Here is a 288358-nt window from a genome sequence, read left to right as displayed (position 1 = left end):
TCAGGATGTTCGCGAACTCTATGACCGCTTCCATATTTCCCATCGTTTCTCCACACCATATTACCCCCAAGGTAATGGCCAAGCTGAGGCGTCTAATAAAACAATCCTTAAAATCCTCAAGAAGACAGTCGACGACGCTGGCCGTAATTGGCATATCCAACTCAATCCTGCACTCTGGGTCTACCGCACAAGCGTCCGTACACCTACAGGAGCTACACCCTATTCACTAGTCTATGGTTTTGAAGCCATCTTGCCTATTGAGGTCGAGTTATCCTCTTTACGGGTCTCTTTGCAAAACATCATCACTAATGAAGACTACAGGGTTTCTCGCTTACAGGAACTAGAACTGCTGGATGAACAGAGACAAACTGCTTTTAATCATCTCAAGGCTTACCAACAACGAATGAGTCGCAGCTACAATCACAAGGTCAAGCCTCGCACATTTGAGGTAGGTGACTTGGTTCTCAGAGAAAACCCCAAGAATCAGCAAGACAGAGAGAAGAAGGGCAAGTTTGAACCAAACTGACTTGGTCCTTACATCATCACAGCAGTATATGGATCTGGGGCATATCAGCTCTCAACTACAGAAGGTGAACCTTTGGAGGATCCTATCAACAGCATGCACCTTCGCAGGTTCTACACATAGCTCGTTGGAATATCCTAATTCAAAAATACAAAAAAAATTATAAAACAAAAAAAATCATTGGTGAAAACCTAGCAAACAGGCGCCTTGTGACATAAAAAACATTGAAAAATCGAAAAGAGTAAAGAGAAATAATTTCGTCCAATGGTGAAAACCACTTCGGTGGTGCCCTAGGCAAGTACCATGGTGAAAACTGGGTCACCAGCGCCATGCGTAGAGACATTGCTCCTCCCTCCTTCAGGATTCTCTTTCATTATTTCACTTTGCACACACTCACAACCTATTCGTTCATAACAAACTTACCCATTCCCATCATGGCTTGTTATTGATCTACCTAAGATTGGTTAGCCATTCATAATAAACCTCCTTTTCCATCCATAATAAATCAGATCCTATCTGTGGCTAAGGCAAATCCTACGTCTAGTGATGGGTGTGGAATTGAGAACATCACATGTTTCGAGGAGTACAGTTTCTTCCAGCTTCCTTCAGTCTATCCGCGCACAATCCGCAATAAAGCAGCATTTGCATCACAGATCCGCAATAAGGTTTCATCTTCTTTGCAATAAAGTATCAGTTTCAGATAAGACACAGCAGCAACAATGGGCTTCAACAAATCAAATCTTTCAACAGACTCAGACAACATTGTGGTTCAGTGTTATCTATCCTTTCTGTGAAAGTGAACATTGTGACCACAATCAAATCAGACTTATACAAGTGACAAGAGACACTAAATTTGAGGACTACAGTGGATGTTGGTGTCGAGTCTTGGTTTTCTTTTGATTTTATCTTTTAGATGACATGTCTTTTAGCTTTTCCAGGATGTCTCTGACTAGAGATTCTATCTCCAGGATGTCTTTGACTAGAAAGGCAAGGATGGGGTATCGTCACCTATTTGTATTTTCTGTCTATGGATTGTCTCTTAGTAATGCTATGACTTGTCCAAGGATATGAGGACACTGTGAGTCTAGTGTGAACTAGGGCATTCCTTGTTTGTGACTGTCTTATCTCCATGCAAACAGGTACAATGACTTTCTAGGTCGAACATATGCCTCGATTGTCATAACCTATTTTGTCATAATAAAGCTTAATGATGATAATGCACAAGAAGCTCTTTCACTTTCATATCTTCTATCTTTCATCCCCCTTTCTTGATTGACTTCCATCGTCCTTCTCAAGTCCGCGTAGCCTGCTATCACATGACTGAGTATAATGACACACCAAAAACATTTGCATTTCATGTAGTTGTACCTACATTACCACATATAAGTATTTCATACATACATATAGATATCACAACTGCATCACATCCTGCACACAATACCTGTTAGCACAATTTACATTTGCATTATCATATTCATATACATTACATACATTTACATTTGCATTGGCATAACATTTTAAAACATAAAAGAACAAAAATATTGCATTACATACATATTTGCATCCATATCATAAGCATCACATAAGAACATCTCATCACATAGGTACACATGCATATAGCTGCCGCAAAGATGAATCATCTCATATATAATCATAAAGTGTCATAATACAATGATGTCCAAATCATATGGCTACAATCACCCGCAGGTGTCTACAAATACAAAAGAATGGTACAACACTGATACAATGGGAGCCCTCTAAAGCTATGATGAACTCCCTCCCTCGGAGCCGCCAGGCCTCGATGGAATCTGAGCCCCTGAAGGACCCGCCCCAGGATCATCCCACCTGCCTCCTCTATCTGGTGGTGGTGGAGGACCCATAACCCCACCGCTAGATGCCTGCCTCCTTCGACTCCCTCCCGTAGCTGTCGATGTATGCGACGGTCTATGGAAGCTCCTCGCCCGATGATCTGCTGGCACTGCACCGTAGTAGAGGTCCCTCCAGTACCCTATCTCCTCTCCTGCCCACAGGACATATGCATAGCCTGCCCCTGTGTCCTCCGCCGCCTGCCTCCCTGCCCTCAGCGCTGTCTCAACCTCTGTGTAGCGCTGAATCGCCTGATCTCTCTCCCGCTCAGTATCCCTGAGCCTCGTCCTGAGTCGGTCTCTCTCCCTCTCCAACTCTTGTATCTCGTCTGCCTGACCCTGGCAGATCTCCCTGAGCTCAATCAGCTCATCCTCCTCTTGATCCCCACCCTCTGCCTTGGCCTGTGGCTCTCCCTCTGTAGGTGCCTGCCCTTGTATCGGTACCTGTACTGGTGCCTGTACGGGTACCTGTCTCTGTCCCTGCACCTGTCCCTGCACCTGTCCCTGTCCCTATCTCTGCCTGGGATCTTGTGCTGCTGGTACCTGTAGGGGTAATCCACCGCGACCCCTCACCACCCGAGCCTACCGCTCCTCTCCACCCTCTCTCCGAGGTGCAACTCGCCTCTCTCCCACTACTCCCCTCTGCCTCCATCGGCCTCTACCCCCATCACCCCCGCCATCATCATCATCATCATCTCCTCCTCCATCTCCATCCAATAGCTCCCCTGGATCTGTCAGTCATGGGAATGGATGCTCCGCCCAATATGCTGAATACTCAGCATCCATCCCAGCATCATCAACCTCTGGCCACATGTCCCAGGGTAGAGGTATCATCTCTGCCAGCTGTGTCAGCGCCTAATCATATGACAATAAAGGCCCAAACTGTGCCTGATCCCTAACTGTACGGACATACATACTCGAGCCTCGTGGCATCCTCTGAATCCGGCCAAACTGTCGGCCAACCCTGTCCACAAGCTGCCTCTCTAACACATAGGGCGTCCGCCCAATTTGATACCTACTCCGGAAGGTGTATGGAAACTCCAATGCGTCATCCTCCCACTCCTCGCATCCTAGATACGGTCTCCAGATGACTACATCAATATCATCCAGCACTTGCCGCTAATGCTTTAACCTGCCAATCCGCGGTTGTGAGGTGATCATGTCGTACAAGTGAACAAAGCTGCGTCCATGTCCCCTGCCTCGGAAGTGTATCGGCCTCGTCACTGGCAGATGCTCATAGGCCCAAACCTGCAGTAGTGTCACCACGCAGCCCAATCCCACTGACCCATGGTACACAAACTGGTGAAGCTCATAATATAAGTGGGCCAACACACATGGTCCCCAAGCATATCTGGTGTGCTGCGTCACCAGTGTCTCCAATGTTCTACCCCAGCCCACTGCCAATCCCCGTGTCGCCCTATCCGGACACAAGAACCCACTAATCACTCCTCCAATCACAGCTGGCAATGCTAACCCTGTGGCTGTCATGGTGTCCCATGCCACATGACCAACCCTCATCTCTAGACCGGGATCCTGAAACACCTGTCTCAATGCCTCTCTGTCACCATCTCGATCATATGGAATCAAGTCTCCATCAATCGGTATGTGCAGAATCCTATAGACATCCTCAAGGGTGACTGTCATCTCACCCATCGACAAATGGAAGGTACACGTCTCTGAGTGCCATCTCTCAGCAAGCGCAGTCAGCAAACCCATGTTCACCCGAAACTCAGGCACATACAGAATATGTCTCAGACCCATAGCCTCAATAGAAGCTCTGTCCTCGAAGGTCAGCTCAGGTCGCAATCTCTGCGTCAACAGGAATCTCTCCCGTGACTCTAGCATCGGCAAGTACTCCTGCAGTCAAGCAAATTAATCATGTCAGTCATGGTGGCATTCACTGTTAATCACAAAATGCTACTTTTTATCTAAATGCATATGGTTATCTATCCTAGTGACACTCACTGTTCATCACAAAGTGTTACTTCTATTCTAGAAGTACTCCCTGTTCATCACAAAGTACTATGTGTGTGACACTCCCTGTTCATCACAAAGTGTTACTCACATTTGCACTCCCTGTTTATCACAAAGTGTTGCTCATACTTTGGGTACTCCCTGTTCATCGCAAAGTACTCTATCTTGGTACTCACTGTTCATCACAAAGTGCCTTGATCTATCCCAGTCTTCCTAGAGGACCTGCTTGAGTGTATCCTCTCAGCAGCTTATCCAATCGACAGCGTATGTTTATCACAGAACTGCCGATTTGACCTAGAAGACCAAAACTTGCATTTTTCAATGCAAACGCGCTTGACTGACACAAACGCGCCTATAGACTGCACAGACGCGCCTGTACAACACAGACGTGCCTGTATAACGCAAACGCGCTCATACCGTGCATAAACGCGACTTGGCGACGCAGACGCCCCTGCACGATGCAGACGTGCCCGCAATCGACACAAATGCGGTTCCAGACACAGAAGTGCTTGGCACCGACATAGACGCGCCTGTCGGACACAGACGCGCCTGGCATCGACGCAGACGCGATTGCACGTTTTCATACTTTTTTGGTACCCTATTCCTAAGCGCATTTATTGCTCTAACTAGCATGCATTAATGACAAAAATACATGCGTCAAAATATGAGGAGGTTTGATGGTACTTACCGGCTCTCCTGCCTCTGCTGGCCTCTGGAATCGGCGAACGCGGTCGAATCTATGAACCAAGGCCATCGTTGCTGACTGCTCTTGCTCTTTTCTCGCTCTGCACTTTGATCTCATGATGGTGTAGATGACAATGAGGATGTCTTTTGCCTGTGGTCTATCTTATAGCCTACCTTAGCCCTCGCCTTCATTTCCCGAGTCAGTCTTCAGTATCCCGTGACTTTGTCACTTTATTCGGTCAATCCATTCTAGCCTTTCTTTCTTATCGAGAGATTGTCTGCAATCTTTTCAGACATTTTCATCCAATCTCTCGAGGGGGCATATCATTCCCATTCTGGGGCAACTCTGTATCAGTTCATCTTATCTTCTTTGAAACAACGCGACAAGCCGCATTGTCTCAAAGAGGGGCAAAATGTAGACACCTAAAATTGTCCAGTCTAATTAAATAAATATTTTATTTATTTAATTATCTAAGCTTAATTCTTCTATTAATTAAATAAATCCTTATTTATTTAATTAATTCATTTATCCTCTTCTAGCCTTATTTCTCATTTAAATAAATACATTTATTTATTTAAATTATCATTTTCCTAAATTAAATAAATATCTTATTTATTTAATTGATCCCACTTCTTCTATTAATTAAATAAATCTTTATTTATTTAATTAATTCATTATCTTTTTCTACCCATGACACATGTCATTCATCTCTTAATTCATACATTACCTACCCCTTTCATTATTTTATTATTTCTTCTACCTACCCTCTAATCTTAGCCGACCTCCTTTTACACCTCTCAATCTTATCCCTCCATTTCATATTGTGTCTTCTATTTAAGGAGATGCCTTCTTCATTATCAAACCCTAATGAATCATCTTAAGGACTTGACTACACTACGATCCTACTTGCAACCACATTCCGTTCTTTGTTGAGCTCTTGTACATATAAAATATGAGAGCAAATATATCAAGCAAGACCAATGGAGATAGGAAGAATGGAGATCAAAACCCTATTGGACATGTGATGGTATAATCTTTGTGATTTCATTTGATTTGCATTGTCTTAGGTAATCTTCATATGTTATGGTGGATCTTTGTTGATTGTTAGGCTAGGGTTTTGTGGTTGAATTCATTTAGCCTTTCAATATTGTCATTATTGTTATCCATTTTCACCATATACACTACTAATTGAAAATGGCTTCAAGTCGTCGAAAAACGAGATAGGCAATTGTAGACGAGCCTCACGCGACCCCACGGGATCAAACAAATCGACCGTATGTGTCGTGGATTGGAAGAAACAGTCCGTCAAATTTTGACAATTTTGGACTTAGGGCACTTGAGAGATTTCACCGGTAGGGTATGACTCTTGACGTTTTGGTGCTTTGGGGTGCATGACAGGGGCATGCCTAGTGTAAACATGCCCACCCAGATGCGTTCGCGACATCGGTTTGTGCACATGAGGAACATAATCAATTCTAGCCAATCTTGCAACTTTTCCTTGCAAGCAACTAACGGTTTTTTGAGCAGGCAGAAAAATGCTACTAATTGAAAATGGCTTTGAGTCGTCGAAAACCGAGATAGGCCATTATAGAGGAGCCTCACGCGACCCCACGGGATCAAATAGATCGACCGTATGAGTCATGGATTGGAAGAAACAGTCCGTCAAATTTTGATAATTTTTTGGACTCAAAGCACTTGAGAGATCTCACCGGTAGGGTATGACTCTCGACGTTCTGGTGCTTTGGGATGCACAACAGGGGCATGCCTAGTGTAAAAATGCCCACCTAGATGCACTCGCGATGTTGGTTTGTGCACACGAGGAACAAAATCAATTCTAGCCAATCTTGCAACTTTTCCTTGCAAGCAATTGACGATTTTTTGAGCAGGCGAAAAAATGCTACTAATTGAAAATGGCTTTGAGTCGTTGAAAACTGAGATAGGACATTGTAGATGAGCCTCACGCGACCCCATGGGATCAAACAGATTGACCGTATGTGTCATGGATTGGAAGAAACAGTCTATCAAATTTTGATAATTTTTTGGACTCAAGGCACTTGAGAGATCTCACCGGTAGGGTATGACTCTCGACGTTCTGGTGCTTTGGGATGCACGAAAAGTGAATGCTTAGCGTAAACATGCCCACCCGTACGTGCTCGCGACATCGATTTGTGTACACGAGGAATAAAATTTGACCGTTGCGAGCGTGAGGGTGCTCTCGTACCAAACACATTGTTGTTTAAATTCATATTGTCGATTTTTGTTGTTTATATTCATATTGTTAATTACATATGCAAATATTCATTTAAATTTATAAAAGGGAAGCCACCAAATACAGCGAATACACAATAATGAACTGAATACAAGGAGTTTTGTAGGGTTAATTCAACATTTTAGAAATTTTATCAAATCATATTCCATGATTGCAATGTTTTATATCATATATTTTTGTTGTTTATATTCATATTGTTGATTACATATGCAAATATTCATTTAAATTTATAAAAGGACAACCACAAAATACAACGAATACAAAATAATGAACTCATTACACATTTATTGGATCGAATATCGATATTTATATATATAAAAAAAGGCATGTCTGCCAAGTCAATACAAGTATTACAAAAATGTGGCATATGCCATGTCCAATTCGATATACAATAAAAATGTAGAATATATCTACATGTATTGGTCATTCTATGACCAAAACTAACACTATATGATCCTAAACTTGTGGTGGATCATCAAAATCAAGCCTCTTCGACGCAGTACGCGGCTCTGTAGATGGCTGCAAAACCACAATTCAAAAGCCAAGCTAGAATTCTTTTGTAGAAAATAGTTCACAATTGACATCATAACTATGCATTTAACTTTAATTCCTTTGCAATTGAAATGTAGATTACCTCATCGACTGATCCAGGAGCTAATGTCTTCACTTTCCTCTCCTTGTCACTCTTAGGAGTTTTCTTGAAGACATACTTAAATTGATCCACATTATGGTCGTACCGCGAAGGAGTCTATTGTAGATTAAATGTACAATTAATACAATGTACTAACATAAATATATCAAAAACACTTAAAAGCTATAATATAGAGAACAATGACGTACCTGTGCCTGAGATGCTTCTCCAATGGACTGAGGATGGCTCACCATTGATGTAGAAACTGACGCTATTACCTATACAAAAAATGTACAAAGATTAAATACAATTAATATAATGATAAGTATTGAAGGTTGAAAACAATGAATTTTACATATCAAACAAAAGTGTACCGGATCATGAGATGCTTCTCCAGTGCAAGGAGGAGGGTTCGCCATTGACGAAATAGGTATGGATATTTCCTGTATGAAAAAATTATTAGATTATAATATATCACAAGTTCACATGTACGCGTGCATATAATCATGAAATCAAGAAAATAAAGTAGAGATACATACCTCCACCCTCTCTTGATCTGCGGGCGAATCAGGTGCATTCAACATATCCACAAAGCTCAATGGCCGTTGTACATGTAAAATAGACAATAAACACTAATCAATCTACAAACCCCAACTAATACTTGATTTCAACATTTTCAAACAATTGTACAACTAAAAATGTGTTCAATTACCTTCTTCACACGTTTTGGCGTCTTCGAGATATTCTTTTTCTTTGGACAAGCCCTAGACGCGGAGGGGGTGCCCTAAAAACAGAAAATTAACATGAGATATTAGTACAAATAATAAATTAAACATAATTTTAAAAATCTAAAATGAAATGACTTGCATATTCCATCAAAACAATACATAAGAAGAGTTGTACAAAATATGATACCGTATAGCCTTGTAGGCCAAAATCGATCGTCGACAACGTGATGTCATCAATCTGGGACATTTCGTCCCCTGTCAACACCTACAAACCAGAAATTGGACCAAGTATTAAAGATAGTTAGTATATCTTGTATTTTTTTGAATTCAAAGTGTACTATTCTATTTTAACATGTTACAAAATTTATACCTCAGGCGTCGAAGTTGCAGCTATGGTAACTGGGGGAGGTGTATGGGATACCGTTGCTGCATCCTGAAATGCATATTATTTGTCTCAATTTAAATTGATGTATAAATGAAAATTCATTTATGTAATTACAAAATTAAAGTGACTGATAAATAAAATGTTATGAATTCAAATCAACACACATGTGTTTGTGGCTCCTGGGCAACCACAAATCATGCATAAATGATATGAGTATCTATCTGCACCGGCTGCATCATCTATCCCCGAGCATATCCCCGAGCAACTGACACACATATGGTCGATGGGCTCTCTGTCGCCCTCTAACAGCTCATCATCCAATACAATAGGGTGTGCTAATGATGTCCCATGCTGGATGATGGCACCAGTCAATGTTGTGGCAGCCTGAAGAGTCTGTAGCTCCATCGACTCTTTCAGCTCTAATGGGATAGCCTGATGCACCTTGGGTTTGGGTGCTAGGGGGCGGCGACTCTCCGCGGCTAATCGCCTACAGGCTCCAGGTCTATCTTGGGCAGAGCCACCACGTCTACCATGAAACTCTCTCATGTCAAAATAATTTGGGCACACATTGAGCACAAACTCACAATATATTTTTCTCAAAAAATATAATGGCACCTCATAATTATTACAAGGTGGATCGTCAAAGACCATCCACCACCTTTGGCAAAAAACAAAAAGGGCACATATTTGTTGTTTAGAAATATTTTTGTTTTTAACTCCATCGTATGATAGCCCATTGGCATAGAATTGACGACACCTATCCCTAAAGCTTCCCCATTTGGTAATTTCAGTGGAAACAGCTATGGCACCACTAGCTAATGTTTCTAGGCTAGTGGCAAGGGATTGATGATGGTCAAGTTCAGAAGTTTTCAATTTTACAATCAGTCTATTGATTTTGGATGTATTTTGCCCTAGCTGATTAATTAATTCTTCCTGTGTTTCGGTTGTGCGGTCAAAAGGAGGAATTGGGGGTTGTTCTTATGTGTTTTTAGGAGGTGCATTTGGTTGTTCTTGTGGGTTTTCAGGAGGTGCATTTGGTTGTTCTTGTTCTGGATTACAAGAATCTATTTTTTGAAACAAAAAATGAAAAAACCTAATCAAAATTAATGAAATTAAATTCAAAATGTAAAACAAATTGCATAAACCAGAAAGAAAGACAAAAAAAAAAAAAAAAACTAACCTTGATCCATAGCCTGAGGACAAATTTCGCACCCTGTTCACGGATTAGCTTAAAAAATGGGAAAAAAAGTGTAAAGCGGAAAAATCGAACCCTAGTCGTTCTCCCCTCCCCAACTCCAAGGAGAGAGAAGGGGGAGTCACTAGGGTTGATGGTTTTCACTTAGGAGGGACTTTACATTCAAAAGAGGGGTTGAAACCCACAAGATCTAATCCCACACAATGCAAGATTGGATTCTAAATGAGTTTCAAGGGTTAGGACATCAAAGATACCCTCTTTTGTAAAGAATGTAGATAGAAAGATTGAACTAGGAATGCATGTAAAGTAGGAAAGATTCGCTTATAAACAGAGATAGGGATATGGGATGAAGCTGCGGACCTGGAATTAGCAGTAAAATGTCGAGACGGTGTTGTTCTGCAAATTTGAGCGAAAGTTGACGGGACGATGGCGCCCGGTGTGCACACGGTCCTCCGAAAAATCCGCGAAACGAAGGGGGATATGTTCGTCTCTGCACAAGGATTCCAGATCTTCAATTACAGCTGCGTACCTGCAACCTTGTTGTAAGAATGCTTGTATTCTTACATGCGAAGGTGTAATGTATGTAGTATGTAATGTGTTGTAAGTGATCTCCTCTTCAATGGTTGAATCCTTGTCTTGAAGGCAACACCTAGCCTTGAATGGAGACTTAGAATGCTCAATTGCTTGAAGGAATGCTTGAATGCTTGAATGTTTGAATGTTTGAATATCGCTTCTGCCTTTTTCATACATATGTCCTCCTCTTTTTTTCTCCCCCTTTCTAGGAGAGGAAAAGTAGTTTATATACTTGTCAATTAGGGCTGATAGACTAATTTTCCCGACCTTAGGCCGACCAAGAGACATTATTTTCCAATTTGCAAACTTAAAGACCCGAAGCCCCATAAGAGACCGGGCCCAAAATAGGGCCAGGGACCAGGGCGTTGGGCGCCATGGTCCTAGGGGACCAGGGCGCTGGGCGCCATGGTCCCACCTCCCGGGACAGTAGGGTGCAAGGAGGATCAGGCCAGGGTGCTGAGAAATGCAGTTTTTGATGTCATGAACAAGTTTCAGGGTCTCCATTCAGGTTCCGTGTTGCATCGCCACCGTGAAGACCCAAATGCAGTCGAAATTGCAAGTGTCACAATTTTAGGACGCTACATTAAGCCCCCACTTTAGCGAGAGTATAAGCGTACGCTCATACTTCCGGTAAAGTACAAGGAAACAACATTGAAAGACTTTCACCACGTCAAGGAGGCAAGATACACCAAGCCCCCAGTGGACTAAGGATCTTACGACTTCGATTGACAAAGTAAAAGGGAAGATCACGAGGGAGAACCATGACTGTCAGTAGTAAGGTTCCCTCACTATGAGTCATGCAAGAAAGATATCAAAAATTTTCAAGGCAAAGCTAAATTTGTCAAGAAATTTTCAAGTATCTTGAAAAGATATGAACGGGATGTATGCCCCCCTACGTTAAAGCGATCGCACACGCCTCACCGGGGGTGATTGCTTTAAGGTAGTGATACATATAAGAATGAGAAGGGAAAGGAGCACGTTATCACAAGGATTTAGCCCCCAAGTGTGAGATAAGCCCAAGGATAATAGACACAAAACACAAAGCACAAGGTGACTTCGCTTTCCTCGGGGTCAGTATGCTGTATGATAATTCATGTATATCATATGTATGTATGCATAATTGTTCTTCATTCCCCAATCAAGGAAGGTCACCTAGAAGAAGGGAACACATGTGTCTTTTGAGTCAACATGAGAGAGACCAAAAGAGATCTCAATGCTTTTGCATCGTCCTCAAGTAGACAACACTAAGGACAACAAATAGAAGAATGATAATAACACATAGAAGAAGTAACAAAAGAGATTAAGAGAGGAGGAGAGAGTCTGCTATGCTAATGAAACTAGTCCAGCATGTCATCTACCCCCCGATCTTGCTGATCAATATTTCGGAAAGGTAGGAAACGCGCTAGAGGAGGAACATCCAACACAGCAGATGGAGCTATCACAAGATCCAAACAAGGGCTATGTTCATATTTCGAGCCACGTTGTTCTTGTCTAGGAGCTAGGATAAGTGCTTTAGAAAATTCATTAGATAAATGGTTATCAACATCAACATATTCATATTCACTATCAGGATGAACAGGAGTAACATTTTCATCATGAATAACATTTTCATCTATATCATCATCAAGATTTATAAAAATAGGATCTGTAACTCGCACAGGATCAAGACCATCATGCATCTTATGTTTAGGAGATTTTGGCTCAATCGTCGGCTGAGGAGGAAATGGAATAATACTAGCTGAAAGTGTTTTTGGGGATTGCAAAGTTTGACAAGCAGCTGCCTGAGCTCTAAGATGACGCTTTCATCGGTGTTCACGTGCAGAACGATTTTGTCTAGTCTTAGTAGGAAGTTGAGAAGATTGAGGAGGAGGAATATTCTCATCCTTATCACTTGGGTGTTTAGGTTGTGGTCTCTTAGGTTGAACAATAGGAGAAGAGGAAGGTCTCTTCTCTCCATAAGAGGAAGGAGGAGGAACTACTCCATATAAAGGAGGAAAATTTGGTTTAGGAAGGAGACCAAGTCCATAATGACGAGGAGGTATAGGTCTACTTTTAGAAAGTTTATTAGATAGAGACATAGTCACATTCATAGGAATAGGTTGGGAATCTTCTTGAGGAAAGACATTGGTTTTATCTTTCAAAGGAAGAACTTACTTCTCAAGAATGATAGGAATATCAAGTTTGGGTGTTCTAGGTTCACTTAGAGATAGGATCATATCCTTTTTCCACTTTTGATAAGATTTGGAAAGATGATCACTTCGCGGAGGAAGAGATTGGAATTGTTTAGGCCAAAAGTAATCAATAGGAACACTAGAAGTTCTTTTAGTAGGTTTAAAGAGGCTATGATTGACAGTAACAACTTCACCATTATGGGGAAATTTCAAACACTTGTGAATAGGAGAAGCAATAGCTTTCATGGAAGATAGCCAAGGATAGCCTAGCTTCACACGAAATTGTTCAGACGATGGAATAATAGCAAAGTCCACATCAAGGGATTTGTTATGGACCTCAATAGGTAATGTAATAGAACCAATTGCAGGAGAAGAAAATGCATCAAATAGTTTCACAACCACATTTGTTTCGTCATAGATCACTTGATTCAATTGCAAAGTAAAAAGAAATTCTTCAGTAATGACATTAACCATACAAAAAGGATCAATAAGCACTCCACGGCAAGGTGTATTCTTTACTTTTGCAACTATATATAAAGGACCATCAGGTGCCCTGATAGTTTCACTGGAATCAAATGTGATGGAAGGTTCTTTAGGGATTTTCTGCTGCTCCACAAAGTTAATCACATTAGGAGTCATAGACACAAGATCATCAGGTGAGACAGAGGAATCATTAGTATCAATCACATTAGAGGTATGAGAAGGCAATGGATCAGTAAAAATCTGAAGATTTTGGTTTGGGGGAGCTACAGATTTGTTGCCTTTATCATTCACACCAGAAACAGAGATAGTATTATTATCAATCAAATCTTGAATTTTACCCTTCAAAGCAAAACATTTTTCAGTATCATGCCCAGGTTGACGATGAAATTGACAAAAAGATTTGTTATCAAAATAGGGTGAATTAATCTTTGCAAGATCTATTTCCCTTATAGGAGGAAGGGTAAGCACATTTTGTTCCAATAACTTATTCATAATACTATGCAATGATTCAATCAAAGGAGTAAACTTTCTTTCTTTCTTGAAAAACTTAGAAATAGGAGGCACACCTGATGCTGCATTCACATTGTTGTTGATGATGTTTTCATTGAATTTAATGGACTCTCTGTTCGGTTTGAACTTCCCAAATGGTTGTTGACTACTATCACCCTTATCACTCGGAGCCATAGGATTTGCTTGTTCCATTTGACTCACAGTCAGTCGATAATTGTGAAGAGTTGCGCACAATTGTTGGAAAGAAGTAAACTCAGAAAACAGAAGTTTTTCTCTAATATCTTTTTGTAAATTAGAAATAAAGATTCTTTGAATATCATTGTCAGGAACTGGAAAAGAAATTTGAGCATACAAATGCTTATATCTACCAATGAAATCAGTCACTTTCTCTTTAACACCTTGTTTACAATGCATTAAATCAATCAAAGTAACTTTAGGACTTATATTGTTTTGAAATTGTTGAATAAAAGCATTTGCAAGTTGTTCGAAAGAAGTAATAGAATAAGAAGGCAACGAGCAATACCATTGTAGGGCTTTATCTCTTAATGTTCTAGTAAACAGTTTTGCAAGCAACCTTTGGTCATAAGCAAAATCGGTACATATTGTTTGAAAGGTCTTAACATGTGCTAGAGGATCACCCTTACCATTATAAAGCTCCAAATGCGGAATTTCAACATGTTTAGGGGGGATAGCTCGAACAATGTCAAGAGAAAGTGGGCTCGCAACATCAAATGTGGGCACACTAAACTTAGATTGATTCATAGAGGCAATTTGTTGCTGTAAAGAAGAGACAGTTTGTGCAAGATTGTTAATGGTCGCTTCAGTCGAAGAGTTCATATTAGACATGTTAGATTGTGATGGATGTGTTATGTTATTGAAAGAAGGTAGAGAGTAAGGTGGTGGGACACTATGATAGTTAGTCATAGGAGATGATTGGAAAGGAGGAACACTACAAGGAGGAATGGAAGGGTTAAATGAATTGCCCCCTTGCGTCATGTTCATTTGTGGAGATATAATAGGGACACTCATTGAAGGAATGAATGAAGAAGTCGGATTGAATGAAGGAAGAGGGTTGATTGAAGAAGAGGGATTGCCCCCATGACTGGTGATCATAGGTGGAATGTCTTGTATTGAAGTAGTCATTATGTTTGATGTAAAAGTAGGTATACTAGCAATAGGAGTCGTCAAAGGAATAGAATGATTGACTTGAGTAGGAGGTTGTGTATAACCTAAGGTTTCGGCACAACTTTTCATCGGCATCACATTCGAATCCACAATGTGTGCAATACCACGCAAAATATCAATTCCATTCTTATCACTTTGAACCATACGTTTTAGACCCTCAATTAATGAAAGAGCTTCACTATCGGGGTATTCTTGAGACATCCATTGTCGAAAATCATCAAATTGGTTATCCAATTTCGAAAGTTGTTCTATAGAAATCTCATGGAGAGCTTCTTCATCATTAAGAGGATTAGAGGAATTACCCATGTCCTCGTTAAAAAGGCCGTTCAAATTAGGTTCCATCTCCTCAGTAATTAAACCTTGGAAGGACTTAATTCTAAGGCTTTGTCTAACGGGAATAGTGTAAGTAGGGCTTATTGTTGTAAAACTCATGCACTAAAGAGAGAGAGAAGATTTTGAATTCTAGAGGTAGCAAATTTCAATAAAACCAGCCAATCTCCTAGATTTAAGCTGTTAAATGCAATCAGGACAATCTCCCAAAATTTCGGAAAAAATGTCCGGGACCGTGGCGAACGGAGTGCACACGGTCCTCGCAACTTTTTTCAAAATTTTCAAGGATGAAAGTAATGATGATTTTAAGGCTAATCTGAAAAAATTGAGTGATTTTATGATCTGTAGATAGGCCAAATTAAAGTTGCAATCTCAAAATTGAACCCTACCAAGATTGTTGAAAAATGCAAAATTTGAATTTTGAAAAAGAGGGGGAAACTGAAATTTTGAATTTTATGATTTTAGAGGGAATGCTGAAAGCAATGCAAGTTTCGAAATTTAAAAGTTGACTCGATTTCATGCAAAATTCGAATTTGAAAGTGGAAATCAAGGTTGCCGCAATTAGACACTTAATTTCAAAAGTCACAAATTGTAAAAATTTGAATAAAGCACTGAAACTTCGAATGAATGCCAACACACTTTTTAGATTTAGGACAGTAAGAAACACAATTTTAACACAAATTTCAATTTCAACAATTTTTGAATGATTATAAGCCTTTATCCGAGCAATCACTAGACCAACTTTGACTTTAATTTTGAAAGTGTTAGAATTGATAAAATCAGCCAAATTCTGAATTTTAGCAGAAAAATACAATAAGATCTAGCTCCCGAAATTTCGGAAAAAATGTCGGGGACGATGGCGCTCGGGGTGCACACGGTCCTCGCAACTTTTTTCCAAATTTTCAGGGATGAAAGATATTGTGATTTTGTTGCAGAATCCAAAGTTACAGCCGATTTGGAGGTGTTTTGATCAATGTAATTATCAGTCAAAGGTTGAATCAAGAGGGCTTTAAAAATTAGGGTTTTGACACTTAACCACTTAATTTCTAGAATTAAAGCACAAATATGAATTGACAATTTGCAATAGAAGGGTAGATCTGAAACAAGCATTAACAATTAAACATTTCACAGGCTCAATTACTAAAAAGAAAATTTTAGGGTTTTTATGCAATTAACCTCTAAAATTTGCAAAAGATCAAACATGGAAATGTAATTAAGGAAGCCAATTTTTCAGATCTAATCATGAATAATCAGAATTAGGATGTTCACGTCGGGTTCACCAAAATGTAAAGCGGAAAAATTGAACCCTAATCGTTCTCCCCTCCCCAACTCCGAGGAGAGAGAAGGGAGAGTCACTAGGGTTGATGGTTTTCACTTAGGAGAGACTTTACATTCAAAAGAGGGGTTGAAACCCACAAGATCCAATCCCACACAATGCAAGATTGGATTCTAAATGAGTTTCAAGGGTTAAGACATCAAGGATACCCTCTTTTGTAAAGAAATGTGGAAAGAATGATTGAACTAGGAATGCATGTAAAGTAGGAAAGATTCGCTTATAAACAGAGATAGGGATATGGGATGAAGCTGCGGACCTGGAATTAGCAGTAAAATGTCGAGACGGTGCTGTTCTGCAAATTTGAGCGAAAGTTGACGGGACAATGGCGCCCAGCGTGCACACGGTCCTCCGAAAAATCCGCGAAACGAAGGGGGATCTGTTCGTCTCTGCACAAGGATTCCAGATCTTCAATTACAGCCGCGTACCTGCAACCTTGTTGTAAGAATGTTTGTATTCTTACATGCGAAGGTGTAATGTATGTAGTATGTAATGTGTTGTAAGTGATCTCCTCTTCAATGGTTGAATCCTTGTCTTGAATGCAACACCTAGCCTTGAATGGAGACTTAGAATGCTCAATTGCTTGAAGGAATGCTTGATTGCTTGAATGTTTGAATGTTTGAATATCGCTTCCGCCTTTTTCATACATATGTCCTCCTCTTTTTTTCTCCCCCTTTCTAGGAGAGGAAAAGTAGTTTATATACTTGTCAATTAGGGCTGATAGACTGATTTTCCCAACCTTAGGCCGACCAGGAGACATTATTTTCCAATTTGCAAACTTAAAGACCCGAAGCCCCATAAGAGACCGGGCCCAAAATAGGGCCAGGGACCAGGGCGCTGGGCGCCATGGTCCCACCTCCCGGGACAGCAGGGTGCAAGGAGGATTAGGCTAGGGTGCTGAGAAATGCAGTTTTTGATGTCATGAACAAGTTTCGGGGTCTCCATTCAGGTTTCGTGTTGCATCGCCACCGTGAAGACCCAAATGCAGTCAAAATTGCAAGTGTCGCAATTTTAGGACGCTACAAAAAGAAAGTAAAAAACGTGCTTTTCGGGTAAATGAGGACCCAGTTTTTTTTTAAAACTTTTTTCATCAGGCACCGCGTACGCGGTTTTACTAGGATTATTAGCGCCTGCGCGCTCATTTTCCTATAAGCAGCGCGTATGCGCTAATTTTCCTAGGCGTAGAGTGTACGTGCTCAGTTTCCTAAGCTTAGCGCGTACGCGCTACCTTTTCTAGGCTCGGGAAGAACAAACCTAAGCGTGTACGCAAGATTTTGAAATTTTAAAACCGCGTACACGCTGCCTGTTTTTCCAAGTTTTTTGGGGGTGGTGTCCACTTTTCTGACCACCATCTTTGTGTACACACCCTCATACAAAATAAATTCACCCCCTTCATCTCATAGACATAATTTCATTATCACTGCCATTGAGTACTTTTTAAAGTGGATCAAAGCCATCCCATTCAATTACATCATTGGTAAACAAAGTGCAAAATTCATCTTGAACTACAATGTTTGTTAGTATGATGTATCCCTATCCATTATCACTAATAATGGTTGTCCCTTCAGGAATGAGAACATCTATAAACTTTGTGACAAATTCCATATCCATCATCATTTTTATAATCCACATTACCTTCATGTTAATAGTAAAGTTGAGGCCTCTAGAAAATCTGTACTAAAAATCCTCAAAAAGATTGTCAATGAAGTTGGCCATGATTGGCACATCCAACTTAACCCTACCTTATGGGCTTACCACACCAAAATCCACACTCCTATAAGTGCTAATTCATATTCCTTAGTCTTTATTTCCAAATATATCCCACATATAGAGATTGAGTTACCATTTGTAAGGGTCTTTGCATTTCATTGATGACAAAGAGTACATAGTTTCTAAACTACATGAGTTAGAGTTGCTAAATGAGAGATGAAAAAGCACATTAAATCACCTTCAATCACATCAAAACTTTTCTTCATTTTAGCTACAACAAAAGAGACAGATTTTGTAGATTTGATATTGATGATCTAGTTCTAAAAGAAAATATGAAGAATTGACTTGATAGAGAAAAACCAAGAAAGTTTGAGCCTAATTGATTGGATCCTTACATAGTCACAATAGCATATGGATTTGGTCTGTACCAACTAGCTAAACACTAGAAGAATAAATCAACAACATTCACCTTCATAAGTTCTATACCTAATCCTTGGAATATCCCTTTAAAAAATACTTTATATATATACCAAAAAAAGAAATTAAAAAATTGCCCTTTGGTGGAAACCATTTCGATGGTGCCTTAGAGTAGTCACCTTGATGAAAACCTAGAAATAGACATCTTATGTGACACCAAAAAAATTGAAATAATGTCAAAAGTAAAGAGACATAATTCATCATATAGTAAAAACCACTTCAATGGAGCCTTGTGGGGCAAGTACCATGGCGAAAACCTATTTATAGGTACCATGTGAAGAGATTCATGCTCTTCCATCTATCATAATTCTATCTATTTATCCACATCCATCCATTATAAAACATCCATCTATCCACAATAAAACTTATCCACATCTATCACAACATGATGTTTGTTGATATTTAGCATCACCTATCCCATTTCATACCATAATAAAGTATGTCCATTTCACCCATCCCATAATAAAATTAGGTCTTGTACCTAACTAGGGGCATTTCCTCAATCTAGTATTTTGGATTGGATCTCTAAAATCATATGAGAGGAACACAATATATCTTTATATTATCACAATCATCCCACTATATACTGCCTACCATAATAAAATATACACATAACATAACAAATGTACACCGTTACGATCCCATCATCCATAATAAAATGTCTCTAGGTAAGACACTGATATTTCAAATGAAACTACACAAAACATTGGACTTCACAAATCATAAGTAATGGACAACTACAAGCTAATATACTTCCTAAATCGACTGATTGTCTAAACATCACATTACCATATTTATCACTATATTAACCTATCGAAAACACTCATATATTTGCAAGAATATCTAAATGGCTATTGATTTATTTGGTTAGTGAGTCTTTTATTTTTCTTGGTTTATCTTATATCATGTTCCTATTCTATTTGATGATATCCACAAATGATAATAGGAGTGAGGATGGATCGTGATCATAGTTTTCATATGTTGTGTTGCTATTTGTTTCGATGGTATTATTGGCACAACTATCTATCATCCATCGTCATCATATACAAATCAAAGCTCATCTAATTATTTTTTATATTAGTATCATCATAATTTATACTTACTTCCTCACATATAATGACAATGTGCTATTGTGAATAATATAAATAAGGACACTTCTTGTTTGTGATGTGTTTGTCTACACAAAGAGATATTGTAATTTCCTTGGTCTTACCATACCTTGGTGTAAATATATTTATTTAAAAAATGAAAATACTTAATGATGATAAATAGGCACTTGTGAAAGCACAAATGAAAGCCCAATATCCCATCAATCTACCAAATTCCTATCATTCAATCTCCATCAATCTAATCTATCACCAAATTATATCATTTCCATCTCATACATTGACCATATCCATATTTGATATAAATCAACACTCATCTACCATTAAGCTAGCATTCTTCCCTTCTTACTGACTATTATTATGTCCTTCATTATAGTCATTTTGGTTATGTGTCATGATACACAAAAACAATCGCATTCATCTTGTATCTACAATTATGTTATAACATCACATCATACACATATCTATCACATAACATATCTTGCATATACATAGTTAGGTCATAGTCATAAGATGAAATCATAATCATATCATCACATCAAACCAAAATCATAACATCACATATAAATCATAACATTGGTATATATGCATTAGATTGCATAGATTAACATAAATCATCACATACTACATGCATAATCATGTTAGTATCATAAATCATATAAATTTCATCTATTCATACAAGCATAATGCATTCATGCATATATCCATCACATCATATAATCATCATACACATATTGTTGATGCCTAAATTTTTTTTAAGACAACAACCTTATGGGAAGTTCAACGAGTAAGGGACCTATTGCATCTCACTGAACGACCTCCGAGATTTTAGAAGATGACTCTTCATTTAAAAAGGGAAAAGGCAAAGAAAATATTAAAAATAAACTTGCTAAGGCGATGTGTTAGAGATTATAACTTGAAATGTTCAAAATCACAAACAACCATACATCATGCATATGATTTTAAGGCTTGATGATTCAAAAACTAGAACAACAAAAACTCAAAGATTCACCACAAGCATAATATAATTCAAACTCAACTATATCAAATTGAAAGAGCATAAGATATGATTCAACCAGCAAAAGTTATGCTTAAATTCATAAAAGCTTATACAAATCACAAAGATTTAATTCTTGCTCCAAGATGGCATAGAACATCATTCAATTATAAGCATGAACAAATAAAAGTAAAGGTTGGCACAATCTGATTATCTATTATGCATAAACTGGAAAATGTTAAAAGTCCAAACAAAAAACAAAACATGTCTTCTAGATGTGCCCCCCTCCAAAGATCCAAAACTCCCTCTTTATAGCCCCTTATAACTACCAAAAACTTTAGCTAGGAAAAACAAAAAAGATTCCCTCTCCTTTGTGTGACTGTGCATTCATTCTTTTTTTGCCACTTGTATTCCTACTCCTTGTATCATCATTACCAGCCTAACCATATTTACAAATTAGCTTCCCGAAACAATCTGATTCCCAAAGATGGACACCTGTCATCGAATCAAAATGACCTTCAAGATTCCCCTCTGCTTACGCACGGTTGAAAGCTTGCTTGGGTGGATGTGTGGCAACATGGTGGGAATTCTCCCAATTTTCTTCTTCTCTTTTCAAGAAAGCTCCGCAAACATTACATGTGGTGTGCTGGCTAATGGGCGAGATGCTTCAACCTTCAGGTTTCAATAAAAGCATGGGTTGAGACATGTGGCGGTCTAGTGGGCTTTTAAAGAAACAAAACAAAATGTTATGCTCAAAGGCCCACCCAGCTAACGCGTGGCAAAATGGGAGAGATGACTTTTAAGAGTCGAGAGTCGAGGAATCAATAAGTAAAATAAAAGGGCCTGAAAAGGGGGAGCTAAAGGTTTTAATCTACATCTTTTGGCGAAAAGATCTCAGAGCTGAGAAAGAGAAGATTGCAAAGGTACCCATTCTTCGTTTGAAGATTGCATCTATGGTTGTAGGTACTTATAAGCCTGATCGAGCTCGATCATTTCTTAGAATGACAACTCACTCAATATTCTTAAAGTTATTTCAAGGTAAAAATTCAGCTAAGCCAAAGGATGAATGATATTCTCAATGTTAGGGGCATTAAGGGTAGGTTCGAGCGTCTGAAAAAGTGACTGATCTTGTTGGCAATGCTCCAGGAATTGCATGATTTGTTCTTCAGTTGCTATCGAGCCATTGAGGAAAAAAGGAGAGGGCAAGCCCAATTGCATGAACTGTTCGAACTGCTCCCTAATGTGGATTGAGGTAGCCATCAATGTGCCTAAACATTCCTTCGTATCCAAAGCCACCCTATGACAATTTATAAATTCACTGGATTTTTGAGTGGTTGACCTGCGATCTTCTACACCTACTACAATCAAAACATGGTCTCAAGCCCTATATAGTTTATCTATCAGCAATTCAGCCTCAAACACCTTCAGTGCAATAACTTGTAGAGTTGATTCGACATCATTCTCAACCTGTGCTTCCAGCTTTCGGGTGTCCACAACAAACTTAAGAGTTGGCCGATGAGACAGAGCAACTATTTTAATCTTTTCCCAATATGAAACATAAAGCTTCTAGAACACTAGAATGAAATTGGCTTGACCAACAGCGATAGCCCTCGAGTCCTCGAGTGAGCTAATCTGCACCTCCTTTTCCAACACATCCATTAATACTTCCTCAATTTTCTTTTTTGCATTGGTGAGTTGTTGGCCACGTGAGGAACTTATCTTTGAGACTTTCTCATAGAAATCCCTTTCCATATCTACTCTAGTCCCTTGCTCCTTTTTCGAAGAGGTTCAAACCTTATGGAGCTCCTCCTCAAATTGAGATTTCATATCTTGGAGCTCCTATTGCATCTGTGCTTGCAAACTCATAGACGTGGCATGCTCCATGTTCACTTCGGAGAGCTCTTTGATCTTATCATGTAGTTGGCAATCTGCCAACTTCTTAGCTTATATTTTATCTTCAACCAATTGTATCTTGAGCTTTTTAATCTCCTATAAAACTAGGTTCCTTTATGTGATCACACTTTGCAATTCTGTCTGGATGCGAGTCACATCTGAAAGGCTTGTCTTTACATGTGTGAGTTCTTGATTACTTGCTTGCAGTTTGCAGACAGGTCCTCCTTCTCCTTTTGAAAGCTTTGCACCTGATTTGTTAGCCTGTTGATTTCCTCTTGGAGTTTGGCCTCTTCTGCCTAATCCTGTTGAGAAAGGGTTGTTGTCTGTTCCTTAAGTTCTTTGAACAATTTGGTAATCTCCAAGTCTTTCACCTTTTCTCTTAACCTTAGGAGATCAACTATGTCTTTTACATTTTTCAATTCAGTCTCCTTTTCCAAGTGGCAATTAATCTTTAGAAAAAAAATTGTTACCACCCTCTGTGTGTTAGGGTTTCAAATAGATCCGGAGCAAAGATGAACTAACAATTATATGCAGATTTAAATACAAAAGATAAAGAAATAAAACAGGACACAGATAACACAGAGACTTAACGTGGTTCACCCAGAATGGGTTACGTCCACCATACACAGCCGTCCAATCTTTCTTATTATCCAGCAAAAAAAATACATCAACCTTACAATGCCTTAAGCATCCCAGCTGCTTATGACATGAATTTTTAGGGCAACACACAAAGTCGGCCTTTTTAGGGTTTTATTACAATGTCGGTTTTCATCAACAACAAAAAATGGCAAAAAAAAAAATTCTCGGGGGCTGCTGCCCCTGAACCCCCATAGCGGGCTACGCCCGCTTTCCCGGGGCCTAGCCTGGCCCTGGACCCCGGCAAGGATACGTGTTGAGTGTACAGTACTTTGTTGATCAACTACCACATATCAACACTGTGTCTCCTCCATGATTTCCACCTTATCTTGAGGCCAAGGTTGGCTCAAGTTGATCCCTACAACATGTAGAGTGTAATCTTCCAATTGCATATGCCCTTCAAGCTTTATTACATTCAAAATCTTGGAGGCAAACATTATGGATTGGTGCGCCTCATTGAAAATTGTCTCCATTTTGGGCATGATAGGCTTGATTGCATCTTTCTCTCTTCTTCTCTATGCTTGCCTAGCTCGTGCCATTTTGGTTGCATCCGCTTGATTTATGAACTCAGTAGGGGACGAAATGCATTGGGTGGAAAAAGGATGTTCGACAACAATAGAAAAATGGATGGGTATTGCAGAAGACTCTAACTGGGTCTACCTTGGAAGGCAGAGAATTGAAGGGGAGGAAGGGGGAATACTCTGCAGGGTGCCTATAAGTGCAGGAGGTCGTGTGATACTTACATCAAATGCAAGGGACAAATCAGTTGTTGTTCCTATTGAAATATGAGGTGCAAGGGCTGATGTTGTCAGAGTATTAATTATTGCGATAGTGGGAGGAGTTGAAGCAATGAAAAAGGATAAAAACTTATGTGGAGGGATAAAAATAAAGCTAGTTGAGGGAATATGTGTTGAAACCTAGGTGGAACTTACCACAATACCAGAGGATGAGGCTGGGACAATGGTACCAACTAATGACACAGGAGGAGGGGCAACCGATGGATTCAAAAGAGACTAAGAAGAGAGAAGGGGAGAAGAAAAGCGTACTTGAGCTGCAACAGCAGATGAGGTAGGTGCCAAAATTATCACTTGCTCTGTAGCTTCCTCTTGCATATCATTTGTTTTTTGTTTCTTCTCAAGTGGTGGGTTATTAACCTTGGTAATCCTTTGATGCTATGTCGTGGATTGAGGCTGCTTCCTTGGGTTTTAAGAATGGGGTTATCAGACTACCATATATCCCTCGAGTACTAATGGTCAAGCAACAATTTTAGTGGTAGGATTCTTTCCCTTTCTTTCCCGTGCTTGAGATTCCTCCTCATCTTTATTAGTGTCAATATATTCCCCATTCTAGATATCATCAAAGGTATCATCTAAAGGGCTGCTCTGATAGTCAGTGTCCAAATCCCGAATCTCTTGATGAAAGGTCCAAAAGGCTGCAACCTTTTCCTTTGGAAAACCTTGGCCTATAAGCTTGTGCTTGAGCGATAACCCTATCTTCTTGGTAGGATCCATTCAAGTCGTGACTAGGTAAAATGATAGCCAAGGAGGTCATTCTATTGGGGATTTTGTAATGAGATTAGGATCCAAATATGCATTAGGTTCAACAGCTGCTAGGTTGCATCAAACTTCCCAATAGGATCGAGCAATATGGGCCACTTTGACCTTCCTATTCATGAGGCAGCCATTTGGGTTATAATTCCATCTATCACATATAAAAATTAAATCCAAATGAGCCAATTTGGCTACCAACAAGGCCTTCACACCTCTCCTTTCTAGAGTAATTGGCCCTAGAACCAATGCGTAATCATAAATACCAGTCTTATGTGTCCCCTAACCATGCATTTTGTCTAGGACAAAGAGCTACCTGAACATTTCTATCACAAGAATTCTATTTGTCAAGTAGGTCGGCAGTTAGAAAGGTTCTTCACAAAATCCATGTATTCTGATGACTGTAAACTTTTCCCCTAGAAACCAATCACATGGGGGTTCGAAATTTATCATCCACCCAACTTGTTCTTCAGAAATTCTAGTTGGGTTATCCCTATTCCCTCTCCTCAAACCTTCCAAGATGGTGCTCAAAATTTGTTCAGAAAGAATATAGTAGTCATGGATAGTAGAGAGGACATGAGTCTAGGCTAAAACAAGCCTTCTACATCTATTTTCATCTACCACTGCCAACTGCATAAACCGGCTAAAAAAGTTTGCATTTTGGTGCAAAAACATGTGGGCCAGAAAAGAAGAGTACTTGAGTTTACTTTCTTTATTAAAATTCCACAAGTCATTGATCATTTATTTTGCAATTATATTAGTGAAGTCGAACTGGAAGACTCCCTTTTGCATTCTAAGTTTGAAAGTCAAACCAAGCTGGAATTCGCGCACACTCCGGTTATTGTTGAAACCAAAAATAAATGCCAGCATGGAGAGGACATCTTGGAAATATTGATTGAAATTACTTAAAGCTACAGGGAACTTTGGTTGCTAGGAGCTATTCTTATTTTCTTTTGATTCAGAGTTGTAAAAATTGACACGGTCTGTCTAAGTAGACCAATACATTTCCATCTTTTTCCTGGTAAAAACTTTGACTTCTGTTGATAAAGGAGGGATGCATAATATATCTTGTATAGAATCAAGGTTGATAACTACCTTAATAAATTATCCTTTAATTACTCCAATATCACCCTATCACGAACCATTTTTATCTATATTTAATTACAATTATTAAATTAGGAAAATTGTTTATATTTTATGTTATATGGATGAAATGGAAAAAGAAAATGAAATTGAAACTTATATTCAAATTAGATTGGAATTGGAAATGGAAATTTAAATGCAAATGAATGATTTAAATTATTTTATCATGAAAATTGGGGATTGCCATTTCTAATGAACAATCAAGTGCAAGTGAATGCATGAACAGGTGAACGTGGATGAAGGCAGGAACTTGGTTCAGGTAGAGTTGTTTTAGCTTTTCGAATTATGTAATGGAGATGGAGTCTCACACACCACATTAGATTTTATTAAATGCATCTCACATAGATGAGTGTTTAAAATGGCTTTAAATCGAATGCTTGATTAAAATTTGACTGATGAATTTTCACTGAGTGTTCATAATTGATGTTATTTGATTTAGAGAAAGATTGATTTTTAAACATTTATTTATGACTATGCATGCATTTTGATGATTGCTAATATATTGTTTATGCAGATGAAGTTTTACATATTCCACATAAATAGAGGAATACCATGTTTATTTTAGTCATCGATATATATATATATATATATATATATATATATATATATATAATGTTAAAATTAAAAGAATGGCATGGATAACAAAATAATTGAGTTTAAGTTATAATATGTGTGTGTGTGTGTCGATATATATGTCGACTTGCTTGAAGCATATTGTATGCTTTGAAAATATCAAATTAAATATCTTAAAGCTTAATTTGTCGATATGAGGGAAATTGATTTGCATGTTTTAAATGTTGCAAATACTCATGGTTTTCGATTTGATATGGGAGACTTGGTGAACCAAACTCCCAATTACCTGTCATTTTAAAATGCCACCACTACATTATGGGGAGTAATAGAGCCTGAGAAAGAGGGCGATGTGCCTCTCCCAGGCAGTAGAAACTAATTCAAACCACAACAAACAGTTAGTGAACAAGAGTTTTAACCAAGAAGTCAAGAGAAGATGCAATGCCTAGGAAGTATATTAGGAAAAACATATTCATTATTTCGGATACACATAATAGAAAAAGAACAAAGGATACTCTGGAATCAATTAGCCAATTTGGGGAAAGAAAAAAAGATCGGAAAAAAGAAGAAAGGGAAATCGATATCATTCTTCAGGTCTTTTGAATATTCTAATTCAGGGAATCAAAATTGTGAGGTAGGCCAAATTGTTTCAGTTTGTTTCTTATATGAATGGTAGAAAAATCACTTCTTTAGAATGAAATCTCTGTCTAAATCATATATCTGAAGTAGAAATGTCTTTCTTTGTCAATTTAGAACTCCAATATGGCGAAATGGTATCTCTGTTTGTTGTAGATTTCATCTTTGTTTGGTTGAAGATCAAATCAGCACTATAGAATATATATATACATATATATACATGTATATGTACATGTATATACATGTATATAAATATACATGTATATACATCTACATATATATGCATGTATATGTATATATATATATATATATATATATATATATATATATGTATATGTACATATATGTACATATGTATGTACATATACATATGTACATATATGTACATTTACATATGTACATATATATGTGTGTGTGTGTGTGTGTGTACATATGTATACATATGTGCATGTATATACATATATGTATGTATATACATACACATATGTATACATATGTATATATATGTGTGTATATGTATGTATATATACATATACATATACATATACATATACATATGTATATGTACATATGTATATATATGTATGTATATGTACATATGTATGTATGTATATGTATGTATGTATGTATGTATGTATGTATAAATATACACTGAATATAAAAGAGAATAGGTTTCATTATCTTCTAATATATGTGATTTCAGATTTCAACTTGAGAAAAGAAATCATGTTGATTTATACCAAACTAGTGAGAAACTATAGAATACCTGTCAACAAACAAAACTAGTCAGGTATCATGAAAATAAAAACATACCCATAAACTTGAATTTTAGAAAATTTATTACTATTATTGAAAAACATGTTAAAACTGAATTTTGTGAATATTGCAAGTGAAAACATAGAAACATAGATGAAATAAATGAAAATAAAGAATTAATGAAAGCTAAAATGATTATTAGAGAAAATAGGAAACATAGATTTAAAAGAATGTGTGCTCAAATCAAGTTCATTTGTGTATTCTTTTATATGCCAATATGTGCATACATGTGTTACACCTTCTTTTATTCATTTTAATATTTATTTAATACTGCAAATGAAAAGATTGTTTTCTTGCAAATGGATTTACGTTTTATTGTTTGCATGTGAATGATAGTGCATGTTATATAATTTAAAGATAGTGTATGAGAGGAATAGGCATGCTAGATGAATGAATATGCTAGTCATGTGTTTTATGGTAAAGTATACATTTTGGGATGGGTGCCAAATATGGAGTTTTAGAGAGTCTAGTTTGGTTTTCCAAACTATCTTATTGCTATGCATGGCATTATACTCGTCTAAGTAACTTATTGACCATTGAAATATATGGATGTATTTATGACTCTCTACCATATCCTTGTATTGATCTTGCTTGTTTCTTAAATGAGTTAGAATAAATGAAAATGCTTGTATCATACTAGGCACGCACCAAGATTCCATCTTGCATATCAAATTCTTCTTGCTAAGCAATTCATGCAGGGTCGAGTATTCTTGAATGATTAAGAATTCTAGGAAGTGTATGCTTCAAGGTTGGGTGGAAAAAGCACCTGAATCTTGTTCTCGTCTTCATTCAAAGGATTGAATTGAAGATAGCTAAAGGATTGAAGATCAAATGATGCATCTCATCTCTTTGTTGTGTATTTTATCTTGTATATGTACATTTCAGTTTAAGATAATTGAATGCGTAAGCTATGTAAATTAATTATGAATGATGTTTGGTATGATTGAAATACTATGAAAGAGTACTCTATGTTGTAAGAATACTATTTTTATATCTCTTTATTGAATATAGACTTGATGTGTCGATTATTGTACTCACATATGTAATAACATTATGGAATGATTAGAGAGAAACAAATGAATTTATTAAATGGATTATAGATTCATTTGAAGAATAAAGAGTATTAATTCTTTTATTGAAGTTAGAGTGTCTACGTCTTTATACACCCTCAAAATTCCCAATGCATGCTCCTACCAAATCTGGGCAATGATGAACCAATAGAACCATATATTGTGAGAGACCACAATGCCAGAGCCTATACCCCAAAGATTTGATTCCTTTCTCTTCATCCTTTCTGCCATTCGAGTGCAAGCTCCCTCACTAAGATTCTTGGGGTTTGAAATTAGCTCTGGATCATGAACCTTATTAGACTTGTCTTTAGATAAGTTGGCATTTTTGTATGTGCCCTTTGGAGTAGCTCTAGTGTTTGGATATGTCATTTTACATGACATTTTGGTAGAATGCAAGGGTTTGGATACTATTTTCAATTTAGCCCCATGTTTGGTTCTCAAAATAAGGTGTGAACAATCTAGAGAAAGATACCCACCTATTTTCGTAGTAAAATACCTTGACAAGCAGAGGCCAAAAATAGGGGGAATATCATTTATTACCACCTCTTGGGGTACAATAATATTAGGACAGGCATATAGGATCAGTGGAAGATTTTTAATTACTCCTACAGCTTGGACTTTATTCCCATCTAGTTGCATCACGCCCCTATCCAAGGGTTCATATTCGAGCTTCATGACTTTGGCTATTTGCTTGGGCATAACAATGATACTAGCTCTGGAATCAATAATCGAATTTTAAAGAAACTTATCTCCTACAATAAGAGTTAAAAAGAAGGGAGTAGGCTTTGGTTTGTCTACCTTTTCATTTGCGAGGGTATCTCCTTCATTTCTAAGTACTCTACCTTGATGTGATTGACTCCCAATTTTAGGTCCTTTATCTTTCACTTGAATAGGTCTTCCAATCGGTCGGATCATTGTGAGATTTTCAGGTTCTCCCAAAGCTTCTCGTAATAGAGATTTTTGTTGAGGGATAGCAAGAATATCCCATAAGGATACATTTGTAGGAGCCTTCTTAAGATGTTCTAACACATTAAGAGATGTTAGGAGAATGGGCTTTGGTTCTTTAGGCTTATAAGGCATAACCTTCTTAGGTTTTTGGAAAGGTGGTATTAAATTACAAGTTATTTTGAACCTTATTTGGGACAACCTTAGGTTTTTGGGTCACAGGTTCTCTTGTGATTTTGCGCTTTGAGAGAGTATTGTAGTCAAATTGTACTTGAGGAACTTTTGATATCAAAGCATCATTTACAAACACCACCTCTTCTCCCTCCATCCATGAGAAGAGCGCATGATCAAGGGCAATTTTTGCTTCCTACTCTGGAGACATGCCTTATATTTGAGCCCATGAGTACCACATTGTCCATCCTTGGAGAGGTATAAGCGTATACCCCCGCATTTGGGGTATTTCCCTAACTCCATTTCTCAGCTACTTTTTGCTGCAAACTGCCTTGCAAATAATTTTGGGGCATATGTGCTTCATTCAAAGGAAAACACCAAGAATTAGTGTTATCTGTAAGATTATTTTGTCACGCTACCAGCTCTCTATTTTGATTTGTAGGAATTATCTGCAAGGGTGTCGACACTGGTACTATTTGATTGTTTGGCTATGTTTGAGAGGTTGCTTTCACACCTCCTTGAAATTGATTCTGCTGGTAAGTAGGTCTCCCGCTTTGATAATTTTGAAAAGGGGGTCTGGAAGGTGTTGCTTGCTACCTCTTGATATTGATTATCTCATTTGAGAAGGTCTTCAACAAGTTCTTCATGTCATTTACCTCTACTGCCAAGGATGTAGAAACAACAACTCCACTTTTTTGTACATTAGGATATACATACATGGATTGCTCTTGAATTTGATTAGGTATTTCAAGGAAAATAGGCATGGGTGGTCTAGGTGGAAGCTTCCTAGCATCAATTAGATTATTCTTGTCTCGAACTACAAGACTACAGGCGTCTGGCAAGGTATTTTCACCAAGAGATTAAATCATGACAAACATGTTTGAGTTAAAGGCTTTGTGATAAAAATAAATAATGTCATGTTCGGAGGAGGGCGAGCACTCATCAGGATCCTTTGCCAAGCCTTGTGAAATCAGGTATTGAATTCAGTCACAACCTCTTGTGGTGCCTACTTGATGGTTATTAGTTGTTACAATAAAGAGGATCGATCTCCTTTCTCTGTAAAACACTTAAAGAATTGATCCTTGAGCTAATCCCAATCTACAATTGAGTTAGGCTACAAAGAGTGATACCAATCTTGTGCTTTACATTTGAATGAGGTTGTGAGAAACCTTAACACCACATTTGTTGTGTAACATTATGCATAGTACACACAACCGCTACATCTTGCAAGTGTTCTACGGGAGTTTTGGAATCTTCCCCTATGAATTTTGGCAAACCTTCCAGGGAAGATGTTGGAATGGGATCCCATTGCATCAGAGGTACTAGCTTGAAATAAGGGGACTCCCAATATTCCATGTCACAAAATTTTGGGGAGGAGGGACTATCATTTGCACTTGAGCTTGGATCTGAGCTTGTATACCCCCTCTCGATCCTCTTGTTTGAACTGTTACCAGTGGTGGTATCGACAACTTGGGATTCATAGCAGTTTGGTATCTGGTAATAGGTCTATGGCTCATGCACTAGCTTGGTTTTTGATGTTTTTGGTCTCACTACGCATGCTAGAAAAACAACTGTTGATGCCTATTTTTTTTTTAAGACAGTAGCCTTATGGGAAGTTTAGCAGGTGAGGGACCTATTGCATCTCACGGACGACCTCTGGGATTTTAGAAGCCAACTCTTCATTTGAAAAGAAAAAAAGGAGAGAAAATGCTAAAACTAAACTAGCTAAGGCGATGTGCTAGAGATTATAACTTGAAACATTCAAAAGCACAAACAACCATACATCATGCATATGATTTTAAGGCTCGATGATTCAAAAACTAGAATAGCAGAAACTCCAAGATTCACCACGAGCATAATATAACTCAAACACAACTATATCAAATTGAAAGAGTATAAGACATGATTCAACCAACAGAAGTTATGCTTAAATTCATAAAATCTTATACATATCACAAAGATTTAATTTTTTCTCCAAGATGATATAGAACATCATTCATTTATAAGAATGAACAAATAAAAGTAAAGGCCAAAATTTGACACAGTTTGATTATCCATTATGCATAAACTCGAAAATGTTAAAGTCTGGACAAGATAATAAAACTTGTCTACTGAATGTGCCCCCTTCCAAAGATCTAAAATCCCCCCTTTACAGCCTCTTCTAACTACCAAAAACTTTAGCCAGTAAAAACAAAAAATATTTCCCCTCCTTTGTGTGACTGTGCATTCATGCTTTTTTTGCTAGTCGTATTCCTACTCCTTTTATCATCATTACTGGCCTAACCATATTTACAAATTAGCTCCCTGAAACAATCTACATGGTTCCCAAAGATGGGCGCTTGTCATCAAATCAAAATGACCTTCAAAATTTCCCTTTACTTACGTGTGATTGAAAGCTTGTTTGGGTGGATGCATGGCAACTGGGCGGAGACTCCATTTGTTTTAATCCCTTTCCTTGCCAAAAGATTCCCAAATGAGATGCGTGACAACATGGCGAGAATTCTCACAAATTTCTTCTTCTCTTTTCAAGAAAGCTCCCCAAGCATTCAACATGTGATGGGCTAGCTAATGGGCGAGCCGCTTCAACCTTGAGGTTTGAATAAAAGCATGGGTTGAGATATGTGGTGGCCTGGAAGGGTTTTAAAAAAACAAAACAAAACGCTATGCTCAAAGGCCCACCTAGCTGACACATGGAAAAATGGCAGATAAGACATTTAAGAGCCATGAGTTGGGGTATCAATAAGTAAAATAAAAGGGCCTGAAAAGGGAGAGCTAAAGATTGTAATCTACACATACATAAAACTATCTCATAATAGAAACATGCATATAGACATCATATAAGAATCATATAGGAATCACATTATAATTGTGTATAGATCACCACCAAAAATGCATCTTATATATATCAAAAAAATAGTGTCTTGATAAAATGTCATAATGTTTGTCAAAAATGGAGCTCACGGGCTCTATCATACATGTGTCTATAATACAAAATACAATATAAGAGGTACTACCACCCTCCAATTGTGAATGTGTCTATTGCTTTGTCTCTAAGGCTCCTATGTCTCCATACCCCTACCTTGATGATGGTGGCTTCATAGGTCTTGAAATCCTCCTAATGGACTGGCTAATCTATGTGAGATGATTGATCAAACTGACTATGTGTGTAACTGGGTGCCTTATAATCTTATGGCACTACACTCTCATATAGATTGCTATAGTACAATGTCTCCTATTTAGAATAAACTAACTTATTGGCAAACCTATCATTGGGGACTTGCTATTGGGTGATCCCACAATATTGGGTTACACTTTTTGGTACATCTTGATTTTTGTTGAAATCATACATTTTTGAGAAATTATAAGTGATTTAAGCCTTGATAGGTTCCATTTGAAGTAATTAATTGAAGAGAGTTAGATCAAAGCCTCTTAGATCAAAATCCATTAGATGGAACCTCTCTACTCTTGAATCATACCTACATTGGAGTCTCCTTCGCACCTATCAAAATGAAGATAAAAACCACTTTTACATTAGCTTCTGGGGGATCAAATGAATTCATGTAAAAGTTTTGTTTTTTAAAGTATGTAGTCCTTATTATAAGCTCCAAATAGTATAATTTTTAATATATTTATGATTAATTTCTTATGAATGTAGGTTTTTCATTGAACATTAAGGATTGTGTTTCACACATGTGGGAAAATTAAAAAATAGAGAAAAAAATTGTAAAAAAAATCTTTTCCCTAGGTATTGATATCTTTATTTCAATACAAAAAGAAGTAAATTCAAATGCATACAAAAAAGGTATGCATTACAGAATACACCTCTGTCCAGATTAAAATTACTCTAACTTCAAAAATTAACTAAAAAAATATATGTTAAAAAAAAATATGAAAAAATATCCATGCACTAGATATTGGTGTGACAAATCTATATTTTAAAAATTAGAATTTCCTTCTTACTATAAACAATGTTATGCATTATAGAATAAATGTCACTTCTGAAAAATGATGTTTACTGTAAAAATTAAGTTATTAAAAGTTATATAACAATATGGACAATTCATTAATTATTACTTTTTAAAAAAATGTAGAATCTATATGAAAAATCTTACAAATCAGTAGTTTACTTCATCTTCAAACTCTTAATGGTTGAGCTACTATAAGTGTTAGAAAGTAAAGATCTGGCACAAAATGTTGATTCCAGTGTCAAGTTTGGCCAAAAAGTGTAACCCAGTATTATGGGATCACACTATTGTATCCCTCATCCTAATGATAGCTTGCTCGTCCCTCTTATTTTGATAAATTTATATTTTCAAATATGTTGGATCAATTTGTTGCATGGGTTTAACACAAAAAAGAAGACAAAGAAGAAACATGAACATCCTAGGTTATTCATGTAGGAGTGTTTGATCTTGCAAGCCTACAAATATATTTTTATCCATTTATAAATAATATGTCCTATGATCTTTTGACCACTTTTGATCCTCAAGGTTACAAAAGATACAAGAAGAGAACATACATGGCATGCTATTCTATTTTTGGAATTATGATGTGGGTAATTTCTAAGAGCTAACCAATTGCTAGTGCATTACAATACTGAATGATTGATATGTTCATTATGCTAGGCTTACACAAGTTTCACTAAGGTGAGTCTTCAATATACTTGAAGGTATGTGAGACTTGATTTCATAAAGCAAGGTGTATGTCTAATACCCCATTACAAGAGGGTAACCCAATCTTCTCCATCACTTTCAAGCTATAAGGTTTCTCGTAAGCTTAATTGTATCTCTAGGAAGATTTTTTGAATCTATCCCTAGTTTTATATATTATCAAAAAATGAGGGTTTGAGTCACCACTCGATAAAATCTAAGCAAGTCTTGCCAAAAAGAAACTAAAGAAAAGAAAGCCATTTTTAGTTTCCAAGACCACCTTTTACCGTGAGGAAAGAACACGCACGAGTTGATTTTTGTGAGAGAGCACAAAAGTGATAAATGAGTGTTTTTAATTCCCAATATCACCTTTCAGTGTGAGGGAAGACCCTACACAATCCCAAGTCATGCAAATAAAATAGACATGTCCATTAACATTACAAAGAAAGTGTAAAATATAAGTAAAACACACAAAAAAATATGGTTGATAAATTGTCTTGGTCAATTGAACCTATAAGATATGTGCTAGTATTTTAATAGATTGTCTTCAATCAACAAACCCATAATAAAAGAGTGAGAGAAGTGGCATTAAAAGACCAAAAAGATTTAATTAATTGGTAAACTTGATTAGTTTATTCAGCTAATATTGAGGTGGGTTTTAGAGAAATTAAATAAATATTGGTGTATTTATTATTTTTTGGGGGGAAATGTTGGAGAAGATGATTGATTTAATTGAATAAATGTGATATATACAATTAAAGTGAAACATTAGGAGAAAGGGATGAGTTTTTTAATTGTTTGAATAATCAAATATAATTTATTCAATTAATGTTGGATTAATAGTTGGATGGATAAGCATAATGGTATGATTAAATTAATTAGATAAATTATATTTCAATTAATGCTAGAAGAATGATTAAATAAGTATGTATGACAAATTTGATGTTAGATGTGTTGTTGAGACACACTCAATTTTGGGTGTAATAGTTTTTAGCATTTATTCATAGACAATATGTGTAAATGCACAAATAACCTATATGTAAATGTTTTTCTTAACCCCTTATAAAAACAAAATGTACTCTAAGATTCCACCTTGTACCCCCTTATGAATTAATTGTATATCAAATGTCATTAAATATTAGAACATCAAAATAAGTTGCAAAAACTTCTGCAAAATCAATTCATAATAATTAGTTAAAAAAGAAAGAAAAATTAAAATTAAAATTTCACATGTACCTCAAAGTTAAACTATTTAAACAAATGAAAATAATCAATTATATATTTTTTTTATTGTAGAAGATTGAATGAATCAATGAATATTTTTAATCACATTCACAAGGTCAAGTAGCCTATACGACCCATATATAGCCAGCAAATAAAAACTTGTACACCCAAAACACGACACCTATATTTCCTTTTCTTTCTACATCTTGGATCTTCTAATGTGTATCTTGACCAGAAAATCTGCAACCCTTATTATCTTCTCTTGTTTGAACAAATTACCCAAGTTGTTCACTTTTAATGTCTCCATTTAATTGATCTAGATATCCTTGTAGGCTGAACATTCCATGATGTAATGCCATTCTGTCTCAACTGCTTCTTGAGTGCAATATCTACACCTTCTATCTGCCCACCCCTCTTTAGGTATCATCCATCTTCCAGTCTCACATCTAAGTTGGTGTGAACTTGTTCTTATTTGAGTGATTAACATTTTTTCTTTCCATTCCTATGTAGGTCTTTTGCGTATGGTCACATGTAGAATTTAAATGTTTGATATAGTATTCTTTTTTCCTCCCAGGTGGCCCTTTCCACATGCTTTCTTTGAATTTTTCTTGCACATACTTTTTAAATTTACCATTGTTATTTGAACATTCACTTATGCTAATACCCCACTTGTTCATCCATTTGATGTTTTGTTTCATCCACGTGCTCTTCCTACTATCTAATTTTTCACTAGCTACCATTTTTGGCCAACGATGAGTCTCCATGGTATCTAATCTTCTTAGATAGCTTAACAACCGAAACATAGTTGATGCTTCAATTGGGAAAGCCCCGACCTCTACCAGGACAATCTCATATGGAACAGTAGATTTAATCTTGAGGCTACTTGTGATTAAATATTTTTGTAATCTCTCTATTTTTCTCCACTTTATTATTGAGGTGTTGCTACTCCAAACCTCACATATGTATAGAACCAATAAAACTACTAAAATCCCAAAAAGAGTTTTCTTTGTTTTTCAATCCCATAGCTCAACTCTTCTGCATCTATTTTGCAATGAGTATAAATCTTTCCATCCCCCTCATATCCTTTTTGCTCTACATGTTTCTTAGTTGACTTTGTTGTGGAAATCAAGTCCAAGGTACTTATATTCATTGACCACTTGTAAGGGGCAGCCTTCAATATTAAATTTCCTATGAACCTTCTTTCTCTTCAATGTAAAAATGATGACCTTAGTTTTGCTAGTGTTCACCTGCATCCCCACTTGATGACAAAAATCTCTAGAGCTTTTAAGTGTTCCTTCAAATCTTGTGTTGCTTTTGCCATTAGAATAAGATCGTCGACATACAAAAGCAACTTTATAACATAATTAGTCATGGAAACTCCTCCACCACCAAACTTATAGATCCACTCCTCTAATTTGTCAATATATATACCAAATAAAGTAGGGGATAATGGGCATCCCTGCTTGACCCCGATATCACTTCGAAAACATTTTGAAAATCCATGTTTGGTTCGAATTTTGGCCCAGACTTGTTCATACAACCTATGAATAACAACTCTATACTATTTTGGAATTTCCAATTCTTCCATCCTACTCCATAATTTTCTCCTAGGTACCATATCAAAAGCTTTCTTGAAGTCAACAAAGCAACAAAATGCCTCATCTCCCTATTTATCCCAAATCTTCTTGATCAAGTGTCTAAGTGTCATGCAATGATCAATAGTAGAATGCTTTGGTCTGAAGCCCACTTACCCTTTCACCCTCTTTCCCTCCTTTTCAGCCCAAACATTGATTCATTTTTCTATCATGCTCCCATAAAGAGGATTGATCATTATAGTGCAGTAGTTTGAAGGGTTGTTGATGTCACCACTTTTGAGCAAGGGGATGACAACACTAGTTGTCCAATTTGTCAGAAACCCATACTAAATGACCTCATTGAATATTCTTTTAATATGAGGCATGAGGGCCTCCAAGCCCCATTTTAAGTGTTCTACTTGTAAACCATCTATGTATTGAGATTTACCCATTGCCAACTTCTTTATTCCTTCTTTAATATTATCGAAGAGAAAAGTTTAGCTGTTGAATTAATTATCAAAGGGTTGTCTTTATCTTGCCTCTCTCATATAGTTTCTTTGCATACTCTAACCATTCAAGATTTGTGATATTATTCTCTTTATTCATGTCTTGCTAATGCAATTCTCTCCAAAAGCCTCTTGGATTGTTCCTCCCAAGTGATATTAACTCCTTTCTTCTGGTTTGCATATAGACTTTTTTTTTCAATCTGATCAACTTTAAATATTCCTTGTTATTACCTCATATTTTAGCCATTTTCTTTGTTGCCTTACAATCCTCATCATACCATGGATTTGCTGGAAAACTATTTTTATTGCCTCTTTTAGGCCCATACCTTTTGCAAGAATTGTGAGTCTTGAGAATAATAGAGGTCAACATGATGTTGTCTATAGCAATCTTATTTGAATTGATCATCACATTGGTTCCTGCTTCATGCAATTGTTTTTCGAGTGTTGTTCGAAAGGTTTTTCATGTGTCAGGTGGACAAGAGTAGCCTCTTTCTTTTCATTATGTTGCATCATCTCTTGATGTTGTGCATCATTTTGTATGTTGATCTTTACATGTATTGGATTGTAATCTGAATTCATTTCTATGGGACACTCCTTTACATCTATGCCTATTAAACTTGTCATGATTTTGGGCTATCCCACTTTCGCCAATGAAGGAAATTGGCGAAAGTGGGAAATTGGGGGGGGGGGGGGGGTTCGAACAAAGTAGGGTGGTTTGAGTGAGCCTCCCTTTCGGGTTCGAGCGAACCCGCCATCAGACGTGGGTTCGCTCGAACCCCGTGTGGATTTTGGGTTCGTTCGAACCCCTTAAAAATTAATATTTTAAGGGGTTCGATCCAACCCCCCCTTCACTCGAACCCAATTTATAATTGGTTTTTTCAAACTTTTATAAATTTCGACTACGATAGTTAAACTGTCATTTTCCAACTTGTCTTTTTCTATCAAGTGGGGGTTAGATCGAACCCGTTGTCAGCATCATGTCACCATGCCCTATCTACAGCAGCTAGTGTGTCTCACATTTCAGCTTTCGACCTACATTATTTCAGGTGCACAAAATAACCCTTTTTTTGTTTAATAATGTCTTTTTTATCAAATTTATTCAAAAATTAATAAATAATTTATTTGTTAATTTATTTTTTTAATTAAACAATTGTATTTTTTTTTTCAACATTTTAGAAAAATGTTTGATAATTTATTGTTTTTTAGCATTTTAGAAAAATGTTTGATAATTTATTGTTTTTCAGCATTTTAGAAAAATGTTTGATAATTTAATGTTTTGATTGAAATTTGTCAATTTGTTTTTAAAATTACATAACTGTATATGTATTTTTTTTTCAACATTTTAAAAAATTGTTATGAAAAACTTAGAAAACTAAGGTAGTAAATTAGAACTTAGAAAAACATTAGCAAAAAAAGAAAATTAGAAAAATGTTACAAATCTAAATATAATAAATTAAAACGTTAGAAAAATTAATAAATTTTAATTTTAAAAAATATTAGAAAATTTAGATAACAAATTTAAACAAATTAGACAAAATAAATCCTCTACAATGTGACCCCTTTTCACATCCTATTACACACACAACATGACCCCTTACGACCCCTTAAGACCACATATGCCCCTGATGACACTATGTGTTCCCTTAGGACCATAGAGGATTGCATAGTGGACCCTAACATGCGCAACCCTTAGGACCGCATGTGACCCCTTATAAAAGCCTAGTGTGTATGACATACCCCTTAGTCCATTACATAGTGTCCTAAGAGGTCATATGTGGTCCTAAGGGGTCTCGCACATGTGTGACCCCTTAGGACCACATATGACCCCTTATAACATCCTAGTGTACATACGACATTCCCCTTAGGATCACATAGTGTCCTAAGGGGTCATATGTAGTCCTAGGGGTCACACATGTGTTCTAAAACATGTGTGACCCCTTAGAACCGCATATGACCCCTTATAAAATCCTAGTGTGAACCACATACCCCTTAGTCCATCACATAGTGTCCTAAGGGGTCATATGTGGTCCTAAGGGATCATATGTGGTCCTAAGGGATCACGCATGCGTTAACACATGCATGACCCCTTAGGACCACATATGACCTTATAACTTCCTAGTGAACATAGGACATTCCCCTTAGGATCACATATATGTGGTCCTAAGGGGTCACACATGTGTGACCCCTTAGGACCACATATGACCCCTTATAACATTTTAGTGTACATATGACATTCCCCTTAGGATCACATAGTGTCCTAAGGGGTCATATGTGGTCTTAAGGGGTCACACATGTGTGACCCCTTAGAACTGCATATGACCCCTTATAAAATCCTGGTGACCCCTTAGGACCACATATTAGTGTCCTAAGGAACACATGTGTGACCCCTTAGGACCACATATGACCCCTTATAACATCTTATTGTACATACAACATTCCCCTTAGGATCACATATATGTGGTCCTAAGGGGTCACACATGTATTCTAACACATTCACGTGACCCCTTAGAACCGCATATGACCCCTTAGTCCATCACATAGTGTCCTAAGGGGTCATATGTGGTCCTAAGGGGTCACACATGCGTTAACACATGTGTGACCCCTTAGGACTACATGTGACCCCTTATAACATCCTAGTGTACATATGGCATTCCCCTTAGGATCACATAGTGTCCTAAGGAGTCATATGTAGTCCTAAGGGGTCACTCATGTGTTCTAACACATGCGTGACCCCTTAGGACCGCATATGACCTCTTAGTCCATCACATAGTGTCCTAAGGGGTCATATGTGGTCCTAAGGGGTCACGTGCATGCGTTAACATACATGTGCGTGACCCCTTTGGACCACATATGACCCCTTATAACATCCTAGTGTACACATGTCATTCCCCTTAGGATCACATAGTGTCCTAAGGGGTAACACATGCGTGACCCCTTAGGACCACATATGACGGGCCTTAGTCCATCACATAGTGTCCTTAGGGGTCATATGTGGTCCTAAGGGGTCACGCATGCGCTAACACATGCGTGGCCCCTTCGGACCACATATGACCCCTTATAACATCCTAGTGTGCATATGCCATTCCCCTTAGGATCACATATTACAAATTTAATAATTTTATAATCATATGCCCATTACAAAAAATACAACATGACCTCTATTTTTTTGAGATATGGAGTTCAATAACAAACAATGTCAAAAAAATTAGAGAAGTTACATTCCATTTTGTAGATCAATGCCCATGTTTTAGTTTCAAACAAAAACAATAATTTTGATATACACACAAATATTTATACGTTACAATAAAATATAGAACTAATTTTTTTGTTATTGACTTATAAAAATTATATATATCATGTTCTTGAATTTTTTATGTATTCAAGATCTTTAAATATATATATCTCTCTAAATCTCTGAAATATATGATATATATCTCTCTCTCTCTGAAATATTTGAATTTTTGATGTAAATTCAAAGATTTAAATTTTTGATTATATATATATGTGAAATATATGTTATCTCTCTCTCTCTCTATCATGAAAATGATCTCTCTCTCTCTCTACAATTATTTATACGCTACAATAAAATATAGGTCTAATTTTTTTTGTTATTGGTCCTTATAAATTTTTTATATATATCATTTTCTTGAATTTTTGAAGTATTCAAAGATTTGAATTTTATCTCTATCTCTCTGAAATATATGTTATCTCTCTTTGAAATATATGTTATCTCTCTCTCTCTCTCTGAAATATTTGAATTTTTTATGTATTCAAAGATTTCAATTTTTGATTATATATATATCTCTAAAATATATGTTATCTCTCTCTCTCTCTCTGCAATTTAACTGATTTTATTTTTTAATGTTTTAAATTGAATGCACTTCATGTGTGTGTGTGCTTACGTATTTATTTTAACTTTATGACATACCTAGATAGATGGGTCCTAGGATGTACCTTCACAGGATCCTGATTAGGATCCACCTGTGCAGGCTCTTGATCAGGATCCACACATTGATGATATAGATCCTCCACACCAGGATCCCCTGTTGCCCGACATTGCTACCATTTTCCAATACAGTGATCGTGAGCTGCATAGGTTGAGGGTCATATTAGATGACCCTCGTACTGATGGCATATACAAGAGTACATGCACATCCATTTTTAATAGTTTGCAGACATTAAGGGACCGCTTAGTTTCTCACACCTCATTCTCACCTGAGGTTATAGAGGATATTTATAGACGGTTGAGGAGTGAGGTGAGGGGTCCTGATTCTTTTTCTGATGTGGTGAGGGTGGTCTCGAAGGAGACCATCAAGGAGAGATGCTTTCCACAGTATCAGGACAAGAGTAAGGTGAGAGGATATCAGGTCATGAGATGTATCGACCCACGGGTTGCATCATTGATTTACCCACGCTTCTTAGCTGCCCATGGTCATTATCCTAATAACGACCAGATACCATTATACTTTGCACAACAGGTATTTGCTGAGGTTCATTGTCAGATGAAACCAAACTACCTTGATATTCCAGCATATTATGGACAGGGGAGGGGCAGGATTGCTAATAGAGATGCATATCGTAGGCGTGATAGAGCTCCACCTAGACACAGGGACCTTGTTGGCCAGAGATTTCCTGCAGTAGTCCTAGCCTTGGCCCCCATAGCAGATCACATTGTGATTGCTTCTCAGAGAGAAGCAATTGATAGGATTGGACATATTGCATCAGCAGCAGCCACCATATCATCTGACGGGTTAGGCAGATATATGATGAGCCGACCATGTTTGAGATCATCCATAGATCATGCATCTTCTAGTCACAGTGTGGATTCAAATTCAGATGATTAATATATTACTATTGGCATCCCCTCCCCAGATGAGGTAGCAGCTATAGTCGAAGGTAGTAGACATGTACAGATGTTGCAGTATTTAGCCGAGGACCTACTACATTCTTACCATTTTATTTCATCTCTACTTGGGATACCATTCGCTGATGTTAGAGAGGAGATTCTCAGAGATGAGTAGGCTACCGCTGCATCGACGCATACCCTGAGGCAGTCACAACATTCTCATCACTCTACGCATGCTCTGGGCACTGACCCACCTATAGATCACTATGTTGCTGTAGAGGAGGAGATACGAGCTGATCAGGTTCATATCACAGATGAGGGATTGGATTCATTTGAGGAGGAGATACGAGCTAATCAGGTCCATATCACATATGAGGGCTTGGATTCATTTGAGGAGCAACTGTGAGGTTTGAGCCATACTGGGTTTATGGATATGCTACTACAGTCAGACACTTCATCCATGATGCCTAGTCATTTAGTTAGCCCCTTACACTCCTCAGTCATACATACAACCAGAGAGAGATATGCAGGCACGAGTGATGTGGTCGATATGATCACAGGACATGATCAGACTATACAGCCTACTCTTGATACACATGTTTGTACATACATGTGCGTTTAAATTTTTACAAGATATGTATACATGTTGTAATGTAGGATAAATCTATATATAGATCATTTAATAAATAATCTAGTTCTAAGTTAATTTGTATCATTTAAATTGATCCTGGACTAATCCTTAAATACATACATGCATACACACACACACACACATACATATATATACATATACATATATATATGTATACATATATACACATATATGTATATATATGTATGTGTGTGTGTGTGTGTGTCTATATATATATATATATAACAGTTAGCTCATGTCACTCCTAGCTTGAGCTCTGAGCATGTGCGTAGGAGAGATTCTTTCGATGTTGTTAGTGGACAAGTTAGTTATGGTTTTTTGTATATATGTACGTGTATGTATACATGCGTTACAATTTATATTTTAATTTTAATTTAACTCTAGTCGGATTTGATGTACATGTGTCTAGAGAGATCTATATTTAATATTTAAATACATTCTACTTTTGTAGGGGTCTATTGGACATCCAGACTCTCACCAGGACTCTCCCTTAGATGATCGCTCTGTTCGTGGCCGACATGATCCCTGTTGATTTGCTGGACTTTATAGCTCATTTGTTTATCTGTTTATAGACTTTCATATTATATATATTCATGCATGTATGAAGTTTAGACTAGATTATACTTTATACCTGGTTTGTGTTTGATCGGATTATATATTTCATGCATGTATGAAGTTTAGACTAGATTATACTTTATACATGGTTTGTGTTTGATCAGATTATATATTTCATGCATGTATGAAGTTTAGACTAGATTATACTTTATACCTAGTTTGTGTTTGATTAGATTATATATTTCATGCATGTATGAAGTTTAGACTAGATTATACTTTATACTTGGTTTGTGTTTGATCAGATTATATATTTCATGCATGTATGAAGTTTAGACTAGATTATACTTTATACTTGGTTTGTGTTTGATCAGATTATATATTTCATGCACATGTACATGTTAGATTATATGTACTTTATACAGTTTATGTTCGATGGACTGGATTATATATAATTTGATCCTCGATTAAATATATCGCATGCATGAAATATATATGATCAATTTAAATTACTTATGTGCATGTTAGATTACTTATGTACAATTTAAATATATATGATCAAGAATGCACATGTTCTCTCAAACTTATATATATATATATATATATATATATATATATATATATATATATATATATATATATATATATATATATATATATAATTTAAATTTTAAATTTTAAATTTTACTACATGTAACATGTATACAATAGATATGCGTTAATTTAAAAGAATATGTTCAAACAAAAGAGTATATCCACTCCACTGTGCAAGCCATGAACAATATAAAAATCACACTTGTTAATTAATATCAAATGAACAAACTAAACTTAATACCATGTACTAAATAGTTCACATGGTATGTAGTTCTAGGTATGTATACAAGTTAATAGTTCACAACACATCACTTAGTGGTTTAGACCGCTCTTCAATTATTACACATGTATGTCCTAATTTAATATATCAATTTTACACATGTACACATGTACATTCTAATTTAAATATGCATTTTTAATTAAATTATTTTAACAACTTACAAATTACATTCATTTAGAATAAGATATGTACTATATACATGCATTTAGAATTAGATATCTACTATATACATCCTAATCAATTGCATACATCGCCCGCCTTTTAACACATTATCAACTCATCCACGTGTCCCAATTTACTTTACATAGGTGCACGTAAATATTATTTAACATACATATAAATTAACTTCATACATCCTAGAATTTGATATAATTGAAAATTTCATGTATTTAAACTTAAAAAATATATGGTCCACACAAGCCATATATATATATATATATAGATCTGAAAATATTTATCCAAGTTTCAAAACAAGTTAAGTTCTAATTTATCAAGTATTAATTCAATTCATGGGTTGAACCACATGTACTTTGGATTACTTGAAATATATAGTTCATACCACATCAAGTGGTTCAGAACGCTCTTCAATAACACTTAATATTTTGTCATGATCTTCACTATCTAGTCTCCACTTTTGAGACCGCCCGCGACGTGGAACTGTTTGAAGAATTAGGCCAACAACAATGACCAAGTGGCTATACGGATATACCTTGTTGTCAATTTGGTATTAAGTGAAATGAATCCCATGTTGAACAATTTTAACTTGTTTGAAATATGTCCCTTGCACTACAAATGAGCCTGAATGTACATGTATATAAGAAACGTGAGAAATTAAAAATTTGCACGTAAGCGATTTGTACATACATATTCAAATCAATTCAAACCTGTGGGTAATGACATTCCATCACTCATTTTAGATTTCATTAACTTCTTTCTCTCTTTTGTGCAACACAATAAATAATAACTAACACCTTCTATATTTCCATCTTCTGCTATGACTGCAAAAATATCTCCTGCAATTTGAAACAAGTTAAATAAATTATAAACATGTCATTTTTAAGGAAATATTTACATGTACGCAACATTTTTTAAGGAAGTATATATATATATATATGTGTGTGTGTGTGTGTGTGTGTGTGTACGTCATATGTACCTTTTTTAATCAATCCTGAAATATGATCATATTCACCAAAAATTAAAGGAATGTCTTCAAAGATTTCATCCTCATTTGAATCCTCATATGTGTCAGAAACATCTAGTGGCACCAATTTCCATTCACTAACATATCCAAGCTCTTGGTTCTTGCAATCAACATAGTTTTCCAAAATGCAATCAAAACAAAAACATGATATTCCCTAGTGTATAATGTCCATGGGCGATTATCTGTACTCATGACACAATGCAAAAATCTTGTCCTCTCCATGCTCTTGCATCCATGCATTGATCTTCTATCCACATCTGCAAAATGTACACGTGTACACGAACATACATGTAGATCAAGTTGTTAAATTGAAACATTTGAACTAGGAACATTTTTTTAAAAATTAAATTTTTTAAAATAAAACACTAAAAGAGAACACGTACCGGTTATCTCGCAAAACACTCTATATGGAATGGGTTTGTATGTTCTCGATGATGATTCATCGGGATAATTAGGTTTCTCAAAGTGTTTCTTACACCATTCAACAACATCATGTGCATCATCTATATGATCTCCTGTGTAATTTATTTGATGCTTTCTTAGAGCACGTTTGATACAAGCTCCTGCACCATCATGTTCACCCATTCCATGACCACTCTAAAAAAAACTCCAAACATGTGGTATTTTATCATTTCGATGATATCTGCATAGTGCATAAAATGGCCTCAAAGATTTGAATTGTGTCGGACATCCATCAGACCAAACAAAATGTTTAACTATTGTTATGCCTCTCTCTTTCAAATATTCAAAAAACTTCTTAAAGCAATGTTGTACAAAAAGTGTGTTATGCTCCTTATTATCACTGATATAAAAGTGGTACTCTTTCTTAATGACATGATTTTCAAATGTACTATCAACACCATCCAAATCCATTTGTGTGTGTCAATAACACACATGCACCAAAATAGTGATTTTCTTTGAAAAGTAATACTCTGGTTGAATCTCTTTTTGATGTGCAAAAGAGTAATTTTTTGCGAAGTCCACTACAGATAGAATAGTTCCAAGTGGGAAAGTGTCTCTTAATCTTTTAAATTGTTCTGCTTGCCACTTGGCAAAAAAACCATGGCATATGTATGGTTTTATCAACTTATGAAAATTTTCCATAAATGTTCCAATGGGTATTTCCTCTTCTACATAATCTAACCTTGTAGATTTTTTTCCAAATTTTGTTTCAAATTTTTTGTACTTGTAACTCTTGCAATTTACCATCTTCCTCATGTCAGTATCTTCATCTCTCAAAGGCAATTTAGCTGAGTCCCCGCATGTTCCACAAATTCCTCTTATGCAATTTATTTGACCAGTTGCATTATCATCTGATTTATCACATAAGATGGATGTTATGAATTGACTTGTTCGTTTAGGAGGAGCATTTTCATAACCATCAATATCTTCTCTAATCTTTTGAAACACCTGATAGTACAGATCAAATTTGATGTGATAACAACAACAACAAGTTTCGAAAACTTTGTTTACCTTCACATAATATGGCCTTAACCATTCAAACATGGTTTGTCCAATCTTTATATGAGGGTTTGTTTTTGTAAACAACACATACAATTCATGTTTTGTTGTGTCTATCCAATGTTTTACATGGAGATCATAATGATCAGGACCAATCCTTTGCTTGATAACATCTCTACTATTTGATGAAGGACGAGTATTATCATTTCAAAAACTTGTCACAAAGTTCCTAACAACATCTTCAATTCTATCAGAACGAGGAGCTCTACACATAATTGCCCAATTCCCTTCTAAGGTAGTATCATCCAAACTCTTTCTCCTTTTAACATATTTTGATATTGTCCTTCTACTAAAACCAAACTCAAATGACAGTGAAGAGATTTGTCTTTTTTGAGGCAATTTTTCATTTACTAAAGATGTCAACATCACTCTTCTTGAAATGGTCTTATCTACTATTCGATATTTTTTACCAATGTTCACCAAACCTTTCTTAACATTATCAACAATAGATTTTTGTAGCTGAGAAGTTTTCCTCTTTTGACTTCTTGTATCTATACCCAACAATTTCAATGGATCTATTAAGTCTTTATGAGTAAGTACAATTGATAACAACTGATCCTTGGAGTAAAGAATGGAGTCGTAGCATCCCATGAGGACTGGGATGAAAAATGGTTCATTTGCATCAGGGAATTCCTCTTCCATTTTGATGCAGGCAAGGGAGGCTGCCATGTTCTACATGCATGTCGATTGGGGCACTTGCAATTACAACATCTCACAAAACCACCACTCTGCTTTATGCTTTGGTACAAGTCCATACCCTATTTTAAAGCTCCAAATACGCTAACTAAAGCTGCAAAATTTAGTTTACAACTACCGAATAACATTTTCTTGAAAGCGAAGAAACCAACGAAAGGGGCGGTCAAAGGGAAGCCTAGGGCATGGATGCGTGGGCGTCTCTCAAGCATGAGTTTGGAAGCCGAGTAGTTGCTGCATGTCTTCTACGTCTCATAGGCTGAACACATGGAAAGGGAAGGAAGTAGCAACAAAGCTGTAGAGATCTAGATATTTTGGGAACTTCCTTCGCCAATATTTGACCTTTAGGCAATAGTTGAGGTCGGCCGCATCTTCGCTTTTAAAATAAAAGATCTGGATCACAAGGACACACAGAGGATGGCGGATGGTGATAGCATCCAGGGATATTCGAAGAAACCTCTAGGAATGGCGAACAGGCAGATGCGATGGGTAGATGTGCCATTTGACGATCATGATTTGGCTCAATTACAAACTTCTGATCATTCTCCTCAATGGGTTGTCAAGGATGGTCGCTGGCATGACTTGACTTATGACAAATTCCTGCTGGCTTCGTCATATTTTCAAAAATTTACAGGTAATTCTGTTCCAAAGCCTTCGCATTCTTATTATAAATCTTTTGTTCCCAAGGCATTAATATTTCAGGGCATTCTGGGTCCTCATCTTGTTGATCACCCAAAGACTCCTTTTAAGCATTTTCATTCCTTTTTTGGTTCTAAAAAACCTAGGAAGCATAGATATGTTTCGCCTCAACTGCCATTCGACATTTGTGATGGCTCCCCATGTCCTGATGGTTTTTCCCCATTAGCTTCTTCTAGATCTCCCTCCCAGGATTGTAATCCTTCCCTCCCATCTTATGTCACCTGGCCAAATAACACTTTGGTTTTGAACCCTCACTTCCTTTCTTCCCCGAATGACATTCATGTTGCTAAACGAGTTCTCTTCCATCCAAATCCACTTCCCCATAACTCTCCCTTTGCATTTTCCAATTCAATAAGGGGTAATCCGCATTCTTCTGTGCAGTATAAGGTTATATTCCCCGATTACATGATTCAGGACTCTATGAAGTTATTGCGTTCTACTACCCTCATCGGTAAGCTTTTTTCTTCAGTTTCTTTTGGTAAACTGTTAACATGGGCAAAGTCTAATTGGGATGGTATGAAGGATTTATTTCTGTTTGATAAAGATTCTCTATATTTCACAGTGATTTTCAGTTTTGAAAAGTATAGGGATTGTGTGCATAAATTTAAAGGGTGGTTTTGTTTTGGGATAGGAATTTTTACCTATGCTTGGTCTCCTCATTTTGATATTCAATCGGCGAAGCCACAGTTTATGCCCTTCTAGGTAACTTTCCCGAGTCTTCCTTTGGAGTATCGTGATATGTATATGGTTGAAATCTTGGCAAACAAATTGGGCATTTTTATTAAGCATGATTTAGTTCCTTTCGAATGACCTCATCTTCCGGTTAGGGTTTGCTTGTTAGTGAATCTGTCGAAACCCATTCCCTCTAAGATTACTATTTGCTCCAAATATGGTGCATGGATTTAGCCTGTGGTGATTCCAGATTCGATCGCTATTCATTCTTGTGCTCCGTTACTTGGCCATTTCACCTCTCAATGTTGTGGTGATTCCGATGCACCTTTACAAGTTTGTTCAGATTTTTCATCTGATTTTCACCAATGTTCCTTTTTTAAAAGTAAGGATCGTCAATCTTTAAAGGATCATAATGTTAAGGATTCTACTCCTTTACTTCTTTTTGTTACATGCCTCGTTCCTTTTTCTGGATATACAGTATATGATGTGCCTCTGATGGATTTTACTTTTCTCTTCTCTCTGGCCGTGTTCTTCTCTGTTTTGTCTGCCATTCATCGGTTTTGTTTTGTTAAGTTTCTTCCTAGTCCTTTCAAGGATTATAGGTCTTCTGAATTTCGTTTTGAACCTTTTCTATTCTCCTCTGCGAGTTTTTTTCAAATTTCTTGTCCTTCGGTTCCATTTCCAAAATTGTTGTTACCTTCGAATGGTTGCACAAACCATTCTTCTGTTAATTCTTCCCCTCGTTCTTCTTTTGTGGGTCTGGCGAATGATACCAAAATTGTTCATAGTTTGATTTTTGATAGTGATTCTTTTTTGCCCATTCCAGGTCTCCTTCTCCTCTTTCCATTTCTGAAGAGAAGATTCAACTTATTGCTTCAGATATTTTATTTTCAATTTCTTCTGATCTATTTGCAAAGGAATTTCCTGAATTTTCTTTTTCTTTTGCTTCTGCCTCTTCGGGGCCTGTCCATGATGGTTGTCATGTTTCCTCTTCTCAGCCAAATTCAGTTGAAGGTGTGGATGCGAATCTTATTGATAGTCCTTCTTCAACTATTTCTAATGTGTATGGATTTGATTTCTCTCAGAAGCTAGCCTTGGAGCAATCTCCTTCTGTTTCCCCCCCTATTGTTAAAACTCCTAAGAAGAGGGGTCGAAAACCAAAATTGGCTAAAATCAAGGAGGAGATTGCGGCTGGTATTCAATCCACTATTGTAGAGAAATTTTCTTCCCATGTCAAAACAAGGAGGGCATGTTGCTCTCCTTGTGATAAATGAGGATTTTATCTTGGAATGTCAGGGGCTTAAATGCCCGTAACAAAAGGGGAAGGATCAAGAAATTTCTTGATTCTTCAAAAGTGGACATCATCTTATTGCAAGAGTCTAAACTTTCTCAGGATTCTTTTGATAACATAATTTCCAAATGGTCCCTTTGGAAACTTGTTCATGTTCCTTCTTTGGGTGCTTCTGGTGGTCTTATAACTTTATAAAATTCTAAATCAGTCAAAGTTGAGATGTTGTCTTTTGCTTCTCATTAGCAGTTGTTAAAGGTTGACTGGTTCGAAGTCTCTTTTGTTCTATTTAATATTTATGGTCCGACTTCTCCTTCAGATAAAACCGACTTATGGGATTCCTTATTTGAATTGTTTTTACAATATGATGATTTTTTTATTGTGCTCAGGGGTGATTTTAATGCTCTCCTTTCCTCGAATGAAAAAAGAAGGGGTAATCCTACAGCTCAGAAGGTTATTAATGACTTTTCTTCCTTTGTACAAAATAGTGCATTATTTGATATTTTTCCTTCTAATGGTTCTTTCACTTGGAATAATAGGAGATCTAAATGTTAGATTGCCTCTCGCCTTGACATATTTCTTATTTCCCTAAACCTATGTTTGAGCAACTTTTCCTTTTCTTCTGAGATTCTTACCTCTTCAGGTTCTGACCATTTCCCAATTTTGCTCAATTTTGATAAATTGGATCATGTTCCCTCTATTAGACCTTCTTTTAAGTTTGAGAAAATGTGGTTCACTCATCCTCATTTTCTTTCTTTATTAAAGCAATGATGGATAAGTGCTCCGTTTTGCAAAGGGACTAAGATGTTCCAATTTTATTCCAAACTGAAATTCGTGAAATCTCAAATTATGGCTTGCAATAAATTGGTCTTTAAGAATATTTTTCATGAAAAAGAGACAGTTGCAAATGATTTGAAGGTTGTTAATGAGGCGATTATTAGACATGGCACTAATTCCTCCACTAATGATGCTCAAAAGAAATTGCAAGCTTACTGGGATATCCTTTGCTCCCAGATTGAAATCTATTGGCAGCAAAAGTCTCGTGAGGTTTGGCTTAAAGAAGGTGACAGGAATACTGCCTTCTTTCAAGCTGAAGCCAAGCTTAAAAGAGCTGCTTCTACAATTTTTAGTATTAAGGATTCTAAGTTTGGTTATGTCCTTAATTCAGATCAAGAGATTAGAGAGGAGGGGGTGCCTTTTTTTAAGGAATTGTTATCTCCTTCTTTTTCTTCTTCCTCCATGGATCATCATGTGGATTTGCTTTTAGATTGTATCCCCTCCCTTGTTTCCCATGAGGATAATGACTTTCTTATGAGGCCTTTTTCTTTAGATGAGCTTCATTCTGTTGTTTTTTCCATGGACCCTAACAAAGCTCCAGGTCCTGATGGGTTTACTATCTTGTTCTTTCAGAAATGTTGGGATTTTATTGGTTTTGACTTATTAATGGATTTGGAAGAGTCTAGGAGGGGTGGGTATTAAAAAATTTAACATCACTTATATTGCCCTTATCCCGAAATCTAAGAATCCCCAAACTTTTGCTGAATTTAGACCCATTTCTTTGTGCAACTCTATTTACAAAATCTTCACCAAGGCTATTTATTTAAGACTTAAAATTCTCCTTCCTCATATCATCTCTCCTCAACAAGAAGGTTTTGTTCTGGGTCGGGAAACTCATGAGGGAGTAGTTGTTGCTCATGAAACTTTGCGTTCCACAAATTCATCCAATATCCTAGCTTTTGTGGTCAAACTTGATATGATGAAGGCTTATGATAAAGTTTGATGGGCTTTTTTGCTCAAAGTTTTGAGAAAATTTGGTTTCTCTGAAAGCTGGTGTAAATGGATCAAGAGTTGTATTTCTACTGCTTCATTTTTTGTCATCATTAATGGAGCTCCCTCTGGGTACTTTTCTTCAACCTAGGGTGTTAGACAAGGAGATCCTTTATCTCCTTTCTTATTTATCATTATGGCAGAAGCTTTTAGTCGATTGGTTATTAAGCAAAGGGATTTGGGCTTTTGGAAAGGGGTATTAATTCCTAACTTTGATATGTCAATCACTCATAACCTTTTTGCCTATGATACACTTTTATTTGGGTCTTCTTCTATTCAAGAGGCTACTCATATTAAATTTATTCTAGATACTTATACTGCTAGATCTGGCCAACAGATTAGCCCCCATAAATCCAAGAACTTGATTTTTAATACTCCTCAGTTGGTGGCTGATAGACTTGTGAATATCGGTTTCCCAGTAGACTCTCTTCCTTCTACCTATTTGGGGATTCCTTTCTTTATGGGATTTGCTAAGTCTTCTATTTGGAATTCGGTTATTGAGAGACTTAAATCTCGTATTTCTGCTTGGAAGGCTAGGTGGTTGTCTCTTTCAGGTAGGATACTTCTCATTAAAACGGTCCTATCTGCCATTCCCAATTACTATATCTTAGTTCTTCACGCTCCCAGATCAGTCATCTCCCAAATTGAAAAGATTATTCGATCTTTTCTTTGGAAAAAACAATATGACAGAAGATAAAAAGATTCCACTGATTTCTTTGACCAAGATGTCTCTTTCCAAGCAAGTTGGTGGTGCTGGGATTCATGACTTATCTAAAAGAAATAGGGCTTTTGGGGGCAAACTAGTTTGGTCTATGTATACTAAGCCCCAATCTTTATGGTGCCAAATTATGCAGGCTAAGTATTTGGATTCCCAGAACCCTGCTAGGATCTTCACAATTTCTAATCCTCCACAGGGGTCTGCTATTTGGAACTTTATGATCTCATGTAGGGAAGTGGTCTCTAATTTTCTCTCTTGGCAGGTCCATTCGGGGGAGAATATTCTTTTTTGGAAAGACTCCTGGAATGAATTTCCCCCTCTTTCGCAGCATGATTCTCTTACTTCTGTTTCAGTTGTTCTTTCTCAATCATGGGGAGTTAGATTGGTTGATTATGTAGATAGTGTTGATTTGTTTTCTCACAAGGTCTCATGGAAGGATCCCTCTACTCTGCCATTGTCCTTGCAGGAAATTCAAAATTTTAAATCTGTTTTGCAAGACCAAGTGGCTTTCCTTTCTAACATCAAAGATCAACTTATTTGGTGCCCTTCTAAATCGGGAAACTACTCTGTTAAAGAAGGATATTTTGTTGTTCAACAAATGGCCAGTCAAAATGCTCCTCATTGTGCCTTTTTGTTCTGTTGGAATAACTCAGTATTACCTAAAGCTGGTGTTTTTTCCTGGCTCGCGCTGCAAAATAGAATTTTGTCTAGTGATCGTTTAGTCAAATTTAATATTGCAGCCTCCTTCACTTGTGTCTTATGTGGTAAAGCTCTTGAAGATGTCAATCATCTTTTTCTTCATTGTGAGTTTGCGAGTAGTTGTTGGAATTTTGTCCTACAAAAGTTATCTCTTTCATTCCCTTTACCTTTATCTTTATGGGACATGTTTCAGTCTTGGCCAGTTTTGTATTCATCTTCTCTATTTGCTTGTTTGTGGTTTATAATTCCCTCTTCAGTCATATGGGCCATTTGGTGGGAAAGAAACAAGCGCATTTTTAGATGTGACTCATCAGATTTAACAATTGTTCTTGGGATTTTGGAAAGAAGTATTATTGAGCAAGTTAATGTTCATGTCCAGAAATATTTTAACATGAATTCAAAGTTCTCTCCTTGGGACAATTTTATGATCTCTTCTTGGAAAAGTATCATTATTCCTGTATCACCTGCCTTTCCAAGGATTCGGAAAACACCTGTAGACAGAAATTCCATAAAATGGCATCCTCCTAATTTCCCTTTTTGTAAATTAAATTTTGATGGATCCTCCCGTGGAAATCCTGGTGATTCAGGAATAGGGATAGTTTTTCGTGATCATTTGGGTTCTCTATTAGCATTAAAAGCTATGCCAATTTCTCCTCACACAAATAATATGGCTGAGGCTTGTGCTCTTTTAGAAGGTCTTGTTATGGCTAAGGATTTGAATTTCAAATACTTTCATATTGAAGGTGATTCAGCTATTGTCATTAATGCTTGCAAGGCAAGAAAAGCTGATAATTGGCATTTCCGGTATATTCTTGAACAAACATGGACTCTTCTTGATATGTTTGAGCACCTCGTCATCTCACATGTTTATCGTGAAGGTAACGCATTGGTTGATTGCCTCACTAATATGGGTTGTGACAAAACTGTTATTGATTCCTCTCGATTGGGGGGTGATTTGATGAGCTTCCCAAACCTATTAATTATAGCCTGTAGAGAGTTGAGGATTTAATCTTTCTTATTAAATGATTGCTCGTTTATACGAGTTGATATTCTCTTCTCTTGGTGAGGTATTTCTTTTCATAATTCCATTTGGTTTTGATTTGAGGTACTTTGCTTTACTTGATCATCACTTGGCATTCATTAATGATGAGTTGGTTGTTATTGATGTTGTTCGTGTGTTTGGTACTCTCTTCTGGTGCGAAATCTGGAGATATTTATTTTCACATTAGGAATTCGTCCTTCATATGTCATTTAAAGTTTGACGTAGCGTTGTTTTCATGATTATCTCTGTACACCGCTTCTTTTGGTTTGTCAGTTTTTAATGATATATCTCCTCTTTCTTTTCATTTACGACATAAATATTTTGGGCTTCATTTCTCTCTAGCATTTCCGCATTCACCTCGTCTCCTTTGACATTTGTCTATAATGGTGGACCGCAAACCTCATGTCGTTGGTGTCAGTCATATTTTGGAACTTTGCATTTCTTGTAAATTCTCTGCGTTCTATAGTATATATATTTTTTGGTTGCAGTTGTTTTTTGGTGCAGGGGCATGTCAATTTTGATTGCAGGAGTTCTTTGTTGTAGGGCATTCAAGATATCCCAGGAACTTATTTTGTAAATAAGCTTGCATGCTCCTATTTTGTAAAACGAGCTTGCATGCTCCTATGTGTAAAAGAGCCTGCATGCTCCTTTGCTGATCTCTATTTTGTAACTAGCTCCAGCTAGAGGATTGTTCACTACTTCTCTTCTATAATCATGTTGATGAGCAATGAACAGAGTTTTTCTTGCTGGTTCTTTTCTCAGGGAGCTCAGTTTGAACCAATTTTTAAATATATTGTAAAAATTATTTATTATTAATAAAAATATCAAGTGGCATTGTCACCTTGCAAAAAAAAAACAAAAAACAATTGAGCTTTTTCTAGTGTAGTATCAAGATTGTTGAAATGAGACATTATTTCTTTTGCACTTTTATTCATTGACCTCCTTTTAGTATGTCTAGGTTCTTCACTGAGACGTTTCAACTCATCCACATCCATTTCAAGTAAATGATCTAAATTTTCATAAGAAATATTTCTCTTCACTTGTTTAGCTAGATCCATAATATGCTCGTCCATACCAGTGGTAGGTGGTAAGGAGCCTGACCCCTCTCCTTCAACCTCCATTGGTTCAACTTGGACAAGCTCCTCCCTATGTTCATCAGCTATATTGTGTTCTTCAACAGGTTCATTTGCCTCGACTCCCGCTTCAAAACTCCCTTCTTCTCGAGCCCGTTCTGCACATAATTTAAGATGATAGAGAATATTTTTAATGCAACGAAATTCCAAGTTTAAGACGTTTAAAAATTATGTCATAACAAGTGGACTATAATGTCATGTGTATTTAAAACCTATTATTGCATGATAGACCTCCTAATATCACATGTAATACCTATCCTAATATGATCTGCATAATATACCTGTCTTAAGGGGACTCTTGAGTATAATGTGAAATGTTTTTACATATGTGAAGTCATATAAATAGAACCTATTATGACATAATAGGTTCTAAATTTATGTCACATTTAAGACCTATAATCAATGTAATAAGTCCTAATATCACATAATAGGCCTTATTATCAATTAATATGACCATGCATGCAAAAACATTTCACATTAATATACTTCACTCCCCTTAAGACAGATATATTATGTGATATTAAAGGACCTATCACATGAAATTAAGTACATGTCTTAAATATGATATAAGTTAGAACCTAAATTATGACATAATAGGTCTTATTAATTTTATGACATAATAGGTCTTATTAATTTTATGACTTAATAGGTCTTATCTATTATAAATGGACTTAATTATATAGGAGAAAAAGTCAATTACACAACAAGCAAATTAATGGAATTTGAAATTTGTAGATATACATATTATTTCAAATTAATTATGCTTTCCAATTAAAACGAGGTTATTTTTAATCCTACTATTTCCAATTAATTTAATAAAAATAACATCATTTAGAATTAATTAAGATAGAATTATTATATAAATTAAATTAATTAAATTAATATTTTTTAAATTAATTTTCATTAAAAATATTAGATAAAAAATATTGAACTAATTAATACTAACAAATAAACACTATTTTTGGTACGTAATACATATAAAATTAAATAGAAATAAAAATAAAAATACATAATTGCATCATGATATCTTTGTCTTCTTTGTTCTCAATATCTTTGTTCCGTTTCGGGAGAATAATTCCTTGAAGTCTTATTTTGCTTTCTCTTCTTGTTCCCCATGCTTTTAAAAAAACCTTCAAATATCTTCAAATTATTGCCCTCAAAATTATTTTCAAATGTCTTCTTTCATCCAAAAATGTGAATTGTTTTAATCATTTGAGTGTTAAAAATTGAAAAAAATTATGTATATTTATACAACTCTACTTAAATGTACAATTTTTTTTTTTTGAGTCGGCTAGGGTTTGAACGAATGCTGACAGTTAGAAAAGGTCGAGTTCGTTTGAACCCGGTGGTTACGAAAAAGTGCGTGTCATAATTTAGCATGTGGGTTCGAGCGAAGGGGGTCCTCTCGAACCCCATATGGTTCGAGCGAACCCCCCCTCGCTCAAATCCATGTTCATTCGAACCCTCTTGTTAGAGGTTTCTCCCAAAAAAATTCAGAGTTCTGAGGAATTTCTGACTTCGGACCTCTGGTTCAAGGCACAATTAAAATAATCTTGATAACCCAAAAATATTAGATGGTAGTACTTGGAGCAAGCTTTCCAACAAGTATAATTTTATTACATTGTGAATTTATTATGTTCTTGTTTTTTTAATTTTATGGAATGTTGGTTTTTCACCGAACATGAACTTCTTTGTTCAACGCATTGGAAAAAATAGGAAACTAATTCAAAAAATTTCTGAAAAATATCTAAGCCCCAAGTATTGATGTCTTATTTCTAACAAAAATAAATAAATAGAATTTCTATATATATAGAACAAGTTATGTGTTCAAACTTAAACCTATGTCTGAATTATGACTAGTCGGACTTCAAAACTTAATAAAATGAAAAATATTGAACATATCACTATCAAACCAATTGCAAGCCCTCGATATTGATGTTACAAACCAAAATTCGAAAGAATGAGTTTTTATCATTTATAGAAAAAAAGTTATGCGTTTTGGGAGGCACATCACTCTTAAAAAATGTAGTTTGTTGTAAAAAACTACTTTTCGAGGGAGATGGAAAAATTAAAAAAAAATCTTTCAAAAAAATTTGAAAAAAAAATATATAGAATCTACAGACAAAATGCTACAAATCACTAATTTACATCATGTTCAAATTTTTAATAGTTTAAAAGGTATAGTTCTCAGAAGTTGAAGATTATTTTAAAAGTGTTCATCTCAGTGTCAAAAGTGGCAAAAAAGTGGGAAACCATTATTGTGAGCTCACCCTTTTCTTTGAGCTTAGGACATAATCCACCACACTTTGACCATTGTAGGTGTGACATGTAATGTTTCCAGAACTTGGCCACACTTTTTAGCCATTGCATATAATTAAATCATACAAGCTGCACACAATTTTGCCCCATATTGTGAGATAGCCCCTTTTTCATCTTGGGATACTCTTTCCTACCTTTGGTTCCCTTCCTCTTCTAGCCACATAGGTTTGTCCCCTATTCCCTCTTCATTAGTAAGGCAAAGAGACTGGTTATTTGTAGTTCTAGTATTAAAGTCTCCAATTAGGATGATTTCACCTTGGTGGTTGTATGCTGATATATCCTTTTTCAAGGTTGCATATGGGTTCTCTTTGTCTAATTTCTTTTTCCTGTAGACTTTTGAGCCATGGGGAGCAAATTAACATGCCACAAGATAAATTATGAACTCCTTTACCTCTATTTTTATCCATATGTACAGCTTATTTGGATCTTACTTTTCTACTTGTATGATTTTTCCCCAAGAGTCTCTTACTAAGATTGTTACCCCTCCATATCCCTTTCCACTTTCGGCTAACTCATTCTAAACTAACATCTTTGTGTATCCCTCAAAATTTCAAACCTTGCAACCCTCATGTTCGTGTGTTTCAAAGAGGACAATTATGTTAAGCCCCTCCACTCTGAACCTTAAATTAGGCCCCTCCTCTAAGAATAGCCCTTACAATTCCAGCTTAGCATTGAAAGGTGTGCTTGAGAGATAATTTTGTTACTATACATCCAACACTATTTTAGTACTTACAACATGAACTTTGCCAAAAATCAAAACTTTGTTAAAATTACAATTCCAGGGTCAAATGACCGTTATTGCCTAAAACTAGGCCGATATGTGAGAGAAATCCACGATCTCCCGTAAAGCCCTAATTTTGTTTTGCCTCTAAGTACGTTTTTTAATTTCTTACCCCCGTGCGCTGTAAGATACTTTAATTGTAACACATCCCATGATCAACGAGATCACGACGGCACTAGAATTACTTTTCCGTGCTGATGGTCTGTAATTGTTTTTTTTTCTAGAATTGTCCTTCTTGTCGACGTTTGAGTGAGGAGGTCGATAATGGCCGTGAAAGAAGAGAGGAATGAGAAAATTGTGTTCGAAGAGTGGAACACATCATCATCCTCTAATCTCGTTAGGACCGCTGTAGTAATTGCTGATAGCTCTGGAGGCTTTTCAATACGTCGGTATAATCTCCACACAAAAGTTTTATTCTTGTTACTAAAAAGAAAACTTTAAATCCAAGCACAAACTGAACCCAATCAATGAATTTATTTTCAGCGAAAGCAGTCGATCACTGCAAGTATGGAGGCAGTTGGCTGCTGCATTTTTGCCCGAGGCAAGTTTAAACTATCCTTAAATTTTGCCCACTGTGTTTATATGCACATTCGTCTTTACACTTGTGTGGGGAAAACTAATTCATCAGAATTCTAAGCAACATTGGTTTTTCACTGTCAGTATGTTTCAGCTGAATGCTAAGGATCATAATTCTTTATTTTTATTTTTATTTTTATTTTCTCGCTCAGATCTAAATAATTCGGCGAATTCATTTCTGTATTTATTTTGGGTGAGGGGTAAATTTGGCTGAAGATTTGTAAACATTACCTTATAATCATTATACTACTCCGAGGGAACGTTTCATCAATGCACTTTTCTTCAGTTGTATTGACCTTTTTTGGCCAGTTGTAGGCCTTCGTATCTTAATAACCTCTGCGTTATTTAGTAGAATTGAGGGCTGCTTTATCGGAACTGAAGAGTTTTTGAACCTAGGTTATGCACTTACAAGTGACATCCATTACCATTGCCCCACTGCATTGCTTACTATGGCATGTCACATTGAACAATATGGGAGAATGGTAATAAGCAAATATTTATGAATTTGGTAAGGAACCTTAACGAGTTGTGACGAATTTAAACTAAAATGAAGCAAAGTAGCCTCCAATGGATCTTAGCTTTCAATATTCTAGCTTAGGAACCAGGGTTGTGTTGCATCTGCTGGTTTTGTACTTCCATTTTTAACAATAGGATATTAGTAGCCTTCAAGTTTGTAGCTTAGGAATAAAGTCTGCGTTGCCTCTTCTTTTTTTACCATCTGCACTTTTTCACCAAATGACCGACCCCTTGCAGGCTTTTAAAATGCAACTCTGTTGGTTTTTTCCTTAGGCTCATCAGAACTTTACTAGACCTCTAGTTTTAATGCTATATTCAAAATTATTGAGGTAGGTGAGGTTAGTGGTGAAGGATCAACCTTTAACATATAATTTTGTATGGCTGTGATGGTTGGAGCCCTGGACTTTGTAGTATCAGTTGCGCTTGAGTTGATAGAATTCTTGTCTTTGTGCTATTTAAAACCTTGCAGAAAGACAGTTAGTTCCACAAGCAATAATTTTTACTGAATTTGGTACTCATCGTCTTTTTATGTTTAGCAATGTTTCATGCACAGTTGAAAAGCTTGGACTGCAATAATTGGCTGAGCCAAATTTTTTAATAGCTCGGGATTTGGCAAAATCTTGGGGAAAAACTTGGCAAATATATCAACATTTAAAATACATACATTTGTAAAAAAGTTCTTCAAAAACATGCACATTACTGAAATTATGGAACATATCACTGATTTCATTCATATATAGATCAAAATTAGAGTTGACTTCAAGTTTCAATATAAATAAAAATTACAAATTACAATTTATTCTATGAGTAAAGCTTAGAAAAGTTTGTTCCTGTTGTGTCGGTATTCTCAAACTGGATGGTAGCTGCATCATCTTCAACAGGATCTGCAGGCATAGGAACATGTTGTGAATGTGAGGAACTTGCCCCTGATGGCTTGCCAATCTTGCTTTTTGCTTCTTCATATGCTGTCATAGTTGCTTGCCATTTGGCTGCCTCCCTTTCCAAATCAGCTATCTCATCAATACTGAACATTGGATACACATCCTTAGCAACCTAATATGAATATACATCAATGTCTTCAAGGTCAAGTGCATGTTATATGTCTCTTGCTCCTCTATCTTCTTTGCACACAATTAAATGTTGTATTGGAGAAAGGCACTATCATTTAAGCACTTTTGAGTCATCTTGTTGCACTTCTTTGTGTGAATAGCCTCAAACACACTCATGTTGTGCTCACAACTAGAAGCATGACAAGAATAGGACAACTTGCAAATGGCAAGCTTTTGAAGATTAGGTGTTGTTGCACCAAAGTCTTTCCTCTACAAATTTAGAAGGATGACATTATAGATTTGTAAGGATTTTAGTAAACTAAAAAAATTGAAGTAAACAATAAGGGCTTTCCAAAGCAATGGCTGAAACCAAAAATCAGCGTGCTTTATTGAACGAATAACAAGCCTTTTATAGGCAATTACAAGGCAGTTGTCCAAATTGGGAATAACTGTTAAGCTGACTCTAAAAATAGAAACTCTTAGTTCTATCACAAAAATATAACAACCAAATAAAGAACTGTTTTAAAATATAACTAACTCGAAAAATATAACTAAATGACCATTAATAAACACACACGGCTAAAAATAACAATTTAATATTCTAATGCCCTCCCTTAATGGTCTTTCTATCAACTACCCAACCGATGACAATTTGCTTATCAAAATGCATAGAAGGCGGACTCCTTTTCAGAATGCTCTGCGTCATGAGTCTACTCCTGCTCCTAAGACCCTCCCTGGTTGGACTTTTGATCAACCAACCTCTTTTTGCAAAACCTCTGGATATGTCCAAGTCCACGACAATAGTGACAAGTGATCTTCTTCTTGAACCTCTTCTCAAGTGTGCGCTGTCTTTTCTGTTGAGTAGAGTCGCCTTTGCCTTTGTCCTTGGCAGTAAACGCCTATTCCATGTTGGCCATGTCAACGCTGCTACCGAACTATTGTCTCCACCTGGCTTGCTGGAATAGCTTATTGCACAACTCATCAAACTTCAAGTCAACATTTGTGGAGGTAATGTTGAGCGTTTCAATAAAGTGTTTGTAAGATCTGGGTAGGCTCTTCAGTGTGATTACGACCATAACCTCTTCCTCCATCTTGCGACCAATAGCCTCCAAGTGGTCACGAATATCCTTGATCTTCGAAAAGATGTTCCTGTAGTGACATCTTCTCATCCATCATAATTGAGAGAACATTTTCTTCAAAAAGAATGCTCGGCTCTTGTCGGATGTCTCATGAAGATTCTTCAAGTGATTTCAAATCTCGTTAGCTTTTTTGCCTAATGGCACTTCTGGAAGCATATGATCAGTGATTGATAACTTCAACAACATAATCGCTTCTCGGGTACACTTATCAAACTTGGTTGTAATGTCCCCATTTGGGAATTTCCTTTATTTTAACCTGAAACAACAATTCCAACTTAAGGTGAAAACTGTAATACAAAATTTACCCAAACTGAAGACATTTTATTATGATATTTAACTTAAATTTTTAGGAATAGTTCAAAGGATAGGACTTATCTTGATAACTTTTGCTGATCTGTATACTTGAGATATATATATCTCAATGTTATAAAGTGCTGCTGCTCAACTGGGCCTTCAGATTAGAGTCATAATAAAATATATTCTTCACAACTTATGTTATAGTTCTCCCTTTCAACTTGATCTTCAAAAACTATGTAATGACTAGTCTTCTTTCTCAATAGTCTGCTATAAGGTCTTCGTATGTCCTCCTTTCTAGATCTGTTAAAATCTCCTTATATATATATCTGTCTTGGTATATTTCTGATATATTTATCTCATACTCTTCTCATCAAATCTGTAATCCACCTTCTCATATTCTTCTTATCCAACCAGCAATCTACTTATTAATGGTCTTTGTGTATATATTTGATTGTCTTTAGAAATATGCAACGATGGTGGTGTTCTTCCTGGTTATCATCTATAAGTATAAGCAACCAATTTATGCCGAATGTGAATGAAACTACTACCTTAATTGCCTGCGATCACTGGTATTGTCTTTAGTCTGAAGTTTATCCTTGCAGCCTATAAATGCCAAGTGGCCAATACTTGACTTCCACCGATTCAGAAATGGCTATGATTAAAATAAGTTTTCTAATCCTCATATCCTTATTGACCTTGTGTCTAGCCTTTGTTAACTAATTTCTTCTCAGACAATCATAAATGATGATCACTGCTACAGGCTAATTAACCCCATCTTCTATTGCTGCCTTAATATATTCAAATTGCCAACCTTTGTTGAAGTTCGTCTATATTATAGGAATCGCTTTCTACTCTTGTCACATCGCTCCTTGTCAACTGTTATGTGCCAAGGCCGTTGATCCACATCAAGAACAAGGATGTTACCACCTGCAACTTAATAACAGTTCTGATCTGAGCTGTATGATTTGCAGAGTATTAACCTATCTTATCTCCCTTGATTTAATAAGGATGTAAAAGAATAAGAAGTAATTGATGATCTCCTCCCACAATGGAATCGATTCTCACTACATATATATCTTGCAAAATCGAATAGTTACATCCTTTAATTTAAGAGACATCCCTTAATCGCCTCTATTCGTTATTCATACAAATCGGCTTATTATTCAGATCGCACTTTTCCATAATTAATTTGTTATTTCTCTCAAATCGCATATGAATGGTAATCACTGCCTTATGATAATCGCTGATTATCATTTATTTACTTTATTTGTTAATTAATTAATTTTGACTTCCCTTGGGCAGCGATAATATATTTACCTATGTTTGATGCTATTCTCCTTTGACTGATATAATCATCTTTGGATAATCGATCTTTGTGATCTCTTCTCAATAATAAGTGATAATTATGCTGGTGCTCATGCGATAATGTCAAGGTGATTGCTGACTGTTTACTCCATGGGTTAACATAGCAATTTATTGCAGATCGATTTGCTTATCAAGATGATTCTTGTTCATACTCTTTCTCTGTAATAATTTGATAAATATGAAATTATTATTAATATTTAATAAATATAAATTATATATTAAATCTTGTTTATTATTATTGTTAAGATTTTATTTAGTTCATTCTATTCATTGCCTCCCTTGATACGTCCCTTCATTCAGTATGCTTTGCTGTCTTGATATACTTACATCTTTATTTTCAATTAATCTCTGTTACATAAGGTGTTGCTTCCAATTGTGATCACTACCAATGATCACTATCACCTCAATTGTTTCCTTTAAGCAATATCTCAGACTGTAATCACTGTCTTTAATCTTAGTTAGTTGTTGCAAAGGCAGACAAATCTGACATGGTCTGCCACTATGTGTTTGCCTCATTGTATAGCAAATATAGGTGGGGACCTTCCTCCTAAATAATTACTGAGTTTTCCTTTTTCTTCTATGTTTTACTTAGAGGCTTGTCTCTATGCTATGATATTTATAAATATACAGTTAGCTATTAGTATTATGTATACTTGTTAATCTGATTATCGGGTCAAGGCACTGGTACTCAAAAATAGAAAGCATCCGTTGCTTCCAGGTATTGTAGTTCTTATGCATGAAAAACGAGGCAAACTCGAGCTTCAAAAGAGGCTGAGTTTTCTGTCAAAAACCAGGCAAAAACCTTCAGCAACAGGTTGTACAAACTTTGAAAAATCTGTTTTTTCAGGTCAAAACGAGTCAATCTAGTCTGGCACAAATCCCAAGACAGAAGTGCTCAGATTACAAAACTTTGTTTTTGTGAGGAAAAACAGTGAAACCGTTCAACGTGAATTTGACACAAAACCTGAGACATAAGCTGAGGATTCACTGGCACAAAATCCAAGGCACGAAGTCTTGAAAACCCAATTTTACTTGGAACTCTAGAAATTCTCCCTGAAAACCCACAAATTTCTGCTGGTCATAAAAAACCCTAGGTCAAATAAAAACATGGACTATCAGAGGCTCTCAAAAAAAATCTTCACGCGGCAGAAAATAAGAGGCATCATGGTAGAATGAATTAGGCCAAAAAAAAGAAAATATGATTTTGAAGAAATATAGGTAGCCAAAAAAAACGGCCACTGCAAACTCTCCTGTCACAGAAATCAGGCGACCCATATGAGGAAATCGTGCACAGAGAAACGCAAAACAAAGAAATCTCACTGCTGCCGCGAAAATGCAGACAAACCCCAATTTTTTTTTGCAAAAATCGTGCGCAAAAATAAAAACACTCTGCTGCCGTGAAAGTCGTGGGCAAAAGGTAAGGTCACCATTTGGAAAATTGCCCAGAAAATCGCTGCAAAAAATAAAAGGTCTTCTGCTGTGCCATGAAAAAGAAAACGTGCTGCCAAAATCACAAATGCCGCCTGTAAAAATCGTGTGGAAAACACAGCAGACCTGTGACACAATTTGGACACAGACTTGGCCGAAAAAAAGCCAACCTTCCGCTGCACAAAAACAGAGAATAGAGGAAAGAGGCTCAAAAACACAGAAAGAAATCATGAAACCCAGTGAAAATCCTCAAATTGGAAATCTTTTCCACCAGATTTTTTCATAAAAAAATCTCTTAAAAAATTTCTGGAAATTATTTCTGGGTAGAAGGGCACAAAAAAGCTTTTAATGGCTTGTCACCCACTCTGATACCATGAAACCAAAAATCAGCGTGCTTTATTGAATGAATAACAAGCCTTTTATAGGCAATCACTAGGCGGTTGTCCAAATTGGGACTAATCATTAAGCTAACTCTAAAAATAGAAACTCTTAGTTCTATCACAAAAATATAACAACCAAATAAAGAACACTTTAAAAATATAATTGAATGACCATTAATAAACACACACAACTAAAAATAACAATTAAATATTCTAATATTGGCAACCTTTTCTGGTTTTATGGTGCTCCTCACATTAAAGTCAATGATATAATTGTGGATTAAATAATTTCTAACAAGTGAAACACAAAATGGCAGGGGTTTTGACTAACTTGGCAAACTTTGGATTGCTTGCTCCAAGATTTGTTTGAGAGGCCTTCCATTCTTTCTTTTCTTTACTCTTCTCCATAGTGCCTTTTTAAGACTTTGCAACAGGTTTTCTTGACCTAGAATGAGTAGGAAACGTCTATCCAGTCAACTAAAATGCAATCCATACGAAGGAGAACGTTTAACCATTTTTTGAAACTCTCCATATTTGTTGTTACGTTTTAGTTGGTTGGATAGCCATGGGTGAATGAGTAAAGTGTCCCACACTATTAGGTTAGCTAGAGTCTTTTTCATAAGTTCAATAATGTTGAATATGCTTGAGCTTATGCTTTTTTTTCTTTCATTAAAGCATGTCCCAACCATAAGAATAGGGATGATTGAAGTTCTAGTCCACTCAACACATTTTTGTTAGCCTAGCTATTATGATTGGGGTGGTCTTCTACTTTTCTCAAGGCTTCTCTACCATAGGAAAAATCATCTTTTGTTTTTGGAACTCACTAGTAGGTTTATTAACAATAGGGTGGGATTTATCAACTTTCTTCATAGTTCTTGTGAATTAGTTGGATGTAACTTGAGGCTACAATTTAACTAGAGAACCTTCATTAATAGTACAAAAACCAGAAAGCATCATTGCTTGGCTCTAACTGTGAGGTTTCTAGCTGTAGATACTTGTTCTTGATATATCTTGCAACTGTTAAGAGTCGCGAGCATCATTATAAGCCAAGCACCAAAAGTTCTAGTCCTCTCTCAAATTATTGCAGCACATTGGGCACTAAAGCTTTGGATGGTTTAGGTGTTGAGTGGTGGCATCATGGTTTGAAGACTCTTTGAATAATTTGCAAGACTTTGCAAACTCTCAAGTCCTTGAGCTGGTCAAGCCAAGTCGACTAGATTCCAGTGCCAACTCTAGCTGAGCCTTATGCTCCAAGACTCTCTGAGTCTTATGCTTGGATTCTTGAGTCTCAAGCTCAGAGTTTTCTATCTAGCACATGGACATAACAACCACGCTTTTTTATGTGAAATTTCAACTCTTTTTGGTCATTTTTTGCTCTTATTCACCCATTTCACCTTCTAGTTTAAGACTTGAAAAATTAAGTTACACTACGAGGGGAAAGATGAAGATGCAGATTGTATTTGGTTGATTTTTTTCAATTTGTCATATCATTATATGTAAACAGTTATAATGCTGTTGTACATTTATTATTTATAATTTTGTTGTAATACAGTGTATTGTTCGACTTTGAAACTATGAAATTTCAAATTTTAAGAGTTTGAGGATCATATGATGTTTAATGGCTGAATTATGACAAATTGATAGTCAAATTAGACTTTTATGTTCTCTAAATGCATTGATTTTTTTTTGTGTAATTATGAGGTTTATTTTGCTGAGCCTATGTCGATTTTTTTGCCAAGTCTGAGTCAAAATTTTGGGCTGCCAAGTTCAGTCCAATTTTGAGACTTCAAACTATGGGTGTCATTGACATGATGGATTACATTGAATCATTTGAAGAGGTGTAGCAGTGGTTTGCTCCATCATTGGAGGAGATTGTGAGCATTATAGGGAAGTGACATCGCTGGTCCAGGTCTGAAACATCATCTCCAGCTATCATTCTCAGACCAAAGACATTGTGACCAGCCATTATCTAAGAAAAAATGTGTTCATTTTCTGTCAATTGAGGATGAATTGCAGTGCATGTTGGTGTGGTGCCGTGATTGACATTGTTCCCAGCCATTGAAGGTAAGTTGCAGGGGTATCTTCAGACTTCCATCAGACCCGGAACATCATAAAGACACTGAAATTATTCATTTTCAGACCTTGGAGGGCGTATTCAGACTTGGTGCTTAAAAAAGTAGATCTGAGACAATTTTCCAGCACCTAAATCAACCATTTTCAGGGGAGTCCTCAGACTTATTTATTGCAATCAGACTTATCCTAAGTCTGAAAATCAGGTTTTTTGAGGACAAATTTTCCAAATTTTGATCAAATCCTTTGTATTTTCTAGAATTATGTTACATAGTTCCAATTTTCTGATTGAAATCGATTGAAATCAGAACTAAAGTTAATTCTAGAAAATTAACAATCAACTTACCCATCAGGAATAAGGACAAAATAAGGAACATTGAAGTGTCCTGACGAGGTTACAATTTCCACTCCATTAAATGATGATCAAATCAACAGAAAATTTTCAAGGACAACGAGTCCCAATTGGGGTCAGATTTCCACCGAATGAAGAAATGGACAAAGATAATGCAGATGTTTTAGGAACTGATCTGTCTTCATGATGATCGATTTTCCACCAAGGTTGAAATAAAGTTTATCCTATTGGTGTTTGATTCAATGCTTGTTTGCTTTGTAGGTCTGCTACAAGGAAGGGACACAAGATGATCAAGGCTTGATGTGAAAGAGGATTGCCCAAGGCAGGGAGGAGACTTGACAAAGATATATTTCGATGAGTAAGATCAGCACTTCAAAGATTGGAAGAGGATTTTAGGACAAGGGTTTCAAAGAAGCAAAGGTGAGGACTAGCTCAAACATGAAGAAAACTTCACCATGATGGTGAATAAATGAAGGAAAGCAAGTTCAAAACATAGGCACGGAGGATTTCAGGAACTACATCAAGGAATCTCAAAGCCAAAGAACGTTAAGGAGGAAATAGCTTAAGGAGAATTCCCTAACATAAGGATGGAATGTAAAGTATCACAAGGAATTCCAAGCATCATGAAGATTGTTCAAGGCAAATTGATTAAGTCTACAAGGCAGGCTGAGGTGGCATCCCAATCACCATTTGTCCAATCAAAAGGGTACCAAGCCAGCATTCATTCAAGGAGGGAATAGGTGACACGTGGGGCTACATCAAATATTATTTATCTTACCTACCCTCATCTCTCATTGGCCAATGTAATGGTGGTTGTAACAAACCCTAATTAGCGTTTTATCTTGTAATCTTGGTCATTGATATTGAATCAATTTGGGCCATCGAATTGTAATGAGAAGTCCATATAAGGCTCAGTGCTCTCATTTGAGAAGGCTAATAGAATAGTTAGCAGTAGAAGAGTAGAAGATAGTTAGTAGTTAGATCATTAGAAGTTAGAGTAGAGTAGAGTGGGAGAAAAATAAATTGTTGCTAAGGCTTGTAAATGAATATAATCTTTTCATTGAAGATATGGTGAAATGTGTTGTTTCAACAAGTTGCATGGTTTCCAATTCTCATTTTCTTTCATGTTGGTTAGATGAATGGAAGATTTTGTGGATGATTAGTGGTGAAATTTGTTTAATTCATACCACTAGCTTCTTGCTGATTGTAAGTTTGCCTTGTGTGGTCAACTAGAATATGAATTGAACTTAACTTCAATTGTTGCTCGTCCATTGGTATGAATTGCCTTGATGGTATTGATGTTGATGGTAGTAATTTGAACATCTATAACTTTACCTTAGAAGACTGCACTAGCTTTGTGGAGTTTGTTTATTAATTTTGAAGCAAAGTCTAGTAGAGTCTCACCAAGTCATTCAGTAGATCCTACATTCCTAGGATTAGATTAGACTCTCTAAACCCTTTCCTTTTGTTCTTTCTTTTATAGATTAGTTAGTCCCGAGTTCCAGCAACGTCCAAGTATTCAAGCATTCATGTACAATGTAAGTCCCCTTGTGATTCCAACATTATCACATCAAACCATTGAGCTTATCCACGAGCCAAGACCTGACATTTAATAACCTTGGAGTTGTCTCATTTGATCGCAAAGCATAGTATTTGAGAGACTTTGTTCAAGAGAGGATAAGATACTTTGGTATTTAATTTTGTGTTCAATTTTGCCTAAAACACATATCAACATGACCCTTTTCATACATCGCCCCATTGTAAATGGGGACCCCCCTTTTTTGCTTAGTCATTTAGTTGTTTTAGGGTTTTGTTAGTTTGGCAGCAATTTTCAATATTCAGAGCATTTCACTTTTGGAAGTTTGCACATTTCAAGCTAGCTTAGATGAAGGGTCGTCATGTCGCAAGATTGTCAGGAAGAAGTCATAGTGAGGGAATTTGGAAACTTCCTTCTAAGGTTCGATTTTTCACCCTTGGAGAATAATGATAAGTGAGGGGCAAATTTGAGATTTCCTTATGTAGATCGATTTTCCACTCTTGAGCAAAATTTAAAGGGTCAATCTTGAAGGAAATAAAATCTCCCTTGTGTAATTTAATTTTCATCTTTGAGAGAGAGCGGAATTTTAAGGCAATAGAATTGGAAGAATTACCTTGTAAAACAAGGAAAATTTAGCACGCCTTGAATGATTTTTGGGGTGAAATTTGAGCCTTCATCATTTTGTGCACTCCTAGCCTTGGCAATTTTGAGCAACAAATGTGATAATCTTCATTAAAAAACAAGGAAATTTCAACCTTCCCTATCTTGTGCATTTGGGTCTTATCAATTTGAGGAGCGATTTTGAGAAGTTAAGTTTGGGTGAAATTATTGAAAAAATCTTCCTCAAAAATCAAGGACGATTAAAATTCCTTCCCTTGAGTGAGTAAGTATTGGAAATAAGCCTTCCTCCAAAAACAAGGAGATTTGCAAATCAACCTCCAAAAACAAGGAAGAAAATCAACCTCCAAAAACAAGGAAGCAAATTAACCTCCAAAAACAAGGAAGAATATCAACCTCCAAAAAGAAGTAAGAAAATCAACCTCCAAAACAAGGAAGCAAATCAACCTCCAAAAACAAGGAAGAAAATCAACCTCCAAAAACATGGAAGAAAATTTAAGCCCCCAAAATGTGGAAGTATTCCTTAAAAAAAAAAAAACTTTAATTGCCTCAATCAAACCTTCCTCAAAAAACAAGGAAGTCGAGATCAAGTTAAAAAAAAGGCTATAAAACTTGGATTCCCATTTTAGCGCACCACATTTGCAAGTACAAATTGCATGGAAGGGTGTTGACTTAGGAAGCATGAAAAGGAGGCGAATTTTAATCTAATTGCAAGCGAAAAAAATGTTTTTTCTTGAGATGTAAAGTTGGCTTTGCAAGGCAAAGGGAGGTACAAACTTTAATTAATTGAAAGCAAAAACATCAAGGTAAAGTCGGCTGGATTGATAGATGAAAGGGTGCAATCCTTGAAGCAAGGCATATAAAGTGAAGGAAGAAAGTGCTAAGTTATCCAGTTCAAATTTAAATCTTCATAAATTCGCATGAAGGAGAGTTATAACAAATTCGCATCAAGGGAAGAGCACAACAAATTTGCATTGAGAAGAAATATTCCCTAAGTTCGCACTCAACCAGCAGACTTTAGGAACTCGAAATTTAATCAGATTTCCCAGCATTTGAAGAGCAAATTGATAGGGTAAAGTTGAAGGAAAATCTTTGAAAGAAGGAATTAAAAGAAGGTTGATCATTGATCAAAGCCTAATTGTTTTTTTCTGCAAAGGAAGAGTGCTACTATAGTGGCAAATAGGGAGAGAACAGCTATTAGGACACCCTATCACACTGTGAAAGGCAGAGAATGGCCTATGGGCACCCTATTGCAATTTCCCTTCCAACCCCTACGTTGAGGGACTGTTGGTAAACTCAAAGATCTCCAGCCATGGAAGAATGGAGGGGGATTGCATGGAGGGAGAAACAACTGTCTTAAGGCACTCTACCATGCCTCCTTCTTCCATATCTTATATGAATGAGATCCCACATGCAAATGAGATTCTAATTCAGAATTAGGATTCAATTTCAAGATCACATTATTTAAAGAGATATTTTACTTGGTAAGATGTAACCCTAACCCTAATTTGTTGCAATTGCTACTCTAAAGCAATTTCTAGAGCAAATTAGGAAGGGAACATTACATGTAACAAGTTTTTTGAAAATCTGAAAAAAAAATATTAATTGGGGATGTTTTATTTAGATCTTTAATACTTCATTGGTCTAATAATAAAACTCCTCTAACAGAAATATATAGGGTACAATGATATCCCTTTTTAAGATTGTTTTATGGGAAAAAAGCAAGAAAAAACAGTTACTATTTAGAGAACACACTGGCAAAATCTCAATGTGTGGATCTAGAGATTCAAGAGGCTGATTTGAACAAATTAGAGGCTACTTGGATTTTGTGATGGCTATAGATCCATTGGTGCAGTCAAAGTTCATCCATGAAAGGTTTGGAGCCAGGCTCTGACACCACTTTGTTATTTAAAATCCTTCTAAATGCACATGGTTTGTAGGAATCAAAGCAATAACCTAAAGTAGCTCACATAAACACAAGTATTTGGTACAATATGCACTATGTAATTTTCTGAAAATCTTAAGGGAAAATTACAACTCTCTCTCTCTCTCTCTCTCTCTCTCTCTATGATCTTATAATGCCCTTTTTACTTTGATATAAAAATGCATGAGAAGTCTGTTGTGCTTTGCACACACTCCTCGTTGCCGACAGGGTCCCCCTTTCTCGTTTTCGTCTCGCCCCTGATGTGGGAAATTATGATTTTGTTCACAGAGGAGATGCAACAGTTAGGAATGTGAGGAGATGATCCTGTAGGAGAGTAAGCTCACCCGCTTCCTTAATCCTAAGGAGTTCGCATCAAAAGTTGAGTGTGATCCCGTTCGTGAAGGGGAAGATGAATGAGGAACCGTATGAAGTGATCGCAATTGTTGTCGAATTGACGACCCTCATTAGCAAGATTGAGGGCCTGACACCAAGATTTGCCTAAGGTAAGTCAAGATTTGCCTTTTGACAAAATGGCAAAGGTAAAGGGGTGAGTCAGAAGTGAGCCAATTAAGCCGAGAATGTCAGAAGGTTTCATAATTCAAATATTGAAAATTCTCACAAAAGAGATTGATTTCGGCATAAAGTTTGAAAATCGGCTAAAGAAAGCAAAAATGTCAATTGTTCATTAATCGTGCAAAAAGGCCTTTTAGGCCAAAAATCTTTAAAATCATGAAAATGTAGACTTGTTGGTGTCTGTTTTATCATCTAACAAACATTAGGATAGGATACCCGAAGGTATTCTATCCTCTCCTGAAAAATCACTACTGATTCCAAGGTCTATATGTGTGCGAACAAGCGACTTTAGTGGAATAGCTTCTTGGGTAGTGTATGCTGAAATTTCAAGGGGGACTTACGTTTAACAAGTATCTTGAACTGCTGGACTTAGATGGATTTAGCAATTTTAGGCTCTTCTTTTTTTGGGGAATTTTCTGGGATTTAGACTTTCAAAAGAAAGGGGAAAAAGGATAGGGTTTAGGAAGGCTAATCTAATCCTACGAATTCTGGAGACGGTATCAATTGGGTGCTCTCGAGAAACCAAACCTTGCTTCGCCACACTAGGGACAACTACACAAAGTCGGTGCAATCTTTGATGGGTTGTGCTTATGATCGAGATGTTGGGATGCACAGGGGATGGGCTCAGACTAACTTTACACGGTAAAATGGAAATCATCCATTTACCAAAAGTATGAGCGGAGATACACCATCAATTGATACTTATCAAATCCTTCATTCAAATTAACAACAATGAAAGCAAATCCAAATTAATTCTAAGTAAGTGTTGAGGCAATTGAAACCATGCAAATCATTCAAATAATAGAGATTACAAAGCAGCGCACATGCAATATATTATCTGGAAATGACCTTAAGCAACAATACATCAAAAAAACCTCACACTCTCCAAATGAGAGGAGGTAGCCTTATATAGTTTTTCAAAAATAAATGAACGACCGAGATCAAACAATGATCAAGGGCCCAGATTGAAAGCTACAAACCCTAATTAGGGTTTCCTAAAACTAACTACCCCCGACCAATGAGAAAATTACATTTGGGACACGTGTCCTTCTTGCTAAATATGAACCATCAATGAAAATAGAAGGTTGTTGCATTGTGAAGTGTGCCCTTCTAGAAGCTTCTGGATAAGTCAAGTTCATCAAACCTGGACATGCTGACTTGGAGCGATCTGATTGGTTGGAAAATGACGAGGCGCCACCTCAACGTGTTGGATGTCTTCCTTGAATTCTCCAATTTGTGTCAAGAAATCGTCTAAGTATGGAAATTTGATTCCTTCTTGTCGCCATTTGATTCTGCTTGGGAGCTTGTCTTTTTTAATTCCTTCAGGAGATGAAATCCTTCAAGAAGTTGGAAGTTTATCTAACTTTTCTATATTTTCACCAAGTGTGAGAACTTTTTTTTCTTGATGCCTTGAATTTGTAGAAGAAATCCCCTCATGAAGTTTTTCTCATACTTAGCCAAATTTTGGCCCTCTCTATACTCGGACGAGCCTTGCTCGTGGTCCCGTCTTCAATTTTGAATTTGGCTTGAAACTCCATTTGTGTTTTCTATGATGATCCTGCCTTTAGTTGCCAATTTATGTTGCGTGGGAGGAGGGTAAAAGCTCTAGATAACCCCTTGCAAATATGAAATGATGGGATCGAGCTGTTCAGGCATTCACTGTGATCATGTCCTTCTTCTCGATATCCTAACATTTGGAGAAGAATTTCTCGATGCCTTCATCATAATTGAGGAAATTGGAATTTTCTTTGTGAAACATTTCCCATACTTAGCCAAATTTTGGCTATCTTCACGCCAGGATGAACCTTGCCTTTGAACTTGTCCTCAATCTTTCGTTTGGCTTGAAAACTCCAACTGCGATCTCTATGATGATCTCGCTTCTATTTCCTCCTGCGACCTGTAAAACCAAAGGAAAATAAGTTAGAAATCTATCTTGGATTAAAGAAAATTGAGGCTGCGAACGGCTAAGTGTTTGGAAAATTTCACTTCATTTTCATACTTAGCCATGAGAATGGGATTTTCACATGTAAATTCTCCAACCTTCAAGATAACTGTGATCACAATCCAACTCAAAAATTCAGGGGAGATTCAATAATTCCTCCTTATACTGGTTGTCTTTCTCCAAAAATTTGTGAAACTTTTGTCAAAAAAGTTTATCCAACTTCCAGCAATATCCAAAACTTTCTCCAGATGAACTCCAAACTGAAAGTATTTTACTATGCTCTCCTTAATATTTTCGAACTTCTTGGTGTAGAAATGAAGTTTACAACGAAGTATTTGTAAATAAAGTTAAATCCTCAATCAGAAACCCTTAAAATCTTCCAAATCATGTTTCCAATTTTAACTCCATTTTTTTGGAAAGTGTTGTCATGTTTCCAAATTTGAAGAAAATATCTTCCAAAAGTTTCCAATTTGGCTATAAGTTCGAAATATTTATTAATCTTCCAATATTCTCTTTAAAAAAACTTTCCATTTTGGATTTAAGTTCGAAATCCTTATCAATCTTCCAATATTCTCCTTTTGAAAACTTTCTATTTTGGATTTAAGTTCGAAATCTTGAAGGCTTTTCATGACATCAGTTGTGTTTTCGTTGATTTTGTCTGACTTTTATGTTTAGGCGGACTTTTGGAGGCTTACCTTCATCTTCCTCAAACTTGGGCGGACTTTCCTTACCTCTGCAAGGCATGGCGAAGTTTGAGAAGGCTCTTCAACATCATACTTAGCATTTTGGGTGAAGTTTGAAGACTTCTCCTTCAAGCATAGCGGACTTTGGACATTCCTCTTGCTTAGTCATGGTTAAGTCAAGGTGGAGTTTGAGGGCATCTTCCCAAGACATGGCGGACTTTTGCTGGTCTTCAACCAGCATGGCAAACTCCTAGAAGCTTTCCATCATCCTTTTGGATAGGGCGGAGTTTTGATGCTACCTCCACCAAGGTGGACTTTGGTGTTACCTCTTCAACATTGGAAGGCCTAGGGCGGAGTTTTCATAAGGCTCTTCATCATCATACTTAGCATCTACTTCCTTGGGCGGAGTTTTGAAGGGTCCCTTCAACATGGAGGGCGGACTTTGAGCAAAGCTCAATCAAGGCGTATTTTTGGCTAAGGCATAGGGTGGACTTTGGAACACACCCCCTAGGCGGACTTCTAAGACATCTCCAACATGGGCGGACTTCTAGACATCTCCAACATGGGCGGACTTCTAGACCTTTGCTCTTCAAGGCGGAGTTTAGAGGGTCTTCAACTTCACATGCCTTCCTTCTAAGGCGGACTTTTGATGAGGCTTCCACACTTTCTTTCCCCACTCCACAAGTCATAGGGCGGACTTTGGTGTTACCTTTTCCTAGAGCGGACTTTGGTGAGTCCTCTAGCTTGGTGCTAGGGTAGGGTGGACTTTAGAGGTGGCACCAAAGATATGGCGGAGTTTAGACTTCCCTCCCCTTAGTCTTCCTAACCTATGGCGGACTTTGGAGGGTTGGCCACGAAGGTGCTAGGGTAGGGCGGAGTTTCAAGACCATTCACTGAGCAGCACATTGGGCGGAGTTTTGGATGACCAGCACCATGGGCGGAGTTTTGGAAGGTGTTCTCCTTGGGCGGACTTCTGGGTGACCTCAACCAAGGCGGACTTTGAAGGTCTTCCTCATGCATGGCGGACTTTGGTGTTCCCTCTCAACATGGCGGACTTTGAGCACCTCTCCATCATGGGGCAGAGTTTAGAGCTCTCTCTTCAAGGCGGACTTTTGGAGGCTCTCAAGAGGGCGGACTATATATGAAATATAACATTTAAGTATAAGTGGTATTTCTTATACTTTAAGTTATATTTCATATATATTGTCAGGATGTTTGAGAGTGGTTTCGGACCTCTAGGACTAATAATGCAAAATCTAGTTTTTGAGGATTCTCCAATTTTCCACACTTAGTCAAATTTCAGGATCAGGATGACATTCCAGACTTAGCCAAATTTCTTAGAAAAAAATTCAAAATTTCATAGCTTAATCAAATTTAACCGGATTAACTTGAAATTTGAAATCCATGCCTAGGTGGATCATCTGAGGCATCACGCCCCCTAAAATCTAGGGATTTGTCTTTTTAGGTCAAAACTTGGAATTTTTGAGTTCCGGTCGAAGTTGGTTAGTGGTGCAAGTGTGAACCCCAGGTTTGCATCCCGAAAAAGCAAAAAGCCTAAAATCTAGGGATTTAACTTTTTTAGGTCAAAACTTGGAATTTTCGAGTTCCGATCGAAGCTAGTCAGTGGTGCAAGTGTAAACCCTAAGTTCGCATTCCGAAAAAGCAAAAAGCAGACATCCAAAAAAAATAGGGAAAACTTTCTAAAAATAGCCATACCGGGGATTGGGCTAAAAATGCCAAAAATGAAACTTCCTAAAAAATAGGAAAAAGCAAAAAAGCAAACTTTCTAAAACTAGAAAGTTGTCCAAATTCGTCCAAATCAATTGCGATCTTCGTCCTTTGGCCTTTCTAGGCACTTTGACGGCATCCGAACCATGGTATCATTTGGCTTGCAAAAACTAGCTTTCAATCTCTAGGACTTGAACCGTTCAAAACTAAGAAGGCTTGGCAAAAATGAAGCAGAAGGCCACGGGACACTAACAAAACCCTAGAAAGCAGGAAAAGAGAGGGTCCCCATTTGCAATGGGGCGATGTGTGAAAAAGGTCACAACAAGACTCTTGAGCCGAAATCATTCATTTTGCAAAAAGGCCTTTTAGGCTGAAATCACTTAAATTTGCAAAAGGCCGTTTAGCCCGAAAATGCAAAATCGCGTGAATGTTAGTAAAGAGGTGTTTTAACATAAATTTGCATAAAGGCCTTTTAGGCTGAGGCCGAAAACACAAGAGTGCGAAAAAGAGGCGTATTAACATAAATTTGCATAAAGGCCTTTTAGGCCGAAAACGCAAGAAGGTGAAAAGGTATTTTAACTTTAGTTTGCAAAAAGGCCTTTTAGGCCGAAATCGTGAAAGGTAATAAGGGGAGGAGTTATTAAATCATGCAAAATGGCTTTTCTGGCCGAAAAACTTGAAACTTAGACATTTTGCTAAATTCGCAAAATCCCCTTAGAGCCCAAGATTTGCAGTATAGCAATTTATGCCGAAAATAAAGAGGGAGAAAGACCCTAGTTTGCAAAGACGTGATGTGTCCATTCTCACGAATTGATTAAACAAGCTGAAAATCTTCAAATTGTTATAAAATCGCGCAAAGTATCATTTCCGGCCAAAGAAGGAAAAGGCAAAATCTCACAAAATGGTCATGTGGCCCGAAAATAAAGCAGAAGGCGGGCACTTGAAAGTAGAAGCCGATTTACCTAAATTCCTATAAAGACATTCAACCCGAATCCCCAAAGTTGCGAAAATAGCATTCACGCCGAAGTGAAACAAAGGATCAAGGTCGCACGAATCCTTCATCGACTCCGAGATAGGTTAAGTCTGGCAGTTCGCAAATTATGTGAGGAGTTTAAGTGCAAAAGAAACTCTCAAATTCTTCTCATGCCGAAAACCCTCTTTTTGCCAAAACAATTTCTTCTCTTGTGCCGAAAATGAAAAGAAGGGTCTTCAAAAACGCGGTGCATATTCTTCCATTTGCCTTGGAATCAAAAGATCAAAGTCGCACGAAACCCTTGTGTAGTCCAAAATTCGAAGTAGTCAATCCAACAATTCATTGCACTTCCAGGTAAATTCGAAATTTCCCCTTAAATGTTTGAATTGTTTCATTTTATGAATAAACATGTTTCTATTACCTAGGGTGGAAATGTAAATCAAACCAAGTATATTTTGAAGGTTTAACCCTGTAAAGCGTCAGTGACCTGCCAAATTGACCGTTCGGCCAAAAACTTGGAACTTAGGCAAAATTTAAAAAATCCCTGTCCAAAATTGTAAAACACATAGCATCATCTTTTTGGTAATTTGCACGCAAAATCATTTTCAACAATCAACTTTCAGTATCAGAACATTCAAACGCTGAGTCGCAAGCCAGAACATTTGTAACTTTCCGCCATTATTGATCAGGAGTAACATTTTGAAGCCCGTTCCAAGCAACAATAGTTAAACAAACCAACCTGACTTTCAACTTGGAATTGCATTTAGTTTCCAGATGATTAGGCTTTAATTATTTAAATGTCATGTTTTAACAATATGTTTAGATTCCGATTACCTCGTTGATCGTCAATCTTAACGCTAATGTCGTCCTTTGTTTTGGCTAACCCGTTTTTGTTGCTTTATCTCGTCTCGTAATCCATGTCCAGTTGCGCAAGATAGATGCCTAAATCGGTGGTTGAGTCTTCAAAGGCACCTAGCGCAACTGGAATGTCTCGGATTTCCAAAGCTGGCATTCCCCGCAAGGTCCAAAAAATGAAGTACTAGTACCAAGGGGGAGGAGTTAGGGAGTCAAAGGTCCAGAGTGTGTTGGAGAACATAGGAGACACGAACCTGGGCCATATTGATATCCAGGATTTCAGGAACACAGTGTACTCTCCAAATGCCTATGGCAAGCCCAGACAGATGATGGAGAGTGGTATTGCTCAGGCAGCTGGTTTCCCTGCAGAATTATGAATTAGTGGTTGAGGCTGCTAAACATTATCAGTCGGAAACTAGATTAGTAGTGCTAAAGGGGATGGTACTAGCTGACTTCACGCTTGAAGCCCTTGGGGATGTTGGTGTTGGAAATAAGCCACACTCGGACCGACAATGGACTGGTCTAAGAGGGGCCAGTAGCTCAGTGGTAGAGCACTCCAACAGCGTATGGAAGGTCCTAGGTTCGAGTCCTAGTTGGTCCATGTCTCAACAGGGGAGGCATTTGATATCCCATTTCCAGAGGATCCCATTGCCATAACTATCGATGAGGCTCAGGTTGTTTATGACATGAATCCTGCTAAGTGCAAGACATTGATAAAGGAAGAATGGTTCAAAGAGAGAAGACCCCCAAGCATTAGAATCAGTAAAAAGACTCCCAGAAGCGATTTTCACGAGTATGTGATATGGTTACCTTACTCAGCCGGGTCATGGGACTTCCTCAATCCAATCTTTTTGAGGAATGGATGTTCTACTTCACTGAGCAAGTCTTCACTGAGAAGTCTAAGTTCGACTAGGCTCAGATCATCAACGACAATATCCATACACAACTGGTTGAACTTGAAGAAAAAAAGTACTTCGACATGACTTCCTACTTGGTCTACATGTTTGCCTGACACCAGCCGTTGACGGGGTTAATTAAGAATGGTGAGATCGAGAATGGACCGAATTAGGTGAAGGTATACGACTGCTACCCTCAACTGCATTACTATGACATTGCCCAAAGAGAAAAGAATAACATCGCATATGCAGTTGGTCAGTATGAGCGTGTTAATGATGCCTTTACAATGCGCTTGGTTAGATTAATGCAAGGAGGATTGCATATAAGGCTCTTAGAGCAGGCTATCACTCTGATTCGGAAATACGGTGCGTGGTTCATCTAGTTTCCCAGGTTCACCTACATCAGAATAGCAGGCTTTGAGGGAACACCATTCCAGCTTCCGTGCTATCCATCAGATAAAGTAGTCCTCATGGAGGTAGCAAGACAGGCACACCCAGCAGGCAACCTACTCAGAGATAAAAAGCAATCCGGGTTCACCGTCCCCATGATTTTGGGTACTCTTGATGCGCACTTCAAAAATTCGGTACAAGCTGAAGAGTCATCTGTTGAATTGGCATCCTATTGCTTACAAGAACATTTCCCTAGGAAATGCTTTGATCATGATAATTTGGCAAAAAGGGCCTACGACAACACTATAGGGCCAAGGCATCGATAGAGGACTATTGGAGCAATTGTTTTGATGACTTTGAAGTCCGTCGGCGTGAATATTCTAGATTGAGTGTTCAACAAATGCGGCTTTATGTGTACTGCCAGGTACCAGATCAGGTGACGGACTATGGAAATTGCTTGCAAGTTCGAGAATTTGAAGCAGTCAAGGACCTCCTGCCAACCATTGATTGGACTCAGGACCCAATCACAGATTTTGAGGCAGTTATGGAAGCTCCAAGAAGGTACACTGATAATTGGTTATCCCAACAAATTGAGAGACTGACCCATGAAGGGACCCAATTCACATACAATTTAATGGGTAGTCTCGATCCCTAATCTTCAGAGGACGAAGGAACCTCAAGCGCGCCAAAGGAAGAGGTTAAGAAACCTGAAAAGAAGAGAAAGAAAGCAAGGGCCAATAAAGGGACTCGAATATCAAAATGAACAAGGAGAGAAAAGATCCCAATCAGGTTGCTAGAGGTTACTTCAGCATCCAGGGACCCCAGTTTAGAGGATGATGTGGTTGAACTTGATTACATACCCACTCCACCTTCACAAAGTGATCCTGCTGCATTCGAGGCAAATAATCCTCAAACACAAAATGAGCAAGAAGCAGAGGTAAGGATCCTTGGCTTGGACAAACCTGGAAATTAGGTTGAGGAGGGAGATATTGCACCTGATCAAGGGACTGGTAAGCATGAGTTCACTCAGGAGAGTAGGCATGAGTTGCAACTGAATAGCGGCAACAAAGATGACACCACTGTTGAGGGAGAGCAGAAAGGGGATGAGACTCAAGAACCCAATAGAACTGAAGGGCAACCATTACAAGAGGATACCCAACAGTTGTTCAGCGAGGTAGGAGAGAACTCAGCCATGAGTAAGGGATTGGATACTGCACCCATTCCTCCTATGCCCGATCAATTACAGATAGGCACCGAGTCAGCTGATGCCTCCAAAGAACAGAGTGAGAATCTGGCAATTACATCTGGACAAACCATCCCTTAGGACTGGCTAATTGCTCTTGCGCAACGGAAAGCAGCTGTCAAGCCACCAATTAACTTGGAGGATATCTTCTCTCGAATAGGAGAAAATCCAAAGGCAGGAAAAAGACGAAGACTTACTCCAAGATTACCCAAGATGAGCAAAGGAACCACACGATTCATATTGCCACCCCACCTGCAGACAAACCAGCAGATTAGATTGCATTGGCCGATTACAATGTCACGACCATCCCAATAGGGTGGGCCACCAAAGAGCAAGAGAGGGAAGAATTCAGAGATTCCGTTCAGAATATGCTCGGACAGCTCGACGAAATGACCGCTAAGAGAGATATGTATCGAGCTCGTGTTGAGCAAGCCGAGGGGTACATTGATCACCTGTTGAAACCGCTGCAGCATGCTTCTGGATCCCATGTTCCCCGATTGGCATTGGCACAAAAAACTACAACTGAATTTGAAGGAGTGCGTGACATTGCCAAGGCCTTCAGGGAATGGGTCCGAAGCATTAAAAAGAAAGGAAAGAAGATTATTAATGATGGATTTGAAGTAACAATCAAAATACAAGCAACATGGATCAAAATGCTGGAGGTGCAAAAGGAGTACGCCAAAATCCAGGAGGTGGTTGCCTTAGCTCAACCACTCACGAGGGCTCTTTTCTGGACTCACATTCGGATTTCGACAATCCATTCTATCCTAGATCCCCATAATGTCAATACTTTGAAGGAATGGTGCTGGATTGTTTGCATGAAGATGGACATGGCGGGCACTGTTAAGAAGATTCAGGAGGAATGTGAGATGGACCTATCCCATATTGAAAATGGCGGTGAAAATATTCATAAGGCATTGGTCATTGGCTGGACGGATACCATGAAGGATGCTGATGTAGTGTCACGATGGAATGCCAGGTTGAGGCCCGATAAAACTGCATACTTTGTGGAGGACATAGAGTGCATTAGCAAGCTGCATACAGACATATTGCGCTTCGAAGATCAGCAATCGGATTGGTGCGAGCGACTAGGGATAGTCGACTCTAATCTTGAAGGCACAAAGTTCAAAATGTGCAATCCTCCTTTTCCCCCTAATGAGGAATTGTTTCCCATTTGTATAAAATTCCAAGAGTATGTTCGTAAGGAACATGCGGCACACCGGGACATTTGGGAAGGTTACCTGCATGAAGAGGACGAATTTATGGAGAAAAAGTCCATCAAGGGGAAGGAAAAAGTGCTTTCCTAAAAGTCTATGTTTCTTTTAAATCTTAAATGCACTTTTTCAAACATAAAGTTTCTTTCCCAACTGCCAAAGTTATTGTAAATTTCAAGCTTCGTGCAAGTGCACTTTTTGGAGCAGCTTTATGTTTGGTAGTTGGTAGTTATTAGTTACTTTATGGTTGGTGTTGATATTCTGCTTCCCATTTATGGGTATGGGCAGCCTTGTTTTAAGGGATGAATCTGGCTCACTTGTTTAAGTTTAATCTTGGCCATTCATCCATTTTGAAAACTCTATATAAAGGAGTTGGTTTCTCCTTTATTTTAGGTAGAAAGTTAAAGATTGTTGCAAAAACTCTGGCAAAATCTATATAGATTTTAATGGATGTTAAAGCTGTGTCATTTTTACCTGTGAGTGCATGGTCCTCTCCTCCACCCCTTTTAAATTTCTGCAACTGTATTTAATTTTCAGATAGTTTGTTTATACATATATTTGATGGAAATCTTGGTTCATACCATTAGGAAATAATTGGTTGTTATTCCCTCTGCATGGTTAGTCTGAGCCCAATTTTATGCTAAGTTCAGTTATTAAATTTGAATGAATGGGTGGAAGAGTCCAACATTTGTATTCAACAACTTGAAAATTCAAAGTTCCTAGATGATTGCACAGGTTTTTACCTAGTTGTGCTCGTTTGCTGGCAAAGTAATTTCTGGTTATTTTAAGATTTTTGTCTATGTGTTTCAATATACTGTCTTAGTTAAGTTAGCTAGCTGTTCTTATTACTCTCTATCCTTATCCCCCTTTTTTCCTTTTTTAAAACCTGCAAGTCAAGCTAAAGTAGCATCATGTTAAAAGCAAATCAGATGAAATCAGACTGTAAGATTTTAGGGAACCTGTGCGAAACCAATTCCGTCTAACCGTGAGTCCCCTTTGTGTTTCCAGCAAAACACATCAACTGTTGCGCTATCTTGCAGTCAAGACCTGACAACCGAAACCTTGAGGTCATCCCCCATTGATCAATTTAAAATAGCATTAGGGATTTCCTTATCTCAAGAGAGGATAGGATACTTAGCATTCTATTCTGCGTTGGCCAGATGGAGTCGTAGTTCCGCGATTTTAGCCACGTCAACAAAGTCTAACTGAGGAAATTCTCTAAGTGGAAGATTTTCACCTACTTAAGCTTTGTACTTGAACTAGAGTTGAGCTAGAGTACAAGCAGTCTTCTTAGGTGAAGGTGATTGTTATAATGATAATCAGAGTTCGTCCACTGAAGAGAATCTCAAATAATGGAGAGTTGATGTAATATCCCTTGCCAAATCTGATTGAAAATTTCTGATTTAAATGCTCAAGGAATATTGTCAAACACTTGTCATGAAACTTCTGTACTTGCTGATTGTGGTTTCTTTTTGATATTCTGATTTAAGAGATGATAATATGCATTCATTGAACTCAAAAGGACATATATCAAAGTCTGAAAGTAAATGAGAATGCAATGTAACACCTACCACTAACCTTTCAATGACAATGTGTGACTGAAATCGTATACAATATGCATCTACAGCTGTTAGACATTTCTACGAACATTTGGTATGCATTCTAAGAGACCAAAATGCACTTACAGCACATTGTCATTAACACAAACACTTGTCATACATACATGTAATTCCCACGTGCCAATGAGTGGTACTAACAACAATAAATGTAGCCTCCAACAATCTGAAATCGCTTTTCAAACCCCTTTGAATTTATGTAGATTAGCTCTTCTAAAATGCATTAGTACTGTAGTGTTTACTATTCACGGCTACTGTAGCGATGTACTATTCATGGGCACTGTAGCGCACTGTTCATGCACACTGTTCACGACACTGTAGCGCACTGTAGTCTCTTTCAATCTGCAAACAAACTTTGAAATAAACCCTCCAATCAGCTCAATATTGACTCCTGAATGAAGCCAACTCTCACAAGCATAATCAGATGGTATTGCACACCCTCTATATGCTGTTACAATGAAGAAGCCACACTCTCCAATGCCGACAAGCCTTGAATCCTGCAGAAACCCTTGGTATTCTACATTTCAATGCTTCAGAGAAACTTCAATCAAAAACTCCACTCACATAATGAAGTTCGATTCCTTTTGCACACTTATATTTCCTCAAGAAGTTCGAACTTCTTCAAAAAGCTCTTAATTAACATTAAAAAGTTATAATATTTCATTGGCATCAATAATGTAATTAAACCTTGGGTTATGTGCTCATAAATTATTAATAAACTTGGCCCCCTTCTCATGATAAATAGGCTTTCATTTAAGTGCTTTATAATATAAAGTCATTTTATAACTTAATAATATAATCTCCAAATAATTAATGTTTAATTGAGCCAATTAAACATCAATATCTCCATGAATACTCTGTATTTTCGAACGCTGTCTGAACTGGGAGCTAACATGAGGAGACTGCATATGACCATACCCCCTTTACTAAAAATAGCAGAGGTCCATCTCTAACATCCTAAGACTTGCTAAAAATAGTAAGTAGAGCAAATGATGTCCGAATGATGCCAAACGAAGACCAAACTGAAGCCCTCTGAACATTGGGGATGATACCAATCCTCAAAAGACCCTCTAACCAATCCCATTAGCCTACGAGGGTCAGGGTAATAGGCTAATCCTCACTAAAGAACTGATGTCAACAAAAAGGGGACATCACAGTTGACTGGAGTTCCTATCTTATCCTAAAACTAAAATTAAAATGATATATTTATTCAAACATGCACATTAAAGTATATTGGCTTTTTATAGTTGAAAATACAACAATCAACATGTGACTAATTAAAAATACAACTACCACCTTTGTGAATCACAAAAGATGTATTCAAATGATGCAAACAGGTTAATGATTTCTTTTGGGTTCATTTGATTGCTTGCTTAATCTTGCAGGGTTTTCCAAACAGTGTAACTCCTGATTATGTACCTTTTCAGATATGGGACTCACTACAGGTAGAGACTAACGTCCAAATATTATCATGTTTTTGATTTATTTGCTGTATCAAATGTCTTATTTTACAAATTATTATACTTTCGATTTGAGTTATATCATTGGATAATCACTTATGTGCAGGGCCTGTCAACTTACATTCGGTGCATGCTTTCTACACAAGTAGGCTAGTGTGGAGATCCCCATGTTTTGACTTTATGAGATTGTTTTACAGATTCTCAATGATTTTAGGATTCATTCTTTTTGTTGCTAATAACAGTTAAATAAATTTGTAGGCTCTTTTGAGTGCAATTGGGGTTGGAGAGACAACAGCAACAGTTGTTGGTGCAACGTTTCAGGTAAGTGTGTGCAAATGAATTATTTTTGTTTTTGGCATTTGAACTTATGAAGTCAATAGCAAATGGACATTAATGTTTAGTCGAGATGAGCACAAATTCTGCACAATATACTAATTTCTTTGGCATTAGGCATTTGGATTCATAGACATCTTGCTTCATTCCAAATTCTGCAAGCAAAAATTTTGCTAATAAAATGTTTGTATTTTGAATTGAAAATTGATCTCTTCTTGGTGAGAATCAGATTGCCCATAGTGGCATTCCATTTACAATGTATTAACATGGCATAGCAAAAGTGTAATTGGAACTCAAACCTTGGTTTCAAACTGGAAAAGCTTGGAAAAAATTCTGATAACTAAAAAATCATGTTAAATAAAATATGTTTAGAGATTAGAAATAAACACAATATATAAAAAATATTTCAACTAAAAAAAACCAATAGGCAATAGAATTAAAAATAAAATAAAATAAGTATTTTACTTTTATTTAAGAGGGTTTATTAAAAAATATATGGTTGGTCTAAACTAGTAGACAAGTCCTAATGTTATTGAAGATAATGTACTATATTAGGGGCAACCCAATCTTTTATATTGAACCCGTAAGTCACAGAGATTGCTGGATCTTATCCAAAAAAATTGAAATCTGACAAACATAAAAAAATCCTTAAAATTCAGTTCAGTTTGCCACAAGTTTAACTTTACAATATCTATGATTAAATATGTATAAATGTAGTTTTAAACATGCGTCTTATATTAGGTTGTTCATAATTTCTATTAAATATGGCCTAATAACTTCCAGAAAAACATGTTGTGGGCTATTGTGTTTCGGTTCTGCTATCAGCTGTCATTGTCGTGCAGTGTGCTGTGCATTTAGTGTTGTTGCTGTGGCTCTGTTATAAGATTTTGGTTTTTTTGTTAAATGTGTGACATGTCTTTATTATGTGTTGCATCCAAGCGAAGAAGAAATTTGATTGTGTAGTGTCGGGTTTTGCTGGCATGGGGTCTTCTGCAAAATTGCATTGGTTGTGGCAGGTGTGCAGGCAGGAAGAGTTTTATTTTTTAATTTTCTGTTTAAATGTTTTTGTTGAACCTTTAGGGTTAGGTTTTAATTTTTGAGTCACAAATTTTATATAATAAACCTTGCAAGTTTTTATTTTAATTTTTAAATAATAACCTTTTAATAATCTCCATTATGTATTATTCATTTTTAATATATTTAAATTTTAATATGTTTCACTTTAATAAATTCAAAGTGAATTTGAAATTTTATGTATATTTGAACATTGATATTTTTAAAGTCAAAGCCATAGTTGAGCTCATCTGGTTAAGTCATTAGACTTTTTTGTGGAGATCCAAGTTGAAATCTCCAAGGAGACATTTAAGTTGAATAATGTTGATTTCTAAGTTGTATAAGTTGTTGGCATTAATGTTGGGAGGAGGTTCGTTATCTATGATCTACATTGGTTGAGCATGTCAAAAAATTTCCCCCTACAAAAAAAAAAAAAGAAATATTTAAAATTTGGTATATTAAAAATATTAAATATAGTATTTTAATTTCTAGCTATATTTAATATTTCTTTAGCATATTTAGATTAAAATTAAAATTCAAAATATTCCAGATTTTTTTTTCACCCAACTTGATCACAAACACAAAACTTGTGACTTAGTCAAATCCTCATTGGGATATAACTATAAGAAAAACCATCATTAGTGTTTAAAATTAATCTATTCAAAGTTAAACTTGAAAAGATAGAATGCCCTGGCCTTAACCCTGAATGAAAAATTTCTAATCTGTCCTTACCTTATTTTTCTTCTCCGAGTGTAATAATGAGTCAAAATAATGAGTCAAAAGAATGAATGAATCACTTCTTGAAAAAACGGTGAAATGGCATAGCAAATGAGGTGGGTGGTGACGACTTGGGGTTAAGTCCAAATTTTTGGGAGTGTTATGCTACTCTGTGATTGTTTAAGGAGACATTCAAAGTGCTTTTTACAATGTATAAGAAAAGAAAATTTGTTCCAGATCAGATAATGGCAAAGACATAATATGGATTGAAGAATGAGAAATTTCGTACGAATAACCAGGTGTTTAATTGAGCAGTGTAAGCAATGGCTTCGGAGCATATGCACAATGCTTTAAATAAAATAACCTACATTATTGAGCTACTTATGTACTTTTTTTGATTAAAAAATAGTTTTTGTGTTGAACTTTTTTCATAAAACCTCAACTTGCATCCTTGTGGAAATATTTATTTGATTTTTGCATGTGCTTATGATTTACAAATGTGGTCTTTGCAGTGGTTTCTACGAGACTTTACAGGCATGTTAGGTGGAATTTTGTTCACGTTATATCAGGTATTTCAAGTTCAGTCACAACTAGCATGAAGCATGGAGTTTGAACTAGAAAAAACACACACATTAAGTAGCTAAGGGAAACAATTTGGGTACCTCTGTATGCGTGCTTTGCATCTTGTGTATCATTTTACATCCATATATTTAAACTAGAAGTCATGCAAACCGGAATGTCTGGAACTATTTAAAAACATTATAATGTTTTTTATATGACTTTCAAAAATTGGTTTATTTACTATAGGTCTATATTTTGCTTTCTCTTAACTTTACAAGGTTATGTGGTTAAATGTAAACTGTTCTTTTGGCCTGCTGTATATGGGTAAAATAATACTGATGCAATGTTACAAATTTCAAAATTTCACATTAGCATGCCTCCGGAGTTATTCAAGTGATACATACAAATTACATATTGATATTGATATTGAATCAAGGTTCAGAACTCTAATTAATCAATGCTTTTGATACCTAAAATCATTATAAAAGGCATTCATTTTCTCAGGGCTGAGGTACTCCAAGTTCACATTTTGAGAATTTGCCAACAGGACAAAACTAAATTTTAGAGGAAAAAGGCTATGTTGGATCATCTATAATGCAGAGATCCTTATCAATATAATTATTTATCATGAATGGTAGAAGGGACTGCTTCTATTTGTTGAGGGATCATCACTGATAATCATGTAAGAGACCATCTATAGTAGATTTATCCCTAGAGTAGCCTTATTAGGATTTACATCTTGTTAGGTCCAAAAACTCAAGTACACAAGTGTAGAACATACTTGTCACACCTTCAGGGCTAGGGTGTCTTTAGGAGGGTGAAACAGATGTTAATCAATAAATTGAGGGTGGTTGAAGGCCTACAACGAGAGTTGGTAAACTCTAATGCACTTTGAGGCTTGAGCTCATCTTGAGAGGGTGTTCCTAAAGGTTTTCTTAACAAGTTTTTTACATCATTTAAAATTTAACAATGAATAGAACAAACGACAGCCATACCCAACTATACACTTGATCCCATTTTTTGTCACTAGATCAAGTGTAATATCCACCATCACCCCTCCCTCATTGCTACCTCCATTCTCTACTAGGCTTGATGTGTTGCTGATATACAATTGAGAAACATTTGATCACCAACTTTCTTAAGATAAGAGAGTGTGCATCCGAGGAAACACAAACACTAACTGTTCTAATAGTCTATTTTGCCTCTAATTCCATGTAAATATTCCTTATTTCTTCCAAGGTCAACCATTTGTACATGCCATCAAGTTGTTCATTAAAGCTTTGACATATATCAAAATTGTTATCATGATGTAATAACCCATGTAGGGTGTTAGCTCAAATCCCAATAATTTTTTTGCAATAGACTCATTTCTACTCTTTCTGATCACCTAGTTTCCAGAATGGGCAAGGTGAGAGCATATGGAGTAAAAAAGAGGATAGATGGAATTTTATTGAGAATTTTGGCAGAAAGCCGACCAACATACAATTTAATTGCTCTAGCCAAATTGGCTGATAGTGCAAATGAAGCTGCATCAATGCCAAAATGTTGGATTAAGTCACTTGACTTCAATTCACACCATGCAAGGTGGAGAATGATAGAAAATAAAATGGCATCCAATGTTACCATTGTCCAAGGATCTATTACAATGAAAGAACAATCACTAGTAGTACAACCATCCAGTATTACAATGAGATTTGGTAAGAAACAGTTAATTTCCTTCAACAATTACATTCAGAAATTTTGTCAAACATTTATCTATCATTTTGAATTTGATAGCATTCAGTCAAACAGTGGGCTAACAAATTGAAACATGTAAAATATTTACCTGGATTGAGCTAAGTGAAGTTTTACAATGAGGAAAGATAAGAAACAATTATTTTTCTTCAACAATTAGTCATTACATTCAAACATTTTGTTAAACATTTATCTATCATTCTAAATTTGTGAGCATTTCGTCAAACAATTGGCTAATGAATTGCAACACGTAAAATGTTTACCAAGATTGAGCTAAGTGACGATCAAGTACTACAGTTGGGTTAAATAGTCTTATATTTTGCATCCTTGCTACTATTTGACTATATTATGCAGATTAAAATCTGTTTTAATCTCAAATCTGCACGATGTCTCTCTGTCTTTATACCGAAAGTCTGATCTGGACACTTGTAACATTAAACTCTACATTTTAGAAGTTGGTTTTGCTCAATAGATGTCTGAAACAGCCCTTCTTATCACCTTGAGGGATTATTCTCAAACTGAAATACTGATTTCAGCACTTCTCAGTGCTATATGGTCATTGATTTATCATTAATAGACAGTTGGACAGTTTCCAAATAAATTTAGAAACAATAGCATCCGTAGACTACACAATGGTATGTCTCATAATGACTTAAATGGTTCAGCTATAATCTCATAACTCAGATGTATCAAATACCCAATCTGTATGGCCCTTATCAAAGAGAAAGAGACCCTTAAAAAATACTCAAGACTCCCGTGAATTTGGTATGGCCCATCGAGATTTCCCAATTTACGGACTGTTCTTGCAAAGATGGTATGGCTAGACTGGTAGGACCAATATTTTAAAACCTAATCCAAAAATGTTTTGGAATTTCAAGAAACCCTTCAAATAAAATAAACTTCAGTTACTTCACAATTCAACATTGGAAAGCCAAGAATCTTTGCAAACCCAAAATATTGAAAAACCACACATTGCAACAAAAGACCTGCTTAATCTGAAATACAATATGAAGTTGCATGAAATCACTTGAATTGAATGAGGCTTTTCACCCCAAACTGATTTTTGCTGCACTCTGGTAAATTTGGATGGAATTACTTTGAAAACAAGGAGGGTTTTCATCCCCGAAGTTTGAAATTTCCAAAGTTTCATCCTCGAAGCTTTAAAATTTCCAAAGGGTTTTCATCCTTGGGAAATGGAGAAGATGAATGTGTGTTCATTCTTTAGAAATGAAATAACTCCGAAAATTATGTTGTCTTTTTTGAAAACTTTCCTTTAATAATTTTTTTAGAGCTAATTTAGGGAAAAAATGTTTTTTGCTTTTTTGTTTTTGTTTTTGAGAAAGTGCTTTTTACTTTTTCATTGTTTTTTTGAAAAGCATTTTTCTTAATAAAATAACATAAATTGTCCGTATGACCACTTTTGAACACTTTGAGCCTAGTTACACTTTATTGGCAGACTTAAAATACCTTTTTAAATAGTTAAATGTAGTTTGTCATTTAATTTGACTTTTTTGACAACTTTAATATTTAATTACTAAATTTTCTCTTTTAAATCATCCCAAGGTCTTACAGAAAGTATTAGAACAAGCCAGTTAAATTGTTTTGATAATTCCACCAACTCCTCAAGTGCATAGAACTTTAGTCCATGTAAAGTTGGCACTATCCAAGGATGATGGACTTCTCCAAGAATTTTGGAGTGCTCTTAAAATGTTTGATTCACACACAAAGAGTATGGTTGTGCATGTTCTGGCTTTGGGAACTTACCGCCATTGTTAGAATTTCTTTTTGTGAAAGCTAGCACTAGTTGATGTGTTTTTATGCACCTCATACACATAATAGAATACAAAGTATCCAACCTTCTCTTGAACAAGGAAATTTTGAATGCTAAGGGTTAAGATCAATCAAGAAAACCCCAAGGTTTACAATGCGTACTAAGCGACTTGATTGCTTGGATAAACTCAGTTTATGAATGTGAGATTGCTGCTTCACACACACAAAGGGACTCACACAATTGTTCAATCAATCCTTTTCCTCAAGATGACTTAAAATTTTGCAATTCAATTCTTTTAACTACCTCTTAGAATGCTCTTTGTAAAGAAAATGCAAAAGGAATAAGGTTTCGGAATCTAATCTAGTTCTACCAATGCAATAAATCATCAATGACTTGATGAAACCCAATCAACTTTGTTTTGCCATTAGGAACTACTACACAAAGGTGATGCAATCTTCTAAGGAGATACAAATTCTTTTCAAATTGCTCACACACATTAACACCAAAGGAAATGCAAATCAATAATAGAAAAGCAATTGAACTTAAGCATGAATAAAGTTCAGTCTAACCATGCACTGTGACTTGCAATCAACAAGCTATAAATGGTATAAACATATAGGCTTCACCATAAATCATTAACAATGCCTTCCATTCAACTAAGTAACTAAATGCAACAATAACTCTTAATCTAAATTTGAGAGATATGAAACCATGCTAACACCCAATATTACACATAATCTCACCAAGCTTCAATGAGTTTGTATTAACTTTGGCAGTATTTTTGGAACAATTTCTCTTATGACACAAATGAAATGAGCTAGCTTATATAGAGCTCTTATTACAAAGGAAGGGTCCAGATTGATCTAGAATCAATGGCCGAGATCATCCCAAACATTAGGGTTTACCGAAAATCTTTAAATGCTATGCAATAAAAACGGAATATTCTCCTCTCACAAACTACGAGGAGCAAGAGCCAATGAGAAAATTAGATGACACGTAATCATCCAACAAACTATCTTTTAGAATCTGATTCCCCTTATCTCTTTCCCTAATACCATATTCAATGAATTTGGTAATGATCAATTCGAGCTCTTCCATGGCAAAAGCTATAACTCTATCACATCCCACTCCTCGGTGTATGCCTCGAAGATCTTCTCCCACTTTGCTTGCTGTCTGTGGAGATGATTTATGAAAATCATGAAAGAAGGGATTTCATTCAATTGGTTTTCCTTGATAGATTCTAACCCCCGAAAATAAGTTGCCTTCACCTTCTTCAATTCTTCTAAATTCAAACCATCATCCTCACTCATTTCCTGGTCTAATAGATCCTCCAAGGACGTAAGGATCTTTGATTGTATCTCCTTGATTGATCCTTCTATCTTCTCATAGTCCTTTTTCATTCTATCAAGTGTTGCTTTAGTCATCATTGAGGAACTATACCAAAGGTTGAAATCATGGGTGTTTCCTTTTTCAATTACATTTTCTTGTATTAATGCTTGCACAGGAGTCCCCTTTAATACCTTGAGGCGAGGAATTTTCCTATCTTGTGCCAATGGAAAATCTTCCTATTGGTCTTCCACAATTTGGATTCTTCCCTTAAACAATAGTATCTCGTCATATATTTGAACAAATCCTTGTAAAAACTACTCAGCTTGTCTTGAAATATTTTCAGTCCACTTCCTTACTTCTTGATTTGTGCTTCTCACGACTTCAAAACTTCCAAATAATTCTTGTCAAATGGAATTTGGTGGGACAAACATATCATCTTCCCGCCTTACTGGTTTCATCAACTGTTGTATGAACTCCTTCAATTTCATATTTTCCAATTCCAACTTATCTTTCTTCGCTTCCATTTTGTTGAGTCTCTCGTGGATTGCCTTGGCGGAATCATTTAACTCTTGAAATTCTTGCTCTTTTGTTGTTGGTCCAAGATCAAGTGTTGTAACCTCATAGTCCATTGGAGTGATTACCTCTCTTGGCTTATCAACCATCAGAACTACAACTTGCAAAATACATGATCTTGAACTATCTCTTGTGATATGGGAGAACTTGCAAAGAAATCATCTATGTCCTCAATGGGTTGAACTTCCTTGAGTAGCTTCTTATTCATTCTTTCTCTCAACCAATCAGGTGCTGTAGATAGCTCCATTCCATCTTCTAGCTGACTATTATAATTGATTCCTCTCAAGGCTGAAATGAGGACCTCATCCAGTTCTTCATTTGTGTTTGGGTTAGAATTTCCCAAATCCTCCTTTGCATCTGTCTCTTCTACCTCAAGATGATCGATAATCGGAGATGCTTGATCTTGAGAGGGTGTTCGTTATTCTTGATCTCGGAATTCTATTCCATGTTCTGATCCCAAGACGTTCTCTGCAATAGAAGTTTGATTCATTTCTAGTTCTCTAATTGATGAAGTGCTTGTAATTGATTGAGTAGCACTTGTTTTTGATTTCTTACGTGGAGATTCCGCACTAGCAATCTCCTTTCCCATAACTCTTCCTGCTTGGGGACTCTTAGCAGTGTCCTTTTTTTCCCTAGAAACTTGAACTTCTCCCTCCCCGTTTCTTTCTTCGTTACTTTTCGTTGCTTCATCTTCGTCGGAAGAAGAATCCTCATCATCTACCTTACCATATGTAAGGGATACACCTTGATTTCTCAACTTGTCAATTTGTTGGCCAATCCACCATCTTGAATTGTCTATTACCTCTTTCATCAATGTGTTTATATCTGTAAGCTCAGGTTGTGACCAGCTTGGTGCTAGGATAGGTTTATCTTTTTCTTGCTCGTATTGGGGTAATACATACTCTTCATTATCCTTCACTTGATTAGGAACTGGAAAAGCATTTCATCTTTTATTGAAATCAATTGATATCTTGGACCACATCTTTCTTCTGATTGCAAATTCATTCGTGAGGTTTACCCAATAATCTTCTAGGTAGATTCTATGTTGTATCTTTTCCCTTCCATTGTATGAATTTTGTGATGAGTATCAACGTACGATCTAGGCTTGTATATGCCAAGTTGATAAAACTGCAATTCTGTATTAGCTGTCTCGGCTGCTTGGGTTGTATGACATGTCTCAAACATCTTGTCAACTGAGATAGGAAACAATACCCTGGGTCTATGTTTCTCCTTTTGAATGAAATCAAATTCGACTAATTGCCTTAGCACCTCAAGTAACACCATCTTATCAATTGGATATCTTGGAAGCTTGCATGGGTGGTATGTACAACCCTGGATTCTTATGTATATAAAAGTCAGAAACTGGATGAACCACGGACCATACTTTTCTACTAGCACCATAGCTTCCTTTGATAACCTTTTGTGTTTTCCTCTTTGTAGTAGACGAGTGAGATACATTTACTCTTCTATAATGCTCCTTCTCATGTAGTTGCAATTGGGGATAGCAATCATATACCTTAAGTTGACCTCTCTTATATCCTACTTCACCTTTACATATCAATCCCTTATACCTTATGTTTTTTGGCCAACATGTATATCACATAAGAACTAATGTAAAATGTTCTTGTCCTTTCTAAGTTGCTCAACTGTACATCTAGGTTGTCACTAATCAGCTTAACCCAATTTATCATCTTCAAACCTAGCGAAACCTCTTCTAGATAGTAGAACATCAACATTTCAAACACTGCTCCTTGTGGACTCCCCATGATTCTATTTAACATGAGCACAATATTGCTGTAGTTATCCTTGAAATTAGTATACATGAGTTTCTTTGGTAGCTTGGATTGAGGTCTCTTTGGTCCGCTCATCCAATTTGAAGTAACAAGGCCCATACATCTTCCAGGTGCTTTTTCAAATAATGTCGATGATTCTTGTTTTGTTCTATTCAACATCCCATCATAACGAGGAATACCAAATGTTTCTCTAATTGCTTTTTCTGAGAGGAATGCAAGAAGTACTCCGTTAGGTGCCAATATTGTCCTTGTTTGGGGATCGTAATGCCTTGCACATTCAACTATCAACTTATTGCATTGAACTGCTGGTGGGAAACCGGCAGCTTGGTAGATTGTATTCTTAACCATATTGTTTGCTAAGGTAGATGGCATTTGATCTCAAGTGCCAAACATCCTTCTTTTGAGCTTGATCCAATCCAACTGTTCCAGGTTAGTATCTCCAACTTTCCTCCATCTTGATGAAATCTGAGACTCTGGGAAGAAACCTCTAAGCACTGTCTTCATTTTAACTTTCCTTGCACTACCTCCGGTCCTCGCTCTCGACATGTTCCTATATGAAACTCGAAGTCAAAAACTTTGGTTTGAAAATGAAGAATGACTAAAAAAAATGCTTTCGAATCACCAATTCCAGAATTATTAAGTTCTGATGTCTACTTATAAACTTCAAATTTAAATACCAAAATCAGAAATGAACACCTTGAATAATTCTAGGAATGGAATCATGACACCCACAATCTTTGAACATGAAACTCATCACAAATTAAGCCAAAATCTGATATTCCATACTTGACAAGGTCTGATTTTAAATCTGGATGTTGAATGTATGCCTTAGAATTTGATTGATCTCTCTGGATGACACACAATTTAGGCTTTGATCTTCGATCAGCCTTTTCTTCTTCCCTCTAATAACGCGATAATTGCCTTCAATTTCGCTCTTCAATGCTGGCAAATAGATTCTGATCTGATTTCTTGACTGCAAACTTATCCTTTGCGAATCTGGAAATGTTTCCTTGGTGCGAACTTGTTTGGGAACTTCAAATTTGAATTGCAATTGATGGCGCACCTTTTCCCTTGCTTTATAGGCATTGCAAACAAAAGTCGCACCTTTTCTTAACAAGGCCGACTTAGGCATTCCAAAAAACATTGTTTTTTTTGCAATTAAATTAAAATTTGCTTTGCATATTAAGTCGGCCCACCTTCATTGCGATTTTGCATTTTAAACAATTATCGACAAAGGTGGAAATTCGATAGGCACAAGGAAAGGGTGGAATTCGCTAGGTAGAAGGAAGGTTGTCATTTCAAAATTATCCTTTTAATCATCCTTTAATTGCCAAGACTAGGAGTGGAAAAACACACAAGACCAGGAAATTTCATTTTAGCTCTTGAAAGTTCATCACAATTGGAGTGGAAATTCGGTAGGTAGAAGGAAGAGTGGAAATTCACACATGACAAAGAAGATTTCCTTTTCTCATTTTTCACTCAACACTTGATTTAGGCCAGGTGTGGAAATTCAAACCTCACAAGGAAGATTCCACTTTTCATTGCTTTAAAATTTCACTTTCCTTTTCATCATTCAAATTAAACCAAGGATGGAAAAACACACTAGACAAGGAAGGGTAGAAAATTGAACCGTACAAGGTAGAGTGGAAAATCGACTCCCACAAGGAAGAGTGGAAATTGGCCACATAGAAGGAAGGTTTTGATTTCCTTGTCTTTCATCCTTCTTTGTTCCATTTTATTTGCATTGCTCATCATTTTGCTTGGAGAGTGGAAAGTCAACCCCCACAAGGAAGAGTGGAAAATCGACCCACACAAGTGGTGGAAATTCATGATATACAAGGAAATATCACTCTTTTACCTTATTTTGCCTTGTAAATTTTCCTGTAGAGTGGAAAATCGACCTCTAGAAGGAAGATCCCACTTTTCAATTACCTTGAAACAAACATGATTATTTAACACTTGGTTTCAGCTATTCTCCAAAGGGTGGAAAACGACCCATAGAAGGAAGATCCCAGTTTAAAGGGTGGAAAAACGACTACAAGGAAATTTCCAATTTTTGCTCACCTTGACCTCATTCTTGACAACTTTGCAAAATGACAAAGTTTGACAACTTCTTACAACATATCGACAATATTGACAACAGTTACAAAATTGTCAAGATTGTGAATTCGCTTCTACCCTTCAATCATAAGGACCCTTCATCTAGGCTAGCTCAAAGTGCAAACTCTAACCAAACTCTTGAAAGTGAATTGTTCTCGGAGATCAAAAACTACTGCCAAACTAACAAATTTCAAAAAAGCAACCAGACACCCAAGCAAAAGAGGGGTTCCCCATTTACAATGGGGTGATGTGTGAAAAGGTTACAACAACGCTCTCCAAGAGTGTTGGAATGGATCAAAAGAATAGGACTTTGCACATGACATTAATAATAAATTTGATTGGTGTGGGGACCCCATGGCATCTTGAGATTGTATAGGGATACTTAGGCATCCCTACTATCTTGAGTATGTTGAGCTTGAGAATGTTGGGGAGTCCCCCCCTATGGGTGGTAATGGGGGGCATTAGGGGGAATTTTCCTCCCCATCCTCGAGTCTTGCAGATTTCCTCATCTCCAAAACGTCTCATTCTTTTTTTTGGGGGGGGGAGTTGTCCCCATGGAACAATGTGTTAATGTTTATAGCGTCGGTCAGATTCTTCCCTAAACTAATTGTGCAAATCCAATTTCGGCCTTAGACATTTTGTGGATCAATTTATATGTGCATCGTCTTATGCCCTCGCTGATACTTGTGGTTATAAAAATGATTAAGTGTAATCAGCCACTCATTGGATTATAAGACGTGGCTATTAAGACGTGACCTATGTTTAACTTAAAAAACGTGTTGATTAAAGTATAACTAATCTCCAATGAAGAGACATGATAGCCGACCCTTGGAGGAATCGTGTTGATTGGCATCATTCATGAACGGGTATATATATAGTTCGATCCTCTCTCTCTTTGAGGGCATCGATTAAACATTCAAGCAGATCGTGTTCTCCCTACTTGCAGTTCGAAGTTATTCTGAAGCAGTTTGAATTCATTCCACACATCTTATCTTGTGTGAAAGTCTTCTTCAGCAGATCGTCTTCATCCCTCAGCAGTATACTCTCATCTTCAAGGCAGATCGAATAAGAAAAAAGTCAGATCAATCAGTTCGGATTTATTATTTCTGTCTAGGGTGAACTTGTACCATCACTTAGCTTCAAAGTGTGAAGTAATTTCTTGTAAAGGCACTTGTCTCATTGAAAGAATAAAGATATACTTTGTTGCTGGGTTTTTCACCTTCAAGAGGAAGGTTTTCCCAAGGTAAATTTCTGAGCAATTGTGTTTAAATTATCTCCATCTAAATCTGATCATAAAATTTAACACAATGCATTTTTCTTACTTTCACCAATGATTTCCTTTCTACATGGGTGTGCACCTTGCTAACTTTTTGACTTACCAATTCCTTTCTTACTACCCATATCAATGTAAGAAGCTTGGGCACATACTTCATTAATGATCATGGGCTTGGGCAATCAAAACTTGCTTTTGTATGTTTCTTAAAGTTTAGTCTTGGGTTGAGGGAATATACTTTGTTGAAATTCTCTCTTGTAGCTGAATCGACTTCTATTATATTCTTGTTTTCTATTACCATTGCTTATGATTTAAGAGTAGAGCTTATTGATGTTAAAATTGCTTTTTTGCATGGGGATCTTGAAAATGAGATTTATATGAAGCAACTTGACAATTTTGTGGTAAAAGGGAAGGAAAATCTGGTTTATAGGTTAAAAAGATCTCTGTATGATTTTGAAGCTGTCACCTTGTTGTGACATATTCACACATCGCCCCATTGCAAATGGGGACGCCTACCTTTTTTGATTTCTAGGGTTTTTAGGGTTTTGTCTGTTAGCCTTTGCATTTTGAGTGTCGCCAGGGGGATCACTAAGATAGCAGGCTCTGTTTTAACTTAAGGTGAGTCAGTGGATGCTCCGGGTTAGGGTCATCTTTGAAAGTCTTCCTTAGGACAAAGTTTTGCTCTTGTTGCTAATTGTGTCTTGTTTGAGTTTGAGGAGGTCAATGAAGCTTGGTGAGTGAATATCCTCTTTGAAGGTCTGAGTTAGGTCAAGTTGGTGAGTGATGAAGTCTGGAATGTCATCCTGATCTTCAAATGTTCAGAAATTTGGCTAAGTCTGGAATGTCATCCTGATCCTGAAATTTGACCAAGTCTGGAAAATTGAAGAATCCTCCAAAAACTAGATTTTGCATTATAACTCCTGGAGGTCCGAAACCACTCTCAAACATCCTGACAGTATATATGGAATATAACTTAAAGTATAAGTTTCTTATACTTAAATGTTATATTCCATATATGAATCCTGACGGAGAGACCAAAATGTCATATTCGCTCTTGACCCTTCCAAAGGGTCCAAAGCGAATTCCAATTTCGCTCCCGACCCTTCCAAAGGGTCCAGAGTGAAATTCCCTATAGGTCCTGTCCTTGGCCTAGGTCCAGAGCGAAATCCTCAGTTTGACCCCCTATCTTGCCTAAAATGATGAAAACGACCTTGTCTTGAGCTAGTTTGATGGTAGATTCACTTAAACGTGGAGAAAGGAGCTTGAATTTGATCAAGTTTGAAGGAGAATTGGATGAAGGAAGTGGAAAACCAACCAAGAATGTGGATTTCGCTCCTGACCCTTCCAAAGGGTCTAGAGCGAAAATCCCCATAGACCTCATTTTCTTCCTTGTTTTGGCCAAGTTCTTAGTTTCTAAGGCATGTTGGAAGGTGGATTGACATGTTTTTGCCTTAGGGAGTGACTCAAAGTGAAAATGTGAAGGATTTTAGCCTAAAATAGAAATTTCGCACCTGACCCTTCCAAAGGGTCCAGAGCGAAATTCTTGGAAACTCCTATTTTCTTCTTGGATGAGGTCAAGACAGTGGTTCCTATGGCGTAGGTGCAAGTAGAGTGGTGTATTTTTGCCTTGCAAGGAAGATTGGAGTTGAAAAGATGAAGAGTTACGCCTAGAATGTGGATTTCGCTCTTGACCCTTCCAGAGGGTCCATAGCGAAATTCCGCAAAACCTCCCTTTTTTCTCAATTTTGTGCCAAGCCAAGTGTGGGTTAGGGTGAATTAGGATTGAAGATGTCCTTAAGCATGGCTTTGAGTTGCTAGTGATCACCAAATGTGAAGGATTTTGGCCTAGAAGGAGAATTTCGCTCCTGACCCTTCCAAAGGGTCCAGAGCGAAATTCTTAAGAGCACCTATTTCCCTTTCAAAACAAGTCAAGTTCTTGGTTTTTTATGGCCTGGATAGGAATAGATTGATATGTCCTTGCCCTTTTGAGGTGAATTGAAGTGGAAAAATGATGAAATAAGCTCAAGAAGGTGAATTTCGCTCTTGACCCTTCCAAAGGGTCCAAAGCGAAATTCCTAAAATCCACCTTTTCCTTTTATTTTTGTGTCAAGCTAAGTGTGGATCAAGGTAGATTGAGCTTGGAAGGACCCCTAGGCATGCCTTGGAATGGATTGTGGCCACCAATGGCCAAGATTTTGAGCTAGGACAAGGATTTCGCTCCTGACCCTTCCAAAGGGTCCAGGGTGAAATCCTAAATAGGTCCTGTCCCTGGCCATGATTTTTAGCGAAATTCTCCTTTCTAGCCATTTTGAGGGTCAAGCAAGTGTTGCATGTATGGGAGAGGGATCCAAAGATGAGAGTCCAAGTATTGAGAGTGAAAAGGATAGACCTTGGTGAAGGAAAACAAGCAAGTCAAGAATTTCGCTCCTGACCCTTCCAAAGGGTCCAGAGCGAAATTCTCAATTTGACCTAATTTGCTCATGATGAAGGTCAAGAGATGGATTCCCAGGCCTTGGTGGAGAGAAGACTAGTGTATGCTTGCCTTGGAAGGCATTTTGGAGTAGAGAAATGATAGAATTTGTCCTAGAATGTGAATTTCACTCCTGACCCTTCCAAAGGGTCCAGAGCGAAATTCTTAAAACCTCTATTTTGCTCCAATTTCGCATCAAGCCTAGTGTTGATTGAGATTAAAGGCATCCTTAGACATGCATTTGAGCAAGTTGTGGTCACAAAATGTGAAGATTTTGTCCTAAAATGCAAATTTTGATCCTGACCCTTCCAAAGGGTCCAGAGTGAAATTCCTTATAGGTCCTGTCCTTGGCCAAGCTCCAAAGCGAAATCCTCTCTTTTGGTCTTTTAGGAGGTCAAATCAATGATGTCTTCAGGAGAAAGCAATTCAAAGGTCAAGGGAAGTTCAAGGCAAGGAGATGATGAAATTTGAGCAAAATGCAAATTTCGCTCCTGACCCTTCCAAAGGGTCCAAAGCGAAATTCTTATAGGGCCTGTCCCTGGGGAGGATCTTGAGCGAATTTCATTCTAATGCCTTTTTGTTGATGATTTAAGGTAAGAAATGCTATGATTGGGATAAATATATCATGTGTCCTTAATCATCTTTTGGTTTATTTTGCAGATAAAAGAAGATCAAGCCTGGGCAAGGACGACCTATTCCAGTCCATCATTATCAAGTACACTTCAAAGGCATGGAGGAGACTCAAGGTGTTTTGAAGCCTTGGAAAACTACAAGTGTTCAAGGAGTTGCCCGCTATCTCCAAAACCTTCACTTCGCCACACTAAGGAACTGCAAGATGACAAAGAAAAGCTTTGCCAGCACTTCAAGGCGAGATATGCTACTGGAGTAGGAAGACTTGACAGTAAGGAGGCCTCATCAAGCATATGGGAGTAAAGGGGGTACACTTTTCATCAAAGTACATCAAGGACGAAGGAAGATCAACCAAGTCACAAGCGTTAGACAAGGTGGCATCCCAATCATCATTCCTCCGGTCGGATTAGTCCACCTCAGCATGACGAGATTCAATGTACCTAATTTATCGGAGGCGGCACAAACTTCGGTGTACCTACCCCTGCTTCCTATTGGTCCTCGCTTCGGGAATGTAATTTTCTAATTGGCTAAGGAAGTTTGTTGTAACAAACCCTAATTAGGGTTTCTATCTTGTAATCCTAGCCATTGGTGCTAAGTCAATTAGAGCCATCAATCAGTAAAGGGCTCTCTATATAAAGCCTTGGCTCCTCATTTGTAAAGGTTAATAGTGAGTTAATAGTGAATAGTCAGAGAGTAGGAAATAGTTAGAGTAGAGTAGAAAGAGAAGGCAAAGATTGTTGCCAAGACATTGTTGCAAAAGACTTGTAAACTTCATTGAAAAAATGGTGAATTCTATGTGTCGATTCTACAATTTGCATGGTCTCTATACTTCTCAAATTTAATTTCATGTTATTAGATGAATGGAAGAAAATTGTATGATCAATGGTGAAATTTGTATATCCATACTACTAGCGGTTTGTTGATTGCAAACTTGCCTTGCGTAGTCAACTGGAATCATTCAGCTTAAGCTTAACTTCAATTGTTGCTTCTTCATTGATATGCATCAACCTGACGGTGTCTATGCTTGTAGCGGTGATCTGAACATCATAAAGCTTTCCTTAGAAGATTGCACTAACCTTGTGGAGATGATCCTAGCATGTCAAAGCAAGACTTAGTTAAAGTTTCATCAAAGGTCATCCATTTCTTCTACATTTTTAGTGTTAGAATTAGATCCTTCTCCAACCCTTATCCTTTTCCCTTTTTTAAAATCAATGATCAATAAAGACCCACGTTCTAGTGATATCCAAAGCGAATCAGACGCTTAGGTCATCAAATGTAAGTCCCCTTGTGATTCCAGCAAAATCACATCATACCGCAAGAGCTTATCCACATGTAGAGAACCTACAATCAGAACCTTGGAGCTACTCCGATTGATCCTTCTGCGAGATCTTCAGCATTCGGGGAAGCTTTATTCAAGAGAGGATAAGGTACCTTTAGGTATTTTATTCTGTGTTTGGTTGTGTACAAAAGACACATCAACACACCTCCGATATGGTATTTGAAGTTTGATGCCTGTTGTGACTTTTTTACACATCGCCCCATTGCAAATGGGGATCCCCTCTTTCCTGCTTTTTGCGTTGGTTAATTTAGGGTTTCGGCAGCATTGTAGGCAATTTTGAGTTCCTGTGCCCGAGTCTCGGATTTTTTATCATGCCTATTAGTCGTTTAGGGTTTTTGAAGTTATAGGATCAAGTGCGTAAAGGTTGAGATTTTAAATGATCCTAATTTTGTCTAAGTGTAGACCTTTTGAGCGTTAACGTGTTTTTGAATGTCCTTGTCGGTGATTTTAAAGTGCTAAGGTGTTTTAGGACCTTTAGGAGTTGTTTTCTCGCTCCTAGGAAGTTATTCAAGTTGATTTTGCACTTTATCCCGATAGGTTTCCTTTTGTTTCGCTCAAATTTTGGTAAATTTGCCTAAGTCCCGATGCGTTTTATTGAAAATTCTAAGTGTCTAGATGATTTTGAGTGGTTAAATTGTTAAATTCCTGATGAAAATCCATGTTCTAAAGGTCAAAATGTCAAAATTCCAGATGGGAGGTGCTTTTCCCCCCACATTTCTGATGACCCATGATTTTCCCCCACTCAAAATCCTGATGGGAGGTGAATTTCCATTGAATTCCTGATGGACCTAATTTTTCCCCCACTCATTATCCAGACATGGGGCGATTTTCCACTAGAGGTAAAAGTTTGACTAAGTGTGGGAAATCCTCCTGATGACCCACGATTGTCCACCAGGACTGTTGATGACTTTAGTGATGACTGAAATGATGATTCCTGATGCTTATCGATTTTCCACCAGTGCATTTATGATGAGATTTTTAAGGATTTTAATGTGGATTGTGATTCCAGACATAGGGCAAATTTCCACCAGTGATGATTTTGATGATTTTAAGTCCGGATAACTGTCCATATAGGGATCGATTTTCCCCCAAAGTGATATTTTGAGCTGAATGACGAGATTTAAGTTGGAATTTTCATTCCAAATAGGGGTTGATTTTCCCCTAGAGGCAGATTTGTACAAGTTTGATGGAATTTTGTTGGGATTGTTATCCCAACATGGGGCGATTTCCCCCCAAGGGCATTATTAACGATTTTTAATAAATTTTTATTGGGATTTTTATCCCAATATGGGCAATTTTCCACTTGAGGTCAATTTTGATCTAAATTTTAAAATATTTGTAATAAATTGACCCCAAATTTAATATTTTTTTACAAGTGATGACGATTATTTAAAAAATAAAAACAAATAATAAATGATTTGCAATAAACATTAAATGATTTTTACCTTCTAGAAGCAAATCAATTTTCCCCAGGCAAGTATAAGTATCAAAGTTTAATCCCGCATTGCTTGTGTGGTGAAAACTTGGGGTGAAAACTAGTTTAAAAGAAGGGAGACCAACAATATTTGCTGATGGTGATTGCTAAGTGGTGAATTGAAGACGTTTTAGTGGCTGATTGTGATTATTCTAGCTAGGCGATTTTTTGCAAAGTGTCATTTAGACACCATTTTTCAAGTTGGAGTTGCAGATTGAAGTTATTTTCTGCCCAATCAGACCTGGGCGATTAGAGAGCCATTGGAGCAAGTTTAGAGAGTATTTTTCAGACTAGGACGATTTTTTGGTGAGTGGCGCCATTGTTGAGAGAGGGCGATTTCACTTGGGAGGTCAAATTCCTCCATTCTTGGTGCATTTCCCCCATTGTGGTTGGCTGCCATTGTTATTCCTTGCTGCGTTTTGTTTTCAGACCTACACATTCACCATTGCTGGGTGCCATTTGACCTCCATTGTTGGCTGGTAACACATTTTCAGACACAATCTTTCACCAACCAGCAATACTTTACTAAGGCGATTTTTATTGGGGGTGATTTGGTGAGGTTTTTGAGCATTTTCAGACCTTATTATTGTTGTTGCAGGTCTGAGACACCATTGTTGCAGGCTGTCCTCAGAAAAAATATCATTTCCAGCCAATTCCTACCTTAGCGATTTCACTTGGAAAGTGTTTTTAATTCAATTTTCCATCATTTCCAGGGTTTCTTGTCACTTTGCAAGGTGCTGGTAAGTCTGAAACCATCATTTTCAGACTTGTCCTCAGAAAAGTTTTATTTTATCAGCCATACATATATGCCCAAAATTGATTGTTTTCACCATGGGAAAAGTGTTTTCATCAAATTTTTGCATAACACGCGATTGCAACATGTCTTTAGTGACTGATTTATAGAGTTGCAGGGTGTCTTCAGACTTGCTGGCAGCCATTGTTGACCTTGGGAAGGTGTCCTTAGACAACTTTTGAGTGAAAAACACTACTTTCACACCTTTCCTAGTTCATTTCCCAATCCGGTATACTCCTTTGCACTTTAATTTTGATTAAATTTCTAAGTATAAGGAGGTGTCTTCAGACTTTGTTAAGTCTGAAAATTTATGATTTTAATGAATTTCATGAGGGTTTCATATCCTAGTCTTGTCACATTTTTGTTCTATTTTCAGAATTCACTAAGAATGTGGATAAATTTCCTGATTTCCATCCATAAATTTGTCTAAATCATTAAGAAATCAGAACTTATCCAATTCTGAAAATAGTTGTCAGGAAAATTTTCCGAAGTTGCTAACTTTCAGCTTCATATAGGTGCAATGTCGAATTCCGGAATTAGCATTCGGAAGGAACAACAGAGGATAGTTGAGACGGGATTCTATCTAGAATCCACGATGTCATCTAGATGGAAGGAGATTACAAACACATGCATTTCCTGAACATGGATCAGATGCGACAGCAGATGTTCAAAATTGGAAGTCAGATTTCTTCCCCAACTTATGCAAACATTATGAAGAGTGGTATTTCTTAGGTTGCTGGGTTCCCGCAGTCCATACAATGTAGCGAGCTAATCCTGGAGTGTGCACGATGTTATGATCCTCGCTCCCGAATGATCAAGACTCCTAAGGGTGCCATCATTGCCTACCTTGCTAAGGATGCGATTGCTGAGGTGTTTGGAATTCCACATGTAGCAGACATGAAAGATAGAACCAAGGATGAATATGAGGAAAGATATAAGAAGAAGATGGATGCGTGCAAAACAAGAACTGGATGATTGACCCTAGGTCTTATCATTCCAAGGCTCCTAAGACACTCATGTGCATGGATTTCAAAGAGGAATATAGTGACTTGGTATTCTTGCTTAATTGAGTGATGGGGATGCCACATGGTGCAATATATGATGGATGGATGTTCTATTTCATCCAGGATTGTCTGAAAGGAATGTTGATTAATTGGTCAAAAATCATAAGTGACAATATGGATTTTCAGTTGAAGAATGTGGAGAGATCCAAGTCATTCGCCATGACTTCCTACCTGGTGTATCTACTTGCGCGATTTGTTACCTACAAAGGATTGATATGCAGAGGTGAAGTCGGGAATGGACAAGGGCAATACAGGAGTTATGAATGCTATCCACAACTGAACATGTATCAAATTGAAGATTATAAGAGAGTGAATGATGCGTTCACTATGTACATAACACAGATGTTGCAAGGCGGAATCTACAGGAGGTTGTCCAAGGAGGTAACATAGTTGATAGAGAAATATGGATCGTGGTACATACAGTTTCCCACTTTCACATACCTAAGGTTTCATGGATTTCAATCCGAACCTTACAGGCTACCTAGGTATCCTACAGACAGAATGATATTACTTGAGGTGGTGAGACAACTTCTAGAGTTTGATTCTATCCAGAAGGACAAACATAGAACGGGGATGACATTTCCTATTTCGGTAGGGAAGACTTTGGAGGTTTGCTATTCCGCTACAACAGCTAGCACAACAGTTGAAGAACTTGCATTCTATCGGTTTGCGACATACAAGAAAAGAGAAACGTTTGATCCAAATAAGAAAGTTGGAAGGATCAAGTGTAAAGATCCCCCTTAAATTTTTTTGATTTTTTCCCAAATTACAATCAACACAACACTTGTTAAGGTTAGGAAATGAAAACCAAATGCGGCTGAAAGTAACCCTTCCACTTTTTGATCATCGAGAGCCCAACTTGGGAGCGTGAGAGCATATAGTGTATAGGGGGTCGTTAAATGCAAACTGAAAACTGCTTACAATATTTGGGCGGCAAGCCAACCCCTTCCACTTTTCAGCGGGAGATGGAGAATATTGAAAATCACTTGGCAGTAAACCAACCAAGGACGAAACACGAAACAAAAGAACAATCACTCGACCGCTTATGCAGCGGGAGGACTAGAAATGAAAATGAATATCAACTCCACTGCTTATTCAACGGGAGGACAACATTACAATCAACTCAACCGCTTATGTAGTGGGAGGATAGTATTACAAACTCAAGATAGGCGCCTAAGCCAACCTCTTCCACCTATGCAGTAGGAACAAAATAAGAAATCTGAGAGGAATAGTTGTTAGTACTACTAACCAACTTTACAATTCATTAAAGAGATTTCTGAATTCAAGAAATATTGCTAATCTAAGGTTAGGCGGCTAAGCCAGCCTCTTCCACTTATGCAGTGGGACAACAGAAAGCCAAAATGTTGCTGTTAGTACCAAAGAAGCAAACATTTGCAAAAAATGGCAGAAATCGGTCAACCCCGGTCAACGATTTTTCGTTGAAATCGCCAAAAAAATAGTAGTTAAAACCCGATTTGCTAGGAAAACCTAAAACGCTCAAAACCCGAAAAAAATGCTGCGAAAGTTTTGAAGATGAGGTCGCTTGCATGGGTTAAAACTTAAAACGCATTCCAACAACAAAAAGCAGATCAAGTTGAATGTGAGGGCACACCAGTGAGCAACACCGCAAGGGGAAGACACGAGAGGGAATTGACTGAATCCGCGACTCGACGGGAATGAGTGCGAGTGAATGGCTCCAATCCAGCTACCCTCAATTCCATCGGATACGAACCATTCAATGGGTTGGGAATGAACAGATGGGCGAATTCCTCCCCAGCCGACGGAAACAGGCGAAATTATTGAAATTTTTTCTGAATGTTTATACGTGAATGCATTTTTTTGAATGTATAGATTTTTTTATTTTTCCTAATTTTCTCAAAAATTTTGTTCGATCATAATAAGTTATTTATTATATTATAATTATTTAATAATTTAAGAAATTTTTAATATAAAGTTTAATTTTTTAATATAGATTATTTAGTTTCAGTAATTTCTTTAATATATTGTAATTTTTTAAATTGTAATATATTTAACATGTCTTACTGATTTAAATTTATTTATAATTTATTTTATTATAATTATTTAATAATTTAAAAAAATAGTAAATTAATTTTTTTAATATAAATTATTTAAAATCAGTAATTTCTTTAATATATTGTTATTTATTAAATCGCAATATATTTTAAAATAGATTACTGATTTTAATATATCTTGCAATATTAAATAAATTTACAATAATATAAAATAAGTTACATTATATTACAATAATTTATCTTAAAATATTAAATCAGTAATTTAATCTTTTAAGATTAAATATTACAATAATATTACTGTAATATGCTGTAATTTATTTTATATTATTGTAATATCACTGTGATATACTGCAATTTATTAAATATTATTGTAATATTAAATATTACAGTAATTTATTTAATATTACTGATTAAATTAGCAATTTCAGTAATATTAGAGTAATATGTCTTAATATATATGTGTGGGGGAGAGAGAATTAAGTTGATTTGAAATGGATAAGTAAATACTAAATATAAATAGAGAAATACTATATAATTAAATTTAAAATATTTGTATGAATTTAATATTATTGTACATGAATATAAACAATGAAAATCTATTTTCTACAATTCATATGTTGAAGTCTCTATTTTATTTGGTTACAATATCTCTATGCTATGGAAATGCCCTTAAAAATATTAAAAAAAAAGTATTTTTTCGCTCTTTTTCTGTAATTTTTTACATTTTTTAAATATCCGATTTTTTGCCGATTTTTTCAAAAAATCTTATACTTTTATTTTGCCGATTAATTCCCCAAACGATTAGTCCTACTATGGTTAGTACTACTAACCAGCATTACAATGAATATAGAATTTGATAACCAAGTGCTGATTAAGAATTGACAGCTACAACAAAACCTCCAAACAATCATCTAACAACCTAATCTATTCTCACTCTCAAAATCTCACCCAAAATCCAACTTTCGAAAATATGATATATATGACAGCAGGCTGGAAATGCATAACCAGCAACACCAATCCACACCAAAATGCTCCTAACTCACTCAAAACTCACTCAAATCACCCCACAACACTCCCAAACTGACAATATGCACTAAGCAACCAAGTACCAACTAAAAGACAACATCAACATGACATCAAACCAACAACACGCTTCCCAATGTGCACCCCAAAGAAGTACGTCTAAGCTGAAAGGTACGATTTGCATTGTAAAATTGAAGACTCAAACTAGGGGCTGATAACTTACAAATTTTTTGCCAAAAGCATAGAAACATTTGAGCCAATACCGAGAAGCAGCAGGAGCCCGCACAGAGACTTAGGAGTGAAAATATGCTTCAGCCATGACACCATCCAGCAACCAGGAAACACACAAAAACTCACACAAAACAGAAAACCAACTAATGCAAACCATTTTCAATATGCTCTATCTATTCCTCTGAGTGAGAAATAGTCTCTCCACAGCTAGGTGCTATATCTCAAGCCCGAAATTGACTTAGGCTAGGAAGCTCACAACTTCGAAGCACCAATCTAGCACCATTCCGGCAGCACTTCGTTATACAAATTTTCATGGATGCAAAAATGAGAGCCCAAGTCACTTATTTATAACTTTTGCCCAGCCAAATTCAAATGCAAATGCTCACCAAATTCGCCCAGATCACATGTCATTTCATCCCACTCACATTTGGCAAAATATTTCATTTCATTTCTTTCAAGTATATGGCACCCAAGATGAAAGTCCTCTACCTAGGCTCCAAGTTCGAACTTTTCCCTTGGTCCACACTTTGCAATATAAAAAAACATTATAACTTAAGCACTTTTTCATCTGCATCGCCTGACTTAGGAGACTTAATAATTTTTTTTTAAATAAAAAGTATTTCCCCTTTCCTAAGTCGTTCAACTATAATAATTAAATATTAAACCTTAGAAAATCACTTGCAGATCAAATACTGATCAATACCAAATTGAACTATGAATTTGAAGTGTTGAAAACCGTTAAACTGACTGGGTTGGAGTTCTGCACTGAACTGCTATACACAAAACTGCCTGAAAGACACTAAAAATAGTAAGTCCTGAAAATAACTCCAAAAAGACCGTTCTTCGAACCCTATAGCTCAGCATGGAAAGCCCAAAAAAACCCAATAATCATGATAACTAGCATCATCTTACTAAAAATAGTAAGTTATGCAAACTCCTCTAAACTATTTGCATGTCATATCACTGCAAAGCTTACAAAAAACCCAGAAGGAAGCCTCGATTCATTCTGCCAAACTCCAACCAGACCATCCTTGAAAATTGTGAGGAATCTTCCTAGAAAATAGGAAACCCTAATTTCTGCTTCTAGTTAGCCTACGGGTCTCCGGAATAGGCTAATGGTTCACTGAACTTCTCCTCACTGAGAAAGGGACATTACATTAGGGGAGATAGGTTCATTCACAAGGTGGACATAGAAGATTATTGGGCCAACTTGATGGACGAGCAAGCAGTGAAAAGAAGAATGTGGTCCAGAATGTCCGTGGATTTCATGAGGAAGTGTGGACTTTTCCTCATTCCTGATCAGATATTAGATGACAAGGATCATACACATCCACAATATGAGAATGAAATGAAGAAGGCTATTCTATTGCCTAATTGGTCAAAACAAGAAGTGACAGATTTGAATGTATTGATGAGCGTAGTCTTGAGTTTCTCCTGAGGATGGGTAGATAGTCAGATGAACAAGTTAGTTGACATGGGTGTTATCTTTACTTATGAAAAGATGAAACAGGTGGAATCCGCTTCCGAAGATGATCAAAGAACTATCAGCAACATAAGGATTCATGTAGATGAGGAGAGTCAAGCTCCTAAACGAAGGAAGAACACACCAGGGGAAGTCAAGGCTAGAGGGAAGAAGATTGAGGAGGTTAAAAAGAAGCAAAATATTATCATTCCTTCACCTCCCCTCAGTGTCTCATCAATCAAGGAAGTTGAAGTGCTAGAATAGAACAAAGAGGTTGAACAATGTTCCAACACAGTGATATTACCAGAGAATGTTTAGGATTTATATGCCATAGCTACATTTGCTCCACCTAATGAAGATGATGATCAGCCGGGATCCCCTATTGTCCTTTTGGAGGTTAGTTTGGGAAAGAATGTATATGATTTGACTAGGGATAATTTGATGATGATGATAATGTTATCTCGGTGTTGAGAGAGCTTGATCGAGAGATGTGTCTTGATTATTGTATGGAGATGGCTGCTATTCCCGATTCGCTGATGAAGAGTATGGAGAAAAGTAAGAAAATGGTAGAGGCATAGCCTATTGATGACATGGATGACTACATAGATAGAAACAAGAAGGAAAAAGAACCAAAGAAGGCTGAGATTTTGTCACATATAGCTAGAGATGAGACAAGAATGCGGATTGTGCAGGTGGTTGTTCCTATTGGAGATGTGATGAAGGATGTTGCTACTCCCATGGATTATTAGATTACTTCAGTTGCCCTTGGTCGTACTACAAAAGAACAAAAATTCAAAGAAGTTGGTGATACTCTCAAGGCAATCGATGCAAGTTTGGACAGGGAGATTGAAAAGAAAGAGAAGTATGAAGAAGAGAATATCAGACTTAAAGAGTACATTGTAGGGATAAGGTGTGAGAATCCCACCCTTATTTCCCCTATTGCAATTGATCGTGGACTACATACACATTATGAGGCAGTGAGAGATACACTCTCGAAAGTGGAGAAATGGATTAAAGATATGAAAAGACAAGCGGATGATTTCCTTACGTACTTTGTTTAGGCTTTTGACAGGACAACAGGGCTCATATTTACGATACAGTATTTGGAGGGAGTTTGGGAGGAATTGTGACCTATTCAGGAGAAGACTATTCCACGCCTCAGAGCCTTGAAGAGAATTCCTATGTCCACATTGATCAGGGAGAATATTGTGCATAACGGAGATAGATACGATTTCCATGGCTGCTATTGTTCATTAGCCATGAAGAAATCAACTTATGAGCATGCACAAAAGGATGACTCAATCGAAGATCCTTGCCTCAATTGAGGAATTATTGGGAGTTGATGTCAGTGAAGCCAGTGGTTTACACATAGCAGAATTGATAGACAAGATGAAGTTCATGTACTTCAATTTGTTGTACTCTTTGAAGAAGAGTCAGGTGGATGACTTAGTGTCTTTGTTGATTCATGTTCACAATTTGCAAAAGTTCATGTCAGATTGGGAGAACACCTTGGATGCTTGCTCGGATGCGTTGGACATGATTGATTTACAACAGGATACTTTATCTAGCATTTCCATGGAGGAATTAGATTCTGTATTGGCTAGATTCTTGGATTATGTTGTGAGAGAAAGAGATGCAAGGTGGAATCTTCTAGAAGATTCTCTATTTGATGACTAGGTGTTTTTCTATTGGGCCATATGTTGGTGGCTCCATTTTTGATGTAAACCCTAATTAGGGCAACTCTAGGGCTGTGTTGGCATGATCTTGGCCCTTGATTTTGATTTATTCTTGGCCATCCATTTTGTATGAGACTATATATACCTCATTGCCTCTCATTTGTAAGAGCGATTTTTGAGAATTGTTGGTAGATGCTGCAAATTTGAATATAAATCATTGTTCGACTTGATGGTGATTTTGTTTAAGTGTTGTTTTGCATTCAAGGTTCTCAATCCCTCCAAGTTAGATTAGAATTCTAGATTAGAATTTGCTTTCAATGTTTGTTAGATTGAATTGAAAGAATTTGTTGAATGTATTTGTGCGGAATCCATTTATCCATACCACTAGCCTCTTGTTGATTGTAAGCGTGCCGTGCGTGGTCAACTGGAAATTTATGCAAGCTTAACTTTGATTATTATATGTCCATTGTTATGCGTCAACTTGCATGGTATCAGTGTCTGATGGTAATAATTTGAAAATCTATGAAATACACCTTAGATGATTGCACTAAGCTCGTGTCAAAATCTGTTCGACTTGATGGTGAGACCTTGCCTAGTTTGTGTAAATGTTTTTTTTTTCAAATTCCAATTCAATGATCAAGGTATATATATATATATAATGTTGTTGTATTTCAATGTAAATGTTTATCACAATATAATTGTTCTGGTGATTAATTATATTCTGTGTATTGCAGGTGGAGATAGAGCATTAATAATTTCGATGTCTTCTCCATTTATCATTGATCGTTATATATTAAAAAAAATAGGGACGATCAAGTGACACCTTGATCAGAGATGTCTATTAGACATGGCCGATCAAGATGCCACTTGATTGTGCCTTTTTCATTTGCAATATGTAACCAATCTAATGCCGATATTAATCGGTGTCAATGCGTAACAATGAAGTCCGATAACTAATCGGTGGCATTAACAATGAAGCCCGATAACTAATTAGTGGCATTAACAATGAAGCCCGATAACAATCGGGATAGCAAGGTTACTGTTTATTGTTAGATTGCAATGTTTATATATTAACACAGATCGTGAAATACGATTGTAGCATGATCGTAAATTTAACATCAGTTTGTATGATTATAATCGGTAAAACCGATAATGCACCATATATATAAGGAGAGCAATTATAATAGTAATATCAGATGATAGAACAAAGGAATAATAAGTGAAGTCTATTATAGTCTATCGATGAGATAGATGATTGAATGAGAGACTTCATTTATCTCTCATTCAATCATTTATCTTACCGAAGCTATCATGTATCAACACTCTCTCTTAGCTCGGGAAGATGAATGACAAACAACATATCTAGCATCACATTTCTCATGTTGATCAATATTCCTTATGTAGTTTTATAATCTCACTCTCCACAAGATCATATCACCTAAAACACGTGACATGAAGTATCACCTAAACACGTGATACAAGAAGTCATATCACCTAAGCACGTGACATGAAGTATCACCTAAACACGTGATACAAGAAGTTCACCACATTAACTTGTGATGACAAGATATCACCTAAGCACGTGATATCAGTATTGCAAAGCAAGCAATACTAAGGATAAATGCATGAGAATAATTAAATCCTCACTTTATCCAAATTGTGGTATGTGCACTGACATTTTCAAATGTCTTTACCACAATATAATCATGGCACATCCATGACATACCAGGAATCACACATGATATCTGGTTTGATCATTATAAGATCGTCACCTTATAATGTCTTCATACAAGTGTTTATTATCTGAGAGATCGTCACCTCTTAGAAATGTACACAGGGGTTGGAGCCCATAAAAGTCATAGCACGACAAAGAAGCTTACACATTAAACATCGTATTAATATATAAGTACAGATTACAAAGCAAATTACCTTTCAATCATACCAAGACCTTTTTTGAAGTGCTCAACCTTCACTCTGGAAAGTGGTTTGGTAAGAATATCTGCTGTCTGATCTCCTGTACAAATGTAATCCAACTGGATCACATTCCTGTCTACCATATCTCGCACATAATGGTAAGGAATCTCAATATGCTTGGATCTGTCATGAAACATCGGATTCACTGAAAGTTTTATGCAACTCTGGTTGTCACAATGAATAACTATAGGTTTCATTGGTTCACTGAATAATCCCACAAGCAACTTCCTAAGCCATATTGCCTCCCGAGTAGCCATAGAAGCTGCAATGTATTCGGCCTCAGTGGAACTCTGTGCTACTGATTACTGCTTTTTGCTGATCTAGGATATCATGGCTGAACCTAAACCGAAACAACATCTTGAGGTGCTTTTCCTGTCAGTTACACTTCCAGCCCAATCTGAATCTGTGTAAATTCAGATCAACTCTCTCATACTTGAGACGAAGCTTTAGAGTACCTTGTAGGTATCTCTTGATATGTTTTACTGCTACCAGGTGTATCTCCTTTGGATCACACATAAACTGACTTAAAGCATTAACTGCATAACAAATATCTGGTCTCGTATTTACCAGATACATTAGGGACCCAATCATTTGCCTGTATAGAGTAGGATCTGTGGGTTGTGATTCTGCTGCTGCTTCCTTATGTTTATGAAGGTTTGTTTCCATCGGAGAAGTCATAGGTCTGCAGTTCAACATTCCAAATCTCTTCAAAATGTCCAAGGTATACTTACCCTGGTTTAGCATAATGCCATCAGAATTCTGCCATACTTCCACTCCTAGGAAGTAATGAAGGAGTCCCAAGTCCTTCATGTCAAATTCTTTAGCAAGGTCTTTCTTGCACTGATCTGTGAGGTGATCTTCTCCTGTGATTAGCAAATCATCAACATATAGAATCAATATCAGCATATCACCTTTGTCTTGCTTATAGTAGAGATTTGGATCTGCATCATTCTTTGAGAAGCCTAGCCCTGTGAGATAAGTGTCAATTCTTTCATACCAGACCCTGGGAGCCTGTTTAAGCCCATAAAGAGCTTTTTTGAGTCTACACACATGAGACTCTGCATCATGATTCTCAAACCCTTCAGGTTGCTCTAGATATACTACTTCTGCAATCTTTCCATTAAGGAATGCTGTCTTTACATTGATCTGATGTACTTTCCATCCCTTTGCTGCTGCAATGGCTAAGACTGCTCTTACTGAGGTGTATCTGGCTATAGGTGCAAAGGTTTCTTCATAATCAATTCCTTCCTTTTGTGAGAACCCTCTGGCCACAAATCTGACCTTGTGTTTCTCAATGCTGCCATCTGCAACATGTTTGATCTTGAAAAACCATTTGGAGGAAACCACAGATTTTCTAGCTGGCCTAGGAACAATCTCCCAAACATCATTTTTCATAATGGACTGATATTCCTCAGACATGGCATTCTTCCATACTTGATGTTTAAGTGCATCTGATACATTGGTAGGTTCAACTTTTGAAATATCATTCATGAGGGCAACATAGCTGGTGAATTTATTAGGCCTTTTGCTTTCTCTGAAGGTTCTTGAAGGGGCAACATACTTCTGAGCTTCTTCTACAGTTTTGGTGGCCCATAGTGGTCTTTTCTTGAGATTTTCTCTAGGTGGGTTTTGAATCTCACCTTCATTTTCCTCAAGATTCTCCCTCTGAAGCTTAGGGGTAGGATCTTCATCTATGCTAGGGGCAGGAACATGGACTTCAAGTTCCATGGAACTTTGGGCTCTTTTGAAGGCTAAGTCTTTTTCAAAAATTACATCCCTACTAAGTTCAACATGCCTTTGACCAGGTGTATAGATTCTGTAAGCCTTGGAGGTTTCACTATACCCAACAAGTATTCCCCCTTTTCCAGAAGGCTCTAGTTTTGACCTTTTCTCTTTAGGTACATGAATATAAACAGGGCACCCAAATATCCTTAAGATGGTTGATATCTGGCTTTGTTTTAGTAAAAACTTCCTCAAGGGTTTTGTCTTCAATATGAGAGCGAGGACATCTATTTTGTATATACACGGCAGTGCTCGTGGCTTCTGCCCAAAGTTTGGTATTTAGGTTTTGATCAAGGAGCATAGCTTTGGCAACTTCTACAATTGTCCTATTTTTCCTCTCAGCTACCCCATTTTGTTGAGGATTATAAGGTATAGTAAGCTCCCTCTTAATCCCAACATTTTTACAAAATCCTTAAACAGATATGAGGTGTATTCTCCCCCATTGTCAGTTCTTAAGGTTTTAACTTTATTTCCTGAGGAGTTTTCTGTTAGTGATTTAAATTCTTTGAACCTATTAAGGATCTCTTTTGATTCTTTACATTTCAGAAAGTAGATCCAAGTCTTTCTAGAGTAGTCATCCACAAATATTACATAATACAAAAATCCTCCTAAAGACGATATAGACATAGGTCTACATACATCAGAGTGGACTAATTTTAAAACATTACTTGTTTTCCTAGTACTATTTTGAAAAGAACCCTTGGTATTTTTACCTAGGGCACATCCCTTGCATGCTACTGAATGATACTGCTTTAACTTGGGTAAACCTGTGACAAGGTTTTCCATAGATGATAAAGCTCTGAAATTCAGGTGCCCTAGTCTTCTATGCCAAACTTCATTAGCATCTGCAACTTCATGGATTAGGGCTAGGTTGGGCTCTGTGCACAGCTCATACAAGTAGCCTTGTCTTTGACCAATGGTTTTGGCTTTCTTAATGGACGAATTCTTTGGCCAAGCCAATACTTTGTTGTCCATGAAGGTCACCCTATACCCATTATCCTCTAGTGCTGAGATGGATTCCTCTTGATGCCTGAGACATATAGTACTCCTATAAGCTGTAATGATAAGCCCGACTTCAGTCTGATGGTGCAGGTTCCAATTCCTCTGACTGGATGTTCAGAGTCATCTCCGATTGTCACTTCCTCATCAGTCTCCTCTATCATGGAGTCTAACACTTCTCTAAACCCTATAATATGTCTGGATGAGCCACTGTTGATCAACCATGAGTTAGCTTTGTTTGATGCTTGGTTTGAAAGTGCTGAGTAGAGTACATATTTCTCGGAGTCATCTTCTCACTTTGATTTTCCAGCTTTGGCAAATGTAGCTTGTTGTTTAGCTCTTTCAGGACATTTAGCAACATAGTGCCCGAACTTGTCACACCTGTAACATTGAATATGGGAGAGATCCTTCTTGGAGGTATTCTTGCCTTGACGACCTTTCCTCTTCTTAAATTGTTTCTTCTTGCTTTTCTTATTGGAGTTCGTATTTAGGACTTGGAGATCTTCATCTATATTCTTTTGTTTGATCCCTTTCTTATTTAACCTTGACTCTTGTTGAAGACAATCTGCTCTTAGCCTCTCAAATTTTGGATATTTAGCCCTTGCACTGATACCTTGGACAAACGTTTCCCATATACTAGGCAACCCATCTAGGGCAATGAGTGTTAACTCTTTGCTTTGGATCTCATATCCAAGTGTTGCTAGTTCATCCCTTAGGGCTGATATCCGCATAAAGTAGGCATTGATTGATTCCCCTTTGATCATACTTATATGATTTATTTCTCTTTTTAAGGCCAAGGTTCTATTTGCATTGGATATCTCAAATGCATTTTCAAGTGCTTTGAACATATAGTAGGCCGTCTCATGTTTCTTTATGATAGGCATAATATTATTCCTCACCCCATCAACTATGATTTTTATGGCCTTTTCATTGCCTTCGATCCATGTCGTTTTGTCAGGTTCATTCTCAGGTTCTTTAGATTCAGCTTTTACAAATGATTCAACTTTATTCTCTCTTAGAATCATCTTAATTCTGAACTTTCATGTTGAGAAATTGTCACCTCCTTCGAGGCTATCCTCAAATATGATAGTGCTGGCCATTTGGAGAAATGCGATGCTAGATATATTCTTGACTTGAATTTTTCACAAGTTTGAAAGCCGCAGGTTCGATCTACCAGCGCTCTGATACCATGTAAATGTTTTTTTTTCCAAATTCCAATTCAATGATCAAGGTATATATATAATGTTGTTGTATTTCAATGTAAATGTTTATCACAATATAATTGTTCTGGTGATTAATTATATTCTGTGTATTGCAGGTGGAGATAGAGCATTAATAATTTTGATGTCTTCTCCATTTATCATTGATCGGTATATATATAAAAAAATACGGACGATCAAGTGACACCTTGATCGGACATGTCTATTAGACATGGCCGATCAAGATGCTACTTGATCGTGCCTTTTTCATTTGCAATACGTAACCAATCTAATGCCGATATTAATCGGTGTCAATGCGTAACAATGAAGTCCGATAACTAATCGGTGGCATTAACAATGAAGCCCGATAACAATCGGGATATCAAGGTTACTGTTTATTGTTAGATTGCAATGTTTATATATTAACACAGATCGTGAAATACGATCGTAGCATGATCGTAAATTTAACATCAGTTTGTATGATTATAATCGGTAAAACCGATAATGCACCATATATATAAGGAGAGCAATTATAATAGTAATATCAGATGATAGAACAAAGGAATAATAAGTGAAGTCTATTATAGTCTATCGATGAGATAGATGATTGAATGAGAGACTTCATTTATCTCTCATTCAATCATTTATCTTACCGAAGCTATCATGTATCAACAGTTTGATTCCACTAAATTTGTTCATCACTTCTTGCATTCTAGGTTTTAGAATAGAATTCCTGAACCCTATTCCCTTTTGCCTTTTTTTTTAAAGTCTTGTTAGAATTAAGTCCAGAGCTCCATTTCAAAATCCTAAGTTATCAGCACACCCATTCCATACTCATGATAAGCAAAGTTGATTCGAACAATTGTGTAAGTCCCCAAGTGAAAACAACAATTCACATCGACCATTGAGTTACCCACTCGTCAAGACCTGGCTGTAGAAACCTTGGAATCATTTTAGTTGATCTTACCCTTGGCATCTGAGGTGATTTTGTTCAAGAGAGGGTAAAGTACTTTGGTATTTTATTCTGATGCTTGCATGTGCATAAAACACACATCAACAATGCCTTTGCCTTAGAGCTTGGTTTTGTAATAAGTAATGCAGATCATTGTGATTAAGTTAAATTGTTTGATAATCAATTGGTAATCATTGTGGTTAATTTAAATTGGTTGATGATCATTTGTTAATCATTGTCTTATATGTTGACAACATGTTATTCATTAAAATCAAGAAGGGGATGGTTAGGGAACTTAAAAATTAGCTTTTAGATGCTTTGACATGAAGGATTTAGGGGCTACAAAATATGTTTTGGATATGGAATTTAATGATCAAGCTAATAGAAAGCTTTGGCTCAATCAAATAAAGTATGCTAGGATTGTGAGCTAATGACTATTCCTTTACTTGGTGTCATTAGGCTTTCTTTGGAACAATGCCCTAAATTTGATGATTATTTTGAAGAGATGTATAATATCTCTTATGCTAGCATTGTAAGAAGCTTGGTGTATGGTATAGTTTGTACTATATCAAATATTGCCAAGTATTAAGAGTTCTTGGTAGGTTTGTGTCCAACATTGGTAGGGAGCATTAGGCCTATTTGAAAAGGGTGTTTAGGTATTTGTGTGGAACATTTGATTATTACCTTTGGTAGCATGGGATTGATGATGATAGTGAGTTATTGGACATACATGACTTTGTTGATGTAGATTGGGTTGGATGGCAATAGGTCAACTAGTGGTTATGTATTCCCTTTGTTTGAAAGTGTTGTTACATGGACGAGTAAGAGGCATCCCATAGTTGCTCCTTCCACTATAGAAGCAATTTACATGGTTGTGAGACATGTTTGTAAGGAAGCAATGCTGTTAGACAGATTTTGTTTAGGTATTGTCTTTGAGTGCAAGAAAATTAGAACCAGTTGCAACAACCAAATTGTCTATTTGACAAAAAATTTGATGTAAAATACTCATATTGTTGGTGAGGTGGTTGAGGATGAGTGAGTCCAAATATAGAAGGTTGCTACATTGAAGAATGTTGTAGATTCTCTTACTAAGCCATTGAGCACAAATAAGTTATTTTGGTACAGGGAGGGGATGGGCCTTTCACTGCGTAGTACTACATTTTGTTTTCCTCTTATTTCTTGGCAATGTAAATTTTAAATGGGAGAATGGTAGGATTGGGTTTTGTAATTTAAATGTTCATAGGTAGTCATCTAATTTTTGTAGATGGTCAATAATTAATGTATCTTATAGAATCATGGAGTGGGAAAAATGGGAGACCCAATTTGAGGGTGGGGACATGATTATTTATTTATTATTCTCTAGTGATTTGGAAAATATTGTTGCAAGTGGACATTGAATAGGGAGTTTTATTGAAAAGATCAAACTTTAGAGATAGTGGAGCATCTTCCTTATATAGTCGGTGATGTGTAATAAGTGCTTCATGGGAGAGTTCTTGGGACTTATACTTGCCCATTATAGTCTTTTTGGTCAAGGATGCTTGTGTGGGGAGTGACTTTCTATTTTGGAGGTCACTCTCATGCAGTGTGTTGTGGGAACTTGTATTTTGGGACCATGGTATTTGTTTCATAGTGGCTTTCTAGGCCTCCTTAAGTCTATATATTGAGGGCTTGGCATGGACGTTGCATTATGTAGGTTACAGTTACAAGGTTATTGTTTTGGAATGTTATTGGACTAAAGGGAGAAGTTGATGCATTGGTGTACTCTATTCTTTGAATTAGTACAGACTTGTGCTCTCTTTGTGCTGGGCATTTTTACCCAATAGGGTTTTGCCCATGTATATTGGCGTTGTTGTGGTTCGCATATTTTCACTGTCGCTTCTGTTATTCCATTTTATAATTTATCACTATGTTCTTAATCATATATGATTGCTAAGGTTAATGTTTCCATTGTGTTGTTTACCTGGTTTCTGAACATTATTTAACCAATCCAGATCACTTTGTATGGCAGCTTCAAGTTGAACTATGGTGTCTAAGACTCGCTATTTTTTATAGCATATAATTTCATAGTCTGCTTCATCCTTTTGGAAATATGGTTTGATTGAGATCTAATAAATTACACTTGAATTTCGTCACTAGTCAATAATTTTTTTTTATTTATAGCACTTATGATTCTACTTTATTCATTTTTTGATCTCTTTTGGTGATTAAATTTTTAATTTATTGAAATTGAGATTTTTTGTGTTTAGAAGTTTGACTTCTCATTTGTCTATTGTCTTGTTGTACAAGTGCATAGAATCACATCATATTCACAAGTAATAATTATAGTATAGTTTGGCATCTTGGATGCTTGAGATATTAGTTTTATTCCTTCGCATCAAGAAAGGAATGATAGTGTTGATCTTGTTGATTCAAAGCTCTCAATGGCTCTGGAAAAGCTATACATTGCCTTCTAGGTAATATTGGAATTAGTTTTGAGAAAATAATCTATAAAGCCTTTGCTTCTTTTTTAGAAGTTGCATTTTCTTTTTGACAAGTTCTTGAAATTGTATTTTATCTTTATGAGGTCATTCTATTCTTCCATTTTTACTTGCTGATGAATGATTTGGTTTATTTGTTTGGACAATCAGGGTTCAAATCTTGACAGCAATGCAAAAATGTGGCGTTTGGTAGCAGATTTGATGAATGATCTGGGTATTTAGTTTTATTTATTCTTTTTTAGAATATAATGTTGCTTATTACTAAAGGCTTTATGGTTAATCATTTTATGCTTAATCAATCCTAACTAGGTATTAGATGGATGCTTTTTTGCTGTTTAACTAGTAAGCAATATGTTGATTACACAACGGGTTGAATGATTAATATTTTAAAATATCCGAAATTGCATAGGATTGTGTAGTAAATTAGGGGTGTTCATTACATATTACTTGATATTTTGGAGATACACTAGGCACTTCTATGTGCTTTTCAGTTTTGTACTATATCAATCCAATTAACCATTATTGGCCACTTATTATTATCTTAGAATTAAATTAAAACCAAACTGCTGGCTTCTTGCTTTTTGTTTCTATTGATATTTTTTTTGGTACGTGTTTATGTGGCGAAAGTCATACTTTGGCTCTTTTTGGTCAACACAGAATAGAATGCTAAGTATCTTATCCTCTCTTGAATAAGGAAATCCCTAATGCCGTTCTAGATGTTCAAAGGGGATAACCTCAAGGTTCCAAATGTCAGGACTTGACTGTGGGATAACTCAGCAGTTTGATGTGTTTTACTGGTAAACATGAGGGGACTTACGTTTACAACAAGCTGGCTTGCACCCGACGATGCCTTGATTCTCAGATTGGGAAAATAAATATCAAAAGAGAAGGGTTTAGGGATCCTAAGTACAATGGTAGTAATGGCTGGTGTTGCAGATAGATAGATTTCCATAAACTAATCCTCGCTTCGCCAGAGATATACTCACAATGTCATAGGGATAGTGCAAGCTCCAAGGGAGTGAAGGATTTTCAGACTGGAGGTACTCATTTAGGCACCCAATTCCGATGCAGCCTAAGACAAATATCTACAGTTGAACTAAGCACAATAGTAAGGTTCAAACTAACCATACACGGTGACTCACAATCAGCAAGCCCCCAATGGTATGAACCCAAAATCTCATCAAATACCCCCCACACTTTACCATTAGAACCATTGAACTATAACTAGTTAATCTGATGAAAAGAAACCATGCAAATAGAGGAAAACAAAAATAACAGATTTCGATGTTCATATATTTGTTTCAACTGCCATTACAACAATTTCTTCCAGCAGTCCTATTCTACTCCTAATTTGCTAACTACAACTACCTCTAACTTGCTGGCTGCCTAATTCTAAAAGATCTAACCCTTTACAAAAGAGAGGCACTGGCCTTTTATAGATTTTTACATTTAAGATCAAGGGCTAAGATTGATTGCATCCAATGGCTGCAATCTGCCTTCTAGAAGCCTGGCAACTTTAACCCATGCCTGATAACTTCCATAACTCCTAGCTGCCACATTCAACCACCTTCCTAGCTATTGACAACTGTTCCACATCAATTTGGTCAATGAAGTAGCTGAAGAATAACTGACCTGTGTAACCCCTTGTTTTAATGCATTAAGCGGGGCCCACAGGTAGCTATTTACACTAAAACAATTCAGTTTTACAAACTGATTTTTTGGAATTTCCAGCTGTACAATTTTTGAGTGTTTTGTTGATGCCTTTCAAAGACTTACAATGACATCACTTTGGTCCCGACTTTATGGCACGCTCTTCAATGCTCAGTGATCACCATTTTGATCTTTCACGCTGCATCTTTCATCTTGTGGCCCTGACATTCTTCATTGTGAGCTCTAAGTTTCCCCTTTGCTCTTTGTAGCGGCGATGATCTACAAAAGCAAGTTCAACTTGAATCAATCACTTCGAAAAATTTAAGTAATTTTAACAAATATTAAATGTTAAGGCAATGTTGGGCTTCGTTTTGGTGAATAAGAGGGGAAAATGAAAGGTGTTTACTTTTAAAACAATTCGAACCTGCTTTACTTCATTTCACTTTTGACCTAAGATCGTGCCACTTTAAAGGGAAAAGTTAGGTGATTTAGAACCAAAGTGCCAAAAAAGTTCCTTTATGATTTCACTTAATGTTTTCCCTTTTAAGAAAATCTTCGACGAATGAGAGCAAAAGTGCCAAAAAGTTCCCTTTATGAAGTTTATGAACCTATTGTTCTACCAACTTTAAGGAAAAAGTTAGGTGTTTTGGAGGTAAAGTGCCAAAAGAAGGTTTATGTTTTGACGTTTTAATATTTATCACCTTGGAATACTTGGGGGGGGGGGGGGGTTATCAACAATTGCAGGGGCATTTTATTTCAAAATGCTTGGCTTATACAAAATCATTTCAGTTGTTTTAAATCTCCAAACCTTGACGCCTAGCAACATGGGGGAAAAGTTCGGCGATTTAGGGTGGAAATGTGAAATGTGCCTTATGTTTTGATTGAGACATACAAACTTTTAGCTAATTTGACCTTGGAACATATGAACTCGCCTCATTATTCTTATCGACATCTTAAAAGGTTTCGACCCCTTTTCGGCAGATGCAAGGTGTGATATGGGAAAGGCTTATATGTTTAATTTTTGAAAATACTTGAACCCTTTACTCGATATTTTTGCCGATGATTTGAAGGATGATTTCAAAGAAAAAGCTTTATGTTTTAAAATGCATTGAAACTTATTTCTCATTTAGCGCCCTTATCCCCAAAATTCCTTTCGATTTAGTCTTCTGCGAATTTGGTATATTTTTCGGCAAAATGAGATGCGATGGAAAGAGGCGTTTTGAGTTTTTGCAAGGCCTTTATCGGGATATTTTCGTCCTTTGATAGAGGAAATGAACAAACGATGCCCTTTCACTTTAACGAAGAATACCCAAACTTTTCCCTTTGTTTTCGACCTTGGCCATTTCGGGGAGATTTTCAGGTTATGCCGAGGGTTATGTAAACATGACCTTACCTCCCACATCTGGCGCTTCAAGGATCTTCAGGCCTTAGTGATTTGGCACTTCAAAATGTGAAATCCACTATCCCTCTCGGCATTTTATCGGCCTTTGAAGGCTCGATAGCAGGACGGGATTTTATCGGCGTTCCTCAAAAGCTTGCAATAGAGACACTCGCATTTTCTTCGGGCCTTTTGGTCTTGATTGTGGGATCCGAGAGGAGTCGTGGGGGCTATGAAAGAGTTCGAACTTGGTATCTTGCCCTTTCTGCAATTGTTTAGGGGTTTCTTCGGCATTTTGGCGGGGTATATTATTGGCGTCGAACTTCTCCCTCTTGTGCAGAGCAATAGGTAGCAAGGGTCCCTTGTCATAGACGGGGTGTGTGTGCGATACGCACAATAGTACGTGATATCATAGATGAAAAAGTTGGACTCAACAATAACTCGGCAATTCCAATTTATTTTAAAAACTTGGGATTCAGTGAGGCAATAACTTGGCAAATTTATCAAACATTTGAACACACAATTTTTTAAAATTTTCTTCAAAAAAACACATATACTGAGTTTGTAGAACATAATACCGATTTCCATCATGTATAAATCAAAAATTGAGTTAAATACATATCATAGACTAGAAAACTCTGATACATATTAATTTCAAGGTTGGTATCAATGAAAATTATAAATCATAAATTTCGTCTATGACTAAAGCTCAAAAAAGTTTGTTGCTATGTGGGTTTTGTTGAAGTAGATGGTACAACTACAATATCCTCAATAGGTGCCTCATCCATAGTGATAGGATCAAGTTGTGTATGTGTGGATATTGCCTCTGCGGGTTGACCAACCTCACCTTTTGCTTCCTCATATGATGCCACTTTTGCTTCCCATTTAGTTGGCCCCCCTCCAAATTAGCAAACTCATCATTAGTTAACAATGGATCCACATCAACATCATCAAGCTTAGCAATCCAATCTGAATATGAATTAATGTCATCAAGGTCAAGTGATTCATGTGAACCTTGCCCTTGTACCTTTTTTTCATGCAATCGAAGGTTGTACCGCACATAGCCAAGGTCATTCAAATGCTTTTGAGTCAACCTATCACCTTTTTTTGTGTGAATGGGCTAAAAAATACTCTAGTTGTGCTCACAACCAGAAGAAATACAAGGCTGAGATAAAATGTGGATGGCAAGCTTTCGAAGATTAAGCATTGCTATAAAATTCTCACCACAAATCTACAAGGATAACAACTGCTATTTATAACTTAGTAAGGATTCAGTAAACTTAAAAATTAAAATAAATTGTAAAATAATATTAAACTTATTTTTTTTACCTGGTTGCAAAGTGTCATATGATTGCAAGGATTTGAAGAAAACAATGCCCCTTTGGCCTTCTTATAACTTTGCATCTCATTAAGTATGAGGTTTTGAAGGTTAACATCATCAACCAATTTCTTAGTACATGTGTTGAGGCCAACAAGAACCTTTGTATCTGCTTTGAAAGTAGGGGAGAAATAAAACTTGAGGTTCAAATAGTAGGGAACAACATGAATATGTTGGTGGTGTTGTCAATTCCACCTCCGATCAATTATGCGCCATATGGGTTCATATTTGGTCTTGTTTGATCCATACAAATACTAAATCGCCTCTTTGTCCTTATCCGTGGTCTCATATAGATACTATATGGGGTTTTGATCCCCATCCTCGAATCATAGAACCCTAAACAACATTTTTGACACCTAAATATCAAAAGCTCAACAAAATCAGCAAATTGTAATATTAAAAAATTAAAATAAATCATAAATCAAAGTTTGAAAACTTACATTGATGATTCCCTCCATGACTTTAACAAATCTATCATAAAAAATGGTCTTCACAACCTTTTGTGCTTAAACCTGCCTACAATAAGAACTCTCCAGTCATTTTTCGCTCTCAAACATGCGCTTAAGGTCAGGAAATGTAGCTAATACGTTTTGCAAGGTGAAGAAATTAGTAGCAAAGCTTGTGACTCCTGATTGCACAAGATCCTTATGTAATGCCCCCTTTTTGAAAATGGATTTAATAATAAATAACAATAATAAACTAAAATAAATAATAATAAAAATAAAATATTATATAAAATTAAAATTTGTTATAAGTTTAATGAATGGTCAAAGGACATGATGTAAAGAGTTATGACTATTGGATGATTAAAGGGAGGATTCAAGTATAAAAGGAATGAATCAATCATCTACTTGGAAAATCAATTGGGAAGAATATGAAGAATCTTGAGGAAATAAATGATTATTTTTAAATGACAACAATTAAGGATGTATAGTTGTGACTCATTCAAAGGGCAGAAATCATGAAAGGTTGTGACTCCCTCAAGAATAATGTATAAAAGGGAGATCATTTCCTTGAGAGGAGATCATCAAGCAAGGAATAAACAAATCATACAATTGAGAATGAATGGAAAAGGAATAAGATCTAATTGGGAATTAAGGTAGAAACAACAGATAAGGAGATCCGCATAAGAAACAAGTACGTAAAGTAAAGTACAGGAATAATACAGATTATATAAATCAGAGCAGAAACTAAGGAATAAAAGATTTAAGAACAAGCAATTCAGATCATCAACTCAGGACAGCAAGTCAGAAATACAGTCCACAATCAATTAACCATCAATCAAGAATATCAATACAATACACCAATTCAGAAATCAATTCACATTTAATTCAGAATATCCAATTAGAACAGCAGTTGAGAAATAACCTCAGCAATTAATATAAATCAGAAAATCAATCCAAGCAAGAATCATTCATAAAGCATTCAAGTATCCATCAAGAAATATAAATCAACAATAGTCTAGTGACTACACCAAGTCATCAATTTTGAATTCTAGTTAGTATTTGCGAACCGAATGGGGTACAGGCCCACAGGGTGGGCTATGGTTTGGAAGGACAGGGCGTTATCATCTGATGGGGTCTGGGCTCACGGGGTGAGCTAGGGTTTGGAGGGATGAGTTATTTTTCCTACCTTTGAAAAACTAGGGATGGGGTCCTTGGTTTCATCATTGTTGAGTTTGGGATGTGGTCTTTTAGCTCAGTAAATTTGTAAGGTTTTTACAGGGAATTCAAGATTTGATCAACTTGGGTATTATGTAATGTTGTATTGACTTGAATACATTTATATAAATTGCAATTCTTGATAAAACTATTATATCTTGACTGAATTCTATTATTTCAAAGAATATCCCAAAAAGGGGACATTGCACCTTACCATTAGTGTGCTCTCTTATAAGATTTAGGAACTATGTGTGGCTATAGATGTACTTAGTAATATTTCTTCCATCTTCAACCACATTCTTCACGCAACTTAGTTTCCCTATGTCCCTCAAGGAGTAAGTCAAGATAGCGGGCAGCACAAGGGCTCCAAAATAATGCTGGTTGCTTGTCTCTAGAAGTTTATCAGTTGCCACATATGCAACTATGTTGTTGATCACAATTGGAATGACATTTTGCACTCACACTTTCATCACTGCTTCACCCACATGCTGCACAAGGTCTTTGCATTTTTTATTTCATCGTATGCATCAATTGATTTTTAAAAATACCAACTGTCCCCCAAAGCCACTAAAAGTTGATGAATGTCCTATTTCTGCCATCTATCCACCCATCAGATTAAATGGTGCAGCCTTTCTTTTCTTAAGATTTCCTTTGTTCTTCTGGTAGCTGGCATGTTTTGGATCTCATCTTGCAATAATGGCCCACTCAACTCATTATGACTTGGGGCCTTGTACCCCGTACCTACCATAATAAATGCATTGACCAAATGTTCCCAACAAGGACTAGAGCAACATTAGATGAAATAAAATTGTAGTACCAAAATCTTGCAAATGTGAACTTTGCCTCATGTTGCAATTCTCTATTCCTTGCAGTGAAGGTTGTGAAGCAGAAGTTTTATGGGGAACAAAAAGCTAGAAGAATGGCTGCCCACACTTCTTGATCCTTGTATCTTGTTAGTGAACAGATTTGTCCTTCAAAAATGAACATGCAAATTAACTCCCAATGCCCAAAATGAAAAACAAAAAAAGCACTAACAGTTGGATTGATTATCATGAGATTGATAATCTTCCTCTGAATTTTATAGGGTACAACTCCCCGGTCAGATATTCAATAAATTAATTGGTTTTAAACCACACATTTGCTTTTAACCGGAAAGCAACTAAAGGCACTAACACCTACTCATAACCATGAAGTAAATGTGAAGATGACTGAATACTAAATAAAGTGAATGCAGGAAAAAGAAAACACAGTTCATATTCCCAACACCCATAGAAAATAACTAAAGAGGTAGGAGCACATATCCTTCCCAAGAGGTAACTTAATCTGAAAACAAAGTTCCAGAATTAATCACATCTACAGCTTGTCATGACAAGAATGGTACTAAAAAATAATATTAATGAGACAAAGCTCAATAAAATCTAAAGACAACAATAAAGAATTCAAAGATTCCTGAATGCCTTCTTCATTCCTTCAATATCAAAAATGAGTTCCAAGACTCAAGTTCTGTACATTACAATTGTAGGAAAAGAAAACATGCCCCGTGCTATAATTAAAAACTCAGAAATTATTGCCCTTTTCCTATAGCACACAGATTGCCGGAAAAAGAACCCTCTTTTCCCCTTTCTTTTGCATATTTATCTTTCTTTTCCTCTCGGTGAGACACTTTCAGTTCCAAAAACTGAATCCTGACATATCATATGTTGACAGCTGGATATAAATAACTGTCTTCATTCCTTCAACATCAAAAATGAGTTCAATGTAATATTTAATCATAATGTTTTAATCTAAAAACATTATAACTTAAAATACATAATATTTATGAATTAACTATGGGCTCCATCGTTACAAATATAAGTCGTGCCTAGTTAATGTTTGAAAACAGGAAACTTGGTCGTTGTTGGTCACTTTGGACAGACTCGTGCTCAGTCCACCATATCTTTTGAAGGAGATATAATTCGGTTAATCGCTCTGGTGGAAACGTGCGCAACTTGTTTGTGCACAACATATCCAAAAATGGGAAAAATCCAACGGTGGAATAAAAAGATATGCCCCCCGCAACATGACGGTTTTTCTGTCACAAAAATCAGAACTTGATATTGTTTGCAGTGCAAGAGCTATGTGTGTCTTGGCAACTCCATGATTTCATTGATTCGTACAAGCAAACTGGAAAAAGAAAACTATTGGTATGATCAACAACATAACAATACGGGTCTAATCTGAATTCATTATAATATCACCACATCCCATAATTGAAAATTATGACAGCTATGAAGAAGAAGGCATGATAAAATGTTAAACATCTGTGCGAGCCATAGTTTTTCTCTTTCTTGATATTAAGTGGGGTGGGTTTATTTGCAACTGAGTGTCTTGCTATTCATCCAAATGAAAGTCTCTTTCCTGTTAAAACTCGAGTTCCTTGATAATATTTACAACTAACGGGGCTGGTGGTATATGGTAAACCTTGTGCTCCGAACTCTTACACTTTGGAAACTGCTCAAGAACTGCTTGAACTTTTGGAACCTGTTGAACTACTATGAACCATTTTGAACCTGCTTGAACTGAATGAACCTGCTTGAACTGAATGAACCCGACTGAACTGAATGAACCTGCTTGAATTGAATGAACCCGATTGAACTGAATGAACCTGCTTGAATTGGTTCAAGGGGGTTCAATGGTTCAGAAAGTTTTAAAGACATTCTTTTTCACTTAACTGGAACTTAACACAAAACTTTAAAGGGAAAAAGTCTATGGAGACATGATACACAACTAGAGGGGCCCGACTTAAAAATTTTCAATTGGGCGGACCACAAGTGGGCCAACAACTGGCTCTGTCTGGGGACTGCTTTTTCATGCAAAAAGTGGAGAACTTTCAGAATCTCTGGCTAGGAACAGTGCCATAATCCATTGGGAAATAACAGAGTCAAGAATAAACAGTGGGAGCTGCTTGCAGAGAGGATGGAGAAGAGCAGGGCAAACCATGAAGCCAAAACAACTAAACTACTAGCACCACAAAAACTAGCAGCCAAAGCTAACACCAAAGAAGTTATCCTACACCCAAGAAAAATACTTGCAAAGCTGAAACTTATTCTCAGAGATGTACACAGGTAGGAAAATCCCACCATAAGAAGAAAAAGGCAAGAAAAAATCACACATAACCATTAACTGATGTGGAGAAGTATGATCCTTTCCGAAATAAGGGGTTGTGCTCAAATGAAGTAACCCACAACCACTGTGTGCTGGCGACTTCTTTACTACTGAACATCAAACTAATAGCATGCAAGAACTTTGTGATCAAGAATTCACACCCAAAAAGCCACTTTTCATCACGAAGTTCTGAATTTTGCAGAGCCCTGTGCATAGTGTCACTCAAGCAATTCTCTAATCCTGGCTGGAAAAAGTGCTAAAATTTTTTCAAAGATAAGGTTGCATCATCTTTATAATTCTCATGAGCAAAATAATTATTCTTTAATGGATTTTCACCATTCAAACCCAGTTTGGGATAAAAAGAAACTCCACCAAGCGTAGGATCCAAGTTAGCAGAAATAATTCCATCATTCTCGACTATTAAATCCACAGACTTCTTATTGAAAGAAAAAGTATAGAATGAAGTAATACCTGGATCTTCCATGCTGAGATCTTCTTGTCCGATAGATGATGAAAAATGACTCATAATTTTCTCTTCGATAACCTTTTGTTTATGACAAACTAAAGAGTTAGATATAATGCCAATATGATCTTGTTTTTCTTGCTTACACCAAGTTATATAAGAAAGAATATTACCTCCAAAATCAGTCTTAAAGCAATATTTTTCTAACTCGTTTTTATCATGAGAAAAGCATTTATCTTCAACAATTAATTGAGAATCAGAAAACTCAAAGAGAGGATTGTCTCTAACTTTAGAATCTTCATTATACTCAGCCGGCAAGTATAACGCATTAGTGTCTCTCCAAGTGATTTTCTCTTCTGAATTTTTAAATTGCTCCTCCATCTTAGCTGTTGCTGTACCATTCTTTCCAATACCATCAAAAATCTCTCCCTCTTTTGGACATGTAGGAGGATCATAAAAAACAAGAGATTCTTTTTGCAAAATGATTTCATGCTCAATCTCTGAATGCACAATTAGTGATTGTGGTTTCTCAAAATCATTTTCTACAAGCATGGGATCAAACTTTATGGGAACGACATCTTTTTCCTTTGCAAGAATGAAATCTTCATTGAGAAAATATGTGGAGGAAAAAAAATTTACACCACCTTCACATGCAGACATATCCTTTTTCTGTTCATTTGATGACATTTCTTCTTTAAGAGAAATGAGTAATTTCTCATTCTTGCATGTTGAAAAAGATTTAGACTCCCAAGTCTTAACTTGACACAAATTTCTTATTTGTTGATTATGATCCCAAGCCTCTAATGGCTTGACTAATGTTGGCTCAAGATCTCCTTCACTTAGACTCGAGAAGATATATGATATTGGTTCTTTATTTTCTGATTTTTCCTTTTCTCTTTCAGCAGTAGCCTGAGTTTCTTCTTTATGATTCTTGAGGTTATAATACCTCTGATGCACACATTTCAGCAAAAAGGAAGATTTATGATCTTTAGAAGGACTTAGATTATTCTTCTCTGCCTCAGAAATGCTTCCCTTGAATGCATTCCAAAGATATTGCAGCATATGATCACTTTCACCATTCAACTCTTTCGCTGTAGGTTTGTTTCTGAGTTGTTTTCTTGGCTCAATCTCTTGCTCACTAAAAACTGAAAAATTTTGTGAATAGAAAAATTCTGGAGCAGCTGGAGCTTCATCTTCATCAACTCTCAATTGTTCCTTAAGATGCAATATTCTTTTCCTGTTAGCTTGCAACTGATGTATCCTTTCTTCCAACTCTTTCAGCCTGTGAAACCTTGCACAAAGACTCGTCCATAAAAGAGCGGATGCATGGTCATCTTCTATGCTTTTATTAATTTTAACAGCATGAGAAATGCTTTCCTTGTAATGATCCCAAAATTCGTGCAGCACTTTGTCATCCATCGCAAGAATTTCAAAGATGGTGGGATTTGGCCTTTTCCCCTTTCCCATTGCTCTTGATTTGAGCATGATATTTTACACAGAGTCGCCAATCTCTTTACACAGATATATTAAATCAAATTGAGGAAAGAAAACACTGATCTTTCATTTCCGGATCCCCAGCAGAGTCACCAAAAAATCTGTTAGTGAACAGATTTGTCCTTAAAAAATGAATATGCAAATTAACTCCCAATGCCCAGAAGGAAAAACAAAAAAAAGCACTAACAGTTGGATTGATTATCATGAGATTGATAATCTTCCTCTGAATTTTATAGGGTACAACTCCCCGGTCAGATATTCAATAAATTAATTGGTTTTAAATCACACATTTGCTTTTAACCGGAAAGCAACTAAAGGCACTAACACCTACTCATAACCATGAAGTAAATGTGAAGATGATTGAATACTAAATAAAGTGAATGCAGGAAAAAGAAAACACAGTTCATATTCCCAACACCCATAGAAAATAACTAAAGAGGTAGGAGCACATATCCTTCCCAAGAGGTAACTTAATCTGAAAACAAAATTCCAGAATTAATCACATCTACAGCTTGTCATGACAAGAATGGTACTGAAAAATAATATTAATGAGACAAAGCTCAATAAAATCTGAAGACAACAATAAAGAATTCAAAGATTCCTGAATGCCTTCTTCATTCCTTCAATATCAAAAATGAGTTCCAAGACTCAAGTTCTGTACATTACAATTGTAGGAAAAGAAAACATGCCCCCTGCTATAATTAAAAACTCAGAAATTATTGCCCTTTTCCTGTAGCACACAGATTGCCAGAAAAGAACCCTCTTTTCCCCTTTCTTTTGCATATTTATCCTTCTTTTCCTCTCGGTGAGACACTTTCATTTCCAAAAACTGAATCCTGGCATATCATATGTTGACAGTTGGATATAAATAACTGTCTTCATTCCTTCAACATCAAAAATGAGTTAAATGTAATATTTAATCATAATGTTTTAATCTAAAAACATTATAACCTAAAATACATAATATTTATGAATTAACTATGGGCTCCATCGTTACAAATATAAGTCGTGCCTAGTTAATATTTGAAAACAGGAAACTTAGTTGTTGTTGGTCACTTTGGACAGACCCGTGCTCAGTCCACCATATCTTTTGAAGGAGACATAATTCAGTTAATCGCTCCGGTGGAAACGTGTGCAACTTGTCTGTGCACAACATATCCAAAAATGGGAAAAATCCAACGGTGGAATAAAAAGATATGCCCCCCGCAACATGACAGTTTTTCTGTCACAAAAATCAGAACTTGATATTGTTTGCAGTGCAAGAGCTATGTGTGTTTTGGCAACTCCATGATTTCATTGATCTGTACAAGCAAACTGGAAAAATAAAACTATTGGTATGATCAACAACATAACAATATGGGCCTAATCTGAATTCATTATAATATCACCACATCCCATAATTGAAAAATATGACAGCTACGAAGAAGAAGGCATGATAAAATGTTAAACATCTGTGCGAGCCATAGTTGTTCTCTTTCTTGATATTAAGTGGGGTGGGTTTATTTGCAACTGAGTGTCTTGCTATTCATCCAAATGAAAGTCTCTTTCCCGTTAAAACTCGAGTTCCTTGATAATATTTACAACTAACGGGGCTGGTGGTATATGGTAAACCTTGTGCTCCGAACTCTTACACTTTGGAAACTGCTCAAGAACTGCTTGAACTTTTGGAACCTGTTGAACTACTATGAACCATTTTGAACCTGTTTGAACTGAATGAACCCGACTGAACTGAATGACCCCGACTGAATTGAATGAACCTGCTTGAACTGAATGAACCCGATTGAACTGAATGAACCTGCTTGAACTGGTTGAAGGGGGTTCAATGGTTCAGATTGTTTTAAAGACATTCTTTTTCACTTAACTGGAACTTAACATAGAACTTTAAAGGGAATAAGTATATGGAGACATGATACACAACTAGAGGGGTTTGACTTAAAATTTTTCAATTGGGCAGACCACAAGTGGGCCAACATATCTGTAACCCAATGGAAGAAGAGGCCCATATATTTGCTTGTGACCTTAGAGAACTGAATATTGGGATTGGGGCTGCCATTGCTTTTGTTGTTTTGCTTTTGTCTGCCTTCCTTTGCTCAAACGTTGCACGGAGTGGTTTTGCCTCCTTCTCAAGCTCTTCACTAGCTACTTCATAGGTCTTAACACCTTGGCAAGGGATCTGTGCAAGATGAAATTTGAGTTGATTTATGCGACCGTCCATAAACCTAGTGCAATGGATCCAAATAAATTCTCCCATAGCCCTTGGTCTCCCATGTTTCCAATGATCTCTTGGTTTGCCACTAGTTCTTGTACTTGCAAAAGCCATTTTCTTTTAGAAAATACAAATGAAACCTAGCAAAAGGTATACAACATAAAAAATCAGTATGACTCTAGTGAGCATTGCAAGCTTAATGCTAACATAAAAAAATAATAATAGTCTAGTAGCTAGTTGGTTTAATGCTATTCATGGTTTGTTTGAAATGGAGCTATTATAAATTTAAATCTTTGTTAAGGTGATAGACTTTAATGAACATATATAGTAGAAACTACCAATTTTGATGTTTTTTAATTTTATTGGTTCCTATGTATTCCCGTAGCAATGCGAATTATTAGTGCCCATGGTTTATTAGTTTCTAAAGATTTGTTTCTCGTTACAGCCTTTGGCCCCAAGTTCGTGCATAGTGTACTCGTGTTTTTAACTGTGTCTCTGGGTCCTTTTACCTAAGGGTCTGATTTGGGTCCTAGTGTATTGTTGGTATGCCCCTGTGTTTGCCCAAGTTACTGCCGTAGTGTCCTAGGCGAACCCAAGTGTACCCATGGCCTAGGATGCCAATAAAGTGCATTTTTCAAACAAAAAAACATTTTCTAATTGCTACACGTCCCCCAAAGATGTTGTTCACCCTAAAATTCTTCTATTTGGTGTCTAGAAGTCATTTCACAAACACAAAGCATGAAGAAAACTATTTTTGACTTTACTAGGGCATCTCTGACTTGGTTCTTGTGGCTCTCTTCCGAGAAAAGCATATCTTCTTCCTTTTTCATTTTTGCTGTAGTCGTCTATCCTCTTGGTAGTGGGTGATACAAGTGTGCTTTGCTATGGATGTAAGTAAGAACCCCCTTTTTTGAATATTTCTTTTATGTTGCCCAAGGTTTGTGCCTTTGATTGAGATAGAAATTCTCTCTTAAGCATAGATGGATGATTTGTTAAATCTGTTTTGATTGCTTCTTGTAGAGAAATGGGTGCAAAGGCTTTTAGAAGACCTTTGAGGTTTTCAAACAATCCATTAACAAAGAGAGAAGTGATTTTGTGTTTAGAAATGTTAGGAACCATTATTGCAATTCATTGTAATTTAGCAATATAGGATTCTATAGAGTGTTGTTTGATAGTAACGAGTTCTCTAAAATACTCATCCCCATCCTTTTGTTCAAAGTGGTCCAAAATCCTTTGGCTAAAGCCATCAAATGTTTTCACAAGGCTTTGTCCTTGTGTGACCAAACCATGGTGCAACCAATTATTATGCTACACCTTCTAAGAATCGCATCTTCCTTGCCATAGGATCAAGGGTAGTAATTTTGCAATTTTTGCAACCAATTTCTCGTAGAAATCTTGTTGCTGACATCAAAGGTGGGAGATTTCAACTTACCTACTTTTTGCTAAACCATTAGCCTTCCATTGTTTTATTGCCATCAGAGGTTCTTCTCTTAGAAGTTGTAACAATGATGTCTTGTAATGTCTCCGTTTTTAGCAAAAGTGATTTGTGAACAATTAACTTAGTTTCCATGTTTTCCCAAAGGCTAATTGGGGAACACAAGATCAATCTTGTTGACTTTTTGTTGACAATGAGCTCAGTTGGCCTTGGTGAACCTAGTGATGCTTTCAAAATCAATTTCTGACCTTTTGGGAGCTCTGCAAACATCTTGGAGGAGTATGCTATTTTTAGTAAGTCACTCAATTGCCTCAGGTCATCGTCTCAAGTTTTTAGTATCATGTTGGTATGATCAAAATTTGATTTCTATGTCATTTCAAGGCTTCCACAACTTGGGGTAATTATTGAGTTTATTAATAAATTATTCACTAAGTTGTCTAATGTCGAAAAAATATAAATGGACAACTTAGTGTAATAGCTCTTTAAAAAGGTGTTAAGATATGTTTTAAGTTGGATGCCTAGGCTTGGGGGATTTTGTATATGAAAAATAATATTCATTTTTTGAAAAAGTCTTTGAGGGAAAAATAGATTATTATAATTAAAAATTAATTATTTCCTTTCAGAAAAGTTTTAAAAAGAGGTTGAGGGCTCATTTGTGATTTTAGACTCGAGAATTTTATTTATTTATGTTGCTAGAGAACTGTTGACGTGTATTTTGTACACAATCATACACAGAATAAAATACCGACAGGCATCTTATCCTCTCTTGAGAAAATAGTCTCTAACTGCTGAAGATCTGCAAAAAGGATCAGTTAGATGGACTCCAAGGTTCTTTTAGTGGGGTCTCCACGTGTGGACAAGCTTTTTAGTGGTATGATGTGATTTGCTGTTTCCTTCAAGGCTTCTTACGGATTCAATGGTTCGAAGATTTCACTAATCTAAAAAGAACTTTCAAAAAAATGGAAAAAGGACAGGGTTTAAGTAAATCTAATCTGGCCTAACCCTATGAACGACTTAGCATGAATGAGATTTGGCAAGACTCAACCAATTTCAATTTCGCCATAAGACAACAACTCAACTGAAATTAGTGCGATCTTCTAAGGTAATAATGGTGTTCAATGCATCAAAGACCAAGGACACTACTACGAAGGTACATATCCTAGATGCGAAAATGCTTGAAGGTTAAGGACTCAAAGTGTTTTCCAGTCGACCACGCAAGGCGTTCCTACAATCAGCAAGAAGCTAGTGGTTTGGATTGCGAATCCTACCAAATATCAAATCTCACACTTAGTCTTTCTAATTAACAAACTACTTTGATTGAGCGTGATTCAAGTACATCCAACAACCATGAAGATAACTCAAGAAACTTGCAACAAAACACCATAACTTCAATATTTTATTGATTTCCAAGTCATCATATACAACAATTGCTTGAATTTCTCTCTTCAAGACTCAATCTTGCTACAAAATAAAAATTGCTTACAATTCTAATCTCTCCATTTCACTCTTAACTCTATTCTCTATTAACTGACTATTACAAATGAAATGGAAAATGGGGGTATAAATAGCATCCCCAATTACAATGAAAGGTCCAGATTGAAAGTAAATCAACGGACAAGATCATGACATCTAAACCCTAATTAGGGTTTGTTACAAATGACCTCCTTTTTACTGAACAATATTAAATACATAGCCAAATATTAAATTTGGCACAAAAATCTAGGAGGTATCAACCAATGAGAAATAAGATGTCATGTCATCTGTAACAACCTTTCATCTAGAATCTTATTCCCTTTCCAATTTTCCTTCTTAGCATATGCAATGAATTTTGTCACGATTCCTTCGATTTCTGTGATTGGAATCTCGGGAAGATTCTTGATACTCTCTTCTAAGTGGATAACCTGATCAAATGCATCTAGAAGAGCTGTGTCCCAAGTAGGTTCAAGTTCCTTTGTTCTATCAATCAGGAGCATGGTGGCATACATTTGATCATACTGCTCATCTGTAACATCTGCGTCCTTGCGAAAGATGATAGTGATTCTATCCTCAAACTCTTGTAAATCCACATCTGTCTCGACCTCGATCCCTCTGCCAAGAATGGTACGAAGTACCTCAAATACTCTGTCCTGGATCGGATTGATCACCTCCTCAACTTGACCACATCTAACACTGATGTCCTCAAAGAGAACACTCTTTATATGGAGTAAGGTTGACCACTGAAACAAACTGTGAGAATCACCTTCTAAGATCCTCTCTTGTGCTAAAATTCTTCTAGATGTATGTCTTATAACTTTCAAGACAGGGATGACAACGTCCTTGGTATGGGCAAATGCAGCTACTGTTGCCATCAATCTGTGGATTATCTCAAGAACTTGGATAGCCTGGTGGGTGATCTTCGACATCCTTGTAATAAACTCAATGGCCATCGTGTGAGATCTATCCATCCAATTACATGTACGCTGGACCATATTCCTGAATCTTTCTGTTTCATTGATTGATTGAAGGGGCAATGCCTGCAATGGTGATCTAACTGGATCCTGACGTCCCAAAGGTTCATTGATGTGACTGAAATATGTCCTCCATGCACCGACCTCTTTCTCAAGCTTTCTATTCTTTTCTACTTCTTCTCTAAACTTATCCTTCAATGCCTCAAATGTGTCGGTGGCATCATCTAAAGTCTGCTCTGCTGTGGATGGTCCTAACTCAATAGTCTGTATATGATAGTCCTCTGCTAGGATCTCACCCTCATATTTGTCTGCTGCCGGTGTAGCTATCTGCAGTTTTCTAGATCCAGTCTCATCTCGAATCATCTTGGACATCTTTGTAGCCTTCTTCTTCTCTGTTGTCATATGTGAACGTCCAACAAGGCTCTCTAGATCGTTTGCACTGTCCTCGTCCTCAATTACGATCACCTTAGTCAATCTTTCCTTCAACCAATCTGGGATATTTGATCTTGTCTCTTGAACTTGAATTTCTTTGTGTACTACTTCTTCTTGTCTGGGAGGAGATGTTACTTCATTATCATTATCTAAATCATAGTCTTGGAGAGATCCATCGGATGAAACATGCTGTGCCTGTTCTTCCTCCTGTCTGTCATTCTGTACCATCGATTCCATGGATTCTTCCACTCGAACTGTTCTATCTTCTGGCCTGGAAGAAGTACCTGGTGTTTGATCTTTGTTAGCACCTTGCTTTTTCTTGGAAGGCTCTTTCTTTTCTGATCTTTCCTTTCTCTTTGAACCTCTCGGATGGAGATTGCCCTCACTGGCACATCGAAGGTTACCTTCTCCTGAATTCCTAGGATTAGGATTGCCTTCACTAACACTGGCTCCACCTTCGGCTGGCTTTTCTTCCAAAGTAAAAGACATGGCTATGCCTTGTTCTCTCAACTTCTGGTGCTGAACGTCTACCCATCTGCGAGTACAAGACAAGACTGGTGCCATCAAATCATCTAAATCCACGGCCTCGGGCTCATTCCAATTCAAACTTATTGTTTTGCTCTCCCTATCATATGAAGATTGGATGTGCCTGCCGTTGTCCTGAGCTTGGTCGGCTACTCTGTAAATCTTACATTTCCTGATGAAATCCAAAGGCAATCTAGAATGTATCTTTCGTTTCACTTCGAGATCATCTAGGAGATTCATCATAAAATCTTCAATCTGGTACTCATGTCTAAATCTTCTACCGACCGTCTCCTCTAAATGTCCATGTGGATCAAAACTATTCCTCCAAGCAAAAGATGAAAAAGGATACAAGGCTAACTCCCTCTCTGCGTCATCCATGGCTGAGACATTGGGACAAACCTCAACTGAATTACCCAAAATAATAGGTACCTGAACTCCATTCTGATGTCTGTGTCTGAATGCCTTCACATATGCTGCCAACTGCCTTGTTACTTCAAGTAACACAATTCTATCTGTAGGGTACCTCGGCAACATGTATGGAGGTAAAGGACATCCATACACTCTAATGTAAGTGAACTTGGGAAACTGAATGAACCAAGCACCGTACCTCTTGATTAACTCCTGGGCATCCTGAGATAATCTGTTGTGAATCCCTCCTTGCAACGTCCTGGTGATGTTCATCGTGAAAGTATCATTGATTAACTTGTAGTTCTTCCCTGGTGGATGATGCAAGTAGGTATAGGATTCACAAACTCTGACCTCGCCGGGTCCTCTTCCAATCACTCCTCTGTGAGGTAGTCCTGCGTACTCAACGCTCCTGATTAAGGCATAGATGACGTATGAACTCATGTGGAAGGACTTAGTAGCCCTGAGTCTTCTCAACTGTACGTCCAAGCAATGGCTAATTATTCTAGCCCAATGTATTGTACCCTTTCCTTGAACAATCACCTGGATGAAATAAAACATCCATTTCTCAAAATAGAAGGCATGAGGTGCTCCTGTAACTCTGTTGAGCATGGTAATCAAATCTCTGTACTCCTCTTGGAAATCAATCCGGTGTGGTGTGTTCGGTACTTTGCTCAGACGGGGACGACTCTTGAGTAGCCAGTTCTTGTTGATTATGCTTAGACAAGCATCTGGATCATCATCGTACACTGATCTGGCTCCTTCAATGCTCTTGTATATCATGTCCCTGTGCTCTGGAAGATGGAAGGCTTCACTTATGGCCTCCTCTGAAAGGTACGCCAAAGTGTTTCCCTCATTGGACACAATTGTCCTGGACTGTGGATTGTAATGACGGGCACACTCGATCATCAACTCGTGGCACTGAATAGCTGGAGGAAAACCGGCCGCCTTGATGATGCCACTTTCTATTATTCTCCGGGCGACAGGTGATGGCTTGCCGATGTAAGGGACCTCTCGGAACTTCTTCGTACTAAAGTTCCCCAAGTTTGTATCTCCAATGTTGCTCCACTTGGACACGATCTTGGTCTCCACTTCTTCAGTCTTCTGATCTTCTTTCATGAGAGCCGAGCGACTGGTGGATGCTCCCGCCTTTGGGGTCGCCATACCTACACAACATTTCATTATAAGAAATAGATTTTGCAATAAATAACGTAGATAAGAGAGATAGATTTTTAGGAAACCTCATGATAAGTCCCTAGAGTTATCATTTCCTAAAATACAACGATTGAGCTAAGAGATTTAAAATTCAAAATTTGAAATAGGACGATGAATGAATAAAACAATAATAATTAAATCGCCATACCTCGATAGAGAGCTAACTCTAGAATGCAAAAACAAAATTTGCCTAGGCAAAATTGAGGTATAAAGTAATCTTCAATATGATCTCCTCAAATTTGATTTCGCCACCTCTGGAGAGAATGTGATCTTCAATTTCGCACAAATAAATCACCAAGTCCCTAGCAAATTCGCCTTAGGCGTGGTCTTGGATGGATCTTCAAATTCGCTCTTGGCGTGGTCTTCAAATTCGCACCACCTTTGATCTTCAATGCAATTCGCACCTCTTCAAACACACTTCGGACGCCTCACACCACCTTGGGAATGTCTACGCCACCTTTGGCTTGAAGTCGCACCACCTTTGGAATGTCTATGCGCGCCACCCTTGGTCTTCAATTGAAATCGCACCACCTTTGGAATGTCTTCGCCACCTTGGATAAATAAAACTCGCACTATATTCGCCTCTTGTCAACTCGCATGAAGGAAGGTAAAATAATGATGTAGAAAATGATAATTCTACCCCCCTTATATAGCGCTTGCATCCTTTACCCCTTAGGCCGACTTAATAAAAATAAAACCATTTTTTAAATGATTTGCAATGACATAACAAGGCCGACCTCCATATATGAGCGCTCAAATCGATTTTTTATTAATTAAATAATTAATTACTAATGCCTTGCGTTTTTAAATTGCAAATTTCGATTTTTAAATAAGGCAAAAATAATTAATAAATGTTAACGCCATATTAAATGCCAATAAAAAATAAGATTTTCAATTTTTAAATCGATTAAGCATTTAAAGTAAATTCGAATTGTTTAATTTGGCGCCAAAAAATATGTAAATAGAGGGACGTACCTCATCGCTCTGGTCCCTTGGAGAGGGACAGGAGCGATTCACCATCTTTGGCATGATTCTTGCGTTTTCGACGTTTAACTCCTTCATTTCCACGTCCCAAATCGATCATCTGGTGGTCTTTCGAACTTGGATTTCTTTTCTTGTGCGAGCAAATGCATCCCATGACCATTATCGCCCTGGTCCCTTGGAGAGGGACAGGAGCGATCTCCATGTCTTCATGTTCATCTTGTGTCTTTGACCTTCGAAATATCATTGCTTGTGTCCTTTGCGCTTATTCCCATTCGCTTTCATTATGTGTTTAGATGCGTTAAAGGGGCCATCGCCCTTGTCCCTTGGAGAGGGACAGGAGCGGTCCATTATTTCTCCATGATCTTGGCGACTTTTAAACTTCGATCCTCTTTGCAATGTCCTCCAAATGTTGTCCTTCGCACTTCCTAACCTCGCCTCGCCTTGATCTTTGAAGGAACGGGAGTGTTTTAATAGCATCGCTTTGGTCCTTGTCCAAAGGACAGGAGCGATATGAGACTTTTACCTCGATTAGCAATGTTTGGACGTTTAAAGTTCTTGCAAATTATCTTCAAACGATGTCCTGGAGCATATGTAACCTTGTGTATCTTTGTCTTTACGTAAATCTTGCATGGATTAATCTAATATATCAATATCGCTCTAGTCCCTTCCTGAGGGACAGGAGCGAAGTTCATCATAATATGCTTGTTCTTGTTTGTACCAACTTGCAATTATCTTCATTGCGTGGAATGATGTCCTTTCGACCCTCTTGGTAACTTGAAACTTGTTTGCCTTTTGAAATTTATGCCATTATGTAGATATCGCTCTGGTCCCTTGGAGAGGGACAGGAGCGATCTAGGTCTTTAGAGTGCAAATCCTTCCATGTGATGACCTTTGCAACGTTGCGCTTGATGGAAATGCCTTGAAATGTCCTCGCCACCCTTCGTCCTGACTTGGATCGGCCTTGAACCTTGGAGGGACGACCTTGAACTCTGGAGGGACGCATCATCACCATTGTATCGCCCTGGTCCCTTGGAGAGGGACAGGAGCGATCCTTCCCTTGTGGCTTTCATCTCACTTTGCCATGTGCTAAGTTTATATTGAACGGATTCGTCCTTCTTTACTCTATCCGCCCATGCCTTGACGTCATTTGTAACTTTGCAAGAAAAGCAATTATATCAAAAATCGCTCTGGTCCCTTCCTGAGGGACAGGAGCGAACTAGGCATTTAACAGTGGTATGGACGTCCCAAAAATCTTCAATTCATATTCAATGTGCTCATCTCATGTTTTCCCTTGTTTTTGAACGTAAACTTGCCTTGACCCTTGTCTGGATTTTGCAAAATGAAGGAAATCGCTCTGGTCCCTGGGAGAGGGACGAGAGCTACAAGGTACCTCGCCCTGGTCCCTTGGAGAGGGACAGGAGCGATTTAATCAATATAGGTCATTTTCCTTCGTTTTCTGCATCTCAAATTATATTCATTTGGCAAAGTATCTTCCTTCGGACGTCCTCAAATCATTAAGTTTTCAAAATCTTGCAAGGACAAGGCGAAATTTGAATTGTAGCTCCGGTCCTTCACTGAGGGACAGGGGCGATTTTCCTCCTGGAGGCCTTTCTGTGCCCATGAAAATTTTCAATTTATATTCAATGGAAAGATCTCGTCGTTCTCTATCACTTCAAACGTAAAATTTGTCTGGACTCTGCAAGGACGATGAGATATTTGAAAATGAGCTCCCGTCCTTCACTGAGGGACAGGAGCGATTTTGCTCCTACAGGCCAAAATAACAAGATTTTTCACATTTTAACACTTCACGAGGCAAAAACAAATCAATTCCAATGCCCAGGATCAAACTTCAAAAAAGTCAAAATTTGGTCAAAACATTCAATCAGACAAAAATTCATATTGACGGTCATCATTTAGACAAGTTTAAGCTCTGCATGAACATTCCAATTGAAAATTAGACCATTTTGGCGAATTTATTGCATTCAAAATTTGCATTCTAGAAAAGAAGCTCAAAAGCTCTCAAAAATGACTGGATTTTGGCTTGAAAAGGCAAGATTTAAAACCCTAAGGCTTAGCCCTAAATCCAGACAACTAACGGACTAACAGAACCTTAAAAACGAAAGCGAAAACAAGCGAAAAACAAGCAAAAAGAGGGGGTCCCCATTTGCGATGGGGCGATGTGTGAAATGGTCACAACATCTGGCGACACCACTGAGAAATGTTGCAAAACATTTGGGAATCAATCTTTCTAAAGGAAGACTCAGAAAACCTCCCTCAACAAAACCAGGAGTCAAGAAACACTTACAAGAAAAGACCATCATATTGAGACAAAGTATCAAGTCCACAGTTACCCATGTGTGTGCAAATGCGTTAATTCCCCTCAACAAGACAATCATGATCTTCAGGTTCCCCTGTGATGAGCTACGTAGTTCGTCTAAACTCCAAAAGCATCCTGGATAGAGCCTCGCTGCCAGTTAGACGTCCATAGTCCCGACGAGGTTATCGCCGCAAGCTCACGAACATTGCTCCATTGCCAGTCAGGCGTCTATAGCCCCGATGGAGTTATTCGAAAATGCCCTTTAGCCAATTTGATATTTCCTTTTAGCTCATTTCTTTTCTTTTGATTTTTTCTCATTTTTTCATCTTTTCTTTTGATACTGCTTTTCAGTTCTGTCAATTCTTTGGCTCGTGAGTAGTGAAACTCACTAGGGTTTGAGGATTGCGGTGGCGCTGAAGCTAAACTTTAGATTTTTCACTGATCACAGCTTCGCCTGTAAACCATAATGACTCGGAGATTATAAGTGTGTGAAAATATAATAACTGGAGGACAAAAATACGTGAGTTCAATAAGCTAATCTACTTCGATGCAAATATGTCCTGACTCAAAGCTTCATTAAAAGAAACTCCCTTAGTAATTCCAAAAGACCTCATGATTTTCCAAATGCATCCAACAATCCAGCAGGAAGTCAGAGCGTTATATAACAAAATCACCCAATGTCAAATGGATACCCCTCAGGACAAAACAACTAACCTAAAAACAAAAGCACCTAAACTACAACAAAACGGAAACAAAACAAAACCCAAAAAACAACGAAAGCAAACTAAACTAACTATGTACAAGGGAAGGCCTTGGCATTTTAGGATTGGAAATAATGTTTGAGATATCTCCCGTTGACAGGCAACGGGATGTCTTCTCCAGTTAAAGTCTGCAACCTAAATGCGTTCTCTCCCAATATCTCTGAAATTTGATAAGGGCCTTTCCAAAGCCTATCAAACTTATCATGTTCTCCTCTTTTCTCATGTGCTTTGTCCCAATACAGGACGAGATCTGAAATTCGGAACGCCTTGACTCTTGCTTGTCGATCAAACCATCTCTTCACCACTCCTTGGTGTTTAGCAAAGGTCTCTAGTGCTTGATCTCGTTTCTCTTCTAAATTCATCAATTGTGTCAACCTGGCTTGCACTGCATCAGTGTCTTCCATGTACTCCTGAATGAATCTCAAGGTTGGAATCCTGAGTTGCATGGGGAAGACTGGGTCTTGGCCATAGACTAGAAAATAAGGCGAAATGCCTAATGCGTTCTTTGTTCTGATTCTGTCTGCCCATAAAGCAAATCTCAACTGGGTGTGCCATTCTCTTGGACTTCTCTCTAATAATTTCTTGATTACGCTGAGCAAATTTTTGTTGGTGGATTCTGCTAATCCATTACCCTGAGGATAATAATTTGATGAAAACTTGAGGGTTATCCCGTACTCAAAAGCCCAATTTGAGAATCTCAATGATGTGAATGCCGATCCATTGTCGCAAACCAACGCATAAGGGCATCCAAACCTTGTGATTATGTTCTCCTCTAGAAACTTGATTACAACTTCAGTAGAACAAACCTTAAGTGCCTGTGCCTCTGACCATCTGGTACAATAATCTGTAGCTGTAATGATGTACTTGTGTTGTGCTGAGGATGCGGGGTTAATAACACCAATAAAGTCCATTCCCCATTTCGCAAATGGTCTGGCTTCAATCACGGGATTCAGTGGCATGGCAGGATTTCTCTCTCTAATAGCTGCGACTTGACATGTGTGGCACGTCTTAATGTGATTGAATGCATCTTTAAAAAGCGTAGGCCAGTAATATCCTGCTCTTAGGATCTGGTGAGCTGTGGCGAGGTTGGCTCCATGTCCGGTTCCAAACTTGGAATGGAAATGTTCAATTATCTGCTTTGCTTCATCTTTGCCAACACATCTCAGGTACACTCCTTCATAGTTTTTACGGTATAAAATAGATCCTTGAAGCACGTAATGTTGACACTTTAATCTTAATGCTCTCTTTTGTGTAGGTGTCATATGAGCAGGACATCTGTGATTAAGCAAATATGTCACAATGTCTTTGTACCATTCATCAGGTGTGACATCTTCTAATTCATAAATTTGTTGGACTAATCCTGGCCCATCTATTGCTAATGTCTGCGCCAAAGCTTGTCCTCGGACTAGTTTCATGGGCTGAACCTCAATGTCAAATTCTTGGATAATGGCGACCCACTTTCCTCTTCTTTCACCTAATTCATTTTGCATGAGAAGAGTCTTGACTGCCGCATCAGGTACTATTGCATAAATTTTGGCTCTCAGGAGGTAATGTCTGAATTTCTTTACTGCCTTTACTAATGCGTATGCTTGCTTTTCAACATTTGGATATCTCAATTCTGCATCTTTCAACGGGGTGCTCATGAAAGCAATCGGGTTTTCATCCCTCTCTTCACTTCTTTGGGTGAGAATGGCGGCACAAGTGTATTCGGAAGCGAAGGAATATAAATAAAATGGTTTGAGATAATCAGGACTAATCAAAACTGGCGCCTCCATGATTGCGGTCTTTATTTCTTCAAATGCCCTTCTGGCTTGTGGAGTCCACTCGACCTTTGCATCTTTCTTTAACATTTCATTCAATGGTCTGACAATCTCGGCAAATCCGGTAATGAATTTTCGGACGAAGTTGATCTTGCCGAAAAATGATTTGAGCTCTTTCTTGCTTGCTGGCAAATTGATAGTAGATATGGCCCTTACCCTTTCAGGATCAATAGATATTCCTTTCTCTGAAATGACATGTCCTAAAAGCTTTCCTTCTGTGACTCCAAATATGCATTTCTTCGGATTAAGGGAGACACCGTATCTTCTACATCTTTGGAAGACCTTTCTCAAATCATCCACATGATCTTCTCTCTGCCTAGAGAAAACTGTGATATCATCCATATATATAATAATGCTTTTACCAATTAAATCTCTGAAAGCGATATCCATAGCTCTCTGGAATGTGGCCCCGGCGTTTATGAGTCCAAAAGGCATTCTCTTATAGGCAAATGTTCCCCATTTGGTGGTGAAAGCAGTCTTTATTCGATCTTCAGGTTCGACTAGGACTTGATTGTATCCTGAATATCCGTCTCGGAAGGACATCATCTGCGATCCATTGACGATCTGCAGTACTTCATCTAATGATGGGAGCGGATAGTTATCTTTCTCTGACGCTCTATTAAGATTTCTGAAATCCACACACAATCTGATCTCTCCATTTTTCTTTCTAACAGGTACCAGGTTGGCGACCCACGTCGAGTGTCTTACTGGGAAGATGATTTTAGCTGCGAGTAACTTCTTTACTTCTTGGTATATCAGCGGTTCCAACAAAGGATTGACGGGTCTTTGTCTTTGCCTGAATGGCTTGCTTCCTGGCTTCAACGGGATTGTGTGAGTTATAATCGCAGTGTCGTAGGTCTTGAGATCTTCATAGCTCCATGCAATGACATCTGGGAAGTCCCTCATGTTCTTTAGGATTCCATCTTTTTCAGTCGCTGTGCAGGATTTTCCAATGAAAACATTTTTAACTTGCGTCTCATCACCTAGATTGATCGCGTCACATATATTGCCTTCTACGCTGTGATTCTTCTTTTCTTTCAACTTGTCAGGATCAAAAATCCTTTCTAATTCAACCATTCCTTTCGGAATAGTGTTTGTCTTTAAGTTCAGGACTCCTTCGGCATCGAACTCAGCTTCACCCACTTCATCTTCATCTATGATCTGTGTTAAGAAGACGTCCGTGCTGGTTAGGAAGTCTAGAATGTGCTTGTCGTCTTTGAAAACCTGGAAATTGGTAACGTTGTCTGGGACTGAAGGGACTGATATTAACTCGATTGTAAACTTCTTTAATCCTTCCATTGCTAATGGAATCAATGAGCTCGCGGCCTGTGCAAGTGAATTGGCCACTTGATTTTGATGTCTATAAATTGAATTGATATTGAAAGCTTCAAAACTTTCAATTAGATCCCAGACTCGATTTCTATACTTAGTTAGCCTTTTGTCATGGCAAACATATTGCTTCCTGATTTGCCTTATTGCGATTTCTGAGTCTCCGTATACTTGCAGTATCTTCGCCCCCTTTTGGATGGCTAATAATAATCCATGAACCAAAGATTCATATTCTGCTACGTTGTTGGTGCAAGGGAACTGCAATCTGTGAGCGGCAAGGTATGTTTCTCCCTTAGGACTAATTAATTCATATCCAGCTCCGGATCCTTGTTTGGACTTAGATCTGTCGAATCTTAATGTCCATATCTGATTTTCTTGATTGTCTGTTTCTGGACTTTCATGACTTTCATTTGTTGTATCGGACGAAACTTCATCTTCTACAGAACTCTCGGTGTCTGTAGAGCTTTCATTCTCTGAATCTTGAGCTTCCTCTACAATTAGTGTCTGCGGGATTCTTTTGTTTACTTGCTCCAATGCGGTCTGGCATAAAGCACAAGATAATTCTGAGTGGACGGCATTGTGAATTCTACACCAATTCGGAAGGAGCAACTCTCGAACAGATGCTAAATTGCCAAGTTGCACACTTTGCTGGATGTTTCTTTGTACGAACCTTCTGAAGTTTTCAAACATCCCTTCGTCCTCTTGGTCGGATCCTTGATCGCTTTCAATGACGATCTCAGTTGACTCCATGACCTCTTGTTGGGTATCTTCATCTTGTATGTCTTGTATCATCAAGATCTCCTCCACTTTTGGCTTGTATGTCCCTAAGTCGGATTCTAAAAATAGAACTTCGTTGTCCTCTCCATATTCAGTTATCATCAATCTCAACCTTGGGGTGCTATCAATTTTAATCTGGTTCGGGACTCCTCTCCATGGTAGCCACATGTGTGCGAAATCGGTCGATACATATCCATTCAACTTTCGGGACCAATCTCGACTCAGGAGCATTCCATATGAATCTGGAATATCCACTACTGATATATCTATAAAATTCTGGACCCTTGGGTCTGCGGCCAATTGCATGTGAATATTGTTCAATTCTCCCATGACTGGAACTTCTGTCTTGTCAAGCTGAGTGACTTTCCTCTTGGTAGGTGCGGGAGTTATTCCAAGCCTTTGACAAACAGCCAGGGGCATGACATTGCTTGAGGCTCCGGAATCATAAAGGCAATTGTGTAATAGCTTTCCAAATATTCTGACTGATAGCAGGAACGGGGCCGGTTCGTCCTTTCCTTGAGAAGGCACTGAATTTCCTTCACTTGATTCTTGATGTTTAACTTGATTAATCTTTGAGTGATCTTCCTTCGCTGGGCTCTCCTCTTTCGAGTGACTGGCTTTGCTTGTAGATTTATCCCTTTTAACCACATCTTTCTTGCTTCCGACTTCCTTTTCGGGAAGAACCAAGTTAGTAGTGAGGTTTTCTTTGACTGTGGGCTGGGCTTTCTTTGTTTCGCCTCTTTTGAGTAATACTTTTCCTTCCAACATATCTTCCTTTTTAGCTGGGAAGGTTATGGTTTGAACCATGCACTCATTTTGCTCGGGTTGTTCTTGAGAATCGGCTTCCTCTTGAGTCACATTGATAGTGGCTTGAACATTTGACCTTGTTGCACTAGGTTCACCCAAACTGTTGATCACCGCCTCTTTAATTTCAGACACTTTGAGCAACTCATAGAGTGGTAAACTTACCTTGACTTTCTTAAGTTCATCTAACACCAAGGCGGCCAATCTTTTCATTTCATTTCCCGCGGGGGGTGAAATATTTCTTTGTCTGTATTCTTGAGTGTTTTGTGGATATTCAGGGACGTTGCTCGCTTGGGAATCTGGCGGAGTTGAAAAATTGTTCGGAGGAATCGATGTTGTTAGTGGTTCGGGATTTCTCTGATTCCTGTGGTAAACTCTTTGGTTGACTCCTCCTGATGCTTGGTGGAACACTTCCTTGATTCCTTCTACTAAAACACTGTCGTTCAATGGTGGGAAATAGTATTCTGAATCCTCTACAGGTCCATTTGCAGATGCTGGCGGAAACTGAGATCCTGGTGGCACCATGGGTCCATTGGCCGATTCTGGAGGAAATCTCCCATTTTGTACTTGACTAATTTCTTCTTGCGAATATTTGCAGGTTTCGACGATCATGGCTTGACCATACTGCGTGGTTGGAACAATTTCGTACCCTGTAGTGGGAGGATTTTCAGGCGGATTGGTAGTACGCATCTCTTGTTGGAAAATGTCGGCCGCAATCTTGAACTCAGGACACTGCAACTCGGAATGTTGGTTCGTGTTGTGGAGTCTGCACCAACTGGACAAGGCCGCTTCGGCTAAAAACACTTTGCCCGAAGAGGGGTTCTCTTGACTTTGCGCATTTGGTGGATTGTCCAAAGGCGTCACCACATTTCCATTGTTCGGAGCTGTATTCCATGGTCTTCTTTGGAAACCTTGATTGTTATTTCCTTGATAATTGTTTCTGAATCCTTGATTATTATTCCCTTGGAAATTCTGGTTGTTCGCGTGTTGGCCATGGTTGGCCCTCTGCATGCTCTGGAGTTGATTATTCTGGTTCCTCAAGTGAGTTACCTCAGTTGACAACCTCTTGACTTGTTCAATTAGCTCCTTCATTTCGTCTTTCTCTTCTTGTGTCCTTGACGAATTTGTAGCGTTTTGCAGGTACACAGGTTGAGCGGGTGGGGCTTGAGAAATTGGAGCTCCTGGGTGAAGGACCAACTGATTCGCCGGCTGTACGTTGGGATATGTCGCTTGCGGGATTGGATTCATGACTGGAGTTTGGTTGGCTAAAGCGGTGCCAACCGCCTGCATCTGGTTAGGTGCTGCGACGGGTCCCATATGTAGTAGTGGTCCAGTGATGTTTTGTCCCATGTGCTTACTCACTTCAATGGCTCTTGTATATGCCGCATTTAGATCATTCGGAGTTGGATGTGTCCTTACGAACATGGCTGTGAGATGATCTAAGGCTCCATAGTAAATTTCCCTTGGATCTGCAATGAGATAAGGAGGACGTAGTATTGTGTATGCTCGGTGAAATCTGTCGTTGAAGGAAGTAATAGGTTCATGTTCTCTCCTTCGAACCTCAACAAACTGTCTATATAACTCCGCTGGCGTAGTTGGGATGCCAAATTTAGCAATGAATGCGTCTTTCATCGCGTCCCAAGTCCTGATGGACCCTGTAGGCAAATGAATAAACCAAAAGTATGCCTCTTCTCCCAATGAGTAGGGAAAAAGCCTACATGCCACGTCTCCATATTCAATTTGTCTGTTACGAAGAAGGTCCTCGAACATCTTGATGTGATCTTCTGCTGTGCGATGGAAATCACTGACATTGAACTTGGAACAAAAGTGTTCTGGATTCTTCGGCATATCATGATAAACTGCAAATTCCAACGGTGATGGATTGTTGATTAGCCACGTCGCACCATTAAGTACATGAGGAGGAGGAGGTGGAGGTGGAGCACGATGAGCCATTGTATTCCTTGAAACTGAACTTGATGAACTAGCTTGGTTCTTTGTTTGTGAAATTGCCTGGATACTAGATTGGATCGCCGCTTGGACTTGTTCTTGAAGAACTTGTGATGACTCAGGAGATCCTTCCAATCTTAGTTCGAACTCTTTGGGAGTGTCCTCTCTTTTAACTCGCTTTGCTTTGGAAGTGAACTGAAGTTCGCTTAGATCTTTGATGCCTGGTGTGGACCTCAATAACCTTTGATGTTTCTCGGGCGAGAATGAACCAATGCGATCCAGCGTGAAGTCTTGCAAGGATTATTGTGGGTTCCTTTGATTGCGAAGATTCCTAGCTATGACCCTTTGATGTTCTTCGGCTATATCTTCCTCTTGCTCCAAGATGATTCTGACTCTGTTATATTCGACTTGGCTTCTCCTTGCGTTCCAAGCTACTTGATTCAATTCGAAAATGATGTCTTCTTGGGTATTGCCTACTTGCAAATTGGGTTGCACTACTTGATTCAGTCCTTCATTTGGCAACACCATCGTACTTCATGATCATATTCGCAATGTTTTTCTCTTTTCAAAATCTTCGGACTTCGAACTTTGAAACTAAAGAGGCCCTCCTTCTAGCGCCAATTCTGTTGACGTGTATTTTGTACACAATCATACACAGAATAAAATACCGACAGGCATCTTATCCTCTCTTGAGAAAATAGTCTCTAACTGCTGAAGATCTGCAAAAAGGATCAGTTAGATGGACTCCAAGGTTCTTTTAGTGGGGTCTCCACGTGTGGACAAGCTTTTTAGTGGTATGATGTGATTTGCTGTTTCCTTCAAGGCTTCTTACGGATTCAATGGTTCGAAGATTTCACTAATCTAAAAAGAACTTTCAAAAAAATGGAAAAAGGACAGGGTTTAAGTAAATCTAATCTGGCCTAACCCTATGAACGACTTAGCATGAATGAGATTTGGCAAGACTCAACCAATTTCAATTTCGCCATAAGACAACAACTCAACTGAAATTAGTGCGATCTTCTAAGGTAATAATGGTGTTCAATGCATCAAAGACCAAGGACACTACTACGAAGGTACATATCCTAGATGCGAAAATGCTTGAAGGTTAAGGACTCAAAGTGTTTTCCAGTCGACCACGCAAGGCGTTCCTACAATCAGCAAGAAGCTAGTGGTTTGGATTGCGAATCCTACCAAATATCAAATCTCACACTTAGTCTTTCTAATTAACAAACTACTTTGATTGAGCGTGATTCAAGTACATCCAACAACCATGAAGATAACTCAAGAAACTTGCAACAAAACACCATAACTTCAATATTTTATTGATTTCCAAGTCATCATATACAACAATTGCTTGAATTTCTCTCTTCAAGACTCAATCTTGCTACAAAATAAAAATTGCTTACAATTCTAATCTCTCCATTTCACTCTTAACTCTATTCTCTATTAACTGACTATTACAAATGAAATGGAAAATGGGGGTATAAATAGCATCCCCAATTACAATGAAAGGTCCAGATTGAAAGTAAATCAACGGACAAGATCATGACATCTAAACCCTAATTAGGGTTTGTTACAAATGACCTCCTTTTTACTGAACAATATTAAATACATAGCCAAATATTAAATTTGGCACAAAAATCTAGGAGGTATCAACCAATGAGAAATAAGATGTCATGTCATCTGTAACAACCTTTCATCTAGAATCTTATTCCCTTTCCAATTTTCCTTCTTAGCATATGCAATGAATTTTGTCACGATTCCTTCGATTTCTGTGATTGGAATCTCGGGAAGATTCTTGATACTCTCTTCTAAGTGGATAACCTGATCAAATGCATCTAGAAGAGCTGTGTCCCAAGTAGGTTCAAGTTCCTTTGTTCTATCAATCAGGAGCATGGTGGCATACATTTGATCATACTGCTCATCTGTACCATCTGCGTCCTTGCGAAAGATGATAGTGATTCTATCCTCAAACTCTTGTAAATCCACATCTGTCTCGACCTCGATCCCTCTGCCAAGAATGGTACGAAGTACCTCAAATACTCTGTCCTGGATCGGATTGATCACCTCCTCAACTTGACCACATCTAACACTGATGTCCTCAAAGAGAACACTCTTTATATGGAGTAAGGTTGACCACTGAAACAAACTGTGAGAATCACCTTCTAAGATCCTCTCTTGTGCTAAAATTCTTCTAGATGTATGTCTTATAACTTTCAAGACAGGGATGACAACGTCCTTGGTATGGGCAAATGCAGCTACTGTTGCCATCAATCTGTGGATTATCTCAAGAACTTGGATAGCCTGGTGGGTGATCTTCGACATCCTTGTAATAAACTCAATGGCCATCGTGTGAGATCTATCCATCCAATTACATGTACGCTGGACCATATTCCTGAATCTTTCTGTTTCATTGATTGATTGAAGGGGCAATGCCTGCAATGGTGATCTAACTGGATCCTGACGTCCCAAAGGTTCATTGATGTGACTGAAATATGTCCTCCATGCACCGACCTCTTTCTCAAGCTTTCTATTCTTTTCTACTTCTTCTCTAAACTTATCCTTCAATGCCTCAAATGTGTCGGTGGCATCATCTAAAGTCTGCTCTGCTGTGGATGGTCCTAACTCAATAGTCTGTATATGATAGTCCTCTGCTAGGATCTCACCCTCATATTTGTCTGCTGCCGGTGTAGCTATCTGCAGTTTTCTAGATCCAGTCTCATCTCGAATCATCTTGGACATCTTTGTAGCCTTCTTCTTCTCTGTTGTCATATGTGAACGTCCAACAAGGCTCTCTAGATCGTTTGCACTGTCCTCGTCCTCAATTACGATCACCTTAGTCAATCTTTCCTTCAACCAATCTGGGATATTTGATCTTGTCTCTTGAACTTGAATTTCTTTGTGTACTACTTCTTCTTGTCTGGGAGGAGATGTTACTTCATTATCATTATCTAAATCATAGTCTTGGAGAGATCCATCGGATGAAACATGCTGTGCCTGTTCTTCCTCCTGTCTGTCATTCTGTACCATCGATTCCATGGATTCTTCCACTCGAACTGTTCTATCTTCTGGCCTGGAAGAAGTACCTGGTGTTTGATCTTTGTTAGCACCTTGCTTTTTCTTGGAAGGCTCTTTCTTTTCTGATCTTTCCTTTCTCTTTGAACCTCTCGGATGGAGATTGCCCTCACTGGCACATCGAAGGTTACCTTCTCCTGAATTCCTAGGATTAGGATTGCCTTCACTAACACTGGCTCCACCTTCGGCTGGCTTTTCTTCCAAAGTAAAAGACATGGCTATGCCTTGTTCTCTCAACTTCTGGTGCTGAACGTCTACCCATCTGCGAGTACAAGACAAGACTGGTGCCATCAAATCATCTAAATCCACGGCCTCGGGCTCATTCCAATTCAAACTTATTGTTTTGCTCTCCCTATCATATGAAGATTGGATGTGCCTGCCGTTGTCCTGAGCTTGGTCGGCTACTCTGTAAATCTTACATTTCCTGATGAAATCCAAAGGCAATCTAGAATGTATCTTTCGTTTCACTTCGAGATCATCTAGGAGATTCATCATAAAATCTTCAATCTGGTACTCATGTCTAAATCTTCTACCGACCGTCTCCTCTAAATGTCCATGTGGATCAAAACTATTCCTCCAAGCAAAAGATGAAAAAGGATACAAGGCTAACTCCCTCTCTGCGTCATCCATGGCTGAGACATTGGGACAAACCTCAACTGAATTACCCAAAATAATAGGTACCTGAACTCCATTCTGATGTCTGTGTCTGAATGCCTTCACATATGCTGCCAACTGCCTTGTTACTTCAAGTAACACAATTCTATCTGTAGGGTACCTCGGCAACATGTATGGAGGTAAAGGACATCCATACACTCTAATGTAAGTGAACTTGGGAAACTGAATGAACCAAGCACCGTACCTCTTGATTAACTCCTGGGCATCCTGAGATAATCTGTTGTGAATCCCTCCTTGCAACGTCCTGGTGATGTTCATCGTGAAAGTATCATTGATTAACTTGTAGTTCTTCCCTGGTGGATGATGCAAGTAGGTATAGGATTCACAAACTCTGACCTCGCCGGGTCCTCTTCCAATCACTCCTCTGTGAGGTAGTCCTGCGTACTCAACGCTCCTGATTAAGGCATAGATGACGTATGAACTCATGTGGAAGGACTTAGTAGCCCTGAGTCTTCTCAACTGTACGTCCAAGCAATGGCTAATTATTCTAGCCCAATGTATTGTACCCTTTCCTTGAACAATCACCTGGATGAAATAAAACATCCATTTCTCAAAATAGAAGGCATGAGGTGCTCCTGTAACTCTGTTGAGCATGGTAATCAAATCTCTGTACTCCTCTTGGAAATCAATCTGGTGTGGTGTGTTCGGTACTTTGCTCAGACGGGGACGACTCTTGAGTAGCCAGTTCTTGTTGATTATGCTTAGACAAGCATCTGGATCATCATCGTACACTGATCTGGCTCCTTCAATGCTCTTGTATATCATGTCCCTGTGCTCTGGAAGATGGAAGGCTTCACTTATGGCCTCCTCTGAAAGGTACGCCAAAGTGTTTCCCTCATTGGACACAATTGTCCTGGACTGTGGATTGTAATGACGGGCACACTCGATCATCAACTCGTGGCACTGAATAGCTGGAGGAAAACCGGCCGCCTTGATGATGCCACTTTCTATTATTCTCCGGGCGACAGGTGATGGCTTGCCGATGTAAGGGACCTCTCGGAACTTCTTCGTACTAAAGTTCCCCAAGTTTGTATCTCCAATGTTGCTCCACTTGGACACGATCTTGGTCTCCACTTCTTCAGTCTTCTGATCTTCTTTCATGAGAGCCGAGCGACTGGTGGATGCTCCCGCCTTTGGGGTCGCCATACCTACACAACATTTCATTATAAGAAATAGATTTTGCAATAAATAACGTAGATAAGAGAGATAGATTTTTAGGAAACCTCATGATAAGTCCCTAGAGTTATCATTTCCCAAAATACAACGATTGAGCTAAGAGATTTAAAATTCAAAATTTGAAATATGACGATGAATGAATAAAACAATAATAATTAAATCGCCATACCTCGATAGAGAGCTAACTCTAGAATGCAAAAACAAAATTTGCCTAGACAAAATTGAGGTATAAAGATAATCTTCAATATGATCCCCTCAAATTTGACTTCGCCACCTCTGGAGAGAATGTGATCTTCAAATTCGCACAAATAAATCTCCAAGTCCTTAGCAAATTCGCCTTAGGCGTGGTCTTGGATGGATCTTCAAATTCGCTCTTGGTGTGGTCTTCGAATTCGCACCACCTTTGATCTTCAATGCAATTCGCACCTCTTCAAACACACTTCGGACGCCTCACACCACCTTGGGAATGTCTACGCCACCTTTGGTTTGAAGTCGCACCACCTTTGGAATGTCTATGCGCGCCACCCTTGGTCTTCAATTGAAATCGCACCACCTTTGGAATGTCTTCGCCACCTTGGATAAATAAAACTCGCACTATATTCGCCTCTTGTCAACTCGCATGAAGGAAGGTAAAATAATGATGTAGAAAATGATAATTCTACCCCCCTTATATAGCACTTGCATCCTTTACCCCTTAGGCCGACTTAATAAAAATAAAACCATTTTTTAAATGATTTGCAATGACATAACAAGGCCGACCTCCATATATGAGCGCTCAAATCGATTTTTTATAAATTAAATAATTAATTACTAATGCCTTGCGTTTTTAAATTGCAAATTTCGATTTTTAAATAAGGCAAAAATAATTAATAAATGTTAACGCCATATTAAATGCCAATAAAAAATGGATTTTCAATTTTTAAATTGATTTAGCATTTAAAGTAAATTCGAATTGTTTAATTTGGCGCCAAAACTGGAAAATAAAGGGACGTACCTCATCGCTCTGGTCCCTTGGAGAGGGACAGGAGCGATCCATGATTTTAGTCTAGATTCTTGTTCAACTCCTTCATTTCCACGTCCCAAATCGATCATCTGGTGGTCCTTCGAACTTGGATTTCTTTTCTTGTGCGAGCAAATGCATCCCATGACCATTATCGCCCTGGTCCCTTGGAGAGGGACAGGAGCGATCTCCATGTTTTTGCTTGAAATTCTTCATTTTGGTTCGATCCTTTCCTTGTATTATCTTCCAGATGCCATTTAGAACCTTGTGCGTCCTTGTCTTAACGTGATTTTCAAAAATATCATGTGTTTTGTCTAACATCGCCCTTGTCCCTTGGAGAGGGACAGGAGCGATCTCCATGTCTTTATGTTCATCTTGTATCTTTGACCTTCGTACCTCCATTGTAAGGCGAACAATATCATTGCTTATGTCTTTTGCGCTTATTCCATTTGTCTTCATTATATGTTTGGACGAATTAAAGGGACCATCGCCCTTGTCCCTTGGAGAGGGACAGGAGCGGTCCATTATTTCTCCTTGATCTTGGCGACTTTTAAACTTCGATCCTCTTTGCAATGTCCTCCAAATGTCGTCCTTCGCACTTCCTAACCTCGCCTTGCCTTGATCTTTGAAGGAACGGGAGTGTTTTAATAGCATCGCTTTGGTCCTTGTCCAAAGGACAGGAGCGATGGGAGACTTTTACCTCGATTAGCAATGTTTGGACGTTTAAAACTCTTGCAAATTATCTTCAAACGATGTCCTGGAGCATATGTAACCTTGTGTATCTTTGTCTTTACGTAAATCTTGCATGGATTAATCTAATATATCAATATCGCTCTAGTCCCTTCCTGAGGGACAGGAGCGAAGTTCATCATAATATGCTTGTTCTTGTTTGTACCAACTTGCAATTATCTTCATTGCGTGGAATGATGTCCTTTCGACCTTCTTGGTAACTTAAAACTTGTTTGCCTTTTGAAATTTACGCCATTATGTAGATATCGCTCTGGTCCCTTGGAGAGGGACAGGAGCGATCTAGGTCTTTAGAGTGCAAATCCTTCCATGTGATGACCTTTGCAACGTTGCGCTTGATGGAAATGCCTTGAAATGTCCTCGCCACCCTTCGTCCTGACTTGGATCGGCCTTGAACCTTGGAGGGACGACCTTGAACTTTGGAGGGACGCATCATCACCATTGTATCGCCCTGGTCCCTTGGAGAGGGACAGGAGCGATCCTTCCCTTGTGGCTTTCATCTCATTTTGCCATGCGCTAAGTTTATATTCAACGGATTCGTCCTTCTTCCCTCTATTCGCCCATGCCTTGACATTGTTTGTAATTTTGCAAAAAAGGCAATTATATCAAAAATCGCTCTGGTCCCTTCCTGAGGGACAGGAGCGAACTAGGCATTTAATGCTGGTATGGACGTCCCAAAAATCTTCAATTCATATTCAATGTGCTCATCTCATGTTTTCCCTTGTTTTTGAACGTAAACTTGCCTTGACCCTTGTTTGGATTTTGCAAAATGAAGGAAATCGCTTTGGTCCCTGGGAGAGGGACGAGAGCTACAAGGTACCTCGCCCTGGTCCCTTGGAGAGGGACAGGAGCGATTTAGTCAATATAGGTCATTTTCCTTCGTTTTCTGCATCTCAAATTATATTCATTTGGCAAAGTATCTTCCTTCGGACGTCCTCAAATCATTAAGTTTTCAAAATCTTGCAAGGACAAGGCGAAATTTGAATCGTAGCTCCGGTCCTTCACTGAGGGACAGGGGCGATTTTCCTCCTGGAGGCCTTTCTGTGCTCATGAAAATCTTCAATTTATATTCAATGGAAAGATCTCGTCGTTCTCTATCACTTCAAACGTAAAATTTGTCTGGACTCTGCAAGGACGATGAGATATTTGAAAATGAGCTCCCGTCCTTCACTGAGGGACAGGAGCGATTTTGCTCCTACAGGCCAAAATAACAAGATTTTTCACATTTTAACACTTCACGAGGCAAAAACAAATCAATTCCAATGCCCAGGATCAAACTTCAAAAAAGTCAAAATTTGGCCAAAATATTCAATCAGACAAAAAATTCATATTGACGGTCATCATTTAGACAAGTTTAAGCTCTGCATGAACATTCCAATTGAAAATTAGACCATTTTGGCGAATTTATTGCATTCAAAATTTGCATTCTAGAAAAGAAGCTCAAAAGCTCTCAAAAATGACTGGATTTTGGCTTGAAAAGGCAAGATTTAAAACCCTAAGGCTTAGCCCTAAATCCAGACAACTAACGGACTAACAAAACCCTAAAAATGAAAGCGAAAACAAGCGAAAAACAAGCAAAAAGAGGGGGTCCCCATTTGCGATGGGGCGATGTGTGAAACGGTCACAACAGGTACCTTATCCTCTCTTGAGTAAAGCCTCCGAATGCTGCAGATGTCGCGAAAAGGATCAATCGGGATGACTTCAAGGTTCTTGTATGTAGGGTCTCTACGTGTGGATAAGCTCTCTATGGTATGATGTGATTTGCTGGAATCACAAGGGGACTTACACTTGATGACTGAACATCTGATTTGTTGGAATCACAGGATTTTACTGCCTTAGATTTGAAAAAAAGGAAAAAAGATGAGGGCGAGGAAAGGATCTAATCCTAATACTAAGAATGTAGGAGCAATGAATGATCTTTGATGAAATTCTAACTAAGTCTTGTTTTGACATCACAGGAACATCTCCACAAGGTTAGTGCGATCTTCGAAGGAAAGCTTTATGATGTTCAAATCACCACTACCGGCATAGACACCATCAGGCTGATGCATATCAATGAAGAAGTGACAATTGAAGTTAAGCTTAAGCTGAATGATTCCAGTTGACTACACAAGGCAAGTCTGCAATCAACAAACTGCTAGTAGTATGGATATACGAATTTCACCATCAATCAAGCACATTTCTTCCACTCATCTAATAACATGAAATCAAGTATGAGAAGTATAGAGACCATGCAATTGTCGAATCGACCCATAAATTTCACCATTTCTTCAATGAAGTTTTACAAGTCTCTTACAACAATATCTTGGCAACAATCTTTGCCTTCTCTCTCTACTCTACTTTAATTGCTATTCTATCAACTAGCTAATCACCTTCTAACTACTCTCTATTCACTAACTCCTTTCTATTCTCTAACTTCCCGCCTTTACAAAATGAAGAGTCGGGGCTTATATAGTGCCCATAATACAATTGAATGGCTTAGATCAATTCGAGATCAATGGCCAAGATTCAATAATGAAAACCCTAATTAGGGTTTGTTACAACCATTACATAACATTTAATGCTCGACCAATGAAATAATTGTATTGCTTGGACACATGTCCTCTTTGGAAAAATCGACCAATGGATAGCCGGGGTAGGTACATCGGAGTTTGTGCGATCTCCCATGAGTTAGGTACATTGAATCTGGACATGCTGAGGTGGATCAATCCGACTGGAGGAGTGATGACTGGGATGCCACCTCATTTGACACTTGGTTGATACTCACTTGATGTTGCTGAGAAGCTAGCTTTAATTAACTCTTCTGAAACTATCTGCTTCTTCAACGAACCCTTTGCTCTGACTTCTTTTGTCTCTGATGTGCAGGATGATGATGTACCTCGCCTTGAAATGCTGGATTGGAAGAGGTCGTCCTTGTCGATGCTAGGCTGGAGGAGGTCGCCCTTGTCCTTGCTTGATCTTCTTGGAGGAGACCGTCCTTGATCTGGGTTGATTTTCCAACTCCGGGATCTCCATTTGATGCCTACACAAAATATTAAAGTTAGTCTTTTGAGCATCAAACCTTAACGTATGAAATTTAAGACCTTTCAAAGGTAAAACTTAAGATATTAATTTGAAAAAAGTCATGATAAACCAAGAACTATACATTTTCAAATTAATTATGAATGGAATTTGGATCTTCAAGACTTAGACTTTACAAAATTGCAGTGGGATCATAATAAGTCTTGAATGAGATCTTCAAAAAAGTAATTCTTCATACCTTCCCTTGAGTATTAAACTCTAAGAAATGATGCAAAAATAGATGAATTTCGCTAGGCAAAGTGTAGATCATAGCCTCTTCTTGGATGAATCACGCCTCCTCTAGCTTCAAAAGAATTTCACCTTCCACTCGCTTCTTCAAAATCTGGAAATTCGCCTTCAAATGCCTTCAAAATTCTAGAAATTATCCTCCAATCTAGCAAGAAATTCACCTCTCCAATAGCCTTCAAGATGAATTTCGCCCTCCTTAGTCTCCACACTTTCGCACTTTAGAAGTGATGAATGAATGATTTGAACTTGAAACAAAGCACCCCTATCATATAGGGCGCTCACCACTTTACTTCCCCATAGGCCAACTTGGCAAAATAGGCTAAAAAAAATAAATAAAATTGCAAAAAGGAGAGGCCGACTTAGCAAAATAAATAAAAATAAGATCTCAAGCGCTCCATTTTCAATTTTAATTTAATAAAAAATTAATTTTAAATGCCTTCAGAATAAAAGTTCGATTTTTTCAAGGCTCAAAATTAATTTATTAAATGGCAATGTGATTTAATTTTTTTCAAATATTTCAAAGTTAGCAATTTGACATCTAATGCAATTTTGGAGGATATTCGCGCTCAAATATGGTAAAAAATAATGAATGCCACTAACTTCGCCCTGGTCCCTTGGAGAGGGACAGGAGCGATTTTGCAAATTGTCATTAAAATTTGTAATCTTTGCATCTCAATTCCACCTCAAGGCATTTTAAACCTCATTTCACACTTGTGTCAAGGCTTATATTTGTCCAAACTTGAAGAGAAAGGGTGGATATTAGGTTTTTCGCCCTGGTCCCTTGGAGAGGGACAGGAGCGATTTTGCAAATTCAAGTCTATCCGTGCTTTGTTAGGCTTCCAAATTATCTTCAACGGGCTAAACATGCCTTCTTTCATTCGTTTCAATCACAAAACTTGTTTTGTCCTTGCAAAAAAATTGCACTTTTGGAAAATCGCTCTGGACCTTCAGCAAGGGACAGGAGCGCCTTTTGTCATCTTGGTATATTTCCTTGTTTGTGGACCACTCAAATTATATTCAACGCACAAATCATGTTTTCCTTGATCTCTTCAAATCATAAAATCATTTTGATCTTGCAAAAATAGTGCAAATTTGAAATTCAAGCTTTGGTCCTTCAGTGAGGGACAGGAGCGAATTTTGTCTTCTAGGCCAAAATGCTTCATCTTTCACCATGAAATGTCCTTGCTAGGGAAGATTTCATCTTGTTACATGCCATGAATAAGAGTTCAAGTCCAAGAAAGGTCTAAAGATGTGTATATAAAGAAAATCGCTCTGGTCCCTTGGAGAGGGACAGGAGCGAAATTACCCTTCTAGGCAAAACTCCATCATCTCATTGTCTTTAATCAAATCTGGATGCTTTATCACGTTCATTTCGTCCTCCACCATGCCTTTGATGTTTCAATTTAACCAAACAAGGTCAGGAATGACTCAAATAAACCCTTTCGCCCTGGACCCTTGGTGAGGGACAGGAGGGACCTTGGTCCTCCTGAGAGGGTCAGGAGCGAAATTCGCTTTGGATCCTCAGTGAAGGACAGGAGCGAAATTTGACCTTTTGAACTCTCTTTCAGGATAATTTTTATGGAATATAACATTTAAGTATAAGAAAGAAGAAAGATAGAAGGCATTCTTTAAGTTATATTCCATATATACTTTCAGGATGTTTGAGAGTGGTTTCAGACCTCCAGGAGTTATATTGCAAAATCTAGTTTTTGGAGGTTTTTCAGTTTCCAGACTTAGTCAAATTTCAGGATCAGGACATTCCAAACTTAGCCAATTTTCAGGATCAGGACTCTCAGACTTAGCCAAATTTCAGGACCAGGACATCACTCAAGCAGGACTTGCTATCCATGTGATCCCCTTGGCGACACTTAAAATGCAAAGGCTAATGGACAAAACCCTAAAAGACCTAAAAAAACAAACCCCAAAAAGCAAAAAAGCAGGGGTCCCCATTTGCAATAAGGCGATGTGTGAAAACGTCACAACAGTACCAAAAGAAGAAAACGATTCAACAACCCTTGAAGAAGATGACTCATTCCTCGAAGAGTTTTCGTTCATGCTACAAAAGGAGATCATTGAGAGTGAATTGCAAGAAATTTCAGATAGTACCCTTAAAGAGGACAATCAAATTGACATATTGAATGAAGAATTATAGATTATCGTAAGCGAGCCCAAATATGAAGAACAATTTGAGGGGATGCTCAGTGACGTTATCACTCTCATGCTATTTGAGGTAGCGTTGAAGGGATTTTATAGAAGAAGTACAAATGGAATCGCTGCCAAAGATTTTTCAAGATAAGCAAGTTATTGTGAGTGATGTGATCCATCATCAACTGCGACCTCCCGAGACATTGCTTGAGGATGGGATATCACCTGAGATTGTATTTGATCAATTAGAGGAAATCTTTGAAGCTCAATCTATCAAGGAATCATTAATTTTCGAGGATATGCTTACAAAATTTCATGAGGGTGCATGGTTTATGCAAGATGTCACTATGAAAGAAAAGAATGTTGAGCTATTCGAAGGGGCGCTAGGCTTGTTTCAAGTGGAAATTCCAAATCAAGATCAACGTGTTGTAAATGCTCGTGGAATGGTACATCACCAATGGCGACCTCCTGAAGCAGCCGAGGACCTCGTTTCTGACAACGCACTTTCATTCGAGCAAGCATTTCCATCTGAGCCTGAAATATCCCAGGTCGTCTCTTTCCTTAATCCTAGCCTTGAAAGTTATTATGATTTTGATTACGGGGGTTTTGGGAAAACGACTTGCATTTGGATAGATCATGGTCCTAATGAGTTACCTCAACTGATTATCTTACATGAAACCTTTCTTGAATATGAGAGATGCATGGTGAGAGCTTGCTTTTCTGTATTCAAGGATGAATTTGCTCGACTGAGAACCAGCACTTTTGCCATGCTCCTGTTGCACAACTTGAGAAATCATGTAAATTCATGTACATATGTTGTTTCTTTGAGTCGCGTCAAGTCTGGGAGTCTTGTATATAGTTCTAGAGTAGATTTTCTTTTCGTGTCTTTTAGTTAGGGGTCTTTTGAGCCTTATTCTTAATTTGCCTTGAGTCATTTGACTCATGATTCTTTAGTGGCTCAGGTAGTTTAGTTTGTTGGCTTTTGGTTTGCTTTAGTTTAGTTTGCTTTGAGTTAGTTTGTCGGTCGGTTTGCTTTTGAGTCGGTTGGTTTGTTTAGTTTAGATGTCCTTAGTGGGAGCCTCCATTTGTGAGAAAGGAGTCTGTGTTGTTTGCTTCCATGATGTGGCATTGTAAATGCCTTTAATAAAAATTTTCAATCTTCGTTCTAAAGTTGGTGGGGCCCAAACAATGCTAGACGGTAGTGGAGGGGGATCAAAGGTAGTGAGGTGGAAGGGATGAGGTGAGGGGATATGGTGAATGGGAAATGCCGCAAGGGGTAAGGTAGAGGGTAAGAGGGTAGTAGGGATCTGTGGTAGGATAAGTGACACGGTGGGGGCATAAGGGGTAAAGGATGCCGTGGCAAAGGAAGGGATTAAGGGGGTAGGTTAGGATAGGATCGGGGTAGGAGGTAGTAAAGGAGTTGAAGGCGGATAGTGGAAGGGTAGACTAAAGGAAGTAAAGGGGCTAGGGGGTGTGAGATGTGGGTTAGAGGGTGAAGGAAAGGGCGTTGGGAGGTATAAGGGATGGAAGAAAGGGTAAGAAGGGGGCGAAGGTAGTAAGAAGGAAGTAAAGATGAAAGGAAGGAAGGGTGTAGGGAAGGGAAGTTAGGAAATGGGGAAGGTCAATGGAATGGTTAAGAGGTGATAAGGGAAGAAAGATGAAAGAAGATGGAGGGATGTAGGTGAAGGTGAAGAAAGGTAGTGAAAGGAAATGGAAGTGAATGGTAGGAATTAGAGGGTGAATGGGAGGAGGAAAGGTGAGGGAAGTAGAAATGGAAGGGGTGAAATCAAAGAAACGGGACTCGGACTCGGCGAGGCCGACTCGACTCGGGAGTCAAAACTCGGCTTAGACTCGGTTGGACTCGACAAAGTGAAAAACTCAAGAAATTTAGAGATTTTTAAAGATTTAAAACTTGTTTCATGCACCCTTTATAAATACACCTTAAAGACACAATAACATCATCAAATAGAAGCTAATTTGATAACATACACAAGTATACATCAATCACATAAGCATAAACACAAATTGTAGCTGAAGGAAATAACAAACATAGATATATAAATACAGTCAAATGTATAGAATATTACAAAACTCATTGAATAAAAATTCCATGTCATCATATGATCAAATGAGATGCAAACTCTTCCTTTTCAACTCTTGATACACCAAATGAAAGTATATATTGTTATATGGAATTGGAGCCTAATCAAACTCGGAGGTTAAAATTTCCATACTTTTATCGACGCAATTTCCCCCCTAATTTTACGACAAGGGTTTGGAGGCAAAGCCCCCAATTTGGGGTCGGGTGTTATTTTTCTATTGTTTCTCCTCACAACTCACCTTTCTCTTCCTATTTTGCCAAATGAATGAAATGAAGTTCCCTTTTAGGCTCAAAGCATAATATAAACCAAAAGAAATCAATTCAAAACATATTAGAATTTATGTTTTTTTTAACTTAAAGTTACATGTTGCCGACCGAGTTTGGGAGTCCGGACTCGCCAAACTCGGCGATTTTGGGCGATTTTTGACCCACACCCGGGTGTCCGAGGCTCAGCCCAGTGGACTTGGTGAGCATGACTTGACTCGAAAATCACCCAAACTCGGCAATTTTGGGCGATTCCTGTTTCTTTGGGTGAAATGAAGGGAGATGGAAGCATGTGCTAAGGAAAGGAAGAGGGAAGTGGAAGGAAGGGTGGATGGAGGATGGGAGAAGGTGAAGGAAGGGCGGCACTCCTGCTTGGGTACCGGAAGTCTTAGGTCTCACATTGGAGGGGCCATAGGAAGTGCTCCAATGTAGCAACTTGGCTGTCTTAATCCGTTTATTCCGAGCCACTTGATGGTAATTTGAAATCTAGCCCCATTTTCTTAAAATTATGACTCTCCAAAACGAATCTGCCTTAGTCAAATTTCAGCACTTCATTTCTGATTTTGTAAGCTAAAGATGATGAACAAATGGAATGATCCTCATGAATCATTCATTTCCTAAGCCCTGAGAACAAGTAGACCTTACCTCATCCTAAAGGGAGAGACTTGACTTGATTACCTCTTGGCCTCCTAAGGTACTACACCTCTTACAAATGAAAGGCTAATAGCAAAAGACTAAAACTACCAACGGTTAAGACAGCTAACCTAGAAAGCAAAAAAGTGGGGGTCCCTATTTGCAATGGGGCGATGTGTGAAAACATCACAACAGTTTGTTTGGTTCATGATATTTGGCACTATTTTGGGCTGTTACAACAGTTTCTATTATCACCAAGACTTTATATCAGTAGTTCATCCTCTTATTTTGGTGTTTACAATGCAAACGAACTAACCTTGTAATGGTTTAGATAGTCATACCGTTGAAAGCTATTTTTTCTATATATTTTATATTGCAAACATTGGATGCTAGTATTGCCATTGAGTTTAAATGTTGTTATTGCTGATGTACTTACCCCACTGAATAAGTTGAAGTGCGCCTTTGTTTTCCACTGAATAAGTGGAGGATATGTATTCACTCACCAATGAATAAGTGGAAGAGCTTATTTTCATTTTCAATATTGCATATGTAGTCCATTGAATAAGTAGTATTGGTTGGCTTGCCACGTAGTGTTTCATTTTCAACTATCACAATTCAAATTGATATTTAAAGCCTTTCACTGTATACTCTCACCTTGCCCATCATGAGAATTGGGTGATCAAAAAGTGAAAATGATATTGCATTGTAATTTCACTTTTAGTTTATGTGTTTAAAAAAAAAAAATCTAGGGTGGTTATTACAGTGATACCAGAGCTGGCGATCGCTAGCTTGTGCTTCTAACCCTTTCATGCAGCTTGCTCTCTTTGAATATTATATTATAGAGAGCAGAAAAGATTTCAGTACTATTTGGGTAAGACCCCAGTTGAAGACACTTTCTCAGGTGTTCTAGCAGCCTGCTAGAATCCAACAAAGGCTATTGAGGTTTCATCAAGAAACATCTTAGAAAAAGACAAGGGAATATCTCCACTAGACAGTCCAAACACTAGAGAAAAGAGAAAATTTTAGGTCATGCTTGACATGATGTCACCATTGCTGCTAAAATGAATCAAAATGGGTCACAAGCAACTTGAGTTCAGAATGGGGAAAGTTCTTCGAACACAAGTAACCATTAAAACAACAACATTCACATTTTGTGTGCTGCTATTGGGTTTAGTTCAAGACCTATCCAATCTACTTTCATTCATAAGGAGGAGGCTCAAGTTGCTCCAAAAGCCCAAGTTCCTATGATAGATGAAGTGAGGGCATATTATGCTGAATATGTGACAGTTACATTGGAGATTAGAGACTTTTAAACACTTGAACAATTCATGAATTAGAAGAGAGGTGGTGGAAGAATGGAGAATAGAAGTCTTGTGATGCAGAGGGACTATCAACAAGCTCTTGGGAAAGTGACTCTTGCACACCATTTTGTGAGCTACTCCATCCAAGTGCAATGTGGTGAATTTGATTGCCTCTTCTTCCGGCATTGATCTTAAGGACAAAAAGTGGTATTATGGCTTTGTGATTCAAAGCCATAACCTTATTACCACCTATGAGGGGGTCACAACTAAGCTCATTGAGAGGTTTGATAAGAAGGACCTTGAATTGTAGTTTAGAGAACATGCATAGTTGAAACAATATAAAATGGTGGATGTTTACATTGCTGATTTCTAGAGATTCTGCTGATTTCTAGAGATTCAATAATGGTGCCTAACATATCAGAAAGAAGACTTGTAGTCCATTTCATTAAAGGGCTAGATGAGTCACTCTTGGGTGGGTTAAGGCCCTTGATCCACCATTCCTTCAAGGGGCAATTAAGAACGCAAGGAACATGGGGTTTGTTGTTCCTAAAAATGAATTTCCACCTAAGATCTTTTGACACGAAAAAGATAAGAAAGATTTTACCAAGGAGTCAAATTAGTCCAAAGATCTCCTTTTAGAATAAGATGATGACCTTTGAAATGAGCTAAGGAGGAAAAAGTTATGCTTCAGATGCAAGGTTCCATGGGCTCCGTGCCATAAGTGTTTTGAGAAAGGTAAAAATCGTCAATTGGAGACATATTAGGCTGATAATTTTGATTTAGAAAATTTGAAACAATAGGTTAATACAGAGGAAAGTGAGAATGAAGAAGCACTAGAAGAGTCAGAAGAAGAAAGGGAAAATGAAGGCACCTTTGCATAGCTCTTAAGTATGCAAAAGAATGAATCCTTTAGAGTTTGTGGTCTTATGTAGGTAGCGAATAGTTTCTCTTGTTGACACTGGTGCTACACACAACTTCGTTGATGAGGGAGTTACTGTACGCAGAAGTCTCAAAATTGAAGATTTTGAGGGATTTAAAGTCATGGTTGTTGATAGATTCATTATTTCTTGCCTAAGGAGAATTCCACGTTTGTGTCTACAAACTGGGTAACTATGAAGTCAATGATGATTTCTATGTGGTGGGTATTGGAGATACAACGCAGTTCTAGTCATCCAATGGTTGCATTCTTTGGGGGAGATCACCTTGAACTTGCAGACTATGGAGTTGAAGTTCCTAGTTGATGGGAAGAACATGGTGTGGAGAGGAAGTTTTAATTAAGGACTTCGTGTTGCTATATGCAAGAGGATGGAGAGAATGTTCCACCAAAGGCAAGGAATAGAGTCAAGACAAGAGGATGGGAATTAACTTCCAAACTTTTGATAATCCCCTTTTTGACATGGATGTAAAGTTATTTTATAATCCGTTTTTGTGATGTATGTTGACAGTAATTGGGAAGGACATCATGGGAATAAACTCATGGGACTATGTTGTGACCTTTTCACACATCGCCCCATTGCAAACGGGGACCCCCTCTTTCCTGCTTTCTGCGTCTTGTTAGTTTAGGGTTTTGGCAATAGCCGACAATTTTGAGCTTCTCGTGCCGAGTCTCGAAGTTTTGAAATGTGATCATGCCTAATTGCTATTAAGGTTTTGAAATTTTGTATAGGATCAAGTGTGTAAAATGTTAAATGTTTAGGTGATCCTAAATTTTGTCTAAGTGTAGACCTTTTGAGCGTGAACAAGTTTTAAACGTTCAAGTTTGTGATATTTTCATGCCTAAGTGTTAGAAGGTCCTTTAGGGGTTGTTTTCTTGCTCCTAAGAGGTTATTTAAGTTAAATTTGCACTTTATCCTGATGGAATTCTTTGTCTCACTCAAATTTGGCCAAGTCCCGATGCGTTTTATTGAAAATTTGAAGTGTCCAAATGATTTTGAGTGGAAAAATCATCAAACTCCTGATGAAAATCTATGTTTTAGTGGTCAAAAGGTTAAAATTCTTGATGGGAGGTACTTTTCCCCCACATTTCCGATGACCCATGATTTTCCCCCACTCAAAATCCTGATGGGAGATGGATTTCCACTAGATTTTTGATGGACCCACGTTTTTCCCTTGGGAATGCAGAGACTTTGATACGGATGAAATTGAAGTCCCTGATGAAGATCGATTTTCCACCAGGGCAATTAATGATTAAATTTGATGGATTTTTATGCAGAGGATTGTGCTGATGAAAGGCCAATTTCCCCAACTGCAATTTTTGATGAATTTTGATCTGGATAATTATCCAGATAGGAATCGATTTTCCCCCAAGATGATTTTTAGACTTAATGGTGAAAAATGAATTGAATTTTTTGACTCCAAATGCAAATCGATTTTCCCCAGAGGTGTTTTTGGGCAAACTGAATGATTTTTGATTGGGATTTTTATCCCAATAGAGGGCGATTTTCCCCCAAAAGGCAATTTTGACGTTTTAAATGAGAATAAAATGATTTGCAACATTAATTAATGATTAAATATTTTTCCCATTGCAAATTGATTTTTCTAGGCAAGTATAAAAAGCAAGTTTTTATCCCACATTGCTTGTGTGGTGAAGTTTCAAGGTGAAAACAAGAATAAAAGACCCAGCGAGCATTAAAATAATATTATATTGTGCTGATGTGATTGCTAAGTGGCTGATTTTGAAGATTTCTTCCAGCTGGGCGATTTGGAGGAGTGTCCATTGGACACCATCGGAGGTTTGAAGCTGCAAGTTAGTGATTTATTTGTCCAAAACACCTGGGCGCTGCCATTGAAGAGCAGATTACTGCAGGTTGGTGGCCATTTTTGCCACATAAGTTGATTTTGTTAGGTGGCGCCATGCTTGGGGTTTAGGCGATTTTGTTTTGGAGGTGATTTCCTCCATTTTGGAGTGATATTCTTGCATTTGTGGGGCGCCATTGCTGCTGGGAGGCTGTGTTGTTCCCAGACCTGCACATTTTGCCATTGCTGGAGCTATCTTGACCTCCATTGTGAAACTCAGTTTTCAGACTTAACCTTTCATTTCCAGCTCATTTCCACTTAGGCGATTTTTATTGAAGACCATTTTGGGAGCATTCTTGAGGTATTTTCAGGGCTGTTGAAGGTCTGAAACTCCATTTTCAGTCTGTCTTCAAACTAGGAGTTCTATTTCTAGCGACTTCACTCTTGGGTGATTTCATTAAGAAGGCATTTTTGGGACATTTTATGGCCATTTTTTGAGCATTTGGTAGAGTTTTCATCGCCGGCCTAAGTCTGAAACCTTCATTTTCAGATTTGTCCTCAGACATAGACATTTTTACCAGCGCATTATTTGTGCTCAGATTTGACAACTTTGACTTGGGAGGTAAAATTCCATCGATTGCAAGTGTTTATACATGGCTGCAACCTTGTTATGAGACTGATTTTAGGTGTTGCAGGTTGTCTTCAGACCTATTGACAGCCATGGTTGAGTTTGAGAAGGTGTTTTCAGACATTCAAAGCTGAAAATCAGAACTTTATTCACCTTTTCCAAGTGAAATTTGACCTTTGGTATACTCTTATGTTCCTAATTTTGATGAATTTTCTGAGTACACCAGGTGTCTTCAGACTTCGTTTTCCGTATCAGATTTTACCTAAGTCTGAAAATGATGATTTTTAAAGGTTTTATGAGAGTTTGAGACCCTATTCTTGTCAAATTTACATTCTATTTTCAGAATTCGTTAAAGAGTATAGATTGAATTCTTGATTTGTATCCCGTAGAATTTGCCCAAATCATTAGAAATGAGAACTTATTCAAAGAAATAGTAGACCTAGTATTCATGCCAAGAAGTGTATTTTTTCAGTTCTTCATGAAATCAGAAACCTCTCCAAATTTCTTCAAATATCATGGAAGCAACTAGTGATCATATGCAGAATTTAAACTCAGAAATACCACTTTTAAGAGCAGTTAGAATCTCTAACATGAAGATTTCAACATTCACCAAAACCCATGTGCTATGCAAGAATAGGTGCCCACTACTTAGGGGCATTTTTACCTTATTAAACCAGTGCTTCCTCAAATGATGCAAGTAACCTATCACAATGAGTTGCCCAGGTTATGGAAGATGTTCGAAACAATACCCATAAGCCAAAAAATCTTCCTTTGTGAAATATGATCAAAACTATGATATCCAATACTTGCTGCTCATTTTTATTTGCAAGGAATGTGTGATAGGCTGCTCTAGGATTATGGTTTTGTGTGACTAACAATGAAGACTATACAGGAATAAAAAAGAAAAAAGGAAACAAAGTCCCCGAGTTTTATAACAAAATAAAATAAAATGAAAACAAACTGTTAATACAGCAAAGGTGAGAGTAGAGCCTACCTTGTGATGGCTGAAAATGACCTTCAAAGAGCATTTGCAGCTTGCAAATCATCTTCCCCTTCTTTCCTTTCTATGCTTCTTTCATTCCTCATCTTTTTCTTCAAGCTGCCCAAAATCTCAAACCAAGGAGCAGGTAAAATAGAACTATGCTTTTTCTAAGTTTGGAACGTTTTAGGTTTGCACAAGGGGTGAAGCCACAAGTGCTTCCAAATCCCTTTTAAAATCGTTTTCTAATTATAACAAATGCAAGTATTAAAATAGATGATTTTTTTCCTGTTCAAGATGCCTAGTCATCTCTGAGATTGTTGAGAAACATTTAAGATGTCCCTGGCCATTCTGTAGATGTTCCACAAGTTTTTTTGATGCCCCAGGGATGTTCTAGTCCCTTTAGAGAGAAAAGGGGATGCAGGGGACATTGCTTGCCATCCTGCCATCTGGATACGTTGTTGGGAATGGGGACAGAGGTTTTAGATTTGGGGATGCATCTCTGCTTAACCTTGTCTTTTCTTGAAAATAGTTTGAACAAATGATATTAATGTAAGAGGGCTACTTAAGGGTTACCTTATTTCTCAAGATTGAAATTGAGCCAACATGCTTTGGTTTTAGTAAGGAAATGAGGACCACTTTAATGAAAAATTCATTATCAAGATATACCCATGCATGTTTCAAGATAAAAATAGTATGCTTTGCAAGTTGATAACCAAACAAGAATTTCTTAAACAAGCATGATTATACGACTGTCAATGTGTTATTATGTAGCACTTTCATTCCTGAATTTTCTTTTTCTCCATGTTTTAATGTACAAAGTATTCTAACTTACTTCTGCATATTATAAATTCCAAAGTTACTGCAATTTATGACTGAATTAGTTATTAAACTTCTATGCTTGCATATCAATACTTGCCGTTAATCACATTTATTTGGATGATGCAGGAATGCTGATGGATCTCATTTCTCCTCTCTACCCTGCAAGTTTTGTAATAATACTATGTCTAGGAAGCATTGCAAGATCTTTCAGTAAGACTCTATAAATCTGTATATAAACTGAAATGTGAGCTCTTTTGTTAATTCTGCCAAGAAATTTCTGTGCTGGTTTAATTCTGTGCAAAACTTAGTAAGTTTTACAAAATATCATGCATAGTTTGCTGTGAAATTTACCTCAAAAGATGGATCGATTTTTTCATTTGGTTCTAATGAGGAGGGATTCTACTAGAGCTTATTTTAGATGTACATTAATTCACCAATTTTCCGATTTTTGATAGATGTTAACGTTTTCAGACGAACTTTGCAGCGGGAGTGGCAAGTGGAGCCACAAGAGCTGCTTTAACACAACACTTTGCCCTGCAACAAAATGCAGCAGACGTATCTGCAAAGGTTTACATTATGTTTGGAATTGATATTTTAAATTTCAAAATTTGTCATATCAATGTTAAATATAATTTTTATGATCTTAAAATGTTTGATTAACTTACAGGAAGGTAGCCAAGAAACAATGGCTACCATGCTGGGCATGCTGCTTGGGATGGTTTTTGCCCATATTACAGCAGGACGTCCTGGCGCAATGTGGTCTTCATTTCTTCTTCTCACATTTTTCCATATGTTTGGTAAACTTTTAAAGACGCCTTTGTTCAAATCTATATGTTCCCTCTTAATGACTGTCTCAATTATTTTTAGACTTACAATTAACATTGAAGGGCTTCTCTGAAATGACATGTGATTTTTTCTACAATTTGGTGTTTTCTTGTTGATCCCAACAACTTGGTTCAGTCAGTTATCCATGTACAAGAACATATGCATGCCCCTTTGCTATAAATGCAACATCTGCATACCAACTTAGTTCTTACAGGATAATTTCAAGATACAACAGCGGCCAATTGAGTTTCCATATGGTAGTCATTCTATCCCACTGATTTAAATAGGTAACCAGCCTCTGCAACCACTGAGTGTACAATACTAATAGTTTTTGTTTCTAGGTTCAGTCTGTATCTTTGCAACTATTTCTTCTTGAATGCATTGTGGTTTTAAACTGTCTGCTTCTCCTGGCTATAGTAGCCTAATAAATCTATGCGTGTTTGCTTCAGCAACTTTTAAGTATCCATTTACATAATTGCCTTTGCAACATTATGTCTTTTTAACAACTCCACTTTTTCCTTTGTAGCATCCAAATAACATGTGCAATATTCATAAGAAATTGTGGCTTGCGATTCAGCGTTACAATAAACATTAGCTGTGGAATGATCATTAGCTAAAGACTTTGTCCTCTCTCCTGTCTTTCTGGTCGTGCACCCAACTGCACCAGAGTGTTTCTATGTTCCCTTTGTTTTTTCATGCTGTTTCCCACCAAATCTTTGCGTAAGGATCCATCTTCATAGATTCTTCTTTAGGGTGCTATGGCCTCACCGATTCCTACCTCATCAGGTCAGAGCATAAATTTCTGGACTGCAGTAGCAAATGATACAATATGATCTGTAAAGAAGAATCACTTAGCTTCATTTGTCATTGTGCTCAAAAACTGGTATTTGATTGCCCTTCCCTTCCAAAAAGGAAAATGGTTGCTACCTCCAAATGTGGACCTCTCAAATTGCTGCTATTTTTTGAACTACTTCCAAATTGCCACTCTTCTTGAATGAAATGAAGAACCAGATATGGCTCCTTAATTAAAAGGTCTCAGTCTGCAGATTTATGGTAACTTTCCCTATTTCCTAAAACACATTTTGCTTATGTTCAAGCATAAGGAAAATCGTTAGAGATTGTGAGTAACAGAACCAGATGTGACTGCTTAAAGAAAAGGCTCTGAGCTGCAGATTTATGGGGGCTTTCTCTAGACATAAAACACTTTTGTTTGGGTCAAGAATATTTGACATTCTCAAGGTTTCTGAAGGTTATTTATGGTCATTTCTTGTACTAACTGTGGATCCTATCTACTGCAGCCTTCGGCTTGAGTTAGTATGTTTGATAAGGCTTCATTTGTATTTTTCAAGCTTTCATAGCTTTTATTCTTTATTTTGGCTTCATTTAAATAAGTCTGCAGATGTCTTACAAAAATAGCGGTCCATGCCTTTTCCTCTCTAATGTATTTCCCCATGCACCACATGTTGATGCAGCACACTTTCTCCAAGGCTGGAGATCTAAAGTAGCAGGCGGCTTGCATCGTGATGCCATGTGTCTAGTGCCACATACCACTGAAGGATAAAGGAAAGAGCTTTTGTTTATTATAAGTTTGGCATCCAATGATGCCATGTGTCTTGTGAGAACAAGCTTGAGAGTGTACTAAGCCCGAATAAAGTTAAAAGGTGTGCCATTGGTCCATTTTCAAGTGGAGTGATTGAGGGAGGTAGCTGGTGATGCTATGTGTCAGTTCAAGGAATGCAAGTGCCGATACAGTTTCAAAGCCCGTTCCATTCATGTAGTTGTAATAGAAGTAGTTGGCTTGCCAGATGGCAGTGCCGCTGCATAGGAAGGGGCAAATATGACTGTCTAGCAAGCAGTTGCAACTGCTAACATGATGGCGATCCACAGGCAGTAGAGATGTAGGGAATCTTTTTGGTTGTAGTCTTCTTTTCCAGTGCAGGGGATGTTCTATTTAAAGATTTTTCTCGCTTTATAAAGGGGTTCATCACTTTTGTAAAAAACTCTCAGAAAAGGAATTAACCAGTAGTTTGCAACAATTTTTAGACCTTAGCATGTGTATTTCTTAAAAGTAACAGAGATCAAATACACAAGACTGTGCCATTTTTGCCTTTGTATAATGTTTATCTTTGTTCATTTTGCTCAACTTAATGCTCTGTGTTTACTTAGAAAATGTTGTGATGGTTAATTGTTATCAATTTGCTTTTATGATTCCAGTGATAATTGAACTACTCGCCAAAAGCAAAAACTCACCAAGGCACGAAAAATAAACACAATGAAACTCGGAGAAAACTCAACAAAAACTCGACAACTTTAAAAATTGCTTAAGTTTAATTAGAAATGCATTTTTTTTGCAAAATTCAAATAGGAGATGCATCCAGTGAGTCAATACATGAGTGTTCAAAAGCAACAAGCTGAGTCTAGATATATTTGATTGATTTAAATGCAAATTGGGTACACAATGACATCCTCTTGTGGAATGTTGATGGCTGATAGACAAACAAAATGAAATTAAAAATTGTTTTTGTAAAACTAAATGTAAATACTACATCAAAACATTTTACATCTTCCTCTTCCCAGCTCTAGCGAAAACCAAGGGATGGATAGAACTAGAGGGTCTAGTCCTAGGAGTCTGATGTGGCTCCTCCATCTCGCTAAAATGAGGTTGAGGGTAGCATCACTCGCTGGGGTCTAAGGGTGAGAGAGAGAGGGGTAGAGAGATAGCTCTAGATCTTGGGGGAGAGAGGAGAGAGTGAGATAGAGAGTGGTAGAGAGAGGAAATAGAGGAAGAGTGAGGGGCAGATAAAGTAAGTGAGACAGAGAGAGTGAGAGAATGCTGATAGGAGCCTATTGATTACTGAAATTTGATTGTTTGAAAACTTAAAAGATCTTCTAAAACTTAGAATTTGCATCATAACTCCTAGAGATCTGAAACCACTTCAAACATCCTGCCAATATATACATGAAATGTAACCTAAAGTATATCCATGTGGTATCGACCTCTCTTAGCAATTATAATCTTGAATTTGATCATTTAATTTGATCAATTCAAAATTGACATTGCCATTGTATCAGGGATTCATCCTCAAGCGAATTGTCATTAAGAGAGGCATTCGAACCAAAATCAAGAGCGAATTTATTAATCAGCAGATTCATCAAGGATAGCAATTCATGAGTGACTAAGGCAAAGGTGCATTCGTTTTCATGCGATTCTGATTGAAGCTATGGTGAGCTCATGGAAAGAGACTTTGACTTGAAGGGCGATTCTAAGCAGCGATTCGTTATCATTACCTAACAGTTAATTCCCTTTGAAGTCCAGTGAATTCTCATTCAACTTAGGCAACATCCACAGCAAATACAGTTTTTTACAAGCTCCAAAGCCAGTGATCTGATTTTGATCAGCCATTCGCCATTTCCAATCGCAATGAATTACCACTAGGAGGCAATCAGATCCAAGACTACAAGCGAATCCAACCAACAGGCCTGAGACAGCGAATCCATTATTGGTGGCAATTTATGTCTAAGATCAGATCAAAGCTAATCCCAGGCACATCATGATCCAGGGCGATGCTGAATTCATTTTCACTCAGTCTAATTCGATTAAAATGGTGACAAAGTCTTGCACAGAAGTGGTTCTGATCTAAGACACAGCGAACATTGCTGGGGTCAAAGTCACTTGGACTGAGATCAAGGTGAAGTTATTAGTAAGACAAGCAAAGTCAGTCATCATCAACAACTAATTGACTTTATTTGATCAGCGAATTTGTTGTTGAAGGCAGCCACGTTAAGGTTATGAGATGTCAGTGAACTTGAGGAGTACTCCAGTGATACCAAACTTGGCATTAGTGAAGTCTTGAGAGAGGACAATTTTGGCCTAATAAAGAAAACAATTACCAGTTGACTCTTAATTAGTTTGCAGGTCAGAGACAAATCAGATTTGTCATACCAGACCTTGTTTCAGTGTTGGTATATCTTGTCCTTTATTAATTTCAATCTTAGGACTTCTTTTGGTATATTTGGTTATCTCTTGAGCATTTACGATGAGTTATTATTAGCAGCAGGGAGATCATATTTAATGTTAAGGATTAGAGAGACATTCCTAGAGTTAGAATAGATCTCTCTCAACCCTTATCCTTTTTTCCTTTTTTTTAATGAAGTGAAATCCCGCTTTCCAGCATCATTCGAGCATTCAAGTATTCAATGTAAGTCCACCATGTGATCCCAGCAATATCAGATCATACACAACTGACTCTATCCAAGACATGACAATAGAGAACCTTGGAGTCGTCCCACTTGATCACGTAGCTTAGCATTTGGGAGTCTTTGTTCAAGAGAGGATAGAATACTTAGTATTTTATTTTGTGTTGCATAGTGTGTAATAACACCATCAACAGGTCCTCAAGGAGGCTATTGAGTAGGTTGGGCCGCAAAATGTGGTCCAAGTAGTGATGAATGCAACACGTGTGCAGAGTTGCAGGGAAACTTATTGAGGTAGCCTACAAACATATTTGGTGGACTCCATGTTGTGTGCATGCCATGAACAATGCACTTAAGGACATGGGGAAGATTGATTGGATTAGAGTAGTGGTCAACGATGCAAGAGATGTGCAGATGTTTATCTGCAATTTCCACACTTCACATGCACTCTTAAGGACCCTCTATTCTATTCTATGCTATGCTTGACTAGATGAGGGATATTGTGTGAGTGAAGGATCCCACTTTAACATTCTACAATGAGCACATTTGGCCGATCATTCAACATAGTTGGGACAAGCTCAACACTCTCTTGCATATGGTTGCCTATGCATTGAATCCTAAGTGATACAAGGCTAGACCTGGTAGAGATACAACTATTTAGGATGATGAGGTGAAAACAGGGTTCTTTAGGTGCATTGATAATATATATGATGGTAAAAATGATGACACGATTCACACCGAGTGGACCAAATTTGCCACTCTTAGGGGTTATTCATACGTGGCTAAGATGGATATAGCAACTGTGGCACAAGAGGACCCACTTTTGTGGTGGAAGTGTCATAGTAAAAAATCATTGATTACCACTCTAGTAATTCATTTGCTATCTCAAGTTTCTAGTTCTTCAGCTACTGAGAGGAACTGGTCTACATTGTTGGCTGAAAATTTTGTACACTTGGGGAAATATACAAAATTGTGGTTTCAACCACAGTGTGTGAGTAAAACTCTCCTAATTAAGGGAAGGCTCCCCCTATCTATCTACAACTTAAAAATAAAATGGGATGGGACAGCAGTCTTTCTTCTTCTTACAAGAAAGACAATATCCTTTTCTCTTCATAGAAAAGTGATAGCAATTTAACATAAAACAACAGTAACAACTTTTTGAAATGAAATGAGAGAAAAGAAATGAAGTTTCCTGAAAGCTCAAAGACTTCCGTCACTTCCTTCGGGATGGGACAACAATATCAAGCTCAAAGTCTTGATTATGTAAAGTCATATCTACCCTTTTCTATACTAATGCTATCAAGAACAAATCATAACAACACAAAGTCTGAAATAACTTATTTCTTTCTACACAAGACAACAAGAACAAGCGTGAGCTCAAAGACTCACAACTATTTCTCACAAAATTTACTTCTAAATTCTCTTAAGAACAAGTGCAAGCACAAAGTCTTACAACTTTTCTCAATAGAACTTCTACTTTAACTAAATTAATCTCCAATACTTGCAGCTCAAAGACTGCAAATCAGATTCGATTAAGCTCTCAAAGAAATACTTGCAAGAAAGGTAATATGGAACACAAACTCAAGAATGTAGCACAAAGACTCAAAGCTTGAACAATTTTCTTCTATTCCTTTCAATTCTTTAATTTACACATAAAAGTTCAAAGACTTCTTTGCTGCAAATTGACAGAGTTTTTGCTTGCTTTCTAAAAGATAAAAATTACAATAGACCCCTCAAGTATTTATAGAATAGGAGCCTTGAGAAAAAGGTGGGAGGATCCTAACTAACTTGAGAGATTCTCTCAAGCACCAAGACCTATTCAACAACTAACTATGACTTATTCCAACTACAGTCCTAACTGAAAACAACTTGTAGTTGCCTTACATGTAATTACAAAAGTGCAAGTAAAGACTTAACTTGCAAACTACAAAAAGTTTTTACATGTAACCTGTCAAAAGAAAAACTACAACTAAGAGATTACAAATCTGGAAAAATACAACTAAGTGTTGAGAAACACTTAAGCTGCAGCATGTGAAGACATGAATCCTTCATGAATCGTAGCTCATCAGGATTCGGTTCATTGGTATTTTTGGCCACGATCATGGTTTTCACGATAACTTCGCTGCAACGAAGGATTGTGGCATTATTTCTCTCAAAGGAACTTTGAATTTCCCGCAAGTAACCTTGATAAGTCACTAAGGCTTGAATGGATGCTGCTGAAAATGGTTCACTTTTCCACTCTTGACAGATCTTCAACTGCAGATCAGAAATAACCTTTTCTTCTACCAACAATTCTCCATCATGACCCATGACGGTGCAAGAAGCTTTCTGACAATGAGAGATCATATCCTGAAAAACTTCCATTCGCAGCCTCATAGCATCATCAATGTCTTCAATAAGTGACTTAAGAATAGGGCTTTGTTCTCCAAGAGCTCCTGATATTCCAGGTACACAACTCTTGAAGGAATTACCTGACGTTCTAGAAGAACACTTAACTTTTGCTGAGGAATTTTAAGCCAAATAATCAAGTTGTCTTCTACCTTTTCCAAGTTCCATTTGAAAGTATCAGAAACTTGGTTCAATTGTTCTTCAATGGTCTTCAACTTGGCCATCATTTGGAAAACCTCCTTCAAGACTTGTGCACAAAGATCATGACGCTGATCAACCCAAGATTCCAATGCTTGTACCTTTTGAGCAGCTCTCTCAACTCCCTGGATTGATTCTCGTGCCTCGGTAGAACTTGAAGGATTACTCACTTCACCAGTAGGTTTTGTGATTTTACGGACAACTGCAACAGGTTGCCTATTGTCCTCTTCTAGCTTGTCTTTCTTGGCTAGAAGCTCATCATACCGTTGTACTAGTGAAGCTACAGAATACTGGGCATCATGTTTAACCACTTCATGCATTTGCTTACCCAATTCTACCCTTGTGACTTTGTAATTAGCAACTGACATCTCTTCAAGTGGCTTATCTACAAGAGGTTCAACAATTTCAGCCACCTTCATCTTGTTGTTGTCAACAGTTACTCTTGAGATTGTCTTTGCCTTTTTAGCAACCTTGGGCCTAGACTGTTTAAGTTGCTGATAATCAAAGGCATCAGGTGAGATTTCTTGCTTCTTCCTTTTTGGGGTAAAAGAACTAAGCCATGGAGGTAAAGCCATCAACTCTCCTTCAGTAGCAGCTGCGAGCAAAGGAGAAGCAGTTTCTGTTTGAACAACCGTAGTCACCCTGGGGGAAGTATCTGTCTGAATAGCAACCATGGTTTGCTCAGTAACCAAAGGACATGAAGTCTGTTTCATAAACTCCTCAAAGCTGGAAGCAGAGGTATCAATCTCTGATAGATGAATGCACACAGGAGTATCCTCGAAGATTTCCAGCAGACTCTCTTGTTGATGATCAATAGGAGGCTCAACTGCTGAAATGGGGACGACATTCTTAGGAGACTCCTCTACCACTATGTCCGGAGGAGATAGAAGCAACTCCATAGAAACCGAGGAGGGAATCTCATGAGGTGACTCTGAAGCTAGTGATCTAGGAGCATCGTCTGATTGCTGTCCTTCTTCTGGATCATCAGGATCAATCACATGAATGTGAAGCCAATACTTCTCTTTCCCACGAACTGTCGCCTCCTCAGGAGGAAGTACTGTTGCCCGACTAACTCGCAATTTGATCCTAGTGCCTAAAGATGATGCACCTTCCTTGTTGTCAACTTGAATCTCAGACTTACGTCCAAGAGGCCCCGTAGAGTCATCTTCTTTTCCAACCTTGATTTTGATGAGTCTAACACCATTACCTTTAAGCCAAGTGTTGGTGTTAGCTAAGATAGGCTGAAACCTTTCAAGAATGGAAGTGCACTCTTTGTGTGACCATTGGATTAGAGGAAGTGGAGCTTCCTCAACCCTTCGTGAAATATACTCTGGATCAAGCACATTCCCATCATCAATCATTCCTTGAGGAACATCCACCAAGTTCAAATCAATAACCTTCTCAACAGTAAGACTGCAATAGTCCATCTTAAGAACCTCCACTTTTGTACGGAGATCTACCTAGATATTCTCAATACGATGCACATGCACAAAGGACTTTTTGATCGTTTCCTTCATACCCCGGTAGTCAAAATCTGCCTCGGATTGAAAACTTTTGAGTTTAACCTCCTGTATCTCACTCTCCATAGCTTTGGCTTTGACGGATGTGACAAGAGAATACCGGCCAATCTTCAATGGGTTTGTTGTAGAAATCCCTATTCCGACCTTATGTCTGATAGACTGATGAGCATGCACAACCATGATTTGTCTTCCCAACTCCATAAGAATGATCTTATCGATCAGGTATCTAGGAAGCATGTATGGTTGCCCACTATAGCATCCGATTCTCATATAGGTAAAGGTCGGGAATTGAAGAAACAAGCACTCATACTCATTCACTCTTTCCCATGCCTCATATGACACCCTTCTGTTCTTTAGAGTCTTGTCAAACTGGCACATGAAGTAACCAAAGAATGCATCTTGAACTCTTCTGAAATGTAATCTGCTAGGTCTCAAACGCAGTTGATCATAATATTCCCACACAAGTATAAGCGAGCGATCATCCTTGGTAGAAAGACCAGGGAAATGTCTAAGTGATGCTGCCAAATACACTAAGTATGAATTCATGTAAAACGTCATGGTGGTAGGGACTGCTGCAAGTTGCTCGCACAAAGTATCATTAATAACCTCCGCCCATGACATATGATGGGACTGCCTTATGAACATGATAAACTGGTACATCCAGGGCTCATAAACATTAGAGTGTTCAAGACCCATCATCTTGTTGAGGAGAGTAATGATGTCTCCAATTTCTCACTTGAAGTCACAACGGTACAACTTAGCCCACCTTGAGAAAGCGGCTCGTGGCTCATGAATCCACTTGTTAATATGACGTTTGCAGTCCTTTTCCCTCTTGACATAGTACTCGGCTGCACTACTTTTGGAAATCTCCATATAAACAGGTGCTGGCGGTATTCTGAAGACTTTCACAATGGTATCTGCATCAAGGCGGATTATTGCCTCACCATCATTATTTCTAATGATTCTCGTCTCCTTGTCAAATTGATGAGCGCAAGCAAGAACAAATTCAGGTTCTAGGGCAGCCACTGGGAAAGAAGACGCATGATGAATGTGACTGTCCAACAACCGCTGCATATTGCTATCCTGCGGATCCTCCACCCTCTTAATGAATTCTAACTTGTCCACATGCCCTATCTCCGTGTCTTGAATGCGATCCAAAGGAGAGGAAACTTGTGAAGGTGAAACTTCATTCTGATACTTGTCATATTTATATTTCATCTTCTTCGGAACTGGAGATGATGACAAACCTGACATTGAAGGACAACTTGGTATATTGCGATTAAGACTTAAAAGTATTAAGGCAACATCATAATCAACTGCAACTAACATTTTTCCTTCTTCAAATGGGAAGAATTCCAACCCTTGCACTTCACGATTTTGTTAGAGAAAGATGGGAAATAAATGGGAATGCTAAGAATCTTGACTTTGACCAATTTCGGATCTTGGGGAAAATTTTACAAGTATACAAGTTGGGAAGAGTGCACATGCAATCGGATTTTAAAAACCCGAATGCAAGTATGCTTGTAAAATGGAAAATGGAGAAATGAGTGAAAAATGAGAATTAGACTTGCGGGAAATGACATGAACGAAAAGTACGGATATAGGCAATATGAATGGTAAAAATGAAAAGATCTTGGGAATGTCATTTTCAAGAAAATGGGAAGAACTTTGGACATGCAATCTAGTTCTAAAAACCTGATTTTGGAAGGTTGGGTATTTTTCATCTTTGCAATTTGAAATTTCAACAAAAGATGGTTAAATTTTTATAATCATAAGGGAAGAACAATTATTTTCATCCAACTTGTAATCGGGATTTAAAATCCCGAACACAAGTAAAGAGGGAAAATGGGGAAGAACAATGCAATTCACAAATTGCTTTGCAAAGGGGAAAATCTCTCTCACAAAACCGATTTTTGGGGGCAAAACCAACATATACACAAATTTACAACTAGAATGGAAAACAAGAAGACAAGAAAACAAGAAAATGAAACAAGAAGAAAATAAATCATACCTTGCTTCAATCCGAAATGCTTCTTCAAAAGATGATCAATCTTTGATTGAAGAAAACAACCCCTTAAGTAAGCAATGAATGAACTCCCAAACCCCTTGCCACGTTTTTGAAAAACGTTATAGGCAGCAAAATGTGGCACAAAATGCAAATGTAAAGGCAAAAGAACCGGCCAAATCTCCATCAAACCCCAACGCCTAGGTATAGAAAGCAAAAACGACTTGGGAGATGAGAGATCTGTGGCATCTTGGAAGAGAAAATCGCGATATTTGGCAAAAACGTGTTTGCTGTTCAATACCAAAAACCGGCAATCATAAACCCCAAATGGTGTAATATGTGTTTGCAAATGCATAAAAATAGGGAGGAATCCAAAACGCTTTCTATCTCCCAAAAATCTCCACAAAAATTGCTTCAAATCTCCAACAAAATTGCCTTCCTTAGCTGGTCAGGTTTTTGGGAGTGAATGACAAGTTTCATTTTACATGTAATAGTGAAAATTGGGTTTTAAATCCCATATTACAAGTTTAAAATGTTACTTTCTCTCAACAAGGCAAAATCGGGTTTTAGAAATCCAATTGCAAGTTTAAAATTCCTCTATTTACACTTTATGGAGCAAATCGGGTTTTTTGGACACAATAGCAAGTTTAAAATGTCACTTTATTCCATTTCTAAGCAAAATCGGGTTTTGGAGAGAGATATGCAAGTTATAAATAACTTGTAAAGGGAAAAAGAATCCCTTCAACAAGTTTCACGAGGTTGTTTGTAAAATTCCCTAGCTAGGATTTGATTGCAATTAGTTGTATAACCAGGATATAACAGATATTTGTTTGTACAACACAACCAATGGTGGGAATGAACATCTTTACACAGTTTTTTTATTTGGAATCTTCCTTGTTTGTTCAACGCACAGTGTCTCTAATTCTATTTTTATAATCACTGATAAACATAGCAAACTTGAACAATCATTACTCACAAACATTGATATCAGTTTATTAAATATTCCATCAAGGAACAGGAAAGAGAATATCTTTTCATGATGCACCTGATAGGTAAGTTGTGACTGCCGGTTATAGACTTCACGTTAATGCCAAACTTGTTGTAGAACGCTACCCAAGGATCTTCATAAACTCTTCAATGGATAAGCCAGAATAAGATACTCCTGGATGCAGACAATTTACCAGAGCTTTGTACTACCGGAACAAGCATATACGTCAAGTCTGAAATTCTGAATTTTCACGGTATGCGGAATGCTATGAAGCGCTTCCATATCCTCCATGCGATGTCGACAACCTCCACACCGCGGCAATATCAAACCACTTCCGTTCGCGGTAATTGCCGACTCCATACCACACTGTGGTCATAACAATCTTCACGCTACAACCCGATATCGGGTTACAGAGGCACGGAAAGTTGGTGTGCGTTGACGCCGTGTCACACCTTCGCTGATAGTATTTGCAGTCTTGTGTGTAAGAATACACACACCCGCATCATACACCAAGGGATCTCCCGTAAAGACCTTCATTCTGCTTCAATCGATAACGATTCTTCTTCAGAGTCATGCGACCAATAGGCCAGTCAATGACTGATGAAAGGCAAATTAATTTCGAACTGTGTATTAACACTATCAAATATTTTCTCCTCCCTCATTCCCAGAACTCTTCCTCCTTAAATCAATCCCGGGGGTGGTTCCTGAATCGAATCGAACCAACTCCCATTATTTAGAACTAATGATAAACTTATTAATTAATTTATATTAATCGAATGGGTGATAATATAAAATAATTAATATTACAAAAATCATTTATTAATTAATTAGACTTAGACTTATTAGGGGATATTACATTGTTGAGTTGATAGCTCAGCAAGGGTGCAAGCTTTTGTGACAACAGAGACCATAATATGTCAGTTGGAAAAGGATTCGATTATGATGTTGGTAAATTTAACTTGCTGTAACTTTGTCTAGTTTTGTAGACACAATGAAGACACCATTTAACAAAAAAATAAGTTTGAATCGTTCAATGTATTTCCTTAGGAAAGCATAGGATAAGGATCTCTTCTTGACACTTGTGACTTGTGAGCAACCTCCCATGCTTTAGTAGTTTAATGTTTCCTTAATCTCCATGTAGAACAAGGATCTTAGTTAGCATTCAAATAAACCTTTGATCACCAATAAGACAGGATCACAAGTTTTATTTTTACTGAATAGGTGCTCAAATTTCATTAATGGCTATTTGTTTAATAATTTATTATTTTCTTTAAACCAGCAAGGTCCACCTGTCTGCATATTTTCTTTTGTATAGCAAAATGGATGCGAAAGAATTGGGTTTCAAGGTTTTCTTTTCTTTTCCTAAAATAAAATAAAAATTTAAATCCATCTTTTTACCTTTGGGGATGACGTCACATCCCTAGACAGTTGATGGATGTTTGTACAGCCCCCTGTCTATCTTGGGGATGAAAGGGCATCTCTAATTGTCACCCCAAAAGGGAGATGTCCTTGGGGACAAAATCCCTGTTGGGGCCTGGGTGCTGGAGATGGGGGAAGGTTGGTGGGGCAGAAGGACTTTTGTCCCTATCTTGCCATCCTCGGGATGTCTCCTTTTTGAGGATGTGTGTAAAACCCTGGGGACATGCCTGGGGTACACTGTTAGGTTAGCATTTATGAAAATTTTCGCAACTAAATTTCTTCAAATAAATCCCATAATCACTGAAATTTATAGGAACTAATCTGCCTCAGCCCTAATTAGAATTTACAAAAAAATCTGAAAGCTAATTTTGATAATGGAATGGCTGTATTTTGACACAAAAAATTCACTTTCCTCGATTACTGCAACTAGCTTTTCCCTCTCGAACACTAATTGGCAATGAATATTTTTCCCAGCAAAATTTGGATTCTCATAACATCTTCATGATCAGTTTGCTGCAATTTATCAAAAGTTCCTCAATTAACTGTTTCTTTTCCTTGAACTGCTGTGCAACAAATTCCTTCAGATAGTTCAACTTGATGTAGAGAAAATTAACTTGATGCTTTAAAAATAGTTGGACAGATCAATGTTATATTACAGAATGGAGCATTGAACACCACCATATTGCTGCTGCTGGATGTAAAATAGTTGTGTGATAAGGTAACAAATAATACAGTACTGTTCAATATCTCTACAGCTTCAGCTTCCTGTCTTGGTTTCGTTGTACAGTACAGTCAGACAGACACCTCTGAAGCATACAAGTTTCTATAGCCGTATGGCATCCAACATTAGCATACGATTGCCAAGTTCTATGTCTAGCAAACTTGGGGCCTTGAATAGCAGCAGTAATGTTTGCTTCAAAATGCAATTCTTCAAAATTACACTTTTGCAGAAATATGTTCATTTAGAAGAATATAAGAGAAAAACGTCTTTATTGCATTAGGTGCTGCACAGGACAAATCTTGGTACTAGGAGGATCTGTCACATTAGCACCTTTCCCCCAACATTCTGCTTGCTTTTTGTTGGTCCAATTAGTTTGTCAGTTAAGACAACCATAAAACCAACTTTTCAAAATGACAAATACAATACCAATTCTAGCAATAAAGCCATAAACAATGTAATTGTATTGTGTTGTCATTGATGTCAACTGGTATTGTTGTCATTGATGTCAATTGGTGAGTGTGTTGACAATGTGTTGTTGCTAACCGGTAAGCCCGTGACCGGTAAGAAAGCAAGGTTGAAATAATGAGGAAGGACAGGCAATTGGTATACAGTTTAATTGATGACATTCAGCAGGACTCCCATCGGATAAAGATGCTATCAAAGGATGAAGAGAAGACCGACAACAATTGTGCTGTCTCAAGATAGCAAGGAAGACATATGGGAAGTCTACCGGGTCATATGTCTGGTTGAAGATGTATCTGCTTATTAGTGCAATGTCGGAAGCAGAATGAGCAACAAAGATCCACTCCCACCGGGTGTTGGCAGATTGAGTGCATCGGTCCATCTCCAACCGTTAAGTGGTAATACTGAGCTTATCTCACATCATGCATGGAATGCATCATAAACCTTCTGGGATAAGACAGAGAAGTTAAAGGTAGGTGGTTGAAGGCTTATACCGAATGACCAATTTAAAACATGAGGAAGCCTTCGGTATATAAAATCAGAGATATGCACCAGATCAACAAGAGAAGGCATGATGAGATACTGGGAGAGAAGATGAAGGATAAGAAGTGATGAGTTTGTCACTTTGACAAACCGGTTGAGGTGAGATCCGAGCTAACGAAGGAGAAGGAAAATTTTAGCACTTGCAGACATGGATCTACTCCGAGATGCTAATGTTAACCAGAATGCAGATGTAGGTTGATGCATAACAGTTGGAGATTGGTGGCATGGAGTCATCAAGGATGTTACCGGAATGCAGATGGAGTTTGGTGTCACCGGTGTGCATGGTATGTTACCAGTATACAAGCAGGAATATTATCTGTATAGATGTCCACCGGTATAGCTAACAAAGAGACCAAGTGAAGAGCTCTTGTCGGATGGAGATGAGCATGATGACTCACTCTTGGTGCACGCTGTGATTGGAAAAGTTGGTGACTGGGCTGATAAGTTCCAACCGACAGAATGGTGAAGTGCCTGGCATGAAGATTAATTCGTTATTGTATAACTGGCAGGGAAAGATGAACCAGGGTTATAAGGTGAACATCGGTTGTGTGTTTGGTTGGTGCCTGAGCCTAAACCGACACAGTGAACTGAGGTGGGTGTTGACGAAGATGACACGTAGGATCTAGATGGCTAACATGTAGTGGTGAAGAGTGCGTCAGTGAGGTGGTTGCCGACTAAGTCCGTGTTTAATGCTGTTGGCGAAATTCACGAGTGAGCTACAGAGGATTGCGGCTCGAAGCAGATCGAAGGACGACTCTTGGTGAGTAGATTGATGCAAGATATCTGATCATCTTGTCGTTTTGGAGAAGGAAGCTGCTGGTTCATTTATTGTGATTGACTAAAGCAAGGCCGTGTTTTGCTAAAGATAGCAAATGTGTATTGGAAGAATCAAATATGGCACTGCCTTCTAATTTGTTGCAGGTTGTGAATCTCGAAGATGAGATCTGATTTGATCTGATAAGGATTGGGTCGGTGAAGAAAACCCTAGGACACAAGATTTGATTTTTTGTTTTTGGCAGGAAAGCTTGATTATAAATATGCAGATCAAAGATCAAAGTTTATGATGCTGTGGTGCCGAACCAGAGAGAGGGTGAGTGTGCATCAGAGAGTTAATCAGTCAGAGAGTTCATCGAAGAACATTGAATCGATTGAGTGCTTAAAGAGAAAACCGATAAGAGGGGTTCAACTGGTAAGAGGTGTTTAACCGGCAAGAAACAGAGTAATCGGTAAGCTGTTGATTGAGGATGGATAAGAGAAGGTGATTGTTGAAAAGCAGAAGAGTGATCAATCTGAGCGCAAGAGAAGGGTTTAACCGATAAGGCACAGAGTAACCGGTAACCGGTTACACAGTCTAACAGTTCATCTAATCGACAGTGGATGAACCGGTAAGGTAGGAGCAGAAAGTGAAGGAAATTAGAGAGAGTGCGAGTAGAGATCTGGCAAGGTAGAAGCAGAGCAGAAGAGAAATTAGACAGAGAGGACTGAGATCCGACAAAGAAGAGTTGAACCGAGAGAGCAGGATTGAACCGAAAGAGAGAAGTTGAATAGGTGTTACAAAACTCATTTGTAACAAGATGTTTCATTGTAATCACTCAGTTGGAGCTCGATGCAGGGGTTGGTGCTCTTTGGGTTGGTGCCCTAAATCAACTTGGGTTGGTGCCCTAAATCAGCAGGGGTTGGTGCCCTAAATCAGTAGGGGTTGGTGCTCCTTGGGTTGGTGCCCTAAATATTGTAACAGTTGTTTATTGTGAGGCTGGATTGGAGCAGTAGACTCCAGTAGCATTTCTCACCGAGGTTTTTCCCACATTGGGTTTTCCTTGTACATCCGGTGTTATGTGATGTGTCTTTGTGTGAGCTTGTTTTATGATCATTTCCTTTATCTCACCGGTATACTCCCTTAGTCTTTGAATTGCTAACCGGTACACATAGTCAAGTTTAAAAGGTTGAGAATATTGATAACCACTGATTCACCCCCCTCTCAGTGGTATCTTGTGTTCTACAGTAACTAACTCAGCCACTAAAACATTTATCTTATTCAAATGTTGATAACACTACTTAATGATAACAAGACAGATTGCATTTTCTGGTTGATTTGTGTTGTGCGACATTGACCAAAGCATTAGCCACGACAAACCTTAAAAGTACAATTACTTTTTATTTTTGATAGTAGGAAAATACTCTATTTTTAATTTTAGTTCCACCTAGGCAAGACTAAGGCATTGCTTTTTCATTTTTGGAAATTCCCGTCTGCGCCAAATACCCCATTTCAAAGCAACAATTCTCCACCTGTGAGGGCTTGAACTTGGGTCCTATGCTTGGTGATATCCATCTCAACATCTAGGTGACAGCCCAACGGACAAAGTTGCCATGAACTTATTTAAGAGACCACCTCACAATTTATGATGCAAAAGGGCTGTTTTGTCAGTGCGCTTAATTGTTATATTTCTTAAAGGTCTTGTGAGTGATATATTTTTCAGAGTAGTTGCTGAACTTAAAGGATCAACATTATTTATGGACATGTGATTTGGTTTTGTACTCAAACTAAAGGTTGTCGTGGACCAAATCGAAGTCAAAAAATTGTCTTGCTTTGTGATCTATTAAAATTAATGCCTTTGTAATATAGTTCACATTCAAAAAGAATTAAACTGTTGTCAACTAGGATCTTTAAGTTATGTTTTTTGCAAGTTCAAATCATTTACAAAATTGTTTTGGCTGGTAGAAAGATACATTTTAGGCATGGTTCTACAAATTGTTTGAGGTTTCCTACTTTGATTTTATTATCCTTCAATTTTGTTAATTAAATATTCGGTCTTTCTTTGTTGGATTCATTGGATTGCATATTTTCTTGTACAGCAAACTATCAAGCTGTTAGATGCGTTTGTTTGACTAGCTTAAATGAAGGAAGAACATCAATTCTACTTCAAAGATTCATAAGCAATGGTCAAGGTTTGTGATATTGATTATCTTTCCTCTTAGTTTGTTGCTAGTTATGTTTGGCTTTAAGGTGTATGTTAGGAATAGGATATTACTTCTGTATCATACAGTGCATTTTTATAATTGTGCATTTTTTAATAACTTGGAATTTTATCAACTCCCATTAACTCAGATAAGAGAAAAATAGTTAGTATCTAATCATGTTTTGTATGAGGTATCACTTAGCAAAGCATTTTCATACTACATATTTGTGCACTTTGATATATTTCCTTAATTTTGGAATTAACCATCCCCTCTTATTGTTTAACCCATCTATTACAGTAATCCCCCCATTTTTTATAAGATTATATGTCAGTGTAAGAATTATACATGAAAAGTACTTTTGAGCTAGTTTCCCTGCAACCAGATTATTCGAAACAGAAAATAGCATGTGAACTGTGAATAAAGATGAAATCAAGCAATTTTTATTGATATTACCAAACTCATTACAAGGTATTGATGGCTTCTTCGAGGGGCTTCCTTATTTGAACAATGCTCAACAGAAAATCGTATTCAAGATGACTCTCTCTTGCTGAGGCACCACAATATATTGATCAATAAAAGATAAAGAATACTTCCCCGTACATGTGGAATAAATAGTTTTATTCTAATTAGCTCATGGGATGACGTATAAAGCATATGCATCCAAGTCTTTTATTTATTAATACCTAATAGATAATAAAAGAGTTATAATGTAAGGGTTCTAACATGCTCTCCCCCTTCAAAAGCTTTATCCTTGAAGTTGAAGGCATTAAAATTGTTGCTGGAGTTGGGAGTTGCATCTTTTGGTTGCAAACCATATCATTGTACCGACACATCTGTTATAGTGCAGTGGTAGAGTTAGTGTGAATGATGGTCCATAATAGCCTTTCATTTGAAGATGATGGATCCTTTTGTATCAAGCGCCAACAATGTTGTCTGAAATTGAATGCGTTTACCAAGCACTTGCTTCAAATCGAATACATGAAAACTAGGTTGGATCTGGGAAGATGATGGAAGGTCCAACTTGGATGCAATTGGTCCACTTTTCCATGAAGCTTGATGAGGATCATAGAATTTGGCTGATAATCTTTGGCTGCCTTCAATTTCAATCATGTTTGCTTGTATGGCAATAGGCAGAGAAAAACCATATCCTCTTCATTTGAAGGCATGCATTGAGCAGCATTGATCGATTAGTTGCTTCATTTGGTTTTGAGCTGTGCCAAGTTATCTTTGAGAGCTTTATTTATATTTCCTCGAATGTTGAGGCCAGAATCAACTCCCTATACGTTGGAATATCTAAGAATGTAGAATAAGAGAGAAAGTAGTGGTTGGCCATATATTTCTTTAGAGGGAGTCATATTTAATACCATGTGATAAGTGGCATTGTAACACTATTTATGTAATGTCCCCAACTTTGCAATCTAAAGAAAACATATAAACAATGAATTTCAACGATTGATTTTTAGGTATGTATAATTTATCTAGAGTGTAATTAGCCAAATTCACTTAAGATCATTTGTTATCAATAAGTCAATTCCCATATTTAGTTCCTAATGAGATCGAGAGGATTAGCTACCATAGGATGCCCGTAGCGCTTATCAGGCCCAAGGGCGATACACTCCCCCCTTGGCCCAACTGCCAGTAGACCTTTCGTCAACTGCAGTGGGTGGCCTACCTGACAGAGGCCTAGTTCCTGCTATCCTTGTGGCTAAGTTCCTCATCTATCTCACTGGGTTTGGATATGCAATTGCCTTATTCATCATTTTAGTAGTATCTTATATCATTCCTACTAGACCTTTATTGAAAAATGCTGTTTATTCCTCAAGTAGTAGTTGTAATCTATTTATTAGTTAATTTAGTTCATGAGAATTTATTCACATTGTACACCCCTATATATATATATATGTATATATTATATGTTAATATATATTATTGATTTTTATTATATGAGTCTCTATACATTTGTATTCCAACCACATCTATGATTATACTATGTACTGAATTAATTAAACTACATACATTTGTATATTGATGATTCTAATGAACATCTACCCTGGGGTATGTAACCCTATTGATTTATAAATAAACTTATTGCAGAATTGATATTAGCGGTAGAGTGACTTACCTGGTTCCTTCTGCTCTTGACGTTCACCTTCTCCGATCTTATCTCCTGCGTGCCCTTTTCTCCTTACCTCTTGCCCACGAGTTATGCTTTAAATACCTGCGGGGGGTTGAGGCGGACCTAGCTAGGGATCGTGACCGCTGAGGGAGGAGTGAGTGGGGTGACTATTGGAGTCACCGTTTCCCTGGCCCACCTGAAACTCTTTTTCGGTGCTTTTAGGCTAGACGCACCGCATCACACATAATGTGTTTGCTGGGTGCAATACCCCCCGATAATCTTTAAGGTTTAGTGCTTATTTAATTGTGTATCGGTCATTATAAATATCTTGCATATTAATATGGGGTCCATTTTAATGTTAGCGTATGGTTATAAAATCTCATTTCTTAATAATAATGTTTATAATGCATTAAGTTTTTTATATTGTATATTTATAGTTTATATTTATTTAGTAATACATTATATGCATCAATAATTATATATTCAATTAACAATGCATTAAATTGTATATTTATAGTTTATATTTATTTAGTATGCACTAATAATTATATATTCAGTTAACAACATTTTATGGTAAAGTTAAATCAAGAGTTAATAATTAAACATGATTATTACATTAATATAAAACAAGGAGTCATTTCCGATTAAATAATGGAAGGTTTAAATGTTATTTTTTATAATTACAAAAATGTGGGGTTATGACAGCCCTCTCCACTCAAAATTGCTTGTCCTCAAGCAATCTGGGATTAAGATGATTAATGGTCTCATCTCCCTCCCATGTGGCATCTTCCCTAGGAAGGTTCTTCCATTTGACTAAATACTCCATTATGGTCCTCCTTAATTCTCTTTCTCGCTTGTCAAGGATGAGCTCAGGCTCCAAAATCAACTTCCCTTCATTATCAATTGGGGGTAGCTCGGTACAAGGGGAAATGTGTAGACCCAAAACCTTTTTTAGTCGGGATACATGAAATACATTGTGTATTTTACTGTGATCCGGTAGCTCCAATTCATAGGCCACTTCACCTATCCTTCTCAAAATTTTATAAGGACCATAGAATCGTGGTTTCAATTTCTCAGCTCCGCTGATTTTAATGGATGACTGCTTATAGGGTTGGAGTCTTAAAAATACCAAGTCTCCTACTTCAAAAGATCTTTCAATTCTTTTTTTGTCTGCATACAGTTTCTGTTGATTTTGTGCTTGGTGAAGGTTATCTTTAAGGGCATTCATGATATCCGGGTTTTGCTGGAGAAAATCTTTTGCACCTGGTACATGACTTTCTGAGCGGATGAGATCCCCAAAGGATGTTGCTTCATACCCGTAGAGGGCTTTAAAGGGACTCATTCTAATTGACATATGATGGGTTGTGTTGTAACAATACTCTTGAAGATGAAGCCATTTTACCCAAGCATTCTGCTGACATGAAACATAATTCCTTAGATAACCTTGTATACATTTGTTTACGATTTCAGTTTGCCCATCGGTCTGTGGATGATAACTGGTACTTGGCGTTAACTCTGTCCCTGCTAGTTTGAATAGTTCTTGCCAAAATATGCTAAGAAATCGTCTATCTCTGTCACTCACAATATTCTTGGGTAAGCCGTGTAGCTTGAAGATTTCCTTAAAGAAGACGTCAGCCATTTGTGATGCTCCGAAACTTGAAGGAATGGCCATAAAATGTGCATATTTCGTTAATCTGTCCACTACTACAAAAATGCAATCTTTATTCTGTACCTTTGGGAGTCCTGTTATGAAGTCCATGGATATACTCTCCCATTTTTGATTTGGGATGGGTAGTGGTTGGAGTAATCCTGAGGGAAAAGTGTGTTCTTCTTTATTTCTTTGACACACCATGCATTCTTGGGTGTGCCTCAGTACATCTTCCTTCAGCCCCTTCCATGAGAATCTTTCTCTGATCTGCTTGTAGGTCTTATAATACCCTTGATGACCTGCTAAAGGAAGGTCATGATAAGTCCTTATAATGTCTACTTTCATATTTGATCCTGATGGAATATAGATTCTGTTTTTGTAGAGGATGAGGTCATCAATTACCCGGTAATTTTCATCTGTTTCTTTCCCCTCTAGAATGTTGCTAGAGAATTTGTCTTTGGCATATTCGGTACTTAGAGCTGCCTTCCAATCTGTAGATAGGACTGATAAAGACCCCAAGTAGGGCTTCCTTGAGAGGGCATTTGCCACAACATTATACTTCCCTTTCATATATTCTATGTCGAAATTATATGCCTGAAGTTTACTCACCCATTTCTGTTGTCTATCATTCAAATCTTTTTGATTGAGAAAGAACTTCAAGCTGTTATGATCAGTTTTAACTATAAACTTCCCACAGATTAGGTATTGTCTGAACTTTTCTAATGCATGCATAATAGCTAGCATTTCTTTATCATAAACTGAATAGGTTCTTTCCGTGTCTCTAAGTTTCTTGCTTTCAAAGGCTATGGGATGTTTCTTTTGCATTAAGACAGCTCTGATGCCTTCTCCTGAGGCATCACAATAAAGCTCAAAAGGTGCTGAAAAGTCCGGAATTGCTAAGACGGGGCAAGAACTCATCACCTCTTTAAGCTTTTCAAATGCGGATTGGGCTTCATCTGACCATAAAAATGCTCCCTTCTTAGTTAAATTGGTTAAGGGAGAAGTTAACTTCGAAAATCCTTTAACAAATCTTCTATAGTAACTGCATAAACCTAGGAAACCTCTGAGATGAGTGAGGGTTCGGGGCTTTGGCCAGTTTTTGATGGCTTCAATTTTTTCTTCATCTACCTTAACTCCATGGGTGCTGATCTTATGACCAAGATACAAAATTTCTTCCATCCCAAACTCACATTTTGACATTTTGGCAAAAAGAGAATGTTGTTCAAGTAGACCCAATATTTCATCTATATGTCTCAAGTGTGCTTCCCAAGTTTTGCTCTAAATCAATATATCATCAAAAAATACTAACAGGAACTTCCTTAACTGTCCCCTGAAGATGTGGTTCATGCATGACTGGAAGGTGGCAGGGGCATTTGTAAGGCCAAATGAAAGGACCAAAAACTCAAAGTGGCCATAATGGCATCGAAAAGCTGTTTTGGGAACATCTTCCTTCCTCAATCTTATTTGATGGTATCCTGATCTCAAATCTATTTTTGAGAAGTATACTGCTCCATGTAATTCATCTATAAGTTCGTCCACCCTAGGGATGGGGTATCGGTTTTTTATAGTCTTCTTATTGAGTGCTCTATAATCAATGCACATCCGCATGGTCCCATCCTTCTTTTTTACCAGTACAACGGAGGAGGCGAAAGGACTGGAGCTAGGTTGAATGTGCCCCATTTCTAGAAGCTCTTTGATAGCTTTCTCAATTTCTTCCTTATAACCCCTTGGATGGCGATAAGGGGTGGAGATTACTGGTTTTGCACCTTCTTCAAGTTCAATAGTGTGTTCAAACCCTCTCTTGGGTGGCAGTCCTTTTGGGATGTCTTCAAACACCCTTTTATGTTTTCTAATAATGGGTTTAATGTCAACATGAATGGCTTCCCCTTGGTTTGAATTTTGGTCTAGTACCATGCATTGGGCAGCCCACTCTCCTTGACTATGTCTAAAAATCCTTTCCATTCTGTTGGAGGTTACCATTCTGGTTGTGCCATCATGCAGCCCTTTGATTAATACTTCCTGTCCATTTTGAGTGAAACATAGTTCCAATTTGGGGTGATCGAGATAGAATCTTCCCAAGGAATGTATCCAAGGAATTCCTAGGATTACATTTGAATCCCCTAACTCGACCACATAGAAATCTTCTTTGGTAGGGTATTTCCCTAATGTTATGCTTAATTGAAGGATTTTTTTGTTACATGAGGAAGTGGATCCATCGGCAAGGGCTACTTGGAAACCCTTAAACTCTTGTGTTGTCAGTTTCAATCTCTTAACCAAGCTTTTATCAATAAAGTTGTGGGTAGCCCCGCTATCCAGTAGTGCAATTACTCTCTGCCCTTTGATCATACTTTTGATTCTAAAGGGATGGTGTTTTGAGGCTACGGAAATTGCTGCTAATGATACTTGCACATCTTCGGTAAGTTTTTTCCTTTTGCTTGGGGGTTCATTGAGTTCTTCTTCTTCATCGCTAGATAAAGCTTCCAAGTTGTGTTCTTGGCTCTTCCTCCCACATATGTGACCCGGTTGCCACTTTTCTTTGCACTTAAAACACAGATTTTTTCTTCTAAGCATATCTCTTTCATTTCCTTCTTTGCAAGTGTGACCACGTTCCCATTTCTCATGACAATGGTAACATACGTTCTTTCTCTTAAGTTCTTCTTTTTCTTTAGAGGTGTTTCCCTTCCTAGGCCATTCTTTAGTATGTGTATTTTTAGTGAATGTTTTGGATGGTTTCTCCCAAGTTGAAGTGTCTTCCAGGCCCAAAGCTTTATCTATGGCATCGTCTAGGGTAGGGGGTTTCAATGCTCTCATCAATCCTTTAATGGAGTCTTTGAGTCCCTCCACAAAAAGATAGGTGAGCCTGTCCTCATCCACTCCTGAGACCCTTACGGAAATTTTTTGAAATTCAGTGATGTATTCTTCCACTGTTCCCCTTTGTCTTAAGAGAGTTAATTCTTTGAAATCTTTTTGTTGGTGTTTCCTCTCAAATCTCTTAATGAGTTTCTGAGTGAACTCGTCGTATGTTGTTATACCATCATGACCTTGTGTGAGGGTGCCATGATACCACCATTCATGGGCTAAACCTTCTAGGTGTAAAATGGCAATTGGACTGCATCGTCTTCTGTCATGGGGCTGAGATTTAAATATGTATTAAGTTTTTGGATCCATGCGTGGGCTGATATTTTTCCGGAGCCATCAAAGTTAGGTATTGATAGTTCATTAACTTTGTGTTTTAGATCCCTGCTGAATGGTTTTCTCCTAGGGGTCTCATTTTTCTTTGCTTCACAAAATTCCCTAAAAGATACAATCTCTCTTACTTCTGGCCCTAATCCAGCGTAGGCCACGGCCATGTCTTCTGTGTTATTCATGGAGGAGTTATTTGTTTCTTCCCTATTATTTTCCTCTCTAGGTAGGAAATTGGGTTTTTGGATCCTGGAGCTAGAGGATGTATTATGAGTGTTTTCAGAATGATTAGAGTTTTCTTCTCTGCCATTGGAATGATTCCTAAGAGTATTCATGGTGGTATTCATATCTTGTAAGGCTTGAAGCAAAGCCTGACTTGTTTTTTCATTTTGCTCTATTAGAGCTTGAGTTTTTCTATCATTGTTTTCCATGAATGTTCTAAGTTCATTTTCCAATGGTTCACCCATGTGGTTACTACTTCCTCTGGTTCTCCTTTGATAAGTTTGCATTAACAACTCTTAACAGGATGGCAGAATCAGGCTCTGATACCAATTGTAATGTCCCCAACTTTGCAATCTAAAGAAAACATATAAACAATGAATTTCAACGATTGATTTTTAGGTATGTATAATTTATCTAGAGTGTAATTAGCCAAATTCACTTAAGATCATTTGTTATCAATAAGTCAATTCCCATATTTAGTTCCTAATGAGATCGAGAGGATTAGCTACCATAGGATGCCCGTAGCGCTTATCAGGCCCAAGGGCGATACACTCCCCCTTGGCCCAACTGCCAGTAGACCTTTCGTCAACTGCAGTGGGTGGCCTACCTGACAGAGGCCTAGTTCCTGCTATCCTTGTGGCTAAGTTCCTCATCTATCTCACTGGGTTTGGATATGCAATTGCCTTATTCATCATTTTAGTAGTATCTTATATCATTCCTACTAGACCTTTATTGAAAAATGCTGTTTATTCCTCAAGTAGTAGTTGTAATCTATTTATTAGTTAATTTAGTTCATGAGAATTTATTCACATTGTACACCCCTATATATATATATATGTATATATTATATGTTAATATATATTATTGATTTTTATTATATGAGTCTCTATACATTTGTATTCCAACCACATCTATGATTATACTATGTACTGAATTAATTAAACTACATACATTTGTATATTGATGATTCTAATGAACATCTACCCTGGGGTATGTAACCCTATTGATTTATAAATAAACTTATTGCAGAATTGATATTAGCGGTAGAGTGACTTACCTGGTTCCTTCTGCTCTTGACGTTCACCTTCTCCGATCTTATCTCCTGCGTGCCCTTTTCTCCTTACCTCTTGCCCACGAGTTATGCTTTAAATACCCGTGGGGGGTTGAGGCGGACCTAGCTAGGGGTCGTGACCACTGAGGGAGGAGTGAGTGGGGTGACTGTTGGAGTCACCGTTTCCCTGGCCCACCCGAAACTCTTTTCGGTGCTTTTAGGCTAGACGCACCACATCACACATAATGTGTTTGCTGGGTGCAATACCCCTCGATAATCTTTAAGGTTTAGTGCTTATTTAATTGTGTATCGGTCATTATAAATATCTTGCATATTAATATGGGGTCCATTTTAATGTTAGCGTATGGTTATAAAATCTCATTTCTTAATAATAATGTTTATAATGCATTAAGTTTTTTATATTGTATATTTATAGTTTATATTTATTTAGTAATACATTATATGCATCAATAATTATATATTCAATTAACAATGCATTAAATTGTATATATATAGTTTATATTTATTTAGTATGCACTAATAATTATATATTCAGTTAACAAAATTTTATGGTAAAGTTAAATCAAGAGTTAATAATTAAACATGATTATTACATTAATATAAAACAAGGAGTCATTTCCGATTAAATAATGGAATGTTTAAATGTTATTTTTTATAATTACAAAAATGTGGGGTTATGACAATTTATCCTAGGTAACCATTTGATCCAGTGGGTTTGTTGCTTCAGGAAAGCAAGATAAGTAAAGCACCAAGCGCTTGTTGATGATTTCCATTTGGCCATCAATTTGTGGATGGTTGCTGAGATCATATTTAGTTGGGTTTCATGCAGCTTAAATAGTTCATTCCAAAAAGTGCTAGTGAAGGTTAGGTTGTGGTGACAGATGAAAGAGGTTAGTATTCCATGGAGGTAGAAGATTGGGGCAAAGAATGTTTGGGCAACAATAGAGGCTTTGTAGTTTGTATGGATGTGCTAGTGGAAAAAATGGGCATACTTAGAGAGATGATTTACCACTACAAAATAATTGATTTTCCACTTGATTTAAGGAATCCATAAGTAAAATCCATGGAAATACCTAACCATACCCTAATGGGAGTTGGTAATATGTGTAGCATCCCCAAAGTCCAAACTATTATCTCTTTTGTGGCATTGGTAGCTATAATATCCTTCCACAAACTGTTTGATAAACCATTTCATTCTGACCCAAAAGAAATTGCTTTGAGTTCTTTCATGTCTTAAAAAAGTTTTAATGCTAGGTAGATAGGGATGCATGATGTTAGTGTTAGAGTTATCTCAAGTAGTTGAATTGGTAACCGCCACCATACACTCATTGTGGTGCAATTACTGTTATCCCATGAGTAGTTGTGCTTAGGGGAGGATTTGGTGGCTAAATGCTTAATATGTGTGCCTTGTTGCCAATTCTTATTGAATTTTATTTAGTCATTTGGGAGTGGGTAAGGATAAGCCACAAAGTGTCATCTAACCTTCGTACTTGCTGCTATGATATTGTGCCATCTTTTGTTGTAGACAATTTTATAATCATAAGCTAATTTTTGGACCCACTTTTGTTCTAGAGATGAGATGTATTGTCCTAAGAAGTATTTTAGGTTATTATGATCTATTTTTATGTTAATGTGTGTCACAACAAGATATGTTGCCATTTAATGACAACATGAAGTACGACTATTCTCATTAGTTGATTTGGCAAGATTCTTCTTTGGCAAATGCCTTTTTCGTAAATGGTAATGGTCAAGCTTCCTACATCAGTACAAATCTATTAGTGTTTTAATTCGTCTCATGCAGGACAACTTAAATGGATTAGTGTGAATGGTAGACCGTAGAATCATTCTTCAAATAGTTTTAGGGTATCATTTTACCCTTTTTTAGAATATTTTGGGAGGGTTTAGTTTTTGATTTGTTGAATATTTCAAGCAATGAGTCATTTTTTAAAGAAAAAAAGTCTAAAAATCAAACAAATTTTGCAAACCAAAACAAATCATAATGTTTGGTATAAACAATGCCTTTGTTTCATGTTTATGGGTCAAGTCATTGCAATTGAAGTATTGCATCTAACGTCTAACATAGTTACAACAATAGCGTATGTAGAATTGGCCCTATCAATTGTGGGGGAGAAATGAGGACATTAATTTTCATTTTCACTTCCATCTATTGCCTATTCATTGTTATCATAAGACATGAAACCCCAACTAAACACTTTCTTTCTAAGAGGGTTTCATCGATAGGATGAATCCTTTTCATGTGTTGCCTAATTGCAACATGCCTTTTTGGTCTTGCATGCTTGGATGTCTATTTCACATATCAACGAGTGTATCAAAACTATTGGTTTCTTCCCTATTTTGACATGCATACCGGGAAGGGCAAGCATATCAAGAGGTTTGGTATATTAGTTTAGTAGTATATGAAAAAGGAAACCTTTTGGAATGTAAGGAACAAATCCATCTCCATTTGACATTGTGTTGTGAATTAATGGTGGAAGCTGACTCGAGCAGGTTTGTAATCTTTGTAGTCATGTCCATGTTATACAACAATTGCATGCTATCCTTGCAAATTAAAGTCAGCAACCAACAAAAAGTAGAAATAATATATGAATGTTGGCGTCAATACAATCCTCTTCTTATGCAAGTTTACAATAAATACAAGATGTTGCAGTGAGAAATCAATAAGTTGCAAGATCAATTAGAAGATTAGACATCTAATGCCTTAGTAAAGAAGAAAGATGTTGCCAACGATGATGTTCTCTCAAGTATTTCAACTCAAAAGGATGGTAAAGATGAAGTCCTTGAAGAAAAGTGTTGAGCTCCCTACTATGTCATAGAACAATGTTGTGTTTAAATTAAAAGTGCTTTGTCAAAACCCATCATGGATATAATATTTATTACTCTTATTGTTGAATCTACACCTACTGTGCAAGTCTAGGAGACAATAAAACCCAACAAACATTGTATTGGTCTAGGGTATTGTTGATGGTGTTTTCACACACTATACAAGGTAGAATAAAATACCAAAGGGCACTCTATCCTCTCTTGAATGAAGACTCTTAAATGCTGAAGATTTGCAAAGGATCACTTGAGATGACTCCAAGGTTCTCGATGTTAGGTCTTAACGTGTTGGATAGCTTCAATGGTATAATGTGATTTGATGTACCTGTGAGGGGACTTACGTAGTTTCTTGATTCAATCTCAATGGTTTGACATTCTTCAAATGATGTTGCAATATCACTCGTTCTACTTCTCCTGATTGTTGATAAAAAAGTGAAAAAAGGAGTAGGGTTTAGGAATGCTATTCTAAACTAGGAATGCAAGATAATGGACAATCTCAAGTGAGCTCAACTAAGCTTTGCTTTGACATCTTATGAACGTCTCCACAACGCTAGTGCAATCTTCTAAGGGTAGTTTGATGATTTTAAAATCACTAACTCAAAATAGACACCTTCAAAATGAAGCATATCAATGATGAATAGTAATTGAAGTTAAGCTTAAGTTGAATGATTCCAGTTGACCACGCAAGGCCAGTATGCAATCATCAAGCTGCTAGTGGTATGGATGATGGAGCTTCACTATTTATCATGCACATGCATCTTTCACTCATCTAAAATACTCAAAGTAAATTCTATTCTATGTTTTTTTTTTTTTCAATTACAAGCCCTCACAAAAGGGAATGAAGAAACAAGCAAATGCTCCAAAAATTCAATAAGTCGCTAACACTTCAACGATTTTATTAATTTTTGAAACATCAAGCAACAATTCTTCAAAGTCTTCTGATTGATCTTTTCTCTAATTTCTGCTTCTAGTCTCTAATTTCTCATTTGATGAGATACAAATGAAATGAGCTGAGCTTATATAGAGCTCTCAATTACAATGGATGGCCAAGATTAAATCAACATCAAGGGCCCAAATTTTGCCACCAAAACCCTAATTAGGGTTTGTTATTACAAAATACCTAACTTATTGTGAAGCAGTAAATGACAACCAATGGGAATATGACATCCATTTGGTACAATATACGAGGAAAATCCTCCAATAGGAAAATTCGATGCCACATAGGATCATAACAAACTTTCTTCTAGAATCTTGTTGCCCTTATTCGTTTCTCTTTTTGCAAATTCAATGAATTTGGATGTCATAGATTCTATCTTGGTTACCAACAATGCATGCAGGTTCTTCGATTGTTCTTCGTGGTAGCTGACTTCATCCAAGCTCGAAGTGAAAGTTTTCTCCCAATTTGGTCTAAAGTCTCTTGTTTTTGCTGGCAAGTATGGTGAATGAATGAATAACATCTAGCTGTTTCTTGGAAGGTGCTCCATTTGGTTCAAAGAAGATAATCTCCACTTTCTCCATCAATTCTTCGGCAACAATGTCAATTCCTTCATTCTTTCTTTTCTCAAAAATAATCTCAGCCACTTCTAAGAACTTATCATATATTGAATTGATTGCTTGATCCACCTGGGTGCATCCACCGCTGATGTCTTCAAATATGAGCTTCCTCATGCGAAGCAAGTTACTCCACTGTTGAAAATCAGGTGACTGGTCATCCTTTAAAATTCCTTCACCTATCAGGGTCTGCCTTGGTGTAGCCTTCATTACTTGCAAAATAGGTATGGTGAAGTCCCTAGTGTAGACAAAGGTGTCATATGCTACCTTGAGTGTCTGAGTCTTCTCAAGAATCATCATTGTTCTATCAAATATCTTTACTAAGACCCTTATAAATGCCTTTGCCTTTCTAAATGTCTTAGTGATCCAAGCATCCATCAGTTGTGCCAATGTCTTTATCTTTTCAAAATCATCAACTGTATTTGGAGGAGGTAGTGATGATAGTGAAGCTGATGGGTCATGTTGCCTAAGTGGAAATTTGAGTTGCTGGAGGTAACCTCGTAATATACTGTTCTCTTTCTCTAACCTGTCAGTCTTTTCTACTTCCAGCTTGAGCATATCATGAATTGTCTTCACCGTGTCATTCATGTCTTCCAATGCTTGATCAGTGGTAGGAGGACCTAGATTGATAGTTTCCAAGTCAAATTCCTCAGCTGTAATTTCATCCTCTGCCTTGTCTATTCTTGGAATGGCAATCTGTATGATCCTGGATCCTTCTTCATCTCTTGTCATCTTTGACATTCTGGTGGCTGCCTTCTTCTCATGTTCTTGATTTCTATCCAAGTAGCTACCTAGATCAAAATGATCTTGTTCTTCTTCTATGACTATGTTCTTTAATAACCTCTATCTTAACCATGCAGGTATAGCACGTCTCTCTTCTCCAACCTGTACCTCATTTACTTGATGTTCTTCTTGTGGAGGAGATGTGACTTCTTGTTCTTCATCTTCTATGTTCACATATGTGTCATTGCCTGCTCTGTCATTGGTTGGCCTAGGTGAGGCTATCGTGTCTTGGATCACTTGTTGTTTTTCTTTATCATACATTCTGTGATCGACACTTGTTCCAATTGCTTGATTTATTTCTACTTGGTGTATAGATGAGGTAGTGGTAGAAGGACGAGGTGCTTGACTTGACTTGTGTTTCTTCTTCGGATTCTCTTCTACATTATCTCTCTTTGGTTTAGATCCCTTGGAGTGAGCTTAATGGGTGGCACTTTCATTTCGATTTTCACTTTCCATTTCTTCATCAGGAGACTCCACTTCTCCCATCATCTGGAATGTCACTTGAACATGTCGGTCACTCAACATATTGATATTTGCTTCTATCCATCACTTTGTGTTTGATAGGACCGGTTTCATCAAGTCCTTCAAGTCTATGCTCTCTACCTCAATCCAATTGACTTTCACCTCCTTGTTCTTTTCCTTTTCATATATTGGTAGAAGATGCTTTCCACTCTCCTTTGTTTGATTAGGAATGTTGAAACTCTTGGTTACTCTGATGATCTCAATGGGTAGCCTGGAACATATTTTCTTCCTTATCTTCAAATCATCAGATGCATTCATGAAAAGATCTTCAAGTTGTAACTTGTGTTTATGCTTTCTTTCGCTATTCTTTTGGATGTTGCCGTAGGGATCAAAATTATTTGTAGGAGTATACGGCATTAGGAGAAAAGACTTCCATTCCTTATCTATCTTCTTTGCTGCCTGCAAAGATGGACATGCTTCTGAGGATTGTCCTAGTGAAATGGTAAATTAAATCTTTGCCTTCAATTTGTTCTTCTGTACTTTGTTGTATTGCATTAATTGCCTCACTAGCTCAAGCAATATCAATTTATCAGTAGGATATCTCGACAACATATAAGGCGGGCAAGAGCATCCCTGGACCCTTATATAAGTGAACTTAGGAAACTGAATGAACCATGCACCAAACTTCTCCACTAACTCCTTTTTTCTTGGTGATAACCTGTGGTGTATACCTCCTTGTAGTGTCCTTGTGATATGCATAGTGAATGCATCATTCGCCCTCTTGTAGTATGCCTTGTTAAGGTAATGCAATTGGGTGTTAGATTCACATGCTCTCAATTTTCCTGACTATATGTTAATCCAGTGTATTCGCAAGCCCTGGCGAGTGAATATATGACATATGAGCCCATGTAGAATGTCTTTCTCTGCTCTAGCCTCTTGAGCTGTACATCAATGTTGTTGCTGATAATCCTTGCCCAGTTGATTTTCCCTTTTCTTGTTGAAATGATCTCCATGACGTAGAACATCCATGTCTCGAACTGGAAGGCTTGTGGAATCTCAAAGACTCGGCTAAGAAGCGTGATCAAATCTCCAAACTCTTCCTTGAAGTCAATCCTGTGGAGCTTGCTCAAAAGTTTAGATTGACGGGGTCTACTCTTTAGTACCCAATATTTGTTGATTATCTCTTGGCATTTGTCGGGATCATCATCATAAACCACCTTTGCGGCATCCTTGCTTTTATACACCATGTTGTTGAATTCTGGAATATGGAAGCCTCGCTGATTGCATCTTCGGAAAGGTAGGCGAGCTCTCTTCCATCTGGTGCTACCATCATTCTCTTGCTCGGATCATATCACTTAGCACATTCTATAATGAGTTCGTTGTACTGCACTACTAAGGAGAAGCCTGCCGTCTTCAGAATGCCACTATCCATCATCTCTCGGGAGCATCCTGTTGGTTTGGTAGTGTATAATGGGCCTTGAAACTTGTTCATGTCAATCTGGCCTAGGTTGATATCACCCACAGTGCCCCAAAATGATCTAATTTTGGACTCCACAATGACGCTCTTTGAATCTTCCTTGATAAGAGCCTGCCTTGTTCTAACCATCTGCCTGTGAGAGTAATCTAAGTTAGTTTCATGAAATGATATTTGCTTGCAAGTAGAAATCAGCCATCTAGGCTAAGAATTCCCAACCTTAGAATAATAAGCTTAAAACCATAGGTTACATTTCTAGCCCTCGATTGAACATGATCATCTTAATTTAATGATAATTCCTTACAAAAGTTCTAAGATGATCAAAATATAATAAACATGACCCTCAACAATCAAAATCATATAAAATTGATGGACAATAAACTGGATCAGCATTAAACAGAGTCTGATTCTATATGAAAATCACCAAATAAGCTCCATCTCAAACCTGCGAATTGTCTTACAACAAACTGAACTTTATTTTGGTGGTCTCTTTAGACAAATCTAATGTCTTTCAAGTGAATATGGCTTTGACTGATCACTGAACTCTGTCAACATCTGATGCTGATTCAACTGCCTCCTTGATTCAATGCCAACACTAACAAATATGCTGATGTTGCTGTGTGAAAATCAGATTCACTGTGGCTAACGGATTTGTTGTGAATAATGCCAATTCGCTGTAGATAATGATCAAGTCCTCCCTCATTAATTGCTTTTGTTCTTCAATGGAAAGTCGATGTCAAAGGAATAAATTTTCTTTGAAGTGTTTGAATGGGGGTCGCTGCAAACCAAATTCGCTACTAAAGCATATTGCTGATGAACAAAGCAACATCCTTTCCTCAGCAATATTGATTTCAAGCTGATCCTAAAGAGACAAGTTCGCTGGTAGTTTAGAATGTGATCAAGTATAAACCATGATCTCTGAATTAAGCAGCCAGATGTAAAATGAATTTGCTGTCCTTAAGATGCAATCGCTGACAAGTCTTGGTGCACTCGCTGTATGGCAGAATCATCTAATCTGTGAAATCGCCGATCAAAGGAGGATCGCTGTATGTTAATTCACTGTCAAACCATATCGCTGGTCTTTCTAACAAATTTGTTGCCAAATGAAGGCAATTCACTTTCTCAGCAATATCAATTTCTTGAGTTGATCAAATGAAATGATCAACTTGAGCTTATAGGGAAGCAAAAATCGGTACATCATCACAAGTTGTTTAACGATTTTCATTTAATGCATTCCATTTAAAACAATGAGGCATGGGTCACAATCATTTAATATTTGCATATCTATCAATCTTAGTTTGTAAATGAAAGTACCCTATTCAAAATCGCGGCCCTTTGGAACAGCAAATTCACTTTATTTTGCATCTTAAATTAAATGCGTTACCACCAAAATATGATTCATTAAATGTGTGGCAAAGGACTTCGAGTTTTGCAATTTGAATCATAAATTGAAATAGCCTTGCGATCACTCATTGAATGCATTGTAATCATCATTATAGCCTACATCTAGAACTTTGAAATTCGAATTGAATGAGATTAATTGACTTATATCAGATTAAATACTTTGCATTGATTCAATGAAGTCGTGGTTGCTATCTTTAAATGATTTCCTCCTATGCGACACCTTTATTCAATGTCTTACAATCATTGTTTTGATATCAATGTGAGCTTTGAAATTTGCATTGAATGTGCTTTGTACAGGCGAAATAGTGGTGTGGTGATTTGATCTTGAAAAGGCGCCATATATTCTTGCCACGCGCTATGTGAATTGACCCAAATTAATGCCATGCGTCGCACGCATTGGGCATACTATCATCTCTTTGTTCATTGTGCCTCATCAAATGAATTGCATCGTTTTAAAGTTCAAGGCGACATCATCTCTCCTCATCTCAAGGTGGACTTAGCTGAGATCGCTCTACCCATATATCATCGTGGTCAAAGGATGAAACATGTTTGGTCAAAGGACAAGGTGTTCTAGCCTAGGACATTTGGTGTTCTAGCCTAGAACGAATAGCTTTCTAGCTTAGGACGACTGATGTTCTAGCCTAGAACAAATGGTGTTCTAGCCTAGAACAAATGGTGTTCTAGCCTAGAATGGCTTGATCATGCAATTGTATAAATGCTCTAAGTCAAAGGATAAAATGGTTCTAGTCTAGAATGAATGGTGTTCTAGCTTGGGACAATTGGTGTTCTAGCCTAGAACGAGTGATGTTCTAGCCTAGAGCGAGTGGCATTCTAGTCTAGAATGACAAACTTGCTTTCATGCCTTAGCCAAATTTTTGATTTTGAAGGTGAATCGCTCTAGCTCACTTCATGCTGAGTTTTCTCAAAAGGGACATCGACACTTTATTCTAAACTACGACAAAGCAAAGGGGGCTCCCCATTTGTGATGGGGTGATGTGTGATTTGGTCACAACAGGTATACATGTGCCGTGAACTTTCATGTACAAAAATATTCCAATCTTATCAAATTTGTCTTTCGAGGTATTCTTAGCAATAATCAAGTTGAGTCTTCACCCATTGGTTAGCCTTGTGAAAGTGACAAGTTGACAAGTCAATCAAAATCAGCTTGTGTAATGTCCCCTTCTCCTTAGTTTGCAGACATTCACGGGATTGGCCTAGCATTTGACTCTCGTAGGCCAAGGAGATTGATTAGGGGGTCAATTCGGTAGTGATTTGTGGCTTCACATTTTGTGTCTACTTGATTCTATGGTGAAATAAGGAGATTGCACATATGTTGAGACGTGTGCACTTTAATTATAATGTATTAATATTCTAAAGTGCAATTAAATTATTTAATGTGTAATAAAATAATAAAGTGTAATAAAAGGATATGAGAAGAATCTTCCAGAAGGAACCAGTCGATTGGAGGAGAAAAGAATAAGTAGAGGGGGTTGGTTCATTGTTCATCATTGGTTGTTTGGATATCTTCTCTTGTGCAGACTTGTGGAGCCAAGGGTTTCTGTAGACTAATCATTTGGGAACGAAAACTCCCTATGATTTTGTAATGTTCCCAAACTATTCAACACTGGCTGTACAGTGGTGGACCAACAAGGTCGTACGAAGTGGAGTGGAGGGGGGCTGCTGTGTGGTGGAGAGGCCATATGGTGGTGTGAGGTTGGGTGACCGTACGGTGAAGGGAAGTTGTACGGTGGTGTGGGGTGGAGGGGCGTACGGTGGAGAGGAAGGAGTGTTCGGTGGGAGTGTCGCACGGGGAAGTGAGGGAGGGGCCGTACGGTGTAAGGGTCGTACGGTGATGCCAAACAGACCGTACGATAGAGCACAAGAGGGCCGTACGGTGGTGGGGAAGGTGTACGGTGTGGCCAAAAGGAGGTTGTACGGAGGTGACAAGAAGGTCTTTCGGTGGTGTAGAGGTAGTGGTCGTACGGTGAAGCTGTACGTGTGGAGGATCTACTGAGTGGTACGGTGGTTCAATGGGTTACCTTCGGTTTCACAAATTGATCTTCTGCGCGCATACCAAGTATTGAACTCTGAGTGATAACATGCATGTATACCAGAAATGACGCTAGAAGTAAAATTAGATTCAACAATGATAAGGTTCCAGATTGCCAGATCTGGAACAAGTACAAAGACAGAATAGGGTGAGAGGGAATCCCACTGAAACCGCACAAACCAAATAGGGAGGGTCTTTCACCTCCGAATGGCGGTAACCAAAACTCCATCAGGAATTCGCACAAGACAGAAAAATATCAAAATTCGCATACCTACAACTATGACAGACTCGGCCATAAATATGGGCTCCGGGAAACTTCCCGAAGGGTTACAAATGGGCCGACACAAACATAACTTAACTAATAAAATAAAAAAGGGGGCCCTACATATTTATTATTAAATTTAGGGCCATACAATAATTAATATTATTTAATTATATAGGGGGCCCGACACAATATTATTTAATTATATTGGTTAGCCTTGTGAAAGTGACAAGTTGACAAGTCAATCAAAATCAGCTTGTGTAATGTCCCCTTTGTTTGCCCTCTCAGGTAAACGGTTAAATGCAGAAAGTAAATGCACAGAACATAATGGAAATATATTAAATAACCAGCCTTTGTATTAATTCCACAGTCCATGTACAATAAGTGCTTATAACATTACATTTGACACGACCAACATGATCCTACTTCGAAGAAAAGGTACACAATATATAATACCCGAAGGGGTGCGACACAACCGTCGCGACTCCAACTACCTACCCGTCGGCCAACTAACTGACCGCCGTAACTCATTATTACCGACGACAACATAAACATAATATAACAACATAACATAATGATTATTCCTGTCAACATCATCCCCCCCAAGAAAAGAGGTCGACTCCGACGACTTAATACAAAATAGAGATGAACGGCAGAAACTACTGACGCCAGTCGGGCCCGGATCTTATACACTTGCTGCGTCCTCGCCTGAAAACCCTTTTCTGCTACCATCCGATGCTCAAGTGCGGATTTCACCAATATTGCTTCCTTTGCCATCACAGTCCTCCTGTGCCTAACCCAAACTTGTCTGCAAAACATGTTTTTCAGTCTCAGCTTCCACCAACTGCTACTCAATTGATACTATCTCCCTAGCCAATTTGTCCTCGATAGCCACCCGTGCTGCTCTCCCGTCATCCAACTCCTGGGTATGCTGAACTAAGTCTCACGTGACTATTGCCTCCAACTTGGTGGTCAGCTCCTCCCGAGCCCTCTGTGCATCCACCAAGGCAACCTCACGTCCAGCCGAGACATACTCCGAGTTCCTCAAAGCGTACCAGTCATGCCTGGAGGTGGCCACAATCTGCTGCAAAAATGCTAAGAGACACCTCAAATCCTTCATCACACTCCCCAAAGGCTAAAAACTGAACTGAATAACTCCCTGGTGTCATACAACTGCGCGGACCTGCAATGCCTTCCCTCAAACTTTGTTTGTTCCCAACCTCCAAATCCGTCTCCCTCTACGACTTATGGCTTCCCGGCCAATGCTTAGCTGTAGGCTTCTTTCTCACAATACGGACAACCACAACACTTCCCATGGTCTTCTGTAGCTCAAAATAAACTGGGGGTCTGGGGGCAACGCCCCCAGCGGGGTCGAGGGGCAGCGCCCCCGCGGGGTCGAGGGGCAACGCCCCCGCCACCAACACCAATTTACAACCTTCAGAACCCCACGAAAGTCCATGGCGCGCATCATTTCTGTGATATTTTATGATGTCAAAACCCTTCTTCTACACTCCAATATTTTCAGTGTCTAGGCTCCAGATGTCATCGAATCATTTTTCAATCCATCATCGTCGTTTTTTTTTTAGGCACTGTAATGTCCCCGATGGCACCCCGGCCATACAACCTCCCTGTACAGTCAACAATAGCACTAGCACCTCCAATTGTGCGGTCGACACCCTTCTTATCGTACGGACACACCTCCGGTCAACAACAGCATTGGCACCTCCAATCGTGCGGTTGCTTGGTCTACCTGTGGCGGTCGTTTTGCCCTTACGTGGCTGTGTGGATTGTGCGGGCTTGGTCTCTTTTTTTCTTTTTCCTTTTGCGGCTGCTGCGCGTTGGTGTGCGTAACCCTTGCTGTGCGTGTTGACTGTGCGGTGCGTCCCTTTCCCTGGCTGGTGATGTGCCTTCGACGGTGTGCGGGATCTTTTCCTTTACCCTTCGCGCCTCGCGGTGTCCGGTGCTGTGCGGTGTGCAGCGTGGTGGCTTCTTCGTGCGGCGTGGTGACTTCCTCGTGCGGCGTGGTGGCTTCCTCCTATCCTCGGTGTGCAGCGTTCCTTTTTTTCCCTTGCGCGGCGTTTTATCCTTGCGCGGCGGTGTCTTCGTGCGGTGTTTTATCCGTTTTGCACGGCCTTCGGTGGCTCCCACCGCATGGTGTGACCACCGTCGGTGATTCCACCGCATGGTGGCTCCATCGTCGGTGGTCCCACCGCACGATGGTTCCACCGTCGGTGGTTTCACCGCATGGTGGTTCCATCGTACGGTGATGCCACCTTCGGTGGGCCCACCGTACGGTGGCCACTTTCTCTTCCCCATCGTACGGTGGCCTTTTTTTCTTTTTCTTTTTTTTTTTGACCGTACGGTCGCTGTCGTAGGACCGTGCGATTTTTTTCTCTCTATTTTTTTTTTTTTGTTAAGTTGTCTAGAGAGTCTTCGGCTCGGGTCCCCTGTCTCTGGGATCGCTCTTCATCCTTCTCGGTTGTCCTCGCCCAAAAGTCTCCTGCTTTTGTCCCGTGCCTCTCAAGTCGCTTGCCCGGCCTCTTAGGTCCCCTTCCATCCTCTCGGGTCCCCCTTTGGGCTCTCGGGTGTCCGTCCGGCCTCTCGGGTCCCTTGCGCGCTTCACATGGTAGGGTTTCAATTTGTACCCGTTGGTGGCCAATCTATTTTCAATGTCCATCCGAAGACTTGGAACCACAAATTCTATAGGGACCACGGTCTCCTTCCCGTACATAAGAAGAAGAAGAATAATAAAGATTTTGAAGACTGTGGTCTTCCATACAGGGTTCCAATCGTTGCCAACACTCTTCGGATTATCTACGTCGCCAGGGTTTGGGGCGTCTCCCTTCCAATATTCTTTGTATTCCGGCAAGTACACCTCTGTTGGTTGCTCTGGTTCCTCTACTTCGAGCCTGTAGCTTTGGAACATTTCGTAATCCTCCATTTGCCAGTGGAAGAGCCCGTTAAGTGAGCATACCTCATCTTCAGAACATCCCTCCAATTCGAGCACCCCTTCACTATTCGACTCCATCGCGTTCTTGCCCTTGCTTTCATCAGGACCCCCTTCCCCTTTATTAAAGTCCTCTGAGTCTGAGTCGGAAGAGGCGAGCTCTTCGCCAACATCTTGGGTGTGTAGGTCAATGGTATATTTCCGCCCTCCCTTCTCCATGGAAAGTGTATTTTTCTTCCAGTTGTGGTTTACCCTCGCGTTGATCAACCACGCTCTCCCCAGGATGGCGTCATAGCCTTTCTTCTTTGAGGGAATAACCACGAAATCTAACAAGAATGGTTGTGTACCAATTGTCACTTGCTGGGCCATCAACAGGCCGAGTGGCTTAATGCCATGTTGGTCCGCTCCCACCAGCTTGAATGTGGGTGGCCATAGGGTGGGCTTCCCCAGCCGCTTCCATGTTTCTTCTGGTAGTACATTTAACCCAGATCCCCCATCCACAATGGTGTCCTTCAGAATGGTCCCACGGATACCCATTTCTACCACAGCTGGGTGTTTACCACTGCTCAAGGCTAGTAACATCGAGTCAGTTGAAGGGCTAACGGAAACCTCCTCCTGTGGTGTACTCTTCGAAGCAGTAGCGGGGACCCCTACCTGTGGTGCACTTGACGATGCGGTGGTGGGAACCCGTACCTGTGGTGCACTCGACGCTGCGGTGCTTTGCACATTGGTGAGGATGGCAGTCCTCAATTGTGGCATAGAGTCTAGAAGGTCTTTTACCTTTATCGACACCTCCATTTGCAATATTTGCCCAATGATGTTATTTTCCGCTTCCGTACGAAATGATGTACTCGCCACCTCGTTGTCCTGTTGTTCGGTCATCATCTCACGTTCAATATTGGCCTTTGCCTCCCGTAATCTCTCTTTCTCCGTACGGGGGTCGGGATAAGTGGCTTTTTTCGTCTGGGTGTGGGTGATCGCTAGTACTTCTTTCTCACCAGTCTTCTCAGCCTTCTCAATGTTGAGGAGATTAACCCCTGCCTGCGGGCAATTTGCGTCCTCATGGTCGCCTGGCCCACACCAACGGCAGAGGTGCTGAGGGGTGGCTTCCTTCGTGCAATCACGGGCGAAGTGCCCCCACTGATTACAGGCCCTACATTGGATAATTGGCCGGCCCTTGGCGTCATACTGGATACGGCTTCCATTATTGTTATTGTTGCTATTCCTTCCGCCGCTGCGTCTGTTGTCCCGGTATCCTCCAGATGATGCCGTTGTGTTAGTATGTTGGCCGGTACCCACTGGTGCGGATGTTGTGGCATGCTCCGTGAACAGCACCTGGTTCATTTGCGTACCTCGGGTTTTCATGTTGTATGGGCACTCCTTGGTGGAGTGTCCCATCACTTGGCAAATCTCACAGAATGCCTTCTTTTGGCAAGTACCCTTTGTGTGCCCTTCGTCTTTGCACTCAGTCCACCATATGCCCCCTTCGTTCCGACCAGTGCTTCTCATTATTTTGAATTCCTTTCTCATTCGCTCCATGTCTTTCTGGAGCGCTTGCACCCGTTTGCCAGCCTCGTCGTCGTTGCTACTTTCCTGTGAAGAGTCATCATCCTCGAATGAGGATTTATTACTTTTCTTCGTCTTTGATGTTTTGTGTTCGCTCTCTAGGTCCATCACCCTATTATAAGCGTCGTCATATGACGTCGGGGGTACAATTTTCATCTTCCTCCGTAGGGAGTATTTCAACCCTTCAACGAACCATCGTTTCTTCAATCCATCTGCGGGTTGGCTTTCCATTTTACCCAAGAGTTCTTTTAGTCTTCGACTGTATGCCCGTACTGTCTCCCTGGTACCTTGTTTGGTACTGTATATCTCCGTTACAATCTCATTGTCATCACGGAGCAACCGAAACTCCCCCGTGAATTCCTTCTGTAGATTGGCCCACGTGGCCACTTTTTGCTTGTCCACATCAGAGTACCAATCTATGGCAACTCCTCGTAACGTGGCTGGGAACTGCTGTACCCAGTCATCCTGGTCTGTTACTCCGTTGGCGGACCAAATGGTTTCACATGTACGGCAGTGCCGTAAGGGGTCTTCCTTGCCCTCCTCTGTGAACTTTGGCAATTTTTGTTTACTCGCCATCCCACCGCTGGGTCTCGCTCCTCTAATTCCTTGTGTACTTGTACCTGGCGATCCTCCGCCTCCTGCAACTGAACCTCCACTCGTGGGTCCTCCGGAAAAAGTTGCTGACACCGAACCAAACAAATTGCCTCCCATACGGTACCCTTGTGCTCCCTCGGCACCTTCGGTCGTACCGTCACCTTCCGTTGTCTCCCTCCGGTTGTCCTCTGAAATGGACAAATTCTTTAGCAAGTCTCTGGTAGCCTCGATCAGGTTTAGACTTCTCCTTGTTTGTTCCACCAACTCTTCGCGACTTCTTACCCTACGGTGGTATTCTGGCGAACTGTAGAGTTCTCCTTCGGCACCCTCTGTGACTCCTTCTGGCAGCCCTACAACAGTGTAGACAGTGTAGTTCTCTCCGTCTATCTCTGCCTCCGCAACCTCCGTGACACCTCCTGGGTTCCCTTCGGGCAACCCCTCGGCCGGTCGTCCCTCGGCAAGCTGCCTTAGCCTACGCCTTTCGTTCTATCTGCTGTCTGAGATTCAACGCGATTTGTGCCACTTCCCATTCGTCACTCTGTATTTTTTTATTTTTGTCCTTATTTAGTCTATTGGGCATAAGTCACTTCCATACACAGCAAACACACGCCATGTACACAAAAAAACTTTTATTATTTTTATTTTTATTTTGCCTTTCGGCCACAATTTATATCAGCAGTGTGTCGGGATTATTACAAGGTTCAATTTCCTCCTGGCCTGGTGCCATCTCGTTCCGTTTCCCGTCGGCTGTTCTCTTCGTAGCGTTGCAGGATTTGTTGTCGTCGCTCTTCCTGGGCAATCTCCTCAAGGCGGGCCTGTTGTGCCAGCGATGCCTGTGCAAGCAACCGGGGGAGGTGGTTCATCAACCGGTTTACTGTCGGGCTAACCTCCAGCGCTGTCCACACGACACTTGGTGGGATTTCTGCCTCCGCCGCTTCTCGTCGAACGTATGTCTGAATGGCGACCTGGAGCAAAATTGAAAATTCTTGCGTTGCCGTGTCTTCTCCTGTGTAAAGTTCTGTCCGCGCGTCGTCGGCCTCTGGGTTTACTTCACCAACGGGTAGGCCCATTGTGTCTGTGCGCCATCCGTGTCTTCCGTTCCCGAGTTCGTCTAGGCAACGGCGCCAAATGTTTGCCCTCTCGGGTAAACAGTTAAATGCAGAAAGTAAATGCACAGAACATAATGGAAATATATTAAATAACCACCCTCTGTATTAATTCCACAGTCCATGTACAATAAGTGCTTATAACATTACATCTGACACGACCAACATGATCCTACTTCGAAGAAAAGGTACACAATATATAATACCCGAAGGGGTGCGACACAACCGTCGCGACTCCAACTACCTACCCGTCGGCCAACTAATTGACCGCCGTAACTCATTATTACCGACGACAACATAAACATAATATAACAACATAACATAATGATTATTCCTGTCAACACCGTTCTCCTTAGTTTGCAGACATTCACGGGATTGGCCTAGCATTTGACCCTCGTAGGCCAAGGAGATTGATTAGGGGGTCAATTTGGTAGTGATTTCTGGCTTCACATTTTGTGTCTACTTGATTCTATGGTGAAATAAGGAGATTGCACGTATGTTGAGACGTGTGCACTTTAATTATAATGTATTAATATTCTAAAGTGCAATTAAATTATTTAATGTGTAATAAAATAATAAAGTGTAATAAAAGGATATGAGAAGAATCTTCTAGAAGGAACCAGTTGATTGGAGGAGAAAAGAATAAGTAGAGGGGGTTGGTTCGTTGTTCATCATTGGTTGTTTGGATATCTTCTCTTGTGTAGACTTGTGGAGCCAAGGGTTTCTGTAGACTAATCATTTGGGAACGAAAACTCCCTATGATTTGCATAACTGAGGAGGTGAAAGATCTTCCGAGGGGTTGCAGCTGAGAGTGGGAGATAACTCAGTCTTCCATATGGCACCTATTGATATTTGTTGCATATTCATGTTAGTTGGTTTCATGGTGTAATAAGCACATCATCTTGGGTCACCTAAGAGCATCGGGTCACCTAAGAGCATCGATTTTCATTGGAGAAGGAAGGCGATTTGTTGAAGATCATTTGGAGGTGAAAATTAGGAGGGAGCTGATCAAATTGCAGGTCTGAAACAAACTGGGTTTCATCCACCAAACCCATGATTTTGCTCTTATTTCATTATTGAAGCATCAGATCAAAGATTGGAGGACAGTGCTAGCATAAGGGATAAAGGGCGATCCTTTTAGGAGTATTTTGAAGGAGTATTAAGAGGAAATCAGTGTCCAAGTCAGGTCTGAAGGCAAGCCGTATCAGACTGATAAGTCTCACGATTTTGCTCCTAGACACCCATACTTGCATCGAATTTGGCAACTGACATTGGCGTTTTGATTGGAGGGAGTTAGTGATCATTTATGGGGAAAGAGTGAAGACTTAGAAGCTGATAATTATTGATTATCAGACCTCCATTAGCAGTAGGGGTGATTCTGGAGAATGATTCGATTTGGCATTGGTGAAGGCTCAAAGTATTGGATATTGATTGCTTCTTCAACTATCAGGCTAGGTGATTTCCTTCAGGTTCATTTTGCATCAGTTCTTTGTATTTTCAGATAGTCTGTAATGTTCATGGCTGTCATATGTCAGAATTTCTGAGTAATAAATGTCAAGAGTTTGGGCATTAGTGAAGACATTGTAAAAGCTCATTTGACCATTATCTCATTAATAAAAGGAGTAATAAGGTTGCATCTTATTTGCATATTGTCCAAGGTTTCATGCCAATTGTTTGATGAAATGACAGCTAGCTTTAGGTATATGTTTATGTGTCCAAATGAATGTAATGGCTTTTGCATAACCATCCTAGGCAATCATTCTATCCATTATAAGTCATTTGGTAGTCATTCATTGATGGGAATATGTGGTTGATAACTCATATAGAAGTCTGAAAACTCTGAGACAGCAAATCAGCATAACACACAGTTAGACAGCCAACTATTGTAAATATTCCTTGTATATTCAGCCTATCTACTGTAGGGGATATTTCAGTGGTATCAGAGGCAAGATCCTGCCATCTTGTGATTAATGAGTGAAAGGGATATCAGGTATTACAACAGGAAACGATGAAGACAGCAGTATCATAACCCATAGGTACCTGAAGTCGAGACATTTTTAGAAGCCTTGAGAGAAAGAGAAAAAGATAAGGCAACTCCAAACATGGCGGAAGATGATAAGGATGCTAGAATCGAAAGGAAGTTTGACACCATGATTGACATGATGTCACAGCTGCTAGGAAGAATGGAGCAAACACACAATAATCAGCAACCTGATCGAAATCAAAATCATCAGAACAATCTAGGGGAAAATAGTGGTGTTCATCAGAGCGGTAGCAACAATGATATGGAAGGCATTGGAAGAGATAGGATGGTCAATCAACGTGATACCTTCACTAGAGGATCATCCTCTAGACGTCTTTGTCCCACCTTCACTCCACGAGAGGATCAACCACAGGTTGCTGCCCCTGTACCTTATGTGGATGAAGCACGGCAAGCATATCTAGAATATACCACCTTACCTCCTGACTTGAGAGATATGTGATCACTCGATCAGTTCATGAACCAGAGGAGTAGGAAAAATGGCGGGAGAAATGATTACCACACTCCAGCATGGACTGATTATCAACATACTCTTGGGAAAATTACCATGCCATATTTTGATGGGAGTGACAAATGTACAGCAAGAGCATGGGTACAAAAGCTAGACAACTACTTGTCATTGAGACCAACGCTCGAAGAAGATGCTATTAGATTCGCCACACTACATTTGGAGGGTGCTGCTCATGAGTGGTGGTACCATGGATTAATCACACTTGGTCACAATCACATCACCACTTATGCCGAATTCACGGATAGACTGATAGAGCGATTTGATAGCAAGGATCCAGAAATGAACTTCAGAGAACTGGCGCAACTGAAATAGGTTGGTAACTTGGAGACTTATATTGGTGAATTTCAAAGACTCGCAGAGATAGTGCCTAGTATTTCAGAAAGGAGGCTGGTTATATTGTTTATGGAGGGTTTGTTGGAGCCTTTTAGAGGTTGGTTTAAGGCATTTGACCCACCCACCTTGTTGGAAGCCATGAAGAAAGCATACAGCATGGAACTTGCAACACCTAGAAGTAAGTTCCCTTCCAAATTCTCTTCCAACAAAGATAGCAAATTTCCTCGCAAGAAACGAGAAATTGGATTTTAAAAATAAATTTCCTATGGGCAAAAATCAAGAAAGCTTGAATGATTTGAGGAGGAAAAAGCTATGTTTTTGGTGTAAGGCACCTTACACACCTGAGCATGAGTACCTGTTGTGACCTTTTCACACATCGCCCCATTGCTAACGGGGACCCCCTCTTTGCCAGCTTCCTGCGTTGTTAGGTTAGGGTTTTGGCTGCTTAGTGGGCAATTTTGCGTTTCCTGTGCCCGAGTCTCGGAGTTTTGATCATGCCTAGTGCCGTCTAGGGTTTTTGAAGTGTTAGGATCAAGTTGTAAAAGATGATATTTTTAATGATCCTAAGTTTTGCTAATTGTTAGACCTATTGAATGTTAATGTGTTTTTAAACACGCGCATCAGTGATTTTAAAGTGCCAAGATATTCACAGACCTTTTGGAGTTTTTTTCTCGCTCCTAAGGTAATATTTAAGTTAGTTTCACACTTTATTCCAATATTTTCCTAGCGTTTCGCTCATATTTTTGGAAAATTAGTCTAAGTCCAGTCAAATTTAAAGTCGCTGAGTGATTTTGAGTGGTTAAAATGATAAAATCCTAAGGGAAATTCTTATTCCAAGGGTTAAAGGGTCAAAATCCATACTAGAGGTGATTTTCCCCTCACATTCCAGACTACCCAACCCATTCCCCCACTCAAAATCCATACTACACATGGGTTTCCCCTGGAATCCATACTGGCCACGAATTTCCCCCACTGTTTATCCACACCTGAAGCGATTTTCCCCTGGAAATGCTAAAATTTGGCTAAGTGTCAGGATTTATCCAGACTGCCATCGAATTTCCCCAGGGAGTGCGGACTGAAGTGTGGACTGGAGTGCAAGGATAATTCCATGCTTGGGTCGATTTTCGACCAGGATTTTTGTGACAACTAAGTGAGGATTTTTGTCTGGATTTTTTTATCTAGACAGGGATCAATTTTCCCCTGAGCATTTTTGTAAGGATTTTTGTCTAGATAGGGATCGATTTTCCACTGGGAACATTATGAAGAGTTTTGAGTCTGGATTTTTGTCCAGACTGAGGTCGATTTTCCACCAGGGAGGTATTTTTCCAAGCTAAGTGAGTTTTGAGTGTGGATTTCTGTCCAGACACACATCGAATTTCCCCTGGGGGTGATTTTTGTAAAATGAGTGCATTTTTGTTTGGATTTTTGTCCAAACTCATATCGATTTTCCCCTGGGATGGTTTTTATGTGCATTTTGATGAAATTGAGCATGGATTTTTGTCCAAGCATGGGACGAATTTTCCTTATGGGGCAAATTTTGACACTTAAGTGATTTTTAAAGGGATTTTTTAATCCCAACTGATAGCGATTTTCCCCTAGAAGCTTTATTTTGGATTTAAATTGCAATATTTTAATAAAAGGCCCCATTTTGATTGCTTTTAAATAATTATTAAATGATTATTTAAAATTTAAAAGCAAATTTAATAACTTGCAATAATTATTAAATGTTTGAACCTTCTAGAAGCAAGTTAGGGTTTCACCAAGCAAGTATTTATACAAGTGTTTTTTTTAATCCCACATTGCTTGTGTGGTGAAAGTTGGAGCTGAAAGCAAGTATATGAGAGAAACTTCAGCATTATTTTATTATTATTTCTGCCAGGTGTCTCCATGAAAGCGATTTTTTTCCAAGTTGGGCGAATTTTTTAGCAAGGCGTTTTTGTGAAGTGTGGGATTGAGGATTTATTTTCCTCCATTTTTTCCAGCTTGTTGATCTATCCTCCTTGGCTGCCATTAAAGACCAGTTTCAGATTTTTGATTTTTGCTAAGTTTGGCGATTTTTCCAAATTTAGCATTTTTTGGTGAAAGTTGGCAAATTTTATGATTGAAGACTTGGGCGATTTTTCCTCCACCATTTGTGCTTGCTGTTCAGACCTTCATTGCTGCAGATTGCTGCCATTAACAACAATTTTCAGAATTTTGAAAATTTCGATTTTGGCTAAGGAAGGCAATTTTTTGTGTTTGGGGTATCCAACCCCAACTTGGGCGATTTTTCCAGATTGCTGCCATCCTTCATTGTTGCAGATCAAGGCTGCCATTGACATCAAATTTTTCAGAATTCTATTTTGGCGCTAGACTTGGGAAAATATCGATTTTTCTTGGGAGGTGTTTTGGTGCCATATTTTGATGATTTCCATGCATGTTTGGTGGCTGCCATCATTTCCAGCCTGCTGATTCGCTTCAGATTTGAGGTTTGAAACTCCATTGTTAGGCGCTTGTCCTCAGAAATTTTCATTTCCAGCCACCTAACCAATTTTGGCGAATTTGCTTGGGGCTGTTTCCTTAGCAATTTTTCATCATTTTCAGGGATTTAAACCACTTTGCAAGGTGCTGGTAAGTCTGAAGTGTTCAATTTTCAGACTTGTCCTCAGAAAACTAAATTTTACCAGCCATACTTACATTCTAGAAAATGATTGTTTTCATCAATAAAGCTGGTTTTTATTGATTTTATGCACATTTTGAAGACTACAACATGTTTTTGAAAGTCTGATTTTTCAGGTTGTCTTCAGAATTTTGACCTCCATTGTTGACTGCGGAAGGTGTCTTCAGACATTCATCGTGTGAAAACACAACCTTTCACACCTTTCCTTAGTCACCACTTATCCGGTATACTCGTTTCCATTTTTTGCTTGCATATTTTCTAAGCATAACGAGGTATAAATGATTTTTATGGAAGGCTTCCATGCCTTAGTGTTGTCACACTTTGAACGTAATTGCTAAAATTTACCAAGTGTATGGATTATTTTCCTGACTCCATGCTCTAAACTAACTAAATCTTTAGAAAGTCAGGAATTTTTTACAAGTATTTATTTTTATCCTAGGACTAACTTCCAGCTTCGTACAGGTGCGATGTCAAAATCAGGATACAAGAAAGGAAAGAGCTCCTGAAGACTGGATTTTATCCAGAGTTTAAGATTTCATCCAGATGGAAGGAGATCACTGATACCAACATGTATTTCCTGGACTTCGACCAGATGCAACGTCGGATGTTCGGATCCAGAGATCAAGTTCCTTCTTCAGCATATGCGAATATTATGAAGAGTGGCATTTTCCATGCCGCTGGGTTTCCACAATCCATACAGTGCAGTGAGTTGATCCTGGAGTGTGCACGATGTTACGATCCGCTCACAAGAATGATCAAGAGTCCTAAGGGCATTGTCATCGCCTACCTTGCTGAGGATGCCATTGCTAAGGTGTTCGGAATTCCACGCGGAACAGACATGAAGGATGTGACCAAGGAAGATTATGCAGACAGATACACAAAGAAGATGGGTGTATGCAAGAGTTTAATTAATAAAGAGTGGATGATTGAACCTAGGAATCATCATTCCAAGGCTCCCAAGACACTTATGTGCACAGATTTTAAAGAGGAATATAGTGATTTAATATTCCTACTCAATAGAGTGATGGGAATGCTGCAGGGAGCAATATTTCATGGATGGATGTTCTACTTCATTCAGGATTGTCTTAGAGGAACACTGGTGAATTGGTCCAAGATCATAAGTGATAACTTGGATTTCCAGCTGAGAAATGTAGAGCAGTCCAAGTCATTCGCCATGACTTCCTACCTGGTGTACCTGCTTGCACGATTTGTTTCATACAGAGGATTAATATGCAAAGGTGAAGTCGGGAATGGGCAAGGACAGTTTAAGAGTTATGAATTCTACCCCCAGCTGAGTATGCACAGAATTGAAGACTACAAGAGAGTGAATGATGCATTCACTATGTACATCACATGGATGCTGCAGGGCGGAATCCACAGAAGATTGTCCAAGGAGGCAACAGAGTTAATAGAGAAATATGGATCGTGGCATATACAGTTTCCCACTTTCACATACCTCAGGATTCATGGGTTTCAATCTGAACCATACAAACTTCCTAGGTATCCAACTGACAAAATGATATTGTTGGAAGTGGTAAGACAGCTTCTAGAGTTTGATGTTATCCAGAGAGAGAAGCACAGGACAGGAATGACGTTCCCTATTTCAGTTGGGAAGACGTTAGAGGTCTGCCAATCCGCCATAGCTGCCAGCACTACAAGTGAGGAGATTGCATTCTACAGATTTGCAACATACAAGAAAAGAGAAAGATTCGATCCAGACAAGAAGGTCGGAAGGATCAGAGGAGAGAAGTTCACTCAGAAGGTTGACATAGAGGATTATTGGGCTAACTTAATGGACGAACAAGTAGTGAAGAGAAGAATGTGGTCCAGAATGTCAGTGGATTTCATGAGGAAGTGTGGACTTTTCCTCATCCCTGATCAGGTATTAGATGATAGAGATCATACACACCCACATTATGAGAATGAAATGAAGAAGGCAATCCTATTGCCAAATTGGTCAGAGTCAGAAGAGACCGACCTGAATGTATTGATGAGAGAAGTCTTGAATTTCTCCCGCACATGGATGGATATACAGATGAATAAATTAGTTGACATGGGTGTTCCCTTCACTTATGAAAGGATGAAGCCGGAAGAGTCTACTTCCGAGGATGATTAGAGGACTGTCAGTGATGTCAGGATTCATGCAGATGAAAAGAGTCAAGCTCCCAAGAGAAGGAAGAACATGCCTGGAGAAGTCAAGGCTAGAGGGAAGAAGATTGAGGATGTGAAGAAGAAATAGAAGACTATCATTCCTCCACTTATCCTTCCTTCACCCCCTCCCAGTGTCTCATCAATCGAAGTGATTGAAGTAATAGAACAAAATAAGGAGACTCAGCAGTGTTCCAACACAGTTATACTACCAGAGAATATTCAGGAGTTCCATGCCACAGCGACATCTGCACCTCCTGATGAGAATAGTGATCAACCGGAATCCCCTACTGTCCTTTTGGAAGTTAGCTTGGGAAATGATGTATATGATTGGACTAAGGATAATCCTGATGATAATGAGGATGTTATCACGGCATTGAAAGGACTGGATCGAGAAGTATGTCTTGATGATGGTATGAAAATGGCCGCTATTCCTGAATGGCTGAGGAGAAGCATGGAGAAAAGTAAACAAATGATAGAGGTACAGCCTATTGATGATATTGATGACTACCTAGCTAGGAGTGCTAAGAAGAAGGAGCCCAAGAGAGCGGAGATTTTGTTGCACATAGCTAGAGATGAGACAGGAATGTGGATTGCGCAAATTGCTGTTCCTAGAGCCGGCGTGATAGCGGACACTGCTACTCCCATGGATTTCCAAATCACTTCAGTCGCCCTTGGTCGTCCATCCGTAGGGTAGGAATTCCAGGAGATTGGTGACAACCTCCAAGCAATCAATGCAAAGTTAGACACAGCGATTGCGGAGAATGAAAGGTACAGAGAAGAAAATATTAGACTCAGAGAGTATATTGCAGGGACAAGGCGTGGAGATCCCACCCTTATTTCCCCTATTGCAGTTGACCATGGAATACATTCACACTGCGAGGTAGCGAGAGGTACACACTAAGAGGTGGAAAAGTGGATCGAGAGCACAAGAAAGCAGACAGATGATTTCCTAACTCAGTTTGTTCAAGCATATGATAAGACAACAACGCTTGTATTCAGAATCCAGTATTTGGAGGGAGTTTGGGAAGAATTCCGGCCTATCCAAGAGAAGACTATTTCACGCCTCCTGGCATTGAAGAAGGTTCCTAATTCCACCTTGGTCAGCGAGAACATTGTGCACAGTGGAGACATATATAGTTTCCATGGCTGGTATTGTGCACTAGCCTTGAAGAAATCAGCTTATGAGAACGCCCAATCGAGTTGTATGGAGATGGAAGGATTAATTCAAGACATTCAGATGAAAATCCTTGCCTCGATTGAGGAATTATTGGGTGTTGATGTTAGTGATGCTAGTGGTTTACACTTAGCTGAATTAAGAGACAAGATGAAATTTATGTATTTTTGCCAGTTGGACTCTTTGCAGAAGAGTCAAATAGATGACTTGGTCTCTTTGTTGATTCATGTTCATAATTCACAGAAGCTTATGCCAGAATGGGATAACACTTTGAATGCTTGCTTGGATTTATTGGATGTGATTGATTTATAGCAGGATACCTTGCCTAGCATTTCCATGGAGGAGTTAGATTCAGTATTGCCTAGATTCTTGGAGTATGCTAGGAGAGAGAGAGTGCAGGAAGGAATCTTCTAGAAGATTCCCTATATGATGACTAGGTATCTTTTCATTGGGCCATATGTTGGTGGCGCCATTTTTGATGTAACCTTAATTAGGGCAATTCTAGGGTTTTGTTGGCATGATCTCGACTGTTGTTCTTAGATCAATCTGGGCCATCCATTTTTGTAAGAGACTCTATATATGCCCCTTTGTCTCTCATTTGTAAGAGAGAGTTTTTGTAGAATTGTTGGTATATGCTATAGCTATTTGAATCCTAATCATTGTTCAATTGTTGGTGATTTTGCTCTTCAAGTGTTGTCTTTGCATTCATGGTTCTCAATTTCTCCAAGTTAGATTAGAATTTAGATTAGAATTTATTTTTATGTATGTTAGATTGAGTGGAAGATTTGTTGAATTTATTTGTGTGGAATCCTTAATCCATACCACTAGCCTCTTGCCGCTGATAAGTGTGCCTTGTGTGGTCAACTGGAGTTTGAGTAATCATAACTTCAGCTATTATGCGTCCATTGACAAGCATCAACTTGGATGGTGTCTACGTTTGATGGTAATAGTCTGAAAATCATTAAGTATACCTTAGATGATTGCACTAAGCTTGTGTCAATACCTGATTGTGAGACCTTGCCTGGTTTGATTCCACTAGATCCATTCATCATTTCCTACATTCCTAGTTTTAGAATAGATTTCCTGAACCCTATTCTTTTTCCCCTTTTTTAGTAAGAAGTAAATCCAGAGCCTTATTGATAAATCTTAAGTTGTCAGCACACCTATTCCGCATCATTCATGATAATCCAAACATTTGCGTAAGTCCCCAAAGTGAAACACAGCAATTCACATCAACCATTGAACTTACCCACTCGTGAAGACCGGACATGTAGAAACCTTGGAATCATTTTAGTTGATCTCATTCTTAGCATCTGAGGTGATTTTGTTCAAGAGAGGGTAAATTACCTTGGTACTTTATTCTGAAATGTTTTGTGCATAAAAAACACATCAACAGTACCCCACGAGACCTAAGGCCAAGGCTAAGCAGATGGAATGGGTTTATGGGCATGAAGATAATTCTGATTTTTCAGACCAGCAGACTGACCATGAGGATATAGAGTTAGAAAAAGCTTCAGAAGTGTCAAAAATTGAGTCAGAAGGTAAGAGGACTACCATGTGCATTACTTCCTTACATCGTGAGGGCTCTTTCAGAATGAGGAGAGTCATAGCAGGGCAACGAGTCATCACCCTCTTTGATATAGGAGCAATGCATAACTTCATTGATGAGAAGTTGGTGGCAAGGCGTGGGATTCAGACACAGGAATTGGAGGGAGTTCGAGTTAGAGTAGCCGATGGTTTTGCCTTCACTTGTAACAAGATGATTACTGATCTCCCTATGCGCTTGAGTGACTATGAATTTAAGGCTGACTTCTATGTAGTCAATATGAGAGATATGGATGTGGTGCTTGGTATGACATGGATTCATGCTATTGAGGAGCTTACGCTTAATGTGAAACATATGGAGCTGCGGTTTGAAGCAAATGGGAAGAAGCATGTGCTCAAGGCAATAACAGACTCAAGGTTGCGAATGATCTCTTTTAGGAGGATGAAGAGATTAATTCGCCATGATCAGCTAGAGTGGGCAGTAGACTATAGAATAATGCCTACACAGTTGGAGCAGCAGAAGGTTGATTATGCACCTTATATACAGGACTTGTTGGCTAAACACCCCAACTATTCCACGAGGTAGACCTCTCAATAGGGGTATTGAGCATATTGTTGAGCTCGAGGAGGGTGCCAAACCCATCATGATTACACTTAATAGGCATCCAGAGAAGATGAAGGATGAAATCGAGAAAACCATTAAGGAGTTGTTGGACATAGGCCACATTCGTCCAAGTAAGTCTCCTTTTGCTTCATCAGTGGTGCTGGTTAAGAAAAATGATGGTACTCTTTGAATGTGCATAGATTACCGAGCTTTGAATAAGAGAACCATCAAGAACTGATACCCTATTCCACGCATTGATGTGCTGATTGATGAGTTACATGGAGCTTGCTTCTTCTCGAAGATTGATTTGAGATTAGGATATCATTAGATTCGAGTAAGGGAGCAAGATATAGAAAAGATAGCTTTTCGGTGCCACTGTGGACATTTTCAATTCTTGGTTATGCCCTTTGGTTTGACCAATGCGGCAACTACTTTCCAGTCCACTATGGACAGGGTTTTCTAGCATCAGCTGAGGAGATATGTTGTATGGCAGGACATGGTAGGAGCACTTAGCACATTTGGATAAGGTATTGGGTATTTTAGAGAGGGAGTCCTTGTATGCTAAGTAGTCCAAGTGTGCATTGCGTCTGACAGAACTATTATATCTTGGACACATTATCAGTGTTGAGGGGGTTTGGATGGATCTAGATAAAGTCTGGGCTATTATAGATTGGCCTACTCCAGAGAATCTTACACAGCTTAGAGGATTCATGGGTTTACGTGGTTTCTACAGGCACTTCATCAAGGGTTTTTCTCAGCAAGCAGCACCATTGACAGACTTGACGAAGAAGGGGGCTTTCATTTGGACTGATCAGGCTCGACAGTGTTTTGAGAAGTTCAAACAATTGATGACCACATGTCCAGTATTGGTTGTACTAGATTTTTCTAAGCCATTTGAGCTTCAATGTGATGCATTAGGAGAGGAAATTGGTTGAATCCTCATGCAGGATAAGCACCCTATTGCTTATGAGAGTAGGAAGTTGAGGGGGCCTGAGCAAACCTACAGTATTTATGATAAGGAGATGTTGACCATTATGCATGCATTGGCCAAGTTCAGGCAGTACTTGGTGGGCTCTAAATTCAGTATCAAAACGAACCATAATAGTTTGAGACATTTCCTTGGGCAGCGTGATTTGAATGATCACCAACAAAAGTGGGTTAGTAAGTTGCAGGCATATGACTTTGACATCACCTATGTCAAGGGGAAGAATAATGTTGTTGTTGATGCATTGTCTCGTAGGCCACATTTGAGTGCTATGATTGAGATTACAGAGGATTGGAGACATTTGATTTCAGAAGAATATGCTAAGGACTCGTGGGCCTCTAGCATCATGGATGGTACAGTGCAAGATAGAAAATGCTTCATTGTAAATGATCTCATCATTTACAAAGGGAGGATATTTCTTGTACCAAGATCAGAGATGAAGAACATGATTTTGAGAGCCTTACACGATTCTCCCATGGCAAGACATCCTAGCTATTATAAGACATATAGATAGGTCAAGGAACGGTTCACTTGGAAGGGGTTCAAGTCCGATGTTCTTGAGTTTGTCAGGGAGTGTCTTGTTTGTTAGCAGAACAAGCATGAACATACTTATCCTACAGGACTTCTCCAGCCACTCCCCATTCCTGACAGGAAGTGGGACTATTTATCGATGGATTTCATTACTGGATTGCCTAGAGTTCACGACAGTGATTGTATTTATGTGGTTGTTGATCGGCTTATGAATTTTTCTCACTTCTTTCGGATCTCAGCTACTTATTCAGCAGTATAGGTTGCAGATCTTTTCTTCTGAGAGGTTTTCAGACTTCATGGGTTGCCTCGAACTATAGTCACCGATAGGGACAACAGATTCGTGAGTAATTTTTGGCAGGAGCTGTTCAGACTTAGTGGTACCGAGCTCACCCCTAGTATGAGCTACCACCCACAGACTGATGGACAGATAGAGAATGTGAACAAATGGGTGGAAGGTTACCTCTGAAATTATATAGCCAGACAACAACGGGCATGGGTGAAGTGGCTGCATCTATGTGAGTATTGTTATAATACTACTTACCACATGTCCATTTAGATGACACCATTCTTGGCTTTGTATGGGTATGATGCGCCCAACTTTCTGGACTTGTTGATGAGTGACAGTAGAGTGCCGAGTGCTAGGGATCTTCTTCAGGAGAGTCAGGACATTGTAAGATCATTGAAGGAAAACATATAGAAGGCACAAAACCAACAAAAACAATATGCAGACCAGAAGCGAGTTGAGCGATCATTTGATGTAGGTGACATGGTGTATTTGATGCTGCAACCATACAGGCAATCTACACTTAAGAAAAGTGGTGCAGAAAAGCTCAAGCCACATTATTATGGGCCATTCAAGATTATTAGGTGAGTTGGAGAGGTGGCTTATGAGCTAGATTTGCAAGAAGATGCAAGGGTGCATAATGTTTTTCATGTGTCACGCCTTAAAAAGGTGATAGGACATCATATTACTCCTTCCACAGTGCTACCTCCTCTTGATGAAGAGGGGAACTTGATATTAGTACTTGAGCCCATCATTGATTCTAGGGAGCGGAGATTGAGGAACAGAGTAATCAGGGAATATTTGGTGAAGTGGAAAGATTTGCCGGTTGAGGATGCTATGTGGGAGAGAGATGATATTTTGCATTATCCAACATTGAGATTGCTTGAAGACAAGGAATTTTAGGGAGGGCGAACTGTAATGTCCCCTTCTCCTTAGTTCATAGACATTCACGAGATTGGCCTAGCATTTGACCCTCGTAGGCCAAGGAGATTGATTAGGGGGTCGACTCGGCAGTGATTTGTGGCTTCACTTTTTGTGTCTACTTGATTCTATGGTGAAATAAGGAGATTATATGTATGTTGAGACGTGTGCACTTTAATTATAATGTATTAATATTCTAAAGTGCAATTAAATTATTTAATATGCATAATAAAATAATAAAGTGTAATAAAAGGATATGAGAAGAATCTTCTAGAAGGCACCAATCGATTGGAGGAGAAAAGAATAAATAGAGGGGGTTGGTTCATTGTTCATCATTGGTTGTTTGGATATCTTCTCTTGTGTAGACTTGTGGAGCCAAGGGTTTCTACAGACTAATCATTTGGGAACGAAAACTCCCTATGATTTGCATAACTGAGGAGGTGAAAGATCTTCCGAGGGGTTGCGGATGAGAGTGGGAGATAACTAAGTCTTCCATATGGTGCCTATTGATATTTGTTGCATATTCATGGTAGCTGGTTTCATGGTGTAATCAACACATCATCTTGGGTCACCTAAGAGCATCGATTTTCATTGGAGAAGGAAGGCGATTTGTTGAAGATCATTTGGAGGTGAAAATTAGGAGGAAGCTGATCAAATTGCAGGTCTGTAACAAATTGGGTTTCATCCACCAAACCCACGATTTTGCTCTTATTTCATTATTGAAGCATCAGATCAATGATTGGAGGACAGTGCTAGCATAAGGGATAAAAGGGCGATCCTTTTAGGAGTATTTTGAAGGAGTATTAAGAGGAAATCAGTGCCCAAATCAGGTCTGAAGGCAAGCCGTATCAGACTGATAAGTCTCACGATTTTGCTCCTAGACACCCATACTTGCTTCGAATTTGGCAACTGACATTGCCGTTTTGGTTGGAGGGAGTTAGTGATCATTTTTGGGGAAAGAGTGAAGACTTAGAATCTGATAATTATTGATTATCAGACCTCCATTAGCAGCTAGGCGATTTCCTGGGGAGTTAGTGATCATTTTTGGGTGAAGGCTCAAAGTATTGGATATTGATTACTTCTTCAACTATCAAGCTAGGCGATTTCCTTCAGGTTCATGTTGAATCATTTCTTTGTATTTTCAGATAGTCTGTAATGTTCATGGCTGTCATATGTGCTCAGAATTTCTGAGTAATAAATGTCAAGAGTTTGGGCATTATTGAAGACATTGTAAAAGCTCATTTGACCATTGTCTCATTAATAAAAGTAGTAATAAGGTTGCATCTTATTTGCATATTGTCCAAGGTTTCATGCCAAATTTTTGATGAAATGACAGCTAGCTGTAGGTATATGTTTATGTGTCCAAATGAATGTAATGGCTTATGCATAACCATCCTAGGCAATCATTCTATCCATTATAATTCATTTGTTAGTCATTCAGTGATGGGAATATGTGGTTGATAACTCCTATAGAAGTCTGAAAACTCTGAGACAGCAAATTAGGAAAACACGCAAAATATAAAAACCGCGTAACACACAGTTAGACAGCCAACTATTGTAAATATTCCTTGTATATTCAGCCTATCTACTGCAGGGGATATTTCAGCTTGCACTAAAATCCATCAAGTACGGAAGTCTGAGGATATATTCCTAGTGACTATTTTGGTCTATCATGTGGTTAATACACACATTCTATAAAACAATGATATGTTAGAGATTCGTAAAAAATCAACGATCCTTATGTATTTTTTATAGATAGATAATTCCAAATGGAAATTGAAGGCTCACTTTTGTCAAAAATTCATAGGAGAATCCAATTCACCATTTCAGATGATAGATTTTCTACTCTTGATGCTGATGCTGTTGTCAATCTAGTTGATAATGAGCTCAAATTAATGATATTGTTGATTATTGGTACGGAAATTTTTTGAGCTTGTTTATTCATGATGCATCAATCCAATTGATGATGGGCTTAGTAATGTAGATTCTATTGATACTTGTACTATTGAGCGACAATTACCAAGAGAATTGTAGAGTTGCACTCAATTCCCAAATAGGATAATTATGCACTTAGTAGCCATTATTTCTCATTTTGATTGGGATGTTGATAATGAGCATGCTTAGACCACCAAATATGCAACTTATAATAGATTACTTGAGTCTATGGATATTGTTTCATGTTGTTTATACCTTTGCATTTGAGTTGTAAGTTGAAAACCCAAAAGAGCAGCTTGTCACTTCTCATTAAGTTGAAAATACTAAAGGGCAACTTAATGGAGACTCATGATTAAACTCCAGAGGGGATCATTAAGTTGTCCATCTCTTTCTGATGGGACCTTTGTAGTAGCTCTATACATAGGTTTATGTATGTTGTTCTCTTTCTAGTATGCCTTTGTAGTAGCTTTCGAGTCTCTACTCTCATCGTATAGGGGGAACATTAGTATTCACATTTTGAGTTCTTCAAGCATGGTAATTGGAGATTTTTCACATCGTCTATTGAGGATTTGTCATTGCAACATATTGTAAATACAACTTGTTGCTTATCGGTACATCTTAACAAGTAATGTTCAGCTCAACACTTGAATACCTGAGATTGCCCACTTCATTTTGGTTTTTGATGACTATGAATGGAGCATGATCATCATATGCCTTCATTTTCAAAGAAATTTTTTCAACTACATAAGTCATTTTTTATGTGTTAACATGTATCTTTGTTTGAGAGCATTGCGGATGACAATGGCTCACATTTGTAGCTTAATAGAAAGTCAGATTATTCAATGCATACTTCAGCACACTTTTGGGTTACTATGGGTGGAATTACCTTGGTTTAACCAATTTTTAAGTCATAGTGTACCTCTAGAACACTTTTGGACTACTCATGGGCACAATGAGCCTGGGTTGTCAAATTTTCATTATTTTTCAAGACAAAAGTGGTAAGAGACAAAAGTTGAACAATCTTTTCCAAATTTATTCATCATCATAAGTAATGCTAAATTTTCAATATGCAAATTAAATGGTGGTGAACTCACAAATTTCATGACTTAGAAGCTATGTCACATGGTTAAAAAATTTTCATCCGTGAAACTCAAAATCAAATGAATTTGAAAAAAAACCCAAATTGTTTTAGTTTACCCTAAAATTTGTTTGGTAATGGGTTAGAGTTTTTTAATTAAAAATGTACCTTTTTTAAGATTGCAGGAATCGGGTAGCTCCCCTATATCTTGTAGTGTTTTGGGTAAAATTTTCAACGTGATTGGTGGTGGTAGTGCGACACACCCTTTGACACCACGTGGTTAGTGGGGAGATTGGACCTTGTGACCTCATGCCTACCACAGTAAGCTCTTGCCAATCGAGCTAGACCCCCTTCCAATTAAAAATGTACTTTAAAAATACATTTTCAACCATATTTTTTAGTGTAAAAATTGCGAGCTTCACTTTTTATTCTAAGAATCTTCCCCATAAAATGACATTGACCATCTCTTTAATGCGGCCATCATTTGTAGGGTTTCCTTTTCGTTGACATTGAATCCACTTATGTCAGGTTAAGGAACTCGCTTAAAATTTGTGAGTTGTGCGCAAGAGGGTTTCATTGTATTTTTCATTTCTTTTCTTTTTGGCAAATTTCTACCAAGGGAGTAGCTCCCTATATATTGATTCAAAACAAATGCTTACATTCCATGTATATTGTTGTTTGTTGCAATTTAGATAATCCTAATGGGGTTTATATTGAATAAGCATTCTTAACCCCTTTGCTAGTTTGTGGAGGATACATGGAGGAACCTCCTCCCCAATGAGATCATGTATCAAGATTTTGAGTGTTACAATGCTTTTTATAGTGGGAGCGGAGATGCATGTTGTGAGTTGTAGGTTCCTTTTTCTTTAATCTTTTAATGCTAGGACTTATAATAAAAATTGGACAGTTGTGAGTTGTTGGTTCCTTTTTCTTTTTCTATTGCACTACTCTCCAATTTTCATTAATAGTCCCCTAGCATTAGAGGTTGCTACATTAGTAGTGGAGAAACCATTCTTTGTAGATTATGATTCGTTGATTGACTCTTTTGATGCTTCTGCTAGTGGAATTAGAGCATGGTTAGAATTGGATACCCTCTTGTCAGAGGTCTTTTCGTTTCCCTCTTGAAAAAAAGAATCTTGACTGGTTGTTGGTAGGAGTTGGGAGGCATTTTGATAACCTATAATAGAAGTCTGCAACCATGGAGAGGATTTCCCATAAGCAAGTTTTCTGTGGAGTACTATCTAGGGTAGAGATAGACTCCTCTTTTTCCCCACAGCAATGATGGACAGCAGTATCTATCCACCATGTGACTAGATCATAGGCTTGTGTTTGTAACAATGAGCAGTAATATGGGCAATGCAAAAGCACATATATAGCTAAAAGGTAGCCCCTCATAGTCTAAAGATTGAATCCATCAACGATTATAAATTTTTAGAGAAATATCAGTTGGGATATTCTTAGAGGTGTCTAGATCAACCAGTATGCAAGAAAATGTTGTACATAAGACGATAGAGGAGCCTTCATCAACAACTAGAAACTTCCCTAACTTATTGCCAGTTGCTTCAAAACAAGAACCAAATCAAAATTGGAGAGAGAGATTTGGGAGTCATGGCCAAATTGGTGTTATAGAGAAGGCTATAAAGATAGGATTAAATTTAGGGTGACACAATTTGAGCATGACTAGCTGATTGTAGTTCCAATGATGGTCACAAAAACTAGTATTTCGGTACTAAACCTAATCAAAACCACAATTAAAAAACTGTGATTGGAACCATAACTTTGAAGATCACCTTTCATGATGGGACTTTGGGCATCAAAGATCCATTTGTGTAAATCACCTAGACCAGGCCAAAATTTGACAAATCTACCAATTAGACCATTTTCTAAAAAAAAAGTTTGTTTTGTTGGTTGAAAATTTTGTACACTTGGGGGAAATATACAAAATTGTGGTTTCAACCACAGCACACGAGTAAAAACTCTCCTAATTAAGGGAAGGCTCCCCCTATCTAACTAAAATTGAAATAAAAACAGGATGGGACAGCAGTCTTCCTTCTTTCTTCAAGAAAGACAATATCCTTTTCTCTTCACAGAAAAGGATAGTGATTGAATATGAACAGCAGTAACTACTTTCAAGTGAAATGAGAGAAAGGAAATGAAGTTTCCTGAAAGCGCAAAGACTTCCGTCACTTCCTTCGGGACGGGATAGCAATATCAAGCTCAAAGACTTGACTATTGGAAGTCCTATCTACTCTTTGCTATACTAAATTTACAACGAATAAAAGACAACAGCTAATAATTTATTCTTTTAACACAAAGACAAGAACTAATGCAAGCTCAAAGACTTGCTGCTATTTCTTATCAAACAGTAAATTTTCCTCAAGAATAGACGCAAGCTCAAAGACTTGCTGCTCCTTCTAGAGATTTTCCTATTTTATTTAATCTTCTCTACTTGCAGCTCAAAGACTTCAAATCAGATTGGACTAAGCTCCTTTCGAAACACTTTGCATAGAAGAAACAAAAAGATTCAAACTCAAACATGTAGCTCAAAGACTCAAAACTTGAGTAATCCTTCTTTATTATTCTTCAAAACCTTCAATTCGCATACATAAGCTCAAAGACTTCTTGCTGTAAATTTGGCAGAGTTTTTGCTTGCTTTCCAAAAGATAAAAATTACAATAGACCCCTCCAAGTATTTATAGAAGAGGAGCCTTGAAAAAAAGGTGGGAGGATGCTAACTAACTTGAGAGATTCTCTCAACCACCAAGACTTATTCAATAACTAACTAAGACTTCATCAACTAACTAAGACTTATTCCAACTACAGTCCTAATCGGACACAACTTGTAGTTGTCTTACATGTAATTACAAAAGTGCAAGTAATGTGTAACTTGCTTTTTACAAAAAATACTTTTACATGTAACTTGTCAAAACGAAATTCCAAATGCATAACTAAAACTATTCCATGTGTCTAAAGACACGACTCTAACTAGATCATCCTTTGTCTAAGATGATCTTCATGCTGCTTCAGGATGCTTAGAACTTGAAGTATTCTGGATTGGTAAAGACATCTTGAATCGGAACGGGAAATTGCATCCTTGTCTTCTTGCTTGGGGTAGTACTATCTTTTCAGGAGGGAAAGAGTAGCCCTCCTCTTTTCATGTCATGACCATCTTTGTCTTGAAAGCATTTTATGCTCTCAACCATGAATTGTTGTTGTATTTCTTCTTTGTATCATCCTTCATTCTTGAAATTTGCTTGCAAAATAAGGCCCATGCCTTAATCCGTTGATTTGGTAGATCGTGTGTGCAAACCGGACTGACAAGGGAAGAGAGAAATTGATGCAAAAATGGGCTCACAAGTGAATTTCGGGTTTTGGAAGCTGCGTTACATGTGTGGGATAAACAAGAGCATTACCTTGCAATTGTGGGGAACAAACATGCAACTTCATATGTGTAATGGGTAACTACAAGTTTGCACTTGTAATTGGACCTTTAGAACTCATTTTCAAGTGTTTTTTGAGTGCATTTTGGACCAATTTCGGGTTCTGGATGGTTGACAGCAGGTAGACTTTAAATGGGGAAAATGAATGAAGGTGTGAAATGAGTGGATGAAATGGTATGTACGGATGATGGAAAGGAATATGAAAAGATTTTGGGAAGATCATCTTCAAGAAAATAGGAAGAACTTTCAACATGCAATCCGGTTCCAAAAACCTGATTTTGAAAGGATAGGTATTTCTCATCTTTGCAACTTGGAATTTCAACAAAAGATGGTTAAATCTTTTATCCGTAAGGGAAGAACAATTATTTTCATCCAACTTGTAATTGGGATTTAAAAACCCGAATACAATTAAAGAGGGAAAACGGGGAAGAACAATGCAATTCTAAAATTGCTTTACAAAGGGGAAAATCTCTCTCACAAAAACCGATTTTTGGGGAAGAACCAACCATTTACAAATTTACAACTAGAAAAGGAAAAACAAGAAAACAAGAAAACAAGAAAAAAGAAACAAGAAGTAAATAAAATCTTACCTTGCTCCAATCTGAAAATGCCTCTCCAAAAGATGATCAATCTTTGAAATAAAGAAGAATATCTCTTAAAAAGAAATTAACCGTATTCCAAAACCCTAGCCACGTTTTTGAAAAAATGCCCAAAACTGAAAAACGTGTCAGCAAATGCATGAGAAATGGCATGGAAAATGGCCAAAACTCTTTCTAACCTCAACGCCTTAGCATACCAAGCCAAAACAATTCATAACATTGCTGATTCGTGGCATTCCAAATGGCAAAAAAACGTGGCTGCTGTTATAAAGCTAAAAACCAGCAATCTTAACCTCCATGTGGCTGAAAAGGTGTTTGAAAATGCATAAAAATAGGGAGGAATCCAAAACGCCTTCTATCTCTCAAAAAATCTCCACAAAAATTTGCCTAAAATCCTCAAAAAAAACGTTTTTCCTTGCAATTCGGGTTTTTTGGCCAAATAGCAAGTTTAAAATGTCAAAAATGAACTTTATAAGCAAAATCGGGTTTTTTAGGCCAAAGTGCAAGTTTTAAATTGTCACTTTTTCACTTACAAGGCAAAATCGAGATTTTTGGAGAGAGATGCAAGTTTTATGCACTTGTAAAAGGGAAATAAAACCCCTACAACAAGTTAGAAATACTTGCACATATGTAATGGGGATTTAAAATCCCTATTACATGTGAAAACCATTAAAGAAGGGGTTTTTAGACCAAACTGCAAGTTTACTTGTAATTGAGCCAAAAAATCTCTATTTTAACTAAACAAGACTAAAAACAATAAAAAAGATAAAAACAACAAAGGGGAAATTTAAAACAAATTACAAGTAACATCTTTTAAATAAAAGTGCACCTGTAATAAGTCAAAAATTCCCCTACAAAGACCAAAACAATGAATATCATTAAATCTTGCAGTTTGAAGAAAATTCTCCACTTGTAGTCGGGATTTTAAAACCCGACTGAAGGAAAGACATAGCAAACGAACCCAGAATTTGACGAAATTCGAACCGTAGTTCGAGGATGGACTGAGGATTAAGCCAGTCTAAGGATTAGTCGAAATTCTGACTCGGGAAGCGTGCCATAGAGTAATTTTTTTCATTTTTTCACAAAAATTTCATGTAATGGTCCTTCATTTTTGAAAACAAAAATGAGGACAACATGTTTATGACCACATTTTGGTTTCATCTCCAAAATCTAGCGCAAGGGACTCATTTGTGCTTTGTAAGGGTTTGATCGCCTTAGAAAAGTCTGAGTTGTGCAGTTTGTTCTAGCCATTAGAGCCAAAGGTATCTCTCTTTGCTAGAGATGGGGATATCTTGCACTTGCCAGAGTTGAGCGCCCTCATGTGTAGGGATTTTGTTACACCTAGGTCAACAATAGATAGATTGAAAGTCTTTGCGTGTGCATTGAGCTGAAAGGAATGATTTTGACTTGTCGTGTTGATACACTTTGCACACAGCGAAGTGCATATTGTGGAAGATATTTTTATATGATGGATAGTTCTTGACTGTGCTTTCTTAATGTGATGGAATGTTCTCAGCTGAAGTGTGAAGGGTATGATATGAGGGTAGTAACAGAAGTGTTTTGTGAAATGTTCTAAATCTCTAGTATCTGGTTGCTCTGAGTTTGTGCTCACAGAAAACCTTGATTACAGAGTTAATTGTACTGAATGTTTATATCACTTTGTATGACAATGTATTGAGAGGTAAGAGTTTTACTCATTTCAAAGTAAATGAAGAGCTTGCACTTTTGATCAAATTTCAGGATTTGATTTTCTGAGTTGGTGCTCAGTATGTTTGTTGCCTTTGTATTGAGTTGGAGCTCATGATATGAGTTGGTGCTCATTTTGTAATGGGTTGGAGCCCAGTTTTCATTTATAAATGTATCTCTTTGTACTGTGGTTTTTTACCCTGATGGGTTTTCCACGAGATAAACTTTGTGTCAAATGTTGGATTTGTTTTCAGCCTTCCTAGTTTTTAATTCTTGATTTAAAAGTAATTAAGCTACTGATTCACCCCCACCCCCCTCTCAGTATCTTTGTTTGTGGTTTTACCCTGTACACTGCCACTGAGCCGATCCACTCAAGTTTTATTACGTGATCTTAGCACCGGTAGCATGTTTGGTAGATGGATAGGAAGGTTTCACTGCCCTTTTATTTTACTAGAATCCCTGTTGTACTCATTCTGCAATCATTTGCTTGAAGTCAATTTTACTTGTTTTCAATGGGTCAAAGGTTCGCATGCCTTGTCTAGGTTCCACAACTAATCTTTCAGCATTAATTATGGTTAATTTATGCTGGTCTTTCAAGTCATGGTCTAGCTAATTGACCAAACCAGGTGAATAAATTTTTAATCTCTGTATTTTACTGGTTGCATGCCTTTCCTCCTCAAAATGTGGTACTTTGCACCTTTGAGTGTGGCGATAGAAGTGTCTATGGCAGTCCTGGTGCATTAATATTGTCAGTTGCATGCCTTTCAACAAATCCTTTTTTGTGTATGTTTTGCAATAATCACATTTCTTGTGATGTTTTTCTATGAGGTGATTTAGACTTTTAAAGTGACAATCCCGACTTTAATCTTCATTCAAAGTTATGATCCTTCTTGCATGTTTGACTTTGAGGATGCTTTTATTCATGGCGTTGGGTTGTAAGACTCAATTTTTTTATGCATGTCTTTTATTCTTTATAAGCTGCAGACCTTTTGAATTGAGTTTCTCCTTTATTCAATTGAGATCATTTTCTAAGTTTCCATTATGTATTCATATTTCAATTGTTCACTACAGCTCATATGCTTAAATCTCTCTTCTATTTTAAATACCCATGTTTACCAGAATAGATCACAAGAACCTTGAACTTGATTCCAAATTATAGATACTCATTCTTGTGAGAATATGACATGTATGACTCGGTTTGTATGTTTACTTTAGTAATTTAACATTTAATAACTGTATGTTTTATATTGGTTCTATTCGAAGTATGATGAGGTTGTTTGGTATTTATGCTTACCCTGTTCATTCAAATGATGAGGGAATTACAAATCCGATCTTTCATTATAAATGACCGTAACTCCATGTTATATTTAGGCATTTCTCCAAATCGTTCCATATGCCTTCTCTAATCCAATTTCTTATTTGATTCACTTTCAAATCTGATTTTATTTTTGTAGCTTTTGTCAAAAGTTTGAAGTTTCAGGCGGGGTAGTGAAAATAAATGGTATAGAACAATTATATTTTGTTGGCAAATAGGCGGATAATCGTTGGCAAGAAATTTATTTTATATGATCCAATTGCTTTTGCATGGAAGTTTTGAAAGCCTTTTTAACAAAGCCATTTTCTGCAAATTTGGCACACAATACAATTCACTAATTGACATCTATTTGGGGCATTTCTGTCAAAAGGGTTTTCTTTCGCGCTATGTAAATGCTTCCATGTCTTATTTATACATATTTCATTTTTAGAACCTTTCCAAACGCAATCATTGACAAAAACCCTTTTCAGTTTTACTAGATGGAAATTTCATATTTGTGATAGACAAAGGCTCCGATGTCATTACAGGCAACGAGAATGCTGGAAAAGATTGCCAAATTGAGTTTTACATTCAATCTATCTTCGAGAGCTCTTGTTTATCATTGCATTGATGGTTTCATGTTATCTTTCATCATCACATGTTGGTATTTGGTTTTACATCGTTTCCTTTCTTAGCATTCAGGAGATGCATTAGAACTCCTTGCACTTTCACCTTTTGCATACTTCGCTTAGCTATTCTTGTGAGAGCATTGGTCGCCTTGCATTTGAGAGTGTCATGTCTCCCATTTATAGCAGAAATAATTAATATAAATTTTGCCATATAATATGTTAAATCATGTTAAAATTATATTATACTATATTACATTGATATAAAAAAAGATATCATATTATCAATTTACATTGAATGATGTTATGATATTAATAATGTACATTAATTTACATTTATATAATGAATAATGTTTTTATATTAATAATATACATTGTATTAAAGTGGTGTAACAATATATATATTGATAATACACATTATATACATTAACAATATGGAATGATGCCATTTTATTAAAATATATATTATATTTGTTGACTGGTCTCCCCAAAGTCCCGATAGCCATTCCTCTGAAATGGTGGCTTGACTAAATGGAGGGTCCCGTTAGGTGTGAGGGTAGCGACCCTTCAAAAAGGGGTGCTACCAAATAGGAAGCATCGTGGCTTTCCACCACAATGGTGGGGTAGGATAAATAACTTCCCCCCGTGCCAATTTGGGGGGATATGCAAGCAAGGAATGGTAAAGTCTGCCAGCAGGGATAAAGACGGGTAAGTTCAGTGTCAGGTATGTATAGGCATAAGTTTTCTGAGTTAGCATTAGAGTATATATCAGCCAGTATGATTTACATATTTAAATTCTTTCTTCTCAATTCACTCTACTTCAAAATTTTTAATTCTTTCTTCTCAATTCACTTTACTTCAAAATTTATTTAACATATGCAGGTAAAAACAGATAAACACAAGTTTTTACGTGGATACCCAATGTGGGTGAAAACCACAGCAATAATACAAATAGCTATATACGTATCTTTTACAATGATTGTAGGCACCAACCTACTAGAGGCAACAACCCCTAAATTTGTGAGCACCAAACCACTGAAAGCACCACCTCTCCAAGTTCATAAGCACCAACTTACAAGAGGCACCAACCCCTTTAAATGAAGCACCAACTTCACCAATATGTGGCACCAACCTCAATGGTCAAGACTCAAATCTGCTATAATCTGATAATACTCTGCCACCAGAATGGTCACAGTCTTCATTTTGAAATCTGTTTTAATATTGTCAAATATCTGTTGTATAAGTCTGAATGCTATCTTCACATAAGCTGCTTAAATACCCATAAATGACCTCCTCATAGTCTTCTTTCAGATCTGCATTAATCTTCTCAAGAATTACCTTGCTGTTTACTGTATAATGTTCTTTATTCAGTCTTCTTTCTTCACATGATCTGGTGCAAATATATATATATTCTTCTTTTAGAATTATCACAGCATTATACTCATATTGTCATTTTCCCCACCATTCAAATTGATTCTATTTTCCTTATATAGCTTTTACGTGGCTTTTCATGAAAGGTTTGTATCTCTACAACCCAACGGTTGTAATGACTGTGTCTTTTTGTTAACCATTTTAATCAACTTCTTTATTGACAGTAATGAAAAGGACTTCATAGTAATCATGATTTTTCTTTTTATCTGCTTTCAATCTAAATAAAGAAGACTTAATTTTTAAGTATTACCGATTGTATGATCATCGGTTCTACCACCTAGAATGGTGATCGATGATTATTAATATATCATTGTTTACTTTTATAATAATGACATGGATTGATATCTTTTGACTATCATAAAGAAAGGGGGATAGTATACACGTGGATGGGGTATACACATTGATATCATAATGTGGATGGTATACACACTTTAATACCATCTTTACTGCTTAATAACTTACTGTTATTCGGTTATGTATGCACACTGTATGTCCCAATCAACTCACTGCTGCAAGTATAATCTTTTGAGTTTCCCGCCTCATGATTTTTAAAGGTTCTGTGACTTATTAAACATATCAGCCATGGGAACAAGGATTGGGTTTTCAATGTGGATGAGGAGTTTTATAATCATATTGGTCCACGGCAGCAATGATCAAGGCTTCAACGTGGATGAGGACGATGAGGACTTCTTCAACTAAATTAGATCTGTGACCTGTAGAATATATATGGGCAGACTGAGATGTTTTTGTTTATGATCAGACTGTAAAATATTAATCAGATTTAGGATAATATGTTCATCAACTATACTAATTTAGTAAGTATAGTGGTTTAATATGTTCATCAATCTCCATACGCCAATCTCCTTAGCATAGTAATATGTTCATCAATCTCCATTAACAAATTCCTTTGACATCAATGACAATTTTTCCATCAGGCTCAAAAGGTGCTTTGGCCAAAGTTTATTGCTTGCTTACCATTTGAATCACTATGTGTTACACTCTCTTACTTTCATTGGGTTGTTACATGAGCATCTTGTAAAGTAGATACACCATGCTGCACTAGATTCCATCACCCTGCTAGTTTCGAGTTACTAGGCATCCTCCTGCAGGGTTCGTAGTTCTTTGTGTCATGAAGAACTCTGGGGAAGCATGATTGGTTCGCGGTTGGGCGGAAAAGGGCTCCAATAATGTTCTCACCCATGATGTGATTGTGGGAGATGGATGTCGGGAGCTCTTGCCAGGATTATCATCAACTGTGTACATTATGTATTATTGTATTTGACCTTATGGTCGCTTGTAAAGGAAATAGTTCCTTATATCTTGCTTATGTTGAGCTAATGCACTTAGATATTTTGTTGAAATCTACTACTATTACACAATTCTAGTATATTTGAGAAAATTGAATTTAATGAATTCTTAATCACGTGCGTGATTCAATGTATTTATGTAGTTTTCTGTTTTAATAATATGGAGGTTCTTACATTACACTACATAATTTTCGATGACTACTTGAAATTAATGATAGAGTCCTTATTAAATTGTGACCGTGGTGTTAATTATTACTATTATTTAATTTTTAAGATACTTATTTAGATGATTAATTATTTATATATTCAATTGAATATATATAGTATTTAAAATTAAATTATTTAAACATATTTATATTTTAATATTCTTAAATTTATGTAAGGCGAATTTAATCACAATTTTTTTTTCTTCGATTTTTTTTTTTTTCTGTTGCTAAACTTAACCTGAATTTTATTGATGCCAAACATGAACTTGAACTTGAACTTGTGATATAGCTCAAAAGCTAAATCATTGGTCTCGGTGTTGGTTCATGTTAGGGTTCGAGGGTTCAGTCAGTTTTTTTGGGGGGTTGAGTTCATTTCGAGTTCATCCATACAAATATATACACACACATTCATATTTGCAGCAGTGTCAAAATACCCACCATATTAATAGTGAAATATTAGTCAAACTCAAATGTCATGATATATATTAAAGTGAAAAAATAATAATGTACAATCAGCTATCATTGATCAAATATGATGTGGGTCATCAAAAATATCATCATCAACATCCATATTGGATTATGTAGGTTGTGGTAAATTAGAACCACAAACAATGCCACTAGCACTAACACTAGCATTGGCACTAGCATTGGGAGTAGCACTCTCATGCTCACTAGTTGGCTCATAGTCATTGTCAACATTAGCTGCAGCAAAGTGGGTAGTGGAAGCATCCAAGTCAATATGCTCTAGCTCAATATCCCACTTCCTTGTGACCCCTTCTTTGTAGCCACTTTGTTTGTGTAAGGAGCCGCAAGTTTGAATGCACATACACCGAGTCCTTAGCCTTTTTTGAGTATAGTCGATTGCACTTTATTGAGTGGATGAAAGAGCATGTGCTCCAGTTCTTCTTTGATGCAAATGAACTAACACCCTATTAAGAAAAATTTAGAGAGTTAAAAGTTACAAAATTTTAAGATTAAAATATAAATTAAATTTAAAAGATAATTTTTAAAAAAAAAATACTTAGCAATAAATTTTGATTGCAAGAGGTTGTAGGTGTGTGAATGATTGGTCGTGGAAGTATCACCAACTATTAGCATTGACCATATACTTTTTCCTAAGAGCGTCAAGATCGCGGTTGTTGGAGCATGCAAAATCCATGAACTCAACCTTCACTACATCTGGTTTTTCACAATTAGTGAAGAGTCTGTGAAGTGCTGCCCTGTACCCTTGACTGACTTCAACATATCTATATGGGGCAACTCTTGTTGCCTCAAAAAGGAGCTGAGAACTATAATATTTGGGACTGTTTACTGCTATATCTAATAAATTGAATATAAAAAATAATAATACCAATGACAATGCATACTAGATAGAAGAGTAAAATATATCTGTATTCACACATGAAATTATTATAGAGAAGAAGACCAGAGATGGTCGGTCAAGGATTCCAGTACATCCGACTATACCCTACTACCTTCCTTGGAGGTACACAACATATTTAAAGGACCCGGTGTTTGCCAAGAGGAACACAACCATCAACCAACTGACACATTACTACCCGAGAGTGACAACCCACTTAATACAAACAATAATACATTGGCAGATAAACAATATTATTGGAAATAACAATAGGCATTTTATGCTAACTACATCCGCCCCAAAAGAAAGAGTCGTCTTCCAGATGACAAGTAAACATCAAGTAATATTCGAGAAGACTAATGATAGGAGTGTGGACTATGACTTGTACTGGCAACATCAAACTTGTAGTGTACCTGACAAGTTAGACAGGAGTTTTGGGCAACGCCCTCAGCAGGGTCATGGTGCACACCAATTTTCTGATTTTTGAAGACAACAAAAACAATGTTGATGAAGCTAGAAAATAGTGGTTTCATATCAAAATTATATTAAAGTCATATCTCCAGTGATATTCCAAGCGACATGTTGGTCCATAATGTGCTCAAGACATGGAAAAATGGCACTGAGATGACTGTACGACATACGACCCAAAAATTGTTTCCATGTGTTGTTTGGTAGGGTCTATCCAGTACTACTTCTTGTGAGGTATTCACACATCGCCCCATCGCAAATGGGACCCCCACTTTTTCTGCTTTCTAGGATAGCATTAGAGTCCTTTGCTATTAGCCTTTATGTTGAAGAGGTATAGATGGTCAAGAAGCCAGGAGTTAGGAGGATAGCTCTTCTTTTGGGGGTGAAATGAGGTTTGATGGAGGATTTCTTCAAGATCATGCCCAATCAAGCAATGCAAGGAAACATCAATTGGGTCAAGTACGTAGGCAACTTCAAGTGCCCCTTTCTCAGAGCAAATTTCACTCTTATTGCCTCAGGCTGAAGGTGAGATCATATCAAGGTGAGTTTTGAAGTCTTTTAGTACATAGGAGCATAAAATAAAGCATTAAGTAATAAGGTTCAACTCAAAAGTGCATTTTCAAGCTACTTCAAGTGCCCGTAATTGAGAGCAAAGTTGTTCCTAGAACACACCATGAGCCTAGTTTCAACGAGTTTGAATGAATAGAATGAAGGAGAATGAGCAAGAAAACACTAAGTGTCAAGTTTCAATCCACTTCAGGTGCATCCACTTTGGAGCGAACTTCACTTCATGTGCATCCAGTTTGGAGCAAACCGAACTTCATGTGCATCCCTTGTGGAGCGAACTAAACTTGATGTGCATCCCTTGTGGAGCGAACTTCATGTGCTCAAGTCTCAGAGCGAAATTCTTCCTAAGACCTCATGTTGAGCATGCTATGATGTGTTGGAATTGAAAAAGTGAGTGAAAGTGAGTGAAGGAGAGTTAGAGTTTTGATTTGAAATTCGCTTCATGTGCTTGACCTTTGGAGCAAACTTCAGGTGCTTTACCTCAGGAGAGAACTTCAGGGGTTGACCTTAGGAGCTAACTTCAGGTGGTTGACCTCAGGAACGAACTTCATGTGCATCACTTTTGGAGCGAATTTGCCTTATAAGCCTTGTTTGAGTGCGAATTAAAGTGTTTGAGTTATCATGAGTGAAGATAGTGAAAATGATTTTGATTTGAAGATCACTTCAAGTGCTCCTTTTGGAGCGAAGTTCACTTCATGTGCTCTTTGATAGGAGTGAATTTTCCTTTTAGGCCTTCCATGAGGTGAGTTTGACATGTTTTCATGAGTGTTTAAAAAAGCCTAAAGTTTGAGTCGATGAAGCATCGAAAATGATTGAGAGTGAGTTAAGTGTCAATTTGAAATTCACTTCAAGTGCATTGATGTTGGATCGAACTTCAAGTGCATGGGTTTAAGAGCGAACTCCATGTGCATGCCTCCAAGAGCGAACTTCAAGTGTATGACCGAACTTCAAGTGCATGGGTTTAAGAGCGAACTTCATGTGCATGCCTGCAAGAGCGAACTTCAAGTGCATGACCGAACTTCAAGTGCATGGGTTGAAGAGAGAACTTCAAGTGCATGGCTCATGGAGCGAACTTCCACTTTAGGTGCTCCTAGCTGAGAGCGAATTTACCTTATTTGCCCAAGAGAAGATGCAAGACTACTTATAGATCATTTGAGTCGATTTGATGCTTAGAAAGGAGTGATTTTGAGTTGGGATGATGATGAAGGGCAAGTTTGAAGATCACTTCATGTGCACCCATCTTGGAGCGAACTTCATGCACTCCACTCTCAGAGCGAACTTCCTCTAGAGGCCTTCCCTAAGGACAGTTTGTCATGTTTGCATCAATAAATGGTAGAAAGACTCAATGTTAGAACCCATGGAATGAAGGGAAATGAGTGAAAGCAAGTTCAATGACAAGGTTGAAGATCACTTCATGTGCATCCAAGTTGGAGTGAATTTCATGTGCACCCATCTTGGAGTGAACTTCATGTGGACCATCTTTGGAGCAAACTTCATGTGCTTCATTCCTAGAGCGAACTTCAAGTGCTCCATTTTAGGAGCGAAATTGCTTGTAGAGCCCTCTTCTAAGTAAATTTGATGCCTCCACTTGCATGAATGACAAAGTATTCAAACTTGAAGCGATGAAGGGCATAGTTGGATTAATTTTGAGAGAACTTCAAGTGCTCCTCTCTAGGAGCAAAAAAAAATCAATTGCTCCTTCATGAGAGCAAATTTTCTCTAAATCCTCTTATCAAACCTGCAAACCACATAAAATCAGAAACTATATCAAATTAGGAAGTTATATAAAAGCTATATATCATGTGTTTGATGCTTATTTGTTTGTTTTGTAGGAGATGAAGAAAGAGGTCAAGGGGATCACGTTGGAGGAAGACCAAAACAAGTGTTGTAAGGAAGAAATTTCAATGTCAAGGTCAAGAAAACGTCCTCAAGAGGAAAATTTCATCAGCACATACAAAAACATCAAGGATAGTGATTGCAAAGAAAAAGGAGGAAGAGTGTAAGATCTACACCACCATGCAAGGGAGAAAACTTCATTTACAAGCACAAAATGCTTTCTCTGCACCATAAAGACAAGAAGAGATCAAATGAGTGTGAAGGAGAAGTCATACAAGCACCCCAAGGCAAGCAAGCGAGGATGGAGGAATGACTTGACTACATCAATGCTTTCCATTATCATCATCATCATATTGAGCGAACTGGATAATGTTGACTATCAAAGAAATATTCCTTCATGATGATCTACCAAGTCTACAAGAACAAGTTGAAGTGGCGTCCTAGTCATCATCCTAGTCACTACTCACCAATTAGAGGAGTTCCACATTAGCACGTCCAGATTCAATGAACTAGGCTCATCATATGAAGGCACAAACTTCGAGGCACCTACCTCGTTATCCATTTGTCGAATATTCCAAAGAGGACATGTGTCAAAATGTTGTAATTATTTCATTGGCCAGAATAGAGTGTGTTGTAACAAACCCTGATTAGGGTTTCATTGTAAAATCTTAGCTGTTGATCTCAAATTGATCTGAGCCATTGAATTATATTGAGAGCATCATAAAAGGCTCAAGGTCTTCATTTGTAAAGGTTAATAGAGATATAATAATAGATAGTTTTAGAAAAATAGAAGATAGAATAGAAGTTAGAATAGATTAGGAGGAGAAGAAATCGTTGTTAAAGACTTGTAAATGAGATACTCTTTTCATTGAAGTTATGGTGAAATGTATTATTTGAACAAGTCTCTCGGTTTCTACTTCTCATTTGCTTTCATGTTAATTTGATTGAATGGAAGAATTCGTTGAATGCATTAGTGTGGAATTCACTTAGTCCATACCACTAGCCTCTTGCTGATTGTAAGTGTGCCTTGCATGGTCAACAGGAATCTAATCTATGTCCATTGTTTATGCATTAACTTGAATGGTAATCAATATTTGATGGTAATGATTTGAACATCTCTGAATTGCACCTTAGAAGATTGCATTGAGCTTGTGTCAAATCGTTCAATTTGATGGTGAGACCTTGCCCAGTAAGATTCCATCTAATCATTCACCCATCTTCTTGCATTCTAGGCTTTAAGATATAATTCTTCATCCCTTTATCTTTTGCCCGTTTTTTCAACTCAAGATAGTTTAGGATAAAAAGCATCACAAGATTGCAACATAAGATGATCAAGTTCCAGTGATTCAAACAGTCAACAATTCAACGTAAGTCCCCTCGTGATTCCAGCATAATCACATCAAACCAACGAGCTTATCTACACGTCGTGACTCGACATACCAGAACCTTGGAGTTATCTCAAGTGATCCTTAAGCGAATCTTCAACATTTGAGTAACTTTGTTCAAGAGAGGGTAAGATACTTTTGGGTAATTTATTTTGTGTCCACATGTGCATGAAAAACACATCAACACGACCCAGGTGGCATCTCCATGTACCACTTGTAACGTTTCCTCACACACGGCTCGCTCATGTACAGTAAAGGTTGTACGGCTAGACTCCCCCTGTGTATGGACTCTTCAACTTGTTTCTTTGTACAGTGTTCGTGTTCGTACGCTATGTTTCCGTATCGCTCAGCGACCTCCTGTATGTATGGCTTTGCTACCTCGATCTTGCAGTGTATTGATGGTGATGCCCATACGGTGCATTCCCCTCTTCTCTGTACAGTATCGTGGCAAACTTACCTTTGTGTGTTTCATTGTGCCAAGTCTCCACCACGTATGTTTCATTGTGCCAAGTCTCTGCCATGTACGGACCTGAGTGCAACCTGTATGAATTTGTTGCTTTCGCATACTGCCAAGTCTTCACCACGTATGGATTCCCTTGTGCCTTATACAGTTATCTCCATTGTTGTACTGTTCTCTATGTGTGTTGTACGAATTTTGGTGTACTTCCTTCAATTGCCCTACGGATTTGTCACCTATTTTCCTTCGTATGGTGTGCTCAACTTCAACGCATACGGTTCCTTCAAATTTACTCCCCCCCTTCATACGGTTCTTGTACATAGCTCATGCGGTCCTTTCCTCAACCTTGTACGGCTCCTCAATGCTACTTTGGCCCATGTGTAGGCTCACGTATGGATTTCCCTTTTCTCATACGTATGGCTCACCTCCACTCCCATACGGCTTCCTCCAATTTTTCTTCTTCTTTATGTATGGCTTGACCCTGTATAATTCTCTTGAGCCTAACCCTATATGGAATGTTAGGACTTGACCTACGTATGGAGTTTGCACTTCCTTAATTTTGTTGATCTGTAGCATGTCACACTTGGGGTGGAAGACTTCGTAGTCCTCCATCTGCTAGTGAAATAATCCATTCAGGGAACTCGTCTCATCTTCAGAGTAGTCTTCTAGCTCGAGCACTCCTTAGTCATTAGGTTCCATTGTTTTCCCTCCTTTATCCATGCCCGACTCTCTGTCTTCGGACTTTGATTCGACGGATGCTAATTCCTTGCTCACAACTTGATTTCTCAAGTCAATAACGTACTTCCTTTCCCCTCAATGGGGGTTGTGTTTCACTTCCAATTATGATCTTCCTTGGGTGCAATCAACCATCCCAGTTTGAGTAGTGCGTCGTATGCGTTCTTCTGCATAGGGATGACTACGAAGTCCAAATCAAATTGTTGTGTCCCAGTCATTACTTTTTGTGCCATTGATGTTCCCAACGGTTTGATGCTGTGCTGGTCGGTATCTACCAAATAGAAGGTCAGCGGCTAGAGTGTTGGTCTTTCGAGGCCTTTCCATGTATCTTTTGGCAATACGTCTACTCTCGAGCGTCCATCAACGATGGTGTTTGTCAACTTCTTCCCCATTATTTCCATCTTGATGACCATCGACTTCCTATCGATGCTCACTGTCAGCAACATTGGATCACTAGCCTCATTCCCTTCACATGGTGGTTCACTTGTTGGTTCCTCTTGTGGTTTACATTGTCTTTGGCTAGCTATGTCGTCACTGATCATGTTGGTAATTGCCACTCAAAGTTACGACATAGTTTGAAGAATGTCTGTCACTTTGATGGGTATGGTTGTTTGTAGCACTTGCCGAACTATGTTCTTCTTTGACTCCCGCAATCACGTATTTGTACTTCCATTGGAAGTTATTTGTTCTTTTGCCAACACTTGTTCTACTTCTCGGAGCCGTTCCTTCTTTGTGCAAGGGTCCGAGTACACCACCTTCTTCGTCTGTGCTCTCGTGATTGCCAAAATTGCCTCATCTTGTTCTGCCACATCCAGCATATTAATACCCTTTTTCTTTGGGCGATTGATGTCTTCATGATTCCCCTGTTCACACCATTTGCACAATAATTGTATGTTGTCTTTTTTATTGTGATAGTCTCTCACAAAATGTCCCCATTCACTACATTCTCGACACTGTATGATAGGACGCCCTCTACAGTCGTATTATATTTGATTTCGCCCTTGTTGATTTCCATAACCACCTGCCAATACATTCTATGATTTCGATGGGCTAGACTCTCTTTGTGTGAAGAGTACTTATGTACTTCTAGTCTTCAAATTATATGGACACTCCTTTATTGAATGATCCATCACTTGACAAATCGCACAAAACATCTTTTTAGTACAATTACCTTTTGTGTGCCCCTTAATTTTGCACTCAGTACACCATAGTTCATTACTTTCTTTATTGGTTCCTTTCTCGGCCTTCAATTCTTTCATCATTCTCATCATATCCTGTCATAGGGCTTGAATTGTTTTAGATTTTTCATCACTGCTACCTTCGGTGCTCTCGTCATCATTGGTCTTCCTCTTACCTTGGGAGGATGTTTTGTTTTCACTCTCGATGTCCATCGCCTAATTGTAAGCATTATCGTATGAGGTTCAGAGGCACTACTTTCATCTTCTTGTGCAAAGATGGGATCTATCCCTCAATGAAACACCTCTTCTTCAACCCATCGGCTGGTTGGTCCTCCATCTTACTCAGCAACTCCTTGAGCCTATGATTGTATGCCCATATGCTCTCATGCTTCCCTTGTTGGGTACTGTAGATTTTTGCAACAATTTCATTTTCGTCTCTCAACAGTTTAAACTCTTCTTGAAATACCTTCTTCAATTCGTTCCATGTCACCTTGTGTTGATTCGCCAAGTTTGTATACCAGTCGATGGCAATTCCTTGTAGTGTGGTGGGAAATGCCTTCAACCAATAATCATGGTCGTCTTGACCATTTGCCTCATATTGTTATGCAAGTTGCAATGGCATATGAGACCCTTTGGTCTGTCCCTTTTGAACTTCGGTAGTTTCTACACATTCGGACTTGTTAGAGGAGTCACCATCTTTCTCACCTACTTACTCCCTTGTGTGTCAGACCTGGGTGGACTATTTCAACTACTACATTCTAGTGCTTTCCCTACACTCTTGGGCACACACACATCCTCTACATGTCCACGTCTAGTGTTCCCAACAGTTTGAGTACTTTTAGGCTCTGACTCGATTCTGTGCTCCCTCCGTTCAAGGGTTGGCAGTTCAAATCCTCCAATTCTGGGTTCTCTTGAGATGGGTAGTTAGCGGAATATGTCTATGAGTTCAAGATTTCCCTCTGCGTACTCCTTGTCCGATGTTGGTTGTACAGATGGGCTGTCTGATTGGATTTTCCTCAAATGTTTCTCGTAATCTTCTTCTTCGTTCTCCTTGGTCTACAATCCTTAAAGATCGCTTGATCACTTGGTCTTGACCACCCTATGGCCTCTTCTCGCCTTTATTGGGATCTAAGGGCATGACTCACGCAAAGCTGACCCGATTTCTTTTAAGGCAACGATGCCAAATGTTTACTTCTATATATTTTAAATTGAATGCATAAAATCATAGATGAAAAAATCTGCAAAAAATCATTTGTCTCTATTTATTGTGAGTCATTTATGGCAACGATTTAATCTACAAAAAACTCTTGAGTGAAGTTTTTTTTAAATCGAGGGATTTATTGGAAAAAATTGCAAAAAATCAGGAGCAAAACTCAATTAAATCTGCAGTAATGATTTGTTGTGTATTCTTTTACTGAATACTATCATGCAATTAATTACATAACCTTGCAACTAGCCATTTGCAAATCAATTAGTGTAATTGTTTACCTATCCACAACAAGTTAAAAATAGGTGCCTTCAAGGGATGTGGCATCTCTGTGGGAAGAATGTGAATCCTTTGGGTGTATGTGTGAGGAAATTTTCAGTATGGTGTTTTTGCATGATATGGTAGTTTCATGTGGAAGTCTCATGCTTCTTGAACCATGTTCTTGAAGCTAAAGGTATGTTGTGAAGGCGGACAAAGTTCATCAATGTGCATGAGATGAGCTGAAAATTTGAAAGGCTTTGTCTGCACATGCCAATGCTAGCTATTGAACAAAGTTTTTTTTTATGAAAGATGTGAAGTAGAGGAGAACTTTAATCCTACAGAAAGGAGATTCAAGGAATGCAAATCCTCTATAATATGTATTGAACTCAAATTTTATTTAGAGGTTGCACTTATTTTTTGGTATATGATAACTCAAACTTTGATTTTTATATGATGGAAATCAGTAATATGTTCCACAAATTCAGTGTATATGTGTGTTTTTCAAGAATATTCTAAGAATTATATAAATTCAAATGTTCGACAAATTTGCCGAGTTTTTGCCAAGTCCCAAGTTTTCTATTTTTTTGGACCAAAAGAGTTATTGCTGAGTAAGAGTTTTTCATCTTTGCATAAAATAATAATACTAATGAGTCAATGACAATGCATACCAGATACAAGAGTAAAATATATCTTTATTCACACATGAAATTATTACAAAGAAGAAGACCGAAGATGGTTGGCCAAGGATTCCAATTCATTTGGCTATACCCTACTACCTTCCTTGGTAGGACACATCATATTTTAAAGGACCCGACGGTTGCCAAGAAGAACACAACCGTTAGCCAATTGACACATAACTATCCAAGAGTGAATCTATTTAATACATTGGCAGGTAACCAATATTATTGGAAATAACAATAGGCGTTTTATGCTGACTACAGGACTCAATGCAAAGGCAAGAAGATGTAGAGGAGTAGTCATTTTGTCCCATCTCTCTTATGATTTTCTGTAGTTGTTTGAAGAATTTTTCTTTGAGATCTTGTTCTTTTGCATTTATGATGACTTTCATTCATTTTCTCAATTATTGAGTCAATGCCATCTATACCTCAGCCAAACAAGGCTTATCCATGTTAGTATGACGTATCATGCTCAATATGGGCTCAGTGAAACCAAGGAGATACTCAACATGGTCCCCACCAAATGTCATTTAGGATCATTTTCTTAACCTTCGCTACCCTTTGAGTGCTAGATTGCCTCCATATGGATCAATATGGGTTGATGGCCATGTTAGAAAGTGCCTTAAAATCTTCACAAGTTGTCTCAACACAATGTGTGTTGGAGGCAAAACAGGTCGCAAATACTTATTTGAAAATCAAGATAAAAAAAATTTACAAAAATTAAAATTAAAATTTTACTAAAGTGAAACATATATATTATTTAAGTTACTTTTAACAGCTCCAATTTTGAGAATGTTCTAAATATGCCTTTTGAAACATGGTGGTTGGTGACAACATTTGGATTTGTTTGGCCTCAGCATAAACCTGTTTGATCCAATCAATTTTGGTGCCAAGTTTTTGTAGCATTAGGTTGAAGGATTGGACAACACAAAACGTCAAAAAAATGTGTTAATAATGCTCCTCAACCAATAACCCAACCGCTCTACTATTTTTGGCATTGTCTGTTATAACTTGCACAACATTTTAAGGGCCCACTTCCTCAATGACTTGACAAAGAATATTAGCAATAAATGCACCATCCTTCACCTCCTCTTCACAATCCATTTCTCTTAAAAATATTGCTCCTTTAGGGGAAATTGCAATAACATTGATCAATGGGTGATTTTTTGTATCTTTCCATTCATCAAAAGTAATGAACACTCTTGCTTCCATCCACAAATCCCGATGGGCTTCAAGGATTCCTCTACAAAGCTCACCTCTTTTTCCAATAAGGTGCTACACACCTCAAAACCTAGATCCTTGTACCCTTTTGGAGATTCATTAATTGCTTTCACCATTTGTTGCCAATATGGTGAGCGAACAACATTGAATGCTGATACATTTGCATAGACACATCTTGCTATGTGTTGGTTGCTAATCTCCCTAGACTCTTAATGAAATGCCATTTCCAACAATCCCTTCGATCTCTTATGTGTATGGGCTAAATGTTATTCTTTAGGTGTGGACAAAAATGGATGGCTGTTTGTAGATTGAAAATGAGAAGCCAATGGAGGGGGCTTCATCCCTTGAGACCCTTTCTTTAATGAAGGATGAGATTTGATTTACGACATGTTGCTTATTCTTCTTTTTCTCGCTCTTTTTTTATATGCCAAGGCTTGTGCTTTTGAAATTCCATTACCATCTTTGCCTAGGCAAAATTTGATGTATTGTGAATGGATCTTGCACAAATGGCCTTTCACTCGACTACATGAGCTTGAATATCTAACTTAAATTCACCACAAATCCAAGCATAACCCCACTACTTGGAAGTTGTTGTAACATTTCTACATATTGGTTTGGGTATGTTTTGAAGTAGGGTGTAATGTCCCTTTTTTGGGGGTTCTCTTGTAGTGCAGTTGGTGTTGACTTTCACGGTTTGTGTTAGCTAGTTTAGAGGATTGTTGTGATGTCACCAGTGAGCTCAAAGGTTATATTTGGAGTTGTCTAACACTTTTTGGAGGGATTTTGGACAATTTGTTTGTACTCACTATTTATAGTAAGTGTCAGTCTGGAGCAAAGTTGGTCAGTTGGCAGAGTTACTATATTTGGATAGTTGGTGATTGCTTGAATTGATGATATTTTGGCAACATAAGGTGTTTTGAGATGTTATTTTAAATAACGTTAAATGACTAGAGCTAAATTAAATTTTAAGTAATGTTATTTAATTTAATTAAAGTAATTTATTTTGGCACCTAGGGTTTTAAATAATTAAATAAAGTGCTTTTTGAGATGCGCGCTAACTTAGGGAGACAAGGTGAATTTAAAATTAAATTAAAAGGTTGCACAACCCTAATTAGGGCGTTGAATTGTCCAAGGGGTTGAGCTTAATTGGTTAAAACACTAGGTTCTCACTGTGGAGACCCAAGTTCAATTCCCCATAGGGACATCTAAAATGAATTCTAAGCTGTGACTCTTGGCCTTCCATAAAAATGGGGAAGGTCTAGGGTCAATCTAATCAAACATAATAATAATAATTCAAAATACTGCGGCTTTGGCCTATTACCTACCAAAAAAAAATAAAAATTAGGGCGTTGAACTTGGAGTTTATAAAAAGGGTTTTTAGAGCTCATTTGCAGCATGTTGAGTTTTTAATCCCTCTCTAAGAAAACCTTGTGTGGTTCTGGAGATTCGGACTCAGTCCATCTCAGCCTTCTTGAGGTTGAAATCCCTCTTGAAGAAGACTAGCCATGGTAGTGAAAGATCTACTCTGGCTGGTATATGTTGGAGATATCTTACAGGTATTGCACTGTGCATTCAATGATTGAGGTTTTCCTAATTTGTGAGTTTCTTTTTGAGACAGATTCACAGGTTATTGATTTAATTGCAAAAATTTGTGGAAGTACGTTAGAGACACCTTTTGTCCTGTTGAAACAAATATTATATTGTGGGTAATCGCTATATTTTGGAGAAACCATATAGAGACGCCATATTTGTATTCATTGTAGCTGAAATAAATATTTAATGATGAGTAGGTGACATGGATTTTGATGATTAATACTCTTCCTATTTTCCTAACGTGGGAGCTGGAGATCTGAATGCTTCATTAGTTATTTTATGGGTGTGGCTTGCTTGGCGTGACTCATGGAAATCATAATATTCTTCTAAGATGTTGACTGATTAAATAATTTTAATGAGCATTCAACTTGGAACTGTGGAAATAAGGAAGCAGTCACAGCTTGTATACAAGTCAAATCCAATTTGGATTCTTCTACCCATTTTTGTCTTAACCTTGGATGAGGAGATCGTCTATTTGTCAGCTCGATGAGGAGTTTTTAAAGCTTTGGGACTCTTTGAATCCACATCAGCCTAGCAGAAGACAAAAGGAAGCAAAGAGGATCACAGTATGTGAAAGGGGTTTCAAATAGATTTTGGAAGTCAAAAGTGTAGACATGGCATCAAGGACAAAAGGTGAGCATTCAGAAGGACATCACAGCTGTGGGCTTCAGTAAAGACAAATCAAAAAAGACAAAATCACCACAAGACAAAATCATATTTGTCTTTCCTTTACACCACCTCAGTTCAGAAAATTATATCTGCACATCATCGACGGTCACTGAAGGTTTTGGCGCAGAAAATGAGGTTGCAGTTCTGATCTGGTTGTGGGAGATATATTTCAGTTATAGGCTTGTTATATCACTTTCACAAAGTGCTGTTGTTAATCAATATATCCAGCTATCAAGGGGGACTGAAAATCAGTCCTTGTTGAGTGGAAACTTGGAAATAGATCCAGTTTTCTCAGACATCTGTATTGTATCATTGTGTTCATTTCAAGGAAGGAATTATTATTGTAAACCTCTGTTTCAGACTGTTCCACTCAATTGAAAGGTTAGCCTGAATCTTGGTTTTCTCCGCTGTTCAAATTAAGTGATAATCTGGGCAAACAATGGAGATGTTAAACAGGATCATTTTCAGTCAAACATCTATCTATGAATTGGTCTATGGATGTCTATGACTTGTGAAAGGATTAGTGTATTGATTCTAAACATCATGCAATGAGATTCTTGAATGAAATCTGAAAACAAAGAGACAGTCAAACAAATCTGAAGTATGAAACACATATCTCGGCGAGTTTTTGCTGCGAGTTAAAGTCGTAAAAACTCACAGCTCAAAAACTCGACAAGTTTTTGAAACTCGCCGAGTACTCTGCGAGTGTTCCATCTATGGCTTATACGCCTTATCCATTCAATGTTTCTCTTGTAATTCTACAGTTACAAGAATAATAGAGATGCAAGTAGCATAACAGAGTGTTTCATAATTCATTTTCTTTTTCAAACTGAATGCATTCAGAAATTAAGTTTTCTTTACAGCTAAAGAATAACATGAACATTTGTTCGAGTATCAATCTGCTAGAATCCTTATTCAATGCAAGAGAGAGAGCTATGTCTTGTTGGCTGGAGCTGTGGTAGGCTCGTATAGCCTGCAAACCTCTGCTGTGAAATATTTCCCAGCTATGGAGACAGAGAATGATACGTTGAAACTGACAATTGTTTCCAAGAAGTCCATGTGCGGTCGCCCTTTTACAATGCCTTCCTCCTTTCATATATACATACAGACTCCAAATATGTATTCATTATTTGTTTATAGAAACGGTAATACCATTATTAAGAATTTGATGTCAATTACATTGCAATTTGAAGTGAATTTGGCTTAGTCCTTATCAGGTTCCATTTCCCTCCTGCTATATTCCCGTCCGTCCATCACATGAAGTCGGTGTTAAATAATTGCCAAAAACATACCAACTTCTGTTTTATGTTTGCCATCGAACATAATTCGTGGCTTCTTATTTCTATCTCATATGACTTTACCTAACTTTAAGGAAAGGTGGCGGGGTCCTTGGCCATGTTAATCTCTTTCAATAACATTGGCAAAAACCATTATAGTTTGCGATTCCAAACTATTGCAATTGCAAATAATGCAAATACAAGGTGGGACCACGTCCCTATCACCGTGGTTATAACTATTAAGCCACACAAGCATTAAGGTATAATTTAAAAGAAGCCTTCCCTAAGTATATATATATATATATATAATTAAAGAAATATTCTCACAGTTCTAAAAGGTATACATTTAACATGAGAAAAAAATATAATCATTAATACAAGCCTTAGTATATATACAGGTCGCTTAATCGTTCTCGGTTTTATTAAAAGATTGACAAAGTCTTGGACATGGTTGGCACAATCCTATCATCCTAGACAACCAATTAGGGTTTACTTGGAGGACACTGAATCAATGGTACCAACCCTACTTGGCTCAACGAAACTCAACTTACAAGTTTAGTGTTCCGGAAGGCATTGGATCTTTCCTTTGTTACTTCCAATCCCGATGATACTTTACCTCCCTTCTTGGAGGATGATGTCTAATCTGCATCTACTAGGTCAAGAACATGTAGTTAGTCCAAAATCCTGGTACAATTTTGTCATTACAGTATAATGATAATATGAACAAACTCATGTGTCATATTGATTATAACAATTCGTCATCATTTGTATTGTGAATGACTATTCAACAACAATAAACATCAAACTTTACTGCATAATCATCATTTAAAATATTATATCATTGAGTTTCACTGCATAAACTTAATCAAAATATTTAGGGCACAAGTGGGATGTAACAGTTAAGATATGGGGAGGCTTGAATGGTAGGCTTTGAGACTAACTGATATGATTATATTGCTGAGTGGGTTTTTTAGTGAATACTTACATGAGAAAAGCATCTATATTTAGGCTATAAAATCTTACAATGTCATTTGGTGTTCCTATGTAATGGGCTGCCCCTTCGCTACAATTTCTTCCCAAACAGTCTATGAGGAATTTTGACAAACAGTTGCCATGCATACAGCCTGTGTACTAATGTTTGTTTTCTTAATATAGAGGTCTGAGTTTTGCTGATACCTGGTGCGTTTTAAGTTTATTGTTTACTTGCAATCTTTCATTTATTATACACACACTTGCACAACAAACTTTGCAAACAACTAACTTTCAGAACATTAAACCATAATGAAAATCATTTTCAATAACAATCACAGTGCTAATAGTTTTCAGAGATTTCATTTAACAGTCAGCTCTACAATAATTCCTTGATCGAACAAAAACTATGAATCAGTCATTTGCTGTTGTAAGGGACTGAAGTTTTAGAGTTGGTTGAACCTGCTAATTCGCTGTTGTCACAGTCCAACGATCCCCTTCATCAACACAACCCAGCTTACAGATAAGACCAGACAGCTAACACTTAGCCTGGAACATTATCGCCACTCTTAGCTGCTGCTGTCACACCACTTGACAAATGAGAGGCGAAGGATTCAGGTAGAACACGATTCTGATGGAGTAGGTGGTAGCTTCACAAATATCAATTCTGCACTTGATTACTAGCTGAACTTAATGAAGTTAACCACCTATTCCACACAGTTCCTTGCTGTAGCCACACACTGCCAATATTCCACTGGTTTCCTGTGTGGTGATTAATGACAAACCAACACAAAGATTCTGCGACAGAACAAGTTTGCTGAGTGGTCATTAAGAGGGCAACGCATAGACTGAGTGGTGGCGTCTAAAACTCCCTCCAAATAGAAAACAATATGCAGTTAAAACTTCAGCGATGAAAACTTACAGCGGCTGCTTGTCACATGTACTGCGACCTTCCTCAAACTAAGCATTCGCAGTCTAACTGTAAATATCCACTTCCATCGGTCCTCTCCTATGGAAATTTGTTTTTTAAATCTCCCAGACCTGGTCTTTCACAGGCATGGAAAATGTTGCAAAAGAGGGTGTACGTCCTCCAATGCCTGAAATAACTCCAGAGATAATCTCCAAAAAACACAAACTCCAAAATTCACAATTTCCAAGACGCCATTAATGCTCAACAAGCTTCCTTATATAACTCCATTTGGGCACAATTACCAATGCACAGCAAATGTGGGATAAAAGAATGTTATAATAAAATATTAATATCCCCTTATGTCTCCACAATGAAAGGGAACTTTTAATTTTTCCTTTAAACATTAGTCCCAACATTTAATAATCACTTAAGTTAAATATTTAAATTTAACTTTAGGAACTTTTAACCTAATTGCCCAATTAATTAATGGCTCATTAAATTGGCAAACCTGATGAAGAATTAAATGCACCAAAATACTGACATCCAAAGTAATTCAAATATTTCTAGCCACTAAGCCACAACTGACTTACTATAAATAGTAAGTATCTGGAAACCCTGCCACAACACGTCCGATTGGCCTGAAACTAGAATTGCCTTGGCCAAATTCCTCACTGATCCTTGTAAAGTCCTGGTTAGCCCTCAGGACCATGGCAAGATGGGCTAATGACACATCATCACATGACAGGCTAAATGGGGGACATTACGTCCTAGCTGTCTGCCTACTTTTATTTATTTTTGTTTGCTCTTTGTAATTGTTCCATTTGTCCATCTACTTTTCAATTGATTTTTAGCTACTCTTTGCTATTGTTCCAACTCTCTATCTATTTTTTACTCATTGATAGTTACCCTCTATAGTTGTTCTAGTTGTCAACTGTAGACGTCTAAAAATGGTCAACGCTTGTGGAGTCATACTTTAACATTTGCGCATTGCCTTATTTTAGGGTTCTTGTGTTGCATTAACATTTCTTCTATGTTGCACACTTGGTCTTTATCATTTGCGAGCATTGAGTCCTTCTTCTGCATTCCTCATTTTTCTCGCTTTCGAATTAGGTCTTGTCGATAGCAATCTTCAGTCATGATTTTGGTCGATCTTATCCTGTCGCATCATGGTGCGTGCTCATTTATCATCATTTTGGACATTGTCAATCCTAATCGATGATAGAATTAGGGTTTTTGTCCTCTTGTCAATCTTTCAATCATCTTTAGCTTGTTAGTAATCATTTGCGATTATCAACTTGCCAATCTCGTCATTTTGCGATCGATTTGTCATCGATCCTTGTCCTTGTCAATCTTGTCATTTTGCGATCGATTCGTCATCGATCCTTGTCCTTTTCAATCATGTCAATTTGGATCGATTAGTCATTGTTCCTCGTCAATTGGCGCCTATCAATTTGATCTCCTTGTCAATCTTGATCAATTTGTCATTGATTTTTGTCAACCAATCTCAATCATTTATCAACATTGGTCCTTTGTCAATCAGAATCATGATTGAACCTACATTAATTTCTTGTTGTCTTGACCTAATTCCTTGTCCTCTTATTTCTAGGGTTTTATGATTTGTTCATTTAATCCTTTTCTTCTTCTTTGTGGGTTAAATAAATCTATTTATTTAGTCCTAGGTCTCTTTCATGAATTAATTAATGGATGAAAACCTATTAATTAATTCACCTAATTTCTATTTCTCCTATTTTTTTTAATTTTTCTAATATTTCCCCTAATTTCATGGGAATGGCATTTCAATCTTGTCATAATTTGTCATACATCTTGCATAGCAACTTGCCATAATTTGTGCATAATTTGTCATACACCTTGCATAGAAATTGTCATACATTTGTCATAACTTTGCCATTCTTGATTTGAATTTCCTTTCAAATCTCTTCATGCTAATCTTGTCCTCTCTCCAATTTGTTTATAAATTGGATGATTTTCTTCAATGAAAGGGAGATCAATCACATTTTCGGGAATCAATCACATTTTCGAGATCAGTCACATTTCGAGTAACCTTATACTGCGAATTTCATCAACAACTTGCTTTCCACTTGCATTTTGCACTTGTAGGTGAGATCCACATCAAATTTGAAGGTGAAAGAAGAACAATGGAGCCACATGAAGGAGATATCTGCGTTGGTTTGCTTTAATTTCATTTGATTTGAATATCTTGTCTTTATGTCTTCATAAAGGGATGTTGAAGGAGATATCTGCGTTGGTTTGCTTTAATTTCATTTGATTTGAATATCTTGTCTTTATTGCTTTAATCTCCTATTGTTCTTCAATGTCTTCCAAGCCCTAAATGGATGAATGGAATTGATAAATGCTTGATAGAGGGATGTTGTAAGATGTTGAAGTCTTCAAAGATCTACTCTTTCGCTGCATATGAGGTTCCTTGAAACAAAAATCCGATCCTTTCAAATGAAGAAAGAGAGCTCTTATGTATGAAACCTTAGGTTGCAATTTCGTCTTTTGGCCGACCTAGAGATAGAATATCCCGCCAATTTCTTGGGGTTAAGCTTTATTTTATGATTTTCTTGTCCTCTCTCCAATTTGTTTATAAATTGGATGATTTTCTTCAATGAAAGGGAGATCAATCACATTTTCGGGAATCAATCACATTTTCGAGATCAGTCACATTTCGAGTAACCTTATACTGCGAATTTCATCAACAACTTGCTTTCCACTTGCATTTTGCACTTGTAGGTGAGATCCACATCAAATTTGAAGGTGAAAGAAGAACAATGGAGCCACATGAAGGAGATATCTGCGTTGGTTTGCTTTAATTTCATTTGATTTGAATATCTTGTCTTTATGTCTTCATTGATTGGATTGGGATTGCTTTCATAGCAGCTTTAGGTTTTGTGGTTGTCCTAATTGCTATTGTTTTGATGATTTTCAATTTCCTGATCTACATTTTTGGTGAACCCGACGTGAACTAACCCCTTAACCATGTTTTGAGTGCTTTTGAGCTGTTTGTAGGTGAAAAACTCAAGAAACAGGGCGACTCGGAGCTCTCTGGGCACTTCTGTGCCTTTGTTGATGGGTTTTGCGCCTGTGTTAATACTTTTGTGCCTGTGTTGATGGGTTTTGCGCCTGTGTTGAGGCATTCTGCGCCTGTGCAAGGCCAGAAACAGAGGTGAAATCAGTTGTTTTTACTTGCAAATTTGTTTGTTTTCATTTTCTTTCTTGCATTTTGGTTTTCTTTGGTGCTAATTCTCTGAGCAGCATCTTGGCGTTATGTGTGACGAAGACTAAAAATGCAACTACTAACGAATCTTATGCAGGACACGGTCAGACTCTCATTAAAACATCTTGCTTGTGATTTTTAAAGTAGTTGCACATTTCATTTCTTAAAGGTTAATGAAACACCATGCATGCTTTGTCTGTTTTTAATTTGATTGCATGTTTTAACCCTTAGAACTAGGCCTGCCTCCCGATTTGCCTGGCACTTCGCACAGGCATTGGTGAGAGGGAACGACCCAAAGTGGTGATGAGCTAAAGCCAAGCTCTTCCGAACCACTCTAAATAACTGTCGATGCAATGAAAGTTGTAGACAACGAGTGCTGGAATGGTATTGCGACGATTTATTCGCCGGATCGATACCCACCCAAACGGATGCCCTTACTAGAATCTCTTGTTTTTAGATGCCAAAATCCTTCTATCTGTTGACTCAGGCGTTGTGATACACGCATGCCGAAGACACCTCTCATGTACTCCTCAGTTAGAGATAGCAAGTTCTTGGGAAGTGATGCCCCTTGAACTCGAAGCTTGGTATGCCCGAGAAGTGAGTGCACTGTAAGGGGGAGCCAGTGCTACCAAGCGTCTAGCTATCCGGCTGAGTGTTGTATTTTATGGTTAGAGGATTCAACAGATATTGCCCTTGCGAGCCATAGGATTTGTTGTGAATGTGCTTGATTGTCTTGAGTCAAAGTCAAACAAACATTTTGTCTTCCATGATTGTCAAAAGTTAAATCAAAAACAAACTTTCAAAAGTGCTCATAATCAACTTGGGTTTTCAAAATCAACAACCTTCAATTCAAAACAAAATCCAAACAAAAGCCCAAATTTGTCCAACTATTCATCCAACATTTGAACATGGCTTGTCAAGACATTGAATATCTTTGTTTCAAAATTCATGTCACTTTAGGCTAGGTTTTGCATAGTCCAACTTAGGTCCTAGGGCATATTGTCATCTCCCTTCATTTTAGTCCTTTTCATTGCAAGCGTCCTCATTTTGCACTTAGGTTCAAAATCATTTCCCTAAGTTTGCATTTCATTGTCATATCTAAGCTAGATTTCCATTTAGGTGACATTCGTGCATTATCCTTGTCATGCTAAAATTAGGTCTTGCATAGGTTGCATTTTGCATATTCCAAGTCATTGGTCTTCCCATATCCTTATCATTGTATTGTCATCTTGTCTTGGCTTCATCTTGTCATATCATATCCTTAGATCATTTTCATGTCATATCCTAAGTCATTGTCATAATCATTGCCTTCTTGCATTTAGTCTCAAAAATTTGGTTTGTCAAACTTGAAAAATCAAAACTTTGGATGATACCCTAAGTTGTTGTTAAGGAGTCTTGACCTTGTCTAAAATTTGTCCTTTCATTAATATCATTTTTGTCAAACCTAGCTTAGTATCCAAGCATATAGGTGAGACATTGTCAATTTGTCCTATTGTCATTTGGTCCTTTGTCCTTTAAGGTCTTGACTTCATTTCAATTTCCCAAGGTTGAGTCTTTAGGTTTGCATTCCAAAAAGTTTGTCCAAATCTTGAAAAACGACAAAAAAAAAAGAATAGGTTGCATTACCATTGCTTAAGATTGCATATCATTTCCAAAAATTCTTGAAATAATAACAAAAAAATAGGTTGCACTTAGTTGCATAACATTATCAAACCATAGAAACTCAAAGGTCCAAAGCAAGGTCACATTTTCGTTGCATTTAGTTGCATCTAGTTGTCATTCCAAAAATTCAAAAAGTCCAAAAACATTAAGTTGCATTGTCATCCTTTTAGGTTGCATTTGTCAATCCCATTAGTTGCATTGCATAGTGACATGTTTGTTGAAATGAGGTCTCAACCTTCTTACGAAGCCATGTCATCACAATTGAGAAATCAATTATGTCAATCCAATCTCTGCATGTCTCAAAACTTGGATCAAACTTATCATGATGATGTAAATGTCCAAATACAAAAACTAGAGGAGAAACTAGCTCAAGAAAAGGAGATTTTGGAACAAAAAGTGAAAAACATTGAGAAGAATAGATCACAAATGTCCAAAATGTTTAAAAAATTTCCAGGTCGAAATCCAAATATTGAGCCAATTGACGTAAGATCTCTTATCGAACAATCAAACATACCAGATCTCCTCTCACAAATAGAGATGATGAAACAATTTCAAGAAAAGAGACAACAACATTATGTGCCTTCACAACAAGAACGAGAAGGTGTTTACTATCAATCACATTTTCAACCATCACAACCAATTGTTCAACAGTTCCAACATTTCCAACAGACACAACCAATGGTCCAACATATACAACCAACACAACCAATGGTCCAATTTCAACAATATGTCCAACCAACTGTTAATTATCGACAACAAACTCAGTATCAACAACTACAATCACAAATTCAAAAACAAAACTTGCAGCACACACCAACCCAAGTTTCAAACATGTCAGAACAATTGAACCAAGTCCAATATCAAAACATGACATCAAACCAGAACCAACTCCTTTCCAAACAAGTTCAAATTCCAGATACAACTATGTCAAAACCTCGAAAGAAAGGTGGCTTTATTGCAAGGATCTTAAGGAAATTACCAAGTGAGTTCTTTGAGGAAGATCAAGATAATACACTTATGTCTAGCAATGCCTCATCTCCCCACAAATAAATTGACTCTCCAGTGGCATCTATCCCTACACCTTTAGAAGTTTCACAAGAACCTTCCATATTGTCCTCATCAAATAATACACCCAAGGATGAAATTATCCAAGGGCTATCCATAATTGATTGCCAAGATAATCCAATTCATGATGCACATCCTTGTCATGTTTCAGAAATACAAGACCCAATGCCACCATGCACTTTATTGCTATTACCTGTTTTAGAGGACCCCATTCGAAGTCCTTCTTCCTCATGTTCAAGCATTGATTCCTTGCCAAAATCCATCACAAATGTTCAAAGTGCATTTCCTTCATGCCAAAACATTGATTCCTTGTCAGAATCCCCCATGCATATCCAAAGTCCAACCTCATGTCAAGAGGATAATTTAGAGCATGAAGAAACGTGTCTTAAAACAGATCAAGATCAAGATCTTGAAACCTTATCATCCCATCCAATTGTTGACTAGGACCCCATCTTCCCAGACACTCATGACGATTCCCCTATTCTTGTCCATCCTATCCAAAGTCCTATTGACACTCCATTCCCCGAGCAAGATCAAGATATCCTAGTCCATCCAATCCCAAACGATCCCCTTCCATTTCATGAAAAAAATGTCCTTTCAAATCCCATTGGCATTCCACTTCCTAAGAAATATCAAGATATCCTTTCCATCCTTTCCGATGATCCCATTAAAAGTTAAGAGCAAAGCACCTTTAAAGAGGATTTCAATGATCTTCCTCCTTGTCAAGATCAAATTATTCCTTTAAATCCTCCACAAGATCTTTTTGTTCCTTCATCTCCTTGTCTTAATGCTCCATATACACTCCAAGATCGCATTTCTTTTGATGATCCCATTATTTCTCCCATTCCATCTCTTGAAGAGCCTGTCATTGAACCATGTCCACTACACAATCCTAGTCCCCCTCATGATCCTAATCCCCCTCATGATTTTAATGTGTCAGTGCAAGATGTTTATGAACCCTCGACATGCATAATGGGTTCTTCCACTTTGGTGCAATCCGATCCACTTCATGATCTCATTATTTCTCTCATATCATATCCACCTCATAATGGACTCGCGTCTTCTTCCCAAAGAAAAGAGTATCCTACAACTCAAGATATTCATAAAGGCAAAGGAGTAGACCTTCATGAGAAAGAACCCTTCCATATCAAAGAAGATCTTAAGGGTCATGTCTACACAACTCACTCTCAAGACGTTGGTATCCCTCCATCAAAATCAAAACATACACCTTCTCCATCATACTTTCCATCCATCTTAGGTCCTTATATCCCTTTGTCCTTTTAGCAAGGTCAGCAAAGGCACACATCCTTGAGTAAATTTCATCAGTCCAAAAGAACTCCATTTCATTCATATCCATCCATGCATTCCTTTCCCCCTCCAAGCAATTTGGATGCCAAGTATAAAAGTCATAAGTCTAGCAATCCACATGTATTCAAGGATCAACATGTCCAATATAATCGACATGTCAAAACAAAGAACAATATGATCTATAAAGAAAAAGAAATGTCCAAAAGGCCACAAAGGCCCATTTCTCAAAAACAAAAGTTAAAATCTATATGGGTTCCTAAATCCCTTGTGCAAGTAATGCACTCCAAGGAACCACAAAAGCATGAAAAATCAAAAACCATGTGGATCCCTAAGCGGCTCCTTGAAGCACAAAAGCCTAAAGAAACATCAAAATTGGCATCTAAAATTGCTATTCCTCCATCCAAACCTTCCAAGTCTATTCCTCCACCACCTTCTTCATCCGTTTTGGGCCCTTATGTCCCAAAATCCATAGCCTTTCCTTCGTCAAAATCTCAATATCCAAAATACATTTTTCCTCCATCAGTCCATCACCCCTCAAGGTGTGTGCCAATGTTGATCTTGCCTTCATTGCCATCCACTGGAGCCCAATTCTTCCAATACCCTATCCATTATCCAATGCATATTTTCCATCCTCCCATCCCTCTGGTCCAATCCTTTGCATAAATCCTAGCCTTAATTTCATCTCTTTTTCCATGTCCTTATCCTACCAACGTCTTTGAGCATACTTTTAAAGGTCATGGTCCATTTTTTTTAAGGCTACTATCCAAACAAAAAGATGCTTGAGTCCTCCTTCCATCCCCTATCATGTGTCCATCTTCTATTGAAAAAGTCAAAATACAAAAAAAAAAAAGTGAAAAAAAAAAAGAAAAAAAGAAAAAAGTAAAGCAAAAATAATTCGTCCATTGGTGAAAACCTGGCAAACAGGCGCCTTGGGCAAGTACCATGATGAAAACCTGGCAAACAGGCGTCATGCGTAATCTATGAACTTCTTGCATACCACACTTGGGGGCAGGTTTCCTCCTTCATATCCTATTGTCCTTCATTATCCTATCATACCATGTCATACTCCTCCATTATCCTATTGTCCCTTAGGTCCATTTCCTCTTTCCACCTTTGATCTTGACAAGGTTGAGGATCTTCATGAGCATCATGCATCTTGTTTGCAGCTTTTAGTCCATCATAGCTTTTGGTCATTTATCCATTTGCTTATTACAACCTTTCATCCATATTCCCTAGCTTATTGCAACTTTCTGCGACTATCCCTTAGCCAATCCCGACCTTCAGTCCATGTCCCTTATCCATTCTTGGTCTTGCTTATCCTATCCATATCTTATCACTATCCATACACTCTTTCTGTCCCTTGATTTTGATCTGACATAAGCACGTGAAATGCAAAACATATTTTTCAAAAACCTCTTGACATGTCCCTCATGCCATGTCACTACTTTACATTGTCATATCCAGTCTCTTGTCCCATCACGCCATAGCCCTTGAAAATTGTATCTGTATTGTCTCCATAATAAAAGGCTTTTGTCTTCCCTCTATCCACCAACATTTCAGAAAGCCTATTTATTCACCTGTCATATTCCTTGCGTTGCTAGACACTGGGGGCAAAATCATAAAAATTGAAAAATGTCCTGAAATAATAAAAAAAAATTGAAAAAAAATCCTGAAAACATTCAAAAACATCAAAAAAAATCATGTGTTCATTTTCAGCTAAAATGTCAAAATCCCTAAAAATCTTAAAATGTCCTGAAAAAATCCCTAAAAATCAAACAATGTCCTGAAAAAATCCCTAAAAATCAAATAATGTCCTAAAAAAACCCCTAAAAAGTTAAATAAAGTCCTGAAAAAAGAACAAAAAAAATTAAAAACTTGAAATTCCTACAAAGTGAAAAACATCAAAATCCAAAAACAATTTTTTTGACATTTTGCATTTTGTCAGTAAATGGTCCCCTTTGTGCATAGACAGATCATTGAGCATACATCCAACGACAATCAATCAAACATTGTGCTTCAATGAAATCATGCATTAATAGATGAACTGCTCGACCAAGCGAGCATTCAACCTGATCACAGTTGTCACATCAATCCAAATAGCATCAACATTACCATTGGTCGTTGTCAACATTATCATGGGTCTTATACAGGGTGTGGCATACTCGAAACTAGACTATGTCCTGTCTTCGACGGGGTACCGCATTCCCTAAAACCAGAAAGCATGATCATTCTTGTTTTCCACTTTTGACAATGATGATCAGACTGTTTGTTTGACTTGGTTGAATTTGTGCGTCTTATCTTTTTACTGATTTATCTTTGGCTTCGATCATGTTCCTATGTTGCTCGATGATGTCACTGAGTGATTTAGAGTGACCGGGATGGTTCATGGTCCCTTTCCTTTTTTTTGTTGTGTTTGTTGTTTCTGGAATGTTTGTCACAAACTGGGGCAACTATATCATTGGGTGTCTGTGATAAGTACGTTCGCTTTGTGAACGCCGCACATACCTTGACCCTTGGTGTATGCACCCTAGGATGCTTCACTCATTCCTTGTGTGCGATGTGTCTGTCTTTTGCAAAAAGGGTTGCGTTCCAGCTCTGGCCTTCAATGCCATGATGCTCTGCATCCGCTTTGCTACAATAAATAAAGGTTCTCACCTACTTATGTGCATTTGTGAAAGCAAATTTTTCTTCATCTCTAACTGTCCTTTGTCTAATTTCTGCTTACTAACATTTCTTCCGTCAGTCTTGGCAGTCCGTTCGAACCGATCATTTTCTGTCATTTTTATTGATCACTTGGCCTCTTTTTTGGATTTTTCCGGCCAATTCCTCGAGGGGGCATGCATATGTCATTGTTATTGTCTGGGGCATTTTCATTATTGTTCTTTGAAACAATGCTTAGAATCGCATTGTCTCAAAGAGGGGCAAAATGTAGACGTCTAAAAATGGTCAACGCTTGTGGAGTCATACTTTAACATTTGCGCATTGCCTTATTTTAGGGTTCTTGTGTTGCATTAACATTTCTTCTATGTTGCGCACTTGGTCTTTATCATTTGCGAGCATCGAGTCCTTCTGCATTCCTCATTTTTCTCGCTTTCGAATTAGGTCTTGTCGATAGCAATCTTCAGTCATGATTTTGGTCGATCTTATCCTGTCGCATCATGGTGCGTGCTCATTTATCATCTTTTTGGACATTGTCAATCCTAATCGATGATAGAATTAAGGTTTTGTCCTCTTGTCAATCTTTCAATCATCTTTAGCTTGTTAGTAATCATTTGCAATTATCAACTTGTCAATCTCGTCATTTTGCGATTGATTTGTCATCGATCTTTGTCCTTGTCAATCTTGTCATTTTGCGATCGATTCATCATCGATCCTTGTCCTTTTCAATCATGTCAATTTGAATCGATTAGTCATTGTTCCTTGTCAATTGGCGCCTATCAATTTGATCTCCTTGTCAATATTGATCAATTTGTCATTGATTTTTGTCAACAATCTCAATCATTTATCAACATTGGTCCTTTGTCAATCAGAATCATGATCGAACCTACATTAATTTCTTGTTGTCTTGACCTAATTCCTTGCCCTCTTATTTCTAGGGTTTTATGATTTGTTCATTTAATCTTTTACCGGTTGTGACACCGAAGACACATTTCTTTGGGTTGAGTCTGAGCTTGTAGGTTTCCATTCGATCAAAGATTGGGCCAAGGATGGCTAGATGACTATCTCTTGTGACGGATTTGCATAATAGGTCATCAACATAGTCTTCCATCAAAGTATGCATAAAATAATGGAAAATTGTTGTCATAGCTCTTTGATATGTTGCTCCAGCATTTTTAAGGCCAAAAGGCATCACATTGCAACAGTAGGTACCCCAAGCACATGTGAATGCAGTCTTATGTTGATCTTCGGGAGCAATGTGAATTTGATTATATCCGGAAAAACCATCCATCAATGATAGCATCTCATATCCAGCAGTCATGTCAACTATGATGTCTATATTCGGCAGTGGAAAGTCATCTTTAGGGCATGCTTTATTGAGATCCCTAAAATCCGTACAAATTCTGATGCCCCCAGTTACTTTGCTAACTGGTACCAAATTTGAAATCCAATCTGCATAATCAATTGGTCTGATAAAGCCCACATCTAATAATTTTTTGAGTTCTACTTTGACTAAGAGAGCCACCTGGGGATGCATCTTTCTGAGTTTTTGTTTGACGGGCTTGGCATCTGATTTTAATGGCAAGTGATGAAGGACTAATTCTGGATCAAGACCGGGCATATCTGCATAAGACCATGCAAAACTGATCTTCTTCTCAAGAAAGAAATTGACAAAATCTATCTTTTCTTGTTTTGATAGAGAAGCAGCGACATGAATGACCTTAGGGTTGTCAGGTGTACCCAAATTTATCTCTTCGGTCATTTCCACAAGCAATGTTGATTTATCTTGACTTGACGAGGGTATGTCCAATCTTCCACCTTTGGGCGCCTCAGAGAGGTTTTCACCCGCAGGTACGTCTTGTATTTTTACTTTTCCATGGTCAGAGAGTGCCTTACGGTTTTCACTCAAAGACCCATTCTTTTGATTTTTTACTTTTTCTTTTTCTTTTTCATTTTTATGACTAGAAGATGGAGTTGACCCAAAATATGTTGTGGAATCTAAATCAATAGCAAACCCCGCCTTATGATCGCCTCGTGGTATGCCTTCCCGTAGTCCAAGGAATTCTGCAATTGCTTCGTCATTTTGAAAACAATCCAATTTGATTGGTTTTTGTTGGTCATGTTGGATAAGCTGTGGATAGACAAGGGGTATGTCATCATCGGTTTCAAGGAGAGTTAGGGCCGAGATGGTAAGGATAAGAATGTCTGTGGTATCACTGTCTGAACTGCTCGTATCTGATTCGGAGCTTGGGTCCCAGAATGACTCTATCCAAGCATTAGGACACGTTTTGAGAGGGGAAGTTATTTCATGTTTGTCTTCCATGGGCAAATCATCAGGGTCAAGGAAAACATTGTCAAGGGCATAGGAGCTAGAAGAAAAAGAACTCCACTCACATTCATTGGAATCAGTTTCAGGTTGGATATCCTCAGGTGTTGTTTCATCATCAGAGTCACGCCCCTTTCCACACGTGGTCACTTTGGTAGACGAGGTTCCAATTCACAATGGTACAAAACCTAACCATAAAGTTGGATGTCGGATCTTAGGTATAATAGGTTCTAGTCTTCCTTTCTTGTCAGGGCCCAAACTACTGCAGCCATCATATCCCTTTTTCTGCAGTATAGTAAACCCTTTTCCATACCGCTCCACTGGCAACTTGACAGGTGGTGTATCAGTTTGATCCTTATAAAGCCAATCTATTACATCATCATCCGAAATTTTCTTGTTAAGTTCACCCCATTTTGTAAATGTAGTGGGGGGCTGATATTGAATGACTATCTTAGGTTCCTTTTGCAACAAATGTGGTTTACCATGTGATTTTGGAGATATTGGTAAATTCCCAATGACGAATGTTTGAGCCATTGAATACTCTCCGCATCCTTGGTCCTGTATCTTCAATTTTCCTTTGACAACATCTAACAATTCATTAGGATCCACATAATTATGTAAGTGGGCCTCTTTATTGACTGGGACTTGTTGCTGCGGGGAATTCTTTAGATTAGCACAAAATTGAAATGGATTACGATCTCCTGGAATTGTTATCTCAGTCCCATTGTAAGGATATTTTAAACACTGATGATAAGTAGATGGAACTGCTTTCATTGCATGGATCCACGGACGGCCAAGAATCATATTGTAAGGGAGATCGAGGTCTAGGACCTACAGGAAAGTGTTTTCTGTCACTGGACCGACTCTGATAGGCAATGAAATTACCCCTTTAGATGGGCGCTCAGCATCATCATATGCTTTGATTGTTATTCTTCTGGAAGAATCAATGTCATTTTCTGTATAACCAAGACGAATGACCAATCTCAAGGTACAGATGTTAAGACCTGCTCCACCATCTATCAAGACTCGTCGGATCTTGCAATTATGGACAAAGACTTCAAGATGTAAAGGATCATTATGAGGGAGCTTATCAAGAGAAATATCGTTATCAGAAAAGGCGACATGTTGGGAAACAGCTAGATGTCCAATTCGGGCTTGAAACTGGTCAACATCAATGTCTGTCGGGACAGTGGACTCAGTTAAAGTTTTATCTAGGATTGCGTGATGCATAGGGGACATTTTGAACAACTCAAGAATTGATATTTGTGCAAGTGTCTTACCCAGATGATCTAGGAGATTATACTGAGTCGTAGGATTTGATTTGGGAGGAATTACAGGAGCTCCTTTCAAGACTATTTTGGATCGACGAGTGGTGACTGCGCAAGAAGGATCTTGTCCCTTTAATCTTATGGTGGAAACATACTCATTTGACGCTCAAAAACAATTGATGACATTGTTATAACCATTATTTGCATAATTGAGATTCGTTGTTTGGGTAGAATTTGAAGAAGATGCTTTACCCTTGTCATGATCAAGCAAAGGAGTTTTGAAAATTGTATGATCAGTGTTAGAGGTCGCGTTGGGCGGGTCTACCTCAATTACTCCTTGATCTAACAAGTCTTGAATCATATGTTTCAATTAAAAACACGATGCGGTTTTATGTCCTTTTGACCGATGGTATTCACAATATGCATTATCATTCCACCAATGCGGCTTTACCAATGGTTCTTCCTTGACATCGGGTAACTTGATAATATTTGCTTGTATTAATTGTTTCATTACTGACTCAATAGGCTCTCCCAATGGCGTAAACTGTTGAGGAGGGCCATCGCTTGATCTGAAAGGTTTTCGTTGTTGGTTTTGTTGCTGACCTTGTTGTTGATTATATTGTTGGTATTGCGGCTGTTGAGTAACATTGCTTGCTTGTGTTTGATTTTGGTGCATAGCCGACATATTAGGAGCACTCAATTGCTTTATCGTGAACGTGGGTTGATTTGCATTTACTGCTCTTGCATCGACAACTCCATCATTAGTGACATTCTTGTTTTTGTACCAAAATCTATTTTTCTCCCCTGAAGTGTTTGTGTTATCACTGTCTTTGTTGAGTTTAATGAGTCCCTTAGCTACAAGAGAAGTTTCAATGTTCATCCCTTTCTTAATGAGCTTCTCAATGGTACTAGGACTTTTCAATTTGAGCTCATACATCATTTCTGGGACCAAATTTTGAATAAATAAGTTCACTTGTTGTTCTTCAGGTATATCTAGGGAAGAACGACTATACAAGCTTCGCCATCTTTGCAAGAAAGTCACTAATGGTTCACCTTGCTTTTGCTTGGTGTTACATAAATTTGACATGGTCACTTCACTGTCAATGTTGAATGCGAAGTGGGATATAAACTTTTGAGCCAATTCCGACCATGTCTTTATGTTCCCTGACAAATGCGAATACCAATCCATGGCTTGTCCTGTGAGACTTCGTGCGAATAAGCGCATCAAATATGTTTCCTCATAGCTCACTTCAGTACATGCTGCGAAAAATGCTTGAATATGGTCTTTTGGATTGCCGTTCCCTTTATATTTCTTAGAATTAGGTGCCTCAAAATGCTTAGGAAAGGGAGGCATGTACAAGCTCTTGTCAAATGGATTAGGACACAAATCTTGATCTGTATATAATTTCTTTGTCCCTTTGGTTTCCAATGCATCAACTTGTCGTTGCAACTTCTCAAGCTGTTGTGCAAATGTGTCAGGTAGCGAACATTTTGGAAGTTCACCATTCACTCTTGGGTGTACTCTTTGTCGATACATCCTGCTCTCCATTGGCTGTTGATGCTCAGAAATTGCTGTCTTTAGTGTCTCTGGCATATAAAGTTCTTGATACAGCTCTTGTTGCTGTGGTTGTGCCATGCCTTGACATTGACCCTTTTGCTGTGCTTCTTGTGGTGGGATCATCATTTGTAGCCTAGGTTGATATTGCAGTTGAGGGTGTTGTTGATATTGCATGGACATCAGTTGTGGTTGTGATGTATGATAACTTGTTTTGCCTGGCCCATATTGAGGCACATGTTGTTGTTGATGCTGACGAATCGGAATTTGTTGACTTTGTGTCAACTGTTGTTGTCCTGATGTAAATCCCATCATTTGCAAAAAACTTTGTTTGGGAGGTTTCTGTTGTTTCTCCTTGAGATGGGGGATGGCACTTGCATTGACTTGCTGTGTTGTTTGTCCAATCCATTGTGGTGGTTGCAAGTTTGAATTAACTTGTAATGGTGCAGAAGACACTGCAACGTGTTGTTGAATGCGATATTGTTGTTGTTGTGCATTGCTTGTTTGCGCATTCAATTGTGCCTTTTGTGCATTCCTCAATTGTCGCAACATTTGTTGTTGGTGCACACCACTATTTGCGGCTCTTTGTGTTGCCACTATCGAAGGTTCTGTCACAATATTTTGTATAACGGGTACTTGAGTATTTGCCAAACATATTGAACTTGATGGGACATATAAACTTTGTTGCATTGGAGGATTGTTTTGAACATTCGTAAGATCAGGCATTCCAGTCGTAAAGCTTTCTTGCATCTTAGATTTTGATCCACTTGTAATTATTCGAGGAATCGTTTCTTGTTGAGGGACAGTTGTCAACATTTGTGTGGCCATCATTTGATCTTGTGCTAAAGGGGTTGTATTAAATAATGGATTGTTTATTGTTTCGAATGGTGACCTTTGTGGAATAGTCACTGTCAACGTTTTTGAAGCACGTTTACTCATCAAGGTGTGTTGAGGTTCTTGTTGCACATTTTCTTCGTTTGGATGTGGAGAGAAACTTAACAGCTCACTGCCTTGTTGTTTTTGCACATTAATTTGCTCATTTGAGGAGGTCACATTACTCATCATATCAAGATATTTTTGTGGAAACATCTTAAAGACTTTGTTCAAGAATTTATCCATCTTTTTTGTCAACTTCGGATCTTTAGGAACATATCAATATCATCGGAAGCATCGGAATCTGATGAAGAATCTGGTAAAACATTTGGATTTATTTCTTGTTGAATGCCTTGATCTGACCCAAATTGTTGTGAAAGAGTTTGTTCCTCATGTAATGTTTGAATTTCATGTTGCAGGTTCGGTTGATTCCAGTCAAAGGGTGCATTTTCCCTTGGTGTTGGTGGAACACTCCCATATCCCGGTTTCATGGGTACGAACACTGGCTCATATAATGGAGGTGGTCCAAGTTGAACCATTCCATATGGTGGTAATGATGTGTTTGACGAACCTTCAGTCTGTAATGATTGACTAGGTTTAAACTGTGAGTTTGATACGTTGTCAATGGGTTGATATGTTGGTTCGCCCATCTTCTTAGATTTTGACCTTGTTTCAACAGGCATGTCACTATGCAAATGCAATATTTTTTGGGGATTTTTTTTTTTTTTTTGATTTTAAAAGGATGATGTATGATATGCAACTAAATGCAACCTAAATAAATGAAAATGCAATCTATGGCAAGAATGCAACCTATGTTTTTGTTGTTTTTCAAGATTTGGACAAACTTTTTGGAATGCAAACCTAAAGACTCAACCTTGGGAAGTTGAAATGAAGCCAAGACCTTAAAGGACAAAGGACCAAATGACAATAGGACAAATTGACAATGTCTCACCTATATGCTTGGATACTAAGCTAGGTTTGACAAAAATGATATTAATGAAAGGACAAATTTAGACAAGGTCAAGACTCCCTAACAACAACTTAGGGTATCATCCAAAGTTTTGATTTTTTAAGTTTGACAAACCAAATTTTTGAGACTAAATGCAAGAAGGCAATGATTATGACAATGACTTAGGATATGACATGAAAATGATCTAAGGATAATGATATGAGAAGATGAAGCGAAGACAAGATGACAATACAATGATAAGGATATGCGAAGACCAATGACTTGGAATATGCAAAATGCAACCTATGCAAGACCTAATTTTAGCATGACAAGGATAATGCACGAATGTCACCTAAATGGAAATCTAGCTTGGATATGACAATGAAATGCAAACTTAGGGAAATGATTTTGAACCTAAGTGCAAAATGAGGATGCGTGCAATGAAAAAGGACTAAAATGAAGGGAGATGACAATATGCCCTAGGACCTAAGTTGGACTATGCAAAACCTAGCCTAAAGTGACATGAATTTTGAAACAAAGATATTCAATGTTTTGACAAGCCATGTTCAAATGTTGGCTGAATACTTGGACAAATTTGGACTTTTGCTTGGATTTTGTTTTGAATTGAAGGTTGTTGATTTTGAAAACCCAAGTTGATTATGAGCACTTTTTGAAAGTTTGTTTTTGATTTAAACTTTGACAATCACGGAAGACAAAATATTTGTTTGACTTTGACTCAAGACAATCAAGCACATTCACAACAAATCGTATGGCTGGCAAGGGCAATATCTGTGGAATCCTCTAACCATAAAATACAACACTCAGCCGGATAGCTAGACGCTTGGTAGCACTGGCTCCCCCTTACAGTGCACTCACTTCTTGGGCATACCAAGCTTCGAGTTCAAGGGGCATCACTTCCCAAGAACTTGCTATCTCAAACTGAGGAGTACATGAGAGATGTCTTCGGCATGCACGTATCACAACGCCTGAGCCAACAGATAGAAGGATTTTGGCATCTAAAAACAAGAGATTCTAGTAAGGGCATCCGTTCGGGTGGGTATTGATCCGGTGAATAAATCGTCGCAATACCATTCCAGCACCCGTTGTCTACAACTTTCGTTGCATCCACAGTTATTTAGAGTGGTTCGGAAGAACTTGGCTTTAGCCCGTCACCACTTTGGGTCGTTCCCTCTCACCAATGCCTGTGCGAAGTGCCAGGCAAATCGGGAGGCAGGCCTAGTTCTCAGGGTTAAAACATACAATCAAATTAAAAACAGACAAAGCATGCATGGTGTTCGTTAACCTTTAAGAAATGAAATGTGCAACTACTTTAAAAATCGCAAGCAAGATGTTTTAATAGAAGTCTTTGACCGCGTCCTGCATAAGATTCGTTAGTAGTTGCATTTTTAGTCTTCGTCACACGTAACGCCAAGATGCTGCACAGAGAATTAGTACCAAAGAAAAACCAGAATGCAAGAAAGAGAATGAAAAACAGACTTGCAAGTAAAAACAACTGATTTCCCCTTTGTTTCTATCCTTACACAAGCGCAGAATGCCTCAACACAGGCGCAGGTCTCATCAACACAGGCGCAGAACCCTTCTACACAGGCGCAGAAGTGCCCAGAAAGCTCCGAGTCGCCCTGTTTCTTGAGTTTTTCACCTGCTGTTGATGAGACCTGCGCCTGTGTTTTGGCATTCTACGCCTGTGTAAGGACAGAAACAGAGGTGAAATCAGTTGTTTTTACTTGCAAGTTTGTTTGTTTTTCATTCTCTTTCTTGCATTCTGGTTTTTCATTGGTACTAATTCTCTGTGCAGCATCTTGGCATTACGTGTGACGAAGACTAAAAATGCAACTACTAACGAATCTTATGCAGGACAGGGTCAAAGACTTCTATTAAAACATCTTGCTTGCGATTTTTAAAGTAGTTGCACATTTCATTTCTTAAAGGTTAACGAACACCATGCATGCTTTGTCTGTTTTTAATTTGATTGTATGTTTTAACCCTTAGAACTGGGCCTGCCTCCCGATTTGCCTGGCACTTCGCACAGGCATTGGTGAGAGGGAACGACCCAAAGTGGTGACGAGCTAAAGCCAAGCTCTTCCGAACCACTCTAAATAACTGTGGATGCAACGAAAGTTGTAGACAACGAGTGCCAGAATGGTATTGCGACGATTTATTCACCGGATCAATACCCACCCGAATGGATGCCCTTACTAGAATCTCTTGTTTTTAGATGCCAAAATCCTTCTATCTGTTGGTTCAGGCTTTGTGATACGTGCATGCCGAAGACACCTCTCATGTACTCCTCAGTTTGAGATAGCAAGTTCTTGGGAAGTGATGCCCCTTGAACTCGAAGCTTGGTATGCCCGAGAAGTGAGTGCACTGTAAGGGGGAGCCAGTGCTACCAAGCGTCTAGCTATCCGGCTGAGTGTTGTATTTTATGGTTAGAGGATTCAACAGATATTGCCCTTGCTAGCCATAGGATTTGTTGTGAATGTGCTTGATTGTCTTGAGTCAAAGTCAAACAAATATTTTGTCTTCCATGATTGTCAAAGGTTAAATCAAAAACAAACTTTCAAAAAGTGCTCATAATCAACTTGGGTTTTCAAAATCAACAACCTTCAATTCAAAACAAAATCCAAGCAAAAGTCCAAATTTGTCCAAGTATTCATCCAACATTTGAACATGGCTTGTCAAAACATTGAATATCCTTGTTTCAAAATTCATGTCACTTAATTCAAAACAAAATCCAAGCAAAAGTCCAAATTTGTCCAAGTATTCAGCCAACATTTGAACATGGCTTGTCAAAACATTGAATATCTTTGTTTCAAAATTCATGTCACTTTAGGCTAGGTTTTGCATAGTCCAACTTAGGTCCTAGGGCATATTGTCATCTCCCTTCATTTTAGTCCTTTTTCATTGCACGCGTCCTCATTTTGCACTTAGGTTCAAAATCATTTCCCTAAGTTTGCATTTCATTGTCATATCCAAGCTAGATTTCCATTTAGGTGACATTCATGCATTATCCTTGTCATGCTAAAATTAGGTCTTCCATAGGTTGCATTTTGCATATTCCAAGTCATTGGTCTTCGCATATCCTTATCATTGTATTGTCATCTTGTCTTCGCTTCATCTTGTCATATCATTATCCTTAGATCATTTTCATGTCATATCCTAAGTCATTGTCATAATCATTGCCTTCTTGCATTTTGTCTCAAAAATTTGGTTTGTCAAACATAAAAAATCAAAACTTTGGATGATACCCTAAGTTGTTGTTAGGAAGTCTTGACCTTGTCTAAATTTGTCCTTTCATTAATATCATTTTTGTCAAACCTAGCTTAGTATCCAAGCATATAGGTGAGACATTGTCAATTTGTCCTATTGTCATTTGGTCCTTTGTCCTTTAAGGTCTTGGCTTCATTTCAACTTCCCAAGGTTGAGTCTTTAGGTTTGCAATCCAAAAAGTTTGTCCAAATCTTGAAAAACAACAAAAACATAGGTTGCATTCTTGCCATAGATTGCATTTTCATTTATTTAGGTTGCATTTAGTTGCATATCATACATCATCCTTTTAAAATCAAAAAAGAAAAAAAAATCCCCAAAAAATATTGCATTTGCATAGTGACATGCCTGTTGAAACAAGGTCAAAATCTAAGAAGATGGGCGAACCAACATATCAACCCATTGACAACGTATCAAACTCACAGTTTCAACCTAGTCAATCATTACAAACTGAAGGTTCGTCAAACACATCATTACCACCATGTGGAATGGTTCAACTTGGACCACCTCCATTATATGAGCCAGTGTTCGTACCCATGAAACCGGGATATGGGAGTTTTCCACCAACACCAAGGGAAAATGCACCCTTTGACTGGAATCAACCGAACCTGCAACATGAAATTCAAACATTACATGAGGAACAAACTCTTTCACAACGATTTGGGTCAGATCAAGGCATTCAACAAGAAATAAATCCAAATGTTTTACCAGATTCTTCATCAGATTCTGATGTTTCCAATGATATTGATATGTTCCTTAAAGATCCTAAGTTGACAAAAAAGATGGATAAATTCTTGAACAAAGTCTTTAAGATGTTTCCACAAAAATATCTTGATATGATGAGTAATGTGACCTCCTCAAATGAGCAAATTAATGTTCAAAAACAACAAGGCGGTGAGCTGTTAAGTTTCTCTCCACATCCAAACGAAGAAAATGTGCAACAAGAACCTCAACACACCTTGATGAGTAAACGTGCTTCAAAAACGTTGACAGTGACTATTCCACAAAAGTCACCATTCGAAACAATAAACAATCCATTATTTAATACAACCCCTTTAGCACAAGATCAAATGATGGCCACACAAATGTTGACAACTGTCCCTCAACAAGAAACGATTCCTCGAATAATTACAAGTGGATCAAAATCTAAGATGCAAGAAAGCTTTACGACTGGAATCCCTGATCTTACGAATGTTCAAAACAATCCTCCAATGCAACAAAGTTTATATGTCCCATCAAGTTCAATATGTTTGGCAAATACTCAAGTACCCGTTATACAAAATATTGTAACAGAACCTTCGATAGTGGCAACACAAAGAGCCGCAAATAGTGGTGTGCACCAACAACAAATGTTGCAAGAATTGAGGAATGCACAAAAGGCACAATTCAATGCGCAAACAAGCAATGCACAACAACAACAATATCGCATTCAACAACACGTTGCAGTGTCTTTTGCACCATTACAAGTTAATTCAAACTTGCAACCACCACAATGGATTGGACAAACAACACAGCAAGTCAATGCAAGTGCCATCCCCCATCTCAAGGAGAAACAACAGAAACCTCCCAAACAAAGTTTTTTGCAAATGATGGGATTTACATCAGGACAACAACAGTTGACACAAAGTCAGCAAATTCCGATTCGTCAGCATCAACAACAACATGTGCCTCAATATGGGCCAGGCAAAACAAGTTATCATACATCACAACCACAACTGATGTCCATGCAATATCAACAACACCCTCAACTGCAATATCAACCTAGGCTACAAATGATGATCCCACCACAAGAAGCACAGCAAAAGGGTCAATGTCAAGGCATGGCACAACCACAGCAACAAGAGCTGTATCAAGAACTTTATATGCCAGAGACACCAAAGACAGCAATTTCTGAGCATCAACAGCCAATGGAGAGTAGGATGTATCGACAAAGAGTACACCCAAGAGTGAATGGTGAACTTCCAAAATGTTCGCTACCTGACACATTTGCACAACAGCTTGAGAAGTTGCAAGGACAAGTCGACGCATTGGAAACCAAAGGGACAAAGAAATTATATACAGATCAAGATTTGTGTCCTAATCCATTTGACAAGAGCTTGTACATGCCTCCCTTTCCTAAGCATTTTGAGGCACCGAATTCTGAGAAATATAAAGGGAACGGCAATCCAAAAGACCATATTCAAGCATTTTTCGCAGCATGTACTGAAGTGAGCTATGAGGAAACATATTTGATGCGCTTATTCGCACGAAGTCTCACAGGACAAGCCATGGATTGGTATTCGCATTTGTCAGGGAACATAAAGACATGGTCGGAATTGGCTCAAAAGTTTATATCCCACTTCGCATTCAACATTGATAGTGAAGTGACCATGTCAAATTTATGTAACACCAAGCAAAAGCAAGGTGAAGCATTAGTGACTTTCTTGCAAAGATGGCGAAGCTTGTACAGTCGTTCTTCCCTAGATATACCTGAAGAACAACAAGTGAACTTATTTATTCAAAATTTGGTCCCAGAAATGATGTATGAGCTCAAATTGAAAAGTCCTAGTACCATTGAGAAGCTCATTAAGAAAGGGATAAACATTGAAACTGCTCTTGTAGCTAAGGGACTCATTAAACTCAACAAAGACAATGATAACACAAACACTTCAGGGGAGAAAAATAGATTTTGGTACAAAAACAAGAATGTCACTAATGATGGAGTTGTCGACGCAAGAGCAGTAAATGCAAATCAACCCACGTTCACGATAAAGCAATTGAGTGCTCCTAATATGTTGGCTATGCACCAAAATCAAACACAAGCAAGCAATGTTACTCAACAGCCGCAATACCAACAATATAATCAACAACAAGGTCAGCAACAAAACCAGCAACGAAAACCTTTCAGATCAAGGGATGGGCCTCCTCAACAGTTTACGCCATTGGGAGAGCCTATTGAGTCAGTAATGAAACAATTAATACAAGCAAATTTTATCAAGTTACCCGATGTCAAGGAAGAACCATTGGTAAAGCCGCATTGGTGGAATGATAATGCATATTGTGAATACCATCGATCAAAAGGACATAAAACCGCATCGTGTTTTCAATTGAAACATATGATTCAAGACTTGTTAGATCAAGGAGTAATTGAGGTAGACCCACCCAACGCGACCTCTAACATTGATCATACAATTTTCAAAACTCCTTTGCTTGATCATGACAAGGGTAAAGCATCTTCTTCAAATTCTACCCAAACAACGAATCTCAATTATGCAAATAATGGTTATAACAATGTCATCAATTGTTTTAGAGCGTCAAATGAGTATGTTTCCACCATAAGATTAAAGGGACAAGATCCTTCTTGCGCAGTCACCACTCGTCGATCCAAAATAGTCTTGAAAGGAGCTCCTGCAATTCCTCCCAAATCAAATCCTACGACTCAGTATAATCTCCTAGATCATCTGGGGAAGAGACCTGCACAAATATCAATTCTTGAGTTGTTGAAAATGTCCCCTATGTATTGTGCAATCCTAGATAAAGCTTTAACTGAGTCCACTGTCCCGACAGACATTGATGTTGACCAGTTTCAAGCCCGAATTGGACATCTAGCTGTTTCCCAACATGTCGCCTTTTCTGATAACGATATTTCTCTTGATAAGCTCCCTCATAATGATCCTTTACATCTTGAAGTCTTTGTCCATAATTGCAAGATCCGACGAGTCTTGATAGATGGCGGAGCAGGTCTTAACATTTGTACTTTGAGAGTGGTCATTCGTCTTGGTTATACAGAAAATGACATTGATTCTTCCAGAAGAATAACAATCAAAGCATATGATGATGCTGAGCACCCATCTAAAGGGGTAATTTCATTGCCTATCAGAGTCGGTCCAGTGACAGAAAACACTTTCCTGTAGGTCCTAGACCTCGATCTCCCTTACAGTATGATTCTTGGCCATCCGTGGATCCACGCAATGAAAGCAGTTCCATCTACTTATCATCAGTGTTTAAAATATCCTTACAATGGGACTGAGATAACAATTCCAGGAGATCGTAATCCATTTCAATTTTGTTCTAATCTAAAGAATTCCCCGCAGCAACAAGTCCCAGTCAATAGAGAGGCCCACTTACATAATTATGTGGATCCTAATGAATTGTTAGATGCTGTCAAAGGAAAATTGAAGATACAGGACCAAGGATGGGGAGAGTATTCAATGGCTCAAACATTCCTCATTGGGAATTTACCAATATCTCCAAAATCACATGGCAAACCACATTTGTTGCAAAAGGAACCTAAGATAGTCATTCAATATCAGCCCCCCACTACATTTACAAATTGGGGTGAACTTAACAAAAAAATTTTGGATGATGATGTAATAGATTGGCTTTATAAGGATCAAACTGATATACCACCTGTCAAGTTGCCAGTGGAGCGGTATGGAAAAGGGTTTACTATACTGCAGAAAAAGGGATATGATGGCTGCAGTAGTTTGGGCCCTGACAAGAAAGGAAGACTAGAACCTATTATACCTAAGATCCGACATCCAACTTTAGGGTTAGGTTTTGTACCATTGTGAATTGGAACCTCGTCTACCAAAGTGACCACGTGTGGAAAGGGGCGTGACTCTGATGATGAAACAACACCTGAGGATATCCAACCTGAAACTGATTCCAATGAATGTGAGTGGAGTTCTTTTTCTTCTAGCTCCTATGCCCTTGACAATGTTTTCCTTGACCCTAATGATTTGCCCATGGAA

At 38.0% G+C, this 288358-nt stretch overlaps 1 protein-coding gene across 1 annotated transcript; it reads left to right on the top strand.

Moving 5' to 3' along the window:
- Positions 1–60076: 60076 nt before the first annotated feature.
- Positions 60077–194046, top strand: LOC131063558 (protein root UVB sensitive 3). The gene is made up of 11 exons (XM_057997415.2): positions 60077–60416; positions 60511–60568; positions 86777–86836; positions 86958–86996; positions 87110–87172; positions 89467–89523; positions 123817–123880; positions 175956–176039; positions 176314–176396; positions 176497–176626; positions 193946–194046. Exons 1-11 carry the CDS (start codon positions 60292–60294, stop codon positions 194044–194046), a joined length of 864 nt encoding a protein of 287 aa, XP_057853398.2. The 5' UTR covers positions 60077–60291.
- Positions 194047–288358: the final 94312 nt, after the last annotated feature.

The sequence above is a fragment of the Cryptomeria japonica genome, chromosome 5 (assembly GCF_030272615.1).
Source record: "Cryptomeria japonica chromosome 5, Sugi_1.0, whole genome shotgun sequence".
Classification (NCBI taxonomy): domain Eukaryota; kingdom Viridiplantae; phylum Streptophyta; class Pinopsida; order Cupressales; family Cupressaceae; genus Cryptomeria; species Cryptomeria japonica.
This window is presented reverse-complemented; position numbering and strand designations above follow the sequence as displayed.

Bases quoted from the DNA above. Each gene is read 5' to 3' on its own strand.
- LOC131063558 (XM_057997415.2), top strand. From the start codon at position 60,292: ATGGCCGTGAAAGAAGAGAGGAATGAGAAAATTGTGTTCGAAGAGTGG. The intron at 87,173-89,466 runs GTAAGTGTGTGC...TGGTCTTTGCAG, and splicing joins TTGTTGGTGCAACGTTTCAG to TGGTTTCTACGAGACTTTAC. The intron at 123,881-175,955 runs GTATTTAGTTTT...TGGATGATGCAG, and splicing joins AGATTTGATGAATGATCTGG to GAATGCTGATGGATCTCATT.